The sequence below is a fragment of the Monomorium pharaonis genome, chromosome 5 (genome assembly GCF_013373865.1).
Source record: "Monomorium pharaonis isolate MP-MQ-018 chromosome 5, ASM1337386v2, whole genome shotgun sequence".
Classification (NCBI taxonomy): domain Eukaryota; kingdom Metazoa; phylum Arthropoda; class Insecta; order Hymenoptera; family Formicidae; genus Monomorium; species Monomorium pharaonis.
This window is the reverse complement of record NC_050471.1, coordinates 18,415,917-18,704,274: the sequence shown is the minus strand read 5'-3', so window position 1 is coordinate 18,704,274 and position 288,358 is coordinate 18,415,917. Positions and strand designations below refer to the sequence as shown.

Genomic DNA, 288,358 nt, shown 5'->3' with positions numbered 1-288,358 from the left:
CAACTTAGTTGACAGAGTAATCTTGTTATCGGATCCCACTTTTCGGCAAAAGAATCTCGAAAATCGTATAAATACTTGAAAATGGATATCCCCTTGGATCTTGTTTTTAAAGAAATAAATTCAAAATTAAAAAACTTTTCAACAATTTTCCTACATCTGAAAGTCAACAAAATAAGAAAAAATATTTTGTACTGCCTTACATCAAGCACATCTCTGAAACTGCCTCTAACACCATTAATAAAAATTTGTTTACTGTTGGCTTTCGTTGTCTTAACAAATTAATCATGTTCATCCGAGTACAGAAAGACCAATCTGATATTAAGTCGAGAAATAATGTCGTCTACAAAATCTGCTGCATTAATTATAATGTTTCGTAAGTAGGACAAACCAAAAGGCAGCTCAAAACCTGAATAAAAGAACACGCGAATAACTATAAACTTGAATTGTCGAGAAATTCGGTAGTGACAGAACATATGTTAAATAATCATAATTTTGATTAGAATAATGTCAGGATCTTAGATTCCGAACCACGCTATCATAAAAGACTCATTTCAAAGATGATTCATATCAAAGAACAAGTTAACAGTATCAACTTGCAAAAAGATACGGAGTTTCTCGACAATTCATATTTTTGTTTATTTGACGTTCTGTCTAAAAAGTGAAAGCGAATAATGTGCCTACTCATATCTCCGTTGACCTCGAACAGTTCAGAGCTTTAACGCTCAGTTCCTATAATGGTCTTTTACTCTGGTGTTGTGAGCGTTAGCTCTGAACAAAAGTTCTTCCCAAAAGTAGTTTGGGATTCGTCCTGCCTTAGAGGTTAGGACCAGAAGGGTGAAGGTTCGGCTCGTGGTTATTAATAAAAGAAAACACTCTCACTTGTTTGTCTGATAAACTTTTATTCTTGTCTTGTAGTCAGGCTTACACTCAGTTGTTGCGCGTAGCGGTATCAGGTGTCACTCGCGATAAGACTTGTAGTAAACCGACTTAGCTTGGACGTTGTTAAATTACTCTCCACTCGATCATGGCGTGGTTGCGCTTATATATGATGGTTTCTGGCGCAATTTTGGGGGCCAGTGACTGGGCATCGGTAGCTTCCGCGAGGCTAAGCGTTTTGACATTGGAACGCGGTAGCTTTGTGGTTTAAATGTGCAGCATAGGGCCTTATTTCTAGGGCGATACGGAACTGCTTCCGAGCGTATCGTAATATTGTAAGCTTACGGAAGTTGATTGGGACTTCCGTGAGCGCGGCGAATTCCTGTGTGTTTTTCGAAAGAGGTGCTTCTCGCAACGTCTTTCGAAAGATGACGCGTTTCACAATAGTAATTATGGCTATAATTATAATTATGTATTAGTTGTAAATCGGCTTACAACACTGGTTTGACAACTATAATTTTTGAAAGTATGTTTGGTCATTTTATAAACTTCATTTTTCGTATATCATATACTCCGCAGATTATATATATTACTTTTTCCGATTTTTAGAATTTAACACATTTCCACATTGACTACACTAATATTTAATACCATTGACCAAGATTACTATTTTACTTTTTTAGACTTTATGACTGGTTTTTCCAACGATATTGTAATTCTTAATCTATCGTTTTATTCATCGTTAACGTTAAGACAGTATTTAATTTTATATAATTTGTAACACAGACTGATGAAGACACCGTAAAGTCGAAACGTTTCTTTAATTTATGTGTATTTGATTTCTTGTATTCATGATTTGTTTACTTTTTTATATGAGTCAATAAATCATATTTGTACTAAGAATATTATATTAGCTCGATGTATTGATCTGTTTCTTCATATAAAAAAGTATAAATTTTGTTGGATTTATATAATAAAAATTAAATATTTAAATTCTTGAACATTATTGAATTTATATTTTTTAAATTTTATATTATTCTTGCAAATTTAAGATACAAATTAATGTTGTTTCTTTTAAATTATAATAAAAAATTTACTATTAAAAAATATGATAATTATTCCGAACCACGGCTCCACCTCCAAATAGGCTGAACTTTTTTGTAATGGCTTTTTATGGTTAAAAAGTAATATAAATAACAATTTTTAGTTGGGGGAAGTACAAAGAAAACTTATAAACATAAAAAAAATACAGCAATATGAGTATGCTCTGTGGCCACATGCACATGCGTTTTAATATTTTTTCGCTAAATTCGCTAAATTTTACAGTCAATCTTGTTAATTCAAACTTCATTAACTCGAAAACCTTTACAATTTGAATTTCTATTTATTTTCTATAAAAAACCTCTATCAGTAAAAGAAGAAATTAACTCGACGCATTCTTTCTCTGTCCGTTTCGTTTGCTAAAACAATTGAATATAAGAACAAACGATTGCGTCAACTAAAATCACAGATAAAACTGTAGGTTCTTTTCAGTAAATAAAAATCAAACGTGGTCATAGACTAAGGTAGACGGAGACTTTCCTGAATGGTATCTGAAAACCATGGTAAGAGGAGAGTACGTGTAATTCGGCTAATTCCATCAGCTGCAACTGCGTTGCGATGTCGCGAATAAACCGAACCATTAGTCAAACATTATCGAGCGTGACCAAATTCGACCAAAACACATGAACTCAGGCTACGCACTTACTACAAATTTCAGACCCCTTCTTATCCTGATCGATAGCTAATGCTCTGTCTATCTTAGTCTATGGACACGATAGCGGTGCGACGCCAAGTACATAACAAATCGTGCCATGTGACGCTAACTTCACTGCGTAAATGTTGCGGCATTACTAAGCTTTATTGGAATATAGCTGTTAAATTCACTTTTAGTTATATACCAGGTTTGTAAATATGAAACCGGAATTTGCTCATAGGTGGCGCTAGCTGTCAATGTAGTTACCGTCAAACCGAGTTATTCGCGCTATTTTCTTGTTTTGACATCTGATAAAGATTTTCAACTCACAACAATACAAGTTTCATACAACAGCAGTTTTTAATAACATTGAACATGTCGAATTTTGTGCCTGGAAACTACGATTTGCGAATAGCATTAATTTTCTGTTACCATTTGAAAAAAACTGCTACAGAATCGCATCGAATGCTTGTCGAAGCTTACAGTGAGCACGCTCAAATCACAGTGCTTTGAGCGGTTTAAAAAATTTTAAAGTGGCGATTTTGACGTGAGAAACGAAGAACGTGGAAGACCACCAAAAAGGGTTGAAGACAGCAAATTGCAAGCATTGTTAGATGAGGATGACGCTCAAACACAACAACTCGCGGATCAATTAAATGTGACACGAGAAGCCGTCTCCATGTTTGAAAGCCATGGGAAAGATCCAGAAGATGGGAAAATGGGTTCCACATGAACTGAATGAGACAGCAGGAAAACCAAAAAATCACTTGCGAAAGGCTGCTTGCCAGGTTCAAAAGAAAGTCATTTCTCCATCAAATTGTGACTGGCGATGAAAAGTGAATATATTTTGAGAATCCTAAGCGTAAAAGATCATGGGTAACTTCAGGCAACCATCGACATCGACTGCAAGGCCAAATCGCTATGGACGGAAGACAATGCTCTGTGTTTGGTGAGATCAGAAAGGTGTGATCTATTATGAGCTGCTAAAATCTGACGAAACCAGGTTAATACTGAACGCTATCGACAACAAATGATCGATTTAAATCAAGCTTTGAAAAACGACCAGAATATCAAAAAAGGCAACACAAAGCGATTTTGCTTCATGATAATGCACCATCACACACAGCAAAACTGGTCAAGAAAACGATTGAAGCGTTTGGTTGAAAAATTCTTTCACATGTAGCTTACTCACCAGACTTGGCTCCATCCAATTATTACTTATTTGCAACAATAGGACACGCACTTGCTGAGCAGCGCTTCACATCTTACGAAGATGTACGAAAATGGCTCGATGACTGGTTTGCTTCAAAAGAGGAACAGTTTTTTGGCGTGGCATGCACAAAATGTCAGAGAGATGTATAGCAGGGCAATACTTCAAATAAAATATTTTTTATCATTTTCATACAATAAACGTGTATTTTCTATACAAACATTCCGGTTTCATATTTACATACCTGGTATATATGTGTATATATATATATATATATATATATATTTTTTTTTTCTATATAAAATCCGGTTAAAATTCATAAAATCCGACAGAAATTCATGAAATCCATGAAATCCGGCTGAAATCATGTTAAATCTTTAAAATTCGACTAAATCCTCTAAAATTCTATTGAAATCATTGAAATCGAATTGAAATCCTAATAAAATTCTATGAAATCCGGGCCTACACAAATTTTTTTTATTATTCTCGAAATTATCCTGCGAGATCTTCTTGGACTCTGTTGGTAAAACATTTGTTTTGCGCGCCCTGCAAGACGTTGTGTAAACACTGTCAAACTTGTGCCAATGTACTTTGCCGACACGAATGTTTACTTCGCTCAGTACTAACAATACCCGGTTTCCGGCAGCGTAGAGTCGTTGTGAGTTATAAATCACGTGAGCCAAGTGTACATCTATCAAGCCAGCATTGATTAACAAAAAGGTTAGTTAGGTCAGGTTATATTCCGCATTACAGCTTGTCTATTCATTATTTAAGCTAAAAAACCATAGTTTAAGCTAAAAGGCTTTGGTTTTATTTATATCTTTATTCCAATTATACATTATGCTTTTATGTTACTTATATTAATCAAATAGAGAACTGTTGCTTATACAACTACAAAAATGCCATCAGAGTTGTTCAGGCTCTGTTTCAGACTCTATCTCCAAATGTAAAATGAAAAAAATCAATGATTGTATTTTAATTTTTTTTCTCATTTACAGCTGTTTACAATAAACACAAAACACAAAATGGAGAATACAACTGAAAAGAGCTTTGAGCAACACAAGTTCAAGACAAAAGCAAAAACCAGCAAGAGAAACTGATTGAGCAAGAGAACGATCAAAAGCAAGTAGAAGTGGAAAAGCCTTGCAAGAACTTTTAGGAAGTCATAGAAAAAGAAGTAGGTGTAGAATTTTCTGTGTACTTGAAGAATTAAATATGACAGGATTTAACAACAATCATTCTATGAAAGGTTTTGAAGCTTCTGAACATTTACCAGAGCTTGAAACTTTTGCACGCAATATTATGCCAGAATACGTCAATTCAGATTGTCCTGAAAGTAAAGAAAACTATCTTGGTATTTTTGCGAAATGCCCAAAATTGTTTACAATAGAAAGTGGCCATAAAATTTTACTTCAGCCAGTAAGTGATGTTTGCAAGAAGAGTCAATCAGCAGGAAATGTTGACCAATAAAGTTAAAGATTCTAAATCACAGTCATCTAAATCACGTCAAGCGCCTATTGTGCCTGCACCCCCTGTATCCACAGCCCATCAATGTGAAAGAGATAAATTAGCAGCTACCATTCTGTCATCAGTCCATCAATTAAGGGTCTTGTTAAGAATGATCGGTCTGTCTTAGAGAAACCAGTTTTTACAGTTGCATATAAGACTGGAGAGCCTTCCAGTGCTTCAATTTGTTGTCCCCTATGTAATGTTAGAAGTTATGCATCTAAAAAAAATTCAAATATAACCGAATATTTTAATCAAAGACGGTGGCTCTTGTCTAACTATTGTCGACATTGCTTACGCTTTCATTCGATTAAAAAAATTGAAACTGTTTCACAAATTACCATCAAGAGTATGCTTAAAAAAGGTTTAGTTACAGACACTTTAAATACAAAAACTCCTGACAGTCTAGCTTCAAATTCAGGGTTTTCATTTACAGTTTCTCGAGATAGTGAATTTAATGATAATGATAATGCTGTGAATCCAAAAAGATGAAGGCAATGTAATTATAGAAATTCTTTTTTGGATAATAAAAATCAAGATAAAAATAAAAATTATATTCTTCCGGAGGTATTCAAAAAGCAGAATATCTTCGTTCAAAAGCAGTGAAACTTCGACCTTGTTCAAATATGTGGAAATTAAAACAGTATTCCCGTGTTGCCAGAAATAAGCAGTCTTTAGAAAGGGTATCGCAAAATTATCCTTGCATTACATCATTTTTTTCCTGCTTAAATAATTATGAAAAGATATTAAAAGAAAATTCAGAACTTCAGAAAACTTTATTAAATTTATCAGAACAGTTTGCAGGGCAAAAACAAACAGAGCACTTATCTAGCATACCATCAAAAATTCTTAGTGCTCTTGTTAGAACAGCAACAGAAAATGCAGGAAGAAATGTCCATGGGTTTAGATACAAAGAAGAAATTGTTCCTAAATTTGCTAGTCTTGTATTTCTTGTAGGCGGTAGATGGTTGTATGAAGTTTTGCAGAAAAACCTCGGACTTCCTTCAATTTCAACTTTGAGCAAGGTCATTAATTCCGTTACTCAGCCAGTTACAGAAGGAAAACTTCGTTTCAAGGAACTGAAAAAGCATCTTGAAGATGGTGGGTATCCACCGGCAGTAATCATTAGCAAAGATGATACTCGAATTCTGAGCAGGATTAGATATAATGTGTCATCTAACACAATTGTTGGTTTTGTTCCTCCCATCTGTTTGACAGGACTTCTAATTACATTCCACTATAAAGCTACATTCAGCGATGTTATTCAAGATTATTATAATTCATGTCCCAAATCTAACTACGCTTACGTCATCATGGCTCAACCTCTCTTTTCAACAGCTCCTGCATTTTGTTTGTGTTTTTGGCACAAACAACAGATTTGATTCTGAAGTGGTTCTGAAACGGTGGAAATGAATGAGGGAAGAAGCCTCTGTTTATGGAATTGATATTCTTGGATTCTCCTCAGATGCTGATACACGACTATTGAGTGCAATGAGATCAAATGCCATCCCCGTAACTGTTGACAATCCACTTGAATGGTGTGATTGATTTGTCCAAGATATTAATCAAACTATTTCGTATATTCAAACTATTTCGTACATTCACCGTGCACATTATAACCAAATTAAAAACAAAATTTCTAAAATCTTCAATAGTTTTGCCCATAGGTAACCATGTTGTTTCTCCGACGCATTTGAGAATACTCATGCAGGAAAAGTCCAAGCTAGAACACAGTTTGGTTGAATCTTATTTGAAAGCTGATGACAAAATGAATTTCAATGCTGCAGAGAAAATTATGTCAGTAAGAGTGTCAAATATATTGTCCAATATACCTAACGCTGCAGCTACGAAAATGATATCTACAAATTATGAGAAACATTTTTAATGCGTATCTCCTGAAAAACCTTACTCCTTAACATATAAGTGCCATTTGGAAAAGTGTATTTTTTCTTCGCATCTGGAGGCGATGGCTTCAAGAAAATAGTTACAGCACAAGTAAAAATTTCTTAACTATATATACTTATCTATGTATAGAACTTAATGCATATGCACTTGTAGCTCTATCTAATCCGAAGACTGCGAAAAGAGAGAAGACCAGAACTTTTCCTGCCATGGCTCTTCAGTTCTCAACCATGTGAAAGGTTCTTCCGTGCAATTAAATCCTTTACAACTGTTTTTAGCACAGTTGTTAACTTTAATATGCTTGATCTCTTGTATAAAATAAGGAGAATCCAACTAAAGTTACATCTTATGCAAGAGTTATCTTCTGATGTCGTTTTTCCAAAAAATAAACAACCAAATTCCTTAACTTTGCGAGTATGTAAACTCCCCTGTGATAAAGATATAATTAAGCCAGTTCAGGAGGCCAAAGCATTTGCTCTTTCTGAAGCTAGGGCTCTCGGCATGAAACTGAAAATAAATCAAAAAGTTCCTCCTCCTGCGCCTCTTTATCTCTACTATTTGAAATCTAAAATCACTCAGGACAAACCTATTTTAAATCCCATTGTGTCAGCAAGTAAAGAAACAGACATAGAAGAAGACATATTGCTAGCAGATATTTGTATTAGAAACACAGTTGAATCTTCAAAGTCCACTTGTAAATTATATCGACAACACTGGAAAAGAAATTGTTCTTCGTAAAACAACGCTTTGTTGGCTCCTAAGTGATGGTTAGTCTAAACTTAATTCTGATCGTATCCATAGGGTGAAGCAAAAAGAGGACAATTTTAATTCTGAAAGTCATATAGAAACAACCAATAACGTGTGTCACTGTAAGAAAGTTCATTAGGTGATTGGTGTGCCTTTAAGGATCCTGACAATAATTGCAAACTTTTAATTGGACGGAACTTAAGTTTTTCTTACTTAACAAGAGCAGGGAAAGTTACAGACTACTCAGTTACCTTTGCACTAACAAAGGATCTTTTAAACGATGCCAGAAGTATAGGGTGCTTGTGTACGTGATTTAAAATATCTGTAAATGGTGTTCTTATTCCGTCCAGAAAGCAACATTCCTTTTTTAATTTGTCAAATTATATTTGTTCTTTGCCTTGTCCTAGTTCTGTAGACGGTAGTTTAAGGTTTAATGGTGATATTATAAGTAAAATCAATAAACTTTTAGCAATTTTACTTTAGCCTCTAATTCTTAGTCACTGATTCCTAGTCTACTCTTGTTACAATTTCAAAGTATTTGTAAAAAATGATTAGTAAATTTTTACTTAATTGTTCTGCTGTTTCTATTTAACGTCAGTTACAATGTTTTTTTTTCAGAAGTTTATGTCATAAATAAATACTATTGTTACAATATGTAATTATTAGCAGTTTACTATGTAATAAATTAATAATTGTTACTACTTGTAACCAGTTTTTCCTAATGTGTAAATTAATTCAGAAATAAAAATTAATTTTTAAAAACTTGTGTAAAATTTGTCTTTATTTTGTATTGTATAATTGTTTCCGGAAATTCTTTCGAAATTCTCTTAAAATCCTTTTGAAAGCCTCTGAAATCCACTTGAATTTCTCTGAATTCCTCTGAAATCTCTGAAATCCACTTGAATTCCTTTAAAATTTATTTAAAATCCGATAAAATCCTTAAAATCTATAAAATCAGACGAAATTCGATGAAATCCTTCCTTTCTGAAATCCGATGTACAAATTTTTTTCTCGTTGTGAACCGTTTCGGTTTTCTCCCACATTCCTTTAATTTTATCGAAGAGATCCGACCTATCGCGTAGGTTATCTTCCCTTGGGATTTAACAGATAAATAATTCTTTATCGTGCTAGACGTGCTACGGTATAGTTTGCAGATGAAGGAAACGGTTATTTATTTTTTCCTAATGTTTGGATTCTTTATTGCTCATTTTTGTGAGGAAACGTAAAACCTTTTTTTGTATTTCTACGTTCAGAATTTATTATTTGTTGGCTCAATATTTAAAAGAAGTCGAAATTATCAACTTGGTCGTTTCGTCCATCCATGTTTGTCATCACGTTTCTAACAGACTAATCCTAGACGCATAAAAAATTATCGAAGACCGTTGAAACGGAATTTCTTTGGTAAGTTGTTGTTTATTTGTTTCTCTGACAAAGGGAAATCGAGGAGTCTGCCGGACGTAACACTAATAAGAAACAAATAACTTATAATAAATAAAAATAATACGATAAACAGGTATATCGAGCCAAGACAAATTATCCTAATACAATACTTATTAAATAAAAAATATATAATTATAAACGCAACTACAAAATAATTACGTTAAAAAATGTTAAACAAATTTCTCGACAATTTATATTATTGTTTGTTTGATATTTTGTCGAAAGTGACTAACAATAAGTTCGCTCATTCTGCCTCTGACTACTGAACTTACACTTGTTTTAACGCTTATCAAATACTCTTCGTGTTTGTTGCTCGTTTTAATATTATCTGGAATCAACATATGTAAGTTTATCGTTTTTTTACAATACGCATATCAGTTTATGTTATTCATAAATTACACGTATTCCATCGGTTTTGATATTTTAGATTTCTTGGCAAGACTTTTTGACTATCTATTCTATCCTTTTAATATAAAAACCGACTTGCGGAAAAATTTTATTATTTATTTGATTGTATTATTTATTCATTCACGTTTTTATTTATTACGATACATTTTTATAGACGATATGCGTTGTTTTATGGTTGTTCAATGTCATCATTTTTTAACTATTTAATTATATTTTCTGTTGCGTTATTTCATTCATGTTTAAGTTCATAAATATTGGTAATTTGTTACGACTGAAAAGAACTATGTATAGTCGAAACGTTTCGAAATTTGATAAAATCCTGTCAAAAACCTTACAAAGATAAAAAAGATACGCCAATTACAAAGGCATTAAAAATGTGTACAAGATCAATAAAATCATATAAGTATTTTTAAAAAAAACTTACAAAAATCCTGCAAAAATTTATTCAAATATTTGAAAAATGAAAATGTTACAAACGATAACAGATAATGAAGCAAAAGTTGGCGTGCCCGCGTCGCATTCTTATATATACATTTGTCAATATTAATAACATAGAGTCTTAAAAATACAGAAAATATGCGAGTCGAGCACGCCAAGTTTTTGTCTCACTATCTGTCATCATTGGTAACATTTTTATTTTTCAATTAAGTTTTAATATGTAACTGTGAATTTCGTGCGATTATTGGCTACGAATAGCCGCGGGATTCAAGCGGCGGGCTCGAATAAGTGAGAAGAAAGGCGATATTCGTTTAAATGCTATTTATTATAAAGTAACAAGTCCTACACTAATATATGTTTCCCTACGCTGATATGTACAGTATGTGATCTATATAATGTATTATGTACAATATAATATGTACAGTATGTAATGCGATACTTTTGCCATGTGCGTATGTTGGCGAAGTTCGTCGCTGTGCTGCAGTGTGCGCGTGCGCTCAGAATAATCGACAGCGATGCAGTGCTCTGGTTGCTAGCGGGGCGGTGGCGCGGCGTTCCGATTGGCGGCGCACAGTGGCCTAGAATTGACTTTTCTCATTCAAAATGGTCTAGAAAGACAGTCTTCTTTAGCATCTTTTTACGAGTAATTTAAAAAAAAATTTGTTCTATTTGGTTACATATTGGGGTCTCTAGACCATTTTAAACAAAAAAGTCAATTCTGGGCCACCTGCGGCAACGCGGTGTGGCCCTAAGGCCCGGTGCTTACGGTACTATGGCGTGCGATGGCCAGTCTGGTTGACGACGCAGCGGAGTGTGAAGCGGTGCGATTGGCGGCGCAGCGCGCTTACCCGGTCTCAACTATGGATCTTCTAATAAGGGATAAAACAAAGCCGCCATTAATGAGATAACGGAAGTCAATGGGTTAATAGCGCGGGAATTTTTAAACAGATTTAAGGTCACTTCAACCAATTCCGATTAACTTTAATCGTTGATTAAAGAGTTGATTTAGAAAAATTAATAAATCATTTAACAAATAATGAATTCTTATTTACTTCACACAATGTTAATACTTTTTGAAAACCCATCCAGCATGCTGTCCACCCATTCTTTTGCGTGATGGAGATCTTGAAAAGTGGCACACTTTTGCTCGAATTGGTGCAATTATTTGCTGTACAATATCGCATACTCACAAAACAATGTAAAAAATGATAAAATAATATAAAATTTTGGTTATGCCTACCCACTGTTATAAGCGGAGCAGAAGAAGTATCCCACTAATGGCAACCAACTAATCCGCAAGTCGATGTCTTATTCCTTACTAGAGGATCTCTAGTCTTAGCTGTTCGGCGCATCAGCTGATTCGGCCGACGCTCGCTTATCACCCCGCGTGGATGACAGATCGCGATGCCGGTTTCTCCTCAGTGCGGGGTCTCCGGGACGGGACGACGCATGACCGCTCAGTACGCGACCGAGAGCGGATCGGGTCAGTATGTTGCCACTCAATATGCGGCCAGGAAAGCACTCACTGCGTGCCGAGATAGGATCGGGTTTCAGATTATGGCATTCAGTATGCGCACTAGGAAGCCCGGTTCAATTCACCAGAATACGACCAGTTCACTACACTTAGTCGGAAAGCTCTGATTTCTTATCGTCGGTGAAGAGCTTACATACTCTTTATTCGGTGGTGAGGGGAACATAGAGATACGAAGGAGACTGCGCGAGGTAGGGGTAACGGCCTGACACTTGCTGTGCCTCCGTAGGCAGCGGTGAACGGCTCGTTACAATTTATTAAAAATTTTTATAAAATTATTCTTTTTTTAAAATATACTTGTCTTTATTGATCATGTACTTACTTATAAATGCGATAATGTATTTGGTATATCTTTTTTACTTTTGTAAAGTTTTTGATAGGTTATATATTTTCTATACTCTTCTACAAATTAATAAATTAAATTCTTTAAATGTTACTTTCTATACTAAAAGTTTTTAACCCTAATCCTACATACTATCAAATAATTCGATATTCTACACAAGGGATGTAACACACTTCAGCATCTTTAAATGGTTATTACTCGTATATTATCATTTTGATTCAAAAAAATTTTTTTGCACATTCCTCAAACTTTTAAAAATAATGTCCAAAAAATATTTTGGGACAATTTAAATTTTAAAACAGTAAAAAAATTTATAAAGCTAACCAAAAAACTAAGTTTAAAATTAAAGCCAAAAACCAGTGGGTTTATTCTACCCCAGGTGTAGAATTAGAGTTAAAAGTTAATTATTAAAATTATGGATATTTTTTGTTATTGTTTTTCACAGTAATTTGAGTTGTTTATATATATGTAATTTCAATATGCATTTTCATATGTATTAGCGTCAAAAATTAAATTCCATCAAAATCTCTATATTGAACTTCTTCTTTGTATCTTTATAATTTAAAAGATTCGAATAATTTTTTATTCTATTCTCTTAAGATATAAGTTGAGTCCAACTGTAATTACTTTTTTGATTCCGTAATAAGTAATGATAACAAGTTACGTTTAAAAAATAATTTTTCCAATCCAAATGAAAAAAAAAAACAAGTTAATTATATTTTGCGGGCAGGTTAGCAAATAAAAAAGATATTCAAGCCATACTGTAGCATTATGTAAAACTAATAATCCAATTCATTATTGGAACATTCTAGCAAACAAGAAAAGATGCCTGGCTACCATCAGCCTAATTCCTTAGAAGGTCTTAGTTTGGGATGCGTGTGCCAGCAACTCATCAAGATATGCCAACGCTTGCAAATGCTTTCGCAGCAATCATCCACAACACAGATGCTAGCCTTCGCAAAACAAACAATCAGACCATACTACATAAATGGATTACCGATTTATTTGCGCTCTCAAGTTATCAAAATAACATTGAGAATGCTAAACAATCCATCAGTTGTCGGCTTGACACTCACTTCCGTACCTGACGCAATGTATATTTTGATCCTTCTTCTAAACAATAATATAAAACAGCTGAAAATCAATCTCTGTTGCTATTACGGCTGTAGTCATCAAACATCTCTCTTAAAATTACTTGCTTTAGAGGGAGTTGGACTTGAATCATTGAACTTAACCCGTTCCACGTTATTGAGCTTAGATTGTCAATTGTTGCAATCGGCATTATTAAATATGAAGAACTTGTCAAATCTAATACTTCGAAATATAGCCAGCGATTCTGTGCTTGAGATCATAGGTAAGAGTTGTCCAAAACTCGTAATTTTGGATATAGCTTGCTCTAAACAAGTGACAAATACAGGATTAAAACAGCTACTTTTTCAAATGGAACTGCAAGACAAGGTCTCTGTCTCGTCTAAAGAACATACCAGCTGGTCGAGATTTAAAAGAATGTTCAGAACATGGGAGATAAGAAACTTTAGATCGGAAAAGAGATTTTACTCAGAAAAAGTGCTTCCGTTTATGGAGTATAAAAATAGGAACTCATTATGCAATACGCTAAGAGTGCTGAATATTGCCAATACCGCCGTTACCAGTTTAGGTGTATTACTCGCTTTGATGCAAATTCCACAGCTCGAGTCTTTAGCGGAGTATAACTATATGGAACACGTAGCAGAAATAACGCATAAACTTATCAATTTAAAAGTTCCGTTCAATTTAACTGAAGCGAAGAGTAGCAAAACAACATCCTTTAACATAAAACTTTTAGCACAAGTATGTCCAAGAGTAAACAAATTACATATTTATGAACTATACCATTCTCCAGATATGTTATGCCTCTTCCCTCATATTACTTCATTAAGCATATATAACGTACCGCCGAAGAAGAAATGGTTAAAAGATTTTTACAATTATCTTCAGACAAATGGCCAAAATTTAAGTGAACTCAATATTCAAATGGCGCAAAATCATAATCCTTTGCAAGTTGACTTAAGAAAAATTTTGAGTAATTGTCCTAATATACATACACTCATTAAAAATGGATCAAATATAGTTTGGACCAAAGGACGTGACCCTCCGCCTTTTAAATATTTAAAGAAAATTCAACTCGGATGCACAGTAAAGGCATTGGTAATTACAAAAATATTTTTACTAGTTCCCGAATTAACAGCATTGCATATTCACAGTTGTCTTGATTTGACAAATAAGCACCTAAAAAAATTACTAAAACCATCTATCATATACAAAAACAATCAAGGATTAGATGAATGTAATAATTTACAAAATTTAACATGCTTCTACATTTCCGAAGCAAGTAAAGTATCGATGACTGTCTTGCTAAATATAGTCCGAAGTTACAAACAATTAAAATGGTTTGGAAATTTGGCAAAATGGGACTTAGACAATGAAGACGTTGAAATGTTAAGAACCATTATAAACCGTGAAAACATAAATGTAAATTTATGCTTCGATTCTCATTGGTACTGGAATAATTGTGGAATAATTCAATAGTATACAACGGTTTAATACTTTGTAAAATAATATTTTATATTAATCATAAATAATGACATTATTAATCAGTTTAATATTAAAACTTTAATAAATTAAAGATGCGTCAGTATTTTAAGATTTACTTGAGATGTTGTTTCATACAGTAGACTATGAAAACTTAAATGCCTGCTTTCTTTACGTGTATATGTCACATGATTTATAAGATAATCAATAAAAATTAAAATATTTCTCCTTATTTTATTATTTTATTGTTATTTCCATTTAAATATATATTGTTTTATAATTTAGTTAGTTTAGTTTAATTTTTTTAAGGTTACAATTCTTTACACAAATCACTTAACAACTAACCTACATTTACCTTACAGCTATTTCTTAACAACCTAATTTGTGCTAGTGCGTGCCAGTCACCCGCTCACGCGTCCATATCCTTTCTCTACACGCATGCACGCACGCACGCACGCACGCATGCACGCACACACATTCCGTAGTCTGAACTTTCATTTCCTCTTACATTTATATATGTCTTTACATATATAAATTACAAATATCTAACCTTATCTTCTCTACCTCTTTCAAGATACATTTCCAATCTTTCCCTCTCACTCACCCTCTTTCTGTCCCCATTATCCCCTCCATAGCTCCTCTTCTTTCGCTTTCCACCATCCTCATCAGTGGCCATTACCTTTCTAGTCGGCAGAACGATCTTCGCCTTCTTCGGTGCACTTTCACCAGACGTTGTCCACTGCTTCAACTGATGTTTCAACTCGGGTATACAGTGGTAAATCCAAGTCTTATCCACAGTCACAAATCGACACCAAAAGTTTTGCAGATTGCGTTTAAACATCTACAAACACTGCTTTGAAATGTCTTTCCGCGTGTGATTTTGATCGATGGTCAACAATCGCGGCATCCATCGATGGTCAACAATCCACCGTACACACAGCGTTTTCACTTCCAATTTTTCGTGCAAAATATTATGCACCCCAGCTATTGAGATGCCTGCATCTCAGCTCTGTTACGCATCTTCATACGGCGATCTTCCACTATAAATTTTTTCAATCACTCTGGCGTGATGATTTCAACTGAACGTCACAAGCGCGCTACTTTCTTTAATTGTTGTCCGGCCACATTTAAATTTATTAATCCAAAAGTACAGTCTTTAACGTTCATGCAGAGTCTCCATGAACTTCGTCCAACTCGACTTTGATCTACGCAGCCGTCCACTTCTTTAAATAAAAATGTTTAATCATTGCACAAATTATGTCTTTCTCCATTCTTATAATAATTGCTGACACGTTCACTTTAAACGCCTGCCAAACGTAAACTAAGATTCGCTTTTGACTGAAACTTCGTATGGAATAATTTAAAGAATGTTGCTATCTAGTCATATACTGTAAAATTCATTGTGACGCCATCTCGCAAAAATTTACCTTACTTGCTGAACTATTTTCATAATAATAAATAGTATTTGAGAAAAAAATAGTAAATTCTTAAAAATAACAAGATTAAATATTCTTACTAAAAAAACGTTTATTTTAACGTTCTCTTTAAAAATCCCTTTTGAAATGTTTATTTAAATTTTTAGAAAATTTTTTGGTAATTATTCAGTTTAGGGGAGGCAGCTCCTATGACCTTGACCTTGACATATGATATCAAAGTCACTCTCCTGAGTGACCTTCAAAATATTTTAGCCGTCACTCGTGATTTCTTAGTATTTATTCAGTATAGGTATAGGTATACATCACATAGGTTTGCGACACATAGCGAGGTGTACCCACCCCTCCCCCCGCTTACAGAGCGAAACGATGTCCACGTTTGTATTCTACCACAAAAGCTTGCGACTTCAAATTTGAAATTGTGGCCAAATAGCGACTTTAAAATGTTTGGGTTAGATTAGGAAAAAATACAGGGAGGTGGTGCAGGGGAAGGGGCGGAGCACCTTCCCGGTCCACACGTTCTCTGTACCACACTTTGCATATAAATTAGCAAACATGCAAATCACGTATTTCATATATTATTAATATAAAATATATATTTTCTGGAAATTAAGATAAATAATAGTGATTGTGCTATTTAATTCATTCTATAATACATCAATAATGAAGACTTAGAAATAATAAATTTCTTACTTGTACTGTACTACATGAGTTTGTGACTTTATTTGATACCATATAGATAGAATTGTAGTATATATAAATCAATCACAACATTCTTAGTTCATTGTTCGGTTATTCTCAGAGTGTGGTGCAGAGAACGTGTGGGCGGGGAAGGGACTCCGCCCCTCTCCCCGTATTTTTTTCTAACCTAACCTAACCCAAACATTTTAAAGTCAAACTTTTTGGCCACAATTTCAAATCTAAAGTCGCAAACCCTTGTGGTAAAGTACAAGCGTAAACATCGTTTCGCTCTATAAGTACGGGAGAGGGGGGGGTAGACCACGCTACACGTGAAAAGTTGCAAACCCATCTAATATACTCTTATACTGAATAATTATGTGTCATATTTATAAAACTTTTTTGTTAATAACATTTTAACGAATCACGAGCTAAAATCTTTTTACAAAAAGTCACTCAGGAGGGCGACCTTGATAACATATGTCAAGGTCAAGGTCATTGGAGCTATCTCCCCTAAACTGAATAAATACATTAATTTGTTTATAACTTTTAAACTAGAGGGAGGCGAACAAAAATTCCAACGGGGCATTCATGGACAAACAATGGGTAAATGTTTAAAAAAATTTTTTATAATTTCTTAAACTTGGGGCGGCTAACTTCACACAGGTCTGCATTGCTATTCCTCACTTACACTACTTACGTGCGCCGAGTGAATATCAAAGAATAGTTTCTACTAATGCAGAGTTGACTACTAGTACGGAGTTCCAATATACATATATGAGTGAATCCCAGATGCGCACAGTAATAAACGGACACAGCAAGCTGAGTGAAACGGACACAGTAACAAACGGACACAGATCAAACGGACACAGTAATAAACGGACACAGTGCGAAACGGACACAGTAACAAACAGACACAGTGCGAAACGGACACAGTAACAAACGGACACAGACCAAATGCGCACAGAGCGAAACGGACACAGACCAAATGCGCACACTGCACATGCGCACAGACCAAATGCATACACGGAAAGTCGCAAACCCATGTGATGCAGTGAATGCTTTGCACGCACACACACACACACACACACACACACACACACACACACACACACACACACGGGGGGGGGTGCAAGGGGGGCCTTCGGCCCCCCTCCCGCACCCACCCCGTCCAAGTCGCTAACCTATGTGGACTTTACTCTGCTTGCAATGTACATGGATTGCATTTGGTCCGTGCGCACGAGCAGTGTGCGCATTTGGTCCGTGCGCATTTGGTCTGTGTCCGTTTCGCTCTGTGCGCATTTGGTCTGTGTCCGTTTGTTACTGTGTCCGTTCCGCTCTGTGCGCATTTGGTCTGTGTCCGTTTGTTACTATGTCCGTTTGTTACTGTGTCCGTTTATTACTGTGTCCGTTTGGTCTGTGTCCGTTTGTTACTGTGTCCATTTCACTCAGCCTGCTGTGTCCGTTTATTACTGTGCGCATCTGGGACGCTCCCACATATATAGAGTAATCAAAATTTTATAAGAGACTGCCATAGGTAAGTCTTAAAACTATTTAATGTTAAATTCATATATTGGATAACATTTTTTAGAACAATAACATTTCATAAATAAAAAATCTACATTTCGGACTTTACATTATAATACAATATCCATCTGTAAGACACGTTGAAGAAAAATAAGTTTTCTTATACAAACTAAAGCTTTTGATTGAACTTAGTTAGAACTCGATTCAGTGGTTATTGAGATCTGATAATCTCGGGTGCTCACAAGTTGCATACTCGCGTAGAGTATGCAACTACACGACCGTACTTAACGTGAAACACTACCGTGTTCTTAATAACACGATTCAATTGTTATATACAATGTGTATAACACAAACTTTTTTTAAACATTTTAAAGAATAATGTTAAAATAAATTTTATTAATTAAAATCGTACATAATTATAGAAAACATATAACAAATTTATAATAAAAAAGTACTCAGAAATTGTTTAGGGAAATTTTTTCTCAAAAATACTATTTTTAGGCCTTTTTTAGGCCTAATTATTTTTTAGAGGTCCCTGCCCGCCCATATTTGTACTAATTCACGCAAAACAGAATCATTCTTTCTTTTTCTTATTATTATTATTATTTACATAAGTTCTTTTTGAAAACATACATCTTATTTATGAAACTTTCTTGATTATAACTTTTAACGAATGAAAAGCAATGTGACTAAAACCTTTTAAATATTACTTAACCGGTTCATTGATAATGACGTATATGTGCGCGAAAAAAGTCTCACGACTGGTAATGACGTATATATGCGCACCATAAATATTTCTTCCAATTTTTAACGGATTTGCATAAAACTTGGTATACCTATATTTTGGAGGTTGCTGATGATAAATCCGAAAGCAAATTTGAGAAATTTGTAATGGCGGATTCAATGGCGACTTTTAATTGACGACACTCTATTTTGACTCTTACAAGTAGGGAGAACGTGACGCAGCACTAGGTGTAAACAAAAGTTCTCATCTGCTCTAATGTTATTTTCTAACTAAACGGAGTTGTTCGGAATTCAAACAAACTATTAACGATCCGAATATTTGTCAGAGCGAACATTGGAGTGTAACACACAGGCGAATAACATTTAGTTTTCACGTGCTATGTCATGTACCCCGACCATTATGCCCGCGTGAGATTTGAGGATCGGTGTGCGTGTCGATATGCGAATAGGAATAACGACGCTCCTGCTAAAATGCGAGACCAGAAAGTCTGAAAGCGCCGATCAGACGCAACGTATTCGCTCCGTATAAACTACGTTCTGTACAATTCATTAACTCAAAAATACTTCGATACGACGTGACAGTCACCAAGTACTGAGTTATACAAACGCGCTAAAGATAACGAGTATAAAGACTAGAACCAGGAGACCGATCTCTGTCGTTTTTAGTGAGGCGAAAATCTGTTAGAAATGTAGTACCAAATGGTGACGCTAACGATGCTGATACACCGGAATATATTCCAACTCTAGATACAATCGTCTAGTCTAAGTTTATCGTAGTCAGCCGTGCTAGTGGTGCTAGGTTGTACGCAGTTGTATGTTTGATATAAAAAAAACTGAGATAAGTATTAAATGTAAAATTGCTAAAATTTTTATTATAAATTTGCATTTATTGTTAAATGCTTGTCGTTATACTCCATATTGTGTCCGGTAAATCATTGTCACCAGCGCCACCAATTGGTACTACATTCTAACAGATTTTCGCCTCACTTTTGGAGGCGAAATCAGGCTTAGTTCGGTCTCCTAGTTCTAGTCTTCATAATAACGAGACTCTCGCGAACCCCCGCTGATGTTGAATGAAGCGTTCCCACGAGAATTTCATATTCACGCGACCGCGCTACCCGGATAATAAAAGGACATTCAAGCGGAATTTCTTCCTTCGGGAGAAATTTGTGTAACAAGGATGTACGGGCAAGTAAAGTTTAATCTACTTTAGAAATAAAGAAGTGGCTTGTTTGAGAAACGGTAGATATTGCTACATTTATCAGCACCCGACTTCATTCAAATCATTCACGCTACCTCCCGACAACCGTTGAAGCCGTAAAGCCCTCGTCTCTCACTCTATTCGAAAGGAAATCACAGCTCGGACCTTCGGATTCTCTACGAACGCCGACAAGAGTATAATTGAGAAAAATGTTGATTCTATATATTTACATCTTTGACTATCTAAATATGGACTGCCAGTGCCCTAGTTTTCCCATTCACTTCTGTACTGAAATATGTAGCTAAGATCTCCGAGATTTAGGTTCCGCTCCATCGATCAAAGAGCGGGAAATATAAACACATCATAAAAAGCATTAACTAAAATAAAATATATTTTATATTCTATAACCAGTATTCTTAGTCAAATTGTATATTTAAGATCGTAACCAATGAAATAATTTTTGTAGTATGTGAAAATAAACTAAAACTGATTTTAAATATAGACTCTAATTATAAACATCAGTTTATAAGTAGTATATAACATCAAAATTAATTATAGGCTTTAATAAAAATAAACTAATAAAATAAAGATAATGTAATGTCAGAAAAGAAATTTAAAGTGTAAACTAGTGTTACACAAATATATAAAAAAAACTTTTATTGTTAAACGTAAATAATTAAAATATAGCATATATGTATATTTAGATATTTAAAATTAAAATATATTTCATAAAAAGACATTTTAATAAAACCAAATTTTAACATAACATAAAATTTTTAATACAATATAAAATATATGATGAATAATAATAAGTTGAGTATCTTCGACATAACCTAAAAAAACATTATTTTTTAATATATATTGAAAAATAATAGTTTTTGTTAAGTTATGTCGGAGAAATGTATTATGCATCTTTAAAGTAACATGTTTTCTATAATAATATAATTTTATTTTGAAAAATAACTAAGAAAATAATTTTATTAATATGAATCTGTGGTTTTCTATTATGCCAAGAATTCCCATAAATTCATGAGAATGCGTATAAAAATTATTAAGTAGATACATTAACATTTCTTAATGTATCATTTTATGAAACATTTGGAGGATTAACTTTTTATTTATTCTAAAAAAATTGAAAACTTGTGCTGCAATAGTTATTATTTTATACGTATCTAATCGTTTACACAAAAAAAAATTATAACTTCTGAACACTTTTGACAAATTCCAAAGGCTCTGAGCAAAGGCTTCATAACAGCTAACGTTATTTTAGTTCTCAAATTTCTCAATTGGTCGATGGTGGCGCGACACATTTTAGCTACCGGTCCGAAGTTAGATACTGGCAGCCCATATTTATATAGTCAAAGCCTTACATACATACATATGTACGTACTTATTCGTCCATATGTATATCGAGCATTCCGTGTCAAGTAAAGTACTCCATTTCGTTAGGTCCAACACTTTTTTAACGTAACACAGTTTAAAATTTTCATTGATATCTCTACTTTATCGCTCTAACATTTCAAGTTGTGATCTCAACGGATTCAAGGATGGCGCTCCAATTTTTTTCGAGATTCGGAATATGGGCTTTCTTCTTCCAAACATATTAGCCAATATTTTCAAAATAAATAACGTTCAATGTTGAAAAGTGGTTGGGATTGTGATACTGATCCCGAATGTAAATACGTGCAACATGGAATTTCAAATGGCGAAATCACATCGCGGCTACAACTCACAGCTTAGATAAAATTAACATGTGTAAGGGATTTCCGGGACTCAGGGACCGTGTGCGGCCGGGTCGGCCATGCGAGGAGGGGAGATGGCGCAGTCGCATCTGAAGGATGCGATGGCGCAAGGACAAGCCACAACGTGGAGGGGATAGTCTCTCGTAAAAAAGAAACAAGGAAGCATTGTAATGTTAAAGTTTTCTTTACCGTAAGTTCCTAACAATCAGAAGCGGGATAAGACAACGCGCTAAGCGGGCTTTTCTGTATCATACGACGAAAATACGAGTGAATAATGGGTTGACATAAGTCGCAACGCGAGTCGAATGGAAGTAGCTCGAAACGTAAGAAATAGCGGTTGTCGTCCTCGTCGTCACCGGAAGTCGAGAAGAAACGGCAAGACGAGCGCGTAGACAGGTTAGAACGTATTGTAGAAAGTCTGGATCGACGATCACATGCACGTGGTTCATGCATCCATAAAGGAGACGAGCAGATGATACCGTTATTCGATCTCTCGAAAGATGATTTGGTAATAGACAAATGGATCGAGCATGTGGATGATTTAGCGATGCAGTATGACTGGGATGACCGCGCAATTATGAGGTTAATTCCATCGAGGCTTAAAAGACACGCCCGACTATGGTATGATTCGTGACAACAACTAGCGATTGCGTGGACAGAGGCAAAAGAAATGTTGAGACAGCAATTTCGTAAGTCAGTACCGTTCAGTAAATTATTAAAAGAAGTAGCACTATACAAAAGTAATCCAGGGCAAGCGCTAGGAGATTACTGTTTCCAAAAATTGAATAAACTACACAGGTTAGATATTAATATTCTGGATAAATATTTGATCGATGCGGTAATTGGCGGAATCACAGACGCGCATATTGCTAGAACGGTACGTTCGGCGCAGCATACCGACGCTAATTGCTTATACGCATATATGACGACTCTAGGCAACATACCGTTAAGACACGAGAGAAGTAAGGGAGGCAGTAGTAGGAACGAAAAGACCGATCAACGGAATCGCCGCAGTCCAAACAGTTGTCAAGCGCGGGTAAAAAACAAATAAAAATGACAAAATTACGGACGATATAAACAAGGACAGACCACAGATAGAGTGTTTCAATTGGGGTAAATTAGGGCACATTGCAAGAAAATGTCAAAAGCCGCGGGTGGAGTGCGATCGCTGTAATCGATTAGGGCATCATAGCGATAAATGTCCCCTTCAAAAAGGCGTAAACATAGTGCAGCGGTTAAAACATGGTAAGAATATGTACGAGCGCGCGGTGTCTGTAAATCGGCATACAGTTACCGGACTAATAGATACGGAAAAGGGATACATTGTTGCGATCATCGATAGTTGATAAATATAATATAAAGATGTCGTCCACACCGAATATAATATTGAAAGGTTTCGCCGAGCAGATCGTAACTAGTGATAAGCGGGCAACCGTTCACATTTGAGTCATGGAATAAACGGCCACGTCCGAAACGGCCATGTTCGAAACGGCCACGTTCGAAACAGCCACGTTCGAAACGGCCATGTTCGAAACGGCCACGTTTGGAACGGCCACGTTCGAAATGACCACGTGACATATGTTTTACAAAATTTCCAGTACAATGCACATGGGTTAGCGGCTTAGACGGGCGGGTGCAGGAGAGAGTGCCAAAGGCCCCCCCTTGCACCCTCCCCGTGTGTGTGTGTGTGTGTGTGTGCGCGCGCGCGCGCAAAGCGCACCATTCTCTGCACCACATGGGTTTGAAACTTTCCACGCAAACAAAAAAAAAATCATTCCAAACATAGCCGTTTCGAACGTGGCCAATTTGAACGTGGCCATTCCAAACGTAGTAATTTTAAACGTGGCCATTCCGAACGTGGTCATATCGAACGTAGCTATTCCGAAGCTGGCCGTTCCAAACGTGGCCGTTTCGAATGTAAGCAAATTGAACTCCGTGCAATATTTCACGAGGCTATTCCGAACATAGCCATTTCAAACGTGGCCGTTCCGAACGTGGCCATTACGGACGTGGCCGTTTCGGACGTGGCCATTTCGAACGTGGGCAAATTATATCCACTCCCGCAAACTGAACGCGTTCACGATTAGAGACAAATACCTTATGCCGCTGATTGACGACCAAATAGACAAACTAGGAGGCCACTGATATTTTACAGGATTAGACCTAGCTTCGGGGTATTATCAAGTGTCGATGGCGGACGACTCCATCGAGAAAACGGCTTTTGTAACCCCAGAAGGTCACTATGAATTCCTGCGCATGCCCTTTGAATTAACAAATGCGCCGACGGTGTTTCAACGCCTAATGAATAGAGTACTGGAGAAATTAAAGAATTCCATAGCTTTTCCCTATTTAGATGACATTATTGTACCGTCTAAAACTAGTGAGGAGGGCATAACCAGATTGCGCCGGGTGTTAGAAGCGTTCCGGGCACACCAATTGACGCTTAATCTAAACAAGTGTACGTTCTTTGCAAGATCTATCGAATATCTGAGTAGGAAAATTAGTAAAGAAGGAGTCCGACCAGGAAAAAGCAAAGTTGAAGCCGTGTTGCAAATGGAACCTCGGTGAAGCAAGTGCGATAGTTTGTAGACCTAGTTAGTTATTTTCGAAAATATATCGAAAACTTTGCAATTATTGTCGAGCCACTGACGAGGTTAACAAAGAAGGATACGCCTTGGGTGTGGAAAGAGGCACAACAAACGGCTTTTACTACCTAAAGAGAGACTCATGACTAGACCGGTACTAACCGTATTTGACGCGAACAAACCGACCGAGGTACATACTGACGCAAGCGCGATCAGGATAGGAGCCGTATTATTGCAAAAGACGAACGATCAAACCACGGTAGTAGCGTATTTTAGTAAACAGACAACAACGGAGCAGCGTTGCTATTATTCGTACAAATTAAAAACAATGGCAGTCGTCTTAGTGATACGATATTTCCGGGTATACCTGTTAGGACTAAGGTTTAAAGTTATGACCGACTGCGCAGCTTTGCGTGCTACCTTCGCGAAACGAGACTTATTGCCCCGAATCGGTCGCTGGTGGCTCGAGGTACGGGAATATACATTCGACGTTAAATATCGGGCTGGATCACGAATGACGCACGCTGACCCCCCCCCCCAGCCATAATCCCATACCATTCGCACTGGAAGTACTGTACGTCAATGTAACATAGAACGACTGGATACAGGCAGCCCAACTGCGGGATGAGCAATTATTACGAATCCGATCTATCCTGCTAAGTCGAAAGCCGACACGCAAAACTAAACATTATTTTGATGAGTATTTGGTGAAGAATGGCAAATTGTATAGACGAATAAGCGACAAAATTAGTGCATGGTTGGTACCATGGAATGCGCGGATGCAGATCTGCAAGCTGTGTCATGACGAGGCCGGGCATTTGAGCGCGGAAAAGACACTAGAGCAAATAAAGCGTAATTACTGGTTTGCTGGGATGCGACGTTTTGTAACGAAATATGTGAACGCCAGTTTAAACTGCGCATACTATAAGCACACCACCGGAAAGAAGCAGTGCAAATTACACAGCATTAAAAAGGTGTCAATACCATTACATACAATCCACATAGACCATGTCGGACCATTTGAAACGAGTCAAAAGCGCCACAAATTTATTCTTGTCATTGTGGACGGCTTTATGAAGTTTACGATCATAGAACCAATAAAAAATCAGAAAACGTGTTACGTAGTAAACATATTAACAAACCTGGTTGTTTGAAGTCCTCGTCAGGATCACCAGTGACCTAACAATAGGTAGCAGTAGAAAGCTACATCCAAAATTTAAGGGGTCTTTTTGGGTCTATAAGATCCTCATCAACAATCGGTACGAAGTAGAGGACTTGCGGGAAAGAAGTAAATCACATCGCACGGTGATGGCCGCGGATAAGATCAAACCGTGGACACCGTACGAATAAAGATTTCCCTCCCCATTGGTAGAGACCACGGACCGACGTAGTGTAAGGCAACGAGCCTACTAGTTCGGTTACACGAACCAACTAACACCATACCAGTTAGGTTACACAAATCAACTGACACCATATCAGTTAGGTTATACGGACTGATATTGGACAGCCGGATGCGGTTAGCCGAACTCAGTTACACGGACCGACGTGGTATAAGGCGACGAGCCTACACTAGTTTGGTTATACGAACCAACTGAAACTACACTGTTAGGTCATACGGACTGATGTTGAATGATCAAATACAGTCGACCCAACTAAGTTACACAAATCGACGCAGTGTAGAGCCGCGGGACTACACTAATTCAGTTAAACGGACCGATTGGTACTATACCAATTTAGTCATACGAACTGACACTAGTACTACACTAGTTCAGTTATATGAATTGACACTGAGCAACCAGAAAGTCAATCTAATTTGGTTATACGAACTGGCCCGGCCCGGTGCACCAGTTCCGCGCAGGTCAATAGCGAAAATCAACACGCTGTGAAGTGGAGACGTCTGCCAATTAAAACAATGATATTCACTGGGGGAACGGACGGCTACATCACGGGCTGAGGACAACCACTCCCAGTCAGATGGCCGAATGTAAGGGATTTCCGAGACTCAGGGCCCATTCGCGGCCTGCGAGGAGAAGAGATGGCGCAGTCGCACTGGAAGGATGCGACGGCGCAAGAACGAGCCACAACGTGAGGGGATAGTCTCTCGTAAGAAAAAAACGAAGAAGCATTGTATGATAGCATAATAGAAGCACATAACTAAAAAAAAAAAAAATATTCGAAGCATGCTATACAATCACGTTTTCTTTATCGTAAGTTCCTAACACATGATATCGGTTTTTCCAATTTTTCCTATTAATGAAAAAAAACTCCACATAGCAACCAACATGATGTATGACTACCAAAACTGATAGCGACGTAAACACAACGGTCGACCTCCGTATGTGTACAAAATGGCCGATCCAATATGGCAGACGAAAACTGACAAATTTCAAAATTTCATAAAAATCAGTATATGTATAGAGCTTTTCTGGATCTCAGATTACGTATCAAAATTCGTAGTCAGAATTTCGAAAACTAAAAATACCCTATTCACTATAGTGAATAGAAAAAAATTTTTTAATTATGAACAATATTTTAAGTAAAATCTCGAATCCTTACATCTTAAATTCTTAACCCCCAAACTCGTTAGATTAACCCCTTGACGTCATTTAGATATGTGGAGAATAAAGTTAAATGCTCCGAATCTCGAGAAAGATCGAAGCGCCATTTTTGAACCCGTTGAGATCACAACTTGAAATTTTAGGGCAAAACAGTAAAAAAAAATTTTTAACCATGTTAGGTAAAAAAGTGTCCGACCTGACAAAAAAGGAGGAGCTCACTTGACATAGAATGCTCGATATATGTATGTGCACGCGCGCGTGTGTGTATAGAATCCGTAATAAATGATGCACAAAAATGTGATGTGTTTTCATAGTAAAATACCAAAATTAGTCATTAAAACTGCTATACTAAATCCGCCATTTTAAATTTTAAAATTTTGATTCTTGATTTGTCACCAGCAACTCAAGAAACCCCTTACAGATAAACTATCGTGTAAAATATATAATTATTAGCTGTTACCAGTTTTGGCACAAAACATTAATTTTGCGTCTACCAGTGAACCGATTAAAAAGGTGACCTTGACAGCATATCTCACAATCAAGGTTATAGAAGTAGCTCGTTACATATGCATCTTTATATTTATTTGTTTAAAAATTAATTATTTTTAAATTATTTAAAATATGTTGAAAATATAAGTTCAGTATATTTTTGCTTCAAATTTAGAAATTTCTTTTAATCCTTAAAGGGTACATGGGGTGTGACATACTCCCACCATCATAATTTTTTGTTTTTATGTATGCAGTTTTTAATAAATATAATACAAAAAATACAAAAATTGCCATTTTCAATTTAAAAAAAAAAAAAAAAAAAAAAAAAAAAACATTTTGAACTTTCAAAATATATATAGATTTTTATACAATTTTTTAAACAATGTTAAATTTTCAAAATTATTATAAAACCTTTAAAATTCACGTAATGAACTTTATTCGGTAATTTTTTCGCAATAAAATATTAAATAACATCATTACAGCATGCATTTAAAAACGCTACAGTATACTATAACCTGTGTGCTCCTTATGTAATTTTTTGGCCGTGTGCCCTTTAAGGATTAATGTACCATTATATTCATATTTCTTTAAAAGTGTTTAAAAGAATTTATTGCATTTTTTTCATAAAATATTTAAAAATTTGTGACTTTTAAAGCATTTTAAATTTAAACTAGTAAATTAAAAATTTTTTTATTAAAAATTTAAAATGTTTGACTTTAAAAACTATTGAGAAAAGAAATCATTTTTGGGCACTTTTAATAGTTAAAATATAAACAGAATAATATTTTAATATTTATAATAGAAAATAATAATTAATTTTATGGTGTCTAAACAATCATTCTCAAGGAATTAATTGTTCACTTTTATGTATATAAATCTCATAATATATCTAATATATTACTATATATTAATTTTACCTCTATTAAGCCGTGAGATTGCAATAGAAGATTAATAAGTCTAGTATCAGTATGAGAGATTTTGTAAGTCATGTGTAACTGCTTTGCTGGTGGATTTTCTGGTGGCGTAGCTAAAGCGGAACATCTAAAAGACAAACAAAATGGAGTTGCTCAAACATTTCTGTGTTAAAAAATATAATAATAAATAATAGATAAATTTTTATAAACTTACTTAAAACATAAAACGGGTGTTTTGTTTCCATTTGATCCATTCAATAACCATTCGTTGTTTAATGTATTCATTGTCCTACAGACATAAAGATTATACGTAATATTAAAATAATATATTATGTTAGTATGGAAAGTATGAAAAGTCTTTCCTTCGAGTGTGTTCACCCGCACGAGTGGGGACTAACCCGCACATGTTACACATGTGTAACATGTGCGGATTAGTCCCCACTCGTGCGGGTGAAATGATATTTTTTGTTATCTGTGCGTCGAAGTGTAGTCCTTGAGTCTGAATTAACAGATTGATTAAGATTAGATTCGCGAAAGTGATGAAGCGTCGAAAGTTACCATATACGTGTTGCGAGATAGCGATAAAATGTCGATGTCTGCAAGTTACCATATGTGTGTTGCGAGATGTCTGTGGCACAACGCAAGTTTGGAAATAAAGGAAAAGATTAGGAGATTAAAAGGATATTCAAGCGTGTGGGAATACTCGGAAATGTTCGGAAACAATTTGTTATGAGCCGGATTTCCCCATCCAACCTCGTAATTGATCTATGTAAGCCGCGATTAAGCATTTGGCGAAATATAAAATGTAGCAAAATAATGAGATCGCGCAAGACCGAACGCAATAGAAAACGAACGCAACGGCCCAAGATTAGAACCGGATAAGCGGAATTCGGACGCAGCAGCCTTGCCGAGCAGCAGGAACGCTGATTAGCAAAGATAAGTCTCAATCCAGAAAACTGGGATAAAAAGAGAGACTGACGTCAAGCGCGGGGTCAGTCATAATCAATCTGTCACGTAGAGTAATTCTGTCGCGTAATACTGTTGTGAAATTAAGCAATCGCGTGAAGTTAATTTGTGAAATAAAGTGTCTATATTACCCAAAACGTGAGTGCCTTATTAAAGTCCCAGCTCCTGGGAACGCTCAACCAAATAAACTAAGTGGCAGAGGTTAAGAACAATGATCAAGAACAATAAATTCATTCAACATAATTATAAACAATAACGAAAAGCCAGTAGTGCAAGTACTCGGACAGAGGACGGACTCCTCGTGCACGGAGGCACGACAAATTCTTGCATGACTATTCCCGTACGCTTAATCGATAGAAGAATGAGTTACTTGTGTAAGAAAACTATCCGTGCACAATCGACCGTAACTTTACGGTCACTAAAAAACCACAAAATACTCCACTTTTGACGTACAGATAACAAAATAATATATTATGTAACAAGAAAGTACAGTCGGTCTTTTACTAATGAGTGGAGCAACAAGTGGACGCACGAGCCGTAAATCAATGCGTTCATCCGCACGGTGCAAAAGACTGTTACATCCGTGTTGCATACCGGTACTTTTTGTTATCCTTGCTTCAATACGTGATGTTTTAGGCCTTTGAGTGTCTCGCAAATTAATAGATTAACCAAGATTAGGTTCGCAAAAACGAGAAAGCATCGGTCAATTCTAATAGAGTTACCATATACGTGTTTCACATGCAAGTGTTGAAATAATCAAACATGTTCAAAAAGTCATACTGAAATATTTTTCGTCACGATTCACGCTATCTATTAAAGGACAAGAACTGTGCATTAATCCTTAGCTGGCACTGTGGGGTACGAGACGCCCCAACTTAGTTCCAATTTGCCCCAACCACTTCCAATTTTCTCCCTCTCAAAACGTGGAAATGGCACTACCATGTATTATTAGTTGGAGGGACACTTTTTTACGTGGTATACCTCGTGTAATCTCAAACGCATCGGTTCGGCTGTGGCATTCAAACGAATCGGAGTGATATCGTCAGAGACTCCAGTGTGCCAGTTGTTTTTTTGTTGTGAATTTTGTTTTTATCGGATTTTTCATCAGGACGTTGGAAAAAATGAGTGCATTATATTTTTAAAGTTTTTAATTTTTATTTTAAGGTTATAACATGTTATTCTGGTATATTAAATAGATGGCGTATAATTTACGGTCTCGGCCCACCAACTACTCGAAAAAGATCGTACGAGTGATCCAAACAGTAGTGAATATAAGACTCAATCTATAGAAATTTCTTATTGTTCAGAATTTGCAGAGGAATTTGAAATGGACGTTGATTTGGAAAATACCACTTTAGGACAGGAGCGTCCCAGATGCGCACAGTAATAAACGGACACAGCAGGCTGAGTGAAACGGACACAGTAACAAACGGACACAGACCAAATGCGCACAAAGCGAAACGGACACAGTAACAAACGGACATAAACCAAATGCGCACAGAGCGAAACGGACACAGACCAAATGCGCACGGACCAAATGCACACGGACCAAATGCGCACAATGCACATGCGCACACTGCACGTGCGCACGGACCAAATGCAATCCATGTACATTGCAAGCAGAGTAAAGTCCACATAGGTTAGCGACTTGGACGGGGTGGGTGCGGGAAGGGGGCCGAAGGCCCCCCCTTGCACCCCCCCGTGTGTGTGTGTGTGTGTGTGTGTGTGTGTGTGTGTGTGTGTGTGTGTGCGTGCGTGCGTGCAAAGCATTCACTGCATCACATGGGTTTGCGACTTTCCGTGTATGCATTTGGTCCGTGCGCATGTGCAGTGTGCGCATTTGGTCTCTGTCCGTTTCGCACTGTGTCCGTTTCGCTCTATGCGCATTTGGTCTGTGTCCGTTTGTTACTGTGTCCGTTTCGCACTGTGTCCGTTTGTTACTGTGTCCGTTTCGCACTGTGTCTGTTTATTACTGTGTCCGTTTGGTCTGTGTCCGTTTGTTACTGTGTCCGTTTCACTCAGCTTGCTGTGTCCGTTTATTACTGTGCGCATCTGAGACTCACTCTTTAGGACAGCGTCTTTTGAAGTCACGCGTTCGTCGCCGACCGAGCTCGAAACTCAAGGGCAAAAATGGCATTTTTCTTCATTAACGATGTAATATTTAGTTATATACCATAAATAAACTCTTATTATAAAATAAATTTATAATGAGAAAAAAAAGCATTTATCAATTTGTCAAAATTCATCACAATTCTCAAGATAAATACCTTTTTTGAAAGGATCACTGTTCTACTATTTTTTTATTAAAGTGCTATATTTCGAGAGTATCTAGGTAAAATTTTATCTCTTAATACTTAATAGAAAAGTAACCAATTTTTAAGTAAAAAGTCATTTTTCAAGTTTTTTTATATTTTATTTTTTTTAAACATAACTTAAATATAATATTTCACGAAAACGACATAATTTGTCATTTAAGTTGATAATTGAAAAGTATCTAAAAATTTTGGTAAGTAAAAAAAACTCAAAAGTATTCTCGTTTGCAAGCGTTTGAATGGTTGAGGTCTCAAACGACAGTGTGTCAGCTATGTTATTCCCATGAAGTGCGACAGCTAAGGGTTAATATTAAAATGCTGAAATCGGCGACTTCAACAAAAAACGACACAAAAAAGACTACTTTCAATGCACATGTAACAAAAGAATTCTTATCGTTATTGTACTTTTACAAATAAATTCAATGTAAAATTGTCTATATTATGAAGTATCTCCGTATACAAGATATCTGAATACAAGACAATGTTCATTTTTATTAATAAATAAATTAATTTATTAAGGGGATAATAAAGATGTTTTTTTTTATCAATAAAAAGATAATTTTTAACGTGAAAACTTTTTATTTCTTTTATAAGGTCAATGCCTTTATTTATACTCATTTAAGATAATTAACAAATAAAACCAAAAAATATAGATTTAAATTATGTTTTTATGTAATAATTGGCAAAAATATTAATTACTTATCACATTATAGATCATCTTACATATTAAATACAAAAAATATTTTAAGAACTTTTATTATAAAATAATTATTAATTAAACACAATGCATAAAATGTACGTATTTCTACTCAACAGAAATCACAATGTCCGTATATCTACTTACATCCCTATTTCTGCTCATAAAACTGTAACTCTAAGGTCTGTAGATATTATATATAGACTATAACCTATTCAATTTAACACTGTTAATAGATCTTATGTACATTGTGACGTGACAACCGCGGGCTGTTGTCCGTCACAAGAGCCTTAATGGCCCTTACGCGTTTACACCACGCGGGTCCTGCATCCTCCCGCTCGGAAGCGGACGCAGAAGCGTGATATGTCGTGTTTCCTGGATGTGTCGTCCCGTGTGTTGTCCTTTCTCTAATCGTTAAGATTTTTGCGAGCGCTACATCATGAGTGTGGCGGGAATCGGTGGCCAAGGAGAACCTATTTTGTAAATTCTGGCGTCTCGTCTCAACGGAAGACATCCTCGGAGTACATAGGGAAGAACTGACAACGAGGGATTGGCAGAAGACCCTTTTCGAGCGGGGGTCTGCAGGTAATATCGCCCTTATCTTGCCTACAATTTCTATCGTGTGAGAATCTCGATACTGCTGCCGAATCGCAATTGCAGGATCCAGCAAAGGCGCACAGGACCGGTGTCCCGACGGGGCGACTTCGGATCCAATCCCGCACGAGTTCCGGCAGGGATCGCGACAGCTTGCCATCACTGTACGCCCTCGTCGAGGAGAAGATAACGTCCCGGAAGCGGAAGAAGCGCCTGGCTGAGAGACAGAAAACTGCCGCCGAGGAGAAAGCGCGAAAAGTCCCGTGCGCGAGACCCCGAGATATCGATCACCGTGCCTTGAATCAGCCAGCAAGTAGCGGCAACGCGTGTTGCACATTACGCGCAAGTCAAATTTAGAAAATCGCGGCCAATAAAGGTCCGGCTTATGAGAGGCAAGGTGGGGCGCGTCGCCAAGCGGCCCCCGCAGGATCCAGGATCAATCACTCGAGCTGCGGAAGTCGTTGCGTGTAAGTGTTCCGGATCCCGAGCAATCAAAACGTGTAAAAGGACGCAGAAGCCAAGATCATCCCGATCCGGACGAGGTCGAGGCGAAGGAATTGACTTGGTGAGAGAAGCGTCACATATTGTAAAGCCGCCAATTTCGCGGTCAGGCGAGCCGCGAGAAAATTACGAATCTATTGCGGTATCTTTTCGGCATTCAAGTAGAGTCAAGAGCTCACGAATTTATTAAAGCATTATTGCCTTGCCTGATCGCGCCCGCCCGCGTGAATTCGCTACGTGCTGTTCTTCTCGTATAATTACGTTGCGTGTGCGTCCCGATCCGCAGCCGAGTCATTAGCGTTAATTGTATTGTGAATCTTCGCGCACTTGTATTTTGTCAAAATTAATGTAGTCTCCTCATATTCGTAGCGCGAATCTTCACGTAATTGCGTTCTCGTCAACTTAAAATTATTCGTTTCATATCGCCTCGTTGGCGAGCTAGTAATAATTATCGCGCACATTGTTCGCGGGACCTTATAACATGCGGAAGAGTACGAGTCCGTCGCGTGTTGCGCGGGCTTCGAGTTATTGTTCGTCCCGATCGCCCTTAGTTCTTTTGTGACCAAATGCACAGTGTGCAAATGCACCGTGGCCATTTGAACCGTGCGCAAGATATCGTGTTTAAAAGCACTGTGTCCATTTGAACCGTGTGCAAGTGCACCGCTCCCTTTACGACCATTGATTTTATTATTATGAAAGACTTCCGAATGGATGCCGTATACAAAAACAGTGTTTTAACTATTACTGATTTTTCGACAAAAAATATAGCGCTACAGAAACGCGATATAAAAAGTAGAAATAAAGGCAAATCCCTAATAAAATTTTCCGGGGAACACGATATAATCACTCCAAATTCTTTCCGAACACCCTCCTTCCTACATCCTTCATTTTAAGAAAAATTGTAAAAAATTGTAACCAAAAATAAAAAGAAAGAAGTCAGAGCAACTAAAAAATGATTCAATCGTGTTCCTTGAAAAATTATACTAAGGTGTAGTCAATAAAAAGTAATGCATGCTAAAGTAATAATGCAAATTTTTTTGTTTTCAATATTTTTACGACAAATATTATCAAAAAATTTGTTCATCTTCTGAGGAGTCTGATAATTCCAAAAGCAAATAAAAAATGTAAAAATAAAATTATGTAAAATGAAATAATGTGTAATATATTAAATTACTTTTAATAATTTTTTTTCTTTTCTGTAACTTATAATTTGTTAAATACGTTAATAACAAATATACTAAAAAATAATTTTAGTAATTATTTACAATAAGTACTTTTCCGAATTTTGATATTTTTTCATAACTTTCTTGGTAAACAGCTTTGTTGTGACTCCGACAACGATAATCAATCGGGGGAGCCCGAAAAATATGTAATCTACTAATTTTTTTGGCCATTTTTTCGAAATAATTTTTTGTGCTTGATAACGTTTTAAACCGAAATAACGCGATAGAACAGACATAATTTACGCATTACCGGTTCTTTTCAGACTTAAAATCGGCTCTTTTAAGGGGCTACATACACCCAGAGACGTAAAAAATAAGCCTTCTTCTCGATTTTTTTTTTGAAACGTAATGTATGTAATTAATCCTAGTTTTCTTTACTTTAAAATACATTCTTAGAACATGTTTCAAAATAAATTTGAACTAAAAATATTTAAAAATGACGGAGATATTGTCCTCGTCGCAAGACCTTGTTAAAAAAAGGTGCTCTGCGGTGCCAATTGCAGTTCGTACAGGACTTATCTAAAACAGACCAGCCCAGAATTTTCTTAAACTGAATGATTTGAAGACTATTATCTAGTCTTTATCGTGGCCGATTTTTAAAATATCGATTTTTGGCAAAATGGCGGCCGTTTAAAAAAAAGAAATTTTTAAGCGTAAAAATTGGTCGTTTTTTTAACTTAAAAAAAGTAAGAGCTCTAAAAAAAACGCCACGATAAAGACTGCCTTTTTTGTGTAGATTGAGCCCTCCAAATTTCAAGTAAATCGGTCTAGCCGTTTCCGAGATATTTTTAGCACGCGTTTGGGAAACATGGTTTCGAGAAAAACGCGTTAAAATTGACATTCGGTTAAAACGTAGACAATTTTATTTCAAACTTACATGGAGTCCACTCCAAGGCCATACAGTGGACCCTCCCCAGATGTAGCGGCATCAAAAGCTTCGATTCTAGCTTGCCGGCGTAATATTCTTGCGTAAGCTATCTGCTACAAAGGATTAGAAGGCGCTCATCGCGCCCCAGCATCGTCAAACGCGCTTGGACTTTTCTCGCTATATCTCCGACAATTTTCAAGGAATCACTTTGAAACTTGCAAAGGAAATTCTCAAGACTTTATACTTTACAAATATGCAAAAAACAAAAAAGCCATTTTTTCAAAATTTCTGGGTGTATGTAACCCCTTAAAGGTCACTATATATTTCTAATGTTAAAAAATCCTGAAAGCTACATCGAAAAAAATAGGTGCTTCTGTTTAAAGCAGCCCTACTGGCAGAACAATGTGGAAACAAACGATTGTAGCCACTTGTACCCCAGTCTGGTACAGCAGAGAACGCGTGAGCGGGGAGGGGGCTCCGCCCCTCCCCTGCACCCCCTCCCCGTAATTTTTTCTAACCTAACCCAAACATTTTAAAGGCGCTATTAATACAAAAACATTGGAAACGTACAGCATAAAAAGTCGCAAACCTATGTGGTATTGTACAAGCGTGGATGCCATTTACTTTACATAAGGCTGATACCATATCGTATTTATGAAACGTAAAGTAAACAACGTCCACACTTGTATAGTACCACATAGGTTTGCGACTTTCCACGCTGTTCGTTTCCAATGTTTCTGCATTAACCAAATAGCGACTTTAAAATGTTTGGGTTAGGGTTAGGTTAGAAAAAAATTACGGGAGGGTGAGCAGGGGGAGAGGCAAAATCCCTCCCTCGTCCACGTGTCCTCTACATAACCCTTCGCGAATTTCCATGCATTAAATTTTAAGAATAATATTTATTAAACTTTTTCGTCAACTTTAACTGTTAATGTCTCCCTTTGCGGGGCAGAACGGTTTTTTCTGCCAAATTCGTTCGTTTTGTGCTGTGAGGAATGAGCTCTCCTTAACCCTCGGAGAACACACCTATTTTTTCGATCACGAAGAACACTGTGGGTCAATTTGACCCTACACACAATTTGATCGTCCATCATTTTAAATTGACGAGTGCGATCAGCTTGAAAAAATTTCCAGATGTACTTGGAACATTGTTAAATCAATTGATATAAATAAAAAATGCTGTTGGAATTATTTACATATTTTAAAAAATTAACGAAAAAATTATTTTAAAAAAAAACGTTATTTACGAAAAAAATTGTATTTTTTAATTTTTTAAATATTTCTGGCTAAAAATTTACGTGTGTATTCTTGAAATGTAGTAGAATCAAGAAAAAAATTGTACTTTAGTGTACCTTAAAAAAAAAAAGGTATTTATTTTGTTAGGTAATGAAAGTGATTTTTAAGGTAAAAAAATCAAACATTTTTGTGAAAAAATTTTAGAAAAATTTATTTCTTATTACATATATGTAAATACTTTATTATTTTAATGACTTGTAGTAAAAGTTAACTTATTTATTGTCGGCGACGGTTCACTATAATCTGAATACGACGTGTCAGTGTTTGACACGTTATTCACCTCAGAAGAACTGTTGCCATCGAAATATTCTTGCTCGACACGTACTAAGGCATTCTGAATACGTGGCCGCAAACTATATGCCATCGTGCTCACTATTGAAAAACCGACGCTTAGTACACAACAGGGTCAGAATGACCCTGCACCGACTTCGAATAATGCCCAACACCTATTAGGTGTTGCGCTGTACAAAAGGAGCATCTTAACATATAGTTAGTACCCCAAACTACAGGTAGAAGGCCTCAGGCCCGCCAATTTTCAAAATGCTTTCAAGATATTTACGATTAAATTCGAGGTAAGGGTCAAATTGACCCTATGTGTTCTCCGAGGGTTAAGTATTACCAAAACGTTCTAGTGCAAATTAAAAAAGTATGGTATTTATTAAACTTTTGTATTAATAATTTTTTTATATAACTCAAAAACTAAGGCCGAGCGGCGGTAACATGTATAGGGAAAAGTTGTTCAAAATGATGACCTTAACAACATATTAGAAGGTCATCAAAATCGGTGATAAATCGCTAATGTAAATACAATAATTACCAAATTATTTCGAAAAAATGGCCAAAAAAATTAGATTACATATTTTTCGGGCTCCTCCGATTGATTATCATTATCGGAGTTACAACAAAGCTGTTTACCAAGAAAGTTATGAAAAAATATCAAAATTCGGAAAAGTACCTATTGTAAATAATTACCATAATTTTTATCTTAAAAATATAAAACAAAAATATAAAATTAAAAATATAAAACAAATAGTGAATAAATATGCTAAAAATAATTTTTATATTTAAGATATATAAGATCAGTTGGGATAAGTGTGGCTTCGGGGTAAGTGCACCATCGGCTTGTGTAATATTACAGAGAAAATTACATAGAGTGCGCTATAGCCGTATGTTGAGTAGATGCAATTGTGCAAATTTTCACCGCTAAAGCGCTCGCTATTATCAATCAGTAACCTCAGCACAGTGATAAAGTCAGCACTAAAAAAAAACTTTAATGTCAAATTGTGGAAGTTCTGTTGTTTACGTTTGCCGTCAGTTAACGTGGAAAGAATAAAACTCGTAAGTACTTTTTATAGTTAGCATTATATCTGTAATTAACTATCCTATTTGTGTTTTTTTTTTAATCTTTGACTACGGTTAAGTCGACTTGTTTATTGTTGATTCTTTAAACTCCCATCTGGGGCAAGTACGACTCAAACTATAGAGCAAGTGCGACCGTAAATTTATCGTTTATTTTTGTTTCCGTGAAGCTTCTTTTTGTTTTTTTTTGTTTTGAAAATTTTTCATTATTTTTAATCTTTTTACTTATCAAAAACTGTTTCTTTTGTTGAGTTTTGTTGAGAAAATGGTACAGAGCTACATTCGAAAAAACAATCGCACCCCATATACGAAGAAAAAGTTGGACGATTGGAAAAGATGGCCTTACATTTTGTTCAGGAATCAAAAAGACTTTTGAAGTGCAAACTAAGATACAAAAAAGAAATTAATGTTAAAAGCGATAAAAAATTCTAAGCAGTTATTGATTGTGCATTACTGTATTCTTATTCATAGGTAAATTTTTTCATTAAAAGTAAACTATTTGTTCATTACTTATTAAAAAGCAGTTAAAAAGTTGTCTAATAAAAGTTAAATTACCCTGAAAGTCAAGCTTTTTTAAAAATTCCATTTTTAGTATTTTAGTATTGTTTTTTTAAGTGCTTATAAATTAAGAAAAAAAAAGATCTGAAAAAAGCATCGAAAAGGTATTACTTAAAACTGCCCGCATCTGCACCAAAAAGACCGCCATATTATGCATGGTGGCAATAATAGCCAGGGTCGCACTTGCCCGGGCAAGTGTGCCATCGAGACAAATGTGTCTAAAGTGTGATTTTTTCTCTTAATATTTTCTTTTTTTCTAAAAATTACCTTATGTATCTATAAAATATAATTTAAATGTCATATTGCCAAAGTTTCAATGTTGTATAAAAATTTGGAAGCTTGTGGGAGGAGAGTAAACAGAAACTTTGCATTTTCGGGTATGCACTGACCCCAATTGACCTTAATTGGTATTTAAGGGGTTACACCTACCTAGACGGCCGAAAAACAGGCCTAATTTTAACATTTTATTCCTGCTAAACGAGTAGTGAAAATTAAATAAAATTTTGTGTAATTATTGACTTATGTTTTGACAATATAAAAAATTTTTTTTATTACAAAATGGTGACGAAAAAAAAATATAGCCGCCGGCACACATCGAGGTTTGGAAAAATGCATTTTGCAGTGACCACTCTTCTCCCGCCTAAACAATCCATTTGAAACAAAAAAACAAAATGGTGTTTTTAAGCTAACAATAGTTGTTTGTCGGTGACGATCGCCGATTGTCGATTATGTCGTTTGTTACAAAATAACAACGAGTTGAAATTGAAATTTAAAAATAGCAAAAAATTTTTGTCCTTTTTATATTTTTTGATTTTTAATGGAGATCGATCCTGCCGCCGGTAGGAATACCCTAGGCGAAAAAAGAGTACGTATTTTGTTGAAAAATAATTATGTGAATTGAGTCGTAATTTTATCATCAACAAAGTACGCATCGTACTTTTGCGCACTTCTGCCCAGGGCATCCTTATGGGGTGGGTTCAGCCATCCCTTACTGGGGTGGGGTGCAGGAGGGGGGCAAAGCCTCGTATGTGTATATGTATGTGTGGCCACAGCGAAGAAGTGTCGTATCGTATTTATTAAACTTTTTTTGTTAATAACTTTTTGTGTATAACTCAAAAAGGCGGAGCGGCGTTTTACACACACACACACACGCACACACACACGCACGCACGCACGCACGCACGCACGCACGCACGCACGCACGCACACGCACGCACGCACGCACACGTACACGCACACGCAAGCACGCACGAACGCACGCACGCGCACACACACACAGATCAATTCAGTTGGAAAAATTAATATCATCAGTATCGCCTTAAGTCGATTATTCCATTATTTATGCTTGTGTTGTTTCACATAAAAGTTTTCAGTCTGTAAAGTCAATTAGCAGAATGTTATCCTGTAATGTCAGTAATTTTTCAGTAAAAAATGAGTAAAAATTCTTAGTTAGAATTTAAATACTTCTTACAAATATACAATTAAAGAGATTTAAATTAAAATTAATTATTTTTAGATTAAAAAAGAATAGACATACAATGCTAGTCATTATTACATAATATTAAAAAAACCAATAAAAAAATTAATATAATAAAATACAACTTAACATTTCATCACCATAAAAAAATATTAATTAAACAATATAAAAAGAATTATAAGCTTGACATTTTATCATATATAAAAAAATATTAAATTGGATAATACAGTAATCATAAAACAAATTTAAAATTTTTAATACTTATATAAAAGTAACTCACTTTTTTGAATTATCAGATTTGTGGAATTTATGTACCAAGACTTCCAATGCTTCCTCGCTGCTGTTGGATAACTGCGACATACCAGAAAGACTAGAAGAGGACATGAGCTCTTTCGAACGCTTCTCTTCCAAACTTTTTGTTGCATTAGTATACTTTTTTTGAGACATGATTTATCTGAAATAGAACAGAGGACCATATGTAAAACTGTCATATTACAAAAGATGGCATATGATAATTATCGTGGAATACGTATTGATGTGCATATTCTGAATAAAATTTATAAATCCAACAAAATAATTTCAAAATAGAATTAATATTTTTAATATGTCAAAATATAAAATTATTTATATGAATAGAAATACTTTTCAGAATATTAAATAAATAATATAAAAAATATGAATATTTTTCAAATTTTTTTGAACAATGTGTAAAATATCTCAAAGATTTGGACCAATATAAACTTTTATATATATTGGATACAGATATAGGTATGCCGCAACTTATGGTGATGGCGGATGGCAGCCAACCATAGACCTTATAGATATGGACAGGCAGTGCCAAGCTTTTGCGCGTACATACATATGTATATGCATATATACGAGCAAGTACGTACACTGCGCATCAGCAATTCGTTTCATTCTTCTAGCGAGTTTATATAAGATAAGTAGTTAGTACTATGCCGGTTCTAACTACGGAGCTCTGAGGGAGGATGCGAGTGTGCAGGAGACTTGTAAGCGCGAGGGGGACTTAACGTCACATAGATCAGAGGGTCTCGTGGCGCGTAGAATTGCTGACCATAGACATGTCTATGTTGCTTTCATACACAGAATTTTCAGGGTTTGCAACTGCCGCTGGAGAACACTTGAGCGGGAGAGAGAGGAAATCGGGGTCCACGATCGCCGTCGCCTACCGCCCGCCGCCGGACCGCGTTCGCTGCCGTCGCCGCGGTGCTCGCGCTTTCCCTCTTACATATTGCGATTTTCATGATTTATCTTACACTCGTTCGTACGTGGTCATCCCCGTCAACTTACATGTTATCTCTCGCTCCCACCCGTACGGAATGTCTCCGACCGTATGCTCATACAGTCTTATCATTTCGACTCTCTCTATTTCATCCGTTGCATTCACTCTTTCATACACAGTCACCCATTAACATACATGTGTTCCCACTTATCGCACCTTATCTATGTATCATACTCAGTCCTGCACGCATCATTTTATCGCTAAGGGAATAAGGATGGTGGAAAAAATCTCGAAAAATTATTTATAAAATTTTTTCATTTATTCATTTCGTAACGCGTCGTATACAATATTGTCTGATGCATAAACCATCAGTTCGCAATCTACAAGCAAAGTTTGTTCACATATTTCATTTAATAATTTGACTTCGTCGCACTCGTTATAAATATTATTTTGTTGCAAACAATTTACAAATTAATTATTATTTTCTTTTACTACATGCATATCCTAGCACAACTTAAAATACGCATTATTGATAACATCTTCAAGTTTTAGTAAAAATTGTACAGTCGATGGTTTCATGTACATGACTTTGTTATTTAAAATAAATTTAATAACACTCTCATTATGTATATTTACAAGTTCGAAAAAAAGATTATTAATCTACAACGATTTGGCAGTAAACGCATGCAGAAGTCGCTCAATTTCCATACGTTTCTCAATCATTATTGTCCACGTGTAACGTGACAGTGGTATCTCATTGCCTTTGTTATCACCAAGAATCATCTCCACAAAAGGCTCAAGCTCCATGCTGATTCTAATTAGTATTTATAGGCAATGGATGTTAAAGCAAATTTCCTTCCTAAGATGCGCGGAGTACAGCGCTGTTGTAATAATGTTCTGTAAAAAATATATAAGAATGCGAGTTATAGAAAATGCAAATAAATGTAGAAGAAAATATAAAAGGTTGCTGAAAAAAATTTGAAAATTATAAAATAGTTACGATTCATCGCACGCTTTATTTTGCTGGATCAGAACGTAATAGTTCATCTCGTTTTTTCGAGAATTTTCAACTGATTGACTGAGCGATAATGTTTCAGAAACCTTTGCTGTCCGTCTTGTAACAAACGAGTGATGCGGTAACGTTATCAAAACTCTTCTTATATTGTACACTCCTTCACATGCCTCAGTAGTGGGAACAATCCCACAGTCTCCCATGCATTTAATAGATATTTTCTGATGAGTGAGAGATCAGGCGCCGACATGTGCAGCTGTGACAAAATACGTTTTAGGCACGCATTACATAAATCATGATATTTTCTGATGAGATCATTCAAAAAATTACGCATTCGAAGAATGCAAATCTTGCAAAGATCAAGCACTGCAGAGTGGGCCACAAGACCCCAAGTGGCCAAAATACTAAAAGTACTCTGATTACAGTCAAATTTGAAACTCAGTAATTTTTGGGGTCGCTAATTTCTAATTCAAATTCAAAATTTAGAATTTTAAAATGGGAGAAAAAATGCTAAAATTGCTCCAACTGAAATGAAATTTGGTATTGGTAGCTTTCGGATCCGCTGATTCCAAATCGAAATTCAAAACTTAGAAATTCGAAATGGCGAATTTAATATGGCGGATAAAAATGCTAAAATTGCTTCAATTGTACTAAAAGAGTTACCCCAAAAACACGTTTTTTTCGCCCATTTTTTCCCACTCGAATTTCAAATCAAACTATGTGCCAATCAATTCTATATGATAGGACATCAATCTCAGAAAAAATTTAAGTTGAGCATAGAGATAGTTTTGAAGATACGAGAGGTCAAAGTGACTAAATTCTCACTATTCTCAATATTGTCCAAGCACTGTACACACAAAAAAAAGGTCAAATACTTCTTTGATAACAGTGGGGATTTTACCAGAATTAGTCAAAATGGTTTTCTGACTCCTCCATCCCTGTTGTTTAATATTTTAAGGGTTGTTTAATATTTAAAACTACCCTCAAAACAGTTGAATTTCTCGAAAACAAATGCAGATACAAAAGAATGTTTTAAACAAAAGTTGTTTGTCGTAAAATTCTGCAAAAAAGGTCTTTTTCATTTTTTCGATAGGACTAATCCTTTATTTAAAAATCGCAACTAAAGAGATATAGTTTCTGAAAATAACATTGCAATATAAGCAGCGATTTTTTAATATATGTATTTGATGTAGAAAAAAATTCTAAATTATTATATTTTTTATAACTATAGACTAGAATAGATAGAACTAATCCTTTAGTCAGAAATTGCGGAAATTATATCTGATTCTATAAAAATAAATTAAAATAAAGAGTTGCTAGTTGTTATGTTAAAAAACTGACGTGAGATAATGAAAAGAACAATGACTTTTTTGATAAATGTAGAAAAAATTCTGCATCAAAATTTTATTGCATCAAAATTTCAATTTTAGTGAAATTAGGTACAAATGTAGAGGAGGACAACATAGAAAATTTTAGTTAGTGCTCAAAAAGGTGCTAAAAGGTCATCACTTCTCAAAAGTTGAGACATTTTTGGCTTTTTTCGATATATCTCGTAAAATTAACGGAACAAAAAAAGTTTTATACAAAAGTTTTACAACATAAATACCTCCATTTAACTACGCTGTTTATTTAAAAAAAAACTTTTTATTAAAAAAATATTCAATAAAATTGACTCTTATGCATCTAGCATTTATAAAGTAGTTTACTATCTTATACTACGTATTATTTATATCATCTATGTGTATATTATCTGTTATAATACTATATATTTATGTAATCTGCATTCTTATATGTATTATTTTTTATATGACAGTTGCGCAATATTAGAGTAGTCACGTTGTTTTCACACAGTCTTCATTCTGTCTATGTCACATATTTCACATTCATGTTTTATATTCGTCATGTCACGCATGCATCATATATGAAATGCTGATATGGCAATGTTCTGGTTAAGACAAAGAAACAAAGAGTTATAAAAATATATAAGTGATCAGGAAGCGCATGGTACTGCATTTGATGCAAAGTTTATGATCCGAGCAACCTTCATATTGCGACATTGTAATATCGTGATTGTTATTATGGTAATATTATGTAATAATCCATGCAACGTGTGTCTTGTTTGCACACCATAAAGAAATGGAACAATTCAAGCAAGTAGAACGCAATCTGTTGAAACCAAGCAGTCAGGGTCGCTACCTTGGATAATTTCTGTTTGTTCCTCGACAATGAATTTGCTGTCAAGCAACAGGCTGTCGACAACAAATTTGTGGAAACATATGAGCACCAGTTCAACAGTCCGAAGAACAAATAAAGAAATTATATTAGTTGTCACGCGTTTTCCTTACGTTCCGCCGTGCGGAATCGCGACGCGGATCAAAAACGGCACAAAAGAAGAGGGAGGATGGACGTTCCCCCGATGACCTCTCAACTTAGCGCTGGGCGATCCGCGGGAGTTATCACGAAAGGTTGAGCGCCAGACGTACACTTCCGTCACGTCAAATCCGAACGCGAAAGTAACACAAAAATCCCGCTTCACACTCGCGCGGAGTAGTTAGCCGGCCGCTCCAATATTGGTAGAGAGGCGGGGCGGTAGGCCACGGGTGAATGCTCGATTACACGAGACAACACATACAAAACGATACAAGGAATCACATACGCTCTTTGTAAAACAAATTAACAGCACGTTTATTCAAATAAAACAAATTAATAAAAATAAGTAATAATGAGAGAGTAGAACAATACAACAGGGACTTCGCTTAGCGCGCAAGTAACGGAACTTAAAAGAGAATAACTGAAGAATTTCAAAGCCGAAATTAACAGGAAAAGGCGTGAAAATAACAGTAGTTAGACAAAGACGCGGAGTCTGAAGACGACAAGGCGCGAGACGACGAGTAACGCGAGAACGCAAATGTTACGATCGCTACGCAACACGACATTACAATATGATGACGACGCGACATTTACGAAATGAAATCGACAGAATTCGCAATAACGCGAAGATAGTGGAAGAGCCGGAGTCTCACGCAGAATCCTACGAACCACAGCGCAAATATTCGACGCATGCAACGCGATTCGGCGAGCACGCGCCTCTACCAATGGTATGGCGGTCACGGCTTTCTCCCGTGAACGGCGCCTCTTCTCGTTACTACCCGGGGCGAACGTGTTTCGCACACATAACTCTACGATACGCGAATCCTAGCCTCTACGAGTCTTTGACAGCCCGCTGCGCTTGGGAGTCGATCGCTCGTTCTAACATTAATAAGTACGCCCTCGCGCATTGTACTACACTAAAGAGCTAGCACAATCCACCGAATCGCGAGTGGCTTTACAAGATTACATACGCGTTACGGGCAACCTCACCGGCTTCCTTGTCCCTCTGAGCCCTCTCCAAGGCTCTCACTCCACACGGGACGCTCGTCCTTCGCTCGTTAGAACAGGAATTTCTTGAGGATGCCGGACTGCCGATACGCTATCTACAACAGCTGGTGCGGAAGAGCGTGATCGAGACGCGAGGTGCTCCGCCAATAAAGGTTACACGTCACGTACTTTGCGACAGCTCGCTCTCAATGACCTACGCGACCCAATTTCACGAGGCGTCCTTTGATCGCGTTGCCCTTGATCCTCCTCCCTTGCAGACGGCCTTCCGGTTAGTCTAATCTCCCCGGGGTCGATACGGGAGGCTGGTTATAACTGAAGGATCCTCCGCTGCTGTTGGCCTCGTCGGCCCTTCCGCTGTGGCGCCTCGTCTAGTTTTCTGCCGTGCCGTTTGCCTCGCGGCTCTCGCCGCCATGCCCCCGCGGTAATTGTCTTATACCTCGACCTTGTCCTCTATTTTCCGCTGCTCCGCCAAGGCTGAATTCCGTGTCCCTCGGTGTTTTCGCCGAGTGAAGCGCCCGATACGCAAAATACAAAAAGAAATATATATAATTAGAATTCGCAAATAATATCGCCAATATGGCCCGCCGAGGATTGCGATACGCTCCCTGCACCTCCCGGCCGTTCTCGCTAGCGCGAGCTCGGGCCTTGTGACGGCGGAGGGACGCTGTGACGCCGCAGCTAAACTGCAACGTCACAACTCCCCCACGCCAAGAGGGACCGTACCGGTTGCAGTTGTCCCTTATAGCCACTCGATTTCGGGGTACACGCCACTCCGATACGCTATAGCGATCAAGATCCCCTTACGGGCCACCAAGAATCCGACAAACACAAATTCAAACACGAAGCCTAAGAAAGAAAAACACAGAAAAAAAAATCTCGCACAAATGATTTATTCTCGCCGCAAACTTAGAATATTTTTCGCAAATCATATACGAATTTAGAATACTTTCAACTATCCAAATTCGAACTTAGAATATTTTAATTTATCTAGAATTAAACTTAGAAAATTTTCATTTATTTCAAATCGGACTTATAAATATTTCGGATATTCAAACTTGGAGATTTTCGGAGGCTCGGACTTAGAAAATTTCCGCTTCGCAAACTTAGAATATTTCGCGAAACTCGGACTTACAATATTTCGCGAAATTTGAATTTAGAATATTTCGCGAATTCGAACTTGGAATATTTCACGAACACTGAACTTAGAAATTTTCTCGTTACCAAAAAAGACTCAAGGTGTCAACTTCCCTCTTATCACATTAATTCGAGTTTTTTTTCTATTCTAGAATCGGAACAGTGACCGTCGCGAGCGTTGCACGTGCGCGATTGCATTCTAAAGCGAAACCAACATTTGTAAAGGTGCGAGTTCTCATTAGTTAAGTAATATTTTTTTCTCTCATTATTAAAGCTGAAGTAGTGATGCTTATCTTAGTCGTTTTTTTTCTTTTCTTCTTTTCTTTCGTAGCTCGGATCTGGCCGTGTGATTGACGGTGTTTCGATCTTATATTGTTTACTCCAATTGGTGACGGGGGTAAGAGTGGAAGAGTTAGCGCTGTTTCGCGTTCTCTTTAGAAGCGCGGAAACGTCTCGTTCCCTGGGCAGCGTTCTTCCGGAGCGTGTAGACGGAAAGCGATCTCTCTCTCTCTCTTTCTCTCTCTCTCTTTCTATTTCTCTGTCCCAACCCATCCTACGGGAGACGAACTAGCCAACGGTGCGGGAAGGTGCGCGCTGTGTAGCGTTCATCCTTCCCCGTCAACTGCCCCTACAAAGTCTTCACGACTTTAGCGTAGGCGCGGGGATCGGCGCGCTTCTAAGCGTTCCGCCATTACAGACAGCACCGGAGCGAACACCCTCAGTGCCGCTACAACCAGGCGCCTCCACCTACGTGTATAGTGGTAGATATACATCTCCTGCTCCTGCCGATCTACGCCTTTAGACGATCCAGCGTCCTCCGCTTGAATCGCCTATCGCCGCACGAAGCACCGGCTGATCGCGCCGTCCAACGATTAACTAGCGAACTCCTATTTCACACAGCCACTCTCATATTAATTATACGTTCCAAGAACTAACGAAATGGCATCTCTCTGTGTCCGCTTGGCAGGGAGACTCTTGGAGATAACACTCCAATAAAATAAATAATAAAAAAGAAACAAAACGCACAATTTCGCGATCCTAATCCCGCCGGACGTAACACTTGGATAGCAATTGTTTACTAACAGTTTTTTAACAATTTCAATATTTAATTTATAAAACTGTTGGTCAGAGAGTAAAATCGCTTGACTTACCAGATTCACAATAGTGTTGATTTTGAACACATACGGGTGAGACGAAAAATAACACATCCACACAAAAAAAAGTGATCTGACCTGTATACCAGACCCATGTATTCCTATGGATTTTGGCCTGCTCAATCCAAATCTGATGTCAGAATTGGTAGATTGGTTCGCTTTTTCGAGGAAACCTCAAAAAAAGCTCGAAAATCCACGAAACAATACTTTCGCTGATGTACTCTTAGCCTACATAACAGAAACGATTCAGAATGTGTTTCTTTATGTATTTTGACACGCTGAGTTCAAATTTAGAATTTAGTTTATTAAAGTTTAAGGTTAATTAATCTTAAAACTCAAAATTCCATAAAATGGGCATTTTTGTTGGATGTACCCTCGGCTTGTGGAACAAAAGCACTTTCTGGCGCGTTTTCTTGCGTATCTCAAATTGCTAATCGAAAAAGACAGTTAAAAATTCTATGGAAAAGTTGTAGTAAATGCTATGCTATATTAAATTTTCCGCAATAGAAAAGAAGAAAAATCCCCACTATTTCTTTTTACTATATCGGATTCTTTTATTTTCAAACAATCTATGCAGAGGCATTCTCTTATGTTTGTTTCCTTTCGATGGTACTTCTCTTTTCAGCATCCAGCAAAAATCAGCCATCATATTCTCATCCCACCTGCCTTAATATCGATGCTCCATTTCTGCGATGTCCTGGATCGTTCTCCTTGTTTCTCACTATAATCACCTAGATTTTCTGGGAAGTAGTCTATATAAGAATCCAAGAAATGTAACTTAAGATTCATCAAGCAACCCAGTTTTCTAAAATTCTCAATCATTTCAGATATTATTTCTTTGTACATTGCACTTCTGTGATTTCCTAGAAAATTTTCAACAACATTTTTAAAACTCAGCCATCCCCCCTCTGCCCTATCTTAGCAGATTCGTTATGGAGGACTTAGAAACTTCATGTATTAGCAAACTGAACTTTAAGCCTAACGCTTATTATCGCTACGTGGATGATATATTTGCTATAATTCCGTTGACCGAATTAGATCATGTTAAACACATTTAACAATTACCACCCTAGATTGCAATTTACGTATGAAATCGAGAACAACAATTCCTTAAATTTTCTCAATGTGTCAATAATTAGAGATGGTCGAAATTTAATATACAATTGGTACAGGAAGCTCACGTTTTTGGGCAGATACATTAATTATTTTTCATCCCATCCGTATGTGTACAAAATCAACACTATTGCAAATCTGGTAAATCAAGTGATTTTACTCTCTGACCAACGGTTTCATAAATCAAATATTGAAATTGTTAAAAAACTTAGTAAACAATTGCTATCCATTATCAACAGACATATTAAAAAGCGAGTTAACATATTAAAGAAACGCTCCATTCTAAACTATTCCGACAACATTATTAATGACAGATTGGATGTTCGGAGAACAATTGTTTTACCTTATGTAAAGCATGTCAGTGAGGATGTGCGACGTATACTCAGTAAATATGTAGATGTACTGTGTAGAATACCAAAAAAATCTGATTGCTTGATAAAAAGGGGTAAAGATAAGATCAAAGATGTCATATCGACCGAGCTTGTGTATAAAATTAATTGTCATGATTGCAATCTGTCATACATAGGACAGAGACACCTAAAGACATGAATTAAAGAGCATCAAAATAATATAAAAAGCTCGTCTTCACATCATACGGTAGTTACTGACCACCGATTGTCCACTGACCATGAATTTCAATGGTCAAAACCAAATATCTTACTATAAAGAAAAACATTTTAAAAAAGAGAGATTGCGAAAATGTTCTTTATCAAAAAATTTAACAACAATATTAATTTACAAAAGGACACTGACAATCTAATACGTTATATGACAGAATTATAGGTAATGTTTAGTTACTTTTGACTAGTTATATTTTGTTCTAAACCAATCTTAATTTATGTTTTTGTTTTTAAAACGTGAATTTCATTTTTAACGATCTCTTCTTTCCATGGACAAAGGTTGCGGAGTACAAACGTGCTTTCTAACACGTCTCTCGAAACAACACTAATCCGTTTTTGCAAAATTAAATTCGATAGACATTCAATGTATTCATTGTAAAATAAATAAAGTATTGTTGCGTATATTTTTATCTATTTTTTTATATTGTTTTATTAAGCTTAAGTGATTAAGTTTGTGATAATTCCCATGTTAAAATTGGCTTGGTAACTGTACGTTCCTCTATAATTTTAGATTCACTTGAAAAGTGCCAGAAAGCGTCTGACCGAAACGTTGTTTCTTCTTATTAATAAATTATTGCCAGATTAGTCATTATCAAGAATTCTATTGTTGTTTCTTTACTGCTGGCAACTCTACAAATTGAATTGAAAGTTTTTCATAATATGCAATTCACAATTGCGATGTCATCAATATTTTCCACTTCCAATTTATTTCCGCATGAAAAATATCAAAGATATTAATTAAATAATCCCGCATAATTAATTAAAAAGTACATTAATATTTTTATCAATTTAATACGATCTTATTTTATTATTCAATATTAGCTATTACTAGTTTATTATTAAATTTTTAACTCCTTTAATTTTTTATACGTCTAAAAGCAAGTGCCTAAAAATATTATAGATAAACAAATTGAAAGATATAATAGTCTCACATACGAGATGTATGCGTTCGATCCAGAAATGCCTAAATCGGAAATGAGAAAAATTAATGACGCGAAGAATATGTTCTTCTTTTCGCAATCAATCCTGTTAGTTTCAATGTTAAGCAACCATTAGGCTTTATATTCCATCAATCAACAATATTGAATGTGCTTCTTTCCCAAGATAATCTCTTACCCTTATACTCAAGGTTTCAAATCAATGTTGCATGCGGGTGTACATTTGCATATCGTGCACATGTTGCGTGTGTACAGGATCTAATAATAGACGCGTGTGGTGAACAGATAAACACAAACATTCTTTATTAAAAACTGGATTTTAAAACAATAAATTTAAATTTATCGAAAAGCTGTGCAAAGATGGAATAAAGATCATTTTGAAGTAAATATAAAAAACCCGATTACATTTAAAGTAATTTCTAATGTATTCTTATGTTACATTTCTAACAATATAAGAAACATGAATTGTTCATACAACAATATAAGAACATATAAATTTTCATCTAGACTTCATTACAAGTTTTTTCCCACAAAAAAAAAGAATGTGAAAAAGTAAACAACTCTCTTCATCGGCATGAGAAATTTAGATGTAATTTATAGTTACACTACACGCACACAATAATTAATGTAACAATAATATTTCATGTATTTTCTATTTTCGTGTAAAATTAAAAGCAGTCCTACGCGAAAAGTAAGATTAATAAAATTATGAAGATAAACGAGTCCAACGTTTTGTTATGAGTGACACACTCATAACGATAAGGTGTCAGTAACATAATGACGTAAGTCGGTCAGCTGCAGTCAGCATCGAGCGCATCGCGCGAGGTTTCGCGCAATCCGCTCGACAATTAGCGCAATGCTCCTTAGACAGCACTTGCTGTCTAAGCAATAATTTGGAATACTGACCGATTTACGCCCTCACGCAATCCTCCTCTTCTTTCGATCCAACTACCAAATTATCGGATATATAAACCGGCGAAAGAAGGTGAGGATCGGGTCAATCTGAAGTAGACAAACTAAGACTACACACGACACTCTGCTTTGCGGGGTCGTGTATCGCCGAGAACTTATTGTAAATATATAACCACGACACTCTGCCTTGCGGGGTCGTGGACAACGAGCTAATAGACGCGACACTCTGCCTTGCGGGGTCGCGATCTACCCATTGTAACTGAATACAAAAATAAAAGTGTTCAAGACAAATAACGGTGTATGTGACGAAATACCTTCCTCGCGAGATCTCTGGCAGCAATCTCAAATCGTACTCACAACGAGGGGTACAACAGTTTACACTAATACTTTTACCTAATTGATTATTATCGTTAAATATCTTTCTTATATTAATTTTCCAAAAACTCTGAAACATTATAGAAAATATGTAAATGTTTCAAAGCATTTATATTCGATGCATTTATTTATTCATACATTTGTCTTTATTTATATAGTACCCCATCCTAAACGGTTTCAATATAATATTCCAAAAATTGAATCTGGCAAAAATATTTCAAACAAAAGTTATATGACGTCTTTAGACAAAGATAAATAAACTCAATTTTCAAAAAAAATCAATTTTTCAAGATAAAAGTTCATCACTATTTTTTCTAAATAAAATTTTACAGTTATGTTAATATATTAAACGGAATTATATTTTAAATATATATTATATATGGAATTATACTTTAAATATATATTATATAATTTTTAATGCAATTCTTTTAGTTAATGTATATATTAAAAAAATATTAAGGTAGATGTTATCTTCCGAACTATTTGTTAGTCGAAAAAATGTTTCAAGTGAATTTATTCTGTTTCAAGAGAGACATCTTTAAATGGATACATTTTTTCTAGGTAAAAATGTCCATAAAATTTTAATGTAATATTTATCTTGAAATTACATAATTTACATAAATTTTGTTTTAATATATAATATGATTCTTTTAATTATTCTGCACATATAAAATTATTAAAGTCAAATTATCCAAAAATAGTTTACAAGATATTTTATACTTCGTGTCAAAATATGTCAGAATACAATTTAAAATGTTTTATCAACTTTTTTGTAGTTGTGTTAATATTTTATGCACAAAATATGGTAAATTAATTGGTGTAAAACAAACACTTTTTATTATTTAAAAAAAAAGATAAATATGTGATTGTAACACATTCTAAAAAAATGTGCAATTTTTTCAAAACGTTTATATTCTGATGTGTTTTTAGTTATTTAATAATAGTAAGTTAATTCTCGGACCAATAAATATTCTAGCATGTAGATAAAGTTACGCATTCGGTCTGCAGCGATTAACTAAATCTAAACAATTTAGTGAAAAGTGTAACTATTGAGACAAAAATAAAATACTTTTGCAAAATTAGTAGCTTGATTTCAGTACCAAATTTTGATTTGGTTGCTCAAAAGATATGCAGATTTTTAATTCGTTGATCATTATTTATTGTAATACATAAATGCGCTAACAAAATGGTGAAACACAATTAAGAGAGAATTCTGCTAGCCCATTTATTATAATAAACAATAAGAAATGAATTGAAAACTTATATATTTTTTGATCAACCAAATCAAGAAAGACTTTAGTATGAAAATCAAGCAAGCAAAATAATTTTTAACCCTTTAACCCCTTCAGGGGCACATTTTTTCTAACAATTATGTTCGGATAAATCTTGTCGTTTCTGTATGTTTTAGATCATTCTAAAATTGATCAAATCCAAGATCAAAATTTAAAAATTCAAAATGGCGGATTTAATATGGCGCACGTCAAATATAAAAATTCAAAATTCAAAAAAGAGAATTTTTCATCATTGTTTATTTGTTAATAATTGTAAAATTCATGATTAATGCAAAACTAGTATAGTAGTGCATAGTTTTAATATTAGTATTGTATTATATTAATATTAACAAATATAGAACAGTTTATTTCACGATCATACGATGTAACAGACCTCAGTTGTATTTAAAAAATCAAAGAAAATGAGGGGTGAAAAGTATACTTCCCATCACCCTTGAAAAAGTTAAAGGACATATTTTTCTACTAAATGAAATATAAAAATGTATAGGTTTTTGAAGTCGCTGATTATGATTCTGATATCAGAATAAAATAAAAATTGGCGACTATTTTCGGCTAAATTTAAGTTTTTTTTTCGGTCAATTTGCATAAAAATACACCAATCTTTTCAGGTAGCTCATTACGATTCTAATGTCAAAATTATGAAATTTAAAATTGCAAAATATAGTGACTATTTTTAACCAAATTAAAAGTTTTTCATTCAATTTTCATGGAAATAAGTATACAAAGCTTTTTAAAAGTTGCATAAACTATAATTTAGAGAATATATGTATATTCCTTTCATTCTCATGATTCAGAACTAACAACGTATTTATGAAAATAATAAATAATAAATAGACCCTTCAGTTCTATGGCTAGAAGTCAACATGGTTAAAATAATCACTATAAATAAAATCAAAATATAAAAACATTACTGACAAAAAATGTGTTGCAAAAATCAATTGTGCAACAAATTATAAACAAATTATTAAATATTGACTGTATAAAAAATTGTCAACACCAAGTATCACCAATCAATTCTATGGCAAAATCTGTAAAAAAAACATGTAAAACTTTTTTCTTACAGTAAATATTTAAATACTTATTTATAACAATTTGTTGTAAAATTGATTTGTGCAATGTGTTTTTTATATCAGTAGAGGAGAAAAAGCGATTATAAACTAGATGTAAAGTTATAGAATTCACGATATTTTGTGTACTTTGTGTTAAAGTTTAGAGATAACCATCTAAATTACTTCTTTACATACTGTTAATACATCAGATATTAATCTTTTAACTTTAGTGTAACTGGAAGGATTTGAACATGGCTTTCAAATGACGTAATTAAATTCAATATTTAACATAATGCGTACATGTATTTGACGTAGGCAAAGATTATATTACCTACGTTCAGAAACTGAATCCCATAATTCAAATACAATTTAGTTATACCTTTATTTTACTTAGTAGTTAATATATTTTACTTTTTCTTTACTTGCACGAGTCCTGGGTGTGTAAATATAAATAAGCGGATAGAGAAAAGACACCAAATTTAGAACAGTTTTCTAAATTCTAACTCCCTTATTTTGTGGAAATTAAACATCGCACCATACGAATATCGATAAAAATATGATCTGCTTAGTTAATTAAAGAAATAAAAACACATATTTCATATATTCATATCCTTTTCTATGTAAAATCTTCTAAAAACAAATTCGTCAAAAGCGAGTTATATGTGCACGATTCAGTTTCTTGAGCAAGCCTAACAGAATAACATTGAGTCTGTAGAACTATATAATACATAATAAGGTATAATACATAATAAAGCAATAAAATGTAACATTAATACTTCGATCGTATACAAATTCCAAATTAGGCGCCCATTTTGTCAAATGCCCTTTTTGACATGTGTAACGAAAACAATTATTTAAAAAATACGAAACAGTACAAAAATTACTATACCATTTAATAAAAAATACTTTCTAATTTGTTTTATATTGGTGTTTTCAACATTGTTTTTCTAACTATTATTTAAGAAATATTGTCCAAAAACAAAGTGGTGTTCCAAATTCGGTGCCTTTTCCCTATGTGAAAGAAAAGAAGATTCCAGAAAAGTCCAAATCATCTGATGGAAAGCCGAATTTATTGCATGCTGAATACAGACGACTACTCGCTATAAAATCTCCGGACCGACTCTTTTTGTTTTCTTTCGATTACTCATCCCCAGTCTTATTCTCGATCTTTTCAATCGACCCTAAATATTTTTATCCAGTTATTACGATATTATCTATTTATTATTATCCGACTGTGAACTATTCTCAAATCACCGGTAATTTCGGGAAATTTCTCAATTACATCGATTCGATTTCGCGAAGACAAACGCTCGGGGGATTTAAATGACCTATTCTCGTTTGCGTTCGCTTTTTCCCTTTCTCTCTTACGGCCTATTCTCTTTCGCATCGAAAGAGTCGTTTATAATACTTTTACAATGCGCAAAGTCGCAAGAGTCTAATTCTTTTACATATATTTTTTATACTTTTCTATAATACTGTGTGCAAAATACTCACTTTTGTGGTACTGATGTGTAAAAATCACCAAAGAACGTTAATTTTTTGACATTTAGTCGATTTTTATCGATTTTTGTAGAAAGTTTTCGCCTTCAGAATTTTTCTGCAGAATATTTTGCAAAATTTTATGTAATTTTTTCTGAAGTTTTTTACCTTCAAAAAAAATTACATAAAATTTTGCAAAATATTCTGCAGAAAAATTCCAAAGGCGAAAACTTTATATAAAAATTTGTAAAAACTGCAGACATTCATGCACAAAAACATGCAATTTTTTGTGCAGTAATTTTTGCACAATTTTTTCCTAGGGTTCTTTCATATGTAAAGGCTTTTTAAATAAATGTAAATAAATTTCACTTAATTTTAAAAAAATTACAAAAATTTATTTTTTTTCTCTCTTAACTGCTCATAAATCAGCAGTTTTTTCAATATAACTGGAACAAAATATAGAAATCAATTAACCACAAATTACAAACATTTCTGTAAATTTCTTTTTGGTTGTGCTAAAATGACTGTGCCACCTTTATCGATGTATAAAACAGGTAAATATTTTATTTATATATTGTATCTTCTTAATGTTATTTGCACAATTTACATTAAATGTTCAAAATTACAAACAATAAATCAAGATAAGATTCAGTATAACGTTACAGCTGTAATAAATAAGATGTAATAAACTTTTATAAAAATTTAACATTTGAACATAGTTTCAATGATTTCTCTTCAATTTAATATACTTTCTATGAAAGACAAGCTGGTTTGGTTTTCACGCTTTCTGATTTTGAACATAATTATGCAATATGAGTATTAATGGGTAACAAAAAATTCTTTTTTTAATTATTAACTTGTTTTAACTAAAAGTGTTTAAAAAAACAAATCTTTTTATTGTCATTTTTTAATTTCAATATATACTTTGTGTGCTTAAAAAACTAGATTGTAGTTAAAAAGTGCAATAATAATAAAATTCAAAAATTTTTTAATTTAAAACAGTTAATTTTAAACAAGTTAACTTTAGTTATTTTTAAGCAATAAACTTTAATTTATTAATTATTTACAAAATCAAAAATTTATTTATAAAAAAATTATAAAAGAAGAAAGTATATTTCCACATACAAAAAACAATATTTATTCGTTACTTCATATGAGCTCAATTTACAAATAAAAGATTAAATTTAATTATTTATTTTGATAATCTCTATAATGATTGTATTGAGAATTCTTTTAATTATAATTGTAAACCAACTTTAAAACATTATGACATTTTAATTTAATATGATAATTTTTTAAATCAATTTTTAAGTTAATAAAATCTTAATAAAACTTTTAATCACATTAAGTTTTGTATAATTTTTAATATAACTAAATTAATTTTATAAGTCATTAACTTTAACTTAATTTACTTTAAAAATATTATTAATTTACTTTACTCTGTTAAACAGATACATTTACATGTATCTCGTTAAAAGATGTTTGCAAATATGAATTGGAAATAAGTTACAAAATAGGAAAATATATAAAACTATAATTTTTAAGATAATAATAAATATAGCATTGATATTGTAAAATTTAGCTTTTTAAGTTCAGAACATGGATTAAAGTAGTTTTAAAAAGTTTTAAAAAATAATCTATTCGAACATATTATATATCTACATGAGTATCGCTTGCGTGTGAACCTCGAAAAATTAAGAACAGTGAAAGATAAAAAAATATAATGCAGAAGAATAAACGGAATATTTTTCAATAACAGACTCGAAAATATTGTTACAAGGTCGTTAAATATATCAAACTGTTTACTAAAATGATAATTTTGGCGAGAGAAATTAAGGGACAAATTGTTTTTCGAGTCTATGTGCCAAATTATCATGTTGTTTGAACTGTTATTGACTGTTATTGTGTTGCTAGCAACGAATTGGAAAACATGACGCCTGTCACATTGATGGAATGATTTGATGTATTCGTCGTGTTTGTACAAAAATATTGAATAATAATCAAGTGATCAGTACTCACCACGACTCGTTCCAATAATTTCTTATTCATTTAGTTTGTATACTTTCAGAACCGCATCGCGACATTCACTTTACTTTTTAATATTCAAACTTGAACTGAATCACAACCGGTACTAACCTCTTCCTAACATGGAAGAGTGCAGCAAATACTAACCCAGAGAACATACATTGAGTACTAACTGGTACCACTAACTATGGCCACTATGGGTTGGTAAAGGTAAACTTCTGTTGTTCTCACGTTTCCAGCGTTTGTAGCGCCTCTCGATTATCCGCTTCGGTTTTGCGAAACTAAAAAGCAATATGGCTGTAAATTCAGACTGCGTTCCAATCAAAGGACGGGATTCATAGGACCGATCTTAAGCTCAAGCATTGTCTTAAGGGCCATCTACAATGGAGAGTCGTAGGCCGTAGCAGTAGTCGTAGAAAATGTCTCCACTTCGTATTGCTTTACTGTTTACAGCCTACAGCAGACATTGAGCCAATTCATTGCGTGCTTACGATGAGCGTTGGGGCATTCGGGATTAGTTTTTGGTCGCCTTTCTTTGATGGCCGGCTTGTATGTTATTGCTACGTCGTTTTTATTCTAGACAACATTGCCGTAGTTTTAGTGCTGTTACGGCTAAAACACTCCATTGTAGATGGCCCTTTAAGTCTAGCTTCGAGCCGACTTGAGATTTACTTAACCAATGAAATAACAGCATTGACGTCTCAAGATCGTGCTTAAGCTGGAACTTGAATAAGATTCGACTATGAATTCCGGCCAAAGAAGAATCTAAGGCCAGTATTCATAGTCGGATCTTATATTTAAGATCATCTTAAGTATTGTCTTAAGATGTCATCAGCCAATCACAGAGCTGTATTAGCATCTTAAGATATTGCTTGAGACGATCTTGAAATAAGAGCCACCGCATAAGCTTTTTCGTAACACGTTACGTTACGTTAAGTGCTCCATAAACCTAAGTTTGTACTTAAAATTAACCTTACATCAACGCACAAAGAAACTTTTAACGTAAGTTCTTAAGTTCTTACGTTAAGAATTTCTTTGTGCGTTGATTTAAGTTAAATTTTAAAAATTTTGTGCGGTGGCCCTAAGATTCGACTATGAATACCAGCCTAAGGCCGGTATTCACAGACCTAGTTTACACCGAGCACTTGGTACGCGTAACAAATAGTAAATAACTAGTAAACGTGTTTAATCATTAGCTGATCAGCTTAAATTCACTACTTTATACGCGTACCAAGAGCTCGGTGTTAACTATTCAATAGTCGAATCTTATTTCAAGATCGTCTCAAGCAATGTCTTAGGGAGCGTTCCCACCGAGCGCATCACGCGTCGCGTCGTCCTTCGCGTCCAATCAAAACGTCCCATTTTATTATGATAAAATATAATAGACGTTTTTATTGGGCGCGAAGGACGACGCGACACGTGACGCGCTCAGTGGGAACGCTTCCTTAAGATGCTAATACGGCTCTGTGATTGGTTGATGGCATCTTACGACTGTACTTAAGATGATCTTAAATATAAGAATCGACTATGAATACCGGCCATAGTCGATTCTTATAGAGCACTAAAAAAGTACCCAGTGAACACAATATAATATAGTAGCAGTGTAACAGCAATGTAATTTTACTCAGAACGTAACGTTACTCAGAAATTACACGTAACTTACATGTAAGTTACAATTTTCGACTCAGCAATATAACATGTTATAATTACATGTTATCTAACCGTCACACAACAGTTACAAAGAAAAATAAAATAAAATAAAAATTTCATTTTTTAAAAATTATTTTTATCAACAGCACACCCTTACGGAAAAAACACTCTAATTTTGAGAGTTTATACTCAAAATTGAGTGTTAATACTCGATTTTGGGAGTTTACTCCCAAATTTAGGTGTATACGCTCAAATCTTTAGTATTTATACTAAAGATTGAGTGTTAATACTCGAACATTGAGTGTGTATAAACCCAATGATTGAGTGTACCAAAGTTTGGATTTGAATACTGAATATTTGAAAGTATGCTGTCAACATTTGGATATGACACTCAATAAATGAGTGTATACTTACATATACGTATTAATAAAAAAGCAAGACGGTGATTGGCCACCGCGATGCCGCTTTGCCGCGTCCTGTGTGCAGAAGTCATCACAGATCTGATGTAGCAAACTCGCGTTCTATACCTGCCGCGTTTTCGCCGTCATGTCATGACGGCAGGCTCTGCTCGATTTCTGCTGCATTTTTGCTGTCAGTACTTCATGTGATACATCGTGCTGTATTTTCGCCAAGTTTCTGGTATCGCAGCGTGATAGCAAATATGTCAAATTTCTAGCTACATTTTATTAATTTAATGTGACATCATGACATATCTGTTTTTTTATTTAATTTTTAGTGATATATTGCGTCAACACACAATGTCTGATTTTTGTTTTGTTAATGTCTTTAAATTTTGTTGTACTTTTGCTGCATTTTTGGGGGCACATTGTGACGCAAAGTCTACTCGATTTTTGTCGTGTTTCTGTTAATGTTAGTTGAAACGGGAAACTGTAATTGCTTGCTGTCCAACTTTTGCCAGCATAATATGTGTCAAAATTTTTCAGTTCGTGCTCTCGGCAAGTTTGGCTATCTGGGTATACCCAGAGAACATTATGACGTCTTAAAGACGTCTAAAAGACGTCTTATATTTCTATAAGACGTCTTATAAAACTATCAGAAAGACGTCTTTTAGACGACTTTAAGACGTCTTATGACCCGATTTAAGACGTTTTTAAGACGTCTAAAAGACGTCTAATTTTTTTTATTTATGACGTTTTTGAGACGTCTTATATAAAAATTATTTAGACATCCCTGGCGAAAAAATTTCTACAAAATTCTAAAAAACTACAAAAATTTACAAAAGTATTCCAATTCTGGCATTTTTTTGTAGTTTTTACAGAAAAATGCTAAATTTGAAACACACTTTTGTAAATTTTTGTAGTTTTTTAGAATTTTGTAGAAAATTTTTCCACCAAGGATTCCAAAAGCTAGGTTTATTATTTTTTATTTTTTATTATTTTAAACAAAATACTTTATATTTATATTTCATTATTTTTATTTTATTATTAAGATAAGTTTTTTTATAAATAAAAAATTTTATATTATATATTTCAATTTTATTTCATGTTTTCGTGATTGGAAATTACAGAATTTTACAAAGATACTGGATTCAGTCACATATTTTACAGCAACTTAAGCGCAACACTATTATCGTCCGGTTTATTAATTGTCAAAAACTGTTGTCAGAAATGTTGTCAGAAAGGTTAATTATTTCCAATAACAGCCTACACACGCGATACGTACGAGAGTTAAAAAGTTGTGTTGTATTAACGTATCCACACTCGGCTGCGTTACACAGCAAACCGGGACAAAACGTCCCAACACACACGCGATACGTGCAAGAGTTCAAAAATTGATACGGGATAAGCACGTCGATCGACTTGATCGCATCACACGGCAAATTTGGTTATGTGCGTCATTCGACGTCTTAAAAACGTCTTTCTCAGACGTCGTAAAGACGTCTAAATGGCGTCTCAAAGAATATGTCTTAAAAAGACGTATTTTAGACGTCTTAAGAGAGACGTCTAAAATAAGACGATTTTAAGACGTCATAAAGACGTCTTTTAATAAAGTCTCAAAGACGTCTCTTTTAAGACGTCTTAAAGATATCTTTTAGACATGCGTGTTGTCTGGGTATGTAATTATATATAATTGTAAATAAGCAATTTTTTTTCCGGCAAAATTTTTTTTATACAAGAGTATGTATAAATCTATAAAATTATATCAAAATTATATAAAATTACATAAAAATATGTAAAATTAAATAAAAATATACAATGTAAAATTTTGCATGGACATTTTTGATACATAATTCTACAGATTTTTACATACTTTTACATGAAAAATTTTTGATCGGGATGTAACTTCAATGTTACATTGCCGCTATAAAATGTGTTCACTGGGTAGGTATTCTCACGTCCGCCATTTTTCTTCAAACTAGCAAGTAACTAGCATACCCAGTGAGAAATAGTACATCGAATCGACATCGATCCGACATCGAAATCATCATTTCGATGTCGATTCGACGTCGAATTGATGTCGAATTCATTATCGTTTCCCGCTGGGTAATGTTTTACATATATAATATATCGCAATAACCTTTACAGTCTCAAGATCATAAATATCGTGTCTTCGTTTCATTGTCGCATAACCCTGTTCAAAAAGTACGATAGAAACTGATAGAAACGTATAGAAATTTGATAGAAATTTAATATGATTTTATCTGAATCTATCGTTTCTATCGGACACTAGATTTCCTGCCAGATAGAAAAGTTATAAAATTCTATCGTTTCTTATCGTATCTGAAATAAACGATTAAAACTTTATCTGAATACGACTACTTTTCTATATGATCCTATCTACTTTTATCGTACTGAATATGAAAATTACGATTCAAGGTCTATAAGACTATATGAATTAATGTGAAATTGTTCCTATACGTTTCTATCAGATGTATTCCAATTTCGGCGGACATAAAGTTCTATCGTTTCTTATCGTATCTGAAATAAACGATTAAAACTTTATCTGAATACGATTATTTTTCTATATGATCTTATCTACTTATTGTACTAAATATGAAACTTACGATTCAAGGTCTATAAAACTCTATATGAATTAATCTGAAATTGTTCCAATACGTTTCTATCAAATATATTACCATTTCGGCGGACATAAAGTTCTATCGTATTTTATCGTATCTAAATTAAACGATTAAATCTTTATCTGAATATGAGTACTTTCCTATACAATTTATCTGGCTATCTTACTGAATATAAAAATTATGACATAAAGTCTATATAAATTAATCTGAAATTGTCCCTATACGTTTTTATTAAAAATATGTTATATACTATAATAGTTTTCTATCATTGTCTATATACCCAGACAGCACATGTAGATTATGAGAACGATAATAGGATATTGTGAAAGTATATTGCAATATTCGTATAATATTGGAGATACGTCTGTGATATGCCGAGTATATACTCATAATGTACTATGTCCGCGTTGCCTTATCCCATAGAATTTGGCTGGCAGTTTGTGAAAATATACCGAATATATCTCAAGAATATTATATGTATGTCTAAAGTACATCTTCAGTATATTCACAATATGTCTACAGTATGTTCGCATTATATGGGCTCATGCATAATGAGAGGAATAAGGAACAAGGAATTAAACATACAGAATTAGCAAGAAGAAAGAAGAAGAGGAATTAATTATTTCGCACGTCAGGAAGCTATCGCGAGAAATGAAGTGTAATATCTGTTGAATACGCTGGGGTGCTTTGGGAAATTATGCTCAGATAATTGTAGTAACCTAGTGAACAATACGTTGTCAAAAAGATCTCTAAAAGATATCTTGTTTCTGAAAATAATAACATAAAGAGACTTCTAAAAGATAACATGATGTCAGAATGTTAACCAACGCGCCGTTTTTTGAGAACAGAAAGATATCATAAAACTGATATCTAAAAGATTTCTTAAATCGGATATCTAAAAAATTTCTTAAATCGGATATCTAAAAAACTTCTTAAATCGGATATCTAAAAGGTTTCTTAAATCAGATATTTTTAAATTGCAACTAAAGATAAAAAAATAAAATAAAAATTCATTTTTTTTTAAATTATTTTTATCAACAGTAACATACTAAATTTAGGACAAATTTTTATTGATTAATTAAATTTAAATTAAATTATTTTATTCTTACTTGCCGTTGGTAGGTTTGAACCCGGAACCTTAGGATGACGAACCTTGTACTCTATCTGCTACGCCAATTTGACTTATTGATATGGGTACTTGTTATTGTCTTATACATATAATACCAATATGTTATAAACTGACGCAATTATATTATTTTTTATAAAAGCAATTAAATTTTGCAAAACATTAGAAATAAATAGCATTAATTTATTTACTTATTAATTTCATATTGTTAAATTTATCTTTTTCCATAGTCTTAATAATTTGATGGAAATTGCGATCTATTTTTAGCATTAATAATTTGAAGCGTTCAAATGATTAATTAGATGGTTTTTGTTATTCTGTTTTTGTTTAGTACATGATAAATTTAGATTTTGTGCATTTTTTGTGCACAGTAATTGTAGGCAAACCGTTATTTTTGAAAACATTATCTTTATAATAATTTTTAAATAATATCAAATGGATTTCTCATTTAAAATATTATAATGTTATCTAATTTATGAGTCAACTACAACGCGCATGGACGGCTCAAAAATCGGACAGCATTGTGATATCTTTTATGAGACATCAAGCTGATATCATTTAGCTAATGTTATAAAGATAACATTTTCAAGAAACTTAAATGAGACTCTTCAATTAGATATCTCAAAGACCTCTTAGTGTTGTCTGATTTCTGAGTCAACTACGACGCGCATTGACGGCTCAAAAATCGGACAGCATTGTGATATCTTTTATGAGACATCAAGCTGATATATCATTTAGCTAATGTTATAAAGATAACATTTTCAAGAAACTTAAATGAGACTCTTCAATTAGATATCTCAAAGACCTCTTAGTGTTGTCTGATTTCTGAGTCAACTACGACGCGCATGGACGGCTCAAAAATCGGACAGCATTGTGATATCTTTTATGAGACATCAAGCTGATATCATTTACCTGATGCTATAAAGATAACATTTTCAAGAAACTTAAATGAGACTCTTCAATTAAATATCTCAAAGACCTCTTAGTGTTGTTTGATTTCTGAGTCAACTACAACGCGCATGGACGGCTCAAAAATCGGACAGCATTGTGATATCTTTTATGAGATACCAAGCTGATATCATTTAACTGATGTCATAAGGATAACATTTTCAAGAAACTTAAGTAAGACTCTTCAATGAGATATCTTAAAGACCTTTCTTAGTAGACGTCTCTGGTAAATGTTACCATTTTGACATCATTTCCAAGATATCTAAATGTTTTCTTAAAAAAGTTCTCTTAAAGTTTTCATTCTAACAAGCGTGTTGTCTGGGAAGGTTATAACCTAAATAATATATATATATATATATATATATATATACCCAGATATCTTGGAAATGATGTCAAAATGGTAACATTTACCAGAGACGTCTACTAAGAGAAGTCTTTACCCAGACAGCACCAGATATTGTACGAATATTATACTCTCATACGTAATGTACTGTGATCATACCGAATATACGTAAAACATTCATATAACGTCTCAGTAGAATGTCATTTTGATATATCCTCAAGATAAACTTAGAATATAGCGACTGAACTTCGCAACTCCTACTGAATATACTGAGATTATATCTAATATACTCAAAACATCCGTAAAATATCCTATGATATATCTCATGTATATCTATCACATATTTCCAAAATATCCGCGTAATATCGAAAGTGAATCATGTCAACGCTATCTATGATCTGTAACGTTACGCATTTTCGTCTGCCGTGTGATGCAGACACGTGGTGAAGTGTAGGGTGTGAACGTGCGAACACGAACTCACGTGGTTTTCTCAGGAATTACGCCCAGATAACTCTGGTATGTACATAAGATATAATATAGTAACGTAAACTATAATAATATATATATATTGTATATATACATATATTATTTAGGTTATAACCTACAATTATCTGAGCATAATTTCCCAAAGCACCCCAGCGTATTCAACAGATATTACGCTTCATTTTTTGCGATAGCTTCCTGATGTGCGAAATGATTAATTCCTCTTCTTATTTCTTCTTGCTAATTCTGTATGTTTAATTCCTTGTTCCTTATTCCTCTCATTATGCATGAGCCCATATAATGTGAACATACTGTAGACATATTGTGAATATACTGAAGATATACTTTAGACATACGTATAACATTCTTAAGATATATTCGGTATATTCTCATAAACTGCCAGCGAAATTCTATGGGATAAGGCAACGCGGACATAGTACGTTATGAGTATATACTCGCCATATCACAGACGTATCTCTAATATTATACGAATATTGCAATATACTTTCGCAATATCCTATTATCGTTCTCATAATCTACATGTGCTGTCTGGGTAAGATATCTCATTGAAAAGTCTTACTTAAGTTTCTTGAAAATGTTATCCTTATGACATCAGTTAAATCCCAGCAAGCAAAATGCTAGCAGCTTGCCGGCAATATGCCAGCAAACTCGAGCATGATATCGCAGCAGATTTCAATCTGCTGCTTCCTCATTAAGCTTAGTTTCTAACAGCATAGATTATCAACAGAAAATATTGATAGAAATACAGCAAAAATCGAATATCATCTGTTACCATAACATGACAGCAAATTCATAGTAAATATCGAACACAATCTGACAAATTAAACTCTAAACGCAGAAAGACAGCAAAAACGAAGCATGAAATGCTATCACGCTGCGACACCAGAAACGCGGCGAAGATACAGCACGATGTGTCACATGAAGTACTGACAGCAAAAATGCAGCAGAAATCGAGCAGAGCCTGCCGTCATGACATGCCGGCGAAAACGCAGCAGATATAGAACGTGATCTGCTTTATCGGTTGTGACGGCAAAAACATAGCAGAAATCGAGCACCAAGCTGTCGTCACAAGTAATCGGAAAAATATAGCAAAAATTTAACACGATATGACGTATTATTAATAATTTTTAATTAGTAAAATAAATAATTAATGTATGCAATGTACATATGTTTATTAATATTATTATTACATTTAATTTACATTATATAATTTTATAAATTTAATGATATCTAATTTACATATACATTACGAATTATATATTTTATGATTATATACTTAAATTTAAATGTGGCGTTTTCGACTGACTGCAGAGAGTTAATTAAACCCAAGATATCACATGCAAGAACCGTCCAATTTGAACTTTTTTTTATATGAAGGTAGAAATCTTTGAGAAGACTTCTGGGAGGATCAGGTCCGGGAAGTGTGGGATTCGACGGGAGACACGTCGGGCGATCAACCTTACTACCGCCCACTCACTAAAATCATTTATTATAGAGGATTCATGGCTCCTGCACACAGGACGCGGCAAAGCGGCATCGCGGTGGCCAATCACCGTCTTGCTTTTTTATTAAATACATATATGTATTATCAGAAAAGCAAGACGGTGATTGGCCACCGCGATGCCGCTTTGCCGCGTCCTGTGTGCAGAAGTCATCACACATCTGATGTAGCAAACTCGCGTTCTATATCTGCCGCGTTTTCGCCGTCATGTCATGACGGCAGGCTCTGCTCGATTTCTGCTGCATTTTTGCTGTCAGTACTTCATGTGATACATCGTGCTGTATTTTCGCCAAGTTTCTGGTATCGCAGCCTGATAGCAAATATGTCAAATTTCTAGCTACATTTTATTAATTTAATGTGACATCATGACATATCTGTTTTTTTATTTAATTTTTAGTGATATATTGTGTCAACACACAATGTCTGATTTTTGTTTTGTTAATGTCTTTAATTTTTGTTGTACTTTTGCTGCATTTTTGAGGGTACATTGTGACGCAAAGTCTACTCGATTTTTGTCGTGTTTCTGTTAATGTTAGTTGAAACGGCAAACTGTAATTGCTTGCTGTCCAACTTTTGCCAGCATAATATGTGTCAAAATTTTTCAGTTCGTGCTCTCGGCAGATTTGGCTATCTGGGATGATATCAGCTTGGTATCTCATAAAAGATATCACAATGCTGTCCGATTTTTGAGCCGTCCATGCGCGTCGTAGTTGACTCAGAAATCAGACAACACTAAGAGGTCTTTGAGATATCTAATTGAAAAGTCTCATTTAAGTTTCTTGAAAATGTTATCTTTATAGCATCAGCTAAATGATACCAGCTTGATGTCTCATAAAAGATATCACAATGCTGTCCGATTTTTGAGCCGTCTATGCGCGTTGTGGTTGACTCATAAATTAGATAACATTATAATATCTTAAATGAGAAATCCATTTGATATTATTTAAAAATTATCATAAAGATAATGTTTTCAAAAATAACGGTTTGCCTACAATTACTGTGCACAAAAAATGCACAAAATCTAAATTTATCATGTACTAAACAAAAACAGAATAATAAAAACCATCTAATTAACAATTTGAACGCTTCAAACTATTAATGCTAAAAATAGATCGCAATTTCCATCAAATTATTAAGACTATGGATAAATTTAACAATATGAAATTAATAAATAAATTAATTAATGCTATTTATTTCTAATGTTTTGCAAAATTTAATTGCTTTTATAAAAAATAATATAATTGCGTCAGTTTATAACATATTGGTATTATATGTATAAGACAATAACAAGTATCCATATCGATAAGTCAAATTGGCGTAGCAGATAGAGTACAAGGTTCGTCATCCTAAGGTTCCGGGTTCAAACCTACCAGCAGCAAGTAAGAATAAAATAATTTAATTTAAATTTAATTAATCAATAAAAATTTGTCCTAAATTTAGTATATATATATATATTATTATAGTTTACGTTATTATATTATATCTGATGTGCATACCAGAGTTATCTGGACGTAATTCCTGAGAAAACCACTTTGTCCGTGAGTTTGTGTTCGCACATTTACACCCTACACTTTACCACGTGTCTGCGTCACACGGCAGACGAAAATGCGTAACGTTACAGATCACAGATAGCGTTGACATGATTTACTTTCGATTTTACGCGGATATTTTGGAAATATGTGATAGATATACATGAGATATATCATAGGATATTTTACGGACGTTTTGAGTATATTAGATATAATCTCAGTACATTCAGTAAGAGTTGCGAAGTTCTGTCGCTATATTCTAAGTTTATCTTGAGGATATACCAAAATGACTTTCTACTGAGACGTTATATGAATGTTTTACGTATATTCGGTACGATCACAGTACATTCCGTATGAAAGTAGAATATTCGCACGATCCGGTGCTGTCTGGGTAATTGGAGATATTTTAAACAGGGAAAAATTATTTCGCAATTTTGCCGAACATAACATTTTATCATTCTTTATCGTGTCTGAATCAAACGATTAAAACTTTATCTGAATATAGAATTATCTGAATAATTTATATAGACTTTAAGTCGTAATTTTTTTATTCAATAAGATAACCAGATAAGATAATATAGGAAAGTATCCATATTCAGATAAAGTTTTAATCGTTTAATTCGGATACCATAAAGAACAACAGAATGTTCTGTCCGGTGGAATTATAAAATAACACACACAAAATAAAGGTTGGTCCGATGGACTAGATTAGTCAATCCTTATGTATTTTGATCCGCTGAATACGAATCCAAAGTCAAAATTGCAAAGTTAGCTCGCATTTCCTAACCTCAAAAAAAAAAATTTTTTTTTAAGTTGGTCTGGCGGACCAGACTATATAATTAGTCAATCCTTATGTATTTTGACCTGCTGAATCCAAATCCAAGGTCAGAATAAAAGATTTAAATATAATAGAAAAAGGGAGTGAATTTTCTACGCTATTCATTCACAGAAGCTCAGACTTGTTATAAGTATTGAATTTTCCCCGGATAATGTGCTTACACAAGCTTGCACGCTCCGAATTATACATTTAAGATCCAAGCTGCTTTTACAAGGCTGCTTTTGAGGTTAGAAAAAAATAAGCCAATTCAGCAATTCTGACCTTGAATTTCGATTCAGCGGGTCAAAATACATAAGGATAAACTACTCTGGTCCACCGGATCAACATTAAAAAAAATTTTTTTTGAGGTTAGGAAAAATAAGCAAATTTAATAATTCTGACCTTGGATTTGGATTCAGCGGGTCAAAATACAGAGTGAGTCCCAGATGCGCACAGTAACAAACGGACACCACCAATCAAATTCTATAAATTCATCCTAACCCTAACCAACTCAGTAATCTGATTGGTGGTGTCCGTTTGTTACTGTGCGCATCTGGGACGCTCCCAAAATACATAAGAATAGACTACTTTGGTCCGCCGGACCAACATTTAAAAAAAAGTTTTTTTGAGGTTAGAAAAAATGACGATTTAAAGTCAAATTTAGTAATTCTGACCTTGGATTTGGATTCAGCGGGTCAAAATACATAAGGATTGACTGATTATATAGTCTGGTCCGCCAGACCAACATTAAAAAAAAATTTTTTTGAGGTTAGAAAATACGAGCTAACTTTGCAATTTTGACCTTAAATTCGGATTCAGCGAGTCGAAATACATAAGGATTGACTAGTCTGGTCCGCCGGATCACTTTTTTTGTGTGCCTGTGATAATTGTTCCTCCTTGAAATATCTCCCCAGACAACACGCGTGTCAGAATGAAAACTTTAAGAGAACTTTTTTAAGAAAACATTTAGATATCTTGGAAATGATGTCAAAATGGTAACATTTACCAGAGACGTCTACTAAGAGAGGTCTTTAAGATATCTCATTGAAGAGTCTTACTTAAGTTTCTTGAAAATGTTATCCTTATGACATCAGTTAAATAATATCAGCTTGGTATCTCATAAAAGATATCACAATGCTGTCCGATTTTTGAGCCGTCCATGCGCGTCGTAGTTGACTCAGAAATCAGACAACACTAAGAGGTCTTTGAGATATCTAATTGAAGAGTCTCATTTAAGTTTCTTGAAAATGTTATCTTTATAGCATCAGCTAAATGATATCAGCTTGATGTCTCATAAAAGATATCACAATGCTGTCCGATTTTTGAGCCGTCCATGCGCGTCGTAATTGACTCAGAAATCAGACAACACTAAGAGGTCTTTGAGATATCTAATTGAAGAGTCTCATTTAAGTTTCTTGAAAATGTTATCTTTATAGTATCAGTTAAATGATATCAGCCTGATGTCTCATAAAAGATATCACAATGCTGTCCGATTTTTGAGCCGTCCATGCGCGTCGTAGTTGACTCAGAAGTCAGACAACACTAAGAGGTCTTTGAGATATCTAATTGAAGAGTCTCATTTAAGTTTCTTGAAAATGTTATCTTTATAACATCAGCTAAATGATATCAGCTTGATGTCTCATAAAAGATATCACAATGCTGTCCAATTTTTGAGCCGTCCATGCGCGTTGTAGTTGACTCATAAATTAGATAACATTATAATATCTTAAATGAGAAATCCATTTGATATTATTTAAAAATTATCATAAAGATAATGTTTTCAAAAATAACGGTTTGCCTACAATTACTGTGCACAAAAAATGCACAAAATCTAAATTTATCATGTACTAAACAAAAACAGAATAATAAAAATCATCTAATTAACCATTTGAACGCTTCAAACTATTAATGCTAAAAATAGATCGCAATTTCCATCAAATTATTAAGGCTATGAAAAAAGATAAATTTAACAATATGAAATTAATAAGTAAATAAATTAACGCTATTTATTTCTAATGTTTTGCAAAATTTAATTGCTTTTATAAAAAATAATATAATTGCGTCAGTTTATACCATATTAGTATTATATGTATAAGACAATAACAAGTACCCATATCGATAAGTCAAATTGGCATAGCAGATAGAGTACAAGGTTCGTCATCCTAAGGTTCCGGGTTCAAACCTACCAGCGCCAAGTAAGAATAAAATAATTTAATTTAAATTTAATTAATCAATAAAAATTTGTCCTAAATTTAGTATGTTACTGTTAATAAAAATAATTTTTAAAAAATAAATTTTTATTTTATTTTTTTATCTTTAGTTGCAGTTTAAAAATATCTGATTTAAGAAATCTATTAGATATCCGATTTAAGAATTTTTTTAGATATCCGATTTAAGAAATTTTTTAGATATCCGATTTAAGAAATCTTTTAGATATCAGTTTTATGATATCTTTCTATTCTCAAAAAACGGCGCATTGGTTAACATTCTGACATCATTATGTTATCTTTTAGAAGTCTCTTTATGTTATCATTTTCAGAAACAAGATATCATTTAGAGACCTTTTTGATAACGTATTGTTCACTGGGTCCTATTATAAAGACAACGATAGAAAACGATTATTGTTCCATAACATATATTTGATAGAAACATATATCGACAATTTCAGATTAATTTGTATAGACTTTAAATCGTCATTTTTCTATTCAGTAAGATAATTAGGTAAGATCATATAAGAAAGTATCCATATTCAGATAAAGTTTTAATCGTTTAATTGTTCCATAACATATATTTGATAGAAACATATATCGACCATTTCAGATTAATTTGTATAGACTTTAAATCGTCATTTTTCTATTCAGTAAGATAATTAGGTAAGATCATATAGGAAAGTATCCATATTCAGATAAAGTTTTAATCGTTTAATTGAGATACGATAAAGAACGATAGAATTTATAAATTTTCTATCAAATTTCTATATGTTTCTATCATTTTCTATCCAACTTTTTAGTTAGTACGCGGTGCCGCCGATAGGCTGGTAGGCGATTACTCTCTCGTGAGTCAAATGCAGCCGACCCGCTATATAAAGACCACCCACAACACGATTAAGACAAGCAATAATCAGTTTCTTTCGCTACGAGAGGACGATGTGGAAGACGACTGCCACATTACTTTTATAATTTACTCATTTTAATTGAGTAAACGATTCTGTACAAGAAAAGTAAAACGTTTACATTTTTTGAACTAGATTTACGATAGGTAATCTATACGAAAAATATGATACAGAAAGATAAAAAGTCTATCATAAGTTTCAGATAAGCAATCTAATATTTGCGAACCAAAAACACGATAGAATACGATTAATTTATATAAAACATGACGATAGAAATTGATTAAAAACGATAGGTAATCTATACAAAAAATACGATACAGAAATGTAGAAAGCCTATTGTATATTTCAGATAACCAATCTAATATTTACGAACCAAAAACACGATAGAATACGATTAATTTATATAAAACATGATGATAGAAATTGATTAAAACCGATAGGTAACTATATGAAAAATACGATACAGAAATATAAGCCTATCGTATATTTCAGATAACCGATCTAATATTTACGAACCAAAAACACGATTCAATTAGATAGAACTTTTTCTTATCTGATTCTATCGGATTTTTTGAGCAGGGAAAGTTTGGTGCTTCCAAGGATTATTGACGTATATACCCATACAGCACAAAGCTTTGATTAAGCTCCCAGGGAGTTTATTTTGCTGAGCTCCCGAGGAGCTTACAAAATTCGACAAAACAAGCTCCCAGGGAGTTCGTTTTGCTGAGTTTCCGAGAACCTTACAAAATTCGACAAAACAAGTTCCCAGGGAGTTCATTTTGCTGAGCTCCCGAGAAGCTTACAAAATTCGACAAAACAAGCTCCCAGGGAGTTCAATTTGCTGAGCTCCTGGGGAGCTTACAAAATTCGACAAAACAAGCTCCCAGGGAGTTCATTTTGCTGAGTTTCCGAGAAGCTTACAAAATTCGACAAAACAAGCTCCCAGGGAGTTCGTTTTGCTGAGTTTCCGAGAACTTTACAAAATTCGACAAAACAAGTTCCCAGGGAGTTCATTTTGCTGAGCTCCCGGGAAGCTTACAAAATTCGACAAAACAAGCTCCCAGGGAGTTCATTTTACTGAGCTCCCGAGAAGTTTACAAAATTGGACAAAACAAGCTCCCAGGGAGTTCGTTTTGCTGAGTTTTCAAGAAGTTTACAAAATTCGACAAAACAAACTCCCAGAGATTGAACATATCGGGTAAATTAATGTACTGTATGTATAGTCATATAGCCGCGAGTAATTCGCAAGATCGCCACTAGGCGAAGGCACGGCGCTCCTCCTCGTGAGAAAATTTACTCCAAAAGGCTTATAAAAGAAAACCATCACTCACAGCTTACCTAGCAGTTAGTACACTACTTCACTAGCAGCAAAGTGTAGTATATATTGTTTTTGTTATACGAAGAGAGTTCGTGGGCCTTCGCAACTCAAAGAGAGCTTCCGAAAATTGAGAAAATATAAAAATAAAATTTTTTCCGGCAGCTCCTATGTCCGCTTTTGAGAGCTTCCTAAAAGCTTTATTTAAGCTCGTAGGGAGTTCAGAAATAATGTTTTAAGAACTCCCTGCGAGCTTCAAAATAATTCCCGTGAAGCTTCTATATAGCTCCCTGATAGCTCCCTGATAGCTTCATCTAAGTTCTCAGGGAGCTCCCAAAAGCGGACATAAGAGCTCCCGGGAAGCTTATATAGAAATTTCCCGAGAATTATTTTGAAGCTCTTAAAACATAATTTCTGAACTCCTTGCGAGCTTAGATGAAGCTCTCAGGAAGCTTGTATAAAAGCTTCCCAGGAATTACTTTGAAGCTCGCAGGAAACTCTTAAAACATGATTTATAAACTCCCTGCGAGCTCAAATGAAGCTCTCAAGGAGCTCTCAAAAGCGGACATAGCAGCTCCCAGGGAGCTCCGTGCGAATTTTTTGGAAGCTTAAATGAAGCTTATGAAAAATTTTGTGAGCTCCTCGGGAGCTCCCCGGGAGTTCCCCGTGCTGTGTGGGTATATATAAAACATACCTAATTTTTCATGCTAGTTAGAAGAAAAATGGCGGACGTGAGAATACTCACTTTTATAGTGCCTTAATTCTTATAGACACCTAAGCTACATTCCAAAACGTCGTTTCCAAGGAAAATTTTACTCGAAATATATAGTACACGTAACGTATCCTATATTACATCGAGTAAAATTTTCCTCGGAAAGGACGTTTTGGAATGTAGCCCTAGATCCGTATTCAGAACGCGCTAACAAAAATGCTAGCGCGTTGTTATCCAATAGAAGAATCTGTATTATAAAAAACATATTTTTCTATTGGATAGCAACGCGCTAACATTTTTGTTAGCGCGTTCTGAATACGGGCCCTAGTTTACACCGAGCACTTGGTACGCGTATCAAGTAATGAATTTAAGCTGATCAGACAATTAAACACATTCACTAGTTATTTACTATTTGATACGTGTACCAAGTACTCGGTGTAAACTAGGTCTATAAGCCGACTTAAAGTCGACTTTCGTCCTTAAAAAAGTCGACTTCAGGCCAAGTCAAGTTTCGATGAAGTCGACTTTAAGTCGACTTTTTGCTCTTAGGGAAGCCTTATGCCATAAGAATTTGACCAATTATAATTGTATGTGAAAAGAATAATTGAATATAATTGGTTAACTAGTTATGGCTTAAGGCTTACTACATCTATTGTAGATCCGGCCTAAGTCTCAAGTCTGCTCGAAGCTAGATTTAAGACTATCCTTGAACTTAAGATCGGTCGAATTCCGTCCATAGAACGGAATTCATAGACTGATCTTATTTAAGACTCATCCACGATCTTGAGACGTCAATGCTTATTTCATTCCGAACGTGGCCATTTCGAACGTGGTCAAATTTACGCGCGGCCATTTTGAACCTGAGCAAATTATATCCATTTGTTGTACATCAGGTAAATATAACAAATTAACGTCTCTCTTATTTTCTGTAAGACGTACGCGAACGATTTTTTCCGTTTTTTTTCTTAAAAGTAAAAATGTTTACGGTAATATTGTTCAAACGTTCAAATCTCGTTACTTTTCACAAAGTAACAGGAAAATCTATTCCACCGAAATTTAACACCGTCCGACGATAATCAGAATACTCAGAACATCTTTCTCTATTTGACGTTTCAACAGGGTGCAGAGCGGCAACCACCGTCCACGCAAAACAAGCGTTATCGAACGCCTATTAACCACTGCTTTCTTGCGTTTTACGTACTGCAATGTATCAATACGGGAGCGTCCCAGATGCGCACAGTAATAAACGGACACAGCAGGCTGAATGAAACGGACACAAATCAAATGCGTACAGACCAAACGAACACAGTAACTAATAGACTTACTACATGGGTTGCAACTTTTCAGACACATCTACCGACGGGGTGGGTGCGGGAGGGGGGGCAAAGTCCCCTTTGCACCTCCCCCCTCGTGTGTGTGTGTGTGTGTGTGTGCGCGCGCGCAAAACATTCTCTGCACCACATGGGTTTGCGACTGTGCGCATTTGGTCCGTGCGCATTTCGTCAGTGCACATTTAGTCTGTGCGCATTTGGTCTGTGCGCATTTCATCTGTGTCCGTTTCACTCAGCCTGCTCTGTCCGTTTATTACTGTGCGCATCTTGAACTCACTCGTTTACAATTAGCGATTGGCGGATGATTATTGACGTTCATTATTAGCCAAAACCTCCTCGATTCTCTCCGGGGAAGGGGGAGTTAAGACGTGACAGCTGTGGGCTGTTATTCATCACAAGGGCCGCAATGATCTAAACACGTTTTCACCACGCGGTTCATGCGTCCTCTTGCTCGGCATTAAGCGCGAGAACGTGGCGCGTTTTGTTTTATACGTGTGTCATTCCGTGTGCTGTGTATTTCGTTTAATTTAAGTTTTAAGCCTTATCTTAAGAGCGCAGCGGAGATCGGTGACTGCGAGAGATCGAATTTGTATTTTTCGTGACGCCTTATCCCACCGGAAGACGTCTGGAAAGCGCCGAAATGCCGAAGAACGAGCTGCCGTTGAGGAATCGCCAAGACTTCGGCAATTATGGAGGAAAGGGGGGCTTACGCTCCGATTTGGCTGTAATTTCACTATTTTGTGTATTTCGGTGCGTAGAACATGAATCTGCAAGAAAAAAGTGTCGCTCTGCCCCGCGAGACGAGATATTAATTGTTCACTATTTGACAGGTTATGAAATCTGTCATATCGACGAAATGTTGCGACTGAACATGGTCCCGTGGCCATATATTTTGATTAAAAAAGAATTAATATATTCTTAGAAAACGCGTGGGCGGGGGAGGGGCTCCGCCTCTCCCCCTGCACCCCCTCGTAATTTTTTCTAACCTAACCTAACGGGACTGTCCCGATTGCGCACATAAGCGATTGGACACAGTAGTATTTCCCGATTGGACACAGACCCGATTGGACACGGACCCGATTGGACACGGACTCAATTGGACACAGACCCGATTGGACACAGACCCGATTGCACACGGACACGATTGCATATCGATCCGATTGTGCACCAACCCGTTTGCACACGGAAGCGATTGCGCACCGACCCGATTGCACACGACCCGTTTGCACACGAACCCGATTGCATACCGACCCGATTGCACACGGACCCGATTGCGCACCGATCCGTTTGCACACGGACCCAATACGATTCCGCATTTCAGATAGCACATGGGTTAATGACTTTGACGGGGTGGGTGCTGGAGGGGGGCAAAGCTTCCCTTGCACCCTCCCCCCCCCGTGTGTGTGTGTGTGTGTGTGTGTGTGTGCGCAAAGCGTTTTCTGCACCACATAGGTTTGCGACTATAAAATATGTATAAGAAAGAAAAATATTATAATAAATATTTTGTATGTATTTTTATGTCTGAGTTTGCCAAGTATAAAATAATTATGATAAATATTTATGAAAATATTAAAAATAAATATTTATGCTATTATACAAAAATACAAAAATATTTCGAACTTATATACCATGAATATTTTTTAGTACATTTTAAAAACATTTTTTATATATTGTTAATAATAATTTCTAAATATTTTATGAAAACGATTATATAATTACAAAAACGTTTTTTAAAAATAAATTTGTAAAATATTTATAAAAATTTATTCTAAATTTTCTGTGCTATCCACAGGTTGTTTTTGCATTATTCTGCGATGCGGAATCGTATCGTGCGTAATTGGGTCCGTGTGCAATCGGGTCGGTGCGCAATCGGGTCCGTGTGCAATCGGGTCTGTGTGCAAACGCGTCGTGTGCAATCGGGTCGGTGCGCAATCGCTTCCGTGTGCAAACGGGTCGGTGCGCAATCGGGTCCGTGTGCAATCGGATCGGTATGCAATCGTGTCCATGTGCAATCGGGTCTGTGTCCAATCGGGTCTGTGTCCAATTGAGTCCGTGTCCAATCGGGTCCGTGTCCAATCGGATCTGTATCCAATCGGAAAATACTACTGTGTCCAATCGCTTATGTGTGCAACTAGGAACTGTCGAGCCTCACTCAACCTAACCCACACATTTTAAAGTCGATATTTGATTAATGCGAAAATATTAAAAATAAACAGCGTGGAAAGTCGCAAACCTATGTGGTACTGTAGAAGCGTGGATGTCGTTTATTTTAGGTTTTATAAATACGATACATGATATCAGTGCTTTACATAAAGCAAACGACGTCCACGCTTGTACAGTACCACATAGGTTTGCGACTTTCCACGCTGTTCGTTTCCAATGTTTTCACATTAACCAAATATCAATTTTAAAATGTGTGGGTTAAGTTAGAAAAAATTACGATGAGAGAGTGCAGGGGGAGGGGCAAAGCCCCTTCCCCGCCCACGCATTTTTAGAGAATATATTAAATTAATACTGAAGAAAACGATCTTGTTTCGCGCGAAACAAAGTATTCTCTGCTTTAACAAAAAAGTTTTGTTAAAGCAGAAAATACCTTGCTTTGAGTCAAATACGTATGGTCGAGTGAGTCCCAGATGCGCACAGTAATAAACGGACACAGCAAGCTGAGTGAAACGGACACAGACCAAACGGACACAGTAATAAACGGACACAGTAACAAACGGACACAGTGTGAAACGGACACAGTAACAAACGGACACAGACCAAATGCGCACAGAGCGAAACGGACACAGTGCGAAACGGACACAGACCAAATGCACACAAAGCGAAACGGACACAGTGCGAAACGGACACAGACCAAATGCGCACAAAGCGAAACGGACACAGTGCAAAACGGACACAGACCAAATGCGCACACTGCACATGCGCACGGACCAAATGTATACACGGAAAGTCGCAAACCCATGTGATGCAGTGAATGCTTTGCACGTACGCACGCACACACACACACACACACACACACACACACACACACACACACACACACACACACACACACACACACACACACACACACACACACACACACACACACGGCGGGGGGTGCAAAGGGGGCTTTTGGCCCCCCTCCCGCACCCACCCCGTCCAAGTCGCTAACCTATGTGGACTTTACTCTGCTTGTATTGTTACTCTGATTGCATTTGGTCCGTGCGCACGTACAGTGTGCGCATGTGCAGTGTGCGCATTTGGTCTGTGTCCGTTTCGCTCTGTGCGCATTTGGTCTGTGTCCGTTTGTTACTGTGTCCGTTTGGTCTGTGTCCGTTTGTTACTGTGTCCGTTTCACTCAGCCTGCTGTGTCCGTTTATTACTGTGCGCATCTAAAACGCTCCCGTATGGTCAGATATGGTATGCATCATGTCGATATGACAGAAATCCTATCCACGCAACTGTCAACTTTAGTGCTTAATAACTTTTTTCCTAGTTGAGAACAACACTTTTTTCTTGCTGATTCGTATTCTACGCACCAAAATACACAAAATATTGAAAGTACAGCCAAATCGGAGCGTAAGCTCCTTTCCTCCATAATACCGATTAGTATTTAGTGTTAGATTAGTACTTAGAGTATTAGTAAATTAATACTCATATTGCAGAATGGTCAGTACTGTGCCTATTAGTGCTTACAGTACTGGCAGTACTAGAAGCAATAATATTCATTAGTACTTCAAAGTATTGAAGTGGTATCAGTACTTTATCACATTAATACTCGGAGTACTATCAGCGCGGGAAACAATATATAACACTCGTCAGTATTCTAAAATTTTTAACATTAATTTTATAAATACTTAAGGCAATATCTACATTCTTATAACATATTACTTATGCTATCTGATTCTTTTCAAATATTTGTTTATATAATTTAATCTTACATAATTAAAAACCAATACCAAAATTTTAATAAACTGAATAATTAACTTTAAGATCTATTTAGTATATTTTGTATAATAAATTGAAAACATTTGTGAAGTCTAAATAAAAAAAAATTGTACACGTTGTTTTACAACACTGTATAAAAACTTATAAGCAAAATTATAATGCAAATATAAAATTATAGTACGAATTCGGATTAACTCCCGGACAGCACACAATATTTATCAAATATTTGCAAAATATTTATAATAATTGTTTGAATATTTTATAAATATTAACCAAAATATTTCATAAATATTTTTGTGATCTTAGATTGAACAAATAAATCATAAATATTTATCGTAAATATTATAAAAATATTTATGAATATTTACGATATTTATGTAAATATTTGCGAGTGTTATGTCAGCGTAGTTTAATTATATGCTTAGTTATTGCTACACGAATACTACGCTACCCAAGTAGAACAAATAATCATATAAAAGATGTCAAAATGACATCATTTTGATATGTTATATTCTTTTGTTCTACTTGGGTAGTACTACACTAGTACTGCACCTATACTACGTTAATATTCACTACATATACTAAGTACTACAAGAGTACTGGAAGGAGTACTAGACGAGTATTAGGATGAGTATTGGAGAGAGTACTTAATGAGTGGTGAATGAGTATTGGATGAGTACTGAGGAGTACTGACGAAGTACAAGCTACGTTAGTACTTCGAAGATCAGTATGGTCGAATTTAGTAGTACTTTGAGTATTTATGTCTCCAGTACTTCACCAATACTTTTTTAAGTATTAAAACCAGTATTACTTTTTCATAAGGGTATGCTTGTGCGCTTATGCAAGTTTGTGTAGATATACCATTACAATGGGTGATTTATTTTTATTTCTACAAATACATCTTTATATACATGTGTGGTAACGGTTTCGCTTTAATCAGCTTTTATCGTCGCTTCCGGATAAAAGGGTGTTAACTCGGAAGCCGGTTGAAAAAGGCGTTAATGCAAAAACCGATTGAAAAGAGCGTTAATTCAAAAACTGGTTGGAAAAAGCGTTAAGAGGATGCTAAACTGCCCATCAAACTTGATTGAGGTCGATAATGCAGAGTCATTATTTATCCTTGTTCATGAAAAAAATTGCTTTAAAATACAAGTTATATAGCTTATACTTACAAATAAATGGTGTCTCGCAGTTTGGAATAGAAGGAATAAGACTATATTTGTCAAATTACGTTTACAAGCCGTAAAAAAACATATTTATGTGATCAAAAATTTTATTCATTTAAGCGCTTCTATTTTTAAAATATCTTTTTTGTACGGCTTGTAATCGTAATTTGACGATTATAATCTTATTCCTCAATCTATTCCAAACCCGGGAACACCATTCATTTGTACGTATAAGCTACATAACTTGTATTCTGAAGCAAATATTTTTATGAACAAATAAACTTTAAAAAATTTTTTGCATTTTTGTTCTTTATCTAATCGTCCCCGGGTTCATTTGTGTACGTACTTTAAAAGTGTAAAAGGATTATCAATTCTGTAAATTCAGTTCGAAATTAAGTGATAAATACAGATTGTCGGTAAAACACACGGCTTTAGCATCCTCTTAACTGGAAAACTGGTTAAAAAAGATTAATTCGCCTGCTAACATTTTTCGATTTTTTATACCTTCTTTTAAAAAAAGTAATTTTGTTGTAATAAATATTTTACTACAAAAACTTGGCGCCACTAAACCGAATAATTTGCTTTAATACAAAATCACTTTCTTATAATCTAACTTACATACTAAAGTAATAGTTACTTCAAGTAACAATTTTTTTACCATCGAAAGCGTAATGACATTATGTACGTTTAACATTATACACGCACGCATATACAACGTATATACAACGTATGTGGCCCAAAAAAACCGTGACAAAATTTTGACCGAATTTTTAGACAATCTTCAAAGTAACATAACTTTGTAAAAAATTATCCAAATTACATGAACTTTTTTTAAAATTAAAGGGCAAAGACCCTACTTTAAAAATCCCTAGGCGAAAGTTTAAGTTGTTAAATATGACCTCTTTATATCGCATTTTTATAACTCGAAAAATATCTAACGAAAAAAAACACTTCATTATAGTGTTTTAGTAAGCTCTCAAGGTAAGCTACAAGAATATGTAATAAAAAGATCCGGCGGATTCTCTCAGAATGGCTGGATCGCCGGCATGGGACGCTCTCCTATAGAATGACGCAGGTGCTCACCGGACACGGGTGCTTCGGTGAGTACCTACATAACAAGATGGGGCACAAGTCGACAGCGAGGTGTCACCACTGTGGGGCGGACGAGGACTCGGCGCAGCACACGCTGGAGATATGTCCGGCGTGGGCGGATAAGCGTCGGGTCTTTGTAGATGCCTTAGGCATCGACGATCTCTCGCTGCCGAGCGTCGTACGAAAGATGCTCGGCGGTGAGGAGAATTGGGAGGCCGTGTCCTCCTTCTGCGAGGAGGTGATCTCGCGGAAGGAGGAGCGGGAGCGGGAAAACTTCGGCCTATAGTACCGGTAGACGGCCATACTAGAGTTCTTAGTGGCTATTGGGGAGTCTCTCAAATTCCCCGAGTCCCACATATCTTCCCCATCGGTAGAGGAATGCGTAACGCATTTTCCCTAGTATTAAAAAAAAAAGATTAGGTTAGGTTCGCAAAAGCAACAAAGTGTTATAGATTGTAGAGTGTCAAAAACTGTCGTACTTGTACCTTTCACCTTGACCTTTCACCCTCATTACTTGTAGATTATTTAAAGAAGATGACTGCTTCGACCGTGTTACGCAAAATTTACTACATATTCAACCCCAGGGCATCAATCGTATAACTTTTACCCTAAGGTGAAAAGTGAAAAGTTTCACGTGTAACTCAATGAAACGTGGAAATATGAAACTTTTCACGTAAATGTTTCCATCAAATGTGCTAACAGAAAAATAAAAACTTATCAACATAACTAATTCTGTAAATTGTTTTTGATCATAAAAAAGTTCAGAAATTAGTAAAGTAAAAAATGAAAAATAAAAAGAATATTCAGATAAAGATTTTCAAATAAAATTACACGATTGATGCCCAGATAGACAATTTTCAAATCTGGTCAAATCTGATGAATCAAATAGTCATATCTCAGCATCTAATTCGTTTTTCCCGGATATAATTATAATGACTTTTAATTAAGATGTAAATTTAATTATGATCATTTGCGCAAGAAAAAAATACAATTACACAGTAAATAAAACTTTATTCTCCCAAAAGTTCTTCGATTCCATCTTCCTTGTCAGAACTATCCTGTCGATGTACTTTTGTTTTAATATAGCCCAACGTTTCTAAAAGATTTACGTTAAAGTAATAAGTCAAATTGATTTCTGGCACTAGGCGTTTTAATTCTTCTATGGTTGCCCAAGCTTTCTCAGTGTCCCCTATATTGACATAATGTTGTGTAATTGCTGCAAACAGATCGCCACGACGCACTGACTGTTCCAAATTGGGTCCTTGAGAATCCAACAAATGACGAACTTGTTGCATCGCTGTCTCTGTTTCACCTCTATCGAACAATCTATTTAATAAAAAAAGACACTTGATATACAAAATACATAGACAATTAAAATGCGATTAATGTAACAAGAATATGATATTATAAAAACTTTCACTATTTATAAATTTTATCTATTTGATTTCTCTCCTGGTAAAAATTTTTAACCAATTTTTTCATAATTTTTCAAAATTTCACTTAAAAAATATGAAGCACTGTAAAGCTCTAGAAAACGCCATCTAACAAAAAGAAAGCACATGGACCGGAAAGCAGATTGAAACGATACTTATACTTGTAACAGTCCTTGACTAATAGAAAAACTATAGTGAAGTGCTAGTACCCACCCAGCTTTTTTTTTTGAAAAAAAAAAAAACAGCTCAAAAAGTAACCGAACAAATTATGTGCTAGTTCTTACGGACCGATAAATAAAATTATATTTTAAAAATGTATATAGAGGCACGACACATTTCGTCAATAGAACGTCAATCATCATTCTCTTCAAGAATGCTTTGACGATCCATGGCGGTTCGTGTCTGTACGTGTCAATGCTGGTAGTGTGAATTTTTACACATTAAACATAGAGATGCATGGATAAAAAAAATTGATTGAAAATGTTAAGGTTTATAAGCTTTTATACATAATGAGTCATTCAAAATATAGTGATACGATATTTAAAGAAAATGGTTGGAAAGAAAATTTTAAATTTTTAATTAATGTCCAATGCTTTCTATCAAGTTTTCTTTTTTTAAATATGGAATGTACCTATTTTTATTTCTTTTCTTTATTTCTTTTAGTTTCGTCTTTATCTAAAATTAAACCATAAAACCCAATTCCTCATCACTAAATAAATCTATTGCAATTGCTAAACGTCAATTGCAATGGATTTATTCAGTCAATGGACTTGACGGACAATTGCTGAAATAGGAGTGGTTCACTTGAACACAATTGGACACAGTGCAAATGGACATGGTGCAAATGGACACAAAATAATGTACACGTTTCAAATGGACACGGTTCATTTCGACACAGGAATTTTGGACACAGTAATTTTGTACACAAGAAAAATAAATTCTGGACAAATTACAATTTAGACACGATAAAAATGTACACCGTGCAATTGGACACGTAAAATTTGTACACCGCAAAGTTGTACACAGCAAAGTTATACACCGTAAAGTTGTACACCGTAAAATTGTACACCGTTCACTTAGACACGTAAAAGTTGCACACCGCAAAGTTGTACACCGCAAAGTTGTACACCGCAAACTTGTACACCGCAAAGTTGTACGCTGCAAAGTTGTACACCGCAAACTTGTATATCGCAAACTTGTACACCGCAAACTTGTACACCGCAAAGTTGTACACCGTGTATATTGTATTGGAAATCTGCTTATACATATAAATTTTACTTTGTTTGCAATGTATAACATGGGTTAGCGACTTCGACGGGGTGGGTGCGGGAGGGGGTGCCGAAGGCCCCCCTTGCACCGCCCCGTGTGTGTGTGTGTGTGTGTGTGCAAACCATTCTCTGCACCACATGGGTTTGCGATTTTCCACGCAAAACTTTGTGATGTACAAGTTTGCGATGTACAAATTTTGTGTGTCCAATTGCACGGTGTACATTTTTATCGTATCTAAATTGTAATTTGTCCAGAATTTATTTTTCCTGTGTACAAAATTACTGTGTCTAAAATTCCTATGTCGAAATGAACCGTGTCCATTATTTTGTGTCCATTTGCACCGTGTCCATTTGCACTGTGTCCAATTGTACTGTGTCCAAGTAAAGGCCACTCACATGAGTTAGCGCGCATTTGTTGCATGGCTTGTACTAGACAGAGCATGCGTTTGTGACCAAAAAGTATAAGGATGTGATCGCTGCGCATGCTCAAGTGAAACATACGTGGTCATTTCAAACGTGGCCATTTCGAACGTGGCCATTTTGAACGTGACCATTTCGAACGTGGCCGTTTCGAACGTGACCATTCCGAACGTGGTTGTTCTGAACGTGGCCGTTCCAAACGTGACTGTTTTGAACGTGGCCGTTTCGAACGTTGGCAAATCGAACTTAATGCAATATATCCCGTGGCCATTCCGAACGTGGCCATTTCGAATGTGGCCGTTTCAAACGTGGTTATTCCGGACGTGGCCATTTTGGACGTGTTCGTTTCGGACGTGGTCGTTTCGAACGTGGGCAAATTGAATTCCGTGCAATATTTTCCGTGGCCACTCCGAACGTGGCCATTTCGAACATGGCCGTTTCGAACGTAGCCATTTCGAACGTGGTCAAATTTACGCGTGGCCATTTCGAACGCTCCCCTCTCCGACGTACTTGCGGTAAATTGCCATTTGGGTCGGACTTTTATTCTGCACATACAAGAAAAACGTTTGAATTCATTACACTATCATATACCTCTTGGTTATATTGTCTAGGCAACCTATAAGAGAAACGGATATTATATCAAAAAAAAAGACGAAGGCCGAACTCAATCAAACAATATCTAACAGCAGGAAGGCAGAAGTTAGCACAAGGCAAAGTTGGAATCTTTCATTCCTTCTCTTTAATATCTATGAAGCAGATAATGAGGAAGGTTTTATAGAAGTTCAAAAAGAAAAAATCTTAGTAAGAGAAAGAAGATCAGTAACCTAATATAAGACAATAATATACTGATCCTAGGTTTTACTGCACAGGAACTGACAAACACATATGCACAAGTTATATCTTCTTCTAACGTTTGCGAGAGCATGAATGCGTTTACAAGGGTGAGCAGAAATGAATTGCCTGTTTTCTCTTAAATGTTGGCAAAGCGTTAAAATTTTATGACAAAAAATTAAATGTTTATTGGTCAATGCATAATTCATTCTTTTTCCTTAAGAAAAATAAAACAAAGAAAAACTTTAAAAATTGTAGAAATCTTAAAAGAAGCTGAAATTTTAAAATTTTTGATATGTTGCGTTAGATCGATAAATGCCAGTTTACACAAAATAATATTTCAAACTATTGTTATGAGTGACACACTCATAACGATAAGAAAGGTGTCAGTAGCACGATGACGTAAGTCGGTCAGCTGCAGCAGTCAGCATCGAGCGCATTGCGCAAGGTTCCGCGCAATCCGCTCGACAATTAACCCAATGCTCCTTAGACAGCACTTGCTGTCTAAGCAAAAATTTGGAATACTGACCGATTTACGCCCTTACGCAATCCTCCCCTTTTTTCGATCCAACCACCAAATTATCGGATATATAAACCGGCGAAAGAAAGTGAGGGACGGGTCAATCCAAAGTAGACAAACTAAGATAACACACGACACTCTGCTTTGCGGGGTCGTGTATCACCGGCAAACACATTGTAATATACACAACCACGACACTCTGCCTTGCGGGGTCGTGGACAACAAACTCATAGACGTGACACTCTGCCTTGCGGGGTCGCGATCTATTCGAACAAGATAATAAAAGTGTTCAAGACGAATAACGGTGTGAGTGACTAAATACCTTCCTCGCGAGATCTCTGGCAGCGATCCCCAATCGTACTCCCAACGAGGGGTACAACAGTATGTTTATTAAAATGGTTTAATAAATTAAAATTTTGAGTGTTTTGTATAATTATAAACATTTACAATTTGTAAAATGTTATTAAAAAAATTTAATCTCTATAAAAGTATAAGAATATGTAAGAAATTATTTTCCAAATAATCCATTCATATTTTATCTATTTTGTGTTTTTATATAATTTCAACTTGATTGTCTACTAAAGATAAACAAAACATGCAAGTTTATAGAAATTATTTAATATTTAAATATTTATATCATTTTTTCATAAAAACTGGCATCTTACTCAAAAATAAAAATGCTAGTTTTGCAAGAGTTAATCAATTTTTTTCTCAAAAATCTGAAATGTTATATTAATTTTTCGTAGTTTAAGTCTATAACGTGATAAGGTTATTTCAGAAAAAGGGTATAAGTGTGCTATCTTTGTCCAACTCACTTTATTTGTAATTCTGAAGAAAACTTAAAAAATCTGAAAAACTTTAACTCTTTGCGTCATGGTACCAAGTCTGTAAATATGAAACCGGAATTTGCCCATAGATGGCGCTAGCAGTCAATATAGTTATCGTCAAACCGTGTCATTGGCGCCGTTTTCTTGTTCTGACATCTGATAAAGATTTTCAACTCACAACAATACAAGTTTCATATAACAGCATAGTTTTTAATAGCGAAATAATATTAAACATGTCGAATTTTTGGCTGCGTTCCGTTTCACGCATAATGCGCATAATACATTGTTCATCTTTGTTTAACGCCAGACAAACAACAAAGATGAACGATGCATTATGCGTGAAACAAAACGCAGCTTTTGTGCCTGGAAACTATGATTTGTGGACAGCATTGATTTTCTGTTACCATTTGAAGAAAATTGCTGCAGAATCGCATCAAATGCTTGTCGAAACTTACGGTGAGCATGCTCTAGGTAACTCATAGTGCTTTGAGTGGTTTAAAAAATTCAAAAGTGGCGATTCTGACGTGAGAAACGAAGAACGTGGAAGACCACCAAAAAAGGTTGAAGACAGCAAATTGCAAGCATTGTTAGATGAGGATGACGCTCAAACACAACAACTCGCGGATCAATTAAATGTGACACGAAAAGCCGTCTCCATATGTTTGAAAGCCATGGGAAAGATCTAGAAGATGGGAAAATGGGTTCCACATGAACTGAATGAGACAGCAGGAAAACCGAAAAACCACTCGCGAAATGCTACTCGCCAGGTACAAAAGAAAATCATTTCTCCATCGAATTGTGGCTGGCGATGAAAAGTGGATATATTTTGAGAATCCTAAGCGTAAAAGATCATGGGTAACTCCAGGCAAACCATCGACATCGACTGCAAGGCCAAATCGCTATGGACGGAAGATGAGCTCTGTGTTTAGTGAGATCAGAAGTTTAGTGTGATCTATTATGAGCTGCTAAAACCTGGCAAAACCGTTAATACTGAACGCTACCGAATACAAATGATCAATTTGAATCAAGCTTTGCGTGACAGAATATCAAAAAAGATAACACAAAGTGATTTTGCTTTATGATAATGCATCATCACACACAGCAAAACCGTTCAAAGAAACGATTGAGGCGTTTGGTTGGGAAATACTTTCGCATGCGGCTTACTCATTAGACTTGGCTCCATCCGTTTATTACTTATTTGCATCAATGGGACACGCACTTGCTGAGCAACGCTTCACATCTTACAAAAATGTACGAAAATGACTCGATGACTGGTTTGCCTCAAAAGAGGAACAGTTTTTTTGGCGTAGCATCCACAAATTGTCAGAGAGATGGAAAAATGTATCGCTAGCGATGGGCAATACTTCGAATAAAATATTTTTTATCATTTTCATACAAGAAACGTGTATTTTCTATACAAAAATGTCGGTTTCATATTTACATACCTAGTAGGTATGTAATCACTGAGTGACCCACAAAGGTCTTTCTAGTTTTTTATTATTTTAACGGTTTTTAACCCTTTAAAGTCGGTTTTTTGTTTTCTGACACTTCGAGATAACTTTAAGGTACGTTTAAAAAATATATATGACCACAAATTTGTATTTATTTACTTGCTATAAATAAACAAATACCAAAAATTTGCTGTTCTTTTTTATAGAAATTTATTTTCTCTCATAGAAGACCGCCAATTTCTACAAAACTCTACATCTTGAGGTTTTTGAGGTCTATGATTACGAATCCGTTGTCAGATTTTCGAAAATGGCGCATGCCATATGACGTATACAATATTAAAAATTTCACCCATTTCCATAAAACTTAGTATCTAGAGATTTTTTAAGATGTTGATTACGAATCCGTTAGAATTTCAAAATTCTAAATGGTAGATCCCATATGGCAGGCATAAGATTAAAAGTTCAACTAACTTCCATAAAACTTAGTATATAGAAATTTCGTCATATATCCGTCATTTTAAATTTTGAAAATTTAACAACAAATTCGTAATCCAGCACCGTATGAACTCCTAAATACTAACAAGGAGACTTTACGGGTTATGGATCATCAATTTTTTCATACTTACAGGATTTGAAGATTAGTACTCGGACTTCAATTTCCTAAAGCAGTACGATGCGCTTCTCAAAAATACTCGAGAAAATCGATTTTGAAAATTTCCGATATCTTTAAGTAAAGAAAATTTTGACCTATCGTCAGAGCCGCTCGTAGCCGAGCGCACAGAGCTCTAGTTTCGTAAGCGCGGAGTCACTGGTTCGATTCTCGCTCTGGCCCCAATTTTTTTTTAATAAGTCAATGGAGTTTTTTTAAATCCTATATCTAACAAATCCTATATCTAACACAGCAGGCTGAGTGAAACGGACACAGTAACAAACGGACACAGACCAAACGGACACAGTAAAAAATGGACACAGTGCGAAATGGACACAGTAACAAACGGACACAGTAGTAAACGGACACAGTAACAAACGGGCACAGTAATAAACGGACACAGGAATAAACGGACACAGTAATAAACGGACACAGTAACAAACGGACATAGACCAAATGCGCACACTGCACAGGCGCACGGACTAAATGCAATTCATGTACATTGCAAGCAGAGTAAAGTCCAAATAGGTTAGCGACTTGGACGGGGTAAGTGCGGGAGGGGGGCCGAAGGCCCCCCTTGCACCCCCCTGTGTGTGTGTGCGCGCGCGCGCGCGTGCAAAGCATTCACTGCATCACATGGGTTTGCGACTTTCCGTGTGTGCATTTGGTCCGTGCGCATGTGCAGTGTGCGCATTTGGTCTGTGTCCGTTTGTTACTGTGTCCGTTTATTACTGTGTCCGTTTATTACTGTGTCCGTTTGTTACTGTGTCCATTTGTTACTGTGTCCGTTTATTACTGTGTCCGTTTGGTCTGTGTCCGTTTCACTCAGTTTGCTGTGTCCGTTTATTATTGTGCGCATCTGGGACGCTCCCAAATAACTGAATATTATTTGTACATATTATTTTTGCATTTAACAATAAGACGTTTTCCATTTTTGCACCAAATTTTAATTTATTATAAATATTCGCACTTTCAAGCAAGTGGCAATTAAAAATAAAAAAATGTTAATTTTTATTTAAAAAATAACGAATAAATATTTAATAATTAATTAGCATTTCACTTTGATAAATGTTAAGATATAGGAATAAAAAAAACTCCATTCACTTATTAAAAAAAAATTGGGGCCTGAGCGAGAATCGAACCAGCGACTCCGCGCTTACGAAACTAGAGCTCTGTGCGCTCGGCTACGAGCGGCTCTGACGATAAGTCAAAATTTTCTGTACTTAAAGATATCGGAAATCTTCAAAGTCGATTTTCTCGAGTATTTTTGAGAAGCGCATCGTACTGCTTTAGGAAATTGAAGTCCGGGTACTGATCTTCAAATCCTATAAGTATGAAAAAAATCGATGACCCATGACCCGTAAGGTCCCCTTGTAAGTTTCACAGGATTTGGTTTAATTTTTAGTTTTACGTCTGCCATATTGGATCCGCCATTTTTAATTAAAAAAATCTGACATTAGATTTGTAATCAGCAACCCAAAAAATTTCAGGATACAGTTTTATCAAAATTGGTAAGCAAGAATTATTCGCAGCTAAAAGGATTAAGATATTTTTTCACAAACCTTCATAAATTAAAGAATCCTTCTAAATATTATGTTAAAAGAAAAATTTTTGCCAGGATCACAAACGCTTTCGCACTACTAATGTTACTCATTGTAAGTTCAAAATCAGCAATTTGAATTTACCTTTTAATATCCAAGTAGCGTTTAATTGCTGACATTCTATTGTTTACTAATTCTATCGCCCGTTTGTGAACATCCGGATCTCGCGGCGTCATCACCTTGGACAGACATCTGTTCGCTTGATTCAACGCGTCTAGTGCTTTTTCATAATTCTGAAATTCATCAATCTCCACTTGCGCGCAGGTTACATAAAAATTCGCGAGCAGATCCATGGCCTTGCCTTTGGAGTAGAAATTGATTATGTTCTTTAAAACCTCTGGTTGATTCTGCCAGTCTAAAGATTGCAAATAATTGCCTGCCATGATGTAAATCTCGCGATTTCGTGAGACTTGTGCAAAGAAACAGATCTTCTCGGTGTCCCCAGACTTAAGCAACGCTTTCATAGCGCGTAATTTGTTACCAGCTTGTGTGAATTTCTTAGTCGCGAGATGATAATTTCCTTGATCAAAAGCAATCTCCGCGATTTTTTCGAGCGTGGAGATCCTCGTACGCTCGTACTCCGCATCATCGTCGCTTCCCTTCTCGATCGTTAACTTCTCCGCAAGTTCCTCACTCAACACGATGTTATGCTGTTGGATAAGATCTAGAGCCGCCATGTAATTCCTGCCGGTCGCGAGCAAATCCACTGCCTTGTCAATCTGATCATTCTGCATAAAGTAATCGGCGCATTTATGGATCAACGCCGGATCAGAATCCGCGTTCATGTCTGTAATGATTAGTTGCAACGCACTGTACTGTCGCATTCGGAACGCAACGTCCAAAGCTTTGTGCAGGAGGCCGGCTTTATGATACAGCAGTACAGCGCGATCCGATTGATCGTTGTCCTCGTAAAACTTGGCAACATCTATCTGCGAGGGCCGTGGTGCTAGTATAGCCAGTGGCCATAGTTCTTCCAGCATGTCATGTTCCTTCAGATAATATAAATATCGTGAAAATTTATTAACTCTTGCCAAGCGCATCAAAATAGAATAGATTAAATAAGATTTTCAAGTAAATAATTTTTAGTTTTACTTATTAAATAGTTTTTAACTATAAAAATGTCTCACCTTGCATAGTCGTATTGCATTAGTATAAGCTTTAGCGACTGTGTAGAAATGAATAGCCTGTACTACGTTATTTTTCGACTCATAGTGCGCAGCAAGATGGTATGCTGCCGCAGCGTGATTTGTTCTGGTCACCAGCTCGCATACTTCGTCCTCTCTGCCGAAATAACAAAGCAACCTCGTCATCGATAAAGTGTCCTTGGCTTGCTCATAAAGACGTAAGGCAGTCTCCATATCGCCAGTCGACTCGATATATTGAGCATGCCAATTCTTAATATCCCTGCAATGATATTAATTTGACTGTACCGCAACTAATTATTTTCAAACCAATGTAATTTAATTAAAGAATTTCAAAAATTAAACAAGTCTATAAAGTAAAATTTTAAGAATACAAATAACTTCCATTCTCAATAAAACAGTTAAGTGACATCCACGTGGAATCTACGTGATTTACACGGATTACATGGATGCAGGTTTTTCACAAGTTATCCACGTGGATGCAATGTTCTTTTTTCATCACTGCATCGAATTCTTTTATTCTCGAAATATCTATTAGATTTTTTGTGGATATATGTATTAAAAAATATTTATAGAGAATGTATATGGATATTTTGAGGAACATCGCGCGCTCATCCGCCAGTTAATTCTTATGTTGTCTGCCCGTTTGACCAACATAGCATGCTTCGCAATTGTTACATGGAATTTTGTAGACAATATTTTTGTTAGATAGACGTGGAAGAAGATCTTTATTAACTTTAATTAGAGAGCTAAGCTTATTTAAACTAAAAAAAGCTAGTCTAGCGTTGTATTTTTTGGCCATTCCTCTAAAGCTTGATATTTTTTTAACTAAGGGAACAGTAAACCAACCTTTGTCGTCGTGTATAAACCTAAAATTGTTTTAAACCTTAGAATTATTTTTTGCATTTATTAGGATTTTTAATCTCTCATTAATTGTTTTAAAGATAAAATCTGGATAATTATTTTTGAGCAAGGTCGTGATAATCAGCTCTAAATTCTCTTGGTGAATTCCGAATGTGAGAGAAGAAAAGCTTTGTCAACCAAGCCTACTATTACACTTCTTTTTTGTGAGAGTGGATGGTGCGAAAAAAAGATCAGATATCTGCCCGACCATGTAGGCATGTGATTTTCTAATTTAATTTAATTTTGTTGTTTTTAATGATTATTGTGATGTTTAAGAAAATTTTCTCACTACCTATTTTAATTGTGAAACTTGATTTCAGACGAACGGAGTTGAGTTTTTCAAGAAGTTTCTTACAGTCCTAATACTCAGGGTAGTATATTTTTCTTTGTTTGTATATAGTAATTTCTCTCCGAATGTATAATAAATATAAAAATAAAGATGCAGACTTTTAATAATATTTTGAGTACTCATTTAAAAAGAAAAGAATTTAAAAAATTCTTAATTTGTTCTGTTTGTTTTTACAAGAATTTCACATTTAACCACTCGTCGGCATTGATGCCATATGGCGCGGAAAATATGTGTGCCCCAGGGGGCATTAACGCCATATGGCGCACATCGTTTATTTTTTAATTGGCTGGATCGATTTGCATGAAAATTGATATCCAAAGATTTTTTGTATCGCTGAATATGAATCCAAGGTTCAAACTGCAAAATTCAAAATGGCGGACCCAAAATAATGAAAATTTTTCGATTATTATGAAAACTGGTATCTAGAGGTTTTTTAGGTCGCTGAGTACGAATCTAAAGTCAAAACTCCAAAATTCAAAATGGCGGACCCAAAATAAACCCAAATTTAGCAATTCAAAAACCCCTGTATTATAAATTTTATCCAAATAAATTAAATTAAAATATTTTCGGCCCGCCATATTAGATCCGCCATTTTAAATTTTTAAATTCTGATATCTAATTCGTAATCAGCGATCCCGAAAGTTTTTAGACAAAATATTTTTAAATTGCAATTATTTTTTTTCTTGCCCACAGGGACACGAACAGTGAAATTTTGCCTGCCGACGAAGTGGTTAATATCTATTTATCCTATCATATTTAATATTCATCTTTTTTATAAAAATATTATATAAAAAAAATTTACAAAGATAGAAAAAATATATCAAATACATAATTGCATTCAAAAATGAGTAAGACATCAATACATATCATTATTAGCCAAAAATATTTTTAAAAAAACTTAGAAAAATTCTATAAAAATCAGTTTATAAATTTGTAAAAAAAATGAAATTGTTATCGATGCAATTATCCAATAATTGTATGCAATAAACATTTAAGTCTTCAAAAATATAATGCAAAAACAATGAGGTGTCGGTAATTCTGCAAGAACTCGTATACGTTACTGTATATTCGTCGCGAAATAGCGCGTATGCGAGTATAATAACAAAAGCAAACGTGTGAAAAACAAGCGTGCAGAAAAGTAGTGCATAAAATTCTTGCTACACGATTCGCGCCATTTATTAAGAGAACGAAAACGGTGAAATAATTACTCGTGTGAGAAAACTATTTGTAGGAATTATACGACTTTCGAAAGAAAAAATAAACATGAAAAAGTTGACTTTTAACACATTCCAATATGAAACAAAAAATATTTTTCAATAGACTTGTTTAGTTTTTGCGAAAATTTTACATTTACTACATATTTATGTTTCCCCCTTTTTTTTAATTCTTGTCAGAACAAAATTCGCATTGTATCATTATAAAAAATAATTTGCTCAATAATTTACTTTTTCTTTTAAATAAACTTGTTGCTTATATGAAATTAATATCAACCCTTCAATTAACTCTTAAGGCTCAAATTTTTACAGACACATTCATGAAATACAAACACCATATATATAGGATTTTGAGGTCGCTGATTACGAATCTGACATTAAAATTTTGAAATTCAAAATGGCGGAACCAGTTGATATTACAGCGGTTCTGATTCGGGAGCTCTGACCCAAGGAACACACAATATTTTTTTGACGTTTTTTAAATATTTATTTTTTATTATTTTTACATTATTAGCGTTTATTGTATAAATAATATTTATTTAATATTTATTAAACATTTGTTTTACATTAATTATTTATTTCAAATAATGAATTAGAAAAAATGTTTATAAAACGTTTATTTGACGTTTATTTAATATTTATAAATTATTAATTTTTTATTAAAAATAATAATTCAAGAAAATTATTCAAGTAATATTTATTTAATATTTATGTAATTTTTATTTTACATTAAAAAAATCGTTTAAAATAATATTTTTAAAAATACTGATTTAATAGTGATTTAATATTTATGTTACAATAATTAATTATTTAAAATAATGATTTAGGACAAATATTTATATAATATTTAATTGATGTTTTTATAATATTAACTTAATATTTTAATAAATTGTTTAAAATAATATTTACGTAACATTTATTTAATGTTTATGTAGTAATTATTTCACATTTAAAAAGTTCAAAATATTATTTTTTTAAATATTTGATTCTTGGTTAGGAAGCGTTACTAATTATGCATAAATCAAGTGCAAAGGAACAGTAAATCTATATAATGGGAGTGTTAAAAGCGTATAAATGAAACCTCTAAGAGACACAAATTGAAACATCGAAACATAAAGAAAGTGAAGATTAAGACAATATATATATTATCAAAACAATATGGCATATTAACAATACTCAAAAATTATAAAAAATGACATTCTTCATTTTTTTAACAAACGCAGCAAAAATAGATCTTTTCATAAGTAATTCCACATGTAGCTATTTCGCATATGTAAAAATTAGTAAAGAACTGGAAAACTTGATGTTTAATTATAGAAACATGAGTTAACTATACATGTTTCATCCTTTTGACAACAGCTATTGAAATGATCTATAACAAATATGTATGAATAAACATGAAGTACTCATGGATCATCACAAAGTGTTAGATTGCGTACGATCTTCAAGTCAAGTCAAGCGACGTCGACGGTGGCTAAGTTGGATGGGTAACCGTTTTTTCGGACGTATAAATTAAACATGTTCTAACAGGTACGACTGTGGGTTGGCTGAAACATGTAGTCTTACCTCCCCTAAGTTATCGTAGAAATTAAGCGATGCTGGACTGGTGAGATTACGTTGAATTTATCAAAATGATTGAATAATGCAAACAATTTTTTGCTCTTAAAACATTAAGCAAGTGTTCAGTAAATATAAAAAAAAAGATTTAAACGTTAAATAAATGTTTATTAAATAATAACAGAATATTTTTTTTAATGTAAAATAAACATTTTTTTCATGAGAAAAAGGGGACTTATTCCATTATTTAAATGTTTTTTAAATGTTTTTAAAAATGTTTCTCAAACATTACAAAAAATATTTTTCAAACATTATTGTACTCATTGGGGAGGGGGAGGCGGGTGTGAGGAGGGAAATCGTAGGCACGCGGAGGCATGACGTCACGCGGATCGGGGGTTCTTGCGGCGCGGGCAATTGCCGACACAGGATTTTCAGGATACGGGACCGTCCCACAGTGGGCTGGCTCGCCAAATAAACGGTCAAAAGTCAATAACTTCTTACGTATTGAATAAAAATGATTGCAATTTTGTATTTAATGATTTTTAAGGTCACTGTTAAAGAATATAACAATTGACAAAAAACAAAATGGCGGCTTTAATATGGCGCGCATAAAATTAATGAAAAATTTGTTAAAATTACTGTTACGTCCAGCCTTATGGGATTTTAACTTTTTTATTTGGTAGGAGGGATATTTCAGGGAGAAAAGATAAGGCAGGGATGAACGTAACAAACACGTAGAATTCCCGTAGGCACACAAATTAAGAGAGGGTAGGTGTCTCGGGTCGAACGCACTTTTTATGACTCAAAAATATAGGTCAGCGTTCCGATAGGCCCGCTATAACCCATTATATATTTCAAATCGTGCGTCCCGGTCCAAGTTTTGAGTCAATAAATTGAATCGCTTTAATTCGGGATCGGACCAAATGCTATCTCTTTTCGGGAGGGGCGAGGTCGTTGAAACTTAAATGAATAATGAAGTTTACGTAAAATTAACAAAAATATTTATTCTAATAACAAATAAAATTGAAAATAAAAAGAAAATACAAATAAGCGCTGAAGTCGTAGTTTGACAATTTTGTAATAACGTTATAATCAAATTTAAAACGCATAGTGAGTATGAATATAGTTGTACAAATATTATATGTATAAGTATGTGGTGGGTGGTGAAAGGGAAACAAAGATTTTTGTTTTTTAATTCTATAGTTATAATGGTAAACGCGGAGCAAAGAAATAGTCGAAGGGTTTACTAAATGGTTACATGAAGAAAACAAAGATGCTTGAAGTCGTAAGAGGATAAAGAATAACGCGGGAGAGAGTGGGGGTGGAACATCTTCGGGTTTTAGAGAACTGATCAGAGAATACGATAAAAAAAGTTCGAGATTCGCATACTGGTTCGTGTAAGTATGTGAGAACTTGAAATTCGCACACGGGAGCCTCAGGTTCGTGTAAGTATGTGGAAACTTGAGATTCGCACACGGGAGCCTCAAGTTCGTATGAGTGTGAGGAAATTATTTATAAATAATAGGAGGGTGTCTTAAAAAATTAAAACTGAAAGTAGATGAGTAACGCAAAAACAAAAGAAAGAAATTGTAATTGTGGGACTTACTCATTACTGGTTTTCGAACAAATCTGTTGGAATCAAAGGGATTTCTTGATGACCGGATGAAACGGCACTAAAGTTTACTCGCGCACTGATTCTACATGATTATTTCTTTTAACTACTTTTCTCATTACCAATTACTAATTAACTCGCTACTAACTCAACTGACTATTAACTAACTCTCTTACTAGGGTGAAAAACTGACTGTTCTCTTCAAGATTTGGTATTATATATACAGAGTCTTACAAGGGGAGGATCCAGATGTAGGTGGTTCAAATATTCTAATTGGTAGGACTCTTTTTCAGGATTGTGTGGTGGGTAAATTCTAAGTTTTCTTATTGGGGAAATAGTTTTTCCTTTTTGCCCAATCATACGTTGAGTAATCTGTCGAAAGTTTTTCTGTTTCCTCCCCCATTTCTTTAATTTTATCGAAGGGATCCGACCTATCACATAAGTTATCTTCCTTTTGGGTTTAAAAGATAAATAATTCTTTATCGTGCTAGACATGCTACGGTATGGTTTGCAGATGGTAGAAACGGTTATTTATTTTTTGCTAATGTTTAGATACTTTATTGCTCCTTTTTTTTGTGAGGAAACGTGAAACTTTGCTTCGATCCCGAATTTGTTTTTTCTACTTTCAAAATTTATTGTTTGTTGACTCGATATTTAAAAGGAGTTAAAATTATCAACTTGGTCGTTTCGTCCATCCATGTTCGTCGTCACGTTTCTAACGAACTAATCCTAGACGCATAAAAAATTATCGGAGACCGTTAAAACGAAATTTCTTTTGTAATCTTATTTGTTTCTTCGAAGAAAAAAAATCGTGGAGTCTGCCGGATGTAATATTACATTATATTTACATTATATTACTTAATAAAATTAGTTATTCTCATCTTCCAAAATTAACAATTTTTTTACATCATTTTGTAAATCATTTTTTGTTTTAATATTAGCAACTGTTAATTGTGAGATATATAGATCAGAAGAAAGTAGAAGTCTCTTGAAAATGTCTTCATTAGTTTTTTCTCGCGAACATTTTCGAGTATAAGTTTCTCTATTTCTAATGTCCTTATTACGAGATTTCAATCACAAATGTAAAATTTAATTATTTTTTAGAGTTCCCAAAAGTGACATAAAAAATTTTATTTTATTGTTTACGTAAAAGTTTAAGAATGTTTTGCTCGCTCTAACTTCAAGGGGATAGGTTAAGTTGCATAATATAAATCAATATATTATTAAAGATTAACACAAGCTAACATGCTGAGTCAACTTGTAAAATGTTCTTCAAGCTTTACATAAACAGTAAAATTAAACAGTTCTTGCTATTATTTGCAACTTTAAAAAATAATTGAATTGTAATTTTAATTGTAATTGTAATTTTAATTTTTTTAACTCCGTGATAGTATAATACACGGCCAACTTGGTGATTAACTTAGCCGTTGCAAAATTGCAATTCAATTATTTAGTACGATCACAATGAGTAACTTTTCAAGACTGTACTTCAACATCAAATATCTCAGTTTTTATCAGTTTGATGTTACATGATTTTGCGCAAGACGTTAGGCAACGGGCAATATTCGATTACACGATCATGTAAGATGAGACAATAAGCAGTAGTATTCGCGGGAACATTCTCTTTGCAATCAAATTCATGCGTACATGTAAAGCTTGAAGAACATTTTGCAAGTTGACTCAGCATGTTAGCTTGTGTTAATCTTTAATAATATATTGATTTATATTATGCAACTTAACCTATTCTCTTGAAGTTAGAGCGAGCCAAACATCTACTGTAGCACTCTTGGTGGATTCGTTTTGTCGCGAACAGTCAATAATTGCAAAAGGTCCTTTTTCCAGGAATGTGACAATTAGTGTAAACGTCAGTGACATGGTGAAACGAATACTGAGTTAAATTGCGCAATGTTAGCCTTTAAATTGATTATTAACTATTTGGAGAAAACGTAGACATATTTGACCGTAGTTGCTTTGATCATAACGTTAATAAGGTGTGATTGTACTCGATTTGCGTTACGTCTAAATATTGCACCAATTCTTTCGGCGATCTAAGATTGCCGAAACTATCAAAGTTATAGCGTGATTTCCCCTCTTTGCGTACGCCACCCGGTTTTTCAGCATTATCCAAATTTATAATACCGCTCTCGTTTCGATATGCTCCTGCCGTTGGTAATGCCGTACGCATAAAAATTCCTCTAAAGTATGGAATGCATATATGTTTCGCTAGCTGTAATAATTGCATGTCGGTAGTTGCACTTTGGCATTTTTAATCTTTTCGATGTTTTTTTTCGGCGAAACTCCTCGTCTACACTCATATGGAGCGAGATAAAGTACATGACCTTCCATGACACGATCATGACGTTTCAATTCTTCCAGCTGACGCTGTGCTACCTTGTTATCATTCACAACCTTCGCAACTCCCGCCGCTCCGCCGACCAATGATCCTAGAATTCCCAACAACTGCAGAATAAGTAGAATATCATCACGTTTCGCTACCGGAAGTATTCGTTTACTCTCGCTCTCTTCTTTTTATATCTTTTTTTTCAAACCTATACCGATTTTCGTCTTGGTTTTTAAAGCCGCCCAAACGGCTGCCGCGGCAGCTCTTTCTCCGAAAGTCGAATCGTTCGCTTTAATGCGTTTTCGCGTTTCCGCAGTGAGTATGTTGTCAGCCGCGTGTCTGTCGATAAGTTCGTTGCTTCGGGAGTACGCAATGTCGTGTTCGCGGCACGCTGCATCCAACAAATTAATACCGCGGTCGCTTCTAGCCAATTGTTTTTTCAGCCGAGTACCTGAATCACAAAATTGGTATCCTGATATATGCAGTTGAAAAAAAGGCGCATTTATCGCACGATTTAACAAGCCGCGACCTACCGCTGGCATTCGCGACAATTTCTTATCAACGGTGCGGGGCCGTCGATGTGCGTCCGCTGCCACGATTGATTGTAATGTTCGCAGCAACGACGATAGCTTCGAACCTCCGCATCAGCCTTTATATTCCGGAAGCCGGTCCCACACGCGTTCGATATAGTTGCCACACACGCATAGCAGAATAGGTTTCGAATAGGTTACAAACATGTCATTGAACGCGGTGTTCACTTTTATGCTGTTGTGTTTTTTAAAATCTAAAGCGTCCCGCACACGCTCGAACAATATACCGCCTGCGTTTTCTAAAAACGTTCGCGGTTCGATATAAATTACGTTATTTACCACATCGGTCAGAACGCAATTCTCGAACGCTGTATCTATTTCTTGCCACACGAATCTGTCTGCGTTATTACTAGTGCTCGCGTAATTACAGCCTACGTGCACGAAATGTCTTTGCAATCGTGTTTTTTCTCCGAGTCGCGCGATCCTCGCCACCAACGATTGTCTCTGTCTGACGGTGAACCGAGGACGCTTGACGCGGCTATATTCATCGAGCTGCTGTAAACTCGTCGCATCGCTGCAACCACGCGAAACACTCGCCCAACATAGCGATTCTGTTGGCTTGCTCCGATAGCTTGCGTTGCATTTGCTCGAAATGTTGCATGTTTTTTTATAATGTCTTTTCACACTTTTTTAAAACAGCATAGCACAATCTTCAATTGAACACTTACATGTAATTCGGTAGCACCTAACGCAATATTTATCGTCTTAAATTTCAAAGTGCATTAGCTTGCTTTTTCTTTCGTCTAGAATGAAAATGTATACCTCCATCTCTCGCTCAGACAGAACAGACATATTCGTCATCATCATTGTCCAATAGATTAGAAAATTCATGCTAAGTGCACAAAATCTTTGTTTTATTAGAATTCTCATAGCAGACTTCATTCATTTCCGCTATCATTTCGATATATCTTCCAATACCGGCTGATATCTCAATGAAATGAAAACAGTTTTGTTGAGTCTTTTGTACGATTTGTTATACTATATCCTATTCACTTTCGGAGTCAATCCAACTCTCTATATAATAACTCTCTATATAATTTTTGCTTCACACGATGAGGCCAGTCACAAACAAACTGGTCGTGTATAGAAACTCTCTGTATCGCAACGCGTTTGCGTGTTCCGCGTATACAGAGTTCTCGCTCGCGTAGAAATTGCACTGGTGATATTTGTTGCACATACTTTTGTTTTTCAGAATTATTATCATTCTTAAGAACATAAATGACATCTTCTACTTCAAATTCAACCCGTTTATTAATGATATCTTCATCCATATTGTATTCATATAATTTTATACCAAGAAAGTCTTTGCTGTGTACACACTGGACATATTGCAAGAAATTATTACTTCAGTTGACGACAGACACATTCGCTCAGATCATAAAGTTTGCATCAAATGCGATACCATGCGCTTTCTGACCACTTACATACACTCAGCAGCAAAAAAGCGGTACACTTAAAATTTCGGAAAATTTTACGAAACTTCAAATGATTATAACTCGGTAAATAATAAAGATAAACATTTTTCTCAAAGAAGAAAATAAATCTTGAAATGTCCACTTTAAGAATATTTTAATAGCAATTATGCGTGGCTATTTTTTTCAAAATGACGGATGACAAAGTTAGAGGATGCAAAATTGATAAATAAAGATCTGAGTTTCCGGCGGTGCATAGCGTGAATCAAGTGTCACAGCCCAATAGAATGAAATGCAAATGAAAATATAGAGCATTAGCTTTAAAAACTTTTCTAAAGAGTTCAACGCGATCATTTTTCGCTGAGTAATTAAAAGTTTGAATTAAAAAACAGCTTTTCTCTTTAAACTTGCATAACTCAGCAAAAATTATCGTATTAAGCTCCGTAAAAAAGCATTTTAAAAATAATATTCTATACTTTTAGATGATTTTCGTCTCATTGGGCTGACACCTACTTTACGCCACGCGTTGTCGCAAGCTTGAATATTTATTTATCAACTTTGCTTGCACTTTCCTTGTCATCCACCATTAAAAAAAATTTTTGCCTACAATTTCGATACAAATTTCAAAAAGTATAGTTTCAAATCTTTCAAACCGTTTTTGAAATTTTGTGCTAAGACAATTAAGTGCCGAGATGTTCAATTTTGAATTTGTAACAAGGTCAATTTATTAAGGCTTAAGGGGCTCGGAGGCGTTGCGATTTATTTGGTTCTTCCATAACTTCAGCAGCCAGATTTATTGTTCTCTACATTAATAATTTGCATCATTTTGGAAATTGGAATTCATTATTTTCAAAATGTATCAATTTAAAGGCCAGGAAAGTAAAGATAAAGTTCGATTCAAAATCTTCATTCTTCGCAATCAGTATTACGAAATAAAGATACGATTTACGTTTTAAGATATCGAAATCATTAGCTCAAATTATTGTTATAATTTTTCCCAATATAATCCGCATAAATTTTGACGGGAGTGGTTCACTTGGACACAATGCAAATGGACACGGTGCAAATGGACACAAATTAACGTACACGTTTCAAGTGGACAAGGTTCATTTCGACACAGGAATTTTGGACACAGTAATTTTGTACACATGAATAATAAATTCTAGACATATTACAATTTAGACACGATAAAAATGTACATCGTGCAATTGGACACGTAAAATTTGTACGCCACAAACTTGTACACCGCAAAGTTTTACACCACAAAGATGTACACCGTGTATTTTGTATAGGAAATCTGCAAACACATATAAACGTTACTTTGTTTGCAATGTACAACATGGGTTAGCGACTTCGAAAGCCCCCTCCCCCTTGCACCTCCGTGTGTGTGTGTGTGTGTGTGCGCGCGCGCGTGTGTGCGTGCGTGCGTGCGTGCGTATGTACAGACTGATAAGAAGTATGCCAGATCGCATAAATGAGGTAATCCGCGTACGAGGAGGCCATACACACTACTAATAAGTACGACATGTACGCACGCACTCGCACACACACGCACCTACACAATACATACACACACGCGCGCGCCTGCGCGCCACAAGAGTTTGGAGTTTTGAAATACTGTGGAGTTGACGAACCACGGGGTCCTTATCCTTGTGGAACACACACGCACACACACACACACGCACACGCACACACACACACACGCACACGCACACACACACACACACACACGGGAGGGGGAGGGGAGGGGGAGGGGGGAGAGAGAGAGAGAGAGAGAGAGAGAGAGAGAGAGAGAGAGAGAGAGAGAGAGAGAGAGAGAGAGAGAGAGAGAGAGAGAGAGAGAGAGAGAGTAGAGCAGAGAGAGGAAGAGGCTTCCTTCTCTTTCTCTTCCTCTCTCTCTCTCTCGCCCCGTATAGCTCGCTTGCCTCTCTCTCTCTCTTCTCCTCTCTCTCTTCTCCGAGTCGCGATCGCTCGCGACTTCTCACTTCCTCTCTCCCGTCCCTTCTCTCTAGTCACTTCGCCCAATCTACGCGGATCATATTGGGAAAAATTACAACAATAATTCGACCTAATAATTTCGGTATTTTAAAACGTAAATCGTATTTTTATTTTGTAATACTGATTGCGGAGAGTGAAGATCTTGAATTTTGTCTTTACTTTCCTTTAAATTGATACATTTTGAAAATAATGAATTTCCAATTCCCAAAATGATGCAAATTATTAATGTAGAGAACAATAAATCTGGCCGTTGAAGTTATGGAAGAATCAAATAAATCGCAACGCCTCCAAGCCCCTTAAGCCGTAATAAATTGACCTTGTTACAAATTCAAAATTGAACATCTCGGCACTTAATTGCCTTAGCACAAAATTTCAAAAACGGTTTGAAAGATTTGAAACTATACTTTTTGAAATTTGTATCGAAATTGTATTCAAAAATTTTTTTAAATGGTAGATGACAAGGAAAGTGCAAGCAAAGTTGATAAATAAGTATTCGAGCTTGCGACAACGCGTGGCGTAAAGTAGGTGTCATAGCCCAATGGGACGAAAATCATCTAAAAGTATAGAGTATTATCTTTAAAATCTTTTTTTACGGAGCTTGATATGATAATTTTTCGCTGAGTTATGCAAGTTTAAAGAGAAAAGCTGTTTTTTAATTCAAATCTTAATTACTCAGCGAAAAATGATCGCATCAAACTCTGTAAAAATTTTAAGCATTTTAAAGCTAATGCTCTATATTTTCATTTGCATTTCGTTCCATTGGGCTGTGACACCTGATTCACGCCATGCACCGCTGGAAATTCAGATCTTTGTTTATCAATTTTGCATCCTCTAACTTCATCATCCGCCGTTTTGAAAATAATAGCCACGCATAATTGCTATTAAAATATTCTTTAAAAAAAAATAAAACAATGGAATGAACAGAATATACACTTACTCAGCAGCAAAAAAAACGGTACACTTAAAATTTTGGAAAATTTTACGAAATTTCAAATGATCATAATTTCGTAAATAATAAAGATAAAAATTTTTCTCAAAAAAGAAAATAAAGCTTAAAGTGGACACTTCAAGCTTTATTTTCTTTTTTGAGAAAAATTTTTATCTTTATTATTTACGAAATTATGATCATTTGAAATTTCGTAAAATTTTCCAAAATTTTAAGTGTACCGTTTTTTTTGCTGCTGAGTGAGTGTATATTCTGTTCATTTCATTGTTTTAACCGGAGCATTGTCATATCAGCATTTGCTATCTATTGTTGCAGCAGTTGTACATCTGCGCTTGACTTTCGCAAGATTTGCATTCTTTGAATGCGCGATTTTGAATGATCTCATCAGAAGGTATCAAATGATTTATGTACGTGCCTAAAATGTATTTTTGTTACAGTAGCCATACATCAGCGCTTGATTTTTGCAAGTTTCTTCGAATGTACATGCGATTTTTGATCTCATCAGAAGGTATCAAATAATGTACGTGTCTAAAATGTATTTTGTCACAGCTCCCATCGGCGTTTGACTTCGGCGAAATCTGCATTCTTCGAATGTGCGATTTTCGTATGATTTCATAAAAAAATATGTACCAAATTTGTGTATGTGTCTATAACATACTTTTACATCACAGCTGCATATCGGCGCTTAATCTCTCGCTCATTAGAAAATATGTATGAAATGCATGGAATTGTTCCCACTACTACTGAAGCATGTGGAGGAGTATACAATATAAAAAGAGTTCTGACAACGGTACCGCATCATTTGTTTGTTACAAGACGGACAACCAAACTCCCCGACACCGTTGCACCTCAGTCGACTGATGAAAGACAAACTTCTCGAAGATGAACTATTATGTGCCGAACAAACGGACACAGACTAAATGCGCACGGACCAAATGCGCATGGACCACATGCACACGGACAAAATGCACACGGACCAAATGCGCACGGATCAAATGCGCACGGACCAAATGCGCACGAACTTACTGCATGGGTTGCGACTTCTCAGGGCACCCCTACCGACGGGGTGGGTGCGGGAAAAGGGCGAAACCTCCCTTTGCACCCCCCCCCGTGTGTTTGTGTGTGTGTGTGCGCGCGCGCGCGCGCAAAGCATTCTCTGCACCACATGGGTTTGCGACTGTGTCCGTTTCGCACTGTGCGCATTTGGTCTGTGTCCGTTTGTTACTGTGTCCATTTGTTACTGTGTCCGTTTATTACTGTGTCCGTTTGTTACTGTGTCCGTTTATTACTGTGTCCGTTTGTTACTGTATCCGTTTGGTCTGTGCGTATTTCGTCTGTGTCCGTTTCGCATTGTGTCCGTTTGTTCTGTGTCCGTTTGTTACTGTGTCCGTTTCACTCAGCCTGCTGTGTCTGTTTGTTACTGTGCGTATCTGAGACTCATTCCTATATTTCCTTCTACATTTATTTGCATTTTATTTCTAATTCCCCCTGTATTCTTTTTACAGAACATTATTGCAGCCGCACTATACTCCTCGTATCTTGAAAAGGAGATTTGCTTTGGATATAAGCATCAGCGTGGGGGTTGAGCCTTTTGTGGAGATGATTCTTGATGACAACAAAGGCAATGAGTAGAGATGTGCGAATTATTCGAATTCGAATCAAATTGAATCAAATCTGACGATATTCGATTCGATTCGAATCCGAATCAACATAGTTCGAATTCGAAAGATTCGATAACGTCAAATCACTGCAATTCGAATTTGAATAAAAAAACCGCGTAAGAAGATTTAAAACCCGTTAAATTCTATCGTCCATCCAACGCCTTTGCGGTCAGAAAATTCTTCTAAAGAATAATAGGCTGCGTTCGGAAACATCACCCGGGTGCACTCGAGTATCGTTTTGTCTTTGTTTACTACCCAAAGTTAAACAAAGACAGAACGACACTCCTGTGTACCCAGGTGATGTTTCCGAACGCATCTTTAGGCGGCCACATAGCGCGCCACGCGCTCTCTCGGTGAGCTCGTGAAATACCACGCGTAAACAAGCTGAGGCAGAATGTGTTTCCGGTTACGGTGGCAGCGGATTATTTGTAGTTTTCACACAGCAGGTGAGTTCCAATGTATATTCCTAAATTTTATGCAGTTATCTTTGATATCTTGATTGATAATTTGTGATCAGTAATAATTTTTAGAATGGGTTTAATATTTATTGCCTGTGAAAAAAGAAAACTGATTCAACTAATATAGGATTACAAGATTAGGTTAGATTAGGTTCACTCATGATTCTTTATTTGAAAGGATTATTACTACATTCCAGATTGCAGTCATGGAGAGTGACTCAGGTCCTGACAATGACAATCCGTCTGCATCTTCGATCTCGCTTGCTCCGTTGTGTAAAGAGGCAATTTCGTTCACGAAGAAAGATAACAGTTCCTATAAAAGGAAAAAAGTGACAGATTATTTTATAAGAAATGTTTCTAAAGATTGTGCGAATCGTGACGATAAGAGAATTATCAAATGATAGCGTAGAGAGTGTTTTAAATTCAGCTGTGCCTTCAACCTCAAAAGACAGGAGTGCTAATGAGGGAAATAGGGAAACAGACAGCTTCAGCACAGAAAATATAGATGCAGCTGACTTGGAAAAAATTACAAACCCATTTGCCTCAATTTGGAATTTCTTTACTAAAATAAATGGGGGTGATAAAGCAAAATGCCTGATTTGTGGCACAGTTCGTTCTACACCAACTAGTACAACAACTCTGCAGTTGCACCTGCAAAAACATGACACTGTTTATAAAGAATACATGAGACTAAAAAAGATTAAGGAGAAACTAACTGAAGTAAAGAAGAAAGTTATGTAGGATTTAAGGCAGCAAAGATCACTGAAGAAATGTGTCAATGCTCTTATGCCTCTTAACCCCTCCAGCAAGAAAGCCAAGGACATCACAAGAGCAGTAGCAGTTTTCATATGCAAGGGTCTACATCCTTATAACATTGTTAATGAACCAGGTTTCCGACATCTGCTACATTTTCTTGAGCCACGTTATAATGTCCCATGTAGGACAACATTTTTACGGTCAATTATTCCAAAACTGTACAAAGAACTGAAAGAAAAAATTCTGGAAGAAATTGAAGCTGTGAAAAATGCTCTAGAATCTGTGTCCATCACGACTGACCTTTGGACGTCAAGATCTGGTGATGCTTTTATAGCATTCACTCTGCAGTTTATTAATGAGGATTTTTCAAATGCGACATATAACAGTGGATTGTCAGCCTTTCCCTGGCAAACATGATGCTGCAGAAAGTTGCTGATGTAGTAACTGAATTGAACCTAGGCGATGATGAAATTGAAAAGTACATAGTGTCCGATAATGGAACTAACATAGTAAAAGCACTGAGTGAGCCTTCTGAGAAGACCATGAGTGATGCCAGCTTGCCAGACATTCTAAAAACTAAGAGGTCATGGCAGCATGTGCTTTGTTATAATCATACTCTTCAGCTTGCTATTAGCGACACACGGAAGGAAATCGATTCAAACACTGTTATTGAAAAGGTATCCAGCATGGTAGCACGATACAACAGGAGTAAAACTTCAAGAGAATTGCTCCAGTTTTTCCAGGAAGAACACAAGCTGCTATTGCATGACCTAATCCAGATGGTCAATACAAGGTGGGATAGTGAGTTCCTCATGCTTGAGAGGTTTGTCGAGGCAGCTATCACTAGTGAGCAGTGTAAAGCAGGTGTTAACAGCCTAACAGCCCAGAAATGGAAGTTGGCAGAAGGATACGTTAAATTGTTGCGACCAGTAGCCAACTTTACAGCTGAAATGGGAAGCTGCAAGAAACCAACACTCTCCATGGTGCTACCTGTGTTGTTTGAAATAAAGTCAACATTGGAAGACTTTATCAATACTAAAAAGGGCACTGGGAACATGTTTGCTAAAACTTTGCTGGCAAATATAAAATTAAGATTTCCAGACATACGGTACTTTGAGTCGGAGTTGTACCAAATTGCCATGCTGCTTGACCCCAGGTTCAAGGATGCTCTTATCAGTGACAACCTGCAAGCCGCTGCACTGCTGAAAGACAAGGCTTTAGAAAAGTGGAGGCAACATATTGGAAGAGGCATCATTTAATGCACTACTACCCACCAAGAAGCAGCAAACATATCAGCCTCATCTGCATCTAGCCAAAAAAAAAAACAAAGTAGGGTCACTTTCAAAAGAAAACTGTGATGGTCAAAAATATGGAATTGCCTGATAAAATGGACATAAAAAGAGAGGTGTGTATTTCTATACTGTTTTATTAGTACTCAATGGTTTGGTTCTTTTCAGTGACATAAAACAAACAAATATTCTTTTTTAAGGTAGAAACTTACCTGCAAATACCAACGATTGGGGGGATGAAGACCCGCTGGTTTGGTGGAGAATGAACAAAGCAGCCTTTCCACTTCTCGTTCCTCTCGCATGCCACTACTTGGCCTTTGCTGCAACTGAGACGTCTAGTAAGAGAGTTTTTTCTGTTGAAGGCAATGTAGTTACGCAGAAAAGAACAAACCTACTCTCGCAGCATGTAAAGGAAACTGTTTTCTGTCATGACAACATCCCTGAAAGTTACTTTAAAAAATAGCCTGTAATGAAAGACTGTCCCTGTGTTAGTCTGTACTTAGTCTATTCCTACTAATTACTTGTTTTTGGAGAATTCATAATGCTCAAGTACTTTTTTGATTGTGATAAATGTTAAATGTTACTTTAGTTTTACTTTAATTGATTCTATTCATTAGAATTTAAACCTCAGTTGAGTGCCATTTGTGCAATATATATTATATATTTTTTCTTTTACTTTAATGTTTCTATGGACAATCTTAGTTTGTTAGTAAAGAGTACAAATACAGTGCAAAACTGTGAGATTATCATAATGTTTCACTTTCAATTCAACGTTAGTAGCGTTAGTTTTATCATATTTTACATTCTATGTTCTGCTCTAAGCAGTCTTAGTGTGTTACCAAAGTGTTTACGTTTCTTGAGTTGGAGCCTTGAAAATTATCAGCCAATATTAATGTGTAGATTTGACGAATAATTCAAGGTACTGCCATTGTGATTTTTCATGATATCTTTTTTCTTCAACTAAATATATATTATATATTAAATATATATGAATGTAAGCTTAAAACCTGTGACTCAATTACTGTGGCTGTGAAAATGTCTTACTAACAAGGGAATCTCGCGAACCTAAAAATTCTGATTTTAATGAAACTTGGCATAAATGTAGAGGGGGTAAATGAATTTAGAAATTTTTAGTTGGTGCTTATAAACGGTTTGAAGGGGTGAAATCACTCTTTAAAGATGAGACATTTTTGCGTTTTCTCGATATATCTCGCAAACAAAATATAAAAAAATGTTTCATACAAAAGTTTTACAGTATAAATATCTTTATTTAACTGTGCTATTTATTTTTTCAAAAAAAATTTATTTCAAAAAAAAAAAACTTTTCTTCAAGAAATAAATTTTTTGAGGGAAAAATAAATAACATATTTAAATAGAGGTATTTATACTGTAAAACTTTTGTATGAAACATTTTTTTATATTTTTTTAGTTTGCGAGATATATCGAGAAAACGCAAAAATGTCTCAACTTTGAAGGGTGGTTCCACCCCTTCAAGCCGTTTTTTAACCAAAATAGAGAATTTCTAAATAAATGTATTTACCTACTCTACGTTTATGCAAAGTTTCATTAAAATCAAAAAATTTTCCGTTTGGTCTTATAAACGGTTTGAAGGAGTGAAACCACCTTTCCAAGGTCGAGACACTTTTACCCTTTCTCGATATATCTCGTAAACTAAACAAAATATAAAAAAATGTTTCATACAAAAGTTTTACAGCATAAATACTTCTATTTAACTATGCTATTTATTTTTTCATAAAAAAATTTATTTTTTGAAGAAAAAGTTTTTTTTGAAAAAAAAAAGTTTTTGAAAAAATAAATAGCATAGTTAAATAAAGATATTTATACTGTAAAACTTTTGTATGAAACATCTTTTTATATTTTGTTTAGTTTGCGAGATATATCGAGAAAACGCAAAAATGTTTCAACTTTGAAGGATGGTTTCACCCCTTCAAATGGTTTATAAGCACCAAGTATAAATTCCTAAATTCATGTATTTACCCCCTCTATATTTATGCCAAGTTTCATTAAAATCAGAATTTTCGGGTTCGCAAGGTTCCCTTGTAAGCTACAGTGACTTAATATTGTAGTTCACTGTCTCTTGAAAGGCTTTGGCCCTTCTGTATTTGTTACTTTTAATAAAGTATAATTTTTAATTTTAATATATGCTTAATGCTTTTCATTTTACTAACACATTTCTCATTTGACGCTAAGGGATCACATATCACAATTAGTCCTCTACAATTCTGCTGTTGTAACGGAATTTTACATAGGCTCGCATAAAAACTCCATTTTGCATTTTGTCTTAAATATTTGAATATTTATTGTCAGTTATAATTATACCTACCATACTATGATTTGTGTTTATCTTGCTAGACTCTTGGTGCAGACGGAGTAAGTTGCACATTGCACAGTTGGTCGTTACAAGACTTCAGACTTCGTTAATTTTGATTCACCTATTCGATGTTTCAAATGCTTATGTCACATTCCTGGCTTGCAGGATTTCTATGTGTTGATTCGATTCGAATTCGAAATATGGGTGATTCGATTCAATTCGATTCAATTCGGCGATATTTTTGTCAATTCGATTCGATTCAATTCGAATTTTTTTTTGCAAATTCGATTCGATTCGATTTGAATTAGAAAACTTTGATTTGCACATCTCTAGCAATGAGATACCGCTGTCACCTTTCTTATGAAAAAGTAATACTGGTTTTAATACTGGAAAAAGTATTGGTGAAAGTACTGGAGACATAAATACTCAAAGTACTACTAAATTCGATCATACTGATCTTCAAAATACTAATGTAGCCTGTACTTCGTCAGTACTCCTCAGTACTCATTCAATACTCATTCACCACTCATTAAGTACTCTCTCTAATACTCATCCTAATGCTCGCCTAGTACTTTTTCCAGTACTCATCCAGTATTTTTGTAGTACTTACATTGAATACTAATAGTACAGACGCAGCACTAGCGTAGTACTACCCAAGTAGAAAAGGAGGTGACATCAAAATGACATCATTTTGACATCATCTTTTATATGATTATTTGTTCTATTTGGATAGCGTAGTATTTGTGTAGCAATAACTAAGCATATAATTAAACTACGCTGACATAACACTCGCAAATATTTACATAAATATCGTAAATATTCATAAATATTTTTATAATATTTACGATAAATATTTATGATTTGTTCAATCCAAGATCACAAAAATATTTATAAAATATTTTGATTAATATTTATAAAATATTCAAACAATTATTATAAATATTTTGTAAATATTTTATAAATACTGTGTGCTGTCTGGAAATTAATCCGAATTTATACTATAATTTTATATTTGCATTATAATTTTGCTTATAAGTTTTTATACAGTGTTGTAAAACAACGTGTACAATTTTTTTTTATTTAGACTTCACAAATGTTTTTAATTTGTTATACGATATATACTAAACAAATCTTAAAGTTAATTATTTAGTTTATTAAAATTTTGGTATTGCTTTTTAATTATATAAGATTAACTTATATAAACAAATATTTGAAAAGAATCATACGACATAAGTAATATATCATTAGAATGTAAATATTGCCTTAAATATTTATAAAATTAATGTTAAAAATTTTTGCGTACTGACGAGTGTTATATATCGTTTCCCGCGCTGATAGTACTCCAAGTATTAATCTGATAAAGTTCTGATACCACTTCAATACTTTGAAGTACTAATGAATATTATTGCTTCTAGTACTGCCAGTACTGTAAGCACTGATAAGCAAAGCACTGATCATTCTGCAATATTCGTGAGTATTAATATACTAATACTCTCAGTACTAATCCTAATAGTCCCAATACTGATCACTCATACGGAGTAGTGAGTGTTAGTACTACTTTTTCGTAAGAGCTCACACTTGGATAATAATAACACAGACACACAAAAAAGTGGTTGGTCCGGCGAACCAGACTAGTCAATTCTTATGTATTTTGATCCGCTGAATTCAAATTCAAGGTCAGAATTGCTGAAACGGCTCATTTTTCCCTAACCTCAGAAAAATACCTTGTAAAAGCTGTTTGGGTCACAAATGTATAATCCAGAGCGTGCAAGATTGCGTAACCACATTACCCGGGGAAAATTCAATAAGTATGACAGCTTCTGTAAATAAATAGCGTAAAAAATTCACTCCCCTTTTCTATTATATATAACTCTTTTATTCTCTAAAAAGATTGGATTAATGAACAAACTGAAACCTGGATATTACAAGTCTAATGAGTGGAGACTATTCATCGATTCTTCTAAGAGAAGCTTGAAAGCAGTATTGCTGTACAATACTAATGTATATGCCTTCATTCCTGTAGTTGAGTTAGCACTCGATAGTAATAAAAGAAGAGTATACAAACCTAAAAACAGTTCTTAAAAAATTATATACATACGTAGCAAATTTGTGAGAATCTGAAAATTTTCACCATTGGGTCAACAATCAAGTTACACAAAAAATCCGTGCTTCCTATGTGAATGGGATAGTAGAGATCGAACAAACCATTATATAAGAAAAGAATGGCCAACAAAGATGTCTTTGCAACCTGGATCTAAAAACATCATAAATGAACATAAATGAAAAATGAACGTTAGTTAAGCCTTCAAAAGTTCTTGTTTTACCTCTTCAAATTATATCAAATTAGGACTCATGAAACAATGGGTGAAAGCTCTGAATAAAAAAGATGAATGCTACCACTATTTACAAGAAAAATTTTCTAACATCATTGATGCAAAATTGCGGAAAAAATTTTTGATGAACTTCAAATACGTAAAATGTTAATAGACGACAATGTTGTCACCAAAATGAATAAAGACGAAAGAGCAGCATGGCTCAAAGGAGTTTCAAAAGCGTCACAGAAAATTTTCTAGGAAACCACAAAAGGTCAAGATTATAAAAAAAAGGTGGCGGAAATAATGGAGAACTATAGAAAACTAGGTTGCTTAATGAATCTTAAGTTGCAGTTCTTGGATTCTCATATCGACTACTTCCCAGAAAATCTAGGTGATTATAGTAAAAAACAGGGAGATAGACTTCATCAGGACATCAAGGAGATGTAGAATCGATATCAAGGTAAGTGGGATGTGAACATAATGGCTGATTTCTGTTGGGCGCTCAAATGAGATGCCTCCGTGAAAGGGAAGAAACGTAAGAGAAAGCTATTGCACAGAATTTGAGAATAAAAGAGTTAGATATAACAGAAAAAGAGAGTAAATTTTCTACGCTTTTTATTTACAGAAGCTCAGACTTGTATTGCGTATTGAATTTTCCACAGGTAATGTGGTTACGCAAGCCTGCACGCTCTGGATTATATATTTGTGACCCAAACTGTTTTTACAATGTGTTTTTTCTAGGTTAGGAAAAAATAAGCCAATTCAGCAATTCTGACCTTGGATTTGAATTCAGCGAGTCAAATACATAAGGATAGACTAGTCTGGTCCGCCGGTTATGTACATTAAGTTACGTACATGAAAGTATCAACTGTATAATTTTTACTAAAACTTGAAGATGTTATCAATAATGCATATTTTAAGTTGTGGGATAATATGTTGTTACGTCCGGCAGATTCCACGATTTCCCTTCTTCGGAGAAATATAAGATTACAAAAGAAATTCTGTTTCAACGGTTCCGATAATTTTTTATGCGTCTAGGATTAGTCCATTAGAAACGTGACGACAAACATGGATGGACGAAACGACCAAGTTGATAATTTCAACTCTTTTTGAATATCGAGTCAACAAACAATAAATTTTGAAGGTAGAAATATAAAAAACAAACTCGAGATTGAAACAAAGTTTCACGTTTCCTCACAAAAAAGGAGCAATAAAATATCTAAACATTAGCAAAAAATAAATAACTGTTTCCTCCATCTGCAAACCATACCGTAGCATGTCTAGCACGATAAAAAATTATTCATCTTTTAAACCCCAACGGGAAGATAACTTATGCGATAGGTCGGATCCCTTCGATAAAATTAAAGGAATGTGAGAGGAAACAGAGAAACTTTCGACAGATTACTCAACGTATGATTGGACAAAAAGGAAAAACTCTTTCTCCAATAAGAAAACTTAGAATTCACCCACTACACAATCCTGAAAAAGAGTCCTACCAATTAGAATATTTGAACCACCTACATCTAGGTCTTTCCCCTGTAAGACTCTGTATATATAATATCAAATCTTGAAGAAAACCAGTTAGTTAATAGTCAGTTGTTAGTCAGTAATCAGTAATCAGTAACAAGTGAGTGAGTAATTAGTAATGAGTAAAAGTGTGTTTTTCATCCCAGTAGTTAGTAATCGGTAACGAGAAGAGATAGTAATTAGTCAGTTAGTGAGTCAGTTAGTTAGTAATCAAGTGGAATCAGTGCGCGAATAAAACTTTAGTGCCGTTCCATCCGGTCAAAAAATCCCGTTGATTCCGACAGATTTGTTCGAGAACCTGTAGTGAGTAAGTCCCACAATCACAATTTCTTTCTTGTTTTTACGTTACTCATCTACTCCCATCCGTTTTAATTCTTTAAGACACGCTCACATTATTTATAAATAATTCCCTGTTAGAGTTTAATCGTCGAGCTCGCGCACTACTCGACGCTGTCTACTCCGAGTACTTGGATTCTCTAAGAACTAAGAATTTTCCACCCGCATCTCACAATCTTGAGGAACCCCTGTGCGATTCTCTAGATATCCCGACACCATCTCACCAACTTGAGGAACCCTCGTGCGATCCTCAAGTTATCCCTACGCTATCCCACAATCTCGAGGAACCCCTGTGTGATCCTCGAGACGTCCTCATTCTTTCTGCCTTCCCAATTTATACCTCGATCAATTCTCCAAAACCCGAAGATGTTCCACCCCCACTCTCTTCCGCGCTATTCTTTATCCTCTTACGACTTCAAGCATCTTTGTTTTCCTCATGTAACCATTTAGTAAACCCTTCGACTATTACTTTGCTTCGCGTTTACCATTATAACTATAAAATTAAAAAACGCGATTTCAGCGTTTATTTGTATTTTTTTTATTTCCATTATTATTTGTTATTAGAATAAATATTTTAGTTAATTTTATGTAAAACTTCATCATTTATTTTAATTAAGAGGGCATAGCAGTTTGGCGCTACCAAAAAAGGCATTCTTCATGAATTTTTTCACAGCCAAGAGACTAACTATAAAAATGAGACTTTTTGCATAATAAAGTACACCTTTTGTAATTCTCGTACAAATTTTATTGTACTAGTTTAGTTAAAAAATCCCCTCCTTTCATCGTCGTGTAGTTACCCGTGCGCGCCACGCATGATTCTGCAAAACACAAAAACCAAACGGGATCTTAAAGAAGAGTAAATTCCCTCGTCCTTGTCGTATCCGATTTTTAAAATTCAAATTTTAAACAAAATGGCGGACCTTTAAAATTAGAATGCCGATTTTCGGCCAAAAATTTTATTTTTGTTTGTAAAAAAAAATAGAAAAAATTGGAATTTTAAAAATCGGATACAACAAAGACAAGCAAATTTTATAAGCTTTTAGTTAAAAAAAAAAAAAAAAAAAAGGTAGATCGGTTGATCCGTTTTCAAGTTATCATGGTTACCGACTTTAAAAACATGGTTTTGAGAAAAACGCGTTTAAAATTTTCGAATGACGTTACTCTATTGTAAAACTGAATTCATTAAACTTATTATCGTCAATTCCTGGGCCATACAGGGAAGCCTCCTGTTCAAGATCTGTCTCTATTTGTTCATTTTTAGAGAGACGGCGACTTATACGAGCCTTCCGTGTCGCGTGCTGTGCCCGGATGTCAAAAAGGGCAAGCGCACGCCTGTGCACTGCCCGATAAAATATATTGTGTAACTTTTTTACTTATTGGAATTTAAAAAAAAACAGTTTTAGGACAACATCTTGAAGGTTTAAACTGTCGAAAAATGCAATAAAAAAAATATCGATTTTTTGAACCCGACAAACTGCTATGCTCCCTTCATAACGACTTCACCTCATCCCGAACAAAGACTGCACCTAATCCAATCCTGAGTTAAAGCGATTCAATTCGTTGACTCGAAACTTGGACCGACGGACGTACAACTGAAACGGGTTATAGCGGGTCTATCAGCACGTTGACCTATATTTTTGAATCACAAAAAGTGCGATCGACTCGAGACACCTATCTTCTCTTAATTTGTGTGCCTACGGGAATTCTACGTGTTTGTTACGTTCTTCCCTGCCTTACCTGTTCTCCCTGAAATATCCCTCCTACTAAATAAAAGAGTTAAAATCTCATAAGGCTGGACGTAACAATGCATTTAATAAAAAAAAGATATAATCAATTTGTAAACTGCTTGCAGCGAAATAATGTTCATAATGAGTGCGATACAGTCAAATTATTAAATGGAATATATGTAAAAACTTCGTAGATTGCGAACTAATGGCTTATGCATCAGATAATATTGTATACGATGCGTTACGAAATGAATAAATGAATAAATGAAAAAAATTTATAAATAATTATTCTAACTTATTTTCCCTTTCCTATTAATTTGGTATAATGGCGTGAACTGAGTATAAGGTACACAGATAAGGTGCAATGGGTGGGAGCGCATGGATGTGAATGGGAGACTGCGTATGAAAAAATGAACGCAACGGATGAAAGAGAAAGAGCTGGAATGATAAGACTGTATGGGCGTATGGTTGGAGATATCGCGTATGATCGAAACAGATTCGCAATAGAAGAAGAGCGTGAGCATCGCGGTGATGGTTGCGGCGGTGGCAACGGCGGCGGCGGGCGGCAGCGACTGTGGGCTCCGATTCCCTCTCTCCCGCTCTCAGGGACGGTCACGGAAATCCTGTATCAGCAATTCCCCGCGCCGCAAAATCCCTCAATCCGCGTGACGTCATGCCCCCGCGCGCCTACAAGTTCCCCTCGCACACCTGCTCTCCCCTTGGAGCTCCCGGATCAAAATTGCTGTAGTATCAACTACTGGCGGATTTAACATGGTAGACTAAAAATTTTTTAATTTTGTTTATTTGGATTCGCCATTTTGAATTTTAAAATTCTGATATCAAATTCGTAATCAGCAACTCCGAAAACCCATGTATTATTAATTTTATCCAAATAAACTAAAATAAAATATTTTTGATTCGCCATGTTAGATCCGCCATTTTTAATTTTAAATTCTGATGTCAGATTTGTAATTAGCAACCCCAAAAACCCATAGGTTACAATTTAAAGGGCATTTTTGTTATTTATTAATTAATAATATAAACAATTTTATAAATAATTTATAAAAATAACATGCACCTTAGCGTTAGTAAAGATTAATAAAATAAAATTTCAAAAAATAAAAAAAAATTCAAGTTTTAAAGCTCAAAATAATTTAAAAAATGATTTTAATAAGGTGGAATTTCAGAGGTCCGCTTGGACGCAAAGGGTTAATATTGCTAAATCACTTACGATTCTTCGGAATTATTCAAGTACGTGAGTAACTCTCGAGGTCTTGTCAAAAGCATTCTGGGCACTTCAAATCGATGGCAATCGGCCTTCGTATACATGTCGATAGCTTCCGCCACTTTACCCTGCTGTTCCAACACACGGGCATAATTGTAATAGCTCGTCTTTTCACGAATCTTGTTCTCATTATTAGCCAACTCGATTGCCTCCTTGAATTTGTTCTGTGCTTCATACAACCGTCCCAATAGATCTAAACGTTTTGCTTCACGAAATAAACGTTCAGCATCAGTCTGCAATTTATGGATTATATAATAAATACGTATTTCGGATATGCTTGTAACAAAAATTTTTAAATTTATTTAAAAAAACATACTAAAATACATGCTTATGTATTTAAAAACATATTTTATTGGTGCACAAAAATAGGACTGTAAGAAGTCAGCATGGTTATTATTGCGCCACAATGACTAATTAATTTATATTATAACATAATTTAATTAAACTAAATCAATGATTTAGAATCACAAACATTTCGACTTTTCTTTAAAGCACCTTTCACTATTGTGTGAAACATAATATAAGTAAGTAACTATTATATAATACAGAGCAAAGTTGAATTTTTCTATCCGGTTTTCTAATCAAACAGACAGACTATATATATCGAAACAAATTAATGTGGAACTAGATCATCTGATTTAATAATAGGAAAAAATACAATTTCAAAAAAATATTTTTATGTGAAAGTTTGCGTATGTTTTTAAAAGTAATTTTTATTCTCAGATTTTTAAAGCAAAGTTTACCAGAAAAAAAATTATTATAAATTACGACTTTCAAACGGGTCTAAAACGCGCCATTAGCAGACGATATCCATGTGACGTCATACCGTTTCTCATTCATAACAACACGGGAAAAATATTAGGTACTTATTAAAAGTTTATTATTTTTTACGAAGAAAAATAACAATATGAGTAAGAAAAAATTGTATAGTCGATGTTTTGTGCCCGTGTTAAAATACACAGATGCAACATTCGGAAAGTCTTTTTTTCCGTGTCAGAGAATAAGGAAAGACGCAAGCTATGGTTCAAAATAGCTCATCGAACAGATGAATTAACAAATTCAACTTATTACTGTTGTCAACATTATTTTAATATAAGTAAATAATTTTTTTATCGATTGCATTTTAAAGTTATACTTTATGACGTGGCGTTTTCGCCCGTCACAAGGGCTGGAAGGGCCCGGCCAAGAAGAGTCTGGCTAATTTAATTTAGAGTTAAATATTAACAGCGAGCGGGTGGAGTGGTGTGCCAAGATGACCAATTGTAATGTACAGAGCAGCCGTCGAGGGACTGTCAATAGGAAGCCTAGACAACCGAGCGGCGGGGCCCCGGACAGCCGAAGAACCACGAATCAGGTCAAGTATTTGAGTGCAATACCGAGATACATAAGGAAAATCGTAGAACAGTCACTGCTGCTATGTCCTGTTTTAGAAAGAAAGAGTAGCAACTGGGAGCCGCCAGAGACGACGCCGGGGAAGTAGTGTGCACCCTTACGCCGTCGGCCAGGGCGGAGGAAACCCCAGCAGGAGCGGTAATCACGGCCTCGAGAAATAAGCCGGCCTGATCACCTCCAAGCCGGCCCAGCCAGAACCGCAAGGAAGGCTATCGAGGCGTGCAAACCGCAGCCTTGTCATAACCAGAGGCGCCCTCGGAAGCTCAGATCCTGCAGGACGGGCAGATGCCCCAGCGACTAGCGATCCATGTGTGCGGATCGAAGCGCGATCGATGCGCAAGCCGCTACCGGCGTCCGCGGCGCCCCCAATTGCTCACGGTTCGTCACTGTTCGGCAAGTCGACTAAGGGTGCGGACCAACGGCCACCAGCGACGTCTACAATTATGTAAGGCCACCACTTCGACCACGCGGTAAGGACGGAGACGGCACGGCCACCCCGCGATTCGTAAATTAGTAAGAAAGTTAGTAAGCGTCATAAAAAAATATCGCAGCGAGTAATTTTCGTGAAGCGAGCATATTTGGGGCCCGTGTCGAAATCCGTCTCCTAATCTAAAGCCCTATTCCTGTAATTCTCCCCCTCGAGAGCCGCCGAACCGACAGTTACATTGTAAATATAGTTTGCGACTTGCGAGACATCGGGACGACGCGAAAGAGTGAAATTTCCGAGAGTCGTGTTCCGAGATTGAGAATACCGAGGGCCCCAAGTGGCGGGCCGTACCTCGGCGTAGATATGGGAACTTTTGCGTAGTAAATGAAGCTGCGCGTAGAATCACGAGTAGGATGCGTGCGTGTCCGTGAGTCGACGAGAATCGCATTAGCCGTTCGCGTAATACTTCGAGCTATTTCGTTACTCGTATTTGTGGTAATTTTGTGATCGTAATATACCGTATAGAGCGAGTAGTAACCGTATTGTAAGTCCTGATGTAACTGCTGAGAATATGTTAAATCTTGATCGCGTCTCCAATTTGCAGGGAGAACTTACAAACTATTAATTAAGGTTACGTTGTGAGAATTTCGACCAGCTATTCAGGATTATAACCCCTTAATTGTAACACAGTTTATTAATATACGATCTATTATATTATTATTATATAAGTCTTTAATAATTGCGAACCTCCTCTCCCATTCTCCGAGAAAAAACACCTTATTATAAGAACTCCGCCCCTCTACTATTTCGTGTAGGAGCAAGCTACCGGGTAATTAGCCGTAGTGATCAACTATTTTGTGAATTTCGTGCGGCGCGATTCTTCGCGCCTAGCGCCCAACAATTGAGAAAATTAGAGTGCCGTAAGTGAAATCGCGACGAAGTTGCAGACGAGAAAAGTAACGCCGCAACTTGCAAAATAAACGTACGCTTTCTACAACGTGAAGATTCTACGTAAACAAACATAACCTATAGCAGTATCATTGTAGGTTTCTCGAGATGACCTATATTTAAAAACTTTTAATGTCCAATAATATTAAAATAAAAGAAAATAAAAGAATATACATTATTTAAAGTTATTATTATACATATCCACACATATGTATATACATATATTATATTTACAAAGATGCTTTAACCAATCTTATTTCTGCTGCGTTAAATCTATCATCAGTTTTGATCAATTCAGCCACCATAAATATGTCAATTTTAAATAAATTTCTTGAGTCAGCTTTAACAAATACCGTTTCCACTATATTTTATAATAATAAATAATGATTTAATAAAATAAAGATTTAGTGATCCTCTTCAAAGTAACGGTATGACGTCACGACAGTAACAGCTAATCGTTGAGCGTTTACGAGTCACCTAAAAATTTTTAAAAATAACAGTACTTTATTTATTAATTTTAATTATTAATCGTAGTAAAAAATTCAAAATTTTTATATTTATAATCCGTATAAATTGTATAAATATATTTAAATTAAAAAATCATATATTTTTTATTTTATATTCTTCCCTATTCCAACTCACTTCAAGATTACAATAGAATACAAAACAATTTTGAAATTGTATTGTATTGTATTGTAATCTTGAAGTGAGTTTATTGGAATTATTACAGAGGCGCACCGTGTAAATGATATATAATTTACAATAAATATCAATAAATATAGTTAAACATAATGAAGTACATAAAATTAAGGGTCCAGTACACTTGACCGACAATCACTTGACCAACAGTTCATTTGACCGACACCGTTTCGTCGACAGTACACCTAACCGACAGTATCATTTAATCGACAATACATGACCGACAGTTCATTTGACCGGCACCGTTTGGCCGACACTACACTTGACCGACAGTATCATTTAATCGACAATTACGCGACCGACAAGTACACTTAACCGACACAATCAATTGACCGACAGTTCACTTAACCGACACCACTTGGCCGACACACTTGCCCTGAGTGAGTCCCAGATGCGTCCAGTAACAAACGGACACAGCAGGCTGAGTGAAACGGACACAGACCAAACGGACACAGTAACAAATGCGCACAGACCAAATGCGCACGGACCAAATGCGCACAGTCGCAAACTCATGTGGTGCAAAAAATGCTTTGCGCGCGCGCGCGCGCACACACACACACACACACACACGCACGCGCGCGCGCGCGCGCGGGGTTGTAAGGGGGGCTTCGCCCCCCCTCCCGCACCCACCCCGTCGGTAGAAGTGCCCGAAAAGTAGCAATTCATGTGATAAGTCTGTTGGTTACTGTGTCCGTTTGGTCTGTGCGCATTTGGTCCGTGCGCATTTGGTCTGTGCATATTTGTTACTGTATCCGTTTCACTCAGCCTGCTGTGTCCGTTTATTACTGTGCGAATCTGGGACACACGCAGTGCAAGTGTGTCGGTTAAGTGAACTGTCGGTCAAATTATCGTGTTGGTTAAGTGTACTTAACCGACGGTCATGTAGTTGTCGATTAAGTGATACTGTCGGTCAAGTGTACTGTCAGCCAAACGGTGTCGATCAAATAAACTGTCGGTCAAATAAATGCGACCCAAAATTATAAACCAATTAATAATCATGGCGTTTTCGACCGGTGCTGGGTTAACCCGGCTCAAGTTCGTTTCCTCTAGAACTGATTCAACAATTACAGTTATCCCCTTATTCAGATGATTGGCTTTATGACGTCATTAATCGCTCCCGGAGCGATTAACGCAGGTCGGTCAAAAATGCTATTAGTTTATGACCAACTGACAATGTATTATAAGATTAAAATTAGTAGATTCTTCTCAATTAATATTCAGAGTCGAAAGGACTCGGTAAATCAAAGTCATAAGATTCTAATCAGTTAAGTCAAGGGTTATTCAATAAGTAAAAAAGTAATATAATTGCCGTTTTTGTGCAAAATTCTTTTTTTATTTTTGATGTAATCTCCTTGGAACTCCACACACTTAGTCCAACAATGTTCCAATTTTTTGATCCCCTCAAAAAAGTAAAAAGTCCCGAAAATACTTACAGTGGCAATTACCTCATCATTTAACAAAAATTTTTTTCCTCCGAGTCAGATCTTGAGATTTGGGAACACGAAGAAGTCACAAGGGGTTAAGTCAAGAGAATAGAGTGGATGGTGCAGCAATTCGATTCGTAATTTATGCAATTGTGCAATTACTGTTTAAAAATGTTTAACCTTTAGTAATCACTTGAGGTTTATTTGACACAAAAAATTTTCACATTGATATTACGAGCACTAAATTTTCAAAAGCGTGACTTGTAGCGCTATTTACTAATGGAGTGAGATGTCTAGTCCACGACTGTATACACGCCGTAACATCAGTGTGCTTCCAGCTGACATTTAAAGTAAACGATCCAAAATCTGGGATCATAGTGACTAGAACGTAAGTTTTAATTTTGAGTAATTATTTTTCCGCCATTGTTGTGTCCCAAACGTCTCAAAAAATGATAAGTAATATTGTGATTTGGTGACATTTTTTTCTACTGCGTTTTCTCAATGGTTTCTAAATATTTATATAGCGTATAATTTGAGTTCGCACTCGATTGTAGAGTGAAAATTAAAGAAAAATAAAAATTGAATAAATTTTGAAGAATGAAAATCTGTTAGAATTATATTTACAGTTAAATAAACACACTCTTCACTATTAAATCATCGCATTTTTTTGCTTCAAAATCATCGAATTCAACCTTTAAAATAAATATATTTTTTAGAGCACTTATTGTTAGTATCAAACTTTTTTTTCTCAAAGTGTTATATTTCAAAAGTAAAACCTTAAATTTTTAGGTTAGAATCATTAAAACAATTTTTTTTCTCAATACTTCAAACATAAAAATTGATTATTTCAATTATGAAAACATGTTATTCAATGTATAAATCATGTGTAGGAATTTTTAGTTTTCGTTAGAACGCATACTTTTGGTGCCGCAAGCGTTCAAAGTTGTTGGGGTCAAAATGACCCCATGTGATTAGTATTAAATTTTTCGGAGATGTGATTACTAAGGGTTAATTATTACACGAAATTCGTCTTTCTCATTCTTATAACAACTGCTGACACGCTTACTTCAAACACCTGTCAAATGTAAACTAAGCGACACTTCGATTGAAAATTGATATGGGATAGTTTAAAAAGTGTTGCAATCTGGCCATATCTCCTACAAAATTCATTGCTATTTTGCAAAAATTTACTTTACTTATTGAACGACCCTTGTATAATCGGACGGAATAGAAATAAGAGCAGTCGGAGCGATGTGACGTAACGGTGAGAAAACTAACCTGTGGAACAAGGAATCCCGAGTTTAAATCTAACACTCCTTTAAATTTTCCCATCATTTACAGTATTTATTAATAAATAATTAATACATACAATGCATCGACCCTACATTTAAGGGGAGTGATTCACTTGGACACGAGTGAGTCCCAGATGCGCACAGTAATAAACGGGCACAGCAGGCTGAGTGAAACGAACACAGTAACAAACGGACACAGACCAAACAGACACAGTAACAAACGAACACAGTGCGAAATGGACACAGACCAAATGCGCACAGACCAAACGGACAATGCGAAACAGACACAGACCAAATGCGCACAGACCAAACGTACACAGTAACAAACGGACACAGTAATAAACGGACACAGTAACAAACGGACACAGTAATTGTGGCCAATAAGGGCCCGGCATATCGAAGGCAAAGTAGGGCGCGTCGCCAAGCGGCCCCCGCAGGATCTAAGATCAATCACTCGAGCTGCGGACGTTGTCTAATATTGTGCGATCTAGGTCCCGAGCTGAGATTTTGTGTGTAAGAGGACGCAGGAAGTCATCCCGATCCGGACGAGGCCGACGAGAGGGAGGCGACTTAGTGAGATGAGCGTTATGAAAATTGTAAAGCCATCGATTTTGCGGTTGGGCGACTCGCAAGAGAATCACGAACTTGAGAGAGAACTTGCTACTATCTTTTCGTCTTTAGAGTAGAGTCACGGATTTATTGCGATATCGTTGCTCGCCCGATCGCGCCCTCCTGCACGAGTTCGCTCCGTGCTGTTCTTTTTGTATTATAATTGCTTTGCGTGTGCGCCCCGATCCGCAGCCGAGTCACTTGTATTTTCGTACTATGTTCGTGTCACGAGTCATGGTCGTTAATTGTATTGTAAATTGTCGCGCATTTGTCATTCCGAAGAATCTAAGGTGTTCTTATCGCATTTGTATCGCGAATCCTCGTGTAATTGCGCTCTCGTACAATTAAATGTATTTGTCTTTCGTCGCCTCGTCGGCGAGCTGGTGATAATTGTCGCGCGCATCGTCCGCGGGATCTTATAGCACACGAAAGAGCACGAATCCGTCGCATGTTGCGCAAGCTTCCATATACTGTTCGTCCCAATCACCCTTGGCGAGACCGTTATTCTATCGGGAATTCGGCGTCCCCCAACGACGCATGGTGAAGCGTAGACAAGCTGGAGAATTTCCGCGCATGTAAAATAACTCTTCCGGTAAATATCCCGTGGCCGCGAAATATATTTCCGAACGATTGTCTGCTTGTAGCGCGCACAAGTGTTAGCCGCCGCTTGACAGAGCCTTACGATTTTGTATCGTCGGTTGTTAAATATAGTCGTTAATTTGATTGTTTAATTTACGTTGTTCTGATAGTTCTCTCGCCTTCCCGATTCCATCCACCCGCATCGAACCTTCCCCTCTGCCATTTTAGGACTGAGTAGCTGACTGTTGGAGCCGTCGAGGCCCCGGTCGTCTGTATTTTCCACGATTTTACTGGCGTAACGTAGATTTGCTGTTTTGCATAGAAAGAGTAGTACGCTCAACGTACCTGGCGCCCAAGTTCGATTTTTAACGAGAATACCGAAATTCGTTCGCCCCGATACCCGGACGGTGCAGGGCCGTGACCAGGGGCAGAAGCGAAGTTGACCGTCGCTCGCAAGCACGGTTACAGTAGTTTGCATGATTTTGTACGTTTCTGTAGCAATTTTATTATATTAAACACAAAACTTAGTTGCAGAGTCTTTGCTCCATTTTGAAAATTGTAACAACACGAAAAATCTGACAAACTTCAAATATGCACTGCACATAAACTACTAATTCGATTACAATAAGAAAAATAAGGCAGACTTATAAGACATCCTATTAATTAGTTCCTGTATTAGCAAAAAAGCGCTATAAGAAAGACCTTCATTTGCGCACAGTACAATTGGACACGTTGCAATTGCCCACCATGCTATTAGACACGACACATTGCCCACCGTTCAATTGCGCACAGTTCGTTTGGACACAGTTCGATTGGACACCGTTCGATTGGACACCTTTTGATTCGACACAGTTCGATTGCGCACCGTTCGATTGCGCACTGTTCAATTGTACACGGTTCAACTGCACACCGTTCAATTGCGCACCGTTCAATTGCACACCATTTAAGTCGCAAACCCATGTGATGCAGTAAATGCTTTACACACACACACACACACACACACACACACACACACACACACACACACACACACACACACACACACACACACACACACACACACACACACCACACGCACACGCACGCACGCACACACGCACACACGCACACGCACGCACGCACACACACGGAGAGGTGCAAGGGGGGGCCTTCGGCCTCCCTCCCGCACCCACCCCGTCCAAGTCGCTAACCCATGTACACATTGCAAATGCAGCCATAATATATGAATATTTAATATGCGTTTGATTAAACGGTGTGCAATTAAACGGTGTGCAATCGAACGGTGCGCAATCAAACGGTGCGCAATCGAACGATGTCCAATCGTACAGTGTCCAATCGAACGGTGTCCAATTGAACGGTGCTCGCTTCAAGCTATTTGAACCGAAAATGACGACGACCCATGCTCAAATGCTGTAATTTACATACACACCAAATGCAATACACACACACAGTAACAACTACAAATATGACATGTGTTACGACCCGCACTAATACAACTCAATCGACCAAAATGGCTGACCATGCAAAAAATTTACTTAGCGCCGTCTGTCCGCCGACCGACCTTAATTCAGTTTAATTTTTTGTATTAGTTGTATAAAGTCTTGGAGTTTCTATTGTGTTATCGGTGTTTGAGTTTATTAGTAAAACTCCTCTTAGCTTATATTCCTTCGAACAGTTCGAACTTCCAATCCACACACGTTCCGTTATGCCGATACGGAGCGCCAGCACCCGCCATTTCATGTCGCGTGCTTTAAGTTCCTAATCTTAGTGTTTCAATCATCCTGCAAATAACCGAAGCGGCTCGTGTAGACCGAGAAAAATGAGAATTTCTGGTTTTTTTTAACTATAAAAACAATTAGTATCAACATTTAGATTTCAATTCTTTCACTTCACTCAGTAATCATGGAGCATAGAATGCATCATGAATTTGATTGAGAAAATGTTCAGGAAATAATAAACACTGAAAAGAATCTCAATAAAAGATTATCCGAGATACTGCATATCAAAAAACGGAACAACGGTCTCAATCTTGAAACAAATATATAATTCATAAATCAAACAAATTTGTCGTTTGTTAGAAAATAGTCGTGTTCTTTATTTTTATTTATTGACATTTGGTTTATTGAAGGCAACAATTTGCATTCCTCTTTCTTATTTTAATTTGTAACACAAAACTGAACAGTTATTTACAAGCCTTGACAAGTTTTATAAATTTATGTATTTGACTGTTACGTCCTGAGGGGTCGACAAAGGACGAGCGGGAGCCGTCCTTCAGGGGGCGTAACTTGTTGACGATGGGGTTGAGATAGCGGGGACTATAGGAACGGCTGCTTGTATTTTTATTATATTGAAAAACCAAATTAATAATTTAATTACCGCTATTTTTCTGCATTAAAAAAAAATAATTCTACGTTTATTAGGAGCGGAGATAATGCTTTTTCCTTTTCCTAATTACTGTGACGTTTGTTAATAATATTAAGAGCTGAAATTTAGCTGACAAGGGAACCTCGCGAACCCGAAAATTCTGATTTTAATGAAACTTGGCATAAATGTAGAGGGAGTGAATATATGAATTTAGAAATTAAAAGTTGGTGCTTATAAACGGTTTAAAGGGTTGAAACCACCCTTCAAAAATTTTGAGTTTTTGCCTTTTCTGGATATATCTCGTAAACTAAACAAAATATTAAAAAATGTTTCATACAAAAGTTTTACTGTATATATACCTCTATTTAACTATGTTATTTATTTAAAAAAGAAATCTTTTTTTCAAAAACAAATTTTTTTTTCTTTAAAAAAAATTTTTTTTGAAAAAAATAAATATGATAGTTGAATAGAGGTATTCATGCCGTAAAACTTTTGTATGAAACATTTTTTAATATTTTGTTTAGTTTACGAGATATATCGAGAAAATGCAAAAATGTCTCAACTTTGAAGCGTGCTTTTACCCCTTCAAGCCGTTTTTGAACCAAAATAAAACATTTCTAAATTAATGTATTTACCCCCTCTACATTTATGCCAAGTTTCATTAAAATCAGAAAATTTTCTGTTTGGTCTTGTAAACGGTTTGAAGGAGTGAAACTACCCTTCAAAGGTTGAGATATTTTTACCTTTTCTCCATATATCTCGTAAACTAAACAAAATATAAAAAAATGTTTTATGCAAAAGTTTTACAGCATAAATACCTCCATTTAAATACGCTGTTTATTTTTTGAAAAAAAATTTTTTTTTTAATTAAGATAAATTTTTAATAAAATTGACTTTTATGTATATAGCATTTATAAAATAATTATACTATCTTATACTACGTTTTATTTATATCATCTATGTGTATATTATGTATGTTATATTTTATGTATGTTATAATACTATACATTTATATTATCTGCATCCCTATATGTATTAGTTTTCATCTAACAGTTGCGCAATATTAGAGTAGTCACGTTGCTTTCACACAATTCATTCTGTCTACGTCACATATTTCACATTCAAGTTTTATATTCGTCATATCACGGTATATATCATATATGAAATGGAAATCACGTATTAAAGTTTGATATCTTTATTAATGATGTTACGCGTCATTTTCACATCTGTATCAAGTCTAACGTGTGCTTGATCAGTACATCAGTATCACATCTAACGAGTGCTTGATTTTTCTGTTAGATTATTTAATTGAGCGAAGCATAATGTTACACGTAAATGTTGCGAATGTTTTTAATATGTTAATTATTTTATTTCAAATTATACATATTCCACCTATAAATGAAAGAGAAATACAATTACGTGATGTGATAGAGGATATTATAACAAATGATATTATAAGAGTGAATATGACTTATCATTTGATGTACACACTGATACTGCTTTAGAATTTTAAAATTATTGGGAAGTGGATTTACCTGACATAGAATATGTAACAAATGATGAGGAAGAATTTTTTTAAAATGATAATTGTGGTAGGGACTTCACCTTTCTGAAGCGACGTTGCACTCCTAAAAGAGAGTGTCGGCCTTTTATCACTTCTCCAATATTCGACGGCTTTCCTTTTATAGCTACTATTTAAAATTTCGTCTTCTGGTTCACAATTATATTCATTATCAGGTTCATAATCAACATTATCATTTTCTAAAAATTCTTCCACTTTATTTATTACATATTCTATGCCAGGTAAATCCACTTCCAAATAATTTTGAAATTTTAAAGCAAAATGAGTGTGTACATCAAATGATAAGTCATTCACTGCATTTGTTATAATATCCTTTATCACATCACGTAATTGTATTTCTCTTTCATTTATAGGCGTTGATAGAATATGTGTAATTTGAAATAAAATAATTAACATATTAAGAACATTCGCAACATTTATGTGTAACATTATGCTTCGCTTAATTAAAAACAATCTAACAAGAAAAATCAAGCACATGTTAGATGTGATACTGATGTACTGATCAAACACACGTTAGACTTGACACTGATGTGAAAATGACGCGTAACACCATTAATAAAGATACCAAACTTTTATTAATACGTGATTTCATATATGATACATACTGTGACATGACGAATATAAAACTTGAATGTGAAATATGTGACGTAGAGAAAATGAACACTGTGTGAAAGCAACGTGACTACTAATATTGCGCAACTGTTAGATGAAAACTAATACATATAGGGATGCAGATAATATAAATGTATAGTATTATAACATACATAAAATATAACATACATAATATACACATAGATGATATAAATAAAACGTAGTATAAGATAGTATAATTATTTTATAAATGCTATATACATAAAAGTCAATTTTATTAAAAATTTATCTTAATTAAAAAAAAAATTTTTTTTCAAAAAATAAACAGCGTATTTAAATGGAGGTATTTATGCTGTAAAACTTTTGCATAAAACATTTTTTTATATTTTGTTTAGTTTACGAGATATATGGAGAAAAGGTAAAAATATCTCAACCTTTGAAGGGTAGTTTCACTCCTTCAAACCGTTTACAAGACCAAACAGAAAATTTTCTGATTTTAATGAAACTTGGCATAAATGTAGAGGGGGTAAATACATTAATTTAGAAATGTTTTATTTTGGTTCAAAAACGGCTTGAAGGGGTAAAAGCACGCTTCAAAGTTGAGACATTTTTGCATTTTCTCGATATATCTCGTAAACTAAACAAAATATTAAAAAATGTTTCATACAAAAGTTTTACGGCATGAATACCTCTATTCAACTATCATATTTATTTTTTTCCAAAAAAATTTTTTTTAAAGAAAAAAAATTTGTTTTTGAAAAAAAGATTTCTTTTTTAAATAAATAACATAGTTAAATAGAGGTATATATACAGTAAAACTTTTGTATGAAACATTTTTTAATATTTTGTTTAGTTTACGAGATATATCCAGAAAAGGCAAAAACTCAAAATTTTTGAAGGGTGGTTTCAACCCTTTAAACCGTTTATAAGCACCAACTTTTAATTTCTAAATTCATGTATTTACTTCTTCTACATTTATGCCAAGTTTCATTAAAATCAGAATTTTCGGGTTCGCGAGGTTCCCTTGTGAGGTGTAGAGAAAGGCTGAAACTTCAATATGTTTCATTTACGAAAGCAACTGATAACAAATTCCGCTAAAACAAACATTAAAATGTAAGCGTTTTTTAACGCTTGAGCGAAAAAGCGGATGGCGCATGCGCGTCATGGCTGTTGAGCTCGCGCGCTAGCTCGCGCTGCTTAATTCGACGCGGCAGGAAAAAATCGCTTTTTCTCAGCAACTAATAGCCGGAATGAGATAATTTTTTTTATTAAAAAATATTTTTTAAAACTAATTATGATTCCATGTTTATGATAAAAAACATTTTTTAAATTATTCATAAAAAAATAAGTAATTTTATTATAATTTTCTTAATACTAATTTATATAATATTATTTTTAAATAATTTTGTATTTACATAATATAATGTATTGCATATAATTTTTTTATCAACTATCGATCTGTTATAAATAAAAATAATTATGCAACTTCCTAATTGTTGACAAATAATGAAATTAAACATAAATAGTAAAACTATTGTAACCGACGCCTTTTTACGGAAATATTTTCATTTTTTTGCCATTATTTTCATCGTCACTACTCTCATCATCACTGTCAACGTTAATGTCGTTAATGTCGTTATCGTCAGTGTTTTCATTCTGCACTCTCGAGTTGTCAAATTCTAAAGGTCATAGATCATTTGTTTCGCATTCGATATCAAAATTTAAATCATTTTCTTCCGGTACTTGTACAGATATATTTTCATATAATATTTGTACGTGATGAACCGTGACAACCAGCACATAAATGTGAACATCGTAGACCACGTTTCCTACAGCCGCAAGATTTTGTTTTGCATCCGGATTCACATCTGCAGGTCATTGTTTGAAGCACCTCTTCAGGCATAAGTGATTCATCAGTATGTTTCGGTTGAAGTCCATTAACAGTTAATTTCCACCCTCACTGCTGTGCATTTACATCATTTCCAAGCCACATTTGTATTTGACAAAAAGTGCGTAAAGAATGTTATTTTGCAGCTCCTTCGGTTGGAGGTAATGATTCTAATTAAAAAATTTTTTTAAGGGTGGATTTTTGAAAATGTACAAATCTTAGATTGTTTAGCGATTGTTTTTCTTTTTTTGTGCTATACAGCTTAGCTATAATTTCAATACCACTCCGATGTATTTCTTGTTGAGTCGAATTTATGTCATAAAATTTTTTTACGTGAGTCAATAAATGATTATTATTAAGTAAAGTTTTTATAAGCTTGCTTTTTGCTTGTTTATAAAAAGAAGTCGTGATATCACATCCGGTAAATGCATGTAAAAACATTATATATTCTTTTAAGTCTTTATATTTGAAACAATTATTCGAATAAAATTGTTGGGCTACTTTGCCTTTGTTGGGTTTTAAAAAGAAAATGTTGCTATTTTTTGGAGATAATTGAGTCAGTAAAACTAGTAGATCCACATCTTCTCCCACGATTACAACATTATTGTTATTATTTTTAACAGTAATGGCGGAATTAACAATTACAGTGTCGGCATCTTCTTTTGCGATTTTTATGGAACAACCTGCAGTTCCTCACATAATAAAGAAATTAAATTTTTTTTATTTTTTCCACTTGATAAAAATATTTCTTGTGAAAATGAAATTTTTGTATTTTTATCAAAATTTATGTCTCGACCAAAAGTTTTATTTTTTCGGCGCAAGCGCTCAACAGATTTTGTTCCATTAGAAGAATATCCATCAAATACAACACAGCAATTTTGTGAATAGTATTTTACAACATAATTTACATATTGTTTTAATATAGCATCAACAGTCTCGTTAATATGCCAAACTACTCGATGAAGGAGGAATCCACCATCAATAATATAATATACATTTTCTGTTGGTATTGTCGGAAGGGTAGTAAAATTTTCATAAAAAACTGATTTTCGTGTTTTTCGCATTCCTCCTTCATCGAACAATGATATCGAATAAGGAGCCAGTTCATAATTTAAAAAAGTTTTCATATCATTCTTACATTTAATGTTCAATGAGAGGCGCTGAAAAATTAATGTCGGATCAATGACTTCAACTTCATTATTGATTTTAATTGAAGAAGTAACTGTTTTCAGTGGTATTACTTAATTTTTTCGCTGAAGTTTTACGGTGCTAAAATTTTGACCAATAATTTTGTCAATTGCAGAAGTACCTAATGCAAGAGCTTTGTAACTATTTATTGTATCATCGCCGATTACCCGGGTATAAATGGAAACTATATTATTTGTTATAGGAAATGGGTCGTGATTATTAGAAAATTGAAGCAATTTTTGTAAATCTGTATTGTCTCTGCATATTCGTGACGTTCTAATGTCAATGTGTTGTTCTGAAGTGGAATATAAAATTCGACAAAATTTTTCTATTGCATCTGATATTTCAACAAGTACAATTATTGAAAGAATCCATTTACAAGCAACACTATCTGTAATACCACGGCCGTGCGTTAATCCTCCACTACTTTTCATTGGTCTCATCAACATGTTCTATAGTTATATCTGACCATATGCCCGAACGATATTTGTCGGTACGTCTAATGGTGAAATATCCTGCATTAGTATATCTTTCGAATTCAAAAATAGACATAAAATTTTCTAATTCGTACATTTGTTGAAGATATAAATGGCCTGATTTTGCATAAGAAAAATGCCCACTTGCGTGAAAAAAAGGTAACATTTTCTGCATACTTTTTAAGTAAAGCATCCAATTACCTGTTCTTTCCGCTTGTATAAATTGTTTTGCAATTTCAATCATAGTATATTGAACCCATAATTCAGCAGTCGGTCCGTTATTTTGTAAAATTTTTACTTGAAAAATAAATTTATTTTTTATTTCTTGAAACGGTTTATTTTCTATTGCAGATTTAAAATGATCTGTGTCTACTTCATTTAAAACTTGTTCTAAGACATTCATTTCGCATTCAGTCAAATTTAAGGAAGTTAAAATAATATCTGCTAAAACTGCTTGAACTAAAAGATGACCTCTAACAGCTCTCGAAAATGCGTGACCAGATAAGGCCTTTTCAGCTGAATTTTGAGCATATATCTCACGAAAAGCCTCTTTTAGTCCACTCCTGGCCATTATATAGCCTATTGAACTGAGAAATGACATCAGTATATGAAAGCCCCCAAGTCTTACAATTACAGAATTTATATTTGCTTCATTGTCTGTGCCTTTTGAACAAACAATAATTTCTTGAGTTTTCTCATATAATGGTTGATCAAATGTAACAAAAATATGTTTTTGGTTATTAGCTTTACACTTATTGTCAGCTTCGAGTAATACCGTTAAAATTGTGTCATATTGGCTAGGCGGAGCATTAACAAATGGCAAAGGAATAATTTTTGATAAACAATACTCGCGTATTTCTGTGCACACTTCCATAAATCCATTCCAACCCGGTTTTTTCAGGATTAATGCGTTTACCATAAAACCATAAAAAGTCTATGGAACTTACGTCAATATCATGTGTAACAGAATTTGCCAAATTGAGATTTTTAATAAGAATGTTTTCGCGTCCCATAGAAGTGCCTTTTTGAAAATGTTTTAGAGGAATAAAACCAAATCGACTGACAGATTCTGCAGGTAGAAGTTTTTGCAATCTTACGATTTTATTATTAGACCTTACTGATGAAGCGAGAGAAACGCACATTATGCCGCCCATAGAGTGGAAAGTATTTCGTCCATCTATTGTATTTGTGTTATGGTCAGCATTATCGAATACACATTGTATATAAGAATCACTCAGATCATAATGTTGAGGATCATGTATAATTGATGATTCAAAGAGATGATTAAATTATTGTTTCTTTATAAGACGCACAAAGTCCAATGTTATGCAAACTATCAATAAAAGTTTTGGATGCGTGTTTTTTATGCATCATTGTAGATAATCCTAGTAAAATTAAAGATATAAATGAACGTGGTCTTACAGAAGAAATAATACAGTGAGCATACGTGGCAATTCGATTATCCCACTTTTTAGTATCTATTTTTTTTTATTAGTTTTAATAAAAATTTCAAGAAATAATTTTAAATTTTCCGGTATTACCGAGTAAATATTTTCTAAGAAGCAGTTAGGGGCTGCATAATAATTAAGATCATAATGTGATCTAATTTCCTGAAGGATGATATGTGCTGCAGTTTGTATTATTTTACGCTTTTCTTCTTCATTATCTGAACAATTATTGTACCACTCATTTGACAAAATTTTATCTTTTATGTCAATGAAACAAATAATATAATCATTTTTTACAGTGTATATAACTATTTCATTTCCTAATTTTCAAGCAACTTTTCTTTAATATACTTGACAGAACATTTCTCGCCTTCATATTGATCGAGAATGTAACTTAAGGAAAATTGACATTTCTCTATGTTTTCCATCAAATAATTTATTACAAATTGCAAAACGTCAGAGATTGACTGCTTACCAGGATGTTCCACCTGATTACTCGGTCGATTATTGTAAAATCGCGTAATGCAATTTAAATGATAACGCGCTTGTAAATCAATTAAATTATCAACATTTTGTAATCGATCTTGAATCGCTTGATCATATTCATTGAATATTGAACGACTCTAATAATTTTTTGTCGTTTCTTTTTTACTAACAAATATCACTTTACTGTACCATTTTGACGTTTTTCTTGTTTTTTTATATAATCGCTCGATGCATCATCGCCGCAAAAAATGCACCGATTATTAAAATCGAATGACCTTGTGTCTCTCAGTGATTTGCGTTTCTTTGATGTTGTTGCAGTTCTTTTTTTTAATGCTGCGTTGATACTACTCTCCCGAACATACATCGTCTGACATTGCTTGTGTATGTTTATGATTGAATAATTCTGCAATCGCAAATGTTTCTTATCCTTTCTGCGGATTCTGGCTTTTATAAAAGAGGCGATGGAAAGCTCTTTAACGGTCGCTCTTTTATCCGGTTGAAGATCGTTGTCGCAAAGAATGCAGATTTCTGTTTCAGCTGCCATAATAACACCGTGAAAGAACATTATTTTTTGAAAATCAATAATATTCAATTTTAATAATAAATCAATTATAGAGAATTAAATGCGTTAAATAAATAATAATTATTAAAATAATTTGAAGAGATGCTAAGTTTGCGTAGTCATTATTTTAAGAAAATAGAACGCGAAAAAAACCAGAAATTTAATATTTCATTAAAATTTAAAAATTTCACTATTTGAAATTATTTAGATAACTATTAAAATTTTTTTATTTAAATACACATCGTAGAAGTACTTACTAAAATTTATCCTGATGTAGCACTGTACATTTTATACAAGAATTTTTGCATTTATTTTAAGAACGGTGACTCTTTTATTTGAGTTCTGTAAAATATCAGAAATTTATTTTAATAAATATTTAAACTATTTAACCCTCCGTTTGTACACTTATTTTCACTAACACGGTCTGTACACTGATCTCTTTTTGTCCTGTCCCTTTTTTTAAATGTTAAATACATACAAAAAATCTGAAAATATTCCTGAGTGACTATTTTCTTATTATTCTTGAGTGACTATTTTAAATTTTAATAATTATTTTGGTCATTTATTAAAAGAGAGCCAAGCTCAGTCAATCATCAGTCTTATGGTTACACAAGTGGAAAGTTTCGCTTGTTCCTTTTTGGGGCCAGTGTACAAATGGAGAGTTAAAATTTCTTATTTAAATATAAATCATATAAGTACCTACCAAAATTTATGTTGATGCAACACTAGACACGTTATACAGGAAAAAAAAATTTTGCTCTGCAACCGTGAGACGATACAAGGCGAGTACAATTGTTTTTCTTATTTACTTCGGCAACGGTTTCACAAGTGCAATTGTTTTTCTATTATTTCTTCGGCAACGGTTTCTACATTCAGTCGAAAAAAAAGCGGTACACTTAAAATTTGTCAAAAAATCACTAAACTTCTAATGACGATAACTCCGCGAGTATTAAAGATAGAAAGGTTTCTAAAAAAAGAAATTAAAGCTTCAAATGTCTACTTTAAGAAGCGATTTAGTAAAATTTTGCGTAATAATTTTTTTTTAAATGGCGTGTGACAAAGCGAGAGCATGCAAAATTGAAAAATATTGGTCCGAGTTTGCGACGATCCATGACGTGAGGCAAGTATCGCAACTTGATGGGATAAAAAGCATGCGATAGTACAGAGTTTCCCCTTCAAAATGCTTTTTTACTCGTCTCGATAAGATGATTTTTCGCTGAGATATGCGCATTTAAAGTAAAAAACTGCTTTTTTATTCAAATGAGCATATCTCAGCGAAAAATCATTGTATCGAAACGAGTAAAAAAGCATTTTGAAGGGGAGACTCTGTACTATCGCTTTTTATCCCATTAAGTCGCGACACTTGCCTCTTGCCATGGATCGTCGCAAACTCGGATCAATATTTTTCAATTTCGCGGGTTTTTGCTTTGTCATACGCCATTTTGAAAAAAACGTATCACACATAACTTTGATATAAAATTTATTTAAGTGGCAATCCGAATCTTGAAAATGCTTTTCGAAAACCTTGCTAGCTGTATTAGATGCTGAGATATTCAATTTTGAATTTTTAACAATGCCCAATTTTAATGGGAGCGTCCCAGATGCGCACAGTAATAAACGGACACAGCAGGCTGAGTGAAACGGACACAGTAACAAACGGACACAGACCAAACGGACACAGTAATAAACGGACACAGTAACAAACGGACACAGACCAAATGCGCACGAACCAAATGCACACGGACCAAATGCGCACGGACCAAATGCAATCCATGTACATTGCAAGCAGAGTAAAGTCCACATAGGTTAGCGACTTGGACGAGGTAGGTGCGGGAGAGGGGCCGAAGGCCCCCCTTACACCCGCTCCCCGTGTGTGTGTGTGTATGTGTGTGTGTGTGTGTGTGTGTGTGTGTGTGTGTGTGTGTGTGTGCGTGCGTGCGTGCGTGCAAAGCATTTACTGCATCACATGAGTGTGCGACTTTCCGTGTATGCGTTTGGTCCGTGCGCATGTACAGTGTGCGCATTTGGTCTGTGTCCGTTTCGCTGTGTGCGCATTTGGTCTGTGTCCGTTTCGCTCTGTGCGCATTTGGTCTGTGTCCGTTTGTTACTGTGTTTGTTTCGCACTGTGTCCGTTTGTTACTGTGTCCGTTTCGCACTGTGTCCGTTTATTACTGTGTCTGTTTGGTCTGTGTCTGGTTGTACTGTGTCCGTTTCACTAAGCTTGCTGTGTCCGTTGATTACTGTGCGCATCTGGGACTCACTCATTTTAATTATTGCAAGAATAAAAATTCCGGGTTTTACTAACAACTATAGTTAGTCTTTATTTTAAAGCTCGAAACCGTCCTCGGATTGTGAGCGTTCGACGTGCATGTGCTTGTGTGTTGTGTAGCTGACTTACCACGGAATTTTACTACTCGCATTAACACAAGCAAATCTGAGTAGTTACGCGAACGAAGCTTCCCCCTTAGGGAATTTTGATATTTGATTTTACCACGAAAGTTCATTGAAGAAGTTCATTGGGCTGTATCAGTTCCAGGAACTGCGATATCTAATAAAAATAGACGACTTTCATCTGACTATTTCTTATTAAAAGGTTTTACAGTCGGCATTAGCGTTACCCAATGTGCATCACGGGGGGAGGTTGCGCGATCGGAAAAAACAAACATCCGCGAGCACCTTCTCATTTGCTTAGATACGTCCGTACGTGCGTACGTACATACACATACGCCAGGAGGATTTGTTTACTTTGGCGCGTTTGCTTAAACCAGTGCTCGGAACACTAAATAATGTCTCGACTTTTAACAAAATTGAAAATAATGTGTCATTAAAACCCACTTCTATTGCTGAAACAAATTCTTTTGACATACTTTTCAAAACATGTGTTAGAACATGCCCAGTTTTATGTGTTAAAAGTGGAGACATTATTTACAGTGTTCCAAGCACTCCCCCCCCTCTCTACACTTCCCCCTCTCTCTCCTTCTCTTCCTCTCTCCCTCTCCCTCCCTCCCCCTTCTCACTATCTCTCTCTCTCTCTCTCTCTCTTACGCATAGACTCACGCTTATACTCCCTCGCGCTCACACACACACACACACACACACACACACACACACACACACACACACACACACACACACACACACACACACACACACACACACACACACACACTCACAAAACGGCACTTTTTAGAGCTCCATGATATGCAAATTCCGATCGCGCAACTTCCCCCGTGGTGCACATTGGGTAACGCTAATGCCGACGGTAAAACCTTTTAATAAAAAATAGTCAGATGAAAGTCGTCTATTTTTATTAGATATCGCAGTTCCTGGAACTGATACAGCCCAATGAACTTCTTCAATGAACTTTCGTGGTAAAATCAAATATCAAAATTCCCTAATGGGGAAGTTTCGTTCGCGTAACTACTCAGATTTGCTTGTGTTAATGTGAATAGTAAAATTCCGTGGTAAGTCAGCTACACAACACACAAGCACATGTACGTCGAACGCTCACAATCCGAGGACGGTTTCGAGCTTTAAAATAAAGACTAACCATAGTTGTTAGCAAAACCCGGAATTTTTATTCTTGCAATAGTTAAAATTGGGCATTGTTAAAAATTCAAAATTGAATATCTCAGCATCTAATACAGCTAGCTAGGTTTTCGAAGAAGCATTTTCAAGATTCGTATTGCTACTTAAATAAATTTTATATCACAGTTATGTGTGATACGTTTTTTCAAAATGGCGTATGACAAAGCGAAAACACGCGAAATTGAAAAATATTGATCCGAGTTTGCGACGATCCATGGCAAGAGGCAAGTGTCGCGATTTAATGGGATAAAAAGCATGCGATAGTACAGAGTCTCCCCTTCAAAATGCTTTTCTACTCGTTTCGATATGATGATTTTTCGCTGAGATATGCTCATTTGAATAAAAAAGCAGTTTTTTACTTTAAATGCGTATATCTCAGCGAAAAATCATCGTATCGAGACGAGTAAAAAAGCATTTTGAAGGAGAAACTCTGTACTATCGCATGCTTTTTATCCCATCAAGTTGCGATACTTGCCTTACGCCATGGATCGTCGCAAACTTGGACCAATATTTTTCAATTTCGCATGCTCTCGCTTTGTCATACGCCATTTAAAAAAAAAATTATTACGCAAAATTTTACTAAATCGATTCTTAAAGTAGACATTTGAAGCTTTAATTTCTTTTTTTAGAAACCTTTCTATCTTTAATACTCGCGGAGTTATCGTCATTAGAAGTTTAGTGATTTTTTGACAAATTTTAGGTGTACCGCTTTTTTTCGACTGAGTGTATTTACTTTGAAATGTTTATTATGTAAGGAAGCGCAAATCATTAAAAGACACAAGTACATTTTATTTTAACAATGGGTGAATTTTGTACGGCGACGATACATCGAGCGATTATATAAAAAATCAAGAAAAACATTGAAAAAGGGGCAGCAAAGTAATATTTGTAAGTAAAAAACGAAACGGCAAAAAATTTATTAAATCGGCTAAAAAAACATTCAACATTGAATGAAGATGACCAAGTATTCAAGATCGATTACAAAATGTTGATGATTTAACATTCCAATTATGTGCAATATATTATATTATGTGTACATTATGTATAAGTACAAAATTATTTTATAACATTATATAAATTATTTTATAATATATAATATATTATATAAATAAGTATTAAAAATATTATAATAAAATTACTTAATTAAGAATGATAAGAATGATATGAAAACTTTTTTAAATTATGAACTGGCTCCTTATCCGATATCATGGTTCGATGAAGGAAGAATGCGAAAAACACGAAAATCAGTTCTTTATGAAAATTTTACTACCCTTCTGACAATACCAACAGAAAATGTATATTATATTATTGATGGTGGATTCGTCCTTCATCGAATAGTTTGGCATATTAACGAGACTGTTGATGCTATATTAAAACAATATATAAATTATGTTGTAAAATACTATTCACAAAATTGCTGTTGTATTTGATGGATATTCTTGTAATGGAACAAAATTTGTTGAGCGCTTGCACCGAAAAAATAAAACTTTTGGTCGAGACATAAATTTTGATAAAAATACAAAAATTGCATTTTCACAAGAGATATTTTTATCAAGTGGAAAAAATAAAAAAAATTTAATTTCTTTATTATGTGAGAAACTGCAGGTTGTTCCATAAAAATCGCAAAAGAAGATGCCGACACTGTAATTGTTAATTCTGCCATTACTGTTAAAAATAATAACAATAATGTTGTAATTGTAGGAGAAGACGTGGATCTACTAGTTTTACTGACTCAATTATCTCCAAAAAATAGCAACATTTTCTTTTTGAAACCCAACAAAGGCAAAGTAGCCCAACAATTTTATTCGAATAATTGTTTCAAATACAAAGACTTAAAAAAATATATGTTTTTACATGCATTTACCGCATGTGATACCACGTCTTCTTTTTACAAACAAGGAAAAAGCAAGCTTATAAAAATTTTACTTAATAATAATCATTTATTGACTCACGTAAAAAATTTTGACATAAATTCGACTCAACAAGAAATACATCAAAGTGGTATTGAAATTATAGCTAAGCTGTATAGCACAAAAAAAGCAAAACAATCGCTAAACAATCTAAGATTTGTACATTTTCAAAAATCCACCCTTAAAAAAATTTTTTAATTAGAATCATTACCTCCAACCGAAGGAGCTGCAAAATAACATTCTTTACGCACTTTTTGTCAAATACAAATGTGGCTTGGAAATGATGTAAATGCACAGCAGTGAGGGTGGAAATTAACTGTTAATGGACTTCAACCGAAACATACTGATGAATCACTTATGCCTGAAGAGGTGCTTCAAACAATGACCTGCAGATGTGAATCCGGATGCAAAACAAAATCTTGCGGCTGTAGGAAACATGGTCTACGATGTTCACATTTATGTGCTGGTTGTCACAGTTCATCATGTACAAATATTGAAAATATATCTGTACAAGTACCGGAAGAAAATGATTTAAATTTTGATATCGAATGCGAAACAGATGATCTACGTCTTTTAGAATTTAACAACTCGAGAGTGCAAAATGAAAACACTGACGATAACGACATTAACGACATTAACATTGACAGTGATAATGAGAGTAGTGACGATGAAAATAATGGCAAAGAAAGTGAAAATATTTCTGTAAAAAGGCGTCGGTCACAATAGTTTTACTATTTATGTTTAATTTCATTATTTGTCAACAATTAAGAAGTTGCATAATTATTTTTATTTATAACAGATCGATAGCTGATAGAAAAATTGTATGCAATACATTATATTATGTAAATACAAAATTATTTAAAAATAATATTATATAAATTAGTATTAAAAAAATTATAATAAAATTACTTACTTTTTTATGAATAATTTAACAAATGTTTATTATAAACATGCAATCATAACTAGTCTTAAAAAATATTTTTTAATAAAAAAAATAATCTCATTCCGTCCATTAGTTGCTAAGAAAAAGCAATTTTTTCCTGCCGCGTCAAATTGAGCAGCGCAAACTGGCGCGCGAGCTCAACAGCCATGCTGCGCATGCGCCATCCGCTCTTTCGCTCAAGCGTTAAAAAACACTTACATTTTAATGTTTGTTTTAGCGGAATTTGTTATCAGTTGCTTTCGTAAATGAAACATATTGAAGTTCCAGCCTTTCTCTACACCTCAGCTAAATTTCAGCTCTTAATATTATTAACAAACGTCACAGTAATTAGGAAAAGGAAAAAGCATTATCTCCGCTCCTAATAAACGTAGAATTATTTTTTTTTAATGCAGAAAAATAGCGGTAATTAAATTATTGATTTGGTTTTTCAATATAATAAAAATACAAGCAGCCGTTCCATTTGTTTATAAAAAAAAATAAACGTTTTTGTTTAAAGCCTTTTTTAAACAATTTAATATAAAAATTTCACTTTCAAGTGTACATGAAAGTATAATTCTTAACGAGTAAAACGCACCCTCGCAAGATAATGTACGATGACTCCACGTTGTAGAGTAACGTTGCAAAGAAAGCGTATTTTTAAATAACAAATAGCTTTGTGCCAAAAGTTATAAATGTTTTGGGCTAAAATTTTCAGGACTTTTAGAAAATAGTAAACGCTACTATTTAAGCCCTGTCACAAGAATTTGCCATCACTTGTTCATTAGTTATTAACACTTTTTAAAAAGGCAAATTTTAGCAGTTTTTAATTTTTTTCTCCTTAAAAAATAAACCAATTGAAACGTTCGACGGTTTATTTAATAGATATTTTTAATACCTATAAACTCATATTTTTTGTTTTTTGCCAACAGTAATGAATTTTTTTTTTTATTGCCAAAAAACGAAAATTTGCATATTCTTTCATTTTTTAAACAATGATTCCCAACTTTTTCCAAGTTGAATTTTTGTTTAATATGTTTGTAGGATTTTTCAGAATAAGAATCTGCAATAAAAGTGCCTCTTAAATTTTTTCTCAAAAAAAATCTAATTTTCCTGTATTAAATGTACACTGGAACCCTTCGTTAGCGTACTCCGCGTTAGCGGAAACTATCCCCTCCATATGCACTCGGCCCACATGAGTAGCGTGTGTGGGGGATAGCAATGAGCAATGCAGTCGCGTATTTCACGGAGTGGGAGTGAAACCAAGCAATAGGAGATAACCCCGCGTTAGCGGACGAAAGCCCCGAACAGTCCGCTAACGCGGGGTTCCAGTGTATATGCCTCCATTCCTGTAGCGCACTCGGTAGTGATAAAAGAAGAGTACACAAATCTAAAAACAGTTCTTGAAAAAATTAAATACACAGAACATAGCAAATTTGTGGGAATCTGAAAATTGACGGCACATTATTGGGTCAACAATCAGGTTACATAAAAAATCCGTGTTTCCTACGTGAATGGGATAGTGGAGATCGAAAGAACCATTACATAAGAAAAGAATGGCTAACAAGGACATCTTTGCAACTTGGGTCTAAAAACATCATAAATGAACCGTTAGTTGAACCTTCAAAAGTTCTTCTTCCATCTCTTCATATCAAATTAGGACTCATGAAACAATGGGTAAAAGCTTTGAATAAAAAAGGTGAATACTACCACTATTTACAAGAAAAATTTCCTAACATCTCTGATGCAAAATTGCAGGAAGGAATTTTCGATAGACCTCAAATACGTAAAATGTTGAGGGACGACAATTTTGTCACCAAAATGAATAAAGACGGAAGAGCAGCATGGCTAAGTTTCAAAGGTGTAACAGAAAATTTGCTAGAAAACTACAAAAATCCAAATTACAGAGAAAGGGTAGCGGAAATGATAGAGAACTATAGAAAACTAGGTTGCTTAATAAATCTTAAGTTGCATTTCTTGAATTCTCATGTCAATTACTTCCCAGGAAATCTAGGTGATTATAGTGAAGAACAGGGCGATAGATTTCATCAGGACATCAAGGAGACGTAGAATCGATATCAAGGTAAGTGGGATCCCACATAGAAATTGGCATTCAGTGAATGTCCAATGAACGTCCATTAAACCTCCATATATCCATGGGACGTCTATGTCCATGGTGGAAGTCAAATGGACGTCCATTAGAGGTCTAGTAAACTTCCTTAGCTTCATTGGAGGTTTACCTCCATGGCAGAAGTTAGATAGACGTCCATTAGAGATTCAGTAAACTTCCATGGCTCCATTGGAGGTTTACCTCCATGGTAGAAGTTAGATAGACATCCATTAGAGATCCATTAAACATCCATAGCTTCATTGGATGTTTTCTTCTATGGTGGAAGTTAGATAGACATCTATTAGGGATCCATTAAACTTCCATAGCTCTATGGAACATTTACTTCCATGGTGGAAATTACCCAGACAACACGCTTGTCAGAATGAAAACTTTAAGAGAACTTTTTTAAGAAAACATTTAAATATCTTGGAAATAATGTCAAAATGGTAACATTTATCAGAGACGTTTACTAACACAGGTCTTTGAGATATCTCATTGAGGAGTTTCATTTAAGTTTCTTGAAAATGTTATCCTGATGACATCAACTAAATGATATCAGCTTAATGTCTCATAAAAAATATCACAATGCTGTTCGATTTTTGAGCCATCCATGCGCGTCGTAGTTAACTCAGAAATTACACAACACTATAACATTCTGAATGAGAGATCCATTTAATATTAAAAAAAAAATCATAAAGATACTGTTTTCAAAAATAACGGTTTGTCCACAATTACTGTGCACAAAAAAATGCACAAAATCTAATTCATCATGTACTGAACAAAAACAGGATAATAAATGTACTATTCAATTTTTCTTAGAATATATGATCTATATAGTTAACCATCTAATTAACCATTTGAACGTTTCAAAGTATTAATGCTAAATAGATCATTTTCATCAAATTATTAAGGTTATGGGAAAAGATAAATTTAACAATGAAATTAATAAGTAAATAAATTAATGCTATTTACTTTTAATGTTTTGCAAAATTTAATTGCTTTTATAAAAAATAATATAATTGCGTCAGTTTATATTAACATATAGGTATATGTAGACAATAACAAGTACCCATATCGATGAGTCAAATTGACGTAGCAGATAGAGTACAAGGTTCGTAATCCTAAGGTCCCGGGTTCAAAACCCACCAGCTCCAAGTAAGAATAAAATAAAATAATTTAAATTTAATTAATTAATAAAAATTTGTCCTAAATTTAGTATGTACTGTTGATAAAAATAATTTTAAAAAAATGAAATTTTTATTTAAAATTTTTATTTCGTCAATTATCTATCGAGGCTCCATGAAGCCTCTATTAATGATCCACAAAACATCTGCCAGTCATCCATCGAGGTTTCGTGAAGCCTCTATCAATAATCCATACAATGTCTAATAGACCTCTTTGACGACGTCTAATGGAGGTCTAATAGACGTACGCAGTGTGGAACTGTGGATTTCTAATGGCTCTATATTGGACGTCTAATGGACGTCCACTGGAAGTTCAAACTTCCATGGCAGACGTCTAATGGACGTCTATTGCAGGTTTCATTTCTATGTGGGATGTAAACATGATGGCTGATTTCTGCTGGACGCTCAACGAGATGTCTCTGTGAAAGGGAAGACACGTAAGAGAAAGCCATTGCTCAGAACTTTTGAGAATAAAAGAGTTAGATATAATAAAAAAGGGAGTAATTTTTCTACGCTATTGATTTACAGAAACTTAGACTTGTCATACGTATTGAATTTTCTTCGAGTAATGTGGTTACGCAAGCTTGCATGCTGTGAATTATACATTTGTTACCCAAACTTTTAACAAAGTGTTTTTTTGAGGTTAGAAAAAAATAAGCCAATTCAGCAATTCTGACCTTAAATTTACATTCAGTGAGTCAAAATACATAAGGATAGACAAATCTGGTTGGCCGGACCAATATTAAAAAAAATTATTTTAAGGTGAGGTAATATGAGTTAACTTTGCAATTCTGACCTTGGATTTATCGGATTAAAATACATAAGGATTGAGTAGTTTGGTCCGCCAAATCAACCACTTTTTGTTGTGTGCCTGTGTAATTAAAGTCTCGATTATCTTATGATTCTATTAACGCGCACGGATCACGTACTGATTTTAACAATAATATAGGACGTAAAGGATGGAATAGCACTTACAGTAAGAGGTCTTCGATGTAAACTTTGTTTTATCCTTATCCGACACGTTTTTTGGGGTTGTTACGCCCGGAATACTTGAGCCTTGATAGACGGAGTAGAGCACGATTCTAAGGAATAGCGCGACGGATAGTGCGAATGCTCGAGAAAAGTATCATCTAGAGACACCTGTGTTACTGACGAGCATTCAGGGCTTCAGAGCGACTAATACTCAAAGGCTGATTTTCGTGGTTTTCGCGTTTATATACTCCAGAACTAGAAGGACCTAGGGGTACGCGGATATGGAAAAGCTCGAATTCCAGAAATTTTCCGCGACAAATAACTTATTTTTCCAAATTCGTAATTTCTAATTTTTAGCCCGATAGCCATGATATTCAGTCCAAAGGTAGGCAAGGGAGTCAGTGTTTGAATTTCCCTTGCGACTTTTTTCTCACTTTTATCACTTTTATGAGCGAAATAATTAATCCGCATATCTCAGTAATTGCTCTGTTTGTCGCCAATTCTCACGCGCCTCACGACAAAAGCAATGCTTCCGCAATGCGAGGGTATCACGCGTAAGTCTTATAGATGAATTATATTAAAATTATTATAATAAGCGAGAAACGGCGACAGTAGCATAATTAAAGTGTAGCAATTAGCGAGGGAAGGCGTACTGATTGCATCCTGACGACCTTAATAAGAAAAGATAAAAGATATTAGACTTAAAGAGATTTTTAATTTGTGTCGTTTGATTCGATGAATTCGAGCTTCTAACACGCAGAGAGAATAAAGAAATAATTTCTTTTTTAATTATAATCAGGTTAATACGCAGGATAATACGCATAGGAGCGCATACTGCGCACGTGACGCTCCCTCAAGCGCGCGGGAGTTCGTGAGGGAGGGAAATGCTCGGCGAAGCGGGCGGCGTGTGAGACGCGCGAGAGTCAGTGAGACGGAAAGAAAAATTTTTCCGAACGTAACATTGACCATGCTTAATTATATTTATTTATATTTATTACAGTTAATTAAATTTATTTATATTTATTGTAAATTATATCATAGCACATTTACACTTTGCGCCTCTGCTACTTCAAAACTGTAATCTTGAGGTGAATTTATTGGAACTTTTAAGTCAGATAATCGAAATATACTAATTTATTCCGATATACATTTAATCCGATATACAACCAGCTAAGAAACCGGCTAAGAAAATTCAACTTTGTTCTGGATTACAGTAACTTTCTTATTTATATCTCACAAAATATAGTTTGCATTTGTATCTCATTTTTTATATTAAGTACTGAAGATGGTTTAAAAGAAACGTTTTCAATTGTAACTTATCGATTCAATAAATTGATATGCGTTATTTGTAATTCATCGATTTAGTTTAATTAAATTATATTGTAATAAAAACGTTAAATTGATAAGTTGTTATTGTTTTGTTGCGTACTGATAACCATGCTGACTCATTACAGCCCCATTTTTTTCAGCACTTTTTGTAATTACACAGCTACACAAAAAAAGTAGCCTGTATGCCAAACCCATGTATTCCTATGGATTTTGGTCTGCTGAATCCAAGTCTGATGTCAGAATTACTAGATTGGTTTGCTGTTTCAAGGAAACCCTCAAAAAAGCTCAAAAATCCACAAAACACTTTCACTAATGTTTTTTCGAGATTTCCTTAAAACAGCGAACCAATCCACCAATTCTGACATCAGATTTAGATTCAGCAGGCCAAAATCGATAGGAATACATAAGTCTGGTATACAGGCAAAACCACTTTTTTGTGTAGCTTTGTTATCAGGAGTTTTTGCTAATTTTAGTCCTTTTTACTATTTTATTGAGTTCAAAAAAAGCTTCTTTTTAAGAACTTTTAAAGAGAACAATATTGAAGCAATTAAGATGCAACTTTTGTAAAAACAATTATTAATTTTTGTAAATAATGGTATTTTTAATTGCGGACTCCAATGGATGTAAGTATAGACGACGTTAAACGGAGACTGTAAATATCTTCTACAGAAATAATTAACAAACATTAATACCGTAGTAACTTACATAAAGGCTCAGTTCGACGGCTAAAATTCCTACTTGTGCTTCCAAGCTCAAGTTATTATCTTGCATTGCTTCACGCAAAGCTCGAGCGGCATTGGCTTGTTTCATGTGACCCAGACAGAGAAGTGCCATATTTAATTGCTTCGTTTTCACACACATTTTGGCTAAGCTCTTCCAGACAGCTTCATTCTTTATAGATTTAATGGCTTTAAAAGCTTCCTCCATGTTCGCCACACTAATATGATAACTAAAGTCTATCACCGCTTTTTTAGTAACAGAATCGCATTCTCCCAGTTCTTCAAAGTCTCTCATTAATAACGGTACAATTTTACTATTCCTATTCAAACTCTTTTCAGAATTTAGGATAACAATATGTGGGGAGCACACACCTAACAATCGGCAATCCTCATCGGCGATCGGTTTCACATCCTGTATTACGATACCATGATCTGAGGTTGCAAATAATGATACCAATACTACAGAAGCTTGTACAGTCTGCAAAAAAGAATATTATTTATTATATGTATAATATGGGTATATGTGTATATATACTACTGTGATAAATATATATACTACTGTGTAAAAAAAATAAGGTAAATTTTTTATTTAAACTTCGCGGGTACTATAAAATCATGAAATTATTTTTTTGTGGGTCGATAGTACTGCCTTTGACATCTATGCAGAGTTTCATGTCAATATATTCAATTGCTGCAGAGCTACACGTGTTTTTGTAAACACACAAAAGTAAGTTTTTTTATTTTTACTATGTCTGATTTTGTTGAGCAAAAAATTTCCATTAAATTTTGTTTGCGAAATGAATATTCTACCGCGGAAACGTTGAGGATGTTGCAGAAGGCCTTTGGTGACAAAGCTATGTCACAAAAAAATGTTTACAAGTAGTACAAAGAATTTGAAAGAAAGCCAAGAACGAGTTCAAGACGAACAGCGCTCTGGACGACCATCAACATCTACCGATAAAAGCCACGTCAAAAAAATCAAAGATTGGGTGCTCGAAAATCGTCGATTGACAATTAGAGACCTCACTGATGCTGCGGGCATTTCATTTGGATCAACCTAAATCATTTTAAAAGATGTTTTGTGCCTCAAACGCGTCAAATCTCTATTGGTTCCAAAAACACTCAATTTCGTCCGGGGCGCTGCTCGTCTTGAACTCGTTCTCGGCCTTCTTTCAAGCCTTGTACCACTTGTAAACATTGTTTTGCAACATAGTCTTATCACCAATGGCCTTCTGGAACATCCTCAAGATGTTGCAGACATCTGCAAGAAATGAGTGAAGAAGGATCTTGAAAGAGTCCAGTGAAGGAACAGATATAATGTTTGCAGGGAGAGAGTGCCAAAAATAGACCGCGGAGATGAAAGGAACTTCTATAAGTAGTAGTCCTGTGAAGAGGAATGTGAAAAACATGTAACAAAGAAATTGTGCGATCTGATCTCCATACTGAAGGATCAGGAGAGGTAAATAGTTCACATAAGTAAGATGAAGCCTGCAAATGGAGAATACGATAAGTTAGGCAGCCTAGAAAGTACAGTCTCCTGTTTTCAACCGAAAGCCACTCAAGATGATGTCTAAACGGCGTAATATGTTCGTCTCGCCTAAGATTAAAGATGAATCTTATACAGCAGTTAACAAGTCTTTGCAGCTTAGTATTAAGTTCCCTACTTAATCCGTGATACACAAGGCAACATTAATCAATATGTGACAGGATCAAAGTACTGACCAGTTTAATTCTAAGTTCAGTAGAAAAAGAGTTTCAGTTTCAACAACACTGGATTCTGCAACGTCATTTTCATTAAGAACTTATCTCAAACGACTACTGACTAACCCATTTAATTCATTTTGTATACTGAAAATGGCCGAAAACAATGCGCCGTTTGTAATTAACACTTGTATAAATAAAAACACTAGAAGTAATTAACATCCAGCTTTGGCTCTCGTAACACCTTTTTTGTCATCTATATTGTTTAAAGAGTTAATGATGCTTCTTGGAATAAAGAAAACCCGTACTACAGCTCTGCATCCTCAATCTGATGGTGAAGTCAAATGACAACATCAAACAATCTTAAATTATCTCGCTAAATATATTTCCGCGAATCAAAAGAATTGCGGTCTCCTATATTTCTTTTAACCTACAAATCTTCCAAACATGAGGTTACAAGGATTACTCCAACCGAATTATATTTTGCCAAGAAGCCTAGACTCCCGTTGAATTCATTTATACACAAAATCTCCTGAATTTGTATCTCAAACAGGAAAAAGTTATGTCAAGGATTTGAAAAAGAAATTGGAAGAAATTCAGATTAAAGCGAGAGTTCCAATGGAAATAAAATCTTCTCGAAGTATGATCTGAAAGCCAGATCTAATCCTTTTGAGATAGGTGGAAAAGTGTGGTTGTTTAATCCTCGAAGAAGATTCGGAACTCCTAAATTACAAAGCAATTGGGAAGATCCTTATACAATCTTAAAGAAACTTGATGAAATGGTTTATTGTATGCAAAAGTCGTTTAAACTATAAAAAAAAAATTGTTCATGCAGATAGATTAGTTCTCTTTACGGAGAGATGTTTAAGTTGGTTGAAAAAATAAAGCCCGTGGAATCAGAAAAAAAGTCTGTTGCTTGTTTTGTTTTGTTTCAGAATCATTTGTTTTGCTGAGGTTTGGTGTCACTTGAACAGTAGTAGCTGACAAAAATAAGGCAAAAAAAAAGAGTTTCACTGACAGAAGACCGTTTTGCTCACAGTTTTTGAACGTGGTTTTCCTGTGAAACTTTGGGCAAATGCCAAGACAGAGACTTGGGAGTCCTTTTGGACTGCAAGAGGTATGTAGTCAATCCCCCCCCCCCTTTGTCCAAAGTGCAAGTAAGGGCGCAAGATTTTAGAGAAGGATGAAGCGTCAAAGGAAAGAGGAAGAGGGGGACGAGCGAAAATCTTTGCTGAAGAAAGTTGCAATTTAATACGACGCTCAGGAGGTTGATCACTTCCACGAAGGAGTTGTACGAAAAAGGCAGCCAGCGAGAAGGAAAGATACCGACGCTCGGTAACCTGTAGCTTCAACTGGGAGTATCCCGTTTGGACATGTAATGATTGGACAACGCGCGATTGGACACCACACGATTGAACACCGCATTATTGGACACTGCATAATGGACACCACACGATTGGACACACACACACACACACACACGCACACACACACACACTTTACATGGGTTAGCGACTTGGACGGGGTGGGTGCGGGAGGAGGGCCGAAAGCCCCCTTTGCACCACCGTGTGTGTGTGTGTGTGTGTGTGCGCGCGCGCGAAGCATCATTACGTGTCCAAAAAGAGATCACCCGCTTCAACATTTACACAAACATGTTTTTAAATATATCTTTTGTTTTTATCGTACATATTAGATATTGATTAAATAAGATAAATTTTACTTTTCAAGGTAAAGGTACTCAAATTCATATGTTGCATACAAAATTTATTGGTTTATATAAAACTATGTTAAGAAATTTTGTTAAAAAATCCATTGTTGATAAAATATTTTTATCAAAAATATCTGTAACTAATCCTAATTATCATTTAAAAATTGAAGATACTTATATGGGTGCAAAAGTACAACTGTTTTTGAATAAGCATTCAATATACCAAAATGAATTAAATAAGAGCAGAATTAATGTCTTAAACTTTTACGTTAAACTATGTAAACAGTTTTTACCATTTTGAAAATAATCTTGTAAATTTTGAAGTTATTAGTTAAAAAAAATTAAAAAATGATCACACACAACAAAATAAAGGTAAAATTAGCATGTGTAAATGTCGAACCTGGTACATTTTGAGCATTATTTGGTACAGAAATTATTTTTGTCCTGGCAAAACTGTTAAGATATGATAGTGGCTTACATCAAGTAAATGCGCAGTGTGAAACTGTATATACTATACGCGAACTGACGCCTTTCGAGCACCCGAGATTATACGATCTCACGGAAATACAGCTGAACCGATCAAGTTGTAACTAATAAGTTCAATTAATAGTTTGAATTATATAATAAAAATTTTTATTTTTATCTCCACATGCTCTACAAACTATCGCGGCGCAAAGTCCAAAATGTGAATTTCTCACATTGAAATAAGTTATCGTCGACATCGTTAACCTTGTAGGCATGTAAGAGAGTAGAGGCAAGACGAGAAAATGCACGGTTCATTGTTTCAATATTAGCAACAGTTACGAGTTAGCAACAGTCTTTCTATTAAAGAAATGTTACAATAGATACATTGCAATGTGAACACTGAACCGCTTCGTCGGCAGGCGAATTTTCATTGTTCGTGCCTCTGTGGGCAAAAAAAAATCGCAATTTAAAGATACTTTGTATCTAAAGGCTTTTGGGATCGCTGATTACGAATCAGACATCAGAATTTTAAAATTAAAAATGGCGGACCGAAAATATTTTAATTGTTGTGCTCTCTGTCAGTCGATTGGAAAAAGGAAGGACGCAAGGACAATGTGTGCAAAATGCAATAATATACCTTTATGTATTGGTTGTTTCGCTAAATATCATAAATGAGCGTAAATAAGCAAGGAAACTGCAAATTGAAAGCAAACAATAAAAGGCAATAAAATAGAAAATAATTGTTTTTCAAAATAAATAGTAAAAACAATAATTAAAAAATATTGTTAAAAATAATAAATAAAAGAAAAATCATAAAAACAAAAACAAAAAAAATTTTTTTTAAGCAAAAAATTTAAATAAAAATTTTTGATTAATTTTGACTGCTATTTAAGTTTGCCATTTTCAATTTTGAAATTTTAATTTCGAATTTGTGTTCAGCGACCCAAAAACCCCTAGATATCAGATTTCATAACAATCGGAAAAATTTAATTATTTTGGATCCACCATTTTGAATTTAGGAGTTTTGACTTTAGATTCGTATTCAGCGACCTAAAAAACCCCTAGATACCAGATTTCATAACAATCGCAAAATTTTGATTATTTTAGGTCTGTCTTGGATCTTGGATTCATATTCAACGACACAAAAAATCTTTGGATATCAATTTTCATGCAAATCGATCCAGTCAATTAAAAAATAAACGATGTGCGCCGTATGGCGTCAATGCCGACGAAGCGGCTAATACTTTTGCTAGTGTTTTATTATTACTGTATTGACAGTAAAAGCCATTGCACATACATTTCCGTAATTGTAATCGTAAAATTTCGACCCATCGCATTGCTCAATTCATCTGTAACCAGCCGAATTAACCAATCACATTAATCAATTTCTTATAGTAATTATTACAGAAGTGTATGTACAATGGTCCTAAACGAGATAGAAAATAAAAGAGTGAGACAATAGATATGTTCGTGTAGCGTGCACTTTTTTCACTTAACAGCCCATATTCAGAACGCACTTTTAAAGATATTAATATAAGAATTGAAAGAAATATCATTTCTCGGCCGAGGCATAGCGCCTAATAACAGTAACTTAAATAACTTTTAAACTAAAAGAGAATTATGTTCAAATATAGAAATATTTAATGTGTGTAATAATAAAAGATTCAATAAAATTTTTGATAATACTTTCAAATGGGATACATGTATTCTTAATACTTGATGAGATGTTATTTTTTGCAATAATTTTGCAATAATTTTGCAATAATCTCATCGCAAGAGTTGTAGCAGCGGGCAGTATTTTTTCTTTCCGTCCATCGTTCTCTTCGTTTACTCTGCGCTAGCAAGAGTATCGAAACTTATCACTTGTTCTCAAACTTGCATTTTCGATAATTCCAATCTCGAAAAAATTATTCTTGAGAATGTAGTCACAAGCGAAAAAAATTGGCAGATCTCTATTTTGTAAACATTTTATAAATATTACCTGATCATTGTCCTTATTGTCCTTCGAGTTATAGCTTTCCAATCTCTGAGCTCGACATACTAGTAGTCTAGGATCTTCCATGTCCCAGCAATGTGCTGTAACCAACCTTCCTTTGCACTGTGCAGCCCTAAAAGTAAACCAAAACATTATATTCTTTTATATTGCATTAATAAAAACTATATAATATTGTGTCCAGTGTTGGGTAGTATCTCTATACATGTATCTAAATACATGTATAGAGATACATTTTGTATATCTGAACCTGTATCTGAGATACATTTGAATTAGAGTATTTGTATCTGTATCTAGATACAAAACACAGTATCTGAACTGCTTTTCAGATACATTTTCAGATACATTTTCAAATACATTTTCACGTACTTTTTGTCTTTATTGGGAAAAACATGTTTTTTTAATGTCATTTTTGATTTGCTATTACTGTTGATAGCGTCATTTAGATTTGCGCAAATAGTACTTATGTATGAAATAACTTTGCTATCTAGTCTATAGAATCATTAGATTTTGTGCATATTACATACATTATTAATATTATTATTATTATTACAATAAAATATAATTTAAAAGATGAGAAACGCAAGTTTACTCAACAATTCAACAAACAAATAAAAAATTCGGAAAAGACAGTAAGAGTTCAGCGACAGGTATTTATGCGCAACACAAAAATGTAATTATTTATTTTATAATGCGCTTTTCGTGTTGCGCACAAACATTTAAATTTTTCAGATTTTTTTTATTTGAATAATTTAAGAGTATCTGATACGTATTTGAGATACTTTTAAAATATCTGAGTATCTGTATCTATATACATTTTGATTTGTGTATCTGTATCTGTATCTAGATACATTTTTTTATAAGTATCTGTATCTGTATCGAGATACATTTTAAAAGTATCTTACCCAACACTGATTGTGTCACGTACTTGAATTCTACAATAATCAAAGCTATTAATTTGTAGCACTTCTTCTCGATCTAGAAAGTTCAATTTAATACTTTACACACACATACGCGCGCGCGCGCGCGCGCGCGCACACACACACACACACACACGAGATGAAAGTTCTAAAATATACAATAGTTCATGCGAAAATAGAAGGGATTGATCTAAACGTAAAAGTCTCATATGGCGTCATATGGTTTTGAGTATTTTTAATAATAACAGAGATAATTTTTCAAATTATACAAATAAGAATAGCCGAGAGAAACGCTCGAGCCGCTCGAGCTACAGCACGGCCCACTGTATGAAATATTTGGCCTGAATTTATAGGGTGCGTTCGGGGAGCTCACTATTAGCGCTACGCAGTACTACCGCTATTCGCGGAGACGCTGGATAGCGTTATCAAAATTATGATGACGTCACTGTCCGTAGCGTTTGACGTCATAAACGCGCGCTATCCATGCTACTGCTTCAGAGGTAGTGCATGGATAGCGTTTGGCTCAATCCCCACCATTGTCTGTTTAAACATCACGTGCTATCTCTCTTTTAAGGTTAGAGAAATTTATGCGTGATCTTGAAACAAGACAATAAGAAATTGTTTATATGTCCTAATGAAAATATTTAATTAAAAATCTCTCTTCATTGAAAGAGAGAGAGAGAGAGAGAGAGAGAGAGAGAGAGAGAGAGAGAGAGAGAGAGAGAGAGAGAGAGAGAGAGAGAGAGAGAGAGAGAGAGAGAGAGAGAGAGGAGATCTGTTTCATTAAAATTTATTAAATTTATTAAAATATATTAAAATTCTTTAATATATACTCATTTAAATTTGTTAAAATTTCTTAAAATTCATAAAATTTATTTTATTACATTGTTATTTATTATATAAATAAATTTTATAAATTTTAATAAATTTTAATGCATTTTAATAAATCTTAATAAATAATAAAAAGGGATCAAATAAAAAAGTTTCTGTGAAATATTTCATTAATATATTTCTATCAAGATGATCAAGACTGGATCTTTGAGTTTAATATTATTTTTCATCAAAATATGTATATAATAATATATACTATTTTGATTCATTACACTGCATGTACTGTTTGTCTTAAAATGCAATCCTTTTCTGTACCAATTGCAAATATGTAAACGACTTAAGTATCATTATTATCAATTAAATTGATAACGTATAGTAATCATATATTATTTTAAAATTTTAGTTTAAATAATTAATGCAATTCAAGAGCGACAGTATACGACATAGTGCAAAAGAACATAAATTTACATAAAAAAATTATATTAGGCATAAGCTTCAAACATATAATATTATGTAAAATAAATATAAATTAATAATTAATTAATTTGATTTTGAATTGAGATAGAAAAATGGAACAAAATAAAAATTTATAGGAAATTGTTTAAATTATTTTATTTTATTACATATAAAATAATTTTTATTAAAGAGTAATATATAGGACTTATTAATTATTATTTAATTTATATAAAACTTAAAAAAATTATTTAATAAGATCGTAAATAACTTTACTAATTTTTATTTTGTGAACTTCAATAATTTTAATTTCCATTGAAAAATTTAATTGTTTAATAATCATTTTATAATTATTAAAATATTGAATATAAAATAAATATAAACAAATAAGTATCATATATATATAAAGAAAAATAATAATAAATATACTAAGTAACATAGTTAACATAAATAATTATTAATATATATATAAACATTTTGTTAATATTGCTGGCAGTGGCTAATCAACTGCCCAACAGTGTTTGCTACGCTATAGCTGTTCACGGAACTCGCTATCACTACCGCGCTATTGGCTCCACGAACAGTTCAGATAGCGTTAGCGTTTGTAGAGTTAATAGTGTCTCCCCGAACGCACCCATAGTCGTCGGCACTTGGCACTCAGTCGCCTTGTTTGACGAAACATGAATGAGCGAAAAGCAACAAGTTGGTGGCGACTGAGTGTCAAGTATCAACTCTAACGACTATAACTCAGATAGCACATAATATTGTCCGTATATTCTGAATTCATACGAAATATCCCATATACATATATGTAACATTCTGAGAACATACTGAAGATATCATAAACAATAAATAATGGATCACCAATATTTTGTATATTCTGAGGATATTCTGAGTATATCGGCTACAGAATATCACATATTATATGTACATCGTAGATCCTTCGTATATTCGAAATTTGTTCCGAACATCTCACGTATATATGTAATATTCTAAGGATATTCTGAGGATATCTCATACTCTTTTGTTCTCTATACATTATATATATATATCTCTCTCACACTTGGGTGTTTTTTTTTAATGCGCTCCAGTCCAAAAGCAGTAGGTCTGTTCTTTTTAGTTAAACTTGTAACGAGCCGTTCCTCCGCCACGTTAAGGCATATAGGGTGCGTTCCACTTAAAGCTCGCAACGACCGTGGAATCATTTCATCCTTGTTGGTTATCAAATATTAAACAAGGATAAGCAACGCTCGCGAGCGTTGCGGGCATTAAGTGGAACGCACCCATAGATACGAGGCCGTTACCCTCCTACCTCGTGTAGTCCCCTCCGCTTATCTCGGTCTCCCCGCACATCTCCGCTCCTCTTGTCATCAAACGGGGGCTATAAAAGCCCTCCGCTGGTGATAAGAAAGCAGATCTCCCCGGTCTAGCGAAGTGAGCCGACCGATCCTTTCAGCGAATTGAGCTGAGCCTCCAGAGCACGCACTGAGTGCCGAACATAACCACAAATCCGGTTTCCTTCACTAGCGCGCACTGAGCGCTTCCTCGCGCCACGCAGTGAGTGGCAGAACACCGCCCCGCTCGTCACCCGGATCCCGCCGTACCGCTCAGTCGCGCACTGCTGTGACCAACCATAACGCCGCACCGACCGACTCGGCGAATAGGAGCGCCGCGCCGCACCGCGCAGCCAATCCGGCTACCGCCGTGACCGATGTGAACGCCGCCTCGCACTACACCGCCGAGACTACACCGCAACGAACGCCGTAATCGTCAAGAACGGCCGCTACCGCCGATCGACACACCGACCGACCGATACACGGGCGCCGTACGCCCGCCGCAGCCAATCCGGCACCGAATACTCAACGCGCACACGCGCACCGCGACACACGTCGCCACAGCGAATCACCCGCGCATAGCGAGATCTTAGGCTAAGTTGTACATATTAGAGCAGGGACACTGTAAATATTAGTTAGGCTTAGTACATAATAAATACTACTTGTTAACTATATACCGCTTGCCTCCGTTATTCATTCAACCAGCCCGCCGCCCGAACCCTGAATTGCCCGCGGCTATCCGTAGCCCATCATATTTGAAAATTCACGGTTACAAACTTCCCATAGAGCACACAATATTTATGATAAATATTTATAAATATTTATTTCTATTTATTTTTTAAAAATATTATATAATTATATTTTATACATTTTTATATACATGAAGGAAAAATCTTTATTCGACGTATTAAAATATAGACTAAATATTTTATAAAATATTTATGGTAAATAAGAAATAAAGATTTGTAGTCATTTTATAATATTTTATAAATATTTATAAATATTATAAATATAAATATTTTTATAATATTTATAATAAATCTTTATGATCTGTCAAATCTAAAACCACAAAAATATTTATAAATATTGTGTGCTGTCTGTTCTTGCACGGTTCCGCAATGTTGTGATATAAAATTATCAAAAGATTAATTATAACAAAATATCAGGCAGATTTGTACGGATATAAATTTAATATTTATAATGTTTCAAATGCCGGACTTTTAAGCGTAACATATTTTGTATTCGTTCGTTCGTTACTTTTTTTATTTTACTTGATACAAAATTCGTATTAAACGCAATAATGTGTGATATTCAATTATAAGGAGTGCAATAATGTGTGATATTTAATTAATTATTAGAGATGACTTGTAATAAAATAACAGGCAGATTTGTACAACATAATTTTGTATACAAAACTATAAACTGTACTATAAACTTACTATATAATAAAATATTATAAAATCTATATAATGAACTTATAATAATTAATCAAATTTTTTAATGTTTTCAGGGTACTTATAAAAAAATTCAATATATTCTGAGAATATTATAAAAATGTCACGTCTCATATACGTAGGACCCAGACAGCATAGAATATTAAAAGACGACGAAAAGATGTCTTTTTCAAGTTGTCTTTTAGGTAAGACTAAAGACATCTTTTGACAATGACTATAAAACATCTTTTATAGTATTGTCGAAAAGACAACTTAAAAAAGGACGTCTTTTTGTCGACTTTTTATAATTGTCTTTTCGGCAAAGCAAAAAGTGGACTAAAAGATATCTTTCCGCTCGTCTAGTTAGCGAAAGCAACACGCCACATGCGGACATGCCCGCTAGTTAGTGCGCGGCAATGTCAATAGGCGGATTAACTCTCTCGGGGGCAAAGTGCAGCCGATCCGCTACATAAAGACCACCCGTAGCGTGGTTAAAGAAAGCAAAAATTAACTTCTTGTTCCTGTCCGACGTGGAAAAAGACTGTCACACACTACTTTAATAATTTACTCATTTTAATTAAGTGAACGATTTGCTACAAAAAAGTGAATCGTTCACTCCAGTCGAATGAAGAGTTCACTTATCGAGCGGAAAATCCATTCTTATAAGAAGTGAGATGTCACGCCATTTCAAATGGCCGTACTTTCACTATCGCTAAAATGATTAAGGGTTCCGGCAGACCAGCGTGATTTTGCGATGCGCGACATCTAATGAGAGCTTTACTTTTTCGAAAAACAGCTGTCATTGGATCGCGCGTCATGCGTCGCAAAATCGCGCTAAGCTGGCAGAGCTTTCAAAGATGTCTAATATCAGACGTTTTTTAGCCATCAACTATAAGATAATTTTTTGTGGGATATAAGTCGTCTTTTAGTCATCTTTTCGCCGACTATAAGCTCTACCTAAAAGATGTCCATGACGAAAACTTGTTATCTTTTAGTTGTCTTTTAGACGTCTTTGTGTTGTGTGGGAATATACTCCACGTATACTATAATATACTCAGAACATACTCAAGATATTCCTATGTCCACAGCAACATTGTTCTCAGTACATCCTCAGAATATCACAGAAGATATTCTAAGGATATACTGAAAACGGGAGCGTCCGAAATGGCCACGTTGCCATCCCGAACGTGGCCGTTCCGAACGTGGTCATTTCAAACGTGGCCGTTTCGAACGTGGCCATTACGAACGTGGTCGTTTCGAACGTGGCCATTACGAACGTGGTCGTTTCGAACGTGGCCATTCCGAATGTGTCCTTTCCGAACGTGGCCGTTTCAGATGTGGTAGTTTCGAACGTGGGCAAAAATTGAACTCCGTGCAATATTTCTCATGGCCATTCCAAACGTGGCCGTTTCAAACGTGGACAAATTGAATTCCGAGCAATATTTCCCGTGGCCATTTTAAACGTGACCATTTCGAACGTGGGCAAATTATATACACTCATTTTTTCTAATTTCCTTTACGTTTTCGAAAAAATCAAAGTGAACGGGTGGTTTGATATACATTGTATATTGGAAACATATGTAATTCGATTAATGAAAAATATAATTAATTCTAATCTATAATTTAATGTAAATTTTCTTAACCTATACTACTAAAAAAAAAATAGAGAACACTTTTTGTATACCAAAAATTTAGGCTATTTTCAAACTGCTGCAACTCAGCGAAAAATCATCGTAGAAACAAAATCCAAAAAGCGTTTTAAAGCTTGAAACTTCTTCTTTGAAATGCTTTTTGGCGATTTTAGTTATCTTTTTTTTTACCAACGTAGTACAATGATGAAGCTTGACCCGTTAAAATAAAAATTTTTTATGCGAATTTGCTGCGCTGCATCTTGCGTGAAAAAAATCATAGAGCATTTTTGTTACTTGCATCTTAGAGCAGGAACTTTCCTCTTTAATTTGAGTGGTTGTTCATTGCTGTATGATTTTTTTTGACCGAGTTATTGAGATTTTAATAAAAAATGGTTATTTTGACTTTCATCGCTCGTTACTCATGAATAAATCAACGCTCAGCAAAAAAGCATTGGAAAGCTGAAAGTTTCCAATTTTGAATGCTGTTATCAATTTTTTCACGGATTTACTTTTTCTAACAACAAATCGCGTTCAAAGATTACGTAAAAAATCGCATATTTTACGGTTTTCATTTAGTTTAAGGTACTGTTGTGAAGAAAGATCCAATCACATCGCTAAAGCAAAGTTTTATAGTACGGTTACTCCCCAGTAATAAACACTAACGTTCATGAAATGTAACATTTGTATTCCACGTGTTTATTATTCTTAAAATTGTTGAAACTGCTTAAAATGTTTTTTCAACAATTTTTCTACACCCTTTTGACCAAGTTACAAAGTCAACCTTACATTTATTTTTTAATGACGCTTACCGCCGGCATTAGCGTTGTCCAATGTGCACCATGTGGAAGATGCCGGTCCAATTGTGCACATCGCACGCGCGCGTCCGCGCGCATGTGCGTATGTGTGTATGTGTTTTACAGCAATGGTAAGGATCCCGCGGTTCGTCACGCGCTCGCGACTGTTCATTGCAACTTCTTAAATGTCGTTTTATGTTGTTTCAAATGCGTTCAAATGTCTACGCGGCATTTTGAAAATTTCGTATACAAGCTCAATACTCTACAAGAATCGTTTGTGTGTTAAACATTTGTTTTAAAGCTTCTATACATAAACATTACATGTAAACATTACGAGTACGCACGTACTCACATACATACCGTAATGTTTACAAGTAATGTTTACGTACAAAGAGACTTTAAAATAAATGTTCAGTACAAAGACGACTCCCGTAGTGTATTGAGTTCGTATACAAAATTTTCAAAATGCCGTGTAGACATTTGCTTGCAACAGAAGTTGCACAAATAATCGCACTTCTCGAAGAAAGTTTTCGCATACGTCACGTAGCACATCATCCCAGCTAGCCAGGCCTGTTAAAATCACATATCGTGAAAGCTTTACAGCAAGGATTGTTTCAATTTTGACAACAATTTTATGACAAGTAATTGTCTGTTGCTTTGTTTTCTAAAAGTTTCGAGCAAATTTACGGCAAAAGTTTTCATCACACGATGCTGCAAATAACAGAGAAAGACTTGTACATAAATATTACGTATAGAAATTACAAGATTTGTTCCGACACGATAAAATGCAAAATTTAAGCAAATAACAGAGCAAACCTTGCTACACGACATGACAATAAATTTATAGCAGAAACAGGAAATCTTGTTAAGCACAGAATAACGGCAAATTAGTAGCAAGAACAAAATAAAACTTGCCGAGCATACTTTCGCAACAAAATTGCAACAAGGTGTGTCCGTAAACAGCTTAGTTTTTGTTGGCAAGGCTTGTCGCAAATAGTATGACGCACATTTTATGCAAATAACAGGGTTGCATTATCGGGTTTTAAACTTTATTTCTGACTTTACTATCTATCTCGAGATGGCACATTTCTCGTGAAAAAGATTTACCTACTGGATTAATAAAAGGGGCTCGTCGAGAACAGAGAACCAAGTATGATTGCACCATTCACATTTGATATTGGACTAATCAGTCTAATATTTCAGTCTAATAATCATTTTTGTTAATCTAAATTTCGACAATATTTGTCCTGTTCTTGCCACAAATTTGCTATCATATTGTGCATAGCAAGGTTTGCCTCGTTTTTGCCACAAATTTGCTATCATGCTATGTACAGCAAGGTTTGCTCTATTCTTGCCACAAATTTGCTATCATATTGTGTACAGCAAGGTTTGCCTTGTTCTTACTACAAATTTGTTGTTATGCTTTACTAGCAAATTTTACCCTGTTATTTGCATAAAATATGCGTCATACTATTTACAACAAGCCTTGCTAGCAAAAGCTAAGCTTAATGCGGACACACCTTGTCGTAATTTTGTTACAAAGGTTTGCTCGAGTTTGCGGCAAACTTCGCGCAAAGTTTGCGTCATTTTGCTAGCTGGGATGTTGGTATGTCTATCTCTGTAGTAAGTAGAGTTTGGTCACGATATCAAGAGACAGGACGTTATACAAAACATGAAGGCAATGGTCGAATAACTACTGTTAGACAAGATCGAGAAAGCGTCTAGTTACATTTGCCGTATGAGGACGAGCGTTGTCCTGCATAAACACAAAATTCGTATGCGATAAACGTGAAGCAATTTGTAAGGTCCAAGAATTTCATTTATGTATCGAACACTTGTGATTACAGGCGGTGGCAGGATCACTAATTCAGTTCGTTCTGCTTTGAAATACACCGCCACACAATCACAGAACCACCGTTATAGGCTCGTACTAGCATAACGCTGCGTCGATCATAGCGTTCATTTCATCGACGCCAAATAGGTGTACGAGCGTCATTGCTGTAAAGAACAGAAACGCGATTCATCAGAAAAGTACACATTTTTCCATTTTCTCGCGGTCCAATTTATGTGATTGCGCGCAAATTGAAGACAAATCGAACAATGTCTAAAAGTAAGACTTGGCACTCGCGCACGAAAACGCGCGCGCGATGTGCACAATTCGACCGGCATCTTCATTAGCAGCATTCAAAAGTGCAAACTTTCAGCTTTCCACCACTTTTTTGCTGAGCGCTGTACGTTGATTTGTTCACGAGTAACAAGCGATGAAAGTCAAAATGACCATTTTTTATTAAAATCTCATAACTCGGTCAAAAAAAAATCGTACAGCAATGAACAACCACTCAAATTAAAGGGGAAAGTTCCGGATCTAAGATGCAAGTAACAAAAATGCTCTATGATTTTTTTCACGTGAGATGCAGCGCAGCAAATTCACATAAAAAATTTTTATTTTAACGGGTCAAGCTTCATCATTGTACCACGTTGGTAAAAAAAAGATAACTAAAATCGCCAAAAAGCATTTGAAAGAAAAAGTTTCAATCTTTAAAACGCTTTTTGGATTTTGTTTCTACGATGATTTTTCGCTGAGTTGCAACAGTTAGAAAATAACCTAAATTTTCGGTATACAAAAAGTGTTCCCTATTTTTTTTTTAGTAGTGTATAAAAAATATAATTAATTATAATTTATAATTTGATGTAAAGTTTCTTAACCTATATTTTACTCACAACGCAGAGTTATCGTCACCTAAATCATCCGATTCTCCGAAGTCTAATTCATGAATCTGATCGCTCTCGATATCCCAAATGTATAAAACAGAACTGGGCATAAGATTCGCCATTGCGACGGTGATCGAGACGCAACGGCAATCTGAGTTACATCTGGCCTCAATGATTTCAGCAAAATCGCTAATCGCCTCGTATGTCGCCATAGCACGAGTGTGTAGCTTAGCCTCGTGTTTTCCCAGATTCCAAATCTTCAGAATGCCATTCAACGATGCTACAGTTAAATAATGCCCTGCAAGTAATTGCAAGTATATGCATAATTTGAATATTTGAAAAAAAGCGTTAAGTATTCCTAGAATAACACATTTTTATTAAACCCAAGTGGTGTATGTATATACAGGGTGTCCTAAAACATGTGGGTCAACGCTCGTAAAAAGGTAAAAGGGATCGAGATGAACAAAAAAGTCTTACCATTTTGTGATATTTGCAAAAATTATTGATCTAACTAAGCTGTGCTGCAACTTAGGCAGTCCGATCCTGCCTCTCTGCACGTTCTTATTAGTATAAATTTAACATTTAATGACTCAATCATTCTTGAAAATATTGCAAAATGGTAGACTTTTTTGTTCATCTTGATCTCTTCTATTTTTTACGAGTGTTGACCCACATGTTATAGGACACCCTGTATATACATATATATATACAGGGTATCCCATTTTAATCTATCACTCCTTGTAACTGCAGGGAGCGATCGTATAGAAAAATGTTTCAGACAAAAGTTATATGGCTTCAAGGGAAACATAAGATAGTGACCTTGGCCTTGACCTTGGAATCAAATTTGAAGATTATTTGTATGTTAGCTTAATTTTTTTTAACGAAACCCCCTATTTTTTATTACATATTCTTATAGCATATCTCGAGAGTTTTCCAAAACACTATAATTAAAAGGTTTTACTCAACTACTTTTTGAATTATAGAATTTGAAAGTTACAGGACCGCCGAACAGTGGGTCGAAACGTCTGAATTAGTGGATATGACATTTTTTTCATAGTAACAACTCGATATTTATATGTTTCACGAATGTTTAGACATAATTAAGTATAAATGAAGAATATTAAATAATATTTGCTAGAAATTTGGATTTTTTAACTTTATTTTTACAAAAAAAAGTCTCTTTCAAAATTTTATTCCCTCTCAATGGTAACAGTTGGTACCGCGTAAAGGTGGGGAATTAACCAACCATGAGCAAGTTTTTTTAAAGGGCGTGCCCTCGCCTACCACTACGGTAAATTTAAATGTAAACAAAATGTAATAACTTTCAAAGTAAAATATAACTCAAAGTAAATGAAATAAACACTTAAATTGAGATTTAAGGGAATAAATTCTGGGCAAGTTTTTTTAAAGGGAGTGCCTTCGCCTACCCCTACGATTAACATGTGAACAAAATATAATAATTCTCTAAATAAGATGTAACTCTGAGTAAATAAAATAAACACAAATGAAAGATTTAAACAATAAATAATATATAAAGAATAAAGACACTCCGTAAATCATTGCATGGTTGCAATGGAAAAATCACGACTTAATTTTTTTATCGATGTCCACTGATTTTGTTCATTCGACCCACTGTGCGCCAGCGTTAGCATTACCCAAGATGTACCACGTGGAGGTTGCTCGATCAGATTTACACTTCTTGTGTGTGTGTGCGTGCGTGCGTGCGTGCGTGCGTGCGTGCGTGCGTGCGTGCGTGCGTGCGTGCGTGCGTGCGTGCGTGCGTGCGTGCGTGCGTGCGTGCGTGCGTGCGTGCGTGGTTCGTAACGTATTTCAGAGTATAACACCAGCTATGCTTGAAAGAGTTTGTAACAATTTTAACGAGAGATTGCGTTTATATATCCAAAAAGAGGGACGTGTTTTCGAACACCTACAATGAAATATTTTTTCATTTTTAGGTATCATTTTTAGATACACCTTGGGTAATGCTAATGCCGGCGGTCCTGTAACTTTCAAGTCCTATAACTTAAAAAATAGTTGAGCAAAATACTTTTTATTATAGTGTTTTGGAAAGCTCTCGAGATAAGCTGCAAGAATATGTAATGAAAAGGAGAGAATTTCATTTAAAAAAATTAAGTTGACCTTCAAATGACCTTCAAATTTGCTTCCAAGGTCAAGGCCAAAGTGACCATCTTATGTCCTCCTTAAAGCTATATAACTTTTGTCTAAAATATTTTTCTATACGCTTGTTCCCTGTAAAGTTACGAGGGGTGATAAATAAAAATGGGATATCCTGTATATATATGTATATATGTATATATTATTATTTATGGATTTTCCTACCCCAACCCAAATAGTAATATCTCCAATTTAATTTTCCTTTAAAAAAAATAATATTACAAAAATGTGTTATTCATACTAAATAATATGCATTTTCCTAAAAAAAATTGTAAAATCTTTTAATTGCACCAATTAGATAAAGAATATATTTTCTTTGAAACATAACTGTATTATACAATTACTTTTAAAAATTACAATCTGATATTTTAATATCTTTTTTTTAGTTTTTTTACTTCTTGAATTTTTTCTTCATATTTAACATCAAGTTTCACAAAAAAAAAACCAATTTTATTTTAAAAAAGAATGCTAAAAAATTATCCAGTTTTTTTTTCAAATTAAAATAAGCCAATACCTTTACATGAAGCATTTAAATAGTGAGGTCTAAACGACCCCACTGTGAACATTATTTTCATGAAGATTCTTATTTTCATGAGATTTTCATGAAATGAACGTTGAGGGTTAACAGTATTTTTAATCTCTTCGGGACCAGAAACCTAATATTAGGCTTATAATTAGATTTACCGAAAACACTATTCGTTTAGCTAAAGTTATTTCTTTTATTATAATATGTGCATTTATTTTAAAATAAATTGATGTTACTTTGTATAATAACATTTTACTGCCTCATATTTCACAAAGTGCGACATAATTATGTTTTTATATTTTTTAACATATTTTTATTGCAAATGACGTTAAAATTATTTTAACAATAAACAATAATATAAAATTCAAATACAGCAAATAAATAACTACTCATTTTTTCCAGACCGGAATCCTAATATAAGGCACTAGAGCGATGTCATCTTTTTTGTAGTTCAATTCACTGACAAGGAAAAAAAAGTTCTAACACTGAAACTAAAAAAAATTTGGTTTTCTAAAGCTTAAAATGAAATCCAGTAATATATATATTTTTGTACTTAAGAGTCTTTTGATTCCAATTCAAGTGAATGCAATATTTCAATAAAAAGTTATTTTATATACATATCTTAAATATACTTTTAATTTTTATCAACTGCACGCTAAACACAATCGGTCTTAAAATACAGTCATAACCTAAAGCTAGAAATACTATCAGACTACATTTAATTTAATTAGTGACAATAATTAAAAAAAACAAGTATGATTTATCATTTTTAATATTACAATAAGTCATTTTCATTATTTTCTATAGTAGCTCCTAGTACCTTTTCAATAAAACATTTATTTTTATTATATTGTACTTTTTTGTTTCTATATGCTAATATGTTGATCAAAACGCTTAAAACACTTTATCATTATATGACGATAGGGTATCGTCACGGCGGCGGCGACGGACTCAAAACCGCGCTTTGTACGCGCCCCGGCATCGCCATCGTCTCCAACCACGCAACTCCCCCATCCCAGCGGCCTCGCATTTATTTCCACCACCACCGCCATCTGCCCCGGTACGTAAGGTAAGGATGTATAGGATCCGAGCGGGTATACAATCCGGCCGTTCACCCGAGAAGACACCTTTTCCCGTCCAGGCTCTGGGTCCTATCCTGCTTTGTCGGGTCTAGTCTCCACTCTTTCCTCTCGAAGATGAGGGTATACTCTCTCTCCGCCGAGCGTTCTCGGCATCCTCACGCCAAGAAGGTGTTCTCCCGTAACGAGATTAATACATCAGGCGTACTCGACGAAGGCTTCGGCCACCGGGAGACGGAGCGTGCCTAATCTTCGTCGGGAGTATCCGTCTTAGGTCCGCTAGTGCGGACAATCACCAGGATGGGCTTATCCTCTGCAGTGTCGCGTCAACCGCGTACGTTCCTAACTGTTTCGACCGTGACCGTAAAGCATCGAGATGCCTCTTAAATTGTTGCGACCTGTCCGCGACGCATATTACCCGCATTATTGCGATCAGACGAAGATCTGTATTCTCTGTACAGACATGGCCATACCGCGACGCGTATACTCCATACCGTTGCTACCAGACCGCGACGAATTGAACCGTTGCGATCAGACCGAAACGCGTAAATCGCCAGAATTTCCGCCGTGAAATTCCTATTTGTACCTACCCGGAGCACGATCTGTAATTTCGTCTCCAACCCCACGTTATTCCGTTTGCGAATACCATTAAATTAAGAAATTTCGATTGTTTCGTAACTCGTGAATACCGATTTATTAATATTCCTGTTTTCGTTTTGTTTTAGATTAATTAAAGCGTTCCGCTCCTGTCCAGATCCCGTTCAAACCCCATTATTCCTTTCGGATCCGTCTTTCGAACGTGACTCTGCGATTTTCACAGAGGATATTATTCTGTTCGATATTTAACCAAAGCGATTATTGTTAATTACCGATAATTATTTCTGTATCGACCTCCTGCGCCAGCGAGCGATAATTATTTCTGTACCGATCTTTCGTGCCAACGAGCGATAAATTGTCTAATAATAATATCTGTTGTCACTCGTTAAATTGTTTCCATACATTAAAGTTTATATTATATTTTTGTAAAGTCAATGTGTCACAACTTTCTCGAACTCGGCAACCCGTGAGCAAATCCGAATAGCTGCGAGAAAATCCAACTGTCACAATTATAATATGTAGTATGTTTTAAAATTTTTGACATAGCATTTGCATAGAAGTAGAATGCACTAAACCAAGTACAAATGTCCTCTATCATTTTACAATTTTCGCAATAAGTAATGAGTTATTAAAAAAAAAAAACAATTTGACAGGCCTACTGCCAAATTCCGACAAGCGCGCAGCGAGATAAGACTACCCAGCGAAACACGCGTTTGTAGTCACAATCCGTGAATTGTGGTTTAGAAGATCGACATTGCCTTACTTAATATAGTCCGTTCTATCTCTATGCAAGCACTGTGTCAAAAATTTTCTGACACCCTGTATACTATTTAATAATACATGCGGAATTATATTATTAAATATAAACATATTTTATAATTAAAAATAATAATTCTTTTGTTCATAAATATCCTTTCTTATAGTTGGTGCATTTCCTTCATATCATTACTTTTATAAAAGATAAAAGTTTTATCCTTATTTAAAAAGGTAATTTTTTGTGATTTCACACATTTACATTTATTTTGTATCATGTAAAAAAGAGAACTCGTGTAAAATAAAAATATTATTACTTGGATTTATGTAACATAATAGAGTTGTCCTTAAAGAAACACACATATATACTTGGCGCCTGTTTTTACTTAAAAAATAAAATATAAAAAATAATTTGTTTACCTATCACATATTTTAGAGTGCTAAGCATCTTTTTTATAATAGAGTATGTATATATATATATATATATATATACTCTATTATAAAATGTTGTTTCCTGACGAATAACATTGAAAAGGAGCTAGCATTGTAACTTTTTCGTATTGCACGGAGTGTCCAGTCTCCGTCCAGTGTTCGGCTAAAGCTGATTGAGAAAAGTGGCCGTATTTGGTACACCATTGATGTTTTTTAATTTTCCTCCCGAATTCTCCTATGTAAATTTTTCCGCAAAAGCAGGAGATTTTGTATATACCTGGTGAGTCTAACAAGGGAAGTATCACAAGTGTCCGACGCCAATTTGATTTTCCTTGAAATATGTTGTCAAACACACAAATCTAAGAGACACGTATTTTTTTTATGAGCGGAGTTTCATGTTTAGAGGGTGAAACACCCCTTTGAAAAAAAACAATTTTTTTCTTTCGGAGCGAATATCATCGGAAGTATAAAAGATAGAAAAAAATTTTTTTAATAAAAGTTGTACGGTTTCAAAAGTATTTTAAATTTGTAAAGAAAAAATTTTTTTTAATTTTTTTGTTTAACAAAACACCTATCATTATTTTTTTTTAATTAAAAAAAAAATTGCTATATTAAAGGATTTCTTTTTTCTAAATTTAACCACGTATATTATAGTTATGTTACGAAATATCTTTTTTGAGAATTAATTATAAAGATTTCCGTATATAAGCTATCCGTGCTCATATGCGCTTTGTATTATAATTTAAAAACAATTTAACAAATTGCACCCACATTTTAATTGAAAACACGTGTTTTATACTTATCTTGAATATACATGTAAGTCTAATAAGAGATAAAGATTAATTAAATTTGATGAAAACATATTAATTGAAAACATTTAATTCATCACGTTCTTGATATGAGGGATACGTGACTTTTAATTCATTATATATATAAAAGAAAACGTACAAAAATTATTGCTATATATATATATATATAATAAACTAAAAGTCACGTATCCCTCATATCAAGAACGTGATGAATTACATGTTTCAATTAAAATGTTTTCATCAAATATAATTAATCTTTATCTCTTATTAGGCTTACGTGTACACTCAAGATAAGTATAAATTGACAGTATAAATATAGTCATGTAGCAGTCTTACGTTCAATCAGTGCAATCGTTTTGTAATAATCATATGTGTGCAATTTGTTAAATTGATTTTAAATTATAATACAAAGCAAAGTTTAACATCTTTACAAATGATTCTCAATCCGCTTAATGTTGTTAGACTTTTATTGGCATCTATAAGTTCAATATATCTAACAGAAACGCCAGTAACTGAAGCAGAAATACAATTAAAAGAAGACATACAAAAATTATTGCTAGATAGCATTTTTCACTATAATGGATTGGAAGTGATGGAAGAAACCTATCTCGATTATTAAGAACCTTATAAATTACACAGTTTCGAAATAATTGAAGATGACAAAGAAGCATGGAGTGAAGATAATTTAAATTCTCATCTACAGTGTTCAAACAGTGAAGTAAATTTTGACAGTACTTATAAAAGACGAGCTGTTGAATATTGGCGGAATTTAGACGATAATAAAGAAATTAACCACAGAAAAAGGCATCGTTCTCTAAAATCAGTACAAAGTAAATTTAAAAGAGTTTCATCTGAACGTCAGTTAAGACGATGGGAAGAACAACTACAATCAACTGGAAATCGTTTGGAAAAATTATCTTATATCTCCAAATTTACACATGATAAATTTACTGCAGCTATTGAATCAGGATTTATAGTTCATGATATCGATTTAAAAAGATGGGCTTTACAAGCTCAAGAAGAAATAGGAAATGTAATTCCTATATTTAAAGCATCTCACAGCTGGATATCAAGATTCAAGAAATCCCATCGAATTGTTTCAAGAAAAGTTACGAAGTTTGTAACTAAAAGAACAGTGGAAGATTCTATTGATTTACAAAACTCAGCAAATAATTTTTTAAAAACAGTGAAACCACTTATTGAACAGTTTGGAGCAGAAAATGTTTATAATTCTGATCAAAGTGGTTTTTAATTAGAAATACATTCTGGAAGATCATTGTCTCCTAAAGGAATAAAAAAAGTAGAGCGTATCGGACAATCTGTGTCATCAACAACCCATTCATACACGATACAACCAATAATATCATGTAATGGTAATTTGCTGTCACCTTTATTTATTGTTTTGAAAGAAGCTAACGGCGAATTTGGACCAAGAGTACAAGAAACTTTATTTAAACTAACAAATGTTATTGTAAAAGCATCGAAATCTGGTAAAATGACATCAGGTAATATAAATTTCCTTTTATAAGGTTTTAGATTTTTAAATATTGATAATTAAAAAAATATATAAATTTGGATAAACAATAACATAAAATTATATAATAAAATTAATCTCTGATACATAATCAATTATCATCTTTATGAAATTTTATATTTAATTTAACAATCTAATAACAATCATAAGAAAGTTATTAAATTAATTTATATTTGTTACAGATCATTTTAAAATGTGGTTAGAAGAAGCTTATTTTCCAAACATTGGTTTTAATAGCGTTCTTCTTATCGATTCATGGACCGGACATTGTCCCAATATCATTTCGGATTTAACACCTCTAGATAAACATATTACTACTATGATTATACCGAAAGGTACTACAGGAAAAATACAACCATTAGATGTTTACGGATTTAGAATTTGGAAAAATTTTGCTAAAAGATTTTCAGATATAGTTTTATTATTGGAATGTGATATAAATTTGCATGAACGAAATAATATAATAAAATTGCAATCTTTGATACATAATCAATTGTCATCCCTGCGATATCGTAACTTATTTAAATATTCGTGGTTTAAAAGTGGTTATACGAACGAAAGACTACAGAAATTTAAAAATCCAGTAGAATTTAGTTTGGATGATACTTCAACAACATGTGATATCGAAGGTTGCAATAATGTAGCTATAGTAAAATGTTCATGGTGCAAAAAATCATTATGTTTAAAACATTTCTTCGTTGAGTATCATTATTGCAATGAGTATAATGAGTAAATGATACAATACAAAATGTATAAATTTATTGTATAAATATTTAAAAATTATTTTATTAATAAATATTTAGAAATGATTGTGATGATGTAAATCACAATCTTATTATGTAAATAAACAAAATATAAAAGCATAAGACCAAAAATAGCTTTAAGAAAATAATCACAAAATACAAAGAAATAATGTACAGAAATTAGTAAAATAAAAAAATTTACTAATTTAAAAAAAAAGTAATAAAAACCATTATAGTTATTAATATTATTTATAATTTATAATTTGTGATGCTAAAATCAATTATATAGATTTCTATTATATATCTTATCAAAATTGTGTATAATCTTGTTTAGACGATAATTATTTGCGTACATGAGTACGGATAGCTTATATACGGAAATCTTTATAATTAATTCTCAAAAATGATATTTCGTAACATAACTTTAATATACATGGTTGAATTTAGAGAAAAAAAATCTTTTAATATAGCAAAAAAAATTTTTTTTTATTTAAAAAAAATAATGGTGTTTTGTAAAACAAAAAAATTAAAAAAAATTTTTTTTTACAAATTTAAAGTACTTTTAAAACCGTACAACTTCTATTAAAAAAATTTTTTTCTATCTTTTATACTTCCGATGATATTCGCTCCGAAAGAATAAAATTGTTTTTTTTCAAAGGGGTGTTTCACCCTCTAAACATAAAACTCCGCCCATAAAAAAAAATACGTGTCTCTTAGATTTGTGTGTTTGACAACATATTTCAAGGAAAATCAAATTGGCGTCGGACACTTGTGATACTTCCCTTGTAAGTGTGGTCTCTGATCCTTGGGATTAGGAAGTAACTGGAAAATCTTCCTTTGTGGTTTGAAGGTCACTTTTATATTTTGTCTACACAAAATTTTGTTAATGTGTTCTGTCGTACTTTGAAGATACAGAAGGAAAGCCATCTTGTTCTCTTCTTTTTCTTTTTCTTTCTCTGAAAGGAAACTGAAAATTTTATTCCTCAATCTTTGGACTGTTTGATGTTTCTACTACTATTTCCTTTTTTTTGTTAGAACTTAATTAAGATGTTCTAATTCCTCATTCAAAGAAGTTGGTTCAGAAATTGTGAGGGATTCATATACCAGTGAACTAATGACTGAATTCTTTTGCAAAGGATGATGGTGAGAGGTGGCGTGAGAATATCAATCTGTGTGTGTTGGTTTTTGATAGACTTGATGACTTAAAGTACCATCTCCGTTCCTTCTAATTAACACATCTAGAAAAGAGATTTGGTTGTTTTGTTTTACTTCCATTGTAAACTGTTAGGGTGTTAAGAGTTGAGAAAGGCAAGAAATTGAGGAAAAATATCTCTGCCAAGGCTCCAGATCACAAAAGTGTCATCAACATATATAAGTGTCGGAACCATATAGATGGTTTGAGAGGTGCATTTTTTAGAATTTGATTTTCAAAATGTTTTCCTAAAGATATTTGCGATGATGGGTGAGATGGCAGAGCCCATTGCTGCTCCAGAAGTTTATTCAAAGAATTTTCGTTGGAATTGAAAAATTTGAAAATAAGTTGACGTTAAACAGTTGTAACAAACCTCCAGTCCGCCGGCATCACCGACCGCGCACGGCCCGGCCGAACACCTGCCGGACCGCAAAACGGGCATCCGCCCGTCCTAATCTTTGTCACACGTGTCGAGACGATCTTCGTCTCCGCTCCGCGTATCTCTCCGTGCTCTCCTAGCTTCCACAGGAAGGATCGAGCACGGGGAAAGCCGAAGATCCATGAAGATCGCCGATCCTCCACCCGAGCGGATATAAAAGATCGCTCCGGTGGAGGCTGCGACATTTCTCGATCCGACCGTATCCTAGTACTCCGATTCCGCCAGAATACGACCAAGCAAAGCTTCCTGCGAAACCGGTGCTTAGAGTAGAGCGTTCTTTGCCTTAGCCAAGAGTTCTTGGCACCGCTCGCATCTAAACTCTTAGTTACAATCCGATAGCAGAGGGTAGAGCGTCTCCGCCTTCGCCGAGAGTTCTCGGCTACGGATTACTCCTTAATTCTAATTACCCGGCTCGAGGTGGAGTGTTCTCCGTCTCCCCCGAGAATTCTCGGGATCGACGCCGCTAGTCCGACACACTGAACATATAACGTCGAAACGTCAAAACACGTTCCGTCTCGCGTCTCGCGCACCACCGATCTCGGGCACCAGCAATTACCGCTTGCCGCACCGTGCGCCTCGCCGCGTCACGAAGCTCAAGCCTCTCGCCTCGGGGCATTGCCCGCCGGCTCGTCGCCGCACACCGCGATCGTCACCAAACATACACACGCGACCGGCGAACAGCTGTTTCTATCGAGAGACACGTTCGCTAAAGATTTCTTGTACATATTTGTAAATACATTTGAGTTAAAATATATTATAAGTTCTTGTTAGTTAAAAGAAACGAGTCTATTGTCTCAGGGACCATTCCTACACCCGATCCCGACGAGCTAAAAGTCCGCGTAGAAAATACGATCCGTTACACAGTTCTATTAATAGAAAGAGGTTCGTAAAAATTCTGTCGGATTTTCTGATAATGATTTCTATTGGAAGCAACATCAATAGCCGTGGAAGCTTTAAGTAAAAAAAAAAAAGTTTTAATCGTTTAATTCAGATACCATAAAGAACAATAAAATGTTATGTCCGGCGAAATTACGAAATAATTGTTCCCTCCTTAAATATCTGTTATTATAAAAACAACGATAAAAAACAATTATTGTTCCATATATTTGATAGAAATGTATAGGGACAATTTCAGATTAATTTGTATTAGACTTTAAATCGTAATTTTTCTATTTAGTAAGATAACTAGATAAGATCATATAGGAAAGTATCCATATTCAGATAAAATTTTAATCGTTTAATTCAGATACGATAAAGAATGATAGAATTTTATAACTTTTCTATCTAGCATGAAATCTAGTGTACAATAGAAATTTTAAAATAAATAGATTTAGATAAGATCATATTAATTTTCTATCAAATTTCTATATGTTTCTATCAATTTCTATCAAACTTTTTAGTTAGTACGGCGCCGCTAATAAGCTAGTAAGCGATTTGACTCTCTCACAATCAGAAGGTGCAACCGACGCGCTTTATAAAGACCACCCGCAACTCAATTAAGACAAGCAATAATCAGTTTCTTTTGCTACGAGAGAACGATGTGGAAGAGGACTGCCATATATTACTTTTATGATTTACTCATTTTAATAGATTAAACGATTCTGTACAAGAAAAGTAAAACGTTCACTTTTTTTTCTAGATTTACGATAGGTAATGTATACAAAAAATACGATACAGAAAGATAAAAAGTCTATCATATATTTCAGATAAGCAATCTAATATTTACGAACCAAAACACAATAGGATACGATTAATTTATAATAAACATGACTAGATAAAAATTGTTTAAAAACGATAGGTAATCTATACGAAAAATACAATACAAAAAAATAGAAACCAATAATTAAACCAATAATTTAATGGAATTTTTGCACTAAAAAAGTTCAAAATGTAATTCAAAACATTTGCAATTATATTATACTAGATTAAAAAAAGTTTTAAAAATTTTTAAACGTTTAATATTATAAACTTTTTAAACCATAATTAAAATTATATTTTATTACGTCCGGCAGACTCCACGATTTCCCTTCGTCAGAGAAACAAATAACTTACAAAAGAAATTCCGTTTCAACGGCCTCCGATAATTTTTTACGCGTCTAGGATTAGTCTGTTAGAAACGTGATGACCAAGTTGATAATTTCAACTCCTTTTGAATATTGAGTCAACAAATAATAAATTCAGAACGTAGAAATACAAAAAAAGGTTTCACGTTTCCTCACAAAAAAGAGCAATAAAGAATCCAAACATTAGAAAAAAATAAATAACCGTTTCCTCCATCTGCAAACCATACCGTAGCACGTCTAGCACGATAAAGAATTATTTATTTTTAAACCCAAAGGGAAGATAACCTACGCGATAGGTCAGATCTTTTTGATAAAATTAAAGGAAGCTGGGAGGAAACAGAAACTTTCGACTCAACGTATGATTGGGTAAAAAGGAAAAACTATTTCTCCAATAAGAAAACTTAGAATTAACTTACCACATAATCCTGAAAAAGAGAGGAGCGTCCCAGATGCGCACAGTAATAAATGAACACAGCAGGTTGAGTGAAACGGACACAGTAACAAACGGATCGAGACCAAACGGACACAGTAACAAATGCGCACAGACCAAATGCGCACGGACCAAATGCGCACGGACCAAATGCACACGGACCAAATACGCACAGAACAAACAGACACAGTAACTAACGGGACTGTCCCGATTGCGCACATAAGCGATTGGACACAGTAGTATTTCCCAATTGGATACAGTCCCGATTTGACACGGACTCGATTGGACACAGTACCGATTGGACACGAACCCGATTGAACGCAGTCCCGATTGGACACAAACCCGATTGGACACAGACCCGATTGCACACCGACCCGATTATGCACCAACCCGTTTGCACACGGACCCGATTGCACACGGACCGATTGCACACGGACCGATTGCACACGGACCCGATTGCGCACCGACCCGTTTGCACACGGACCCGATTGCACACAACCCGTTTGCACACCGTCCCGATCGGACATAGTCCCGATTGGACACGTACTCGATTGGACACAGACCCGATTGGACACGGACCCGATTGCACACGGACCCGTCCGTCCTCAAATGACCAAAATTATCGCGGACTATATTTTATATATATATAGATTTTTTTTAAACTCTATATATGTAAATAACAACATTTTACATTGATTTATACATTTATTCATCTCCATAAACAGGTTGTTTCATAAATGTTTGGCGTAACTTTAAGAAATGGAAGTGCATAAATGAAACATCGTGTATATGGAAAAACAAATCCAATGGCAGCCTTACTCGTTTAATTTTGGAACAAAATGAGACAATTTGCTTGAGATTCGGGCAACAATTGAAGAAGTAGATCGCGGTAATACAGACAAACGCTAATCAGTTACTTAACAAAATATAAATAATTTTTGAAAAACCCTGCATATCAAAAAATCAAACCCATAGCAGCAATCCTCGTAAAATTTAGAATAAAATGAAACCTTTTGCATTAGAATCGAACTACAAATGGCGAAGAAGTTCACGAACATACAGAAAAGACGGACATACAGACTCCCGGTACTTATATATATGTATATAGATATTGTAACCCGTTTTTTACCTTTCAGGCAGAGACGCGGATAGGAGTCAGCCAGTGGCCAGAGAGGAGAGACAAATCCGGAGATACAATATATTAGTAAAAAGAAGTATTTTATTTTAATACATCCTTGTTTTAATACATAAAAGTTTACTTATGTGAAATCTATTACAGGTAATTTAAATATGTGCCGACGTACGTGGTCGCGGTTGCTGTGTGATTGGTCGGCGCTTAATGGTCGAGGCCTCGTATTGGCGCGCGCGGATGCGCGAGGCTTGATGCGCAATGGTTGTGGCAATCGTCGTGCTCGTCCCGTGCAACAGCACGCACGGTGTAGGAGCCGGTGCGCAAGGCGTGGGAGGTTGATCGTGGCGCGAAATTCGGAAAGGATTCTGATCGAGTCTCGACAGCTAGCCGATATGCTCGGCCGAGGCGGGGTAATCCATACCTCTATAGTTAGCGGATCGATCGGATGAATAGGACGTAGCAATGGAGGCTAGTTGATATTAACCCGGCCGGGGTGGAATCCTTCATCTCGATAGCCTGGTCGTTAAAGGTTTTTAGCTAGGAGATTCTGTATTTAGACGGCCGGTATATCCCAGGCCAAGGTCAATTTCTCAGACCTCTGCGTCGTAACGGAATCGGAGGAAAAAAGATGCCCTTTTTCTTGAAATCGCCCTCCTTTTATATCCGCGTAAAGTGGCGACTCGGTTTACCCGCGGGTAGTGGGGATACGACGTCGGAAAAGATCGTGAGCGCTCGGTTTCTATTGTTTTAACGGTATCAATTCGGTCTTGTTTAACGGCCTTCGTCGATGGTCATTGGCGCACGTTTGCGTTTAATCGTGCGCAAGTGCGCCTGCGCGGCCTGATAGCAGTAACGCGGTGGCTGTCTTGAGCTCGATAACTGTCGCGAGCGCTTAGCGAGGTTTTGGCGTGATTAAAATAGGCACGTCGTTGCAACGGACGACACGACGGTTGGTGGCCGTCAAACGGTGCATTTTAGGGGGCACTGTTATAACATTGTGACGAATGTCACTAGGTCCCGGGGCCGACCATCCGCTCCACTACACGGGATTCGGCGTCCGCGGACGCCCCTCCCGAAAGTCTAGTATTCCCGTCGGGAACCAATCCCACCACGCTGCTGGGAGCGCGTGGGGATCGCTCCGATCGGTATAAAAGCCGAGCTCGATCCGGATCGAGCACCATTCCTCGTCGACAGGGCTGGTCATCAGACCGCTCTGCCACCTGGCGCACGCCGGCTTTCGACTTCCTGGTTTCCGCGGACGAGACCGGTCACTAGATCGCCTTGCCGCCTGGCGCACGCCGGCTTTCGGCTTCCTTGATTCCGCCAACGGAGCAGGTCATCAGACCGTTCCGCCGCCTGGCGCACGCCGGCTTTCGGCCTCCTAGTTCCCGCCGACGAGACTGGTCATTAGACCGCCTCGCCGCCTGGCGCACGCCGGCCTTCGGCTTCCTTGATTCCGCCGACGGAGCAGGTCATCAGACCGTTCCGCCGCCTGCGCACGCCGGCTTTCGGCTACCTGAAATCCGCAACCCTCGCGACCGCGACCGCGTGCTACGGTGATGCGCATAAGCGCGCTCCCGTCCGGATACCGTTAGACTAGCCTGTAAATATATTGTAAATATCTCTCCGTAGGTTAAGGTATGCATCGAGCATAAGTTTACCCGTAGGCTAAGTATGTACATATAATAAGCTTTATAATAAAGGACTGTTAATTCGATATCGGTATACGCAAGTTGGTTTCCCCCCTTCTCCCGAATCCCGGCATCCGGCGAGCCTGTCCGAGGCGATCGGGAAAGGTGAACCGTTACAACATTTCTAACGTTAAATTATTAAAATTGCACACAAAAATTTAGTGCTAACTTTTATAGGCATACCTTTTATATTCTTTTACTTAATTTAATTATTTTTAATATTAAAAAATATTTTGTCAAATATCCAAAAAATATTTTTTAAAGCATTATTTTTGTGCAACGGACTAATTAAAATTTTATTTTTTATTTGAAAGATTTTTCAATTCTGATTTTACCTCTTCTAAATCTAGACAGAAGACCAAGTCTAAACAGTAAAAAAATATTTTTTATTATATATTAAAATACTTTCTATGCAAGATTGTGTTGTGCATTTTTTAAAAATTACGTCTACATAATATTATTTACGTTTTATTCGCATGAATCTTTTTTCATATAGACAATATAAGCAGTGTAAATCATTCATCATAAATGAGATAACAATACAGAAAAAAGTAATTAAGTTATAAATTGTTAATGTACTTGACTTTAATACTGATAAAATAATAATATGTAATAATATTAAAAATAAAAAATAATAATATTAAAAATAAAAAACGCGAAATTTTCACTATTCCTGATAAAATCTATAATTCCATGAATTATTGTTTAGATAATATTGTATAGATAATACATAAAACATAATTTATATTGTATGTACACAGATTATAATTAATACAAGTTATTTATATTTTACGAATAAATGCTTCTATGTAATGTCTTTACAGTTCTTCTATTCTTTCAAGTTTTCTTGTAAATAATAATAACTAATAAAATTTAAAAAAAATACAATTTTTTGAAAATAATAAATTAATTAAAAAATTATTTAAATAATATCCTCTCTGTGGTTTTAAATAATAAAAAAAATTTATGAAAACGTTATCAATAAAAAATTTTTACCTGTTAATTCCATCGTAATTGGTTCGCCTTCTTCTGGTAACGTGGGGAGCATCTGAATAATGGAGCCTTCTATAGATCGCAGTTGAATAATCGTTGGAGTCAATACAATCAACGTATGCTCGTAGATCAACATCTTTTCCGTATCGCAGCTAAAGGTTGCCAATACACTCGTATTGAGATTTGCACCCTTGTTGATGCGGTTGACAATGATTTGTCTGCCAGAGGAGACAGCGATGTATTCTCTGGATACAGCAATAACCTGCACTTGCATCTCCGTCTTTAACGTATACATCTGCTTATCCATCTCGAGCAAAATCTGCGTCGGGGTAAGTTGGCTCGCGCAAACGCCGTCATTGTATACGGCGCACATCAATTGCTGATGCAAAATGAATACATTAGTGATACAGTTGACGGCCAAAAGAGAGTTTCGCGATAAACTGACGCCCCACATCAGTTGTTTCACCGTGCCGTGAATCGTACAAGATTCTGGGACGTTTGGCCAAGCATTCTCGTCGCAATCGGATACACATTTTCGCTTCCACAAGTAAACCGTGCCTAGGTTGGTACCGGCGGCCAAGGTATCTAAGAATCATAGAATATTATTTAGTTTATTCTGTCTTCAAATTTTTCCCGATAAAAATAATAGCGATAATTATATCATTGAAATATTGGACAATGTTTATAAAGCATGATATTAAATATTAATCTTTAAAGGGCCAGAAAATTGATACATTGGCTACAAATAAAAATTGTACTCTCATAGATGTAAGATATCAAGAGGCACGGTAGGGCCTTGTGTCAAGTGTACGCGCGGGAGGCATTACCGTGCCTCTTTTGAGCGAGATGTCGTTGGCGAAATTCCGTAGTTATCGGATTCTTAATAACAACTAAATCGATTGATTTCGAAATAGGCTTAATGGATAGCTCCGATTTATATAATAAAAGTGTTTTCATTTTTCCGCTACGTGATTTACGAGCAGAAATATTGCGTTTTAAAGTTTTCGCTCAAAAGTAAATCTGATTAAGAAACGTCGTTATTATCATCGTCGTCGTTGTCCAATGCCTAGAACAAATTGTGGGGGTTTGTACTGTTGCTTTTCCCGCGATAGATGGCTTATGAAGAAAGGCCTTCATTTGCGCACAGTACAATTGCCCACTGCTATTAAACACAAAACATTGCACACCGTTCAATTGGACACAGTTCGATCGAACATAGTTCGATTGGACACCGTTCGATTGGACACAGTTTAATTGCACACCGTTCGATTGGACACCGTTCAATTGCGCACAGTTCAATTGCGCACCGTTCGATTGCACACCGTTCGATTGCGCACCATTTAATTGCGCACCGTTCAATTGCACACCATTTAAGTCGCAAACCCATGTGGTACAGTGAATGCTTTACACACACACACACACACACACGCGCGCGCGCGGGCGCGCGCGGGGGGGGGATGCAAGGGGGACCTTCGGCCCTCTTTCCGCACCCACCCCGTCCAAGTCGCTAACCTATGTACACATTGCAAACGCAGCCATAATGTATGAATATTTAATATGCGTTTGATTGAACGGTGTGCAATTGAACAGTGTGCAGTCGAACGGTGCGCAATTGAACGGTGCGCAATGTTTCGTGTCTAATAGCACGATGGGCAATTGCAACCTATCCAATTGTACTGTGCGCCATTGAACCTCCCCCGCTTATGAACGTGATACGAACACGAGAATTGACAAAAAGAGAACAAAAAATTTATTTTCTCGAAGAAGTAATAGTATAAAGAAAATACGTCAACTATGAAAATGAATGTTTATACGAACTAGAAACACCCTAGGTGTTTCTCAGGGTTCAGTGCTTGGTCCAATTTTTTTTTCTTTTTTCATTTATGATATTGCAAAGGTCTTATCATTTTCTAGCTACATGCTTTTCGCTGATGACCTACAGATATACTATTCTTGTCCCCCAGCTGACATTCTCCGTGGTCTTGAATTGATCTCTAGTGATGCGCGTGCTATTTTTGAATATGTAATGGCAAACGGTCTTAGACTGAATTTTACTAACAAGGGAACCTCGCGAACCCGTAAATTTTGATTTTAATGAAACTTGACACAAATGTAGAGGGGTGAATAGATGAATTTAGAAATTTTTAATTGCTGCCTAAAAACGGTTTGAAGGTGTGAAAGTTGAGACATTTTTGCGGTTTTTCGATATATCTCGTAAACTAAACAAAATATTAAAAAATGTTTTATACAAAAGTTTTACAGCATAAATACCTCCATTTAACTACGCTATTTATTTTTCAAAAAAAAAAAAAAAATTTTTTTGTTTATAAAAAATTTTTTTTTTAAATAAATGTGCTACATGTGCTCTTCTTTTTACTTATGTGAACTTTTCTTTCCTATTGATCCTTTAGTGAGAAGATCTGATCGAACTGCCTCATCTTCATACTTCTTTCATATTCCTTCCCACAGGATCACCACTTACAGGAATTCTTTCCATTTATCTGCTATCTATTTCTGGCATTCACTTCTTGAAAATATAGTATTTGCGCCTTCGTTTCTCATCTTTAAGACTCTTCTCCGCTCATTTTGGCTTGTTTCTGAGTTTGCATGATGTTGCTTCATATGGCTTGTTACTTTTCTATGACCCTATTTTTTTACTTGTATACCTTATATTAGTTCGAATCCAAAGTCTACTTTAATTTTAGTGTTAAGTGCTAGTTTAAGTTATATTTTATGATACTCTTTATTGGACTTTCATTTGCGCTTTCTTTTTGCTATTCATTCAACTTGTTATTCTTATTTTTTACATTATATATCTTTTGTTATTGTACCTTTGCCCTACAGTTTATGCTTGGGCATAATAAACAAATCAATCAATCAATCAATCTCTCTCTCTCTCTCTATCCCTCCTCTTTCTCTCTCTCTTTCTCCCCCCTCTTTCTTTCTCTCCCCCCCCCTCTCTCTCTCTCAGCATAAGTAATGCTATTCCCCTTTTTTTCTTATGTAATATCCTGAGTGAAAATTTAACCTCGCCAACACCTAGCGATGGTGTAGCGAAAACGTGTTTTATATTACCCCTGTCTAGCCAAAATAAATAGCACTGAAACAATAATGTAACGCTCAAAATATATAAGTACTAGACAAATGTAATGTCTCCTAGCAAACTAACGATCTAGTCATCAGCTAGCCTGGGCTAGTTTAAAAATATTGTTGTAAGTGTGATACACTCACACAAGAAATGTCGCAAGTAATAAAAGGTGTCAAGTGACACCTCACGCGTGACGGTCTACATACCGGGCGTCGCACCAGTCAATGCACCCGGTTGCTTAATACACAACACTCAAAATCTCCTGATTTTGGGGTGGAATCTGTATAGCCAGCAATTGCTGGCTAACCAAGAGCACTAACCGAAGGCCAGTGACCGCGGAAGTACTCTCTCCGGTTATACGCCAAAAATCGGTGTATATAAACACCGATGTACAGACAACGAGCGGGCTTACTTGCACATTATTCAGCGACGAACGTATGTCGCACGATACTTTGTCACGAGTTTATTAAGTGTAACTCAGTTGTAACTAAGAAAGAGAAAATATATAGTGTTATTCTACAAACGGCTTGATCTCTCACGGAACCTGACCCGAGGAGTCACGGCAGCGATCCCGAATACCGTGTTTCTGAAATAAGGGGCACAACAATATACGAAATAAATTTTTATTTTTTTTTACTTATTTATTACAGCTGAACATTTTTGTTAATTAAACTAAACTCTTGAAAAATTTATTATACATCCACATATATATTATATTATTTATAGATATTATATTATCTAATAATTTTTTCATAAAATGTCTATTTATTAAAGCCAGAGTTCAAACCTAGTGTACTGCAGTGGGCGTCACTACCCACATAAAAATTGACCAGTGAATGTCCAGTGGACGTCCATTAAACCTCCAAAGATCCATAGGACGTCTATGTCCATGATGGATGTCAGATAGACGTTTATCAGAAATCCAATAAACCTCCATAGCTCTATGGGATATTTATTTCCATAATAAAAGTTAGACATTATAGATCTACTAAATTTTTATAGTTCTATGAATACCCAGGTAGCAAGGTGTCGTCTAATTGACGTCATTTTTTGGTCATTTTATGACGAAGCAGACGTCACTAATTGACGTCTTAATGACATTAAAATGACGGTTTAATGTCACAGACCGTTGACGTCACAATAAAGACGACATTTTAACGTCATTTTTATGATTATCCCAGGTAGTAAAAGTCGCCGTTATTTTGACGTTTTAGAAAATATTTCGGGTATATGTTCTACATATGCAGTACTTGCATTGTGAAAATATTGAAATAATATAATTATAATCTAAAAAAAAAATTTACGTTGTTTCTCAACAAGCATTGTTACCCACCACACCATGGTCACATCTGGGATTGCCTAACTTCCGCGGTCACCTATCCAATTCTGAACCGCCGTCGACATTGCTTGACTTCGAGGATCGTACGCAACCTAGCACTTCGTGATGATCCCTAAACACTTAATGCTCATGAATACATATATATTTATTATAGATCAGTTCAATAAATGTTAGAAACATGAAACTTGTAGTTATTTTTATAAATATTTTTATAAATAAATATAAATTTACAATTTTTTTCCTGATTTTACATATGCGAAATAACATGTAGAATAACTTATAAAAATTTTTGCTCTGTTCTTTTAATAAAGTTAAATTATACTCTAGACAGCACGCAATATTTATAAAATATTTATAAAATATCAATTAACTGACGTTATTAATTAGTCAAGCATATGACGTCGGAAATACGTTGTAGGATGGATAAATGACTGACGTAATTAATAGGTCAAAAAATGACGTTACTATTACGTCTTAATTTGGTAACATGACGTCCGTGACCTTAAATTACGAATTATTGACGTCCAGTGGACGTTACCTTGCTGCCTGGGTATTTATTTCCATGGTAGCAGTCAGATAGATGATCCATTTTTCCTCCATAATAGATCTTTGTCAAACATCCTGAAAGATATCCATCACATGTTACGCGGATCATTAATAAAGGCCTCATGGAGTCTCGATGGACGACTAATCAATATTTCGTGGACAATTAGTAAAGGCTTCACGGAGCCTCGATAGACGACCGACCGACGTTTCATGGAATCTGCAGCACAAGGTATGGCGGAGAAAGCTGTGCAATCTATAAAACTTAATTTAAAAAAGAAATTGCTAAAATGTAAAACAAATTCAAGTATTGATTGTAAGGTAACAAAGTATTTACTGTATTCTCGAAATACTCTTTGTACGAAGATTGGAGTCGCTCCAGCAGAGTTAGTTTTAAGACAGTTGCCGAACAAAATTTACAATGTTAAAATCGGATTTCAATCGTGCTCAAAAACATGGCATTAAAAATGTTATGCCTTGTTTTTCCCCCGGTCAATCAGTTTTCGTTAAAGCTGTTGAGAACAAAGAAGTCAAGTGGTAGCCAGCTAAAATTATAGAGTGAAAAAGTTATGCAACGTATTTAGTTCATACAACTAATAAAACAAAAAGTGTATCATGTGAGTAATATTAAGGTAAATAAAAGAGCATCAAGTAAATTTAAGTAAGCCGGGAGTCAAAGTACCAGTTATAGAAGCGTTTTTAAGTAATTCTAGTAAACAAGAATGCAAATCGGTTAACTATCAAAGTTTAAAAAGTCCAAACTCCGATACCAACGGTAGTATCATTTTGGACCAGGAAAATAAAGAGACTAACTGTTCGGGATGCCGACGGCCTCACAAAAGTTTCGGCATCATTCGCGTGGCAGGCCGTCGGTCATGATGAGTCGCACGGCGTCGTCACGATCTTGTCACGCGCCTCCTTAACTACTGTGGAGTTTCTCGACAAAGATCATGCGAAAACAGAGGCTCGCGTTGCCCCTTCTAACATCTCGATCTTTTCTAAACCACGCACTACCGATTGTAGTGAGTCAGTCGTTCGAAACTCAGCGCTAACGATACTTCGCTCTGCGGATAGTTGCCATTTTTTATTTGTTCCATTCGCGAAGAGTTGTCCGCTCAAAAAAAAAACTTCACTTGCGTCTCCGTTCGCATCACAGTTCGTCGTTCTATGCAAACCGGTGTATCGTGACGCAGTTTGCTTCCTCGTTTTTGAGATTAATTTTTTATTAATTGTAAGTTACCCGCGCTTATCGAAGCTCGTGAGTCGGTAGTCGACTCTCTCTCGCGAACGTCCCCTGCCTCGCGTACCAGATCGCTGTCGCCTCGCGCGCAAGATTTCCGATCACGCGAAGGCTTCAAGTCAGAAGCTCTTCAAGATTTCCGCTCCGGATCACAGTGGCAGGTAAACCGGACGACAAGAAGATTTCCGAAAAGTTGCATTAAGAGTCGGTTCGCCGCTCGCTTCGATTGTAAGTGATAAGCATAAAGCTTGAAGTTTATGTGTGAACGCTGTTTTCTCATTTCTTTCCTCAACTCCACTCCGCTAACAAACCGCAGTTTTTCAAATTCGCTTCGCGCCTCACTCGGGACGGAATCCGGCATCGGGGCAATCTCATCGACATTAACGCCCGAACACTGACCAACCGGCACTCTCGGCACCGACAAACACAAACAGGTCAAATAGCTCTATAATTCATAAATCCCAAAGGATAATTAAAAAAAAACTGAAGCATATAGTCATTCATAAAATGTACTTGTTGGGGAATTATTGTCTTTGACTTTTCAATTTTTGTTCCGATATCAGCTTGACAACAAATTCGTATAATGACTCTAGCAGTCATAGCATTGTAAATTCCCGTTACAGACATTTGTTGATTTCGGTGTTTTAACGTACAGTCGCTTCGACGCTTTTAATGAAATATTGTGTGCTGATTTTTTTTATTGTTATTAATTATGTCTTGTTACAAAAATTTGACTAACTCATCGTGTTACGTGACGCATTTAATTATAAATGTCAATGCAATTGAAAATTTCTCATATTAACTGTAAATCTCAACTGCTCTCTTAAATGTCAGTGCAATTAATTTACTAATTAGTGACTTTATTATAGTCTACCACATGTTTGTTTCTTTGGGAGAATCTTCGATGTCTGTACATGATTAATATTAGCTGCGTTTTAATTCAAGGTTGTATTCCTTTTAGATTTATTACACATTGAAACTTTTGTTAATGGCTTTTGTCACATCCGTTCTTGTATTAAACGTAATGTATTATTCAATGTCTGTACATGATTAATTTTAGCTGCGTTTGAATTCAAGGTAGTTGTATTCCTTTTAGATTTATTACACATTTAAACTTTTGTTAATGGCTTTTATCACATCCGTTCTTGTATTAAACGTAATGTATTATTTGATTTGTATTTTGGTTATAGACTATCATTTGATAAGGGCCTAAACGAAGGCAGAAACGTTATGAGCATTTACTAATAAACATTACTTTGGCCACTATCGATTAGTTAATAATTTTTCCAATTTGTTGGGTAATGTTGTTTTTCCAAACTAATAATAGGGGGGAAAGTGCAGCATATGGATAGATTATAAGGACTTGTGTAGAGAGCCTAAGTCTAGCGGGGCGCTAGTAGGAGTGTGCATTCGCGGTCTATCATTGCCGGGATTGTCGGCTCGTCTCGTGCACCCAAAATAATTTGTGCCCATTCTAATATACAGTGTTGATGAGTGCGTAATCGCGCGCTATTAGATTATCACTATTATTGCTCTTTCATTTGCGCGTACAACTTTCATCTTGTTAATTCTTCTACCTTTCATTTCTTCATTATTTAAATAAATTCTCATTATTTGTTACGCCATATATTGTACAAGTTTATTTGGATAAACTTCCGAAAAGCCCATACCACCGATTTTTTTTATACTCTAGATTCTTACGTATTTCGACGTGCTGATTACGAATATGATAGTGAAAATTGGCGCAAATTTGATTCTCATGGCGAAAACCTTGAAAAAACCATAAAAATCATGGTTTTTTCTATTTATTTTCCTAAATAATGAGAATTTTGAAAAATACTTTAGATAAAAGTTATAGATCTCATCGAAATACACATTTTATGTTCTATTGATTTTTGCCGTAAAAACAATAGTTTTTGAGAAAAACTAGCAGCGCCCCGAGGCAGGGGGAGAGTGTGAGTGGACCTCGCTATGCGTGGAAAAGAGAAAGAGGTCGACTACTCCCAGTTTATTTTTATACTCTCACTCGCAGGTGGCAGAATTTACTAGGTGGAAGTAGTCGGCCCCCCCCCTCCGCGGGGGCTACGCCCCCGCTCCGGGTAGGGGCCTCAGATGGCTGAAAGTGGGGGTTAGCCGGAGTAGGGAGCTCCGCGTGGAAAGTCACAAACCATTACTGTATGCGGACCCCGTCCCCTCCCCACTATCAAGACCATTTTGGTGCTAGTGATGGTCAAAAACTTATACCACACCTAAAAATGGGTGGATCATGCTTCGCATGGAAAATTCCAATGGTACAGAAAACACATGAGCAAAGCTCACTTCTTTCCAGTATTAACTAATAAAATTAACTAATAAAACTCGAATTGTGTTACATGAGTTATATAAAGTTTTGAACATTTAACGTCGTTTTTCTCAAAAACTATTGTTTTTACAGCGAAAATCAATAGAACATAAAATGTGTATTTCGATGAGATCTATACCTTTTATCTGAAGTATTTTTCAAAATTTTCATTATTTACGGAGATAAATGGAAAAAACCATAATTTTTATGGTTTTTTCAAGGTTTTCGCCATGAAAATCAAATTTGCGCCAATTTTCACTATTATATTCGTAATCAACACGTCGAAATACGTAAGAATCCAGAGTATAAAAAAAATCGGAGGTATGGGCTTTTCGGAAGTACACCCGTTTATTTCGTTCCTGTGTTATTTCGCGTGGTATCTCTAGCTTGGGATTAACGGGATTATAGTGAAGCAAAAACTTGGCGTGCCCAGCTCGTATTTTTTCTATACTTCCAAGACTCTATGTTATTGACATCCATAATACAAACAAGAATGCGATTAATATGTTGGGTTTCGTTTTACTATCAGTTTTTGCTTCACTATCTATTTATTATTGGTAACATTTCCATTTTTTAAATAATTATTTAAGATTTTATAGATTTTTAAGTGTTCTTTTCAAATATACTTGACTAATTGTATTGATCTCGTACCATTTTTGAAAACGTTTATGTACTTGACATATCTTTTTTATCTTTGTAAAGTTTTTGATAGGTTATTATTCTTTCATTATTTTATTTGTACAAATAATTTTCATATTATATAACATTGATAGGTCATTGCGTTTTAACGTTTTCCTTTATTATTAATTAATTTTTTATATAAATAAAGTGTAAAAAAGTGTTTTTTCATAAAAAATTCATGTCAGAATGAAAGAAGAATTATGAAGCCGCGAAAATTAATATACGGAGGTTTTTTGATCACTGATTACGAATCCGCCATCAGATTTCGATAATTCTTTTTTAAAACGGTAGATCCAATAAAGCGGTTCACAATTTTGAGAGTATTTTTTTATCGGTTTTTCATGGAAATTGCCCAAATAAAACAGTTACGTGACATCCACGTGGAACCTACGTGATTTACATGGATTACGTGAATGCAGGTTTTTCCACAAGTTATCCACGTGGATGCAATGTTCTTTTTTCATCACTGCATCAAATTCTTTTATTCTTGAAATATCTATTAGATTTTCTGTGGATATAACTGTTGAGAAATATTTATAGAAAATTTACATGTATATATCGAGGAACGCTGCACGCTTTCACCAGTTAGTGCACGACGCCGGTGGCGGTGTAACTCTCGAGAGTAAGGTGCACCCGACGCGGTACATAAAGACCACCCACAACACAATTAAGACAAGTAATAATTAGTTTTCTGCCAGATGTGGAAGAGGACCGCTACACAATACTTTTATGATTTACTCATTTTAATTGAGTGAATAATTCACTACAAGAAAAGTGAAACCTTCACTCCAGTCAAATAAAGAGATCACTTATCAAGCAAAAAATTCGATTTTATAAAAAGTGAGATGTCACTCTATTTTGAGTAGCATCGTATTTACGTTTAGAATGAAGTTCCATTCTTTTGGAGTGATGTTTTACTACAAGAAATTTAGAGGGTACGTGTATATTACGAGGATGTTTCTAAAATTCCTAAAATTTTTATGTAGTTTTTACGTAGAATCTATGATCGCATCCACATAAATTCTAGTACCGTTTTTGAGTCCACTCGAATATTCACGTAGATTTCACGATGCCGATCCACGTACATAACGTGCATATCACGTATTGTTTTATTGAAGTGGTATACAAGGGTTTTTCGGATCGCTGATTACGAATTTGCCATCAGATTTTGACGATTTTTCAAAATAACGGATTCAATATGGCGGCTTACAATTTTTTATTTTTTTAATCTGTTTTTGAGCCTCGAGTAGTAAGCGTCGCCTCAGAAATCTGACTAAAAAAAGAAACTAACTCCAACCACTGCATTATACTAATATTGCATACTCAAATTTCGTAAAATTCAATTTACAGTTCTTTATTATTCAAAAGCATATATATTTTCATTAACTTTTATAAAAAAAATAACAACATATCTAAAATAACAAGACTGTTTTTTACTAAAAAAAACGTCAGCGATTCGAAACTCCTGTATACAAATTTCCATGAAAAATCGATAAAAAATACTCAAAATTATGAGCCGCCATTTTAAAAAAGAATCGTCAAAATCTGATGGCGAATTCGTAATTAGCGCCCCAAAAAACGTTTGTATACAAATTTTCATAAAAATTCAATTAATAGAAAAATGTGTGCCATAAAGGGTTAAAAAAGCATACACGCACACACTTAATGCCTTTTTTATCTTTTATAAAAAAATTTTAAATTTGTTGTTTAATTGTTAGTTGCTTATTTCTTGTTTGTAATATATGTTTGTATAAGACTGTAAGTTTGAAATTGCCCCGTAATAGAGCCAAAATAACGAACGATTACGGTATTTTATAAATCTAGTGACTTTAATAACGCAAATGTCAGAATGAAACGAAAGGTATTACAAAGTAATCAATCGTGCGAGATTTGGGGAAAATAGCCTGTAGAATAATTTCCGCACAACTTTTCCGCACGGTTGATCAGTGGGAAAATGAATTACTTGTAGGAGAAAACTACACGTGCACAATCAGCGATTTTCCGGCCAATCAGGGCCATTCGAAAAAGACTCCTTTCGTCGAGTGGCCTTCACTTGGACATAGTACAATTGGACACAGTGCAGATGGACACGTTGCAAATGGACACAAAATAATGTACACGGTTCAAATGAACACAGTTCATTTGAACACAGGAATTTTGGACAAAGTAACTTTTGGACACACAGGGCATAAATTTTGGATACGATAAAAATGTACGCCGATAGAAATGTACAGTGTACAATTAAACGGGAGTGATTCAATGACACACAGTACAATTGGACAGGTTGTAATTGCACACCGTGCTATTGAACACATAAAATTACACACCATTCGATTGGACACGTTGCATTTGCGCACAGTTGCTTTTGGACACAACACATATTTTTGTAAAATTTTTAACACACGCATGCATGCATATAAATTTGTTATTAACTTTGTTAATTAAACATTTGTTACATTGAACACGGTGCACTTGCGCACAGTTCTTTTGCGAACAGTTCGTTTGTACACAGTTCTTTTGCTCATAGTTTTTTTGCGCATAGTTCTTTTGCGCACAATTCTTTTGCACACAGTTCTTAAGCGCACATTCAACCGGATCGCATCTAGGTATAAAGGTTGACTGGCTTTTTTGTGATAAATTTTGGAACTCACCTCATCATGTGTATATATTTATGTTATTACATTTTCATTACAGGTATTTGTGATAACGCATTATTAGAGCAGCAAAACCATGCATAAGAATCATGTATATTAATAAATTAAGAATGTAATAGCATGAATATATAACAAAGTAAAGTTTACATGTATTTGAAGATTTCCAATGCAATGATTTCCACGCAAAACGAGTTGCCGCTTCTTAGGCTGGTATTCATAGTCGGATCTTATATTTAAGATTATTTTAAGGACTGTCTTAAGATTCCATCAGCCAATCACAGAGCCGTATTAGCATCTTAAGCATTACTTGAGACAATCTTGAAATAAGATTCAACTATGAATACCGGCCTTTACATGCATCAACAGTCATAATTTATGAATATCTAGATGCAATCCGCTTGACTGTGTGCAAACAAACTGTGCGGAAAAGAACTGTGTGCAAACAAACTGTGCACAAAAGAACTAAAGGTAAAAGAACTGTGTGCAAATGCACTGTGCTCAATGTAACAAATGTTTAGTTAATAAAGTTAAAAATAAATTTCACATGCATGTGTGCATGTGTATGTTAAAAATTTTACAAAAATATGTGTTGTGTTCAAAAGCAACTGTACGCAAATGCAACGTGTCCAATTGAACGATGTGCAAGTTTATGTGTCCAATAGCACGGTGTGCAATTGCAACGTGTCCAATTGTACTGTGCGCAAATTAAGGCTAAACGGTGTACATTTGTAACGTATCCAAAATTTATGTCCTGTATATCCAAAAGTTACTTTGTCCAAAATTCCTGTGTCTAAATAAACCGTGTCCATTTGAACGTGTACATTATTTTGTGCCCATTTTCAATGTATCCATTTCCACTGTGTCTAATTGTACTCTGTCCAAATAAGCCGCTCCCCCATTTTCGACACACATGTAACAAAAAAGTATATTTCGAGTACTTTCTGACAAGATGCCAAAAAATTTTTAGTGTCGTAATTTAAAAAACTGACTTGACACAACATATATTTAGAAAACTTGAAAAAGTGTAATATTTTTAAGTTCATTTTTAACCGTGGTGAAAAACTTAAAAAATTTTTAACCAAATGATTGGAAAACTATTTTTATGTACTTCCAAATGCTTTTTTTAATCTTTCTGCGACCATTACAAAAATATTAAATTTTTTCTTTCGCTCTGAAATTAGGAAAACTTTCCCGAACTTTTGAGCGGTACTGTATATCTTCTCACGCATGAAATACACATAAAGTTTGATTAATTTGAATAAATCTATGATTATAAAATTTTGAAACATTACTTACCATTGTTCTTGCAAAACGCCAAGCTAGTGCATATTTCCTGAGGAGTAGCGACGTTTCTATTGGATAAGTCCGGAGGCGACAAAACGTATGTATCGCCTGTGTGGAGATCCCAGCATCGTACAGCGAGCTCTCCCGTTAGCACGGCTAATGTATTTCCACCAATCCAACATAGAGTGGTACCAGTCGCGCGTGATGCGTCGCTTCTACCGCTTAGTTTTACCTGAAACAATAAATTGTACAGTAATATAATATATACTGTAAAATCATGTACAGCGTATCCCAGAATGAATCATTCTTATTTTATAGGTGAAATTTTAAATTAAAATTTTCTTTACCAATTTTGGCTCAGATTACACAGGCATACAAAAAAAAAAAGTGGTTGGTCCGGCGGACTAGACTAGTCAATCCTTATGTATTTCGACCCGCTGAATCCGAATCTGAAGTCAGAATTGCAAAGTTAGCTCGCATTTTCTAACCTCAAAAAAAAATTTTTTTTTAATGTTGGTCCGGCGGACCAGACTAGTCTATTCTTATGTATTTCGACCCGCTGAATCCGAATCCAATGTCAGAATTGCAAAGTTAGCTCGCATTTCCTAACCTCAAAAAAAAATTTTTTTTTTAATGTTGGTCCGGCGAACTAGACTAGTCTATCCTTATGTATTTTGACCCGCTGAATCCAAATCCAAGGTCAGAATTGCTGAATTGACTCATTTTTTCCTAACCTCAAAAAAAAAATTTTTTTTTAACGTTAGTCCGGCGGACCAGACTAATCTATTTTTATGTATTTTGACCCGCTGAATCCAAATTCAAGGTCAGAATTGCTAAATTGGCTCATTTTTTCCTAACCTCAAAAAAAAATTTTTTTTTAACGTTGGTCCGACAGACCAGACTAATCTATTTTTATGTATTTTGACCCGCTGAATCCAAATTCAAGGTCAGAATTGCTAAATTGGCTCATTTTTTCCTAACCTTAAAAAAACATCTTATAAAAGCAGTTTAGGTCACATCTGTAGCAGATATGAGATACCACAAAACCGGAGAAACATTAATGACAAAATCAAAGATCTCTACAAAAATTCCTTCTGTATCGAAATCGCAAACCAAGAATCCAATTGGGTTCCCAAGAAAATATGTAGTTCTTGTTATAAAATGTTGCGAAGTTGTGAAAGGAACAAGACAAAACTGAGAATGAGAGTACCTGCCTATGGCAGGTACCTTCTATGGAAGAAACCGATGACCAGAGAAGATTGCTATTTCTGTATGACAAGTCTAAATGGAATAAACAACAGAAAAAAGTCGGCATTATGCTACGCCAATGTTTCGAGTTTAACGAAACCTATATATATATCAGCATCCGACGAAACAAACGATGAAGTCATGGATACAAGTATTACTTCTGAACTCAATCGAATAGAGATTGATGGAAGTTCGGAAGAATCTGAGATTGAAACTGAGAGCGAGACTAAAAGTTTAAGTAAATCAACTGATGGTGATGACTATGTTCCGTATAATATATCAAAAAAACCAGGAAAAATAACACAAGAGAAGGTGAACGATCTTGTTCGAGATTTGGGTTTGCCCAAAGATGGAGCAGAGTTTTTGGCGTCCTGGTTGAAACACAATGTTAAGGAGGCGAAAAATGTGAAAACCTCCTATTATCGTGACAGAGAATCAGAATATCGGCAATATTTCTTTGCAGATGAGGAACATTCATTAGTCTATTGTCACAATGTTATCGGATTAATGAACAAACTGAAACCTGGATGTTACAAGTCTGATGAGTGGAGACTATTTATCGATTCTTCTAAGAGAAGCTTGAAAGCAGTGTTGCTGCACAATACTAATGTATATGCCTCCATTCCTGTAGCGCACTCGGTAGTGATAAAAGAAGAGTACACAAACTTGAAAACAGTTCTTGAAAAAATTAAATACACAGAACATAGGTGGCAAATTTGTGGGGATCTAAAAATTCTCACCATATTATTGGGTCAACAATCAGGTTACACAAAAAATCCATGCTTTCTATGTGAATGGGATAGTAGAGATCGAACAAACCATTACATTAGAAAAGAATGGCCGACAAGAACGTCTCTGCAACCTGGGTCTAAAAATATCATAAATGAACCGTTAGTTGAGCCTTCAAAAGTTCTTCTTCCACCTCTTCATATCAAATTAGGACTCATGAAACAATGGGTGAAAGCTCTGAATAAAAATGGTGAATGCTACCAGTATTTACAAGAAAAATTTCCCAACATCTCTGATGCAAAATTGCGAAAAGAAATTTTTGATGGACCTCAAATACGTAAAATGTTGAGAGACGACAATTTTGTTACCAAAATGAATGAAGATGGAAGAGCAGCATGGCTGAGTTTCAAAGGTGTCACAGAAAATTTTTTAGAAAACCACAAAAATCAAGATTACATACAAAAGGTGGCGGAAATGATGGAGAACTATAAAAAACTAGGTTGCCTAATGAATCTTAAGTTGCATTTCTTAGATTCTCACATCGACTACTTCCCAGAAAATCTAGGTGATTATAGTGAAGAACAGGGAGAAAGATTTCATCAGGACATCAAGGAGATGGAGTTTCGATATCAAGGCAAATGGGATGTGAATATGATGGCTGATTTCTGCTGGACGCTCAAACGTGATGTCTCTGTGAAAGGGAAGAAACGTAAGAGAAAGCCATTGCACAGAACCTTCCAGAATAAAAGAGTTAGATATAATAGAAAAAGGGAGTGAATTTTCTACGCTATTTATTCACAGAAGCTCAAACTTGTCATACGTATGGAATTTTCCCCGGATAATGTGGTTACGCAAGCCTGCACGCTCCGGATTATACATTTGTGACCTAAACTGCTTTTATAAGATGTTTTTTTGAGGTTAGGAAAAAATAAGCCAATTTAGCAATTCTGACCTTGAATTTGGATTCAGCGGGTCAAAATACATAAAAATAGATTAGTCTGGTCTGTCGGACCAACGTTAAAAAAAAAAATTTTTTTTGAGGTTAGGAAAAAATGAGCCAATTTAGCAATTCTGACCTTGAATTTGGATTCAGCGGGTCAAAATACATAAAAATAGATTAGTCTGGTCCGCCGGACTAACGTTAAAAAAAAATTTTTTTTTGAGGTTAGGAAAAAATGAGTCATTTCAGCAATTCTGACCTTGGATTTGGATTCAGCGGGTCAAAATACATAAGGATAGACTAGTCTGGTTCGCCGGACCAACATTTAAAAAAAAATTTTTTTTGAGGTTAGAAAATGCGAGCTAACTTTGCAATTCTGACTTCAGATTCGGATTCAGCGGGTCGAAATACATAAGGATTGACTAGTCTAGTCCGCCGGACCAACCACTTTTTTTTTGTGTGCCTGTGTTATTATTAACTTAATTATTAATAAACGAAATTGATCAATCAGACGGGCGGAGTGTATGGATGCGTAGTATGTAATAGCTTGCTTAGGACCCCATGGGCTCCACGTGTTTATCACATTACTAAACTTTATTTTAATTTTTTGTATTAATAAATGATTAAATAAATAAATTTAAATTAATAAATAAATGAGAAATATGTAAATAACTAAATAAACTAATAAGGAAATAAATAAAAATAAATACAATTAGAAATTATTTCAATTTCTCCTTATTTTTTATTTTTAGTTAAATAATTAAGAACAGATGTTGCAACGTAAACTCACAGCAGATTTACGCCAAATATGCAACAGATCTGTATTCATAAATGATGACAGATTGGCGACAGATTTGTCGAATCTTTTCATTTCTTTTTTCATCACAGTTATAATTTTATTTGAGAATCAATGTAAGCAATCTCCTGGGAAGATTTATTAATTCAGAAGTACCCTAATAGCAAAATGCTAGCAGATTGCTAGCAGCTTGGCAGCAAATTCAATCAGATACCCATTGCAGATCCATAGCATTCTGTGTCCGCATTAAGCTCAGGATTTGTCGACAAAGTCTGCTGGCATGGCATGCCAGCAGATTGATTGCAGAAACCGAGCAGGATTTGCTGACATAACCCTGACGACAGATTGGCAGCAGAAATCAAACAGAGCCTGCTAACATGCTATGTCAGCAAATTGGTAGCAGAAACCGAGCAGGGTCTGCTGACATAACCTGACAGTAGATTAACAGCAGAAATCAAGCAGATCTAAAAGATTTCTTAAATCGGATATCTTTAAAATGCAACTAAAGATAAAAAAATAAAATAATTTTATTTTTCTAAATTATTTTTATTAACAGTACATACTAAATTTAGGACAAATTTTTATTAATTAATTAAATTTAAATTATAGTTTTATTTTATTCTTACTTGCCGCTGGTAGGTTTTGAACCCGGGACCTTAGGATGACGAACCTTGTACTCTATCTGCTACGCCAATTTGGCTCATCGGTATGAGTACTTGTTATTGTCTACATATACCAATATGTTATAAACTGACACAATTATATTATTTTTTATAAAAGCAATTAAATTTTGCAAAACATATTAAAAATAAATAGCATTAATTTATTTACTTATTAATTTCATTGTTAAATTTATCTTTTTCCATAATAATTTTATGGAAATTGCGATCTATTTAGCATTAATACTTTGAAGCGTTCAAATGGTTAATTAGATGGTTAACTATATAGATCATATATTCTAAGAAAAATTGAATAGTACATCTATTATCCTGTTTTTGTTCAGTACATGATGAATTTAGATTTTGTGCATTTTTTTGTGCGCAGTAATTGTAAACAAACCGTAATTTTTGAAAACATTATCTTTATAATTTTTTTAAATATCAAATGGATTTCTCATTCAGGATGTTATAATGTTGTCTGATTTCTGCTACGACGCGCATGGACGGCTCAAAAATCGGACAGCATTGTGTGATATCTTTTATGAGACATTAAGCTGATGTCATAAGGATAACATTTTTAAGAAACTTAAATGAAACTCTTCAATAAGATATCTCAAAGACCTCTCTTAGATATCTCTGATAAATGTTACCATTTTGACATCATTTCCAAGATATCTAAATGTTTTCTTTAAAAAGTTCTCTTAAAGTTTTCGGACAAGCGTATTGTCTGGGCTTTTTTAATTTATCTGAAATTTTTTTATCTGTATTATTTTCTATTGGTTGCCGGTATTATACATAACTTTAAACTTATGTATAATACAAGTAACTAATAGGAAATAATATAGATAAAAGAACTTCAGATAAATTAAAAAAATATAGCTGCCTAATACTTTTGGCCAAGCCTGTATACATACATATATTTTTATATAATTAGGGATCGTAAGGAAATAAAATTATTATAATTGTCAATACATTTTTAATAAGAGTTTAGGCATCATTTCTGTTATTTCAAATTTACCGTTATCGCGCGGTAGCCCAATACAATAAAGTACTTAATCTTTCAATACAATGTATATCGGCGAGAGAACAATTAAACTCTTATTAAAAATGTATTGACAATTAATAATAATTTTATTTCCTTACGATCCCTAATATATTAGAAATATATGTATGTATATAGGATTGGCCAAAAATATTAGACAATGATATAATTTAATTTCTCAATAATTTCTACTGCCACAACTTTTTTTCTTACGTTTTTTTCTATAGAAACATATTAATGCAAGTTTTAAATTGGCATTTAAATGGCAATTAAGATTATAAAGTAACGGACATAGTGTTCGATTTTTGCTGCCGATCTGCCTACAGGTTATGTCAACAGGCTCTGCTCGATTTCTGCTGCCAATCTGCTGTCAGTTATATCAGCAGGTTTTGCTCGATTTCTGCTGCCAATCTGTTGTCAAATTATGTTAGCAAGCTCTGCTTGATTTCTGACAGCAATTTGCCAACATCGTTGGATATTACAGACTCTGTATAAAATTTGTTGCCATTCTGTCGTCAAAAATTGATAGCATGCTCTGCTCAAAATCTGTTCCTGCAGGCTTGGCTATCTGGGTAAAAACAGATTAAATAATTTACCCAACCCTCTCCTTAGCATCTAATATTTCCTATAGGAGGACCTCAATTGACCTATCTATTTTCTCCCTTTATATCGCAGGTATATCATCTATTCTAGATGCAATTAATTTCATTAAATTTCTTTGTAGTTAAATCTCACTCCCAAAAAAATGAAAATACTACCAGTTCTGTATCATAAAAGTATAATGTGGCGGTCTTCCGTCACATCGGACTCCTCCGCAGGTGCAGCGAAGGAAGATAATTTTTGCTTACCTTAGTCGCGTTGCGAGTGGTCTTTATGTAGCGAGTAGACTGCATTTTACTCCCGAGAAAGTAAGCCGCCTATCGACGGTGCCGCACTTTTTATTGCCAATTTGACATTTCGACAGATCTGCTGCATTTCTGGTATCAATCTGTCGCGTACTTTGACACACAAATGTTGTTGCATTTCTACAGGCAATTTGCTGACATTGTTTTCACTTTGGTGTTTGTCGTCAATCTGTTATCAATACTTTCAATAAATCTGCTCGCAGTTCACTATTATTTTGTCATGTATTCTGATGACAGACGTTGCTAAATATTTGCTGAATATCTGCTAATAGTGTTTGCAATGACAAGATATGTTCTCATTTGTTGCCTTTTTGGCAACAGAATCTGTTGCCAACATTTGTCACAGCAGAAATGATTATAGGGATGGATGATCTGGAAATCCATTGCTTACATTGTTTAGACTTTAACATCACTTATTTTTCTTTTTTCTAATTACTTTTTTCTAATTAATTTATTTATACATTGCTGACTTCACAGAAATAGTGATTAATGTAGATTATCTCTAACATATTTTATTAACTTTAACTCAAAAGAATTTTTAATTGACATTCTACAAGCTGACATTAAGCATAGTTGTATTCTAATTTATTTATAATTTCAATACTGTAGTTCCTAATTCCGATATTGATATATTGTTTATACTTATAGACCATGATTTTGTTGGCACGGATACATGGACTCACATGTGTCTCATGAAACCTTTTTTTACTGCTCAAATGCGTGAACAGACTCTTGTAAGTTGATTTGGTTTAAAGTAGCGTTTCATATTTTACTATCGTTTTGAAATAGTTGTAGATTTTAATATCCATTGCGTTATATTGTATGTTTTAGTTACTTGATAAGGATCTAAAGTAGAGGTCGAAACGTTGTAAATTTAACAACAAAATTTTGCCAGTTGGGTTGACAACAAGATTAAATTTATTTATAATTTTAAAAAACTTTTGCATGTGTCAAGTAGAATGATTCTGATGAATTTTTTTGTAGCGAAAGAGCTATCAATTTTTACTAAAAACAGTTCTTAAAAAATGTTTTTAAGTAAAAATTAATAGCTTTTTTGCTACCAAAAGATTATGAGAATTATTCTAATAATTGACACATGCTAAAATAATTTGTTTAAATTGTTTAAACAAATTATTTACTAACAATTTGTTTTAATACTCTTTGTCAACAATCTTTTTATATACTTATGTATAACACACTCTCCGTAGTTAATTTTATTCATCGCTGCTAAGTCAACTATGAGAATTGAATTAAATAATTATTTTAAATAATTGAATAAATATGAATACACAAATAAATAATTAACTTAATTTGCTGCGTGAATCTGTCATTGTATTGCTAGTGACAGGTCTGCTCTGGTGTTGCACCCAATTTGATGTCAGGATTTGATAACAATTTTTGCTTGCAATTTGGGCGCACTCGAGGACACAGTAGGCCATGGTTTTGGCAACCTGATTCCGCAAGAAATTTTTAGCAGTCTGCTGACAATTTGGCAGCAAATGGTTAGCTGGGTAACACCATGTCTGCCAAAATCGGCGATAATGGCAAACCCATAAGTGTTCCAAAAGTTTGTTCATAATACTGGTCATCAAAACTAAAGCTAGTAGTGTCAAGAATAGGTTCAATGGCATGTAGAAACTGTGGTAAATTAAGTTTTGTATGTGTAGCAATATCACGCCATCGGTTTTTTATCGCTTGAATTATCAATTCTTTTGGGGTGTTAAAGAATAGTGAATCCAAGGATATCATAATTTCATTCGATTTAATACGAGTGTTGTTTATAGCATTTACAAATAAATGTAGGCTCCAAACAGGCGGCTCCTTCCTGTATCGTCGGGTTAGTTGCTAGCGTGGTGTCTGGTCGGCCTAGCATGTCGTCGTCGGCTAGATCGATTTGAATCTCCGGAACTTCGGCGGTTTGGAGGACACCGGGGTTAGCGGCATGAAATTGTCGTAGTTTCTTCCTTTCGGAGGACGTCTAGCGGTGCGGCGGTATCTATTCCGTGCTGCTGGGCGAGCTGTAAGGCCTGTTCTTTGAAGAGATTGTGAATCCACGCACTCATTCGGTATGCGCGCAAGCTGGGTTCCTACTAGGCTGGTCCCTGTTCGGGCGCCATGTAACGGTTCGCCTTTCCCGAACGCCTCGGACAGGCTCGCCGGGTGCCAGAATTCGGGAGAAGGGGGGAAAACGAGCTTGCGTACACCGATATCAAATTAACAAACCTTTATTAAAGGTTTTTTTACATATATAAACCTTAGCCTATCTTATACGCTACTTAGCCTACAGGGGTATATACAATATGTACAAATTAGCCTAGCTACGTCTGTCGGACGGGAGCGCGCTAGTGCGCAGCACCTTAGAACGCGGTCGCGACGCGTGGTCGCCAGCGAAAACCGAGCGGCAGGGCGGCCAGGTGGCCTGCTCCGTCGGCGAAAACAAGGATAGTCGAATGCCGACGAGGACCGGGCGTCGGAGCGGTCCTGCTCAGTCAACAGGACTTGACTGGTGTCCGGTCTTGATCGCGCCCGGCTTATATACCCGCCAGCGATCCCCACGCGGTCTTAGCTGCGTGGTGGGAATGGTTTTTCGTGGGGGAATCCTAGACTTTCGGGAAAGGCGTCCGTAGACGCCGAGTCCCGTGTAGTAGGGCAGATGGTCGGCCCCGGGACTAATGACAAATCGTCACAAACTCTTAGTTAAAAATTTCACTCTCTTTCACTTTGAAAATAAGAATGATTCATTTTGGAATACAATGTACGATATATGCACATTCATATACAATACATAATTATCTAAATTAACACAATTAAACGGAAAGTTTATATTATATTACTTTTACATTATAACCCAGATTATAGCACAGGACGTCCTCACGATCATCCTGAATATGTCCCGGGATGTCCTGGGATCTTGTCAGGATATAATAGTTGTATTATTGTAAATATTTTATATAAATATTTTATGTATAAATTAAACTTCTAAAGTAAGTTTAGAATGTTAGATTCTGTAATAGTATTCATTATGAATTAAAATCCTACTCAGGTCTTAAGGATATCCTTGGGATGTCTTGAAAATATATGTATTCCAGCTAAGAACACTATTCTTAAAATATTGTATAAAGCATTTCATTAACTACAAAATGTCTGAAGATAAACTTAAATATGATAACTGTATAAATACCAGACATTTTAGATAGCACAAAATGTTCTGAGAATATGATAGCCTGAAAGTCCTTAGGACATCTTAACTCTTTAACGTCAGACTAGCACTGTTTCATATCGTTCACTTCAATCATTCAGCACTCAGTAAAAATGACAAAAATATCCATAAAAAATGCATACTCGGATATTTTTGAGTATGCTCTTTCCGATTCTGATCTTCGAAATTCGAAAAAATTCCAAATGAATTCTAGATGATTTTTTAGATTTAAAAAAAAAGAACCTATTTTTTTACACGTTTTTTGATTTTAATTCGAAGTTTTGATCATGATACACCTTTGATATTTGGTCGAAACCTTTTTAAACCGTGCAATTTTTGTTTGAACTTAAAAATTATGTATTTAATTAAATGAATTTCAGTATGGCGGATGCAATATGGCGGTCAAAACGTCGGAAAATACAAAAATTTTGCTTTTTTCTCATATTTATCGTTAATAATTGATCTCAAATATGCATAAAACCATTCTGATTGATGTAATATAATCACAAAATAATACTAACAACAAACAAATATGGCAGAATCCAAAATGGCGCCTCAAAATATTGAATATATCGTAAAAATTAAGGATTTTCTCGATTTTTTTGCACTTTCTTCGAAATTCTTAAAAAAATCTTAAAAATTCTGACAAAAGTGGTCATTGTTTGCTATTTCTGAGGATGTCCTGAGGACTAAAAAGTGGCGCTCGTTTGCTATTCCTTCTGAGGATGTTTCGAGATAAAATCAGGACGTTCTCAGAATATCCACGAAGTCCGTCTTGGACGTCCTGAGGACATCCGTGTGCTGTCTGGGAAAATGCTTTTATTCATCCTGAAGTAATCAACAACATCGATCATTGTAAAATTTGAATTTCATATACAGAACAGTTTTTGTATAAAAATAATAATGTAGATATGCATTGTAGAAGTGATAAAACTTAATAGCATAAACCTTTGTTAATTCGGTGAGTTCTCCGCTGATCGGATCTATTTGAAAGTGCCCAATATTTAATCCCTCTGTCATAACAATAATAGAATCCCTGGTCTGATGATACAGTAGACAGTTCAATGCTGCGCCATTAGTATTAAAAACTTCCTTGCATTGTCCTTGAGCGTCAACAAAGTATATGGTGCCGTTTATGGTGCCGATGTAAAATGAATAATTGTCCCGCTGTGCGGTAATTGCTGTTGGCGCGGCAGTTCTAGGACGCCAGGAATTAAATAGGTCCAAGGCTCTTTCATCACCAGCTACTGCTGCCTTTGCCAAACCACTGTAAACAAATAAATAAACTCCAATCAGATATCCAATCAAGATAAATATTATTAAATGTTTATGTTTACAAGTTTTACTTGAAATAGTTTCTTTGAAATTTGATACTTTCCATCGTAGTTTGCAATAATTGTAAAAAATAACTTTATTATCAAAATAGCTATTTCATACAAATTAACATGCCTTTAACTTATTAGCTTAAGTATGCTCAGGATTGAAAATGTTACTTTGCAAAAGTTATAGTTTTTTTCTTTTTTCTAAAAGGTAAACAATTAGTTACGACTACAAATATTACTCTCAAAATTGACACATTATAGTTATAGTTATTCTAAAGCTCATATGTCTTTGCTTTTTCTCATATATATATATATATATATATATATATATATATATATATATATATATATATATATATAGTTTTGGATAAGTTTTGGATAAAATTTTTGTAAAAGAAAAATCGTCTTAGAATTAACTCAGGAATATGTCATTGCAAGGACACTTAGGTTGTTCTGAATCTGTTCTGTATATATATATATATATATATATATATATATATATATATATATATATATACAGGGTGATTCAGAACAACCTAAGTGTCCTTGCAATGACATATTCCTGAGTTAATTCTAAGACGATTTTTCTTTTACAAAAATTTTATCCAAAACTTACTTTTGAATTATTAAATAAAATAGTTACCAAATCAGGGGAGGCATACAGAACGTAGGCAGGGGCGGCGCGACTCACCATCCAACACTTGTGATTAAAAATTCGATGTCTTCATACTGCTTGACGAATAAATAATTTTCCCGGGAATGAACACTTTACATATAATACTTCACATGTAACAAACCCATAAATATCAATAAGTCATACGTTTTTTCTTTCTTGTCACACAATACGCATCGAATTCTTACGAACACTCAAGCACTTGATCGAGTAATTTATAAATCTGTCGGTTAATTTATTACTCTTAATGACTACCGAGTAATCATTCTACGGCTTATTTTTATTAAAAAACAATTCAGATTACAGTAATTAGTCAGAAAATTGTCTTTGACAAAATGTATCACGTTTCAATGCTTTTGCAGATTTACACACACTCACACACAAACAAATCTACATTCCACTGCCGATTAATTAATACTCTGCATTATCATGCTATCAGATTTATACCATAATTTATCGATTGTAATTACTGACAGATTTACATACTTAATGCTCTTAAAAAAACATAATTTTGACTCGTTTTGTTGACATCAAATCTCCGCGTCGAGTTACGTGCGTTGTGTTAACGCGTTTTCTTCGAATAATTTTCAATCGCTGAATAATTAACCGGTAGTAATTAATAGCAACGAAGAGATAGATTTGTTTGTTTGCCAGTGTGTGTAAATCTGCAAAAACATTGATACTCACACAGCAATGTAATATCTCAGCAATATTGCAATAATATTAAAATATTGCAGTAATACTACGTAGTAATATATCAGTAGTATTACAAAAGTATTGCTGAAATATTAAATGTCTGCGAAAATTCATCGCTGAAATATTACTGAAACATTATATTACTGCAATCTGTCTACAATATTTCAGTAATATTTTTGCAACAAAAAATATGTATTTCGGATACATGTCCTATCCAGCACTTGTATCCACATTACAAAAATATTCCACCGTAATAGTACACTACACATAGCGCAACCACAGTTACGTGATCAAGTGCGTAAGAAAATGCGATGAGTATTATTGTGTGACAATTAAGAAAGAAAAAACTTATAACTTATCGATACGACTGGGTTTTGTTACATGTAAGAAAATCAGAGACGTCCCCTCCCCCCCATACTAGGGCATGCGCAGGAGCATGACATGGTGGCGAGACGAAAATCAGGAAAAAGAAAGCGGGGGACGCTAGAGTTAAGAACACCTAGCAACACGCACTTTCTTACCTAGCAACCGAGACGAAAGAACACACGGCGATAGACACGCAGAGGAAAAGACACCTCACGGGTTACACGACCAATACTCGATTGTGGACGATATAATAATAAAACATAATTTGTTTAATAATTTCGCAGTTCTGACGAAGTTTACGCACCCCTTTTTTACGTTTCCTTACATACATGTGAAGTGTTACATGTAAAAAATTGTTCATTCCCAATAAAATTATTTATCCGTAAGCAGTATGCAGACATCGAATTTGCAATCATTTGTGTTGAATGGTGAGTCGCTCCGCCCATGTCTACCTTCTGTATGCCTCCCGTGATTTGGCAATTATTTTATTTAATAATCAAAAAGTAACCTTTGGAAATAAAATTTTCGTAAAAAAAATCAGAATTAACTGAGGAATATGTTATTGCAAGAACATCTGGGTCGTTCTGAATCACTCTGTATATCTAACATTAATAAATTATTTTACTTATTATACTGACCACTCGATTATATAATACACTCGATTATTTTGTATATGCTCTGTAGAATGTTATCAAAAAGTGTCAACATCAGAATGAAATCTTTTTCCAAAAGTGTTATGGAAAAACGACGCAATTCTGAAATAAGTTCCAATTTTCGGTATCAACTTGTCAATTATATGATCCAAAAGGCGATATTTTCGTTTTAGCACACTGTGAACAAATTCAATTACTCAGCGAATTTTCGTGGGTAACAATTTCTCTTCATCTTCAAGTATCCATCTTTACCCGAGAGGCAAAGGAACTCATTTAAAAATTGCTCATTTTGTCAAAAGTGAGAAGACACGCATTTAAAAAGCATCCCTATAAAGAAAAGCGCATGAGACATATGCAAACGCATAAATATACAATATAAATATAAATAAAATTTAAATTTTCATTAACTTTTTGTGGTCGTAGAATAATTTAAGATTTTAATATAAAAACCAGGTTAGTACATTCGATGTACGCGGCTGGAGAGAGGGCGTTATGAAAGCGCAATACTGCGCCGCACCGGTTTTCATCATTTTTAGTCATAAAGTATCTCCACAAAAAATTTGAGAAAAAAAATATGTTGAAATAGACATTTTAAAGTGGTTCTTTCGTGACTCCCTAGTCGTAATGACGTAATGCATTAGAAATTTGTATAAAACATCCGAAATAAAATAAAAGAATCACGAATAAAAATTCAGTAAATAAATTTAAATAATATTTCCATTTTCCAGCGATCTTCTATATTTATATATTATAAATTATAATTATAAATATAAATTATATAATATAAATTATAAATTATAATTATAAATATAAATTCTATAATAAAAATTATATATTATAATAAAAATATTCAATAGTTTGTAGTATGAGTAGCATTGCTGCCCATCTGTTGCACTAGTGCAGCAGTGTAACGAAAAAGAACAAGCCAATTGAATAGAACTGCGTTCGGAAACATCACCTGAGTGCTCTCAGGTATCATACTATCATTGTTCGTTGAATGTGAGACAAGGATAGAATGATAGCAACTCAGGTGACCAAGAGCACTCGGGTGACGTTTCTGAACGCAGCCAGAATTCGACATCTTTTCAACCATTAATTTCTCATTGAATCAGTGCTTTACTCTTTGGATGCGTTCAGATATTCACTGCCAATACTGAAAATTTATAATATACGTGATGTTAACTATATTTTTAGTACTGGCAGTGAATATCAGAACGTATAAGCTTTTATGTACTAAATGTTTAGTTTATCTTACATACTTGGTTTGAAATATTAATTAGTTTATCTATATTTCACTTTCAGAATTTCGTCCTTAAAGTTCCAAAAATATCCCTAACATATCCTATAGAATCCTTAATATGTCCTGTGGAAATCCTTAGAATGATCCACAGGATCTCCCTGGATGTTCCAGGGGCTTATATACGGCTCTCATACACTGTTCCTCGGGATGTCCAAAGGAGATCCTAGGATTAAAATGGAATGTTCTCAGGATATCCTGCATCTACGTCCTGGAAATCCTTTGGATGTCCTACGGATGTCATTGTGCTGTTTGGGTAATTTTTTGCGAAATCAGACTGCCAAAACCATATAATCCTACTGTCCCCGAATGCAAGCAAAAATTGTCAAATCTTGATATCAAGTTGGGTGCCAAGGCAAATCTGTCACTAGCAATATAATAATAAATGAACGCAGCAAATTAAGAACAGATATTGCAACGTAAATTCACAGTAAAATAGCGCCAAATACGTAGCAGATCTTTACGCAGAAATGACGCGCAGATTGGTGCCAAATGTGCAACACATCTGTATTCATAAATGACGACAGATCTGTCGAACCTAAATTTTCTTTTTCATTATTTTACTTAGAAATCAATGTAAGCTATTTCTCTAAATTTCTTGGAGTAAAATGTCACTTCAAAAGAGTGAAAATACTGCCAGTCGAAATGGAAGAGTAATGCTTAAATATACTCTGTAAAAGTATTATGTGGCGGTCCTCCAACACTTCGAATACCTCCGCATGTGCAATAAAGAAAGCTAATTTTTGTTTGCCTTCGTCGCGCAGGTAACGCCGCGGGTGGTCTTTATACAGCGTGTTGGCTGCATTCTACTCCCGAGAAAATTAAGCCACCTATCGGCGATGTTGTTCTTTTTATTGCCAATTTGATATTTCGGCAGATCTGCTGCGTTTCTGGAGCTCGATTCTTGAATTCATTCGCAAGAGAAACGTATTCGCAAATTCTGTTCTTGCAGAAAAGTTGGAATCTTATTGGCTATCGTATGACTTTTAACCAATAAACTTGCACTTTTCTGTTAGAGTGGGTATTTGCGCATACGTTTCTCTTGCGAATAAATTCAAGAATTGAGCCCCTGGCATCAATCTGTCGCAAACTTTGACGCACAGATGCTGTTACATTTCCACAGGCAATTTGCTGACATTATTTGCATTTTGGTGTTTGTCGTCAAACTGTCATCAATACTTTCAACAAATCTGCTCGCACTTCACTATTATTTTGTCATGTATACTAATGACAGATGATGCTAAATATTTATTGAATATTTGCTAACAGTGTTTGCAATGACAAGATATGTTTCTCATTTGCTACCTTTTTGGCAATGAAATCTGTTGCCAACATTTGTCACAGCAGATATGGTTATTGGGGTATGTTTTTGGTTATATTGGGTATTCTCTATCAACCGGACTTCCCTCCTTCTGTTACAAAAAAAATAATTTTAAAACTACTGGTGACCAAAATGTAGCTCATAACCTTAACTTTCAAAAGCACTCTGGTGTTTTAAAAAATCCAATATGGCGGCTAAAAGCTGTGTACACACCAAAAAATTTCACTTATATGTAAATTTATCATTCGAATCATGATAAATTTCTACGGGAAAACTATTTTCAAGGATATTCGAAGGTGCCTTTTCGGAATTTAGCGTCAATTTTTGATTTCATATATCCCGATAGGTTAAAAATAAGGGTGGAAGGCGTAATTTCACGATTTTTTAAGTTTTCTGTTATCAATCAGTAAAACAAAAAGATTCTATTACACATTTCAAGTAATTTTCAGAGAATCTATATACGTTCTATATTTTTCTTTCTCAGAGTGAGAATTAAGGATAATGGGTAGGTTTTTTCAAAAATAATGTTGATAATACAGGTACAAAGCATGTGATATATCGTTCTCGACGTTTTTCTACATGCTTATACTGAATTTAAATAGAAAATGACCATGTTTTGTTACCCCCATTCAATTTTCCAAAATTCAAAATGGCAGATTCAAGATGGCAGACAACAAAGTAAAAGAGCCTTTCATCTTCATAAAACTCAAAATGTTAAGATTTTTGAGATCGCTAATTACAAATCTCATGTTATTTTTCGAAAAATTCAAGATAGTGGATCCAAGATGGGAGACAAAATAATAACAGAAAACTTGGAAAATAATGAAATCACGCCTTTCACTTTTATTTCTAACCTTTAGGAATCTACAAAATTAAACATTGATGCTAAATTCCAAAACAGCACCCTTGAAAATGCTTTTCCTGTGAAAATTCATCATAGAATTCGTGGAATCGAATGATAAATTCACGTATAAGTAAAATTTACAAAATTTACATTACAAAAGAAATTTTTTAAATTTCTGGTGGTGATCGTAATCTTAACTTTTGAAAGCACTTTGGCGTTTTAAAAAATCCAACATGATGACTCCAATACAGCGGCTGGGAACTGTGTACACATCAAAAAATTTCACTTATATGTGAAATTTATCATTTGAATCACGATAAATTTTTAAAGAAGACATTTTCAAGGATATTTGCGGGTGCTCTTTCGAAATATAGCGTCAATTTTTTATTTCATAAATTCCTAAGGATTAGAAATAGAAGTGAAAGACGTGATTTCACGATTTTTCTATTATCACTTTCTTGTTTATCATGTTGAATTTTTAAAAAAGTAATATCAGATTCGTAATCAGCGATCCTAGAAACTATAATCCTTTTCTAAAAAAGGCATGTTATTTATTTATCGAATGTATCGAAGTCATCTCGAAAGTCTCGAAGAATTGTTGCCTTTAATCCGCGATGCTGATTGGTTCTTTCGCTGATCATTGAGCCGCATGCTTCGTAGTGTTTGACAGTTGTGTTTTCAAGTCAAAATTGGTTATATCAAAAGTGTGTAAGTAATAAGGTAAATAATAAAGAGATATATTAAGTAATAATATAATAGGAAATAACAATATCTTTAAAATTTTATCTTTTAGAAAAAAAGAAGGAAAGCAAATAAATTGGTAAGAGAAAGAGAGTTTCGAATTTTGTAGAAAGAAGAAGCAGAAAAGGAAACAGAAGGAGAAACAGCGACTTTTATAGAAAGAAGGAGCGGAGAGAGAGATAGAGAGAGAGAGAGAGAGAGAGAGAGAGAGAGAGAGAGAGAGAGAGAGAGAGAGAGAGAGAGAGAGAGAGAGAGAGAAAGGGAGAGAGAGAGAGTGTGTAAGAAAGAAGAAAAAGAAGAGTGTTAGAGCATTAACAGTAAATATTATTGTATTGAGTATTTTATGTAGTTAGTAGCTCGCAATTACATATGTTATTGGCTATTTTTCTGTGTGTGTGTATATTTGTGCGCGCGCGTGTGTGTGTGTGTGTGTGTGTGTAAATTTATAAATAATTACATAATTCTATCTTAAAAAAAGCATGTAATGAAGCCTCTTTTCCGCGATATTGATTGGTTCTCTCGCTGCACTTACTTCGTGTTGCGAGAATAACTGTCATTGCGATTGTATTTTAAGCTGTCAAATTTGTATAGATGGTTATTGTTGTAATATATTTTTTAAAAGTAAAAAATAAAAAGTCAAATAGCGCGCGCGAAGCGCGCGTCTGTGATGTCTAGTATTTTAAATTTTATAAAGGTTAAAACCTCTTTCACTTTCTTATCTGTCATCTTGGATCCGCCATTTTAAATTTTGGGAACTTTAATGGGGGTAACAAGATATAATCATTTTCTATTCAAATTAAAGGTAAAAATATATGTATTATAATCTCTCCTTTTTTTTTGTAACTTTTATATTTTGTTTATTTTGGTCCCTAAATAAGATTTTGAGAAGGAAAATTGTCGCTCATATTCTGTTAATTTTTAATAAATTTAAAAAATTTTTCGATGTCGTGTCACCGCGCTCGCGAGCGACGGCCAACTTCGCCTCCGTCCCTGGTCGCGGCCCTGAGCCGCCCGGGTGTCGGGGCGACCATTCCTCGTAATATCTTCGATGCAATACGTAATTGGGCGCCAGGTACGTTAAGCGTACCACTCTGTCTACGCCAAATCACAAATTAGCGTTACGCTAATGAGACCGCGGAAAAAACGGGCGCTCGTTAGGCGACCGGGGCGTTAGCGGCTTCGATAGCCAGCTACTCAGCCCTAAAATGGCAGAGGGGGAGGTTCGGCGCAGGCGGATGGAATCGAGAAGGCGAGAGAACTATTAAGACAACGTAAATTTAACAATAAGATTAACAAATATATTTAACCAGGAACGATATAGAAGTGTACGGCTCTGTTGAGCGGCAATGGTGACTCGCGCGCGTTACAAGATGACGACCGCTTGAAATTAGATTTCGCGAAAACGGGATAATTAACAAACGGGTTATTTTACGTACGCGGGAATTCTCCGACTTGTCCACGCTTTATCCTGCGTCGTTGGTGGACGCCAAACTCCCGATAGAACAACGGTTTCGCCAAGGGCAATCGGGACAAACAGTGACTCCGAGCCCGTGCGGCACGCGACGGACTCGTGCTCTTCCACGCGTTATTTTATCCTGCAAGCAATGGGCACGATAATTATTCTCAGTTCGCCAACGGTGGTACAGGACAATTACATGAAATCTGACCAGAGCGCAATTACAAAAAGGTTCGCGATACATATGCAACAAAGTGAATTAGACTTTACGAAATTATAAAGGTGCGACGGTCTACACTAGAATTAACAACAGTAACTCACGATACAATCACGCCATGAAAATACAGGTGACTCGGCTGCGGATCGGGACGTATATGCAACGTGATTGTAATACAGAACGAACAGCACGGAGCGAATTCACGCGGGCGGGCGCGATCGGGCGAAGCAACGATACTCCAATAAATTCGTGACTCTAATCTAATGACTACAAGATCGTAATAAACTCTTTCGCAAGTCGCCCAATCGTGAAATTGGTGGCTTTACAATTTTACTACGACGCTCGTCTCACCAAGCCGGTCTCTCTTTCGTCTCGGCCTCGTCCGGATCGGGAGGTTTCCGGCTCCTGCGTCCTCTTACACGATATCTCAGCTCGGGATCTGGATCGCACACACAAGACAATACAACGTCCGCAGCTCGAGTGATTGATCCTGGATCCTGCGGGGGCTGCTCGGCGACGCGCTCCACCTTGCCTCCGATAAGCCGGACCCTTATTGGCCGCGGTTTTCCAAAATCGATTTTTGCGCAACGCGCAGCGTGCATGCCGTCGCTTGCTAATCGATCCAAGCGCGGTGGTCGATATTGCTGGGCCCCGTGCACGAGAATTTTTGGCCCTCTCCTCTGCGACAGATTCCTCTCTCCTTGCCGGGCGCATCCTCCGCCACCGGGACGTCATCTTCTCCTCGACGAGGGCATTTACTGATTACAAGCTGTCGCGATCTCCGCCAGAACTTATGCGGGATCGGATTTGAAGTCGCCCCGTCGGGACACCGGCCTCGCGCGCTTTCGCTGGATCCTGAAATCGTGATTCGGCGGTATCGGAATTCTTACGGGATGAAAATTGTAGGCAAGATCAGGGCGGTATTACCTGCGGACCCCCGCTAGGAAAGTGTCTTCTGCAAATCCCTCGTTGATCTTGCTTCGTGACTTCCGGGAAGGTCCTTCCGTCGAGACGAGACGCCAGAACTTACTAAATAAATCTCCAGGGCCACCGATCTCCGCCACGCTCGCGATGCAGCGCTCGTAAAAACCTTAACGATTAATAAACGGACAACACACGGGACGTCACACACAAAAACATGAGATAACACGCTTTTGCGTCCCTTCCCGAGCCGGAAGACGCAGGACTCGCGTGATGTTAACGCGTAAGGGCCGATAAGGCCCTTGTGACGGACAGCAGCCTGCGGCTGTTACGTCACAGTCGGTAAGTCGGAAAATGATAAAAAATGATAAATTATAATATTGTCCATTAATGCGCATGCGTATTGTTGCGGCAATCCTCAATTAAGTCTTTTATTTGGATCTTACTTCAAAAAACACCATACTGCATAATACAAATTAACCACCTTGTTAAAACTTATATATTAAAAGCTGTTTTGATATTCCAAAACATCTTAATACATTAAACTAAGAAATTACACAAATTCCTTGCATTGATCAGTAAAAGAGATAGTTTAATTAAGTTTTTAGTTCAATCTAATGTTTTAATTAATATTTTAAAATGTAAAATGTGTGGGATATCTATTTAAACAATGAAACATTAAAATTTAAATTACGAAACCGTGTTATGTAATAAATGCACATAAAAAAAAGACAAAAGTTATATGTTCATTTAAACAAAGTGCACAAAAACATACGTGGTTTAATAGAAGCAAAATTTCAATTAAAAATATTTGTCGATTTGTAACGTACTTTATAATGTTAAAGCCACCACGACAAGAATTTTTAAAAAATGAATTAGATTTAACTAATCATACAATAGTTGATTGGCAAAGTTTTTTTCGTGAGGTGTTAATATCTTTATTTAAAAATTCATAATATATTAAATATAATTAATATACTATTCAAAATTAAATTAATTATATAATTATTAGGTATGTACATATTTTGGATTAAAAAACATTCTGAAAAAATGGAGGTAAAGATATTATTGTCGAAATTTACGAAAAAACCTAGGATAAAGAAAATATAATAAAGGGCGATTGATTGACGGAAAATAGATTTTTGATGGAAAATAGATTATGAGCGAAGAAGTGATCGTGTATTTATTGTTCCTGTTCCTAAACGATCGAAAGAATGTTTGTTAAATGTAATTAAAGAATGGATATTTCCCGGCACCACTATAATATAAAATTGCTCGAAAACATACAACTGCTTAAAAGATAAAGATTTTATACATTTTACTGTTAATTATTCGATTAATTTTGTAGTGGTACAGGTATAAAATTTAAATAAATTTAAATAAAAAAATTAATAATAATATATTAATTAAAAATATATTTCAAAACTTATTGTTAGATGCACATACTCAAAATATAGAGGCTTTGGCGTAAGGTTCGTGCAAACGAGTTATGGCACAAAAGATGCTCATCTAATTGGCTATTTAGCCGAATTTCAATTTAAAAGAAAATTTATACTAAATTACCGTATTGTGGAATTTTTTAAAATAATTGGTGAATTATATCCTTGTACAACAGATTAACATGTATAATAGAATGAAACATAATATATACATTTATATATAATTTTATATTACAAAATATTCCCTGACGCTTTAATAAAAATCACAAATAGTTAAAGCAGAAAATATTTGTTAAGTGATCATGGAAAAATATCAATAACACCTTGTCGGTAGAAGGGGAACGTCCCAGATGCGCACAGTAATAAACGGGCACAGCAGGTTGAGTGAAACGGACACAGCGTGAAACGGACACAGTGCAAAACGAACACAGTACAAAACGGACACAGTACGAAACGAACATAGTACGAAACGGACAGTCGCAAATCCATATAGTGCAGAGGATGCTTTGCACACACGCGCGCGCGCGCGCGCACGGGGGATCAAAGGGGGCCTTTGGCCCTCCTTTCGGACTGTGTTCGTTTCGTACTGTATCCGTTTCGTATTGTGTCCGTTTCATACTTTGTCCGTTTCGCACTGTGTCCGATTCGTACTATGTCCGTTTCATACTGTGTCCGTTTCATACTGTGTTCGTTTCGCACTGTGTTCGTTTCACACTGTGTCCGTTTCACTCAGCCTGCTGTGCCTGTTTATTACTGTTTGCATCTGGGACGCTCCTTTTCTACCGATGAGGTGTTGTTGATGTTTTTTCATAATCATATAACAAATATCTTCTGCTTTAATTATTTGTAATTTTTATTACTGTTTTATTATGTCCGTTTATTACTGTGCGCATCTGGGACTCACTCGGTAGAAGTGCCCTGAATAGAAGTGCGCAAAAGTACAGTGCGTATATATAAACAATCCAATTATATGGTATCGAGAACGCGTGTACTGGGGAGGGGCTCCGCCCCTCCCCCTGCACCCCCTTCCCGTAATTTTTTCTAACTCTAACTCAATTTTATGTCGCTATTTAATTAATGCAAAAATATTGGAAACTAACAAGGTGGAAAATCGCAAGTCTATGTGGTACCGTACAAGCGTGGACGTCGTTTACTTTACGTTTCATAAATACATGATATTACCCAGACAGCACCAGATATCGTACGAATATTATACTCTCATACATAATGTACTGTGATCATACCGAATATACGTAAAACATTCATATAACGTCTCAGTAGAATGTCATTTTGGTATATCCTCAAGATAAACTTAGAATATAGCGACTGAACTTCGCAACTCTTACTGAATGTACTGAGATTATATCTAATATACTCAAAACATCCGTAGAATATCATGTGATATATCTCATGTATATTTATCACATATTTCCAAAATATCCGCCTAATATCGAAAGTGAATCATGTAACGTTACGCATTTTCGTCTGCCGTGTGACGCAAATACGTGGTAAAGTGTAGGGTATGAACGTGCGAACACGAACTCACGGACAACGTGGTTTTCTCAGGAATTACGCCCAGATAATTCTGGTATGCACATAAGATATAATATAGTAACGTAAACTATAATAATATATACATATATATATCATTTAGGTTATAACCTACAATTATCTGAGCATAATTTCCCAAGCGTATTCAACAGATATTACACTTCATTTCTCGCGATAGCTTCCTGATGTGCGAAATGATTAATTCCTCTTCTTCTTTCTTCTTGCTAATTAGAATTCTGTATGTTTAATTCCTTGTTCCTTATTCCTCATTATGCATGAGCCCATATAATGCGAACATATTGTAGACATATTGTGAATATACTGAAGATATACTTTAGACATACGTATAACATTCTTGAGATATATTCGGTATATTTTCACAAACTGCCAGCGAAATTCTATGGGATAAGGCAACGCGGACATAGTACATTATGAGTATATATTCGGCATATCACAGACGTATCTCTAATATTATACGAATATTGCAATATACTTTCGCAATATCCTACTATCGTTCTCATAATCTACATGTGCTGTCTGGGTAGTACTCTACGTAAACTAAACGACGTCCACGCTTATACAGTATCACATAAATTTGCGACTTTCCACGCTGTTCCTTTCGAATTTTTTCGCATTAACCAAATAACGACATAAAATTGATGCTTTAGATTTAGAAAAAATTACGAGGGGGAGAAGCGGAGCCCCTCCCTCACCCACGCGTTCTCTATACCATATAACTTCACGGCTTTTCACAAATTTCATTTCATATTAATCGGAAAACAATGGTACATTTTTAAATCTTTTTTTACCCCCGTTTTTACACTTCCCCTGTTTACAGAGCAAAGCAAAGGAACCAAGTCTCTCTCCCTGCACCCCTCCCACGCATTTTCTGCACCCTACTCTCCTCTCTGTTTCAACTAATAAAAGTGAAGCAAGAAATTAAAGAAGAACTTTTGTGTATAACTCGAAAACTAAGGCCGAGCGGCGGTAACATGTGTAGGGAAAAGTTGTTCAGAATAATGACCCTAACAACATATATCAAGATCATTGAAATCGATAAGATCGCCCTTATTATGCATAATCACCAAATTAAATATAAGCATGCAGGAAAACGTCGAAAACGATATATCATACGCTCTGTACTTGTATTACCAACATTATTTTTTTAAACGCCTACCTTCTATCCCTAATTCTCATTCTGAGAGTTGAGAAAAATAGAGAATTAACGTATAGATCTCCATGAACTAGTTGAAATATGTAATAGAAATCTTTTGTTTCGCTAAATGATAACATAACTTAAAAAATCGTAAAAATTATTCCACCCTTATTTCCAACTCTTAGGGATCCATGAAATAAAAAATTGACCAGTTCCTAAAAGAGCACCTTCGAGTACTCTTGAAAATGGTTTTCCCAAAAATTCATCGTGATTTAATGATAAATTTACATATAAGTGAAATTTTCTGGTGTACGCAGTTTTCAGCCGTTATATTAGAGCCGCCATATTGGATTTTTCAAAACGCCAGAATGCTTTCGAAAGTTGAGGTTATGAGCTACATTTTGGTCACCAGCAGAAATTTTTATAATTTTTTTTTTGTAATGGAAGAAGGAGAGGAAAAATCCAATATGGCGGCTCCAATATAACGGCTGAAAACTGCGTACATATATATATATATATATATATATAAACCCTATACTGTAACACTATGCTCATAAACGACACACATTTACGTGTAATAAACTCTATATCTGCGCACACAACTGAACATATTGCAGGCTTTGTTGAAAGGCCAACTTCAGAAAAAATTAAGTGCAATACTTATTAACTTTTAAACGAATGTAACAAAGTATCATCTTCGTTTATGCAAAGAAAAAGTTTTGATTTCTTGCGATATACAAGAGTTGACATATTAACGGTTATAATAGTTGCAGAAAAAATCTTTAATTTATTTAGATTAAAAAATAAATTAAAATTAAAAAATGTTATGTAAAATATGATAGCATCAACTTTAAGACACATTAATATATCAAAAATATTAAAGAATTTTGATTTTCATGTAAAAAAATGTAGATTTAATGGAAAAAATTATAAGTATTTAACAGTTAAGCTTTTATTAAATATATTTTTTAAATATTAAATTGTATTATTTTAGTAAACAAAAAGTAGATTAAATAAATATATGATATGGCACCAGAATGGCCACATCCATCGATGGATAATTTAAAATACAATATTCTAATTAGTGGATACAAGAGAAAAGCTACAGCAGCAATCAGCTGTGACCCCAATAAAACAGTTATGTGACATTCACATGGAATCCACGTGATTTACATGGATTACGTTGTTACAGGAATGCAGGTTTCTCTACAGTTAGCCACGTGGATGCAATATTCTTTTTTCATCATTGCATCGAATTCGCTACAAACAATTCACTACAAGAAAAATGACTTTCACTCCAGTCAAATAATAAGATCACTTATCGAGCGAAAAATTTATTCTTATAAAAAGTGAGCTGTCACTCCATTTCGAGTGGCCGTATTTCACTATCGCTTAGACTTTAAGCCTTAGAGTAAAATTCCATTCTTTTCAAGTAACATTTCACTCCAAGAGAGAGTATATGTATATTACGAGAATGTTTCTAAAGTTCGTAAAATTTTTACATGGTTTCTACATCGAATCTATAATTGCATCCACATAAATTCTAGTACCGTTTTTGAGGGAATGTCCACTTGAATATTCACGTCATTTCACGATACCGATCCACGTAGCATTAACGTGGCTATCACGTACTTTTATTAGAGTGATGCAATGGACGATGGTAATTTCCATGCGAGTGAGTTTTGATTTGAAGAACTATGACTGTCAAAGGTTGCTTTGATATAGTTCAAAATGCTTGCGTCCTGTGAAAAAAGCAGCGAAGCAAAGGTAGTGCAGGAAGAAGCATTTTATCGGCTGTATATTTTTTGCTAGTGCGTGGATGTCGCTGTGGGAAAGTTTAAAAGAAGGCCTGTCCTTCCTTGGAAGGCAGCAGTTCTTGCTAAGGAGTCTACGCGCTCGTTTTCGGGTATTTCTTCGTGGCCAGGTATCCATATAAGTTGAATGAAAATAGATTGTTTCTCTGTCTTGTGTAATTGTGTGGGAAGGGGGCCGAAGGTCCCCCTTGCACCCCCTCTTATTGGCCCTCTCTGTCATGGCGTAAGTATCGATCGGACGTGTTTTGATCGCTCAGCTTTTAGTGCTTAGATACTGCTGGTTTCTGCCCTGCGGGGCGCTTTTCTTGCAGGCTGACTGTCAAGGGCGACTTAACTTGACGCTTTGCTGGTACGGTGAGTGACCACTGGCGTCTTTTCTTGACGCATTCTCGCATTCTCGGATTTTCCTAAATTTTTCGGCTTCCGGGACAGCGATTTTCTTGAGTCGGCTGTCATTCTTCCACCTCTACTCCGGCTGCTCTCTCTACGCACGCGTCTTCGCTCGCTGTCTGGTCCCCTCTACATCGCAGCCACGAGAATCACGCGGTGAGTGCGTTGCCAAAACAAGCCGTGTTATTTTGTCAGGCGCCTGAAAGTCGGACCAGCTACTATACGATCGATCCGCAGAATGACACTTTCTTGCGCGCACTGTAAAAAATTTATTTCGCCAACATATGCTCTGTCTGGCGCTTGTGAGAGCAATCATGTCTTTCATGCCGACTGTATCCAACTCATCGCTGGCCCGCGAATCTTAAAGAGCGCCGAGGACGGCACCGGCTTCTCCTGTCCCGTTTGCGCGGTTCGCGCTTCGCGCTGGAGTGCTGGCTCCGGATTTTCGATGGTGGGGGAACCTACCATATCATCCCACGACGGGACTCGCAGTCTCGAGGATACCATCTCCTCGCTGCTCCAAAAGATGACAAATATCGAGAACCAGCTTCAGGGCCTTACTGCGATCAACACCAAATTATCAACACTGGAGCTCAACATCTCACGCTGCATCGCCACGTACAGCGAACTTACATCGAGGACGGACGCGCTCACCGCAACTATGCGAAAATTGAACGAACGGGTTGACGCACTCGAGCGTCCCGTGCAGCTACCGACCACCGCTAGCACCTCCTCTGGTGCGGACGACCGGCTTGAGGCTCGACTCGACGCAATCGAGCGGGAGAGGCTCAACTCTGAGCTTATCATATTTGGAGTAAAAGAATTCTCCCCTGAAAATCCTCTCGAGCTAGTAAGGAACATTGCCTCCGTGCTCGGCGTGGTAGTCTCCCCCGACGACATTCAGACTTGCTACCGCATACCTGCCTCTAATGGTCGCCACCGCCCGCTGGTCGTCCGCCTTACTTCCAACAAGGTCCGCAATCAATGGATTCGCTGCAAACGTGCAAAGGGTGCCCTCGAGGGCGCTGAGGTATCCGACTCTCTATCCGACTCGCGTATCGATGTCACTCAGAGGCTTTTCGCTTCTACGCGTCGCGCCTTTGCCCGGGCCAGAGGAGCTGTTGCGAGCAGTTTACTGTACCGAGCGTGGACGCGGAATGGATACATCTACGTGATGCTCCACTCTAACTCCACGCCTATTAAAATTCGCGATACTGCGCACCTAAATTCCACCCTCGCTGCTGCTCCTCAGCCTCCCGCTACACCCTCTGCCACCGTGGCCGTCCAGCAGCCTGCGGCCACCCCTAATATCGTGGTGGTTACCCTGGCTCGGGTGACGACGGACCGTCTATTCTTGCGCCCCCCGCAACCCCGCAAATCTCCGACGCTATACCCAAGCCGATGCCCCCATCCGTGAGCGGCGCGACTGGGGGGGCTAACGGTGCGATTCCAAAGAAACCCTCACAACAGAGGACCTGACGCGCTTCTACTATCCCTGTCACAAACCTCAACCCACTTCGACTGTGCCACGTAAACTGCCAATCCCTCCTCCCCCACTTCCAAGAATTTCGCGACCACTTCCTGCGGGATCGATACGATCTTATAGCAATGTCTGAGACCTGGCTCAAGGCCCACATGCCCGATTGCCTAGTCGCGCTACCCGAGTACAAACTCCTCAGACACGACAGACGGGGTAGGGGGGAAGGGGGCATTGGTCTGTTCGCGCGCTCCGGGATCGGGGTCACCCCTCTTGCTTCCTCACCTGAGACTTACTTTGGTAAACCTGAGTATCTTTTCCTGCGAGTCTCTCCCGCCATGTCACGGCCTTTCTTACTAGGTGTACTCTATCAACCACCTAAACTTGGACATCTCTCCGACTTTCAGGTTAAATTTGAGCGACTCTTTCCATCCTATCCCAACGCCGTGCTAATAGGCGATTTTAACATTGACCTAAATACTCGCTTCCCTGACTCTAAATTCCTATTCAACTTCTGTACCTCTAATCACCTTTACATAGTTCCCTACTGTAATACCCACCATACTTCCTCCTCCCACACTCGAATTGACCACTGCCTGCTAAGCGACAAATCCTTACTCCTATCTTACTCCCAGCAACCACTTTCTTTCCTCTCCTCACACGATCTGATCGAGGTCACTCTTAATCTCTACGCACATCGGTTGCCACCTCGTCACATTCAAGCACGTGACACACTTCGACCTTGACCGTTTCCGCAGCTCACTCTACTTCTCTGACTGGTCCGTTTTTCATCATCCTACCACCCTCGACACTAGACTTTTGACCTTAAACTCCCATCTTATACACGCTCGTGACCTCCATGCTCCTCTTCGTTCCTTCATTGCCAAACGCCCTCCTGTTCCTTGGCTCAACAGCGCTATCCGATCGCTGATGCGACAACGGGATTCTTGCCGCCGGGCGTACCTTCTCCGCCCTTCCCCCCACCTCTGGAACGCCTTTAAATCCCTCCGCAATGAGACAAAAAAGCTCATAGACAGGGCTAGAAAAGCCTACCTCTCAAACCGATTGGGATCTATTTCCCAACCATCGCGCCTGTGGTCAGAGCTTAGATCTCTTGGCCTCGGAAGATCAAGATCCTTCTCCCCCTCTGACCTTCCACTCGATCAACTTAACGCCTTTTTTACATCCACCAACTCTTTCACTCCCTCCTCCCTCATTTCCTCTTCTTCCCCAGTACCCTCACCCACTCTCCTCCCTCTATCGCACAACATCCTTTCTCACTGCAAACCCTACAACCAACATCGTCCTCATCCCTGAGTATGATCATCCTCATACTCAGATCCCGCCACCCTATACTTCCAACATGTCACCCCCATTGTCCTACGGAAAGCACTCACCCTCTGTTCCTCTAATTCCTCCAGACCTGACAACATAAACAGACGTCTCATCATGGACGGCCTACCGGTGATTTTTTACTTTATCCTAGATCTTTTCAATCAATCTCTTGGTTCCTTCTCTTTTCCCTCCGACTGGAAGCTTTCCCATGTCATTCCCCTTCCTAAAATTAAGAACCCTCAATCCCCATCCGATTTCCGTCCTATCTCCACTCTCCCCTATCTCTCTAAAGTTTTAGAGCGTATCGTCTACGACCAGCTCTCTACTCACCTAGCATAAACACCTTGATCCATTCCAAACCGGTTTCCGCAAGGGCAATAGCACGCAAACAGCGCTAGTCAAGCTTGTCGATAACGTCAAGCTGGCCATCGACAACCGAATGGTCACCCTGCTCGTCTTATTCGATTTCACAAAGGCTTTTGATTTTGTCAACCATGAGCTACTTCTCTATAAGCTCAGCTGCCTTAACGTGTCCCCACTCTATCTTGGTTTCAATCCTATCTCTCCGGTCGTCATCAGAGAGTGCGAGGATCCGATGGCTCCTTTTCGCACTGGGATCCTATCCTAACGGGAGTCCCTCAGGGCTCGGTCCTCGGACCCCTTCTCTTCGCCATATTTATAAATGACCTCAGGCACTCTCTAAAAAATTGTAAACATATTCTACACGCGGACGACCTCCAAATCTATATACACACCCACCCCTCTAATCTTGATTCAGCCCTAGAGAGGATGAGCGAAGACATTGCCGCCATCGAGCGCTGGGCGGACCTTAATGGTCTTAAACTGAATGCGGGTAAAACCAAGGCCATGCTCCTTGGTAGCTCAAGGTATGTTAACATCATTTCAGAGGCCCATAACCTCGATCATAAACTCACCGTCAACGGCTCGCCCATCGCCTTTGTTGACCGAGCAATCAATCTAGGAATTGCGCTAACTAGTACCCTTAACTGATCCGAGCACATCAAACTCTGTTCCAACAAAATAAACAAATCCCTCTAGCGACTAAAACTGTATAAAAATTGTCTAGCAACACCGCTGCGAATTCGCCTGGTGTCCTCGCTTATCCTCCCCTTTTTCGACTACTGCGCGGCTGCTTTCACCGACCTAACAGGTCAATAGAGACTCAGGTTGAGGAGGCTGATGAATGCGTGCTTGCGTTTTATTTTCGGTCTCCGCAGGGACGATCACGTCACGCCCTACTATAGAAGGCTGACCTGGCTGTCTCCGGATGATCGAAGGGCTCATCTCATCGGCTGCTTCATCTACACAATCCTAACTTCACGCAACCCCGAATACCTAACCTCCATGTTTCACTATCATGTACCCCTCCGCTCCACATCGCGCACCATCCCTCCTAATCTCCATCCCCACCTGTAGAACCACCACCTACCAACGATCTTTCCATTACGTCAGCACTACACTCTGGAATTCGCTCCCTACAGCCATGCAACGATCACCCTCATACGCAGCCTTTAAGCGCAGGCTCTTCGACCATCTATGGCGAATCGCGTCCGTTAATTTAGGCTCTCAGTAGCCTCTATTATCACCCACGCTATCCATCGACTTAATTTTGCTCTCATACTTATAGTACTGCAAATATTGTTACTCTGCTTCTATTTACCCACTTTTCGTACTCTGCTCTGCGCTCGTTGTCTACAATTCGCATACTGTATAATCTACGCTTTTATATACTCGCTTCAACCTGCATATTCTGCTTACCACAGCTCAACCTCACATATCATAATGTACTACCTATTTTACCGCACATTGTACGTTCTTAGAGGGCTCGCCCTAGAATGTTTAAATAAACGCTTCTCTCTCTCCCCCCCCCCTTGTGTGTGTGTGTGTGTGTGTGTGTGTGTGTGTGTGTGTGTGTGTGTGTGTGTGTGTGTGTGTGTGCGTGCGTGCGCGCGCGCGCGTGCGTATATATGTGTCCGTTTCTTTTTGTGTCCAACTGAACGGTGTGCAAATGAACTTAAAGTTAATGAACTATGAACTTTTAGAGTTGTAACGGAATATTTGACATCCATATTCAATGATACTTCTGAAAAGTATTTTACAAAGAACAAAAAGTAAGCGGAGGTGAGCCCCAGGGTACACCGGTCAGTGATAAAATCATGTCTGCTATTTTTTTACCTTTTTGAATTATGTAAAAAAAGTGTAATTTACCGAATAATTTTTCATCTAAAATGACACCTATAAATTTAATTAAGTCTGTTTTAGGTATGCGGAAAGTGCCAATGCTTAAGTTAAATGTTATTGAATGAAAGTCCTTGGGGAAACGTTTGTTTCGGAAGATCATATATTTAAACTTTTCGAGAGAGATGTCAAGCCCCCGATTGCGAAGAAATGCGTGTATTTGATCGAGAAAATTTTGCACAGTTTGTATAGCTTTAGAAATGTTATTGGATGTAGCGAATACAATTAGATCGTCTGCATATTAAATAATTCTGGCTTCTGGTGATACGCATTTATACAAATTTCTGAAATAGAGGTTGAAAACCGTGGGACTAAAAATGAATCCTTGTAAGATACCTTTCCGAGAAAGGAAGGGACCAGAGAGATCCCCATTTAAAATAAAATATACTTCTCTTTGAAATATGAGGTTGGCTATAAAATGTCTGACGTTTGCCGAGATGCCAAGATCTAAAAGATCTGAAAGAATTGTAAGAGTGACATTGTCGAAAGCACGTGTAATGTCAATAAATACGCAAATACTATTTCATTATGTAGAGAAGAGTGGTGTATGAAACTCGCGAGTGCAGCGAGATTATCAAGGCAGGACTTGTTTGGTCTGAATCCTGATTGAAAATCCGGGAGGATGTGTCTTAACCCATTACTTCCCAAGCGGACATTTTATAGTCGATTGGTTTTCGGCTCAGAAAAGTGATGAGATCACATGAAAACTTAAAACAAAATATGCTCTTCTACATAAAAAGAGTTGCTCTTTCAGATTCCGGGGTCAAAATTTCAAAATTTTCTCACGAGGGCTCACATCTCGTGTAACTCTACCAATAAACCATATTATATTCCATACACTTTTAAGTCATATTCATTATCATAATTTCTACACGATTTTTTCAAGGAGTTTAAAACAGCATGATAATAGAGAAATGAGTTTAACATTCTACCTCAAAATGTCACATCATCGCCGTGAAACTTGCCGCGAATAATCTCAACACACGCACAAAACATATACTATGGGTGCGTTCCGTTTCATGCATGATGCGTATAATGTATTGTTCATGCTTATTATTCGTCAAATGTTAAACAAGGATGAATAATGTCTTATGCGCATCATGAGTGAAACGGAACACCCTAAGATACACAAACGGCGCGAACTCGATCCGCCAATCAGCAATGCTAGTTCAAATGCATGTTCAGCGCCAATCAAGATACGTAAATTCCAGTGTCCATTTCAACTATCGCGCGGAAAGCAACAGTACAAACCCCCACCATTTTTCCTGGCGACCGGATGATGACAACGATAATAATAATAATGACTACGACGTTTCTTAACTAGATTTTTAGATGCATCACTACTTGTAGGGATGGTTTTCGATGTTTCGTTACTGTTAAGGGTAGTTTTCGATTAAAAGCTTTTTGCTACAAATTTGCCTCAAAGTTATGCTCATTTCTTACTTTTTGGCAATTTTCGCATTTTTTGACAGGGTATAAAACTTTTGAAAAATACAACTGCCATATTGGATCCGCCATTTTGAATTCTTAAAAACGGACTTCAGATTTGTTATCAGCGACTCCAAAAACCCTTAGTTACCGGATTTCGCAAAAATAATTCGTAAAATAATCGAGCCTACCCCCAAAATCGATAAGGGTAATTTCTATCCTTCAAACGGCTTTCGGGTTGATATAACGGGTCCAGTACACTTGACCGACAATCATTTGACCGACACCGTTTGGCCGACAGTACACTCAACCGACAGTATTACTTAGTCGACAATTACATGACCGACAAGTACATTTAACCGACACGATTATTTGACCGACAGTTCATTTGACCGACACAGTTTGGCCGACAGCACACTTGACAGACAGTATCACCTAATCGACAATTACATGACCGACAAGTACACTTAACCGATACGATCATTTGACCGACAGTTCACTTAACCGACACTACTTGGCCGACACACTTGCCCTGAGTGAGTTCCAGATGCGCACAGTAACAAACGAACACAGTAACAAATGCGCACAGATCAAATGCGCACAGTCGCAAACCCATGTGGTGCAGAAAATACTTTGCACACACACACATACACACACACGGGGGGGGGGTGCAAAGGGGGCTTCTCCCCCCTCCCGCACCCACCCATCGGTAGGAATGCCCTGAGAAGTCGCAACCCATGTGGTAAGTCTGTTGGTTACTGTGACCGTTTGGTCTGTGCGCATTTGGTCCGTGCGCATTTGATCTGTGCGCATTTGTTACTGTGTCCGTTTGGTCTGTGTCTGTTTGTTACTGTGTCCGTTTCACTCAGCCTGCTGTGTCCATTTATTACTGTGCGCACTGGGACTCACTCAGGGCAAGTGTGTCGGCCAAGTGGTGTCGGTTAAGTGAACTGTCGGTCAAATGATCGTGTCGGTCAAGTGTACTGTCAACCAAGTGGTGTCGATCAAGTGAACTGTCGGTCAAGTGATTGTTGGTCAAATGAATGCGACTCAATATAACAATATACGTGTGCAATAGTTTTCCATGTACTACTTGTATGCCAAGTTTCAGGAAAATCGTCGTATGGCACTTCCCTAGTATTACTTGTAAGTAATGTGGAGAACTATTGACAAAATTGCAATTTTTACATTATATTATTGCTAAATATATATACATGTATACATACAAAGATATTTATAAATGTATATACAGGGTGTCCCAGAATGAATAATTTTTATTTTACAGAGTGAAAGAAAATAAAATTTTAAACTAAAAGTTTCTTTAAAAATTTTGGCTTAGACTATTATTTACTGAATTATTAATAAATAAAGTTAATCAATCAGACGGCGCGCGGCCGGCATACGCAGCAGCGTAGCGTGCCATGTGGCTCTACGGGCTCTCCACGCGCTTATTCAACATTCCGTTACTTAAAGCTTTATTTTTATTTTTTATATTAATGAATAATTAAATAAATAAACTTAAATTAATAAATAAATAAAGAAATAAATAACTAAGTAAACTAATAAGTAAATAAATAAAAATAAATTAAATTAGAAATTATTTCAATTCCTTATTATTTTTTATTTTTAGTTGTTAATTATTTATTTGTGTACTTGTATTTATTTAATTATTTAAAATATTTATTTGATTCAATTACTTAATTCTTATAGTTGACTTAACAACGATAGACAAAATTAACTACAGAGAGTGTGTTATACAAAGGTATAAAAAAAATTGTTTATAAAAAGTATTAAAATAAATTGTTAGTAAACAATTTGTTTAAACAATTTTTTAAAGAATTATTTCAGCATGTGTTTTTAGGGCCACAAAAACCTAAAACGTGGAACAAATCTTAGCCGCAATTTACGTAAAAATGTTTTACTTTTAAATAAAAAAAAATTTTAATTTATTTTACTCCTTCCTCTCCTCTTTAAAAAATGTTTTCAAATAATAAGAAAAAAATAAAAAATGGTAGAATACGAATTATTTTTATTAATTGAATTTAAAATAATAGCACCGAATTCTACGGGAAAAATTGCATAAGGAACGCATGATGCATATCGATATTAAGAAATTATTTAAGAAATTGTTTAAACATTTTTTTTAAAACTGTTTTTAAGTAAAAATTGATAGCTCCTTTGCTACAAAAAAATCACTCTAATAATTAAAAAAAACACATGCTGAAATAATTCTTTAAAAAATTGTTTAAACAAATTGTTTACTAACAATTTATTTTAATACTTTTTATCAACAATTTTTTTTATATCTTTGTATAACACACTCTCCGTAGTTAATTTTGTCTATCGCTGCCAAATCAACTATGAGAATTAAGTAATTAAATCAAATAAATATTTTAAATAATTAAATAAATACAAGTACACAAATAAATAATTAACAACTAAAAATAAAAAATAATAAATTATTAAAACAATTTCTAATTTTATTTATTTTTATCTATTTACTTATTAGTTTATTTAGTTATTTATTTCTCTATTTATTTATTAATTTAAATTTATTTATTTATTCATTAATATAAAAAATAAAAATAAAGTTTTAAGTAAGAGAATGTGTAATAAGCGCGTGGAGAGCCCGTGGAGCCACATGGCACGCTACGCTGCTGCGTATGCCGGCCGCGCGCCGTTTGATTGATCAATTTTATTTATTAATAATTTAGTAAATAATAGTCTAAGCCAAAATTTTTAAAGGAACATTTAGTTTAAAATTTTATTCTCTTTCATTCTATAAAATAAAAATTATTCATTCTGGGACACCCTGTATAATATCAATAACTTTAATTATCAGTAAAAATAAAAATTATTCACAGCGCAAAGAAATTTTTAATCAAGCGGATCCAGGTATATTTATCAAAGGGAGCTCCTGAGACACAGCGTCACGCGCACGATCGGTGGCTCGGCCGTCGAGCCTAGAACGGTAGTGGAGATATAGCAGGCGGTGCCTCAGGAATCGGCCCGAAATGTGCAACTAATTCCGAGCATTGATGTAAACCATATAAATAATAATCCACTCTTAAAAAGGAGATGTTACCGATTTTATTGTAGACAATTTTCCACGAAGCTGATCGATTTCCTTGCAGCGCTTATTTTGTGTTACGAGAATAACTATCATTGCGATTAAATTTTGACAAACTGTCAAATTGTGACAATGTTGACTGTCATCGCGGAATTAACAAATGATAATTTGAATTAATGTTATCTATACAATTATCGCAATTTATTTTTAAAAAGTAAAAAATAAAAAGTTAAATAGCGCGCGTAAAACGCGCGTCTGTAATATTTAGTCCATTAAAAAATCAGTGTGTACTGTGAAGTACGTATCAGCCTATGTATCACACCATTTTTTTCGTTTTTTGCTTGACTCATTTCGTGTTGCGAAAGTAACTGTCATTGCAATTGAATTTTGACAGCTGTCAAACATTATCCAAAAATATTATTTTTAAAAATCGTAGAAAAAGCTACAAGTGTATGAATGTGCTCCTTTAAGGTAAATTAAGAATCTAAAACTGTAAATTGAAATGAGTAATCTTTAATCTTACTCGTAATTACTTGTAATCTAGACAATCTGAGACATTATTTCTCTCATATATTACTCTCATAGATTAATTTATCAGGTATGGGAAAGTTTCTTTTTAAAAGTAACTAGTTACCATTACTCATTACCAAGTAAAAAATGTAACTAGTTACCGTTGCTTGTTATTGATTCTCAAAAGTAACTAGTTACATTTTTCACCGTTACTAAAAAAGTAACGATTCGTTACTCTTTCCGTTGCTTTTCTAAGTCTTTTTTTTTATATACTTGGCTAGTTGTATTGATTCCGTACCATTTTGTAATGTATTTATGTATTTGATATATCTTTTTCATCCTTATAAAGTTTTTGACGATTGGTTATTATTTTTTCATTACTTCATTTGTACAAATAATTTCCATATTGTGTGACATTAATGGGTCATTAGGTTTTAACGACCCGTTTTAGCGATTAAGGTTAAGCGCTTTTTTGTAATATATAAAATAATTAAAAAATTTTGTATGTTCTTATATTTGGCGCATTTACTTCATAACATTATTTTTGTAAAAAAAAAAAAAACAAATTTTTTGTTCTTTTATTTATAGCTTTTTCCTTAAAGAAGCATACACACTTGACGCGTTTTTTAACCTTTTAAAAAAAAGTAATTTTGTTTAGTTTCATTATACAGAAATATCCACGTTATATATATATATATATATATATATATATATATATGTGTGCGTGTGTGTATATATATACATTTATATATTATGACAGCGTTCCCTTTGGGCGCTTATGTATGCTTATACGCTGAAAGCATTATTCTTTTTTTGCTACTACAACGTATCAAAGAAGATAAAATGACAATAAAGTGCGTAATAAAAGGATGTCCAAATGTATATAAGAAAGGACACATTTCTTTTTGGGGCATACATTTCTTTTTGTAAGTATTACTTTGATATAACCTCATTTCAAGTGCATATAATGATATCTATTAGTATCTATTAAGTATTATATAAACATTTAAAAAATGTCAACAAATTACTCGTAGCAACTATATGTGACATTTACTGATATATATATGTATATATTGCATTCCACTTGACGATCAATGTATATATATAGCAGACGTCACAGTCCAATCGGTTATTCAGTTATGTACAAGAGGTACATTATGTATGGATATGTCATCTAAGGTAAGATCGAGGAAAGATCCGGCCAGTTAAGGCAAAAACGGAAAAGATCTGGTTAGTTAAGGTAAGATCAAGGAAGGATCCGGCCAGTTAAGGCAAAATCGGAAAATATCCGGCCAGTTAAGGCAAGATCAATGAAGGATCTACCTTTTCAAAGCAAGTTCACAACAAATTTTCAAAGTGTCCACCATTCACAGTTTGACAGTGTGCTAGTCGATCGTCAAATCCTGAAGTAGCGTTCCTAATGTAATCAATGGGAATGAGCACAGCTTCATCAAGGATTCGACGACACAGATCCTGTGGTTTTGTAACATAAACTTTACTCTTCAGGTAGCAGCATAGAAAATAGTCGAGAGGTGAGAGGTCTGGCAATCGAGCTGGCCACTCAATAGGACCTCTCCTCCCTATTTATCTTTCAGCGAAGACTACATTCAAATAATTACGAACATTTCTTGCATAGTGTGGCGCAGCACCACCCCGTTTAAACCAAGTGTTCTCAATGTCTTCACTAACAATAGCCCTTATCGCAGGAATTATTTGGTTTCTCAACATATCTTCATACATTACAGTATTTAAACTTTCTTCAATAAAGAATGGACCTATCAAAGTATTATTTAAAATATCTGCCCAAACATTTACTTTATCCTGATATTGAGTATGAAATTCTAGTTTCCAATAAAAATTTATATCCGACCAAAATCTACAATTGTGTCGATTAATATTACCGTTAATTTCAAACGTTGCTTCGTCTGAAAAAACTATGTTGTAAAGAAGATCAGGTTCTGCATCTATTCTTTCCATTATTAGATCACAAAACGTCTAGACGTCGATCAAAATCGTCTTCATTCAGCTCTTGTACTAAATCAGTGCCCGACGTTAGTTGCCCTATTCGAGCAGATTTCAGAGGCGACGCCCACCGTTCCTCCACTACCGCTCGTTGACGGCCCAGCCGCCGAACATATGTGAACGCCTCAGGCACGACTAAACAAGTATACTGGGTCACTCTAAAGAAGTATACTGGAGGTGTTCAGAATCGTTAAAGCTTTAGCTTTTCGCGAACTCTGTACAGCATAGGCATTGTAAAATTCGATGGATTATTATCGACCTTCCTTCTTTGTTTATCACAACAGATAAGCCTGTGCTGTACACACTTGGTAAAGGTTTGCATGACAGACACTTCGCTCCGCATGCTCGGCCAGCGCACGCACCAAAGATTCCATCACGCTGCCAGCCCGGGAGCTAATAAAATACTTCGAACCGCGATCGCGCACAGCAGAAGCGATTGACCTCGGATTATCGCCGCGACAACGTTTTTCTGATCGGAGTTGATCACCGCCTTTTTTTCTTTCCTTCTTCTCGTCCAGCGTGACGAGTAAAACTCTGAAAGCAATTTCGTTAGTGATAACGACAATTATAAGAAATCAACTGTTATTTATGTGACAAAAGAAATAAATGTGATTGTGAGAATTAAGTGCATCTCATTTAACTCAATTCGTATCCGCTTTTCTCCACCGCCGATTCGCACTCCTTCCAACACGTTTCAGCGCTCTTGTACAAAAGGGTTGTATCTAAAATATTTTCCTCGTTAAGTACTTTTTATTTTTATTAAATAATTGAATATTAATAATTTTATTATTAATATATGTTATGTATATAAAACTATTTTACATATATAAAATGTTATAATATAAAACAGGTCGGCAAGAAATGCACTTCTTGGCCGATTTCAGCGGGCTCTGCCTCCCACTATTCGTCTTGCTCCGCGTGCCGCGCGCGCGGCCTACCAACCGTGCGAGTCTCAGGAACGTATCTCTCGTAAATGTATCTTTCAAATAGCTTTCCTCGTCACCCATGAAGTACTATTGTCGACGCGTTTTTTTTTAAAGTGTTTTTTATCCCCAGTAGGCCTAATCCACTGATGACAAAAATGACCTTTTGAATGAATAAATAGGAATAGAATTAAATAATTAAATAAAAAATTTAAGATTTTCGAGATCTTTTACAAGCAAGAGAAGAAATATCAGAGACTTTTATATTGCTCGTAGCAAGCCGCATAAGACACAGTAAGGAATTGTTGCTTAAACGGGAACGTTTTTCATTTTGTATAATTTTCATTTTGGAAAATGAAGTCTCGCATAAATATGTGGACCCAAACATAAAATATATTCAAAGACCAAAATCATAAAGTTTGGAATAGGACGACTTTGATAAAATTTTTAAAAAATCAACACCGGTTTTGTTAATTGTTTTTAATGATATATCATTTTGTAGATCGCATAATTCATTTTGCAAATCAAGATGCTGTTCTTCGATTGGCGCTGTAAGAGAATTTTCAAAAAGAATTAATTTGTTTCTAAGTTTTTTAAAACATATAAAATGCGAATCAAATTCTGTTATAAGGCTATCTTTAAAATGCATGTATTCTTTGAAATTACAATTACTGTCATATTCTTCAAGAAGAATCTGACAAGAAGGAAAAAAAATAAAAAATGTTATTATTTAAATGAGATTTGAATAGCTGTAATTTTCTACGAAAAGAATCGACATGACTAACTAATTGAGAAATATTTTCGGTCTTTGCAGCTTTAAATTTAGAAGTTTGAGTTGATTACTCATGTCAGTAATAAAAGCGAGTTCGGAAAGAAATGCTGTATTTTTCAAAAAGGAGATATATTCCTCAAATTTTTTATTATTCATTTCTTGCAAGAAAAGGAGGATCTCTTTTCTTATTGCAAAAAATGTTTCCAAAACATTTTGCAGCACTAAGCCAACGTACTGGACAATTAAGTGGGACATCGGTATAAACAGCATTATGTTCTTCAAGAAATAATTGTAATTTTCGATGGAATAAAAATTTATCTCCACCTTTAATAACGTTAATTATTTTTGTTACCGTTTCTATAGCTCCAGTACAGTTTTACTGCCTTATTACTTAGTGCTTCTTGGTGTATTATGCAGTGTATAATTGGAATATTAATATTTCGTTGCTTTAATTCTGGCAAATCCCACTTTTGTACCTGTCATACTTTTTGCGCCGTCAGTCGTAATCGAAAAACATTTACGAAAATCTACATTAAATTTTTTAAGTCTTCGACTGCCAAAAAAATATCGAGACTCGTTGTTGTGTCACGTAAGCATACAAAATCTAAAAGCTCCTCGACACATGAAAAATCATTTTGTATGATTCGAGTAAAAATACTCACAAGGGAACCTCGCGAACCCGAAAATTCTGATTTTAATGAAACTTGGCATAAATGTAGAGGGGGTGAATACATGAATTTAGAAATTAAAAGTTGGTGCTTATAAACGGTTTAAAGGGTTGAAACCACCCTTCAAAAATGTTGAATTTTTGCCTTTTCTGGATATATCTCGTAAACTAAACAAAGTATTAAAAAATGTTTCATACAAAAGTTTTACAGTATAAATACCTCTATTTAACTATGTTATTTATTTAAAAAAAAATTTTTTTTCAAAAACAAATTTTTTTCTTTGAAAAAAAAATTTTTTTGATTAAAATAAATAGCATAGTTAAATAGAGGTATTTATGCCGTAAAACTTTTGTATGAAACATTTTTTTTTAGATATTCGTAAATATTTTTCGATTACGACTGACGGCGTAAAAAGTATGACAGGTACAAAAATAAGCTAGTACGTTGGCTTAGTGCTGCAAAATGTTTGGAAACATTTTTTGCAATAAGAAAAAAGATCCCCCTTTTCTTGCAAGAAATGAATAATCAAAAATTTGAAGAATATATCTCCTTTTTGAAAAATACAGCAATTCTTTCCGAACTCGCTTTTATTACTGACATAACTAATCAACTCAGACTTCTAAATTTAAAGATACAAAGACCGAATCAAAATATTTAATTAGTTAGTCATGTCGATTCTTTTCGTAAAAAATTACAGCTATTCAAATCTCATTTAAATAATAACATTTTTCTTTTTTTTTCCTTCTTGTCAGATTCTTCTTAAAGAATATGACAGTAATTGTAATTTCAAAGAATACATGCATTTTATAGATAGCCTTGTAGCAGAATTTGATTCGCGTTTTATATGTTTTGAAAAACTTAGAAACGAAAAATTTATTGACAAATAATTGTCCTTTTTTTTGTCAAAAATTGAACTTGTTACTTTAAATGCTCGCCAATCACACAAAAATTAATATTTTCAAAATCCCCTACGTATTTCTCTAGCTATACTCATATAGATTAAGAGAAAATTTTTTGTTTTTTTCCAAATTCAAATTTGCATCAGTTACACTGCGTTCCGCAGATTCAACATGCTTCACGAGAATGACTCCAGCGTCGCCATTTTGTACTATTTTTGAATAACTATTTTTTTTTAGTACTTGAAGACATGATTAATAACATCCTTGAATATTATTATCCTCTTACTTTTCCTTCCATTTAAAAAAAAAAATGGCAAAAAACGCTTTATTTTAGATTTTTACAGTGGTGTTACCCCTTAATTTAATACCCATTTTACTGATTTCGAAATATTAAGAAAAGAGTTAGTACTTTTTGAGAATCCCCTCACTGTATAAATCAAGGAACAAAGCTTAGAATTTCAGACAAAGCTTTGTGATTTGCAATGCGACCTTGCTTTAAAAGCACGGTTAGAAAAAGGGTAAAATTTTTCAAAATTTTAGATATATTATGTTATGTTCCATTAAAAAAATTAAAAAATAAAATTACGAAAACAAAAAAACGTTTTTCTTTAAGCGATAAAACATTATCTTCGCTGATGCGAGTTAGTGCTTTTAAAATCTTTGCAGATATACCGTCTTTAGTAAAATCGTACAAATAACTTAGAAAATCGCAAATTTTTTTATATTACATTAAATTAATTATATTAAATTAATTTATATTAAATTATACACAAATCGGCTTCAGTTTTTTCAAATTACTTTTTCCATTTTATAAAAAAGTTGTTTTCTTATTTGTTATGTTATAACGTTTTATTATTATTATAATTAGTGGAATAGGCCTACTAGAGAAATTATTTTTTTAAAAAATGTATCGAACAATAGTACTTTACGGGTGATGTAAAAAGCTATTGTCAAAATTGTAATTATATTTCATCAAAAATATATTATGATAACATATTTTATATACGTAAAATAGTTTTATATACGTAACATATATTAATAATAAAATTATTATTATTCAATTATTTAATAAAAATAAAAAGTATTTAACAAGAGAAATATTTTAGGTACGACCCCCAGTATAGTTTTTTATCGCAACGCGCCTGAGGCGTTCACGCGCGATCGATGGCTCAGCCGTCGCAAGGTCGAAATCTGCCTGAAAAGGGCAACTAACGTTAAGCACTGTACTAAATAAACTTTGTATGAATGGAATTTATTGTTTTAATATTTTGCAAACCGACTTCTGATCTATTTCATGTTCTACGGCTGTTCTGCGGGTGGAACTATGTGGATTCTCTACAAAGGATTGCAAAACATTCGATAACTTCTCGGGATTTGTTGCTGTTGCTGGTTGCTGTCTGTTTTTGAGCGGTTTTTAACGCTACCAATATTTTCAAAACGTCGAATTGTTTTATAAACTGTAAATTTCGAGATACTTGTATTTTCATTCCGGAACATTGCATTGAAAAGCTGCCTAACATCATTATACGACTTTTATCTGTTTCCCCAATTCCTTATCATGAAAAGAGATATTCGTTCACGTTTAGTAAGGTGTTGCATTTTGACAAAATAATACGAACAATGCAAAATATGTACTCTAATAATTAAAGAATTAATACGTAACTGTTGTGTCGTAAAAACAACAGATATTGAGTAGCTGTAAAAACAACAGATACTGAGTAACTGCGAAAACAACAGATACTGAGCAGCCGTGAAAGTGACTAATAATAAATAGTCATGAAAACAACAAATACTGAGTAGCCGTGAAAGCGACTGATATTGAGTAGCCGTGAAAACAACAGATACTGATAGAATCTACTCAATAATTGATATATCAGATAGATCTCAATTATTGAGTATTTACATTGTTCGTTGTTTTTTAAAATCTTCCTCCGATCTTGCCTTAGATGGCCAGATTGTTCTCCTTTACGAGATATTTCGTATTTTGTACTAAAAAGTATCATAACAAATTTTAAAATATCTCAGGAAATGCTTAACCAAAAAAAACTTATTGTAGTGTTTTGGAAACGTCTCGACAAGGGCTACAAGAATATGCAATAAAAAATAGGGAATCTCATTTAAAAAATTCAAGGTAACCTTGTCCTGATCTTGACGACGCCATGCAAAGTCAAACTGATCAATAAATGGACCCTTTTCGAACTTACAACTTTTGTCTGAAACATTTCTTTCTGAAATGCGTAATTTCCGAAATATTTAGGGGTTTCCACCCTAATAGCAAAATGCTAGCAGATTGCGAGCAGATTGGCAGCAAATTCAATCAGATACCCATTGCAGATCCATAGCATTCTGTGTCCGCATTAAGCTCAGGATTTGTCGACAAAGCCTGTTGGCATGGCATGCCAGTAGATTGATTGCAGAAACCGAGCAGGATTTGCTGACATAACCCTGACGACAGATTGGCAGCAGAAATCAAACAGAGCCTGCTAACATGCTATGCCAGCAAATTGATAGCAGAAACCGAGCAGGATCTGCTGACATAATCTGACAGCAGATTGGCAGCAGAAATCAAGCAGATATCTAAAAGATTTCTTAAATCGGATATCTTTTAAGTGCAACTAGAAATAAAAAAATAAAATAAAAATTTCATTTTTTTTAAATTATTTTTATTAACAGTACATACTAAATTTAGGACAAATTTTTATTAATTAATTAAATTTAAATTATTATATTTTATTCTTACTTGCGCTGGTTTTGAACCCGGGACCTTAGGATGACGAACCTTGTACTCTATCTGCTACGCCAATTTGGCTCATCGACATGGGTACTTGTTATTGTCTACATATACCAATATGTTATAAACTGACACAATTATATTATTTTTTATAAAAGCAATTAAATTTTGCAAAACATATTAAAAATAAATAGCATTAATTTATTTACTTATTAATTTCATTGTTAAATTTATCTTTTTCCATAATAATTTTATGGAAATTGCGATCTATTTAGCATTAATACTTTGAAGCGTTCAAATAGTTAAATTAGATGGTTAACTATATAGATCATATATTCTAAGAAAAATTAATTGTACATCTATTATCCTGTTTTTGTTCAGTACATGATGAATTTAGATTTTGTGCATTTTTTTGTGCGCAGTAATTGTAGACAAACCGTAATTTTTGAAAACATTATCTTTATGATAATTTTTTTAAATATCAAATGGATTTCTCATTCAGGATGTTATAATGTTGTCTGATTTCTGCTACGACGCGCATGGACGGCTCAAAAATCGGACAGCATTGTGTGATATCTTTATTTTATGAGACATTAAGCTGATATCATTTAGCTGATGTCATAAGGATAACATTTTTAAGAAACTTAAATGAAACTCTTCAATAAGATATCTCAAAGACCTCTCTTAGATATCTCTGATAAATGTTACCATTTTGACATCATTTCCAAGATATCTAAATGTTTTCTTTAAAAAGTTCTCTTAAAGTTTTCTAACAAGCGTATTGTCTGGGCTTTTTTAATTTATCTGAAATTCTTTTATCTGTATTATTTTCTAGTGGTTGCCGGTATTATATATATATACTTTAAACTTATGTATAATACAAGTAACCAATAGGAAATAATATAGATAAAAGAACTTCAGATAAATTAAAAAAATATAGCTGCCTAATACTTTTGGCCAAGCCTGTATACATACATATATTTCTATATAATTAGGGATCGTAAGGAAATAAAATTATTATTATTGTCAATACATTTTTAATAAGAGTTTAGGCATCATTTCTGTTATTTCAAATTTACCGTTATCGCGCGGTAGCCCAATACAATAAAGTACTAAATCTTTCAATACAATGTATATCGGCGAGAGAACAATTAAACTCTTATTAAAAATGCATTGACAATTAATAATAATTTTATTTCCTTACGATCCCTAATATATTAGAAATATATGTATGTATACAGGATTGGCCAAAAGTATTAGACAATAATATAATTTAATTTCTCAATAATTTCTACTGCCGCAACCTTTTTTCTTACGTTTTTCTCTATAGAAACATATTAATGCAAGTTTTAAATTGGCATTTAAATGGCAATTAAGATTATAAAGTAATTAACGGACATACTGTTCGATTTCTGCTGCCGATCTGCCTACAGGTTATGTCAACAGGCTCTGCTCGATTTCTGTTGCCAATCTGCTGTCAGTTATATCAGCAGGTTTTGCTCGATTTCTGCTGCCAATATGTTGTCAGATTATGTTAGCAAGCTCTGCTTGATTTCTGACAGCAGTTTGCCGACATCGTTGGATATTACAGACTCTGTATAAAATTTTTTGCCATTCTGTCGTCAAAAATTGATAGCATGCTCTTCTCAAAATCTGTTCCTGCAGGCTTGGCTATCTGGGCATATACTTTTTCCTCACCCTATATAATTATATACTATAATATATATACTCTGAATATATCTAAATATATAATTAAACTTCAGAGTTTTGTAGTAACTAGTTAAAAATTGAAAATTAATAATAAAATTAAAAAGTTAATGACTTCCCAGCTAGCAAACACGAGCAAATTTTTGCAGCAAAATTATGACAAGGTGTGTCCGCATTAAGCTTAGCTTTTGCTGGAAAGGCATAAATAGTATAACGCATATTTTATGCAAATAACAGGGTAAAAGTTGCTAGTAAAGCGGAATAACAAATTTGTAGCAAGAACAAGGCAAATTTTGCCGTACGCAATATGATAGCAAATTTGTGACAAGAACAGAGCAAACCTTGCTGTACATAACATGATAACAAATTTGTGGCAAGAACAGGGCAAATCTTGTCGAAATTAAGATCAATGAAATATTGGACTAATATGTGAATGGTGCAATCATACTTGATTCTCTGTTCTCGACGAGCCCCTTTTATTCACTCAGTAAGTAAATTTTTTCACGAGAAATGCGCCATCTCGGGGTAAATAGTAAAGTCATCCAGAAATAAAATGGTCTTTGTTAAAACCCAATAATGCAACCCTATTATTTGTATAAAATATACGTTATACTATATGTCTTTTCAGCAAAAGCTGAGCTATTTGTGAATACACCTTGTCGCAATTTTGTTGCAAAAATGTGCTGGGCAAGTTTTACTTTATTCTTGCTACTAATTTGGCGTTATTCCGTGTTTAACAAAATTTTTTCTGCCATGAATTTATTGCCATGTCATGTGGCAAGGTTTTGTTGTGAGTGAGGCAGAATCACTCACAACTTATATTAAAATATTAAAACAAAGATATACTAAAGTAAGAATAGCGCATTGCAAACTCCCCAAGGAAATTTCATGTTATCGCGAGGTATCAAGTGACACATGCCTCGTGCGCTGTCAACCGGCCATCGCACCAGTCAACGCACCAGGCATCGTTCTCAAATCAACTCATCTCAGCTTAGCAACAATTACGCCACATTTTCATCGGAAATGCATATTTGCAATTTGACAATTGTTGCTAAGTTCGCGAATATTTTCCGCGCGCCGGATTCGTGCGGTTATGACCATACATAATTATGTCGAGGGCTCATTGCCCATCCAATATGCCTATCTCTTGATGTTATTTAAGCGACTATCCATTAGCAAGCAGCGGGTCAGTAATTAGTCAAACGTGCCTTAACGCGCGTCCCACGAGCAAGTGTCGAGTGCGGGACTTAGAATAATTATCAATCGGAACTTAACCGAGAGAATGAATCTCTAGCGAGCGGCCAAGTTACTAACATAGTGCTGCGCACAGTATCTTATTGCGACGCTTGCGCATCTCCAACGTCCGCGTGTTGAGATCCAAACTGTACGTTAAAGGAAATAAAAACTTTTTAACATATAAAGACGAGTGTCTTAGTGACTTAAGGACCAGGCTTTCACCAACTCTCCTTCCGCGAATTCCAACGCCTTGGGCAGGAATCCCGAAAAATATATTTGTTGCACCGAAAGGTACAACAGTTTGTTCTATTATTTGCTTAAATTTTGCTTTTTATCGTGCCGGAGCCTTGTGATTTCTCTACGTAATATTTACATACAAGCTAGGTTTTCTCTGTTATTTACAGCATCGTGTGATGAAAACTTTTGTCGTAAATTTGCTCGAAACTTTTATAAGATAAAGCAAAAGACAATTACTTGTCATAAAATTGTTGTTAAAATTGAAACTTGCTGTAAACCTTTCATGTTATGTGATTTTAGCAGGCCTGGCTGGGTTTTAACTTAATTTTAAATTAATTTTCATGATTTAATTTTTAACTTTAACTATTTATTTTTGAAACATATAAACTTTAACTTATTAACATTTTTCTTAAGTTAAAAATTTTATCTGGGCAAAAAAATTATATCAAAATAAAATACTTTCTTCTATAAAAACAATATTTTTTGTAATTTTATATAATTACTATTATAATTTAATTTACAAACAAAATATAAAATATATTTAATGATCGATACTGTATAAAAAGCTTCTACTTTTATATTTTCATTTAACTTTTAAATTTATTTTGAAATTTTCAGACCTAGTACAGCTAGTTCAATGAACTCATGCACTAAGTTTTCCTGCACTATAATGAACGGTATCGGTTACACCAGTTCTGGAATAACAAACGCTTTAGGGTGCGTTCGGAGAAACGCTATTAGCGTTACCAGCATCAGTCCATCTTCATTACTCATTAAAAGTAGAACAAGGATAAACTGATGCTGATAGCGCTAATAGCGTCTCCCCGAACGCACCCTTAGTGCACACTTTTTGAACTAGTGCAGCCAGTGCAGGAATAAAAAACAAACCATACGTGTTGTCATATAAAAATTTATTGCATTTAGTAATAAATTACAATTGAAAGAATAATTGACGGTATGCGGTAAAAGAAAATAAACATGTCACAGGTCTAAGCAGACACAAATAAATTGATCATAGTCAATAGATGCGTTCCACTTAAAGCTCGCAACGACCGTGGAATCATTTCATCCTTGTTGGTTATCAAATATTAAACAAGGATAAGCAACGCTCGCGAGCGTTGCGGGCATTAAGTGGAACGCACCCAATGTAAAATCGCGTAATATAATGTTAAATATAATTTTAATGTTACACAAATTTTTGATAATACTGTGTTGTAAATATACTTTAAATCGATATCCTTCTGTAGGTTAATGGCATTAGTACTTTTTTGTACTTTTTTAATGATATATTACTCAGACATGAGCAATCAGTAATCACTAAACGTTTAATCAATAATCATAACATTATATGGTCAGACTTGCGGATATTGCATTGTAAAATGCAAAATAGAAAACAGAAGTCGATGAGATGTTCTTCATTAAAAAAGCGCAAACATCATTAATCTACAGAAAGACACTGATAATTTAAATTGTACTTATAACAATATTATAGAATTTGTGTAACACTAACATTATATTCAGGTTTCACCTTGACTATGATCAGTTTATATGTGCTTAGGCTCCAAGACATGTTTTTTTATTACAACATAATGTTAATTATTGTTTTTTAAATTTTAATTTTATTACTACAATAAATTTTTATCGGACAGCAATATGTAAGTTCATAATCATCTACTCTAGACAATTACCAATTTATTTTATACATTTACACTTTTTAGATAAATTACATAAATTTGCTGACACAAACTCATGAATTCATATGTAGCTTCTGTAAGACCTTCCAAAATTATGTAAGTCGCAATTTCTATTTATTTTTTGGGACACTTGATAAGAATCCAAATAACTTGTCAAAATGTTGTACTATATTAGTATTTATTTTAATAAATGTGCCAGCTGGTCAATGAAACAGAAAAAAAAATTCTAGTTTTTTTTTATAATTTATAATAAATTATTACGTATACTTAAAATTAAAATTATAAAATCAATGTTTTTTTAAAAAGTTCTCATCAAATTGAAAATATCATAACTACATGAGTAAAATCATAAACTAATGTTTCAGAGGTTGTTTCAAACAATAAAATGTTACCTTTAATATTTATATAAAAACTCATGTTAAAGATGATAAATTTAAAATAAAATAACTTTAAAATTAATAATTAAAAGTAATTATTAACTTTAAAGCAAATGTAATTAAGTTACAGTTACAAATGATAACAAAATTAAGTAGTTACTGAGAAAAGCTAATAATAATTTCGTTATAAGTAACAAGTTTCTAATCCTGTATGAAAGTGTATACCTAATATCAACAGCTGGTTTTAGCGGAACTGTCCTGAACGCAATTTGTATAAAAGACTCCTTCAATTCATGCTGAAATATCATGAAAAGTTGTCCTCTAGAGTCTATCTTCCAACCAACTATAAAACCATCATTGTCAGCAGATACCAAGCGACCACCATATTGACTCCATTGAAGAATCGTAATAGAATCTCGATGAGGAGTCACTATTACATTGAATTCCTGAGTTCCAGTGTCTCCTGGCCAGACCTGATAATAATTTAATTTATTATAATAATAATGAATAATTTAAAAAATAATTTTGTTTATAATAATTTATTTCTAATTGTTTTTCTTCATATTTCTCATAACAGACTTCTTTACCATAAGGAATAGCAGCATGTATTTACAAAGCAATAAAAGAAGTAAAAGATAAACAAAATAAGATGTTTTAAAAACAAATTTGTTTCAAATCAAACATTAAATTAAAGACACAGATTAACTTACTTAATCCTCTTCACCGTTCTAAAAAATATATAAATAAAGGAACGCATTATTTAAAAAAGTATTAATATAAATAAAATAAAATAAAAATAGTTTAATATTTAATTTAAAATGCATTTATTTTTTGAAAGAACATGCTATATTTTGCCCATCTTTTATACATTTTTTTCTTTTAACTTATAATTATTATTCTTCATCATTCACACACACACACACACACACACACACACACACACACACACACACACACACAATGTTGTGATACTAACTCGTAATTCTCCATTCTCCCAGCCCGCCGATAGCCAAGTCTTTTCGGGGTGCCAGCCAAGAGCAGTGACTTGTGCTACTGCATGACCCGGTGACTCAACATCCTGCACAGGTTCACCTTGATCATCGTAAATAGTCACAAAACCACCTTTGTCTTGAGAGTACGCAGCAACAGCTAACAATGGATAATTATTGTGCCACGTTGCAAGAGTGCTTATAGAAGCACTCTCAGGATTTTGCACTCGTATATCAAAATACAAGGTCATTGTTTATCATATTACTCTATATACTCATTTTGATTACAATTTAAAATCACACAAATGTAAATAAACGTTAAAATTGGTATTATCACACTCGCTCTTTAAAAAATTTACGTTATTGAGTAAACTGATTTAACTGACTGTATTTTATGCATAAATAAATTATAATTATAAACATAATTATAAACATAAATAAATTATAATTATAAACATAATTATAAACATAAAGTATAATTTCTGTCATATTAATAGAGCACAATCTAATTCTTATGTATATTTACAGATACTTGTCATCAGTTGTCATGGAAACAGATGTCTGCCACCATGATGGAAAAATATATAGGTGTGTTCGTACGCATATATTGCTAACAACCAATGAGAAATTGGGTGCATCTAGTAGCACAACCACTCACTGAGCGGCTAAGTAGCAATTGAAAATGATTTGTTAGATCCAAAAGTAAGACCCAATCATCTTCAATTGCTACTTAGCCGCTCAGTGAGCGGTTGTGCTACTGGATGCACCTATTAATGGCAGGTACCGCCATCTTGTCGCGGCAATTTGAATTTGGCATACATATTATTATTGTTTTAACTTATTTTTGTGTTTTTACTGAATCTATGTATGCTTAAAACATAATAATTTATTTTGTACAATAAAAGTTATATAATAAAAAATTTAAGTACAATAAAAAATTATTTTTTTATGCATGTTAGATTTATGTACATCAAATGTTAAGAAAGGAAAAAATGCTAAAAACGAAATCAATTTTTAAAAGTATATTGTTAAATATTTATATATTTAATATAAGTATATACAGGGTGTCTCAAAACATGTGGGCGCGCGCGTAATACATTAGAAAGGATCGAGATAAACATAAAAGTTCAATATTGTCTTGGGTTAGGTCTTAGGTTAGGGTTAGGTTAGATTAGGTTGTGACCAGCTAGGAAAAATGATGCAGAAATCATAGTATATACAGAACCCTATGGAGTCACACAAAAGCAAGAAAATTATGGGTTTACAGAAAGAAGACCTCTGGTCTACATCAACGTGAATGGATTAAACAAAAAAGTTCCATGTTCTCCGCTGAGTAGGGGCAAAGGTTATGTTATTGTTAAGTAGGGGAAAGTAATAGTAGTGGGGATATACTTCTCCCCTAATAAAAACTTTAGGCAATTCGACGGATTTTTAGATAACATCACAGACGAAACAAATAGGTTTGTGAACGATCCTTTACTTATAGTGGGTGACTTAGACCCGGTTCCACAACTCACGGTTAAATTAACTGGCCGATTATTCCATTGGACTTGACCAATTGTATTTGTCGTTAAGCAGAATTAACAAATACGATTGGTCAATTCCAATGGAATAATCGGCCAATTAATTTAACCGTGAGTTGTGGAACCGGGCCTTAAACGCTAGATCAAAACTTTGGGACAAAGTAGACAACCCGAGTGAGTCCCAGATGCGCACAGTAATAAACGGACACAGCAAGCTGAGTAAAAAGGACATAGTAACAAACGGACACAGTAATAAACGGACACAGTGCGAAACGGACACAGTAACAAACGGACACAGTGCGAAACAGACACAATAACAAACGGACACAGACCAAATGCGCACAGAGCGAAACGGACACAGTGTGAAACGGACACAGACCAAATGCGAACAGAGCGAAACGGACACAGTAACAAACGGACACAGACCAAATGCGCACAGAGCGAAACGGACACAGTGCGAAACGGATACAGACCAAATGCGCACGGACCAAATGCACACGGACCAAATGCGCACACTGCACATGCGCACACTGCACGTGCGCACGGACCAAATGCAATCCATGTACATTGCAAGCAGAGTAAAGTCCACATAGGTTAGCGACTTGGCCGGGGCGGGTGCTGGAGGGGGGCCGAAGGCCCCCCTTGCACCCCCCGTGTGTGTGTGTGTGTGTGTGTGTGTGTGTGCGTGCAAAGCATTCACTGCATCACATGGGTTTGCGACTTTCCGTGTATGCATTTGGTCTGTGCGCATGTGCAGTGTGCGCATTTGGTCTGTGTCCGTTTCGCACTGTGTCCGTTTCGCTCTGTGCGCATTTGGTCTGTGTCCGTTTCGCACTGTGTCCGTTTCGCTCTGTGCGCATTTGGTCTGTGTCCGTTTGTTACTGTGTCCGTTTCGCACTGTGTCCGTTTGTTACTGTGTTCGTTTGGTCTGTGTCTGTTTGTTACTGTGTCCGTTTATTACTGTGCGCATCTGGGACTCACTCGATGATACAGGCAGGATAGTGATAAGAGACGGTAGGTAGACAGATAAAGCAACAAATATAATTTCTGCCTTTATTCAGAGAGCGAACTGAACGTCAGAGTCGTTCGAGAGCGTTACAGAGAATAGGGGCCGGCGAAGCGGTAAGTCGCCCGCCTTCCCCAAAAGATCACAGCTCGACGCGCTGAGCATTTATGGAGCACGTGACAAATACATGAGTCCAACGCGAAATATGAATTGCTTATTACAACATATAGAATCTCTCTAAACTCGGGACATAAACCGCGCAACCTACCAATGACCCACCATCCTCCAAGGGTGTTCTAGAACCATCTGTATACATCGTCATCTTCTCCCTTGACAGACTATTTACAACAATGAGTTTGTTAAACGCATTATCAGGGTTGTTGCACAAGAGAGCCATCGCCCCTGATCTGCGGTCTACATCAATCTCCAAAGAAGCCAGGGACAGAGAAAAATCATGGGCCGGATGGATGTCCCATTGAAATAAGATCTTCTCGAAAGAACGAACCCTTGACCATCTACTCATTATAAACGGAATATTTCTGGACGCGACCTTCTTTGATTGGGTCCAAGCATGATAATTTTTAATCTTGTTAATAATAACATATCTCTTTAACTGGATTATAGGACAGCAGTAACTTGCATAGGTATTTGTCTAATTTTATACTAGTTCTTCTTATTAAACTAAACTGATTACTGAAACTCCAAACCACCCTGTTAGGAGTGGATCTGGAGATGCCCATTGCCGTTTTATATGCCTGACTCAAAGATTTTTCCAGGGATTCAATATAAAAATCTGCGGCGCTACAATACCACATACTACCCTGTAACAACCTTGTTTCCCGCACGGACTAGCTCGTCGGTTTGCCTCCGGCGAGGGCAGTAAGAGGTTTGAGACAGCAGAAATTCGAGTTTCGATTTTAATAATATCTATATTTTAATAAGAGATAGATTTACATCATATATACAGACTATTTACAAGCTCGGTGCGTCGATGCGTGGTTTCGGCCGGCCGATCAGCTGTTCGTAGCGTGCGACGCGTTTCGTAGCGTTCGCGGGACGCGAGACGTTACAGCGGTACGGCGGGATGCGCGAGCTTCGGTAGACGGCGCGCGGCGGGTGCGGTGTGCGCGGATGATTCAGCGAATTCTGTCTACCGGCGGTGATGAGTAAGGGAGATGGTATACGGACTCTCGAAAACCTTCGAGAGAGACGGAGAACTCTCCACCCCGCTAGTCCGCCCGTTTTCTTGTAGCAATGGAGTGAGCAGCAACCGAGAACCCTCGGCGAAGGCGAAGAACACTTTACCCTCGGCTTGCTGACTCGGGATAGGGTTTAAGTTTGAACAATGCCGAGAACCCTCGGCGAAGGCGGAGAACACTCTACCCTGCCGATCGTTCGGAAGATTTTCTCGCGGTATCGGGCGGATTGGTGCCGGATGCCGATGTATCGAGAAGTGAGTGTGCCTCCACCGAAGCGACCTTTTATACCCGCTCGGGTGGAAGCTCGGGTATTCCCGTGAGTCTTCGGGTCCCCTCGGTTCTCGTATCTCGTCGATCGGGATGCTGGCGGGAGTCAGGCGGTCGTCGAGACCGTCGTTATCTCGTCGGGTTATTAGGTTTTATCACAGGCCGATGCCCGTATTGCGGTCCGGCGATTGGTCGACCGGACCTCTCGCGGTCGTTGGTCGTCCGCCGGGTGTGGTTCGTTACAACCCCATTTAAGTTGTGCTCCTATCGTAGCGTTGACAAATCTAATACTGTCCATCGCGCAAATTGTAGTGGCTGACAATTATAGGAAATTTTCCATAGGATATCTTTTACATAAAGGTTAAAAGAGTAGGGCTCAAGGCTGATCCCTGCGGGAGACCCCTCTGCAAAAGTCTGCATCTAAACCATTGGCCGGATTCAAAGAAATTGGCAGTTCTTGGGCTCAAGAAATTCCTAAATAGAAGCTTATTAGTTGGAATCTCCAACTCATTAATCATTGAAAATAAAATCTGAGGGTTAACATTGTCATACGCCAATTTTACATCCAGCAGTAACGCACCCGACATCTTGCCCTTCGCAAAAACCCTATAAATAGATAGATTCATTAATGCAAGACAATCATCGCACGACCTACCCCTCCTGAAACCAAATTGCGTGTTAGGAATCAGTTTACTCTCTTCCACAAATTGACTGAATCTTTTAAGAATCAATTTTTCAAACATTTTGGCAGTAACTGAAGACAACGAAATAGGTCTAAATTCTTCTTTATTTGGCTTGGGGATCAAGGAAACATCAATAGATTTCCATTCTTGAGAGAAGGAACCATCAGCCACAATTCTATTAAATATTTCAAGTAATCGTTCAATAGCACTCATAGGCAACAGTTTTATAAGAGAGTTACCAATGCAAACCCGGAGAACTCCGTACTTTTAAAGCAGCGATACAAAACATAATTTCGTAAAGTTTAACGGAGCGAATAAATTGTTAGTGGGGATACACTCCCGGGGGGTTTCAAACAAGTTAGAAACCCACGACGGAATACTGTAACAAAGGTAATTTTCCACTTTATGGGCTCTAAAAACACTCGGAGGGCCTGTTGGAGAAAGAAAAGCACTTTGTTTGAACGCATTTATTGTCTGCCAAAAAAGATCTGGAGGGAAAAGGACCTGCTGATAAACTCATATTATTAACTAATAATTTAAAGCTTTGACTTTTCTTCCTTTTGAGCAGCTTTCTAGTTTTTTCCGATGCTCTTCTGTAAAGCAGCAAATTAACCCGTGAATGGTTCTCTCTCAGTTTCCTATACCCCAACCTTCTCTTTTCTACCACCCGAGAGCACTTGCAATCCCACCAGGGTTTGGGTGTAGGTTTTTTCCTGCTATTTGACTTCTTAAGATTTATAAAATTAATACAACATTTCCCAGAATCGAAAACCGAGACTCTCTTTTCACCATCATATAGCCTAGCTCCAGAAAAAATGGCACATATTATTGTTGATACCCAGGATTCATATTGAGACGCGCCAGTTAACTGATGGTCCGAGGTGTCACCCAGTCTATTTATCACTAGCTCAGCAAAACAATCACTTGACATACCTTGAATGCGAATGCGCCGATTATGTCGGCGCGAGTGCCGGAACCGCCCAGCGCTGAGCGCGGAGTGCGTGTCGAGTGACTTCGGAAAGTCACTCGAGGATGGAATTAGATGAGGTGGATCGTAAATGACACACCGACAGGTCAACTTAACAAATTTTATTAAATGTTTCACCTCTCACTGAACAAATACACAGAGTGCACGCTCGCGCGGAATTGAGATTGAGATTCGGACGTACGCGAAGACGACGAGGTGTGAGCGATCGGAAATCTTCCTTGCACGGTGATAGGCTGCCGAAGAGAAAAGCGCGTCGGAAATCTTGGTAAGCGTGGCGATGCACGCTTTCGCGACGGAAATCTTGCGATCGCGATCGACGGATATCTTGTCGCGCAGCAGCCGTGCAATCACGAACGCGACGTCGTCAACCGGTTAATAAGATGGTCGTACTGTCGATATCTCTGTGTGATCTCTCAACCCGCGATTGCGCGCAAATTATAACACTCAATGAATAATTAATCGAAAACCAAAGCGAACTTCGACGTATTTTGACGCACTCGCGATCCCGAGATAGACAGAAAAACGCGGGATCGTGAATACTTGAAATTTAAATGAATTGCGCGAAGCGCGAATAGTGATCTTGGCGGGCGGTAGCAGGCGCAAGACTGGCTGCGGAGGAATGCTCCGGGAAGTCGGGCGCCTCCACACCATCCGATCAAACGCTTGCAGTGCGTGGCGATCACTCACCACGCAGCTGATCTGCGGAGGACCACGCGATCCTCCATCGAGGAGCATGAAGCTCAGAAACTGCGGTTCGAGACGGCCGGCGTGATATTATTGTGTCCCCGCTCGTCCGCTGCTAAATCTTGTTGACATGCTGTGAACACGCCGTCAGCAAGCGCGACGAATTCAAGGGACGGAAAATTTTACAGGAAAATCAAATCCCGAACATACCTGATATATCCAATCTTTTCCTAGATCTAATCTGTTGTTCGTAGGACTTAGTTCCCGAATCTTCGCAACCAGACCCCCCAATAAAACTAATAACAATGGGAATATGATCACTGCCAATACAATCCGGCCACAGAGACCAGAAAGCATCCGACCAAAGACTCCCCGAGACCAAGGTAAGATCAGGAACACTCACATACTCAGAGTTCAATGAAATTCTAGTTAGGGAACCATCGTTAAGTATAATAAAAGTTTATCAATGCACACCGCCAAACATCTTCCTACCGTACTGGTTCGAGTTGACCCCCAGATTTCATTCTCAGAGTTTAGATCCCCACAGATACACACATCTGTCAAACAGATTAGAGACCCTCTGGAAAAAACTTATCCATTTGGCTTTATTTAACATTACATCAGGAGGTCTATATGGAGAGACCAATACAATATTTTTCAACCCTTTTTCCTTTCTTATAATAGCTACAGCAATATACTCTAGCCCGAGATTATCTAGTAGGTTTAAATTAAAACAAATCGAGTCAAGACTTTTACTCGCAAGAACTGCCGTACCACCTCCCGTTCTATTTCCAGCTCTATCAGATCTAAACGTAATATAGTCACTAAAATCAAAATTTATTCTCTCTTGTAACCATGTTTCCTGAAGGCATATAAGATCAAAATGTAACATTATATTAGAAAACTCTTGCTTTTTTCCCATAATTCCTCTACAATTCCATTGCAGAATCTTTAAAGCCATTGAAAATACAGAATAATTAGGAACAAGGATGCCTTTCTAATATACTAGGCGATCAGCAACTCTACAATTGATTAATAATTATGGTTGCAGACAAGTAGCAGCGGAGGTCACGCCATCTTTTTTCGGTTGTTCTATTAGAACTAATCAAACCAGCAATCTGAGAAATTATTATTTCTGAATTAAGCTCCACAATAGGATCAACACCTTGAAACAAACTGATTAGGTCAGAACCATGAACCGCCTTAGACGCAACACCTTGAGTCAAACTTCTTAGGCTCTGCGCTTGGAAAGGAAGAGTGAGTCCCAGATGCGCACAGTAATAAACGGACACAGCAAGCTGAGTGAAACGGACACAGTAACAAACGGACACAGACCAAACGAACACAGTAATAAACGGACACAGTGCGAAACGGACACAGTAACAAACGGACACAGTGCGAAACGGACACAGTAACAAACGGACACAGACTAAATGCGCACAGAGCGAAACGGACACAGTGCGAAACGGACACAGACCAAATGCGCACACTGCACATGCGCACAGATCAAATGCATACACGGAAAGTCGCAAACCCATGTGATGCAGTGAATGCTTTGCACGCACACACACACACACACACACACACACGGGGGGGTGCAAGGGGGGCCTTCGGCCCCCCTCCCGCACCCGCCCCGTCCAAGTCGCTAACCTATGTGGACTTTACTCTGCTTGCAATGTACATGGATTGCATTTGGTCCGTGCGCACGTGCAGTGTGCGCATTTGGTCCGTGTGCATTTGGTCCGTGCGCATTTGGTCTGTGTCCGTTTGTTATTGTGTCCGTTTCGCACTGTGTCCGTTTCGCTCTGTGCGCATTTGGTCTGTGTCCGTTTGTTACTGTGTCCGTTTATTACTGTGTCCATTTGGTCTGTGTCCGTTTGTTACTGTGTCCGTTTCACTCAGCCTGCTGTGTCCGTTTATTACTGTGCGCATCTGGGACGCTCCCAAAAGGAATAGGCTCCGCCCTGCCCCTGGAATTATGAGATGGAGCAATCGAAGAACCTGATTCGCATCCTCCCTGGCCTCTCTTCAACAATTCCTTCTGTCGAGGAAGGGACATAATCGCCCGAGATATGTCAAATTGATCACCATTTCTTCTGAGTAAACGCATTCCAAGGACCCCAGCCCCAACAGTTTTATTATTTATTGGAATTATTGACTTTATATTAGAAGAGGTGCCAACACTCGATCCATTTATGGTAACCGGGTCAACGTTCGAACCCCTTTTTATTTGTATACGCTTACCAAAATTAAGAGCCGGACCCAACTCTATCTGAGCATTCCATCCAGCATACAACTGAGATTTAAACATTTTGCCAATTTAGAAGACATCTCTCTGTTCTTTATTAGTCTCTTGGCCTTGAAAGATGAGTAATTAACATAAGCCATAACATAGTTTACAAGGTTATGGTATTAAAACGATGGACATGAATCATCAAAAGAGCCATGGGGACCTCCACAATTAACACACTTAAAAATATTACTTTTACAGTTCTCACTGAGATGATCCTCCCCACACTTCTGGCATCTCAACTTTCCTCTACAGAATTTCGAGGAATGACTCCAACGACAGCAATTATTGCACTTTTTTATTTTATTAATAAACGGGAATATTTTATGCTTTACCTTGAAAAGATATACAAATTCCGGCAATAGGTTAGTTTCAAAAATAATCTTAACTGAAGATGAGAGCTTAAGAGAGTTATCACTTCGATCCAAGTATGTTAATCTTTGAGTTCTGATCACTTTAAAAGATCTTTTATTAGGCCACTCAATTCCTGCCAGCAGTTCCTCCTAAGTAATTTCTGAAGATACATCACGAATTATACCTATTCTAAATATTTTAAAATTAGGAATATATGCTAGCCACTTTGCCAGAATCAAATCTCTGTGATCCAAGAAATTATTTGCATCTTTAAACGTTCTAAAGCTGATATTTCTGCCCTTCTTTCTAATATTTAAAATGTTATTATAAACTTGTTTGTATTTATTCTCATTCTTTATCCTAAAAAGGATTTGGCCTATACTAATTGGATGCAAATTACCGAGTGGCACCCGTTTGGCCACGTCAATATTGGCCACGGTTCCGATTGGCCACGTCAATATTGGCCACGTCAATATTGACCACGTCAATATTGGCCACGTCATTATTGACCACGATTCCGATTGACCACGAAGTGGATTGACCACGTCATTATTGGCCACGCGTCATTATTGATCACGTCAATATTGGCCACGCGTGATTTTGTCCACGTCAATAATGGCCACTTCAATATTGGCCACGCGTCATTATTGCCCACGTCATTATTGCCCACGTCATTATTGCCCACGCGTCATTATTGACCACGTCATTATTGCTCACACGTCATTATTGCCCACGTCACTATTGACCACGCGTCATTATTGCCCACGTGTCATTATTGCCCACGCGTCATTATTGCCCACGTCAATATTAATCAATTTTTTTGCTTAGCGTGGAAAGTTGCAAACCCATGTGGTGCAGAGAAATGCTTTGCGCGCGCGCGCGCGCACGCACACACACACACACGGGCGGGGGCAAAAAAGGCCTTCGGCCCCCCTCCCGCACCCACCCCGTCCAAGTCGCAAACCCATATACAGTAATGACGTGGGCAATAGTGACGCGTGGGCAATAGTTACGTGGGCAATAATAACGCGTGGGCAATAATGACGTGGCCAATATTGACGTGGCCATTAATGACGTGGGCAATATTACGCATGGCCAATATTGACGTGGCCAATTTTTGACGTAGGCAATATCACTCGTGGCCAATAATGACGCGTGGCCAATAATGACGCGTGGGCAATAATGGCGTGGGCAATAATGACGCGTGGGCAATAATGACGCGTGGCCAATATTGACGTGGCCATTATTGACGTGGGCAATATCACGCGTGGCCAATATTGACGTGGTCAATAATGACGCGTGGCCAATAATGACGTGGCCAATCCACCCCGTGGTCAATCGAGATCGTGATCAATAATGACGTGGCTAATATTGACGTGGTCAATATTGACATGGCCAATATTGACGTGGCCAATCGGCACCGTGGCCAATATTAACGTGGGCAAATGGGACGCTCCCGTTATGTTCCACCACCTAATATTAAAATATAGAGTTACTATCTGAGGAATCTCGATCGTGATACGTCGATTAATTCGTCTCGTATACATTCTTAAACGCTATGTTCCGCTGCGTCCATGGCCGTCCTAACCTTAATCTGTCACTTACTGTAAAACGGGTTGCCCGATCTTCAGGGGTCTGCGCTGACTCGCGGTCCCTTGCTATGTCTCGCTCTATTCAAACGATGATTTATCTATTTTTACTGGAACTAGCGACCTTTATTGGAACATGCAATAACACTCTTTTTATTAACTCGTGCATTATGATGCAACTAAACAAAATCTTTATTTTGAACACACTCGTTATATAAAATAAACTTAAATTTATTCCCTCTCGCATGCACGCTGGCCATTCACTCCTGCATCCTCGCAGCTCAGTTCGCACGTCGGGATCGGGTATCTCTTTAGTCGGCTTTTTGCGTTTATTGCTAACATGCGGGTTGTATAACAAATAATAATTCGCGTAGCTAGTCGCGGGTATTATACGCTATGTAAAACCATACAAATAAACGTGTTTAATCTTATATGCAATAAAACGCTTACAACGAATCTTTCGCTATCGCGGTGGTTGTATTTGATACAAACTGTATAAAACTAAAATAAACTTTGCGCGGTCTCGCCGCTGTCGCGATGACTATCTTTTAACAAAAGATAATATATAATATAAATTGGATTCTAACACAAAATACATGTTATGCGGTCTCGCCGCTGTCACAATAACTCTAACTTAATATTAATAATGTATAAACTTAACATAAACTTTGCGGTCTCGCTGCCGCCACATATGCAGTGTCTTTGCCTTTATTTATTTTGTCACAGTGTGACAATTTGCGATGCCGGAGGAATGTCGCACTCCCCCTCGCTTTCCCCGTCCTGTGCACCTGTCGGCTTGTCCGTCGGGGCCGGTGAGTAATCCACCGATTTCTCGTACATCGGCCTCGGTCTCGCCGTGTTGATTGCCGCGTCGGGATCGGGTGTCGGGCTCGGCGTCGGCGTCGGCCTCGGTGCTGGCGTCGGTCTCGGCGCCTCCTCCATCCTCGCCCGGTGACTCGGAGATCTCGGACCGGTGCAGCGTCGGCAAAGTCTGGCGGCTGCAAGGTTAAGCGCCCGAATATATATTGGATCTATAGAGAATTAGCGAGAATACTATTCTCCAATCATCCATGCCTGGAAGCTGGATTTTCCCCAGGTACGTGGAAGAAGTCCACGAGTCTCATCGATTCTAGATTCTTCCATCACCCGCCATCTTGCGAGACAGAATCAAGCAAGTTCAGACATGCATTATTGAGCGTTTAACGGTTTGTAACACGTTCGTGCATTACCCAACAATTAATATACTCTCTTACATTGCCGGACGGTCTGCGATACGCAATACGTTCGTATTATATAGACGTGTGTGTTTTCGTGCGGTTAGCTATATGCAATACGTTCGTGTGTGCTATTGTTAGTTGCTGAATCATTACAGACAATGGTGCCTATTACGAGAACACCGAAGAAGAGTCCTAACCTCGACAAACAATTGGAGAAATATTCTCTTCAGCAACTTCAGGAAGAAGTTCAGCTACATGCATTATCCTGCAATCTCGAAGACAAGAAGAGTTGCATCGATATCTTGGTTCAATTCTATGACAAAAACTCTCTGTCAAAATCATTACCAGACCTTAGTGAGTCAATACCAGGTACGTTTAAGGAATTTGAAGACAATGCAGAGCACGCATCAAAAGGCTTGATACAGGAATTATTGCCGCAAATGAATACTATTATGCAGTCGATAACTCAGCTGCAAGAACAAATGGCAGCCCTTTATCAACTTAAGGATCAAAATGGCACCCAAGCTTATTCGTCTGTTGTTGGAGTACGTGGGAGGAGGGCCGTCGCCTCTTCCGCAACCGCAAGCCGATATGGGGCAATATCCAATAGTACCACCCAGGTACGAAGATACAAATATGACTCGTCATATGACTTTGTCGACTGTATCACCAGCACAGGAGGTGCAGCTGTTATTGTCACAGATCCCAGAGTTTAGAGGGACTAACGAAGAGGACGTCAATATCTGGCTCCGCAAAATTGAACGTATTTCTCAGATTCATGGAGTGACGGAAGACATCAAAAACTTAGCTGCCTCTAACAAGCTAACTCGTTCTGCAAAAAAGTGGTTTCACTTCAGCCTAGATTCAACCATGGAATCATGGCACAATTTTAGAACAGCCATACAACAGAGGTTTGAACGACCGACATGTTTCCTACCAAACTGTCATGCACAAGACTGAAGCTCGTGTCTGGAACTCCACGAAGGAATCGTTCCACGACTATGCCACGGATAAACTTGTATTATTGCAAGGCCTTAATCTCAGTGAAGCGGACTCTACTCAGTTTCTCATTTCGGGCATCACTAATCGTGCTCTTAGAGCTACTGCTTCTCTCATTGAACAACACACGGTCTGTCAATTTCTGCAGAAGATGCATTCTGTTGCTGTCGCCGCTAGCGATTTCCCCAGCCGATCTCCTCCGCAAGAAAGACGGACAAATTTAAAAACATCTCGTCGTCCACTAAAGGAAAAGAAGCTTCTTCTAAAGACTTCTCAAAAGACTCTTACAAGGCTACGTACTGTACCTATTGTCGACGTAAGGGTCACGTCAAAGATCAGTGTTTAAACTAAAACGCAAGGAGCAATCTTCATCAACGGACCCAGCCACTGTTAGACCCATTGCTGCCATCCCTGGTGGAAAAAGGACCCCGCACACATTTTATGGAAGTGTTCCCGGTCAAATTGGCTGAAAGTGAAATATAATGTACTCCATGACGCGCTGATCAAATATGTCCATAGGACCAGGGTCTGAAAATCTCTACATTTTGATATACGGAGCTTTGAATGTTGAAAATATGGCATTTTTTATTATCGTGTCTCGTAGATGATTGGGTTCCTTGATGCGGTGGGCCGTACTATAGCTAACATACATGTATATGCACTATATACAGTACTATACACTATACTACGGTACTATACATTACATGTATGTACACTGTATACACTATATACACTATATACACTATATACACTATATACACTATATGCACTATATACATATATACATGTATATACACACTATATATAGTGTATAACATGTATGTTAGCTACAGCACGGCCCACCGCATCAAGGAACTCAATTATCTACGAGACACGATAATCAAAAATGCCATATTTTCAACATTCAAAGCTCCGTATATCAAAATGTAAAGATTTTCAGACACTAGTCCTATCGACATATTTGATCAGCGCGTCACGGAGTACATTATATCTTACTTTCAGCCAATTTGACCGGAAACACTTTTCCATAAGATGTGTGCGGGGTCCTTTCTCATATTTTTTCAGAAATTTTTTCAGAATTTTTTATCTTCTATATTTCTGAAAAATTCTAAAAAAATATTAAAAATTGTTCAAATTTTTTCAGAAATGACTGAATAGGAATTTTCAGAATATTTCAACATCTTTATATATGACAATTTCTGAGAAATATAACAAATTTTTCAAATTTTTTCAGAAATGACTAAATAAGAATTCTTAAAATATTTCAATATTTTTTTGTATGACAATTTCTGAGAAATATAAAGAATTTTTCAAATTTTTTCAAAAATTATTGAATGAGAATTTTTAAAATATTGCAGCATTCTGTGGAAAAAAATTTCTAAATAATACTGACTTTTTTAGATTTTTTTAGAAATGATCGAATGAGAATGTTACGTCCTGGGGGGAGTATGCGGGGACCGAGCGGGAACCATGGTTCCCCCAGAAGCGTAATTTGTTGAGGGTGAGCCTCTTTGGGTAGGAATCGCGATGATAAGGAAGGCACCAGTGTATGGATATATATATATATATATATTTTTTTTTTTTTTTCTAATGCTTACATGTTAGGTATACAAATTCTTTCTTTTAATTCTCCGCCTCCTTTCTCGCTTTCGGAGGCTGTGTTCCTCGGAGAGGGAGAGGTTTGAGGAGCCTCTAGTAAGTCTCCGTTGACCGAGGGGTTGCCTTGGCGGAGAGGACTAAATTCGGGAGCGAACCGACGAAGACTTCGTCGCTCGTGATACGGGGTTTCTGCCGCGGGGGTGGACGGACCTGGCGGTTCACCCTTACGGGCCGTGTGGGAGCCCGGATAGGGGCAGTATCCGTCCCCAGGGGTAGCCGGGGCGGCGGGCGCTTGAAGAGAGCGGGGATCGGTGGTGGCGTGACGTGGCAGGGGGGGCGCTGGGGATACTGGTTGGGGGATGGAAGACGGCCGTGGAGGGCCCAATTCGAACGGCCCCGGAGATCCGTGCCATCTCGGGGAGCCTTCGGGGGGGGCGGCGATCGATCAAAGACTCGCGGGTCAAATATTCCAGTCTCAATAAGGCGCCACTTCAGTCTCTTAATTTGCCGCTTTCTTCCCCCTCGGCGAGACCGCGGCATGATGTTCTACAGTCAAGTCGTAAGCCTGGTTTATTAGGGAGCCCATGGTCATACGAGAGACACGTGTCAAGCAGATATTTTAATAAACGAGTGTGGCTAGAATTGATTGATTCGTGACTGAGTCTATGTATGTGGGTTGTGATGTTCTTCCTGTTCAGATCCCTCTCTCTCCCTCTTTCTCTCTCTATTAACATTTTTGGTTAATTGAAAGAAAAGAAAAAACAGGGGGGGGGGAAGTCGTGTAGGCTTTACTAAGCGTCTTAATCGGCGTAACTTTGCTGGGTCAGATGAGAAATCGAGTCGATCTGTCTAGATTATAGTTGAAGGAGTCCGCGGGGATAAAGCGCCCTAATAGGCGAGCCCATTGCCCATGGAGTGAATAGGGGAGTGTGGGAGGTAAGCGCCCTAATGGGCAGCCCGCATCATTCCACGGAGTAAAGAGTAGCATGTGGTCCGAGAGCACGTGAACAGAGGGAGAGAGAGACAGAGAAGAGACAGAGAAGAGAAGATTGGTAGCTATTGTCACTATTCGCGTACTTACTGCTTGTCACGTGAATTAGAAGAATGACGCGCTTTTTAGCGGTGCTTTAGGGAGAGAGATAAACAAAAAAAAGGGGGGGGGGAGCACCTCTTTCCTTTTGTGGGTATTTCTCGGATGCGCGAATGAGCGAGAGTGGGAGGAAGAGCGTGCTGTTAGCGACAAGGTGTAGAGAGTGTGAGGGGGAGCGCCCAGGGAGGGCGCAACATATCCCACGCGGAGGAAAGATGGGTGTCTGTGACTGAGAGCGCCCTATGGGCTACCCTGTGGTACACTGTTAGATGGAGGGACGACGTAGGGGGTGAAAAGCGCTTTAATAGGCGTCCGTTGTCCCCTGGACACCTTCTAACTCAAGCGCCCCGGCAGGCGCCCCTGGTCCAAAGTTCGTGGAAGAAGCAGGCGCCTGAGTCGTAGCGCCCAGCCTCCAGGATGAGGATTCAGGGAAGTCGCTTTTTCGCTCTGGAATTTAGGAGCACCGTGGATGGTTTGCCTCGTGTTTTGCTCCTCTTATTTATCTTAGAATTAACACTTCTCGCGCACAGTAGGGTGGGACATAATAAGTAAGAATTTTATTCACTAGACGTAGAATTTATTATAGTATTAGGTAGTTGTATTGAAAAGTTAACAGAACCTTTTGAACATAACAAGAGAAGAGTGAATGTTTATTCAAATAATCCAGAATGAGTTTTTATAATTAAATTGAATTCTAGAACAACAATTTTATAATGATGAAGTTACAGTGCGGCAATGGAAGAGGTGTTACTTACGGATAGTAGTGTTGATTCTCGTCTCGAGAAAGGATCCGTGTGCTAATATGCACAGTGTGGTACGCTCGGATGTACCGTAACTTGTATCGAAACTTCTTACGAAGAGCGCGATGGCTTATGGTAATTTTATCGAGAGTACTTTTGGGCAGCGTAACGTCTTGCCAGAGCGAGAATGCTGATTTCTGCGGCTCTCGTGTTCCTTATATACCCCGAAACTAGGGGATCTTAGGGGTACGCGGGTGTGGGGAAGCTCGAATTCCGGGGATTTTCCGCGACAAATACGTATTCTTTTTGAAAATCTATAATTTCTAATTTTCATTCAGAGTGCCGTAATATTTGGTCAAGAGGTAGCCAGGGGGGTAAGCGTTTGAGATCTTCTTTCGCCTCGCTCTTTCCTATCACCTCTGTCAGCGGAGTAATTAATAGGCATTCTCTCGCAATTGCTTCACCATTGTTGTCTCTCTCGCACTTTTCGGCTGAGGCAATGCTCAAGCTATCGCTATTCCCCTCAGGTAACACGCGGCTCGCGGCTAGACCGATCTTTTGGCAGCGCGAGGGTGCCACGCGCGAACCGCGTGTATGGATAACTTTTGGATTATTAATTAATAAAGAGAGAGAGAGCGAGAGCGTGGCTGAGAAATTTTAAACCCTATAATAATTAGCGAGAGAGCGCGAGGGATGGTGACAGCATTCTAGCGTCTTAATGATGGCAACACTCAAAAAGAAAGGAATGTTACTCCTAAAGATAATTTTTAATTATTATTGTTGCAATTCGGTGAGTTCGAGCTTTCCCAATAAAATATCTTATTATATACGCGATATTATAAAATTAACGCAGATAGTACGTGTAGACCGTACACGCTGGTACTCCGTGCGTGCGGATTCGTGGGGAAGGGAGCGCTCGGCAAGGCGCGTGCTTTGGTGCAGCATGCGAAAGCACGACACGAAAGAGTGAGACAAAAGGAATTTATTAAAATTTCGTCGAACGTAACAGAGAATTTTCAGATTATTTCAATCTTTGTATATATGAAAATTTCTGAGAATTAAAAAAAATTTTCCGATTTTTTCAAAAATAATTAGATGAGAATTCTCATAATTTGTAGTATTTCTACAAATGAAAATTTCTGAATAATAATAAGATTTTTTTAGAAATAACCGAACAAAAAATCTCAGAATATTTCAAAATCTGTGTATATGAAAATTTTTGAGAAATATCCTGGATAGCAAAGATAAGTCATTTTGACGTCAAATTTTGGTCGTATTGGTATGAATGATCCTATGATCAAAATGCGACCATGACATTTAAATGACGGCATATTGACGTTATTTAATGACGTCTTTATGACGTAATATTTTGGTCCTATTTCTCGCCGTCATTCTATGACGTTATTATAACGTATTAATTTGATCCTGCTTCTCGGTTAGCAAATATATTAATTTGAATTTTATGCGTTTATTTTTTATTAATTTGTATGAACATAATCCAACATATAAACATATAAACAAACATAAAAAAACTATTAATTCTAAAGACTATATATTAATCATCATCAATCTCTGTAATATTTAGAATTATCCTAGACAGCACACAATATTTATAATAAATATTTATAAATATTTATAAATATTTTTTAATATTTATTTTTAAAAAATATTATATAAATATTTTATACATATTTTATATATAGTACATAAAGAAAAAAATCTGTATTCAACATATTATTAAAATATAGACTAAATATTTTATACAATATTTATGGTAAATAAAAAATAAAGATTTATACAAGTAATATTTTGTAAATATTTATAAATATTTCATAAACATTTTTATAATATTTATGATACATCTTTATGATCTGATAAATCTAAGACCACAAAAATATTCATAAAATATTTGGATAAATATTTATAAAATATTCAAATAAATATTATAAATATTTTGTAAATATTTTATAAATATTGTGTGCTGTCTGAAATATAATTTAACTTTATCAAAAGAACATAACAAAAACATATTTTTATAAGTTATTCCACATGTTATTTTGCATATGTAAAAATCAGTAAAAAAACTGTAGATTTATATTTATTTATAAATATTATTTAACTATACGTTTCATATTTCTGACATTTGTTAGGCTGATCTATAACAAATATGTATTCATGAGTCATCAAGTGTTCATGAGTCATCGCAAAGTGATAGGTTGCGTACGATCTTCGAAGTCAAGCAACATCGACGGCGGTTCAGAGTTGGATGGGTGACCGCAGAAGTTGAGCAATGCCAGATTTGACTATGGTGTAGTGGGGATAACGATGCTTGTTGAGAAACAACGTAAATTTATATATTTTTTTTTATTATAATTGTTAGCAATTTATGCGAGTGGTAGCAGCGAGCAGGGCAATGACCGCGCTTGTCTTTGTTCGTTTGACGAGGACTCTTCTCCGAGCGAGAGTATGTTATCAGTTCGAGAGACCAAATTCGTATGATCTCTCGGATGCCCCCACCAACATCCGAAGAAACTTAGACCACCGGTGATAGGTCTGATCTTGGTAACGGGAGCGTTTCCCATGGAATACAAAAAGAGCGCCGGTTATCAGCGCAAGGCGCTTTTCGTTCTGAGCCTTCCGCCTGAGAAGAGCCTCTCCAGAAAAATCATTATTAATAAAGGCTTTTTATTTTCTAACTGACATCGAATATTCTATCTTACAACAAAATCAGAAGTGGGATCGAAGATACGGCCCCTGGTTCCAAACTTGCACATTGGCTGCAAGGTAAGCATAAGATTGCGTCCGAACGCGAGTGAGCGTCGGTGAACGCGAGCCGATATAGAAACGCGAGTTAACGCAAATTGCGCAACGAAGAACGAACAAACAACAAACACAAATGACATCTTGCCCGGGTAACGAGTTTACGGTGTCCGAATTAAAAGAGGCTCTTCGCGAAAGAGGACTAACAACGGGCGGAACGAAGGTCGAGTTAATTAGGCGGTTGGCCGAGGACAATTCGGAGTCTTCAGAGATATGGAAGGAACTCGCTCAGCGGAGAGAGGCCTGGCATGCGCCGAGTGTGTCGTATCCAGAGAATATCATGGATCGGCCGGTGGAAGACGGCGAAACAGCGATCGTGGATATTGGGGAGGACGACAAAGGCTCGGCGCGAGGGGGGTACGCGGACGATGTGAGGCCCGAAGCGGAGGAGTGAGAAGACGTCAACGAAATGAGAGAAGAGCTCATGTTTCTAAGACGAGAGAGAGAATTGCTAGAACGGGAGCAACGAGTGCTCCAGCGGGAGTTAGAATTGGCGCAAAACTCTCCTGCGACGGCGAGCGTGACGATGAGCGCGATGACGAACGCGACGGTGAGCAGCGATACCGTTCCGGTGCTGAATAACGTTCGAAACATTAAAGATTTGCTGCCTGAATTTGATGGAACAAATAACGCATTTGAAAGGTGGAAGCAGCAACTGAGATTATTGAAGCATTCTTATCAGCTGGACGAGGATTCGACGCGCGTACTAATCAGTACACGATTAAAGGGACGTGCGCTATCATGGTTCTATTCGAGGAGTGAGTATATCACGATGAGCGTGCAAGGCTTGCTCAGAGAGATGGAGCGGATGTTTCTGCGTCCCGGCAAACTAGAATTGAAGAGACAATTTGAAGCCCGAATTTGGAAGGGAGGCGAATCATTTTGCGATTACTATCACGAAAAAATGATTCTGGCTAACCGGATACCTATCGCAGAGAAGTGATTGTGAATTATCTCATCGAGGGTGTGACGGATCGGCAACTACGGAATCAGGCTCGCCTAATGAACTACAAAACAGTAGCCGACCTGTTGGAGGCATTTGGAAAAATCGAACTGGACTACAAGAGGACGAGTGACTCTAGAAGGAAAGATGAGGCACGAGCAACTAATAGCGGAGTGAAGAAGACGCTGCCGACGATGGAGAGAATGCGGAAGTGCTACCGATGCCACAAGGTGGGGCATGTTGCTGCGCAATGTAAGCAGGGGCCCGCGAAAAGAATGTGTTACGTGTACGGGTCGGTGGAACACATGGCAAGAGAGTGTCCGAAGCGCGCGAAATCGTCGACGGCAGGGGTGTCTCAAAGCGCGGCGCGAACGACATCGACGAATGTTATACAGCCCGTCGAATTGCCAAAACCGTGTATGATTCGCGTGAAGATCTCGGCGAAAAATGTATCTGACGAAGCGTGTAATTACTGCGTCGAGGCAGTAATCGATTCGGGATCGCCTATTAGTCTCGTGCGAAGCGACATGATTCGGGGCGATTTGCGTTTAATCGAGGAGGAGACTGCTCATTCGTTTCATGGGATCAACGGCTCGCGATTGAGAATCGACGGTGTATTTTCGGGTACTTTAGAAGTCAACGGCGTACAAATAAAATTAAAATTTTACGTAGTACCATATGATACGATGGCATACGACGTTCTCCTGGGGAGAGATTTTTTAAGCTGTCCGCGGTTGCGTATCACTTTCGGAAAAACGTTCACGGTTGTGGAGGCCGAGGAAGCCCGCGCGATAGAACAACTCATGCACATCGACAGCGATGACTTTACTCGCCCGAGCGATGAGTTGAAAGTGAATCCGGCTGTAGGGGAAAAGGCATCCGCGCAAATTCGTGAGGTTTTTGAATCGAGCTATCTCGCGAATTGTAGAGAAGAGAAGTGCACACCGGATTTTAAAATGGTTGTCGTGCTTAAGCACGAGCAACCTATAAGTTTACGTCCGCGTAGATTGTCGTACGCCGATAAAGAAACGTTAAGGAAAATTCTAGACCAACTACTAGAGAGAGCAATTATTCGACCGAGTTGCTCGCCGTATGCAAGTCCGATCGTTCTGGCAAAGAAAAAAAACGGCAGTTATCGGCTACGCGTGGATTACCGCGAGCTAAACAAAATTACAATACGCGATAATTTTCCGACCGCGTTGATTGACGACAATATCGATCGTCTGCGAGACAAATCGTACTTTTCGCTCTTAGATTTGAGAGACGGATTTCATCATGTAAAAATGCATGAGACATCTGTAAAGTATACGTCGTTCGTAACGCCGCTAGGACAGTTTGAAATGGCTCCGTATGCCATTTGGATTGACAAACGCTTCGCGTGTTTTTCAGCGTTTTGTGTACACCATTTTTGAACCGTTGATCCGGAGAAACAAAATATTAATCTACCTTGACGATTTGCTGGTAGCAACAGAGAATTTAGAAAAACATATTGAAATCTTATCCGAGGGTTTCGAAGTAGCGGGAAGGCATCGCTTACAGTTTTGTCTTGATAAATGTTACTTTGCGCAGACGGAGATAAAGTATTTGGGCTATTATGTAAATAGAGATGGTATCCGTCCAAGCGACGAGAACATAGAATCTGTTCTTAATTATCTGATACCGCGTAATACGAAAGGATTGCACAGATTCATTGGTCTCGCAAGTTATTTTCGCCGTTTTATCCCGGGATTCTCGGTGCTGGCGAAACCGCTGTATGATTTAATAAAGAAAAACGCTGTTTTTAAATTCGGGCCTACCGAGAATTCCGTGTTCGAGGCACTGAAGCGGCACCTGTCTAACAAGCCGGTGCTCGCGATCTACTCGCCGTAGGCGGAAACGGAATTGCACTGTAATGCAAGCGCTAGCGGTTATGGCGGTATTTTGCTCCAAAGACAGGACGATAATTTGTGGCGCCCGGTATCGTTTTGGAGTCAGCGGACTACACCCTCGCTGAAGCGAGATATCATAGCTTCGAATTGGAGTGCCTCGCCGTCGTGTATGCGTTAAAAAGGTTCCACATATACCTAGCGGGCCGAAAATTTAAAATTGTAACAGGCTGCGACAGTTTCCGTATGACCTTAAGTAAGAAAGACGTGAATCCGAGAATCTCGCGCTGGGCTCTCTTTTTACAGAACTATGACTACGAAATTGTTCACCGTCCGGGGAAAAGAATGGCACACGTCGACGCGCTTAGCCGATACCACGGAATATTCGTGCTTGAGGGCAGCACGTTGGAAAGAATCTTGTCCGTTTGCCAAGATCGCGATAGAGAAATCGTAAAAATTCGAAAGAAACTCGAAGAAGGCGACGGATCAGTAAATCGAAAGGATCGGTACAAAAAATTGCTCTTTTACGTTCCACAGTCAATGGAATCGAACGTGATCCGGACGTGTCACGACGATCTCGGTCATGTGGGAATTGATAAGGTCGTAGAGAACATCAAAAGGGTTTATTGGTTTCCCTGTATGCGCGAGAAAGTGCAGGAATATATTCTCAATTGCCTAAAATGCATCGAATTTTCTCCGTCGAGCGGGAAGGCGGAGGGGTATCTGCACAGTATACCAAAGGAAGGTTTGCCGTTCTCGACAATACACATAGATCATGTAGGTTCGCTAGAAAAAACCGGGAAAGGTTTTCGGCATCTGCTGGTGATTGTTGACGCATTTACGAAATTTATCCGGCTTTATCCGTGTAAATCGACCACGACGGAGGAAGTGTTAAAACACCTTTGTGATTATTTCCGCGCATACAGCAGACCCAAGCGACTGATTTCAGATAGAGGAACGTGTTTTACATCGGACACGTTTAAAAAGTATTTAAAATGTGAAGAAATCGAGCACGTGCTAGTGGCGGTGGGCACGCCGAGAGCGAACGGACAAGTCGAGCGGTTTAATAGGTCGATAGTTCCGATGTTAGCGAAACTAAGCGAGACGCCGTCTAAATGGGATCGTGTCTTAGACCAGGTCGAGTTCTCGTTAAACAATACCGTTTGCCGCGCGACGAATGAACTACCAACTCGTTTATTGTTCGGTCTTGAGCAGCGCGGAAAATCAAACGATTTGTTGCGTAATTGGATAAATCAGAATGCGAACGAAGAGAAAAATTTAGACTTGCTCCGAAGAAATGCTCGGGAAAGAATAGACGAGGATAAAAGCGCCGAACGGTACAATTTGCGACGAAAGGGCGCGCGCAAGTATGGGGTTGGTGAGTACGTTGAAATCCAAAATGTAGAAACTACGAGTGGAATTAATAAAAAATTAGTGCCAAAATATAAAGAGCCGTACGTTGTAAAAAAGGTATTGAACCATGATCGATACGTCGATGGATTTCAACCCAGCGACCCTATACAAGTGTACTCGCGCCAGATCAAATGCGCCCATATATAAGAATGTAAAATGTTAGCGAAATAGAGAATATCTTGTGTTTTATTTACGCTTGGCCGGGACGGCCAAATAGTCAGGACGGCCAAATTGTTAGCAATTTATGCGAGCGGTAGCAGCGAGCGGGGCGATGACCGCTCTTGTCTTTGTTTGTTTGACGAGGGCTCTTCTCCGAGCGAGAGTATGTTATCGGTTCGAGAGACCAAATTCGTATGATCTCTCGGATGCCCCCACCAACATCCGAAGAAACTTAGACCATCGGTGATAGGTCTGATCTTGGTAACGGGAGCGTTTCCCATGGAATACAAAAAGAGCGCCGGTTATCAGCGCAAGGACTTTTCGTTCTGAGCCCTCCGCCTGAGAAGAGCCTCTCCAGAAGAATCATTATTAATAAAGGCTTTTTATTTTCTAACTGACATCGGTTATTCTATCTTATAACATAATTATGTTATAATGTATCATCATGATACATGAAATGTATCAATTCTCAGAATTTTTTTAGAAATATTTAGAAATATTTAAAAATTCTCTGAATTAATCAGAATTTTTCATTTTTCATCTGTTTTTCTGAAAAATGTTCCAATTCTTATAAAAAATCGGAAAAATTATCAAAAATTCTGAAAAATTTTTCCACCAAGGATAGAAGCCAAGATGGATCCTCCACATAAAACCGTCCCGGTAGATGTCTCCAAGGACAACATCGTTGCATCACTTGCTACAACTACTAAACTCGACGACAATATGCGTAAATTAGAAACGCACGAAACAACAATTCAGGTTGTATCATTAAATAATATTGCGTGTCAGTTAACTACTAGATACCGGGAGCCCCGTTTCATTTATTTCGCCCAATATCTTTAAACAATTCTTTGATGCAAAAAACGTTACAATCACTTAGCCGTTGGTTACTTATAGATCTGTTTCTGGTAATTCTATCCCTATACTAGGTATTATTTCTTCGAATATTGGTTTAAAACCTCTTTCTAACTTCGTCGGAGAAATTAATTTACTAATTTGGCAAAATAATACACTATCGATTGATCTAATAATTGGTTGTGATTTCCTTACGCATAATAACATTGAAGTCCACTATATTCCGTATGCGGGAACTAAAGTCCAATTATTTAACGGAATCACTTTTGCTGAAACTTCGAGTCTGGATCACAATTGTAACTTTGTGGACTCTTTACCTAATATTAATTCCGATTTTGGCCAAAAAATCGATCTAAAAGTTGAACGATTAATTCAAGAAGTCAACTCTACAAATGTCGTTCCGATTAATGACGACCATGCAGTTAAAGTCGTGTTAAAGGATACTTCAGTTTACTCGTATTCTCCCAGGCCGTTACCTTATAAGCAGCGATTAGAGATTCGCGAAATTGTAGACGATTTATTGTCACGTGACATTATACAGCCAAGTATTTCGCCCTACTGTGCGCGAATTGTTCCAGTAAAAAAGCGTAACGGGGCCCTGCGAATGTGTATAGATTTAAGACCTCTTAATGAACGAGTTGTTAAGCAAAAATGTCCTTTTCATTTAATCGAGGACTGTTTGGCCCGTCTTAAAGACAAGACTATATTTACTTCTCTAGACCTCAAGTATGGTTTTCATAATATTAGAATCCATCCCGAGCATACTCGTTATTTTGCCTTTGCCACTCACGATGGCCAATATGAATACAAGATGCTACCTTTCGGATATAGCGAAGCGCCAGCGGAATTTCATAAAAGACTTTCCCATATTTTGCAACGATTTATCCGCAATAATCAATTATTAGTCTACATGGACGATATACTCATCCCTTCTAACTCTGTTGATGAAAACCTTTCTGTCCTAAAGAACGTGCTCATTACTTTGAAACAATATTCCTTTAAGTTAAATTATGAAAAGTGCTTATTCCTTAAAACACAAATTGAATATTTAGGCTACGTCATCTCGCCAAGCGGTTATACCTTGATCTCTCGTCATACGGATGCTATCAGAAATTTTCCTATACCTACTAAAGTGATAGAAGTACAAATTTCCTCGGGTTAACCGGTTATTTCCGGAAATTCGTTAAGAACTATGCTTTTATAGCTAAGCCTTTGCATAATTTAACTCGTAGTTCTGTCACTTTCGACTTCGATACTAAATGTGAGCAAGCATTCAATACTCTAAAAAATTCGTTGATCTCTTTTTCAGTTTTAAGACTGTATAATCCAGACGCTGAGACACAACTTTATATGGACGCCAGTGCTATCGCTTTAGCAGCTATATTATTATATAGAGGTAAAATAACGACAAATTCGCACCGATAGCTTATTACAAACCACCAATGATGCCGAGTCGCGTTACCACTCTTTTGAATTAGAAACTTTAGCATTGGTCAAAGCTATCAAACGATTCAACATTTATCTGTATGGCATAGAATTTACAGTCGTCACCGATTGTTATGCCTTGGTGTACGCTTTGACTAAAGCTAACTTAAATCACCGCATTGCCAGGTGGATTTTACATCTGCAAAATTATTTCTTTAAAATTATCCACCGACCTAATCCTAAAATGGTTCATGTAGATGCTTTAAGCCGCGTTGTTTCATTAGTGTCTCCTCTGCCATTAGAACAAGAGTTAGAGTTCCGACAATTAAAAGATCCAATTATTAAAGAACTTGCAAACTCTCTTGAACAATCGGATCACAAGAAATTCGAACTTATTGAAGGTCTGGTCTTTAGGAAGGGTCCAGACAAGCCACTTTTTTATGTTCTCGAAGTAATGATTGCGAACATTATCCGTATTTACCATGATCAATGCGCTCATTGCGGTCCAAAAAAAACAATACAGATAATTAATATCACTTATTGGTTTCCCTCGCCGAGGAAGCGCGTGCATAATTACATTAATAATTGTATAGTCTGTTTGCTAGTTAATTCTGCATCGAATTCCCGAGAAGATGAGATGCAAATCACAGACAATCCAACCAGTCCTTTTCAAACCATTCATATGGATTATTATGGTCCCATTGATCTGACCGAAAGGGGATTTAGACATATTTTTTTGGTAATAGATGCTTACTCTAGATTTACATGGCTCTTCCCAGTAAAAACGGTTGCTACTATCAAGGTTCTCAAACACCTAACGTACTTGTTTAATATCTTTGGAAACCCTAAACGCATTGTTTCTGATCGAGGCAGAGCATTCACCTCCCAGGAATTTGAAAACCTCTGTAAAGAGCGAAATATTGAACACATTCTGATTGGAGTTGCTGCTCCATGGGTTAATGGACTCGTTGAGCGCGTGAACAGATTTATGTCTTCTTCTTTACAAAAATTAGTCGACGAGCTCCAAGAATGGGACAGCTGCTTAGATATCGTTCAATACGTTATTAACAATACGTATCACGCGTCATTAAAAGCTACTCCTTCAAAAATTTTTCTAGGGTACGAACTACGTAACCATCCCGACACTAAATTAGTCGATTGTTTAAACAAAATCTCTAAAATTGAGTTAACTTGCGATGAGAATAGGCTGTCTAGCCAACAAATTGCCTCCCAGATATGCGACAAAATTAAGAAATACAATAAATTTTATTATGATTAGCGACACTTAACGCCATCCCGATACAACCAAGGAGTTTATGTCTTAATTCGAAACATTATAACCCCTCTGCTAAGTTTCAAGCGAAATATAAGGGTCCGTACATGATCTCCAAGGTACTTAATAAAAACCGCTATGTAGTTATGACATACCCGGATTTAACATCACCCAACGTCCGTATAATTCTATTTTGTCACCCGATAGGAAACCGTGGGTAAAACCTTTTGATAAGACTAAGTAAGCAAATAATTACTTTATAGCTTTTGTATAATGGAAAACTAAGTTTGTGTTAACGATCATATACTATTCCTAGCTTTAAGATTTTTATTACTTTTATTACTTAGTTAAGTTAGCTTTTATCGTTCGGGACGAACGCCGTTAGCAGAATGGCCGAACTGTAAGAAATGAGTTTCATTTCGAACTACGCGCCGCGATACGATGGAAGATGGCGCACTCCGTCGACCATTACTGACTCTCGTCACTGCGCTGGTATCGAGATGAGGTCGCGCGATCTATCGATAGAGAGAAGGCGACCGACAGAGGCGTGCGAACGAGGCAGTCTATCGGTAAAGCCTATCACACAATAGGAAAGAACAGGAAATAGGAATAGGGAATAGGGAATAACACAGGCAACAGAAGAAACTAAATTACAACTTACCATGTGGCGACCAGCTACGCGCATCTATGTTACGCATGACCCGTGCCGTCGTGGCGCTGTGGGTCCTTCTTCTTCCGGCGGGAAGATAGTCCGCCATTGGTCTCGCGCTCCGCTACACGCCTTACCGGCGTGCTCCGTAATATCTTTACTCCGTTCTAATAAACGTTGTTACCGTTGACTCCAGCGTCCTGTTATTTACTCCGGTACTACACGGAAGTCGTAGGGACTTCCGTGCGACGATCCCTCACACGATCCTAATTTAATTACGCCACGTGCGTGATAACGTTCATACTTATCTCTACAATTGGTGACCCCGACGTGATCTGCGCGGGAAAATCGTCGCGAGTGAAAGCTACGGAGTGCGCAAAGGCGGACTCATTCCTCCTGAGCCTTACTTAACCGGAGGGCTCGGCGAAGTCGTCTCAGCGTCCTTCTCAGGACGCTCTAGAACATACCGGCACCGGCTTCGCGCCAGGCGAGCGCGCGCGCGGCGGCATTTTTGTGTCGCGTGGGTGCAGTCTCTCCACCCTTGTGCACCGTTGCCTGCGGTTTGGGCCCCGCAGCAACGTCGGCGCGCTACTCCGCGGCAAGAAATCCGTCCTCCGACGGTCGTGCGCGAAGCACGTATTCAAGAAATCCGTCCCCCGACGGTCGTGCGCGAAGCACGTATTCTAGAAATCCATCTTCCGACGGTCGTGCGCGAAGCACGTCTTCGCCGGGAAGGATTTGGAGTTTTGGGACGCGCGCGCAGCTCGAACTTCCACCACGTGGAGAGCGCCCCACGGACTGCCATTTTTGGAGGTGACTCCAGCCATCGTCATCGTCTCCGATGCGGCGCAGGGACAGTCTGGGCCACTGCCTCTGCGGTCATCTTTCCGGTACCCTTATTTTTGTTCGATACTGCGTGAAATGTCGTGAGAAATTCTTTTGGTCTCCGATATTCCTCGCAATGGCGTCATCGCGCTAGATAGTCTAATTTTGTAATTCTGGCGTTTCTCAGCGTTAGCGCGCTTTCATTTTCGTGTCAGGTTGGCGCGTTCCTGTTGCTACGCGCGTTAGTTACTCTCTTGTTCCCTAGCCCGTGGCCGCGTACGCCACGCTCGTGCGGCATCTGTTTTTCGGGCGACATTTCTTTTGTCACCACGCGCGTTGCCGTGCGGCCTCACGCGTGGTCCTAGGGTTCGAGGAGGCGTTTCGTTTCTGTTTTTTGATCGTTCGCGCGTCGCGCTCGCGTTTCGTTCGAAAATGCCTAACGAGGAAGACCGCGTGTTACAAGCCGAGCTCGCTTCGCTGCGCGATGAGATCGCCCGCCTCCGGGGCGCTCAGGATGCCCAGCAGGCCGTCGACGTCGCGGCGCCTGGCAATGTCGCGGCGTTATACCGGCAGCCTAAGATAGCGAACTTCTGTCGCGACAACCCCGCGATTTGGTTCGTTCAGGCTGAGATAACCCTTAGAAACGCCGGAATCAGGAATTCGGTGACGAAAGCGGATTTCATCGCCGAAAAACTAGACTTAGAAGCGCTCCAGACCGTCCAGGATGTGTTGACGGCGGAGCCGCGTCCCGCGGATATTTATGAGCAGATTAAGGCTCGACTGATCGCAACGTACGGTAGCTCGTCTGAATCGCGTCTGCGACAACTGATTAAGGGCCAGGTTTCGACCTGCGGCAAGCCGTCGCTCATATTAACGCGTCTTCGCGCATTAGACTCGGGTTGCTCGGAGGATGTATTACGTACTGTTTTCTTAGATCAGTTGCCGGCTTCGTGCCGGGCTGTTCTTATGGTTTCCGAAGTCTCAGACCTGAATCGATTAGCCGTTATGGCAGATAAGTTCGTCGAAGCTTCCGACGCGGGAGCAGGTAATGTCGCCGCAGTCGCCGCGGTCGCGCCCGCTAAGGGCCGTAAACGGGAGAAATCCGCTGCTCCTTTGAGCATAGACGAGAGACTTGAGAAACTCACGAAACAGTTGCAAGCTCTGAGCAACAGATTCGATAAATTTAGTCGAGCTCGTTCGCCGTCGCGCAAGCGAAATTTGAATAAAAAGAGTGACGCGGCAGCGAGTTCGGACAAGCAGTCCGGCTACTGCTACGTTCATCGAAAATACGGCTCGAAGGCAACGTCTTGCCGAAAACCATGTACGTGGAAGGACGAAGGCGACTCGGAAAACTAGAGCGCCCGTCCCGCACGGAGACGGTTCGGGACGAGGGGGCGACACAAAGCCGTCTGCACGTTTATGATCGGTTTTCCGGTCAACGTTTTCTGGTTGACACGGGCGCGGAGATTTCAATACTCCCCGCCTCGTTACGCGATCGTTCAGCTCCTTCCGAGCTCCAACTCTTTGCCGCGAATAACACCAAGATAAATACTTTTGGTGAACGCCGTTTTACCCTTGACTTAGGCTTGCGCCGCCCAATCACGTGGTGTTTCCGAGTCGCTGACGTACCGTATGTCATCCTCGGCGCGGATATGCTTACGCATTATAAACTAATCGTTAACTTACACGGGCGTCGGCTTGTCGACAGCGTCACGTCTCTTGCGACCATCGGCCGGGTATTGAACGTCCCCGAAACCAAAATATCGATGGTCGACAATAGTTCTACCTTCGCGGACATCCTGGCGAAATTTCCGCAGGTTATTGGTTCCGCGAAATCGGCTTCCCCCGTCGCAGGTGCTGTCGAACATCACATTTTGACTACCGGTCCTCCATGCACGGAGCGGCCTCGTCGGCTTCCTCCCGACAAATTAAAAGCGGCTAAGGCCGAAATAAAACGCCTTATGGAGTTGGGCATTTGCAGGCCTTCCTGTAGCCCGTGGGCTAGTCCAGCGCACTTGGTGCGCAAGAAAAGCGACGAATGGCGTTTTTGCGGTGACTACCGTCGCCTTAATGCCGTGACTATCCCGGACAAATACCCAATTTCATATTTACACGATTTTTCCGCCAACCTGTTGGGGAAAAACATTTTTTCGTCCCTTGACTTATTCAAAGCCTACCATCAGATCCCGGTGGCCGAGGCTGACATTCCGAAAACGGCGGTGATAACCCCGTTCGGTTTATTCGAGTTTGTTTGCATGACTTTCGGTTTGCGGAATGCCGCTCAAACATTCCAGCGGTATATCCATCACGCGCTGAGAGACTTGGACTTCGCTTTTGTATACATAGATGATATCCTTATTGCCTCCTCCTCCGAAGAGGAGCATAGGGAGCATCTACGCATTGTCTTGCAAAAAGAATTCGGGTTAGTAATCAACCCGTCGAAATGCATTCTTGGCGTGCCGGAAATTACGTTTCTCGGACATCTCGTCAATAAAGATGGCATCAAGCTTTCCTCGGAAAAAGTTGCTGCCATCAGCAACTTTTCGAAACCGCATACCGTTGCGGACTTACGCCGTTTTCTCGGTGCAGTAAATTTTTACAGACGTAGTCTTCCACATGCTGCCCGTGTGCAGGCACCTTTACATGTCTATCTTACCGATTTGTGTAAGAACGACAAGCGTGAAATTTCTTGGACTCCCCAGGCTGAAACCGCGTTTGCTACAACAAAATCTGACCTGGCTAACGCCGCGTTGTTGGCTCACCCTTCCGCTTCGGCAGAAACTCGTCTTGTTTCGGATGCTTCGGATTTTTCGATGGGGGCCGTCCTCGAGCAAAAATTTCCTGAGGGTTGGAAGCCTCTGGCTTTCTTTTCACGTAAATTTACGCCCGCCCAAAGGAATTACAGCGCGTATGATCGCGAACTTACTGCTATCTATGAGTCCATTAAATTTTTCCGGCACTTCCTCGAAGGTCGCATTTTCAAAGTCCTTACGGACCATAAACCTCTTGTTTATGCCTTTAATCAGCGTGCTGATAAGGCTTCTCCGAGGCAAGCTCGACAGCTGTCATTTATAGCTCAATTCACTACAGCGTTTGAATATCTTGCAGGTTCGGACAACGTAGTTGCCGATAACCTTTCTCGAATCGAGGCTCTCCGCCTCCCAGTTGAGATCGAGTTGGTCGACCTTGCCGCTCAGCAAAGAGAGGACGAGGAGCTCAAGCATTTGCTGGCCTCCAATGCTTCTTCTTTGAAGTTTAAAAAATTAATTTGGGGAACTTCTAACACGGAGCTCTACTGCGAATTGTCAGGGAACTCGATACGGCCCTACATTCCGGTATCTCTAAGAAGACAGGTCTTCGACCTTTTCCATAACCCTGCGCATCCTAGCGCGAAAGTTACTGATCGTGTCATCCGACAACGTTACATTTGGCCTAACCTTTCTCATGACGTTACAGATTGGGCAAGCAAGTGCATTGATTGCCAACAAAGCAAGATTTCCCGACATGTCAAGCTCGAGCCCGCGCAGTTTACCGCGCCAGACGGGCGCTTTGATCATATTCATTTAGATATCGTCGGACCTTTGCAGACCAGTAACGGTTTCACGTATTGCCTGACCATGATCGACCGTTTCTCTCGCTGGCCAGAAGCGATTCCTATCGCAGATATTACTGCTCAAACGGTGGCTAAAGCGTTTTATGAGAATTGGATCGCTCGATTCGGTGCACCTCGTATACTTACGACTGATCAAGGCACTCAGTTCGAGTCGCAACTCTTTTCGGCCCTGCTCAAATTCATAGGTTGCAGACGGATTCGCACTACGGCATATCACCCTGCGTCTAACGGCATGGTCGAACGTTGGCATCGTTCATTGAAGGCGGCCATTATGTGCCATGACTCTCCCGATTGGACTAAGGTTCTCCCGACCGTTTTACTTGGTTTACGTACGCACGTACGTCTCGACACCAATGTCTCGCCTGCCGAGTTTCTCTACGGCACCGTCTTAAGAATCCCTGGTGAATTCTTTCTCCAGGAGGATTTCTCTCCGGATCCTCAGATCTTTGTCGAGGATTTCCGGCAGCACATGCGTCGGGTAAAGCCAGTTCCGGTCGCGCATCATTATAAAAAACGCGCATTTGTGTTTAAGGATCTGTTTTCCTGTTCTCACGTTTTCTTACGCAAGGACAACGTTAAGAAGCCCTTGGAGCGACCGTACTCCGGCCCCTACAAGGTGCTCGAACGTACCACCGACAAAGTTTTTTCTATTGAGGTCAACGGCAGACCTGTGTCAATTTCCGTTGAACGTCTTAAACCCGCGCACCTCTTACCCGGCGATTCAGACGATCCTCCGTTAGTTAAGGTTCCGTCATCGTCCGAGCAAGCGGTTAAGACTCCGACCTCTGTAAATCCTCCTCAAGGATCTCTTAAAACGTACTCCGGTCCAAAGAAAAAAGTGCAATTCAAGTTGTAACATTAAAGACTGTGAGAATTCCGTCACTAACTATATAGTCTTGCGTGCGCTAGTTTTAAGTCCACATTTTTGTATTAGTCTTAAGCGTTTTGTTCTTTTATCAATTAGTATTCTTTATTGTTCCGTCTAGTCTGCGTCTACTTATTAGTTCTAAGCAGCGTTACGTTCAAAGAATTTCTATTTTCTAGTACCTTTCGTACTCAAGTTGCGTCTACTCTCTAGTTCTAAGCAGCGTTACGTTTAAGAAATTTTATACCTCTTCGTTTTGCAATCGCATTCAACCTGCGTATACTACATAGTTGTAAGCAGCGTTAACTTATAAAAGATTGTTCCTACCGCAACGAATTGTGATATTATTTATAGCCATTTAAGTGCCTATTGTAAACATTCTCTCCATCGTTAACACTCGGGGGGGAGTGTGTGGCGACTAGCTACGCGCATCTATGTTACGCATGACCCGTGCCGTCGTGGCGCTGTGGGTCCTTCTTCTTCCGGCGGGAAGATAGTTCGCCATTGGTCAGGGTATGCGCACTCCCTCTTGTAAAAACAGGCGACAATTTTCAGCGCCTCTATCGCTGTCCCCGGAAACCATCGAACTAAATGCGGTCACGTGATTAATCGCGCTACGTTCAAATCTATGTGCGCGCGCGCGCGTATACGCATATATATGTATATATTTATATGCATTTTTTAATTGTTGTTCATATAAGAACAATCAATATTATTTTGTAGTCAAAATATTGTGCTATATAATCTACAAATAAAGTATGGTAAGAAGGTTTTGTAATACAATAATACAATATATGATATTTTGACTACAAAATGTGTTAATTGTTCTCACATGAAACTACATTAACGTTAAAATTAAGATTTTTAATAGAATTTACATTAATTTATTTATTATAATTATATATTATACATTTAAATATCCCTTTGTTGGCAAATTGTACTGCTGAAGAGAATAAAGAATTATTATTATATACATTTAAATAATTTTCTTTATTCTTTTCGTCAGATTTTCCCTACATTATAATTGCAACAAATTTTTCCGTCCCACTTTGCAGACTGCGGACTGTCGGATATTTATTTATATAATATCCGGTGTGGTTAAAAAATTTGATGCAAAGCATATAATAGTTGTATTCTAAAATTCACTGTTTGTACTGAAAATGTATAGTATACGTTATGTAAACTATATATTTTTAGTGCTTGCAATGTAATTTGGAATACAGCCAAAATGCAACCTCAGCATCATGCAACACAATCATTCACAATACAATTTTATACATACGTATCATATACATATAATTTACATATTATATACATACACGTATATAAACATATAATGCCCCAGATATCCACAAATGTATGTATGAGCACAAATTGTTCTCATGTTGCTAATAAAGATATTAGCATCTTGCTACGCATTTACGTCGTCCCTTGTGCTGTTATTTGCTAGCATTCGACACTGATCTTAAGTAATGCTAGCATAATGTTTAAAACGTGCAAAGAATTTTATTTCTGACATCGAATGCTAGCAAACAACAGCACAAGGGATGACATAAATGCGTAGCAAGATGCTAATATCTTTATTGTACCAAACTGGCTATCTGGGGCATTAGAACATATAATTACTCACATAACAATTCTCTAAATTTTACACACACGCACACTTATTCAAATAAAAAAATACCATTCACATTATTTCTCAGATATATGTTCCGCTCTTACTAAGATTTCGCATCTTTTTTTCCAATATTACGTCAATCTGAAGGCATGCATTGCTTCTTCTTCTTCTTTCACCCAATGGATTTTCGTCTCAAAAGGGACACAGTACCACGCTTTAACAGGCTTAGAGGGCAACAATTGTGGGGATCAAATTGCGCCCTAGTTTCCAGTAAAACTTGCTTCTTACACACTTGTTGACACACATTAACCGTTCACGACCATTAACACGTGGACCAGTACATCAGGAAAGTTCGAGAAAGTTGTCATCGTTAAGCACAGGTTACCTAGCAACCGGCCGATAGTGCTGCCGACTATCACTGTCCCCGTTCACTAAACCAATAGAACTTCCGTCCCCACTAAAGCAATAGGAGTGCGTATACCCTGCCATTGGTCTCGCGCTCCGCTACACGCCTTACCGGCGTGCTCCGTAATATCTTTACTCCGTTCTAATAAACGTTGTTACCGTTGACTCCAGCGTCCTGTTATTTACCCCGGTAACACACGGAAGTCGTAGGGACTTCCGTGCGACGATCCCTCACACGATCCTAATTTAATTACGCCACGTGCGTGATAACGTTCATACTTATCTCTACAACCAGAAACCGTGTAGCGACACACAATGGAATATGGAATAAGCAAGAGGAACAGAATTTCCGACGCGTTGGATTTCTGTTCCCTATTCCCTGTACTTGACCAATCACAGTTGAGACTCTGAGCAGGCACGTAGTTTCAAAAACTTTGCAGGTTATATTTTTCGTAAATACTTCTTAAGTGCAAACGCTATGTCAGTGTATAATCACGAATATTGCAAACTGAACAAAGAATTCAACACGTTGATAGAGGCTGACGAGATGGAAGAAGACGAAATAGATAATATTAATAGGGAATGTTGTACGCAAAGTGAAAAAGTGGGCGACGAATTGTTAATAGATCTTGTGAGATCTTACCCATTTATATATAACAAAAGTTTACAAGAATATCGTGATCCGAGAATGAAGGAAAATGCATGGACAGAAATCTCTTCTGTTATGAATATGTCAGGTAAATATGTATATATGTATATATGTAAGACTCTTCTCTGCTAAAATTTTCTGTCGCTTTTATCTAATTCTATTTTTGTATAAATGTGTATTATAGCATCAGAGTGTCAAATACGTCTTCGCCAACGTGTTGGGTTCGTCTTCGCCAACGTTTTAGTAAAAAAAGACAGCAGCGAGAACTGGAAACAAGAAGCGGAGCAGGCAAACCCACGAGGCAAAAATGGTTTCTATTTGATAATCTAAATTTTTTGAGCCTATTTGTCTTTCAGAGAAAGTGAGTTTTAGTTTTCATTATAAGAATGATTATAGTCTTAGTCAACACAGAATAATACATCTATAATATAATTGCGCAATAGACTGTGTCATATTTTATTTACATTGTTGAGTGTGAAATTATAGCATAGATGTAATTTATGTAATGTAACTGATGCTGTATATTGACTGGGATATTTGTTAATGGAGAACTTTCATGATTTTAGAAGTCTTAGTAATATCAGTACAAAAGCTAATATAAATCAAAATGTGCAAAATAAAAATTACCAAGATGACATCAACGTTATGGTGAGAAAAATTATTTTTTTTTAAGAAATTACATTTAGTTAATTAATTAATCTTTTTATTCACTAAGTGAATTGTTTTTAGCCAGCGGCATCGATGGTATTGCAAGCACCAGTATGTTCGTCATTACAACAATCCACTCCTTCGCTATTACAGCAATCAACTACTTCGCAGTTACAACAATTACCTTTGCCGATGCAAAGATCAACTCCTTCTCCGTTACAACAACCACTTTCGCCGATGCCAAGATCAACTCCTTCGCCGTTACAACAACCACTTTCGCCAATGCCAAGATCAACTCCTTCGCCGTTACAACAACCACTTTCTCCGATGCCAAGATCAACTCCTTCGCCGTTACAACAACCACTTTCGCCGATGCTAAGATCAACTCCTTCGCCGTTACAACAACCACTTTCGCCGATGCCAAGATCAACTTCGCCGTTACAACAACCACTTTCGCCGATGCAAAGATCAACTCCTTCGCCATTACAACAATCAACTTCTTCGCTGAAACGGCCATTATCTGCTTCTTTGCGCAAAACATTTGTATCAGGAAAGAAAATGTTTCACCGATTACAGAAAGTTCATTAAATACATCTTTTTGTTTCGCAGGAGGAAATAAAACAAGCAAAAAGGCAAAAATCGATCCTGTAGAGGTAGCTTTTCTTCAGATGAACAATACATTAAATACTATGACATCTAATATATGTCAAAATAAAAAGGATAATAAGGCCGAAGATATAGACATACTAATTGGCAAACTTGTTACAGCGGAACTGAAGAAGACAATAGAACCAAAGAAAACTATATTGAAAAAAAAGTTTATGCACATTTTGTACTCGTTCAATGATGATGACGATAAATAACTTATATAACATACTTTTTTTATTATACAAGATATATAAATTTTATAAACATATTATGTTTTCAATACAAACAATATAGTCTACAAAATAAAGTTTATTGTCAATGCAATTATCATTATTGTCAGTTCATAATACATTAATGTAACTTGTTATATTAAGTATTAGGAATTTCTATAGCGCATTATTATGTTGTCCACGTCGTATGTATTCGTATTGCCACGGAACCTCGCCTGCCGGTGTTAAAAAATAGGCTGCAAGAGAGTTTCGCATTTCATATGCATCTGTACCCAGTGAGAAATAGTACATCGAATCGACATCGATTCGACGTCGAAATCATCGAATCGACATCGATTCGACGTCGAAATCATCATTTCGATGTCGATTCGACGTCAAATTGATGTCGAATTCATTATCGTTTCTCACTGGGTAGCAGCTCGATGAGGACCACTTGACATGGGTTGTAAATTGTTATTATTTACTTGATCTCTCCAATCTCCAAAAATAATATTTCCTTCTCGATCCACATATTGACTAGGGCAATATCGTTGATTTTGTGGTAATTGTTCATCATTTTTACTTTTCAAGAAATTATGTAAACACATTGCGGCTACAACTAATTTTTCAGCGACATCTGGATTTGCACATATCGGTTTTCGGAATATTCTTCATCTAGACACGAGGATACCGAATGTGTTTTCAATCGTTCTTCTAGCACGCGATAGACGATAATTGAAATTTTTCTTCTCTTCATTCAGATTCCGTCCTGGATAAGGTTGCATCATGTTTGTTGACATTTGAAAAGCTTCATCGCCAACAAAATAAAAAGATGTTTCCTTTTCAGAACCAGGTAGATGTCTTTCCTTTTGGAATATTAATAGTACCTTCGTTGAGAGCCTTTTCAAACGCTGATCTAGACAGTACTCCTCCATCACTTTCACTACCAAATGCACCTACATCAAACACAGTGAATTTGTAATTGCTATCACAAACAGCCATTAGAACAATGCTGAATGTCTTTTTATAATTAAAGTATAAAAATCCAGAATTTTATGGTGCTTGTATAGTAATATGTTTACCGTCTATTGCACCAATACAATTCGGCATATTCCATGCTGCTAAAAAATTCCTGCTTATATGTTTCCATTCGTCTTCTGAAGGGACTTCCATATGTACTCCAAATAAAACATTGGCAATTACTTCACACGTCTCCTTTATAATTTTATAAGCAGTAGACTCTCCTATTCTATATGCGAGAGCTACTGAAAGTACTTGGTCCCCAGTCGCTAGATATCTGTGATAAACATATTGACATTAAAATAATTATATAAAGCATTTTATTGTATTGTTATTTATCTTTATAATATATACGTATCAGAATAGCACCTAACGTAACTATCTTTTACCTGAGTGTAATCGCAAGCCGCTGTTCTGGACAAATTGGTTTTCTTAGGCTTCTTTTTTGTAGATACGGTCGCACCATGTCTAAAAGCTCGTAAAACGTGCCGACATTCATTCGTGTATCGGAAGAAAAGATCAGGATCTTCCTTCAACTCCGCAAACAGAGTTGCGAAATCACCATATTGGCCTCGTCTTTCGTTTATGGGTCGCACCCACCATCTTCTATTAATCCAACGTTTTCTTTTATTCCTTTTCCATATGGCATACAATCCTAGCCCAAGTACTTGAAAATAACTAAGAAGACTTGCAATAAATTATCTTCATCCATTGCAAGAACTCCTATAACAGAAATGTGAACACACATATATTACTATATATAACGATATTACTATAATATATAATGAAAAGAATAACATGCATAACAACAACTAAATAATTACTTCAATAATTTTGATCCGTCTTGTACTTAAGAATATATTAATAACAGTGGAAAATTTCAATAACACACTATTTTTGTTCGTAATATTATTATAGTCGTGTTCGTTAAGCACATGCGCACAAACGGAGAAGTAGATGATTGGACAGCACTCTTATTGCCAACGAATCATTGTGTCTTGGCATTACATAGGTTTCTATTCCGTATTTCTATTCCCTATTCCTATTGCCTGTTCTTTCCTATTGTGTGATAGGCTTAAGGGTTGAGAGATTTGAATGTGCCTAATAAAAAAGTCTGTAAACACTACAAGTCTCAGTTAGTTAATTGGGAGAGCTCCATAACCCTTATCAACGTGTACCCTCCTAAACAGTGATATAGTTCCAACTTTACATATATGCCAGTAAATGTCACATATAGTTGCTACGAGTAATTTGTTGACATTTTTCTAATGTATATATTTAATGGTATTTATTAGGATTATTAAGTATCAATCTTTAAATATTTATAATATTAAGTTATTTTATATAAAAGTGCACTTAAAATAAGGTTTTATTAATTGTTTTTAGTTTTATTTTTTATAAAAAAGTTGTTACAAATTGTAAAAATGTTAAATTAGTACAATATTTTCAATCCTAGAAATACAATATTTAATCTTAGACATAAATTATATATTTTAAGAATTAATTGTAATCAGAAATTATAATCACTTTATTATAAATAATGTTTTGTTATCTGTAAGTTTTATAACTAATAAAATTATAATAAAATTGTAATCATAATAATAACGTAATAGAAATAATAACAAGAAATAAATAAAAATATAGCTTCGGTTATAAAGAATTAATACTTCAAGGATTTTCAAATGCACCCAGGAATATATGTATATTATTCGCATCTAAATAAAATTTGCTTAGTAAGTTGATGTCATTTACTAATAGGTCTTAAAATTTCTTGTGTATAAAATTTACTGTATGAGTACAACCTTATTTTTAAATGGCGGTAAGTTATTAATTTTATTTTATGAGGTACATGTAAGATCCCAGTGAACACAGTAATATAGCAGTAGTGTAACAGCAATGTAACCGAATATAACAGGTTACGTTACTCTGAAATTACACGTAACTTACATGTAAGTTACAATTTCCGACTCAGCAATATAACATGTTATAATTACATGTTATTTAACCGTTACACAACAGTTACAAAGAAAAATAAAATAAAATAAAAATTTCATTTTTTTTTAATTATTTTTATCAACAGCACATACTACATTTAGAATAAATTTTTATTAATTAATTAAATTTAAATTATATAATTTTTTATTTTATTCTTATTTGCCGCTGCTAGGTTTGAACCCGGGACCTTAGGATGACGAACCTTGTACTCTACCTGCTACGCCAATTTGACTCATCGATATAGGTACTTGTTATTGTCTACATATACTTATATGTTATAAACTGACGCAACTATATTATTTTTTATAAAAGCAATTAAATTTTGCAAAACATATTAAAAATAAATAGCATTAATTTATTTACTTATTAATTTCATTGTTAAATTTATCTTTTTCCATAACCTTAATAATTTGATGAAAATTGCGATCTATTTAGCACTAACCTTTGAAGCGTTCAAATGATTAATTAGATGGTTAACTATATAGATCGTAATTCTAAGAAAAATTGAATAGTATACATTTATTATTCTGTTTTTGTTCAGCACATGATGAATTTCGATTTTGTGCATTTTTTGTGCGCAGTAATTATAGACAAACCGTTATTTTTGAAAACATTATCTTTATAATAATTTTTTTTATTATCAAATAAATCTATTATTCAGGATGTTATAATGTTGTCTGATTTCTGAGTCAACGACGACGCATCGTTCCGTAATAACATTGATACGAATGTGTTATGTTACGATTATACAATTTTTGTTGAATAACTGTAACGCCAAAACAATGTATAACAGCTATATCACTTGCGTATAACAAATATTACGTAACAGGTTATTTCCATGTCATATAGCACCTACATATTACAAGAATAACAATGTTAAATTACTTGTAACTTCCATGTTATATTGCCGCTATAAAATGTGTTCACTGGGATGTTTATATTTTCGCAATTTAGGTTTGGAAAAATAAAATTGTCTAATCATAATGAATTTTTTACTTTTGTAATGACTTTAAAGATCAAGATTTCTAATATTGAGATTTAAAAAATTATTTGTCAATAATTTAATTTGTTTTTCAGTTTTATTTACTATTCTATAATAAACGCTTCTCGATGCTCGAATTAAAGGACCGCTACTAGAAAAATATAAAAATTTAGAAAAACTGTTACCTTTTGCATTATCATGTTCTGTATTGTCTTGCCTTAAACTTTTAACACAATGATAACAATTAATATTTTTTAGTTTTTTTACTATATATATCCACTAATATAATACATTTTTCTGTAAATGCATAATATATGGTCTTTCAATATTATTTCTTTATATATTATTTATATCACTTATTTTATCTTCACTATTAGATTCTACACTATTCTTCTCATAAAGAACGGTTTTTTTTCCACAGAAATCGAACACTGACGTTCACCAACAGGATCGTTATCTATTTCTAAACAATTATAATTATTATCTGTAGGATCTTAATCTTTCTTCGCACTTTTTCGGCGTGTGTCGTGTCGCTCGCTCATGCCGCCGCCGCCATCACTCTCCACCCTCCTTTTTTACGCCGCGCGTGTCTTCCGCCTTTTTTTAGCGCCCTCCCACGGCGCTGACTTAACTTATTAACTAGCCGCGAACTACATCTAGACGCCGCATCCCACATTCGGCCATTCTGCGTAATCATCCGTCCCGGATGAAAGAGTGTGGTAACCCTTAATTCTCCAAAACAACTAGTTAACAACCTTATTGTTCACTTAGCTCGAAATAAACCGTTTAATTTTTTTTTTTTACACTTAACACTAAAGAAACTTTGTCTTATTTACTTTACGTAACAGTCGTATGAAACTTAATAATTTTAACATAGATACATGACTTAACTAATATAATATAAACTAATGTAAACTATCGCACGCAGTTAACAACAACCACACAAATAGAATCGTGACCGCTTCCGAGTATGCGGGACGTTCATTTCTCTCTATTTATATCTCTCTTACTCCATGGCTTGATGTATTCGGCGCAGGTGGACGTGCGTATTGGTCCGACATGCTCACCTACTCGTTTAACATCATACGTATCGTTGGGTTT

General features: G+C 36.1%; 4 protein-coding genes and 2 long non-coding RNA genes across 11 annotated transcripts in view; 3 read left to right on the top strand and 3 right to left on the bottom strand.

Moving 5' to 3' along the window:
- LOC105829669 overlaps positions 1 to 14,939 on the top strand; it is a 25,824-nt gene extending 10,885 nt beyond the window's left edge. The window contains exon 2 of the mRNA XM_036286735.1: positions 12,949 to 14,939. Coding sequence (XP_036142628.1) covers positions 12,962 to 14,704 — 1,743 coding nt within the window. The 5' untranslated portion in view covers positions 12,949 to 12,961 and the 3' untranslated portion in view covers positions 14,705 to 14,939. The remainder of the gene's footprint in view (positions 1 to 12,948) is intronic.
- Positions 1 to 58,370, bottom strand: part of LOC105830827 (tubulin polyglutamylase TTLL5) — a 239,101-nt gene extending 180,731 nt beyond the window's left edge. For 2 of the 3 annotated variants that reach the window (XM_036286732.1, XM_036286734.1), the window contains exons 1-4: positions 58,148 to 58,370; positions 40,710 to 40,883; positions 28,793 to 28,867; positions 28,582 to 28,705 (exon numbers count right to left, since the gene is read on the bottom strand). In XM_036286732.1, coding sequence (XP_036142625.1) covers positions 28,582 to 28,705; positions 28,793 to 28,867; positions 40,710 to 40,876 — 366 coding nt within the window. In that variant the 5' untranslated portion in view covers positions 40,877 to 40,883; positions 58,148 to 58,370. Of the gene's footprint in view, positions 1 to 28,581; positions 28,706 to 28,792; positions 28,868 to 40,709; positions 40,884 to 58,147 lie in introns of those variants that run through there. The other variant, XM_036286733.1, reaches the window with a different exon arrangement.
- Positions 5,843 to 12,962, bottom strand: LOC118645515. The gene is made up of 2 exons (XR_004963212.1): positions 7,816 to 12,962; positions 5,843 to 7,736 (listed from the first exon to the last, which is right to left on the bottom strand). It is a non-coding gene; the product is annotated as an uncharacterized LOC118645515 (long non-coding RNA).
- A 23,773-nt stretch (positions 58,371 to 82,143) lies between the features above and the next one.
- LOC105832659 (intraflagellar transport protein 140 homolog) lies at positions 82,144 to 246,670 on the bottom strand. The gene is made up of 13 exons (XM_036286695.1): positions 246,138 to 246,670; positions 245,387 to 245,634; positions 205,908 to 206,226; positions 195,454 to 195,673; positions 182,275 to 182,856; positions 165,693 to 165,981; positions 155,564 to 155,690; positions 149,695 to 150,186; positions 118,969 to 119,255; positions 92,400 to 92,676; positions 91,357 to 92,261; positions 82,752 to 83,598; positions 82,144 to 82,668 (listed from the first exon to the last, which is right to left on the bottom strand). Exons 1-12 carry the CDS (start codon positions 246,399 to 246,401, stop codon positions 83,283 to 83,285), a joined length of 4,326 nt encoding a protein of 1,441 aa, XP_036142588.1. The 5' UTR covers positions 246,402 to 246,670; the 3' UTR covers positions 82,144 to 82,668; positions 82,752 to 83,282.
- On the top strand, positions 231,922 to 247,088 carry LOC114254552. Of its 3 annotated transcripts, none has more exons than XR_004963201.1 (4): positions 231,922 to 232,204; positions 232,656 to 232,821; positions 246,160 to 246,396; positions 246,679 to 247,088. It is a non-coding gene; the product is annotated as an uncharacterized LOC114254552 (long non-coding RNA). The 3 variants fall into 3 exon arrangements; XR_004963200.1 differs by lacking the exons at positions 231,922 to 232,204; positions 232,656 to 232,821 and adding exons at positions 243,570 to 244,045; positions 244,740 to 244,745; XR_004963202.1 differs by lacking the exons at positions 231,922 to 232,204; positions 232,656 to 232,821 and adding an exon at positions 243,569 to 244,045.
- A 33,672-nt stretch (positions 247,089 to 280,760) lies between these two features.
- Positions 280,761 to 284,097, top strand: LOC105830664 (protein app1). 2 transcript variants are annotated; one of them, XM_036287292.1, is made up of 5 exons: positions 280,761 to 281,546; positions 281,643 to 281,843; positions 281,940 to 282,116; positions 282,322 to 282,403; positions 282,485 to 284,097. In XM_036287292.1, the coding sequence occupies exons 2-5, from the start codon at positions 281,809 to 281,811 to the stop codon at positions 282,989 to 282,991; spliced, it is 801 nt and encodes a 266-aa protein (XP_036143185.1). In that variant the 5' UTR covers positions 280,761 to 281,546; positions 281,643 to 281,808; the 3' UTR covers positions 282,992 to 284,097. The 2 variants fall into 2 exon arrangements, with proteins under 2 accessions (XP_036143185.1, XP_012525599.2); XM_012670145.3 differs by having other exon boundaries at positions 280,761 to 281,843.
- Positions 284,098 to 288,358: the final 4,261 nt, after the last annotated feature.

Excerpts from the sequence above, each read along its gene's own strand:
- LOC105832659 (XM_036286695.1), bottom strand. The coding sequence starts at position 246,401 with ATGACCTTGTATTTTGATATACGAGTGCAAAATCCTGAGAGTGCTTCT. Across the intron at positions 150,187-155,563 it reads ACAATAAGGACAATGATCAG|ACTGTACAAGCTTCTGTAGT; the intron begins GTAATATTTATA and ends TCTTTTTTGCAG. Across the intron at positions 92,677-118,968 it reads TTGAATAATTCCGAAGAATC|GGATATTAAGAATTGGCATG; the intron begins GTAAGTGATTTA and ends ATATCATTGCAG.
- LOC105830664 (XM_036287292.1), top strand. The coding sequence starts at position 281,809 with ATGGACAGAAATCTCTTCTGTTATGAATATGTCAG. Across the intron at positions 281,844-281,939 it reads TTCTGTTATGAATATGTCAG|CATCAGAGTGTCAAATACGT; the intron begins GTAAATATGTAT and ends TGTGTATTATAG. Across the intron at positions 282,117-282,321 it reads CTATTTGTCTTTCAGAGAAA|AAGTCTTAGTAATATCAGTA; the intron begins GTGAGTTTTAGT and ends TCATGATTTTAG.